Source organism: Anomalospiza imberbis, chromosome Z (genome assembly GCF_031753505.1).
Source record: "Anomalospiza imberbis isolate Cuckoo-Finch-1a 21T00152 chromosome Z, ASM3175350v1, whole genome shotgun sequence".
Taxonomy (NCBI): Eukaryota; Metazoa; Chordata; class Aves; order Passeriformes; family Viduidae; genus Anomalospiza; species Anomalospiza imberbis.
The window spans coordinates 9,981,717-10,225,329 of record NC_089721.1 but is presented as its reverse complement, the minus strand read 5'-3'; the positions used below and the strand labels follow the sequence as shown (position 1 = coordinate 10,225,329).

Sequence of the window (243,613 nt, the reverse complement as noted above, 5' to 3'; positions counted from 1 at the left end):
CACCGAGCCGGACCGCGCCTCGCCCTCCACTGAATGACCGCACTCCGGACAGGGACCCACGAACGCCCCTCCTGCTTTTGGGACTTCGGGGACGGTGTCTAACTTATTTTAAAGCGAACGTCACGGACGACGAAGGCCGGCTATCGGTGCAGGCGAAAGCAGCAGCCGCCGCTCCCCCGGAGGCAGAGGGATCCCGCCCGCAGGGGGCCCCCCTGTCTTGCGCCGGGCTCGAAAATCGCTTCCCCAGCAATCTGCCGCAGAAACAGACAGCAACCCATGGGGAACCCGGCTTTCCTTCTTCCCTTCTGTTTCTAAATAAATCAAGATAACTGCACATTTTGAAAACCAAGATTCTGAATATACCTAAGTAAAGCACTGTGAATCAACCATACGGGGGAGATTTATGAAGCATTTAACAAGTATATTATTTTTCCATTGATTTATCTCACTGAACTTCCTGCAAAGATATAGTTGTGTGTGCTATTTGTTATCAGCAGTCCTCTCATCACTTTGATTTGTATCTGCAGGGACCCTGTAAAAGTATCAGCCAGATGATGGCATGCGAGTGTTAAAGGGGAACAAGAGTAATTAGAAGTTTTATGCATCATTCATGTTGCTTGTAATGAGGGTGCAATTTACCAGAATTAGAAAGACAAGGCTCTGGGAAGGTTTAGTCTGCAGATTACTTGCTATAATAAATAGGATCTTCAGAACGCTGACCACATCAGGCCTCAAAAAATGGACCCCTGATATTTTTTCCTGTCATGCTTTAACCCCAGCTACCAGTCAAGCCCCTTGCAGCCACTCATTCACTCCCCCGCCAGCAGGTTTGGGCAGAGAATTGGAAGGTTAAAAGCTGGAAGACTCGAGGCTTGAGATTAAGACAGTTTAATAGGGAAAGCAGAAGCCACAAATGCAAGCAAAACAAAACAAGGAGTTAATTCATCACTTCTCCTGGGCAGGCAGGAGTTCAGCCATCTCCAGGAGAGCAGTGCCCATCACATCTAAACGTCACTTGGGAAGACAAATGTCATCATGGGAAACATGCCCCCTCCCTTTTCTTCCCTCCACTTTATACCCTGAAGGTGATGTCACACGGTCTGGAATATGCCTTTGGTCAGTTGGGGTCGCCTTTCCCAGCTGTCCCTCCTCCCACTGTCCCAAGCACCCCCAGCTTCCCTGCCAGCGTGGCAGTCTGAGAAGCAGAGAAGGCTTTGGCTGTGTGTAAGCTCTGCTCAGCAGTAACTAAAACATCTCTGTGTTACCATCACTGTGTTCAGCACAAAGCTAAAACATAGCTTCACACTAGCCACTTCAAGGAAAATTAACTTCACCCCAACCAAATCCAGCACATCTTCACAATTTTTCTACAAGATGGATTTTTCCCTAGGTTTTCATACCTCTTAATCACTGACTAGGGTTGCATCTGGGTGGCATTTTCAATACACAGCATTAATTTGCATCTCTCAGCCTGCTGAATGGCAGCAGTTTTCCAAATTCTTTCAACCAGAGGAAATAATCATTTCAGTGAAATTCAACGACCCCATTAGTCCCATCAGTGTTGCACAGTCGACTGTAAGACAGTACGTGCAGAAGAGAAAGCCACTGATCCCTTAAAACCATCAGAAGAAGCATCATATAAACAAGCAATGTGAAAATGCTGAGTTTCAGCCAGACCTGCAGAAGTTCTGTAAACAGTACAGAGGGTGAGGTGCCTCCCAGCCCACAGCAGCAATGACTGCCTTAGCACTAGAGTCAGGACTTACCCAAAACCAAGTTTAGTAAAACCTATGAAATCAGCAATTTTCCCTCTCCACTTACCCCTGCTACTATTAGCCCCCAAAGAAAAAACAATCTGTAATCAAGCCATGCAGAGTCTTGATAAATTATTAGAGAGGTTGATAATGCAGAAGTGGACATTTTCTAGATTGCATTCTAACCTGTTCTCATTGTATTGCTATCTTCACACCCAATTTTAAATATGTCACTGAAAAAATTGCAGCAAACATATCTTGCATAGAATAATTTTTTCTACCATTTCTTCTGTTTGGCACATCTTGCTGATATATTGCTGAGACTGAATGGTCATAATGATTCGGAAAGGGGAAGAGGAGGAAAATAATGTCCAACTTTATATTGCTTTTGCTGTTAGTCACCCAGAGAAAGCAATAGAGTGTGAAGTTAGGTACCTCCTGGAAACACTGGTAGTGGATTTTGAACTCAGGTCTGCAAGTGTGAAATGATTGTCCAAGGTTTTTGCTCATGTTTAGACCCCCAGAAAAAATTCCTTTTCAGTCTTGGGTTTTTCTTTTGTCATTCTTCATTTCACAGACATTTTAGAGGCAGGTAAGGGAACTTGCAACACCTAGATGAATAATAAAAGAAATATTTGCTGAATAATTTATTTAACACACTGCCAGAACACTGCCATAGCTGACAAAATATTTAAAAAAGCCATCAGCTACTTTCAAAATACTGCAAAATTCACTAGATAAATCACAAGGATTATTGTCCTGAAAGATACTGTTGTCTTCTTGCTCCCTATTCATTCCACCCATGCTACCAAAGCTGTGTTGCTAACATGTAACTTTCCAGAGCCTTCTTTTTATCCAAGTGTCAGTGTAATTTGGTATTACTTACTCCAAATTTCTGAAAACACCAATAAACTTGACAGGCAAAGGCTTCCATGATGCACTCTGGTGATAACAGTGAAAAAATGGCTGATTTGTGTATTTTGTTAATCTCAAACAAATCAGGCAGAGGCTTTTTTTGCATATATATAGTACTATGCTAAAATAATCCACAGGGCTGAGATTGCTAGTTTCCCGGCAGGCAGCATCAATCAGTACAGTAGAATTAAAAAGGCTTTCGCTTGTTCAGACCACCAACAGAAACTGCCCATTGGTTTCAACTATATTGTGTCAGTGTCCTGCAGGTGTTTCTCAAAGAGCATTGAAAATATGTTGTAGTTAAATATGCCAAATAAACATTTGCTAAAATGGTAATTTTCCTACAATTTACCCCAAAGAATTTCTGTAATTTTTCACTCCCTTTACAGACCTCATACACAAACAAAAGATTTATTATAATTACAACAGTGACTGAGCCAGCTGTATGTTCCTCTGAAATATTTTGGCAAGGGAGATGGTGTTCTGTTTTCAATATGAAAGGCATTTTTGTAGCTTAAAGCAGATTTTTAAAATATTGAATGTATCACTAAATACAGAAACATGGGACTATTTCTCAGGATATTTTTGCAGCAGTAAGAGATTTTAAATTTCTTTTTCGTATTTGACACACTGAAGCAAAAATTAGTAATAGTAAAGCTCTAGAACAGATTTTATTAAAAAGATTTACTAGTGTGTGTGGCTTAAATGGGCTTTACGCTATTTAAATGTTGCATTCTTGCAATAGAATTCTGTTTTATGAATAATTCTTTTTATGGCATCCTCTTTCAAACAAAATTCTGGAACAGGAGAAGGAAACTAGAAAATGAGAAAGAGACATTTCATGCTTATTTAGTTTTTCAGTTCTAATTTCTGGAAGCGATATGGTCTCCTCTTAGTTTTTTATGAGCTCAGGGCTGCAATCTCATTCTTCTGACCAAATTCAGACAGTAACAGTTCTGTTATTGTGTTTTCAGTTTCAGTTCTAGTTTCAATTGGATTTCAGTTTCAGTTCCAGTTTCAACTGGATTTTACAACTCTACATTCTCCATCCTGAGAGTGAACTTGGTGTGACTTGGTGTGTGTCCACCATGGGAAGATTTTGATAGTAATTCTTCTTTTAAAAGTGTAGTAGGAAATGGATACAGGCTTTCATTACCAAATCTCAGATAACACAATGATCATACCGCAATTCATGGACCACAGACATATCCTCCAGAAAGTACTATTTGGACACAGAAATAGGTTTTAATAAAAACAGAACAAAACAAAACCAAACCCTTAAAAATACCCCAAAACCAAACAAATAACCTCCCAAAAACTTTGATTATGTTCATCATCCTCTCATAATTTACTTTCTAGGCAGATTACTGAGAATATATTTTTTGTGTACTAACTTAAAAAGATAATTCAAAGTGACTTGTTGCTCCAGAAACATGCTTTTATTTGGTTAATATGGATAGTATGACAAATGAGCTTCTAAATTCATATGGTGCAAGTTTGAAATTATTTTGTGAATTAGCTCACTAGTCATAAAAAAACAATCCATGTTTGAAGACTGACTGGAAATCTGAGTGTGAGCATACAAAAATTTCATGTTAAAGAATCAATGACTACTTAGAGTTTGCTTGCTTCATTCTCTTACTTAAATCTGCCTGCAGACATACCAGAAGTGGAATATGACCAAATAATTTTTTTTTTTTTTTTTGCAAGAGCAACTAATGAAGTTCCAAAAATCTGTAAAGATTATAATGAAATGGAAGTTGAGAGACTCAACAGTGGCTCTGGCTCAATTACCAATAGTTAGCTGTTTCAAGAGGCTGCATCTCTAATGAGAAACAAGGAATAAGACTAAAGATTAAAAGAAAAAAGGTACTCACAAACTTCTTTATAAATCTGACAGAGAAATAATACATCAACAGTGGCAATTACCCAGCAAACTCCACAGGGCCCTTCGTATTCAGAGTCATTCTGTTCCAGTTCATCTCCCTGCCAATAGTCAGAGTATCACAGAATCACAGAATAGTCTAAGCCCACCACATCATGTGTGATCCATGCTCTTACCATTTCTAGTCCAAGCAAACTGTTAAGCTGCCTGGATAGTTAACAGTCAGGTCTGGACAGCGTTTCTCCTTGGATGTGACAGACAAGGATGTGTTATACTCCAGAGGTATCTCCTCTCCCTGTCGACTGCAGGAGCAGAGCAAGTGTGTATTATATAATTTTGTATCTTTAAATTTTGAGCAGAAGACTCTCATTCCTAGTAAAGTAAAATTTCCTTCCATGTCTGCCTTCACATGGACTTCATTTTGTAGCAAATCTTCTATGCCAGATCATATAATTTGTGTTTTAGTTCGTCACTGCTCAGAACCTCTGTTTTTCTGTCTCTCAGTAAACATTTCTACATACATATAAATTGCAACACATAAATTTCTTTTATGGCTATCCTAGAAGTCTAGTTAAATTTAAGAGTCCAGTATTGTTTCTGGTTTGTCAGTCCAGGATTGATTGTGTCTCTTTATTGTGATCTTTCAATAAATGTACAGGCTTTTCTGTGTGGAGCTGCACCTACTGAACTGCAATAACTTTGTTGCCATCAGAACACAGCTGATGTGGTGCTGTATTCTTTTTCTTTTTATAACTGACTTCGAGTTAGCAAAAACAACTCACTTTCTTTCAAAAAAAAACTCCAAAACCTCAGGTTATGCCTCTTTGGAACAGGAAACCACTGGGAAGACACAGTGCCATAAATTCTGTTAATTTAAAATGGCCTCAGAATGTACTCGTATCAGGAGAGTGCTTTCTACTTGTGCCATTGCTTCACATCTTGACTGTTTTTAGCTGGGATAGACATAGTTTTCTCCTTAGCAGCTGGTACAGTGCTGTGTTTTGGACACTGTGTCAGCTACAGCCACAGCATCCCTGAAGCAGAAACCCTACTGTCCCCCCAGGGTATTTTCTGACACCACACCCAATGAATAATTTTTTCTGTGTATGTGCATGCTGGCACAAAGCCTAGGGAGTTATAGATGTCTCAGACCAGATTCCCACAGCTCTCTTACTCCACTCTGGACGATTTTCAATCTACTAATTTTTGTCATATTAAAAAAAAATCGAATCAAAACAAAACTCATTCCCACAAACTCTCTTGAGTTCCTAAAGCTTTTAGTTCTCCATCACTTTCAGGGTTGGAGAGAATTACAGGCAACAGGAATTAAGTTTTCCTGCTGAGGAAGAAATCAAGATGGAATCCTGCAGGAAATACTAGTTACTGCCTATCAGATTCACCTACTAGGGAACACCTAGCTAAAGATGTGACTGAAAATGGAAGCAAACAGTTAAATATCTCTCACAGAAGGGCTATTTTTCTGATGGCCTTCAAGAAGTATGTTAAACCAGTACTTGGTAAACATATACCCATGCCTTGAACTATCATACCTTCTTTCCACTACTCCTAGCCTGTTCTCCTCATTTTACAGTATTTTTCCTTTTTATTTCATTTAGCGGAGATACTTCCTTATTTGCCAACTGAATTATTTTAAAATATTCATGTCAAATGGTGTGGCTTTTTCTATACACAAATTGTCAGGCATTTTTTTAATGTTAAATATTATATATATAATATCAATTTCAGGTCACACTTAGCTTTAAATTAATTTCAGGGAAGTACTGATAAACAGCTAAGCAGGCTGTAATATCCTGTCTCACAAAATAGCCTCATGCCTACTGTGTAGGATAAAAATCCTAATGGCAAGAACACCAGAAAACTTGTCACTGTAACAGATAATATTATTTGTGTGCAAAATATATGGACAGACATATTGAAATAAATACCTTGCAATTAACAAATCTTCTCTTGCCAAGTACTATTGGATATCAAATATTCAGTATTGGATATCAAATATTCCTCCTGCATGGTCTGTGTCCTTCCGCTATCTAGAAGAGAGCACATGATGATTCCTAAATCAATTATCACTCTTACAAATCTGTCCAGTTCCAGAGTTACCTTTCTGAGTCCTGGGGGAAGCCACATTTTTTGCTGATTTAGAAAACCTTGGAGCTTTAACTATTTTTTGCCTTTTTGTGCTCTGGAGTTCACAGTTCTTACAGCTAAGGCAGTTGAACTGTGGTAGCCATTCATCTTGAGAAAACTGAGCAGAGAAAGAAGCATATTTAAGCACAGATTGCTATGAAAATATACAAGAAGTCCATGGTAGAGTCAGCTTTAAGCAGGAGGCTATCAAAGCAGATGAGGAACCCAGCCCAGGTCTCAAGCATGGGACAGCACTGAAGTGTGCACCCACCTGCTGATCCTTGGCCCGGCAGTAACCACAGCAGATGCTAGATGAGGAGTCTTGGCAGAGAGCACATGGCATGCACTTTAAAATGTAGATTGAGGAACTTTCTCTTCATAAGGAGGACATTCAGAAGTAACCCCAATGTGCCAGCACACTGCTAAAACACAGAATGGTCTCGGCACCCTGAGGAGTCTTAACCTGCATCAGGGGACGCTTAGGCTGAACATTAGGAAGATTTTTTTTTTTTTCACAAGGAAGGATGATTAGACTTCGGCATGAACTGCCCAGGGAGGTGGAGAAGTCGGCATCCCTGGAGGTGTTTAAGAAAGCACTGGATGTGGCTCTTAGTACCATGGTCTAGTTGACATTTTGATATATTCAGACCACAGGCTGGACTCAATGATCGCAGAGGCCTTTTCCAACCTGACTGACTCTGTGGTTCTGTCAGACAGCCGGGAAAGTGGGCTCTGACTGCCGGGCCCTGAGAGGCCATGGGCTACGGGATGCTTCAGCGGGGGAAACCCCCGCATCCCCTTCCGCCGCATCAGAAAGTGGTGGAGGTCAAACTCCGGCGTGCCTCGAACACTTTCTCCCGCGGCTGGGGAACCTCTGCCAGGACATGTGCGGGGCTGCGAGGCGCCTTGCCCCGGCCCCTCGGCGGAGACCACCGGCGTGACCAAGGAGGGGATGCTGCCTTGTGCGGGCGGCCCTCCCCGAGGGCTGCCGGGGCGAACGCCCCACTTCGGCCTCGGTGGAGGGCGGAGAGGGGCGGCAGTCCCTGCTGGCGGCCTCGCCTCTCCTCCCTCCCCGCCGGCCCGGCCCGGTTCGTGCCGCCGCGTTAACCCCGGCGGCTCCGAGGCGGGGGCTCCCGGGAGCTGCTCCCTCCCCACAGCCCTCCTTCCTCCGCCGGCAGAAACCAGACACCGGGACGGCCCCGCGCAGCCCTTGTGCGGAGCGGCGCCTGTGTCCGGCGGCGCCGGGAGCGGCCCGGCCATGCCGCGGCCCCGCTAGGCGCCCCGCTCGCAGCTCCCCGCCCGCACCATGCCATGTGTCCCGCGGAGCCGGGCGGCACGCGTGCTCTCCCTCTGGCTCCTCGTCCTCCACGCCCAAGCGCCCTGCCCGGGCAGGGCCCCGCCGGCCGGCAGCTCCCCGTTCCCCGACGGCGGGCAAGGTCAGTGGCGGCGGGCGGGCGGGACGGGACGCGGCGAGGAGCGGGTGCCGCCGAGGCCGCGCTGCCAGCCGGGGCAGTGCGGCTCCGGGGCGCTGCTCGGGCGGGCGGGGCGGCCGGCCGGGCCGCGTCGGCCCCCGGAGCTGCCCGGACGCTGCCGGGACGCGCGGCTCCGCGCACAGCGCTCTGGCTGCGCCTTCCCGCGGCTCCTGCGCAGTCATCGAGTTGGGCTGCGTAGCGATGAAGGCTAAACCCTACCTGTTGCAGATCTTCCCCGTTTAGAGGCAGCTCTCTAAATGCCAGAATCGTTTTGTGCTGCTAAACCGAAGAAATTTACTGTCCTGATGGTTTATTTTTTTCTAAACAAGCGATCGCTTCTGTACCAAAGCAGCAGGCGCTGCAGAAGGATTGGTTTTATCAGGGTTCAACACCCGCTGTGAGTTTCTTACATTCAGTGAGGATGGTAAATTACAAGTTAGACTTCGTCCGCGGGAGAGGTTTCTTTGAGGCTGCCCTCACAGTTATTTTCTCATTCTTTTGGAGTGGGGAGTGCAACTCAAGAATTTTATTTTTTTATTTAAGTTTTTTCCTGCTTAAGAAAAATCGTGGCTCCCAAGGGAGAAAAATTATGAGTAGTTGGAAGACTCTGCCTGGTGGTAGAAGACCCAAAAATATATGAAGAAATTTTACTTCCTGATGCAGTCAACAGCTGTGGTGCTTTCAGGAGAGCTTGAACACAAAAGAGAAAATCTTCTGTACCTCTCAGAGAGTGTGGAAAGGAAAGGTGTTTAAATAAAGTGCCTGAAAAGTGTTTCAATAAGGTGCCTGAAAAGTGAATTTTCAAGTATCCTGAAGTTGGTTCCTGTTGGATTCACTGAAAGTGGATGCTAGCAATAATTACATCCCTGTGACTCTGCATGGGACAGAATAGGGATGGTTGTGTTAGCGTGTAGTGGCTGTTTAATTATTAGGCATGTGGAAATTAATGTAGAAGTAGTTTAACTTTCTAGGCATGGAAAACAGTCTTTTCCAAGAATTTGCGAATAGCATTGAGTAAAGGGGCAGCTAATTTTTTCTACAGGAAGGTTTCTTGCAGTGTGAAGTGTGAACTGAAATTTCTGTGTGGTAGAGCTGAAGTGTTCTGCTCTCTGTAGATCCATAAGTGTGGTAGGTGGGACAGCTGGGGATGCCCTTGCTGAGTCCTGAAGGCCTGCTCTCTGCCGTGGGGCTTTGGAGCTTGCTGTGTTTCCTAGGTATGATGCTTCCTCACAATATGAGCCACACTATTTCCTATCCCAGAGAATGATTTGAGAAGAAGCCAGAGGGTCTGAAGGGCACATGTACACAAACTACAAAGATGGAGATGAAACAATGGCAAATGATGATGTGTCACATTTTAAGGGAATTTTGTCAGGGAACATGTTATTTATTTAAAGTAAATTGTGGTTTTCCTGTCATGTGTGGTAGATCATGTATGTTTTTCTCTTCATCCTAATTTATTCACTTTGTGTACAGCCATTCTTAATAAGGCAGTTCTCTGCCATGTGTGGCAAATCTGAATCCACAGAGGAGCAGAACACACAGGAGTGGTTTTGAATATTATCAGATGTTCTCAATGATGAGGAATTACAAAGACCTGCAGGGAAGATTTCTCTGACAACTTAAACAATACTTGGGCTCCTCAAACGAATGTGAAGGGCCTGAACTTTGTCCTGTGTGCCCAGAGGGCCTGAGCAGACACTGTGATTGCAAAGTTGTGACTCAAATTTGTGCTGCTCGTTGCTGTGTTTCAAACTCGTTTGCAGCACCAATGCAAGCCAGCATGCCCAGGCTGGAAACTTGTGGTGTTTTAATAGGAATTCATGTTACTATATGAAATTAGAGGCATTTGGTGTTGAAGGATGCAGCCCTTAATTTTGAGCAGTCTGGGTTGCATGAATTTTGTGGTTTTTTGCCTAGAAGGGCAGAAAGGGATCACCAAAATTGTACCTCCTGTCTGTTTTACACTCTTCTCCAGGCAGAAACTATGCTACCTTAGGCTTAGTGTAGAGCTCAGTAAATTTTTCTCTTATAGTTAGGACTGCCTTTTACTCAACAGTCTAGGCAAAACTGTACTGATAGTGATTACTTGCAGAAATATCATTACCCTCATCCTGTTAGACTTTTGTGTTGTAATCTTATTCCCTCTGGTTTTCTGAAGGCTGTTTAATAATTCATTTCTGCAGTTGTATTACAGTACATTATTATTGCAGCATAATCCCCCTCTCCAGTGACTAAACAAGTATTTAATGTGTGGATGGAAGAAGTTCAGTTTCTCTGCTTTGATAATCCAATGCTTCCTCATTATTTCCCATCTTACTGATCCTGATGGCCTACTTTTCTTTAACCTCTATACACTAAGTGATGCTATAGTGACAAAGTAAAAAACTTCCTTGCATGGTTTTAGATCCAAAACCACAAGTCTTTGGTCTTGCATGGACTTCAGCAGTTAAACCACAACAAATTAGGTTCAAGACATCAGGCAGAGGCAAATTGCACAGTGACAGCAAATGAGTAAGTTTTCCTTCAGGGATTTGATTTGACTATTTAATGAGTTGTGCTGAAAACCATAGAAATAGGGGCCTGGTCTTCTAGCATTCTGTGTTAGTCTGACTTTGCTAGCCATGTGGAAATCCCATATCTGTGAAGTCCCATATCCCGGTATGGAATGTGGGGCTTCCCAGAAGTCTCACAGTTTAACATCTGCAGATAAGCTGTATGTTTGGATGTTTTTTATCTCTTCTACCTGCCCTTTTTGTTTTTTGTTTTTTTTTTCTGCTTCACTGTCAAGTGTGAGGAGGCTTGGTTTAGCTTCAACTGCTGAATTGTCAGGCATCCAGCACCTTTTGTGCTGTCCACAGGCTGTGCAAACTGCAGGCATGGAGATGTGCACTGGGTTTCCAGTGTCTCAGTCCCCTTATGTGGACAAGGGTAGATGTCTCTCAGAACCTGTGGTAGGCATTACTGTCCATGTTGTCAAGACCTGGGTCTGTGAAGGCCCAGAACCCCACTGCTGTGGCTTGTCCTGCCAAGGCTCCAAGTCACTGCAGGCTTGTGTACAAAGAAATCTGTTGTGTAAGAGAATAAGCTTACTTCTGAAGTAAAGGTGCTGCTGAAACTAGGCCAGAATTCTGATGTAGTTCTTTATGTGCTGGGAGACCGGGTGTTTTGTGTGTTTTGTTTTGCTTTCCTTTCAATTGGAAGTGTTTCAGTGCATGTGTCTCAGGGGTCCATGGCCTGAGGAAACTCAAGCAGTCACGTCTTAAACTGCAGCTAATGAGGACAGCTGAGATGTGCTCCTTCCAGAAGTGGATGAATCCAGACAGCTGCCTGCTTAGGCAGGATTTTCCCTCTGTGACTTTGAAGGTACAGGTGATAGAGGGAGAAGTGCTTCTAAAAGGATTGTCTAACTAGACCTAGCCTGGAAGCAGCTGGAAAAGGCTAATTGCTTTGTTAAGCAGCTTAGTTAATGAATGGGTTATAGTCACGTCATGTGCGAGTGGCTGGGACTTCGGGAATGAAGAGCAATTCTGGGCAAAGAGGAACTGGATTAATGCGTGTCATCATAACTTCTTTTTAATTAAATGTGTTCAGACTGTTATTTCTTGGGTAGAATTCAAGTATGCCAGCAGACCTGGCCCTTAGGGTATGAGTTCTTATGGATTGTGTCTTACATGGATTTTGTTATTTGCATGGGGCTTTTCTGTTTCACAGTAATTTAAAAAAATAAAATTGGGTACAGTTGGTGTTTCTTCTGTATCTTCTTGTATGCTTCCCCTGTTGTAGCAGGGTACAATAATGTCAATAATGCTCTTTTCCCCTCCTAGATTCTGACAAGTGATAAGATTTCCAATCTTACCCTGCTTGAAATGCCTTATATAACAGAGCATGATTACTTCATTCTCTTCAAACCCTTCTTTGAAATTCTGAAGCTGCAGCTGCAGCAGCTGCTAAAGCTGATGCTACTGAGATGCTGTTACTACAAATAATCAATTTGTGTTTTCTTCACATTTGTGTGTTTGCAAGGCTCTGTGTCCAATTTCAGGTGGTCAGCTTTTTGGATGTGTGAAGATGACACTCCTTGTTCAGAGTATCCTGTGCTGGAGACCTAGGTCATGGAGGGTTCCCAGCCCTTTTGGGGTTGGGAAACGTGGGTATGTGTGACAGTCACTCTTTTATATAATGGTGACACAATGTTAGAAAAGAAGAATGTTTAGCTTCTAAACTGAGTGTTACAATGGGAGAATGGAAAGCCCAAATGAGGAATGTATTCCATGGTAGTCTGTGCACTGCCTGTCATTAGGATGTTGTGGTGAATTGCTCTCACTTTTGATTTTTCCTTTAAGTTATGTGAGATCTGAACAGGCTAGCACTCACTCTAGTTTTGTTTCTTTTTTTTTCTCCCCTTTCTCTCAGAGCAATTTGTGAAGACAGTGCCAGAATACCATGTGGTTCATCCAGCAAGAGTAGATGCCAGTGGACATTTTCTTTCTTTTAATCTACACCATCACATTCCAAGTGTGAGGAAGAAGAGATACCTCAGAAAAAGTGAAAATGTGGTATACTACAAAATTAATCATGAGGAGAAAGATCTATTTTTTAACTTGACTGTCCATATGGGATTTCTTTCCCATAACTACGTAGTAGAAAGGAGACGTGGCAACCATACCAGAGCAAAGATTTCAACTCGCTCAGGAGTTCCTTGCCACTTCCTTGGCACAGCATGGCAGCCTGGCTCTGGCAGTGGGACAGCAGCGATCAGCACTTGCAGTGGCTTGGTAAGTGGTGTGATCATTGCTGGGGTTCTGGGCTATTTGTGGTGTCATTAGAGCTGAGCTGGTATGAATATGTCTGCTAAGAAACTGGATGAGCCAGTCTGATGCCTTACTAACTCAGAAAGAATGTTTAATCCTATGGATGTTTGGATTTTTTGAAGAATCAAAAAGTCAAAAGGTGATGCTGAGGCCCCATGGCATTTACTTTTAGCTAGATTTTTTTTTTTTGGTGATCTGGACTGAAGGTTTCTGTCAGTCCTACAGCTTGAAGCCATCCAACTATCGAGTCATTGTTTTGATTCCATTAGTAGTTGGATTGCCTTTCCAATGCATCTGATTATGAGCTTCTGTTCTGATTTCCTCTAAAAGGAATGTAGCTCAAGTACACTGAAACAGCTCTGTGAATCACACTCATGGATGGTGGATTGGGAAAATGCAATTGTTTCCCTGTGAACTGCACTGCAGCTTCAAATATAAATGATAGGTTAGATGGCAACCTTAGCCAGAGCTTTGAATTCAAGCTAGGCATCTGTCATGTCAAAGAGCACTTATAAGGCTGGAGCTTGAAGTCAAACATTTCTCAGCATCCTGTGGTTCACACTGAGACAAGGAGATGGAAACCTTTTATTTTCCACGCTTTTTGTTTTTTAATCACGGCCATAGCTTTGGTTTGTGCTAGCGCATGAGGCTGAGTATGCCTTTCTGGAGGGAAAGAAGGAACAAACTGCCTGAGTGGGAAGGGGACGTAGCGAGGTGTGTAAACTGGCACGTGTGATGTGTGAGAGGGAGAACCCAAAGGGTTTGTGGAGTGTGCAGGCAGAGGTGTTGATGAAAGGCGTGCAGCATGTATGTGCTCTCCTGCCTTGATTCCACATGCCTGGAGTGGTGAATGACAATGTTTGAGAGCCCCTGAGGCAGAAGATTGATGCCTTTTGGCCAACATGTCTCAAATCTGCCGGAGGCTGGGGACTGGTGCTTCATTTCTGAGCCTGAATACCAGGGTGAGTGAAGTGTAAAGTGTAACCTTTCCCTGCTAACATGTCAGTATCAAAGTGTGTTCCTTGCTGTTGAGCTGTGTGAAGCTTTCAGAAACTATGGAAATTCTTCTGGCGGTGTGTGAGAAACAACATGAAGACAGCACTGCTATATATGAAATAGGAAACTCCAGAGTTTTTGGAAGTGCCGATAACACATTTGGCATGTTTCCTGGAGAAACAAACCATTGCTTGAGGCCAGAAGTTTCAGTTCCACAGGTATGAAGATCAGGGATTTTATTTTCTAAGTTACATTTCCAGTGGGGACCAACTTATCAAAATTTCTCCGAAACATGTTTTAGTCATACAGGGTCAGTAAGTAAAAGGAGATATGATGATAAAAGTAGTTCCTTTGGTTGTTTTGTTTTTTGCTTTACCAGAATGTCATTGTTATTTTTCAGTAGGATGAAAGCTTGAAAATGAGGTGCTAGATCTTCATTATGTCTTTGGAAGTATTTAGTCTGCAACAAGAACTAAAAAGAAAAAAAAATGCAATTTGCATTTTAAATCCAGCTTGGTAATATCCTTTAAAATTATCCTTTCATTTGTGTTACAAACTTTTTGACTTTTATTTTCACTTGAAGGTTTTGAAAAAACGCTTGAATCAGAAAAATCACTGTTGAGGTTTTGTGTTCCCAACCTGCCCCAAAATGAAACTTTGAAAATATATAATCATAAATTAATTCAGGTTGAATAAATGAATTTTGCCTCTGGGTAAAAACAAGATGGTTTTGATGTTATGATTTTTGAAGTCCAGAAGTTGTTGCTCCGAAGAGGTTGCAGTAAGAGTTGGGTCTGTATCTTGATTCCCTGGGTGCCACAAGCTGGGGAATGGTGATTTAGCTTGCCTTTCCCCTGAAAGTTTTCCAAAAGATCTAATGTCATATGAAAATATCTATTGATTAATAATTTTGTCAGCTATGAGAAATGAAATCAGATTTTCATATTAAAAATGTAATATGTCTGAAACTTTTTGTTTGTTTGTTTTTTTTTTAGAGCTCCACATTTCTGAGCTCTAGTGTTGATTTATTTTCATCTTGGTGATCCTCAATTTTTTGCTCTTTGGCATCAGGTCTATTTCTGTTTTATTTTCTTTCTGGGTTGAGTTGTGGTTTTCTAATGAAAATATTTTTTTTCCATTTACTCTTGTGAAGGAGGGGAGGAGAATGAAGGAGAACTGAGAATGAGTAAACACCATGAAATTATAGAAACTTGCTTCAGATACTGAAGTAACATATGGCAAGAGGAGAAATGAATAGCTTGTTTGCTGTGGTAAATCTATGCTGATATGCTCAAGTCTCAGAACCCAAGAGCTGGTGAAAACCAGTGTCTTAACTTTTAAATAATGGGAGCAGGAATGTAGGGGTGCTCCTTCCCTGATGCTGTTTGGTCTTGACGCTTCAGGTTCATAATCAGATTAAAGCCTACTGTGCTTTTGTTGCTGAGGCATTTTTAATAAGCTTGGTGAAGCGCCAATTTACCATGGTAATGCATGACAGGAAACTCTGTGATCCCTAAACTTCAAATTTTTGGTTTTCTTAGTCATTGGAGCTGGTTAAAAAAATACATATACAACTGGAAAGTACTGATTTGATAAAATTAATATGTTTTATGGAATATCCTCTTGGTTGTCTTTTTTAGTGTTAAATGGTTGCATTATTATTTTGTAATTTTGCTCAAGTGAATTGCTTAAGAATATGTCCACCCCCATTTTACAGATGGTGGCCTGAATTGGAGCAAAATAAAATCCTAAAGATGCCTGTGGGAGGGGAATCCTAGTACTAGTCCTCTTTGTGGAATAACTTCTCATTTTGGGCCTGTTTGATTTGTATTTGACCACTTCTTAATTTCCAGGACAATAGTGGTGTATAAGAGCCAAAAAAAGATGTGTGCTGTAGGTTTGTGTTTGTCATAAAAATCACTCATAAAAATAGTGCAGTGAAAACAGAAAATCACCCTTTCATTTTCACTTTGAAGTGTATTCCTACTTCCCTTGGCATTACACAGACATTGCTGATTTATTTTTTATGTTCACAAAATGGCCTGCAAGGGAAATAACCGAATGATAGATGTGAGATATAAAAATGGGTGGCACAGTCATTGTGTGACATTGTTCTTTTTTTAAAAAAAGGTAACTGTGTCTCTGTTTTCAGAAGTATATATAGGAAAAAAAGATTCATGAAGGGATTTGATCAGATTTGGGCAAGGGGGTACAGAGGATAATTAGCAGAGATCTGGAGGAAATAAGATGTAATTTCCAAATAACTTTTTTTCTTACACCTTGTGAATTCTTAGTTTCCATTTCATGCTAAATAGATTATGACCTTCTTAGGAGGTTGAAGAACATGATGCTGTAATCTCTGTCTCTTCCTCTATGGGTCAGTTGCTTAGTAAAGTCTTTTGCACTTCTGAGCATTTTTGAATAATGCATGTGTTAACATGGGCAGAGTGGGACAGACCTTGCTGTTTATTTTGGGTCACACTTGGATGAGGGAGTCCTGGAGGGGAAGTCACTACTAGAACACATGAGACATCAAACTGGCACTTGGAAGGGGAGCAGACATGAAATCACTTAGATACAGGAAAATTTTCAAGATGAAGTAAAGGGAGAAATTTATTTGTTTTTATATCTTTGAGTGAAAATGATGTTTGGATTGGCTGTCTTGGCAGACTATTTAGGGCACTCTTCTAATAATGCTCTGAGTTTTCCCAGTGCCTTTCCACAGAAGGATACAATGAACTTTCCCAATACTAGTTTCTTAATTGTCAGTTGTGTGCCAGTCCTGAGAATCCCTTGTGTTGGAGCAGTGGTGTCAGCTTGTCCTCTCAGTCGGGCTGGGAGCGAGCAAAGCCCAGTGAAGTTGAATGAATACCTTAGGTTTATATGCACTGAGTCCTACAGAGCTGGGAAGTGAGTTTTCCTCTGATAGTCCATCCTCTTCATTAGGAACAAGGCCCTCTTTTATCCGTCAGTAACACAGACATTGTTTATAGTATTTTTAGATAACAGAGCATCATTAAGGCTTTGTTTTCTTGACACTTGTTTACAGAGCAGAGCTGTCAATCAAACAGCTGCTTCAGGGGATGCATTTATCTTCAAAGGCAATGCAAGCATTAGCATGGAAAAGGGATGAGAGTGGAAGCACATTAGTATAGAAATCTGTGCACGTGTATCTGGCAAGGTCCTGGCCATACAGGACCTGTGGGAAGATCCTGCTTTGCCTGTCTCCAGCTAGTCAGAGGGCTGCCTCTGTCCTGGTGGTCATTACTGTTTGTAAGAAGTGCTGGGTGCCTATGAAAAGATTTTTGGAAAGTTTCGCCCACCTCCATTCTTCCCTCTGTGCTGAGCCACAGTCGGGGCAGACCTTTGTGGACCTTTAGTTGGTGGCTGTATGACTGTTTGTGTAGCAGCTGGTAGGAGATGCTCCAAGTGGGACCTCTCTGGGTGCATCTTTGTCTGTCCTGACACCTGTGACAAGCTTCCACTGAAGTGGAATGGTGACTGAATTCTGCTTGAATGTAACCGTTCTGTATTGCAGGATATCACTGTTGTGTGAAGCTCAGAATGAGCTCATACGGTTTCACCTGTCTTCTCAGTGTAGCTTTTATCTTTTGCAGACTTGCATCAGTTTGGGAGAATTCAGCATGAACTCTGTTCTCCTGCTACATGCCCATAAGCTTTACTAGTTGGTGTGAGATGCTTTCTTTATGTTGACCCACATGTTGCTGTCTTATGATCTGTCCCAAGTTGAACAGTTCTGTGCAGGTATCATAACAGTATTTTATTGATAGTGGACTCTGTGACGGTGGTCTAATACTGCTGTTTACATTTTCCTCTCCTATAGACACAGAAAGCATCTTTCAATATACTGGACTTGATATTTTCCTTAGATGAGGTTTGAGAATAAAAGAATCTTTAAAACAGTTTTATAATATTTTTTCTAACATAATGTAAGAATAAAATGTCTTGCTAAGCTTATAATACATATTTTTATTTGTTTCTGTATCTCCCAGCATTTGAGCTAGTTTGATTACTGACCATTTGTTTGTTAATCTGTTGTTAAAGGTAGTTACCAGGGTTTAGCAAAGCTAAAATGCTACACAGTTCACTCCTATAGCCCAGAAAAATAGCCATGTCTTTTTATTCACTTGTAGTACACATGCAGCTAGTAGAATTGTTCCTCTTCCAATGGAAGTGTCTTTTGATAATTGAAAGTGGCAAAATGTGGCAGTGAGAAGACAGTTAAGGAAAGGGGGCATGTAACGTTTTCCTCACTTAAACTTCTGTCTGCCTGGCATTGGATTCAGTGCTGATCCCTGACCTGTGACTGGACACCCCCAGAACACATTTGGGCATGTGTGCTGTTTAGGTGTCTGTTTTAATTTTACGAGTTGAATTGGAATGTATTCCTGTAGTGCTTCGTGAGATACATGAATTCCATTCTGTGAACAAGGCTTCTGGGAGACAAAACCAGAAGTTCTTCAGGAGTCTCCTGCTCTTCTCTCATCTCTCCTTTCTTCCTCTAAGACAGTATCTTGCATCCTTCTTTGTCTTTTCCTTGAGGGATGGTACTGGGTGGGTCCTGCTTGTGTTTGGAAGTATGGCCATATCTGCCTCTCTGCCAGTTGTGTCTTCTTACTTAGGTGTCAGTGACATCTCCACTGCAGCCTCTTTTGGTTTGTCTGGCAAGGGATAATCTGGTGGAACCAAAATGTAGGAATATGGTGTTTGGAGAATGGGAAGAATGAAGTCAAGCTGCCAGCGTTTTCCTTGGGGATGAGAATTGCTCCATGGCTGGATACCATGGAGTTTCCATAGTGTGATGGTTGCAATTTGGCTTGTTCTGGCAATCCTAAAGAAGAAAGACCTGCCAGCTGACCTGGTTGTATAGCTGCTGTACATCTCTTCTCACATGCAGTAGTATGGAAAATACTGCAAGTAGAAAAATATACACTGAAAGTAAATGCAGTTTTTGCTGTGCATCTGTTCTTTGTTGTGCTTGGTTTGCCTTGTGTCTCCATTATAGTAATAAATGTCTGGGTATTCTCTTGACTTACTAGTGTTATGGTTGCTTTGCGTAGTTTTGTTTTTCTTTTTGAAGTTGATCCAATGTCAGGGTGTGTGGTGGTCTGTGGTGGTCTACCCCCATCTCCCAATAGATTCATCACTCAAACTTTCATTAGTATTTGCTGCAGTACTTTAACATCCATCCCTTTTCTTTGTCTTTGAGCTTCGACTATCCATCTGCCAGCTCCCTTCCCCCAGTCTTTTGTCTGCAAAAATACTCTAATTGACAGGTCAAACGAATCTCATCAGTGATCTCAATACATGAGAATCTGGCTGTGTCTGTGGCTCCTGCTTTTGGCCTTGTCACCTTTAACCAATATAAAGTTGTTAGACCAGAAGCTGGGTCTGACTGGAGCTTTTATAACATTGTGTTACATTTCAGTGGAGGAGTCATTGATGGGGTAGGTTAAAATAAGGATTGGTCTTTTTGATCTGTGATTTGGATGGAGTACTCAGAGTTAGAATGTTCCTTTAAGATAATTATTTTTTGAGAATATGAAAGGATGACTCTTATAAGGTAGTTTTTAGGAATCTTAATCTCTTGTTTAAATATTTATCTATATATTTGCTAATTATTTAGGAATAATGTTCATGTACAGAGCTGTCAATCATCTTTCCAGTTTCCATGAGTCTTTGTAATCAATGTACTATGTCATGATTTCATTACCTTGGTGTCTTAGTATAAAACATTTATGTTTACTGAGGGAAGCCTGTGAGATTCAGGTTCAGGATGCAGAAGTAAAAAATATGCATAACATCTATTTTGCTTTGATTCTTAATAATTTAAGGTTTGTAAAATGGTCTGTTCTCTATTTCTTTTAGTATCTTCTATTATCTTTGGTGTCAAAGCCATTAAATTCTTAAGAATTTTGCAGGTAAAGGTGGGAACTTCTGATCAGTGAAATAATGGATGTGCCAAGCCACTCAGCTTGGCCAGTGGTTCAGCACAGCTGTAAGTTGTTACTGAGTGAGGTGCAGTGCTACCCATGTCCCTGCTGATGGTGAGGAGTGCATGGAGAGTTCAGGAGAGATTGGAGGAAATTACTTTGACTGGGAAAATGGGGCACATGTGAGAAGCAAATCTGTGGGGGACCAAGGCTTTGATAGTTCTGCTGTTCATAGAACTTTTTTTTCTTTACTTTGTTTTCACGATGGCCTCTTCAGTTCTCTTTGTCTGTCAGAGAGGAGCAGCTGCAGTCTCTGCACAGTGTCAGCATCAGAACTTCGTTATATTTGCCCAAAAATCGGAGGTACACAGCCACGCAAATCTGTATTCATACACGTAGCTCTGTCACTGCAGAATGGCTCCACTGCAGCTAAAGCTCTTGGGTTCAGATCTATTTGGTGAGCTGAGAAAGCTTCTGTTCTGTTGTATGTATTCCTTGTTACCAACCTGTGGCCAAAAAACATTGAAATTATTGTGTTTTTTTTTTTTTTCTCAAGAATCTGATGCTTAACAATGGACTTACCCAACTCATTTGTTAATTGCAGCAGAATTTAAGTATTTAATGATTTAGTCTGAAATTTAAATAGAATTTAGGTATTTAGCAGAATTTAAGTTTTTAGTGATTTAGGGATATTTAGTTGCTTTATATACACACTGGCTCCAGGTGTGCTCTGGAGAAGGACAAGCATTAAAAATGAGTAAGTAGTCATGAAAACGCTTTTGGTCTTGGTTAAACAGTGACTGTATTTAAACTCATCCATGGTGTGTTCCAGTTCTCATGGCAAACAGTAGATCCCTAATAAACTGCATGTTGATGCATGGAAAGCCCAAGAATAGATCTAAATTAATTCTACTTAGAACTCACAGTAAAGGCTCATGCAGATGCAGCTTTGGGTCTCAAGATTCCTTTTTTCAAATTTCACTCCTCCCTCCCACCCAATTTTGAAATGTGTATATTTGAAACAAAGACAATTTTAAATGATCAGTCCAAACTTGAGTCTCTGCTAATTTTTATGCAGTGTTAATTCGGTCTGTTTCCTTATCTAGAACCGCCATTGACCAAATCTGGTCAAAACCATAAAAATGGAGACTGTGGGTAGGGTGAGTGTCTATTTTATCCAGCATCCTCTGTCCAGCAATGACTAAATAAATATGCGGATATGAGTAAGAACATGGCAGTTGGCCATCTTCCATTTGGTCATCCGTGCTTCTGTTTTCAAGTCTGATTAAATTTTTGCTGGAAAACCTATTGATGTATTAGTATTTCACACATTATCTGGGCACCCCTTTACTCAGTGTTAGAAATATGAATCATTACATCTGAATTATAACACTTAAAAATTATTTAGATGTATCTTCGTTTGTTTTTCACTGGCTTTTTCTATCAGTTTTATTTGATGCTTCTTGGAGTTGTTGTCATGGAGGACACAGTGAACAGTCAGATACTGAGCATAGTGTTTGAGATTATTTACTCAGTGACATAGCGTATTCCTAATTATTTTTTATATTTCTTGATAATTCCAGACGCTTGCCAGCTTTGTTGGACAGTTGTTAAGATTAGTTTATTATATAGTTCCAGTTTTTTTCCTCATGAAAACAGCAGCTCAAGTTCTTTCTGCACAGTAGCAGACAGATCAGAGTCCATATGCTGCTTTTCCCCCTTCGCTGTACCAATTTTCATTCATCTATTGACTGGATTTTTTTTTCTTTCTTGTCCAGCTGCTCACTCTCAAGAGTTTTCTGACATTCACTGGTTGTCCTTTGTCCTTACTTTAATAGCTTCTTAGAGTTTTCTAATATCCTGTATAACAGATTGTAAACTAATTTTTAATCCAGATGTTAAGACAGGGAAATCGGTTGAAGGTGAAGAGTCATAGCCAAGATGACTATTCATTATTAGTAAAAAAACCCACATAAGCCATTAAGTTGCTTTTCCAAATGAAGTAATATAAAATTGCTGAATTGCCAGCTGTGAGATCTAATCTGTTATTTCAGTTGACTGTGTAGAAGATTGGTAAATTTGTAGACAATGAGGAATCTTGAATGGCAGGGAAGTAAATGGGTAAAATGAGCAAGTGGTGGAGAAGAACTCCAGCAAAGTGATGAGAAAGTAGCCTTTAACTCAAGACATCCCAAAGTGGAAGGTTTCCAGAACATCTGGAGGTCAGTGAGTGTGTCCTTTTGTCTTTGCTGTTTTTGCAGCCTTTCCATAAAAATCTGCCTGTGTCTGCTGATGAAGCTACTGAGTTGGAAGGATCTTTATTTTAATCCAGTCTGGCCACTGCTGTGTTCTTATGGCACAGGGTTTACAGCAGGCATTCACCAACCTGGAGTGTTTTGCCATATCTGTATTTTAACATAGGTGCCTTCTCTTGAAAGTTGTGTGTGCAGTGGAAAGCAAGAATTGGTTGTTGTTGCTGCATTGAGGCATAAGAAATTCTTTTAAATACAGGTTCTTTCTGGCTTTATTTTCTATGTGGAGTCTGGATGTCCTTTGTTGGATCTTTGTGCTCAAGGAGCCTAAGTGGATATTAATGTTTATTAAACTGTTTTTGCCAGGTCTATAGACAACACCAAAGCATTTGATCTGCATTGCCTGCGTATTTTACAACAGCTGTTGTATTTTTCTGAGTAACTTATAATCAAAAGGAGAAACTGTATTTCTTATTACATCATGTCAGTTTAGAGTGGCTGAGTACTGCTGAGATTTTTTGATGTATCTTTATATAATGTTGTTAGATCACAGCTGGTGGCAGATGCTTGTCAAAAAACAACAGGTGTGTTATAATCCCTTTTTCATCAAAATGCAAAGCACAGGCTACTGCTGCTTCTTGGAAGCAGGACCCCAGTCCCAGCTGTCAGAAAAAAAAAGGATAAATTAGAAGAAGTACAGGTTTCTCCTTACACATATAACTACATGTTTCTTATTTTATTGCTAGCTGAGCTACAGAGACAGCATGCCACTTGTTTATCCAATTAAGTCCTCTCTTTCAAATCACGAAATGGATTTCACTTGGCTTTGGAAAAGAGATCAAAAGTCTGAGAGTAGTAATAGTTCAGGAGAGAAATGCCAAGGAATGTTATGAAGCTAAATGACCATTACTGCACCTGTGAAAGCAATCCAACTCTAAGGAGGTAATGAAACAGGAGAGTGTAAATTAGCTATGACTAACCACAAAGCCTCTGCCTGCAATAGCAATCACTGCCTTCCAGGAAATTGGTAGCTGTCTATTCAAATAATATAAAATTTAATAATAATATTTTAGTAAGATAAAATAGAGACAACATTAAATTCATTAAATGTCATGCCAGATCATCAGCTACAGTTATTTACCCAAGTCAGGTTTTAGGCTATTAAATTTATTTTGCACCAGTATTCTGAATTGCTTTAGAAAGGAGTATTATCTCCAGCCCAGTTGTGCTATCTTTTTGCCCATTTTCTCATAATTAGGACATGTCATCTTCTGGCAAGGCAGCAGAGCAGCTTTTGGCATAGTCTCTTCATGTTATGGCTGTGAATGTTGCTTTATATGGTACTATTTCTAGTTAAGTTGATTATCATAATACTTCTCAAGAAATGTGTTCTGTAAAGGACTGAATGACAATTAGATATTGTAAAATATAAACAAGCCAAGTTTGTTTATGTCAAGCTTCTTCATGGAGACTGGAGCTAGATGAACTGAGTTGCATTTTTTCATCCTTTACAAATGTTCTGTGTTTCCCCATTACTAAGAACTTCTATTCTTTGACCTATAAAGTCCTGTGTAACAATTGAATTGAAATCCATTATTTATCCATACAGTCCAGTGTGAAGACTTGAGATGCAGAACATAGAGATGAAGTGATGTACAAAGTCTGAAGTGGATAAATGGTGTGCAAATTAGAAACCCAAATGAGAAAAACACATTAGGCATAATAGCTGAGATTCTCACAGTGGATGGATTTCTGTGAAGTGTAGGAATTTGTGAATTGTCCATCTCCCACTGGCATTCTTAGCCCTCACACAGGCTATTTTTGTGTACAAGTCAGGAGATCAGAATTATCTAAATTAAAAATAAAACCAAAAATTCAAAGCAGAAAACCTCCACTAACCCACCCCACTTCCCCCAAACCCTTAAGCTTCAACCAGGTTTCTTAGGGCCTGTGTTTTAAATTTTTTAACCTGATTACAAGACAAGATCTCTTTCAGAGTTTAACCTGAACATGGCGGTAGATTGACCTGTTTATCTGTCTAGGATCTGCAGCAATGCCGCAGAGAATGGAGTAGTATTCTTCACTGTCATTTGTCATTCCACTGTAGAATTAAATCAGTCACTAATTTATACTTGCACGGTGCATCTACCATTGGTGAAGTGCCACCATTGCTATCTGGAGTCCTGTGAAGCATTTGGGAACTGCCCATCATCCTCCCTACCCACCTGGCTGCATTCCAGTAACTGGGCTAATGACATCTGGCAAGGTGAGTATGTGTTTATTTGTGTGCAGCATTTACTCTTGTGTATTTGGGATGTGTCAGGAGTGTCATAGCTCTGCATTTTGGAGCACTGTGTTGCTTGGGATGATACATCCCAGTAATTGTGGTATTACTGGGAGAAAAAACACTGTTCATGTGGTCCATGAAGTCTCTGTTCTGGGGCTGCTTTTATTAAAATTTTTCATTGATACTCATGGGACAAGAATCAGTAATGTGTGATGAACTTAGCTCAGGACGCAGATCTAGAAAGTATCATCAGTATGGAGAAGGACCAGGATATTGTATCGTTAAACCAGGAAATGGTGGACATGAAGTTGAAGTGGGGAAAATTCAAGTGTCATAGTGTGGAGTCTAGAGTCACAGACTTAGCAAATAAAAGACATTTCTACCTTAAAAGCTCATCTGTTAGAAGTGTGAGGCTAAGATTTGAATACATTTGCTTTATGCTTTGTGGACTTTTTGGGGGGCAATTTGTTAGTAGAAGGATGTTACCTTGGAGGAAAAAAAAATAAAAAGGAAAAAAGAGCATAAGATTTGAGCAGAGATTAGAAAAATATGGGAAAATGTGACTAAAGGTTCACTCAGGATACACCAGGCATTTCTTATCACTCCATTTGAAAAAGGGTAAGAATCTGTGGGAAGTACCACATCTTATTTTACTATTCCCTAGGTGTTTGCTTTCAGCAGTTTTGAGAAATAGGATAGGGGTAAGAGATGTTGGTCTGAGACCATCCTTTTCTTCTTATGTGAGATTTAGTTTTTGTAAGGTAGAACTGGCAACTGGATTTGTAGATTTAGGGTTTTCCTTTTTGTCTTGTTTCTAGCTGCCTAAGTTCTGTTTTGAGCACTGGGACCACAGTGATTTGTGAGGGTTCACAGTCTCTTCTTGAAACATGCAGTCTGATATCCTTGGGAAGACCTGGAAAACTAAGAAAACATAAATAAAGTTTTAAATTGTAGCATAAGAGATAAAGTAACAGTGGGAGATGATTTAGCCATACATGGCCCTACATGAAGGTAAGATTTCAGGAAGTCAAGACATCCCTTTTAAGCACTGCTCTGAAATCTGGTTGATAAACATCTTGTGTCCTTTCATGTGTGGTCTTTATTCACTTCAACCTTACCTTTCTTTTAAGGATACAAAGACTAAAATGAAGGTAATACTCCAAATGAAGATAATACTCTGATTACCCAAAGGTTTCTGAACCAAGTGAGATACCTAGTAGGAGCTAAATTAACACACTTGTGGGTAACACAGGAAGGCAGGGGAGACAAGAAGTAAAGGAGAGACAGAACTTTAAGACAAGGGAGAAAAAAAAAAGAAAATTAGTGTTGTTCATGCAGTTGATTGCAGGGTAAAGATCTTGGCAGCCATAAAGTTCTGTTGTCTGGGAACTGTTATGCATGGAAGCTGAGGCAGTATAGAGCGAGTACATCCAGAGGAGAGTGAGCATGGCAGTATTCCTGTAGGGCTTGCATCAATGGGTGTTTTACTGCAGTGTAACTCAGCTTTGCAGCCGGGGAATCTGGCACATGCTGTTTGTGGCAGAAAAAGTTGTTCTGTGCAAAAAGCACATTTACAACAGGTTTATTTCAGGGTGTCCCATCTGCCCCCCTGTCTGAAGTATTTCTGTTCTTTAGTATTAAGTGTTTCTCTACTGATCACCACAGGTATAAAGCAAGAGAAAATGAAGTGGAGCCTGAAAACAGGGTTTGCATGAGGACTGTACTGTTTACCCCATACAATAGCATTCTTTTATCCTCAGACTTTTGCCCAAACTCTTTCCTTTGGGGCAACCAGAGGAAGGGTTACTGGGTGATTTAACTCAGAAAAGCAGGGGAGTGCATCTTGGTACATTGATAGGAGAAATGTGTGGTGCCCACAACAGCAAGTGCTTTGGCATTTGATCCAGTGAAAGGAAGGAGACAAATATGAGGTGCAAGCAGGGCTTAGGATGTTTTTATAACATCTTTCTTTGTCCCATTCTGAGATCAACCTACAGATGCAAATACATTTCATACCTGTCCACTCTAAACAGTGAACCTTGGGGAGCAGTGATTGTATCATACCTTCTTGGTCAGTCTTCATTTAAGAAGAATCTGTTAGCAGACCAATAAGGATTGCTGCATCATTCAGGCAGGAAGCACTAAAGAACATGAGTCCATCATAATTGCATTTACCAATATGTAACAGGAAAAGAATATCTCTTAAATTTTTCCTTTTGCTTTGGTCCTACTGTGTTTGCTGTAGTATTTTGTATCCATTAGAGTATATGCTGTCGGAAGCAAGTTAACATTTCTCTCTTCACATAACCTTGACTTAAGACCCCTTTTGTCCCTTTGTGGCTGACACACTGATGCTGTGTTGCTTTGTGAGTGCAGCTTTTTAGTGTAATGGCAGCTTCCAGGTGTCACTTCTCACTCTGCCCTGTGTGGTGTGGGTCAGCCCTCTTCTTTCCTTGCTTTGGTTTTTGTTGCTCCCTCTGACCTCTGCTTGCAGTTGTGGCCACTACTTGCATGACCTCTCTAGTCCAAAAACAAGGATGGCATTGGATTTGGAGATAGTCTGGACACCCTTTCTGCCCTCCAGTGGCATCCTTTTATTCTCTTCAGCAAAGTGCTGTGGTGCTGTTGGGCAGTACCAGAAATATTTGGTTGCAGGAGAAGGCTGTTAGAGAGCAGAGGTCCCATACACTGAGGGAGTGTGGGCATGATGGGGTACAAGTTAGTCTAAATACAGCCTCTGACTCTTGAAATTAGATAAGCTCCAATTACTGCTTTCTGTCTTTTGTTGGTGTCTCCTGGGGTCGTATCCTTGCTTGTCAGCAGGAGTGTGGAAACCTGGGAGTGACTGGAGGTGCTGCCCAGAGTGCCCTGGAGCTCCCTAACTCTTTGTCTAAAAGGCTTAATAGTACTACAGTTTCTAAGACTATAATGTATCTTTTTGGTGTTGGTTTCATTAAAGATTCAAATTCATTGCTTTCTGTTGCTGAAGTAAGATAATGTATCTTACATTGGTTTGTTACATGATCGCAGAGCACTGGAGTTGCAGAGAGAGAAGCCTGGGCATTCTGTTCTTGTGTGCTGAATTCTGCAATGTAAGAGCCAGATTAACTCTTTAGAGAATTATTTTCTGTGCAGTTTGCCAGGGCTGGAAAGGCTTTTGGGGGGGTCATCTTTCACTTTAAGAAGTTAGTGAGCAAGTATGTGAGGCAGCAAACTATTTACTTTCTGGCCTGGTTTCTTCTATGCATAGACTTGCACTGGTTTTAGTCAGACAGCAGACATGGTGCTTACTCTGTAGTCTCTGTTTTTTTTTTTTTTAATCTCTGAAAGGCTAATTTGTGCTCCAGCAACTGTATTAAAAACAGAGAGTTTGATGTGGACTTGATGTGAACAACAAGAAATTCTAACTGTTTGACTCTGCATAGGTGCTGGATAACATCACAGAAAATACCCCCTAGTACTTCCAAATCTGTCTTGTATAGAGGCTGAGGCAGAGACCAGCTCTTTGTTTCACTCTAATGCTGAAGAATGAAATGTGCTGCCTGTCTTCTGCAGCAGTGTAAACTTAAAGGCTGACTTGTGACACAGTTCTGTGTTGTGTTATGTGTTACCAGAGCAAAGGTTACCCATAGGGGCATTTTTGTTCTGTGCGTACAGTTGGAAAAAAGAAAGTAGTTCCAGGTTATAAAATGTGTTTGTTTTTACTCATCAGTTGTGCCAGATTTTTAAAATCTGGGAAATGGGTAGAACTGCTCCCATTAGAAATGAGAAGAGGTGTGGGAACAGGAGGGCGATGGGAGGAGTGATAGTTAGAGCTGGGCAGCAGGGTGAATCGTTGTGGTGAGTGCCCACGAGGGACCCCTGGGTGCTGCTGGAGACCCTGTTGTGTTTTCTTGGCTGCCTCTGTGGGTAGTCTCTGACAGGTTCTTTCCATGAGCTGGCCAGCTGGCTTCTCTGCCCAGCCAGCTGAGTGGCTGCTTGCCCAACCCAGTTGTGAAACACAAATTAAAGGCAGTGTTTAAATGCAGAGGATTTGGTTTTGCACATGAATTTACTGTAAGAGGTCTAATAGTATAGCAGCAGTTTGGCATAGTATCTCATGGGGCTTTTGGAGTATGAGAAGAGCGGGGATTTTTGTTATAAGCAAAACATTTTTTGAGCCATAAAAAATGATAAGATGATTTGCAAAAGTCGGTCACAGCTAAGGGCCAAGTTCTACTCTTGTTGCATAGCCAAGAAAAGGGTAAACACCAGTGTGATGTTGAATATTTTTGTATGCTCTGAGATTTTTAGATCTTTGAGTATGTTGATGCAGATCTCCTTGCATATAATGAAGCAAGAATGTAGTGCTTTTAAATAATGTTGGCATTTTTGCAGGATTATTAAGCAACATGATGGTAATACAAAAGTGGGATCTGTAATCTGTTTTACTGAAGAGTATAATGTCAGCATCTTCAGCGCAGCTCAAGTTACTTGTGTAATTTTGTCAAGAGCTGTATGTAGAAGTACTTTTGCTATCTAGAAGGCTTTATTAAATATAGTTCAGTACCATTTGAAAATGGAGGTGTTGCTTAGTAGAAGATTTGAAGTGAACCACTTGTCTCTGTAACTACTAGTAGTAGAAGTAAGGGTACAGGAAAGTTTTTCAAATCTATGAGAGAAAAGCTGGAATCATGTCTGATAACCTTTGTAGGGAGCTAGAAGAGACTAGCATGAGAGGCAAAGGGTGGAAAGGAGCAGACAGTTTGGGAATAGCATCTTCATCTGTGGGCAGTTGTGAGGGGTGCAGGTTACCAGTGAAGGGGATGCCTGTGAGAGCTGGAAGTCTGCTTGCTGCAGTTCAGACTGTTTTGTATCACTCTGTCTCATGAGGTGTAAACAGCTGTGGAAATTAGGAGTCTGACATGAGAAGGCAAGACCAGCACAGTCCCAATTTCTGTACTTCTGTTATCGGAACAGCTTGCACACATCCACATTGGTTGGGGTTTTTTGTTTGTTTGTTTGTTTGTTTGTTTGTTTTGCTTGGGTGGTGGTTTTTTTGTTTGTTTTTCTGTTTGTTTTTTTTTTTTTTTTTTGCTTTATTTTGTTGTGGTTTTTCTGGTTTAGGTTTTTTTTTATTAATCTATTTTAATTTTAAAGTAGCAAACAATCTCATTGCATACAGAAAACTACAGCAGTCTGCAGATAATACTTATTGAAATAACAAGCCCATAAGAAAGAGAGGAGGCAATTGGGAAGAATCCCTTGGGAGTATAATCAAAGTTGATTTTCAAGCAGTTGTATATTTTTGTGTTGTTCCTGCTCACATGGTAATGCTTTCAAGTTCACTGGGAAAAATAGAAAGTTCATGTCCTTAGGGCAAGACGGACTTGAGCCTGGTTTAAAACTTATAGGGTAATTTTTGCTGCCACACATCCCTTCCTTCTCCTTTGTACTCTGTCCTAAAAACACCTTCCATGTGTCACTGTGGAAACACACATCAGAGAGTCATAATTGAAGGGCTGATAATGGGGACAGGTTTAGGTAGTTCAGATCATTGATTTTCAGGAGCTGTGTGTACCTTTCAAATAAAGTTTAGTGCTGCATTGGATTTGCTAAAATAGAAAGATTGGAGAGAAGCAAAGCAGTGGCAGTAACTGTGCCACAGAAAAAGTGTGTTTTTGGGAAAACATGAGTCTGCTCATGTGAACAAATCAACACTGACAGATGAAAGAATAACAGGGTGTCAATAAGTATATTTTGAGTAAATTAAGCTCTAACTATACAGGCAAGAAGACCATGGAGAAAAATACGAAATACAGTGTGGTAGGTAGATAGTAATGTGCAATTTTGAAGTGAATACCTCTTCTTGTAATTTGATGTGGCATCTCTGAAGAAAGAAAGCAATTCTAGTCTGGTACCTGCTTTCTAGCAAAGCTCTTCTGTGCTGGGAAAAGCCTGGATGTTGGTGAAAATAGAGTAAATGTGTTGCTTAGGCAAAGCAGAGGTGGCTTTGCCATCAGAAGAGATGTAAAGCAGCATTTGAAGCAGGAGGTGGTAGTGCAGGAGAGATTCCCAGATCTGTTGTGCATCTCCCAGGATTCTGTTAACCCTTTTGATTGCAGACGTACATTCAGGACAGTTTTCAGCTGTCCTAAGGTCAAACCAAGACTCTCAGAGTTTCTGCTTTGCAGACAAGAGCCTTGTTTCCAGAAGCACAATTCCTCTTTTGTGTGAATTTTTGTAGAAATTGGACTCTTTCCTGGAGTTCAGATTACAAATGGCAGTGGTGGTTGTGTGTCTTATCACCTGTTTTCCTGAGAAAGATGTACTCCTGCAGTGTTTGTACTGTCTGCAGATGGGACCAGAAACATTTTCATGTTGTCTTTCAGACCTTTGTACGAATGTTCAGTGCCAGAAGGGACAACATCGATAGCACCAGAGAGTTTTGGTGGAAATGTACCTGCTTGATAATGGCTCCTCATTTATAATTGTAACTTCAGCTCTCTCAGTTAACAGATTTTGAGTCAGAGGAATGAGGATAGCATTGACTTATTTTTTTTTTAAAAAAAACATTCTTCATAAAAATGTGCCAAGACAAAAGCCTTAGAAAACCTAAATGTGTCATAAACATATGTTTTCTGGTCAAACTTGCAATCTAATTAGGAAATGTGATTAGAAAATATAAAAAAATGTAATCTCATTAGATAGAATCTGTTGGCTTTGGCCATACTTCCTGCTGTTAATTCTTCACCAGTCTGGTTAATATCAGCTGTCCTTCCTTCTTTCCCTTCCTGCTCACCCTGAATCATGTCAAGCTGACATGAGTGTGATGTTCTGTGATGTGCTGTGTGCCTACAGTACATACTATACAAGCACTGACTCTCCTGAGTTCTTGGAAAAAATTCTCCTGTTCCAAAATTTGTTGAACAACACCTTAAGTTCCCAGGTGTTCTTGACCTTTTCCTTTACAGCTCTTGGAGTTATCAACTCCAAGTTGATAACCAGCAAAAGTTATCAACATTTGCTGGTCCTAGAAATGTAAAGATCTGGGGACCAAGCTTCGCTCTTTAACACTTTCTTTAGTTATTTACAAAGTAGGAATAGTGTGACTACACTGCAGGACTGTCTTCCCATCTACAAAACAATAACACTTGGGTTGACAATTCTGGTTTGTTTTTGTTTTCTTTTCTTGTGTGTCAACAGTTCAGTCATTTCAATTTAAAACCAGAGGTTGCATTTGTCATTTGTTATTCCCAACAGGTATTTTATATTTGTGTTTCACTACCTGTGTAATCAGTGTCTGACGAGTAGAAAGGGTGTAGACAAGGTAGATGCCTACAACAGTTGAGCTTTTTTAATTCTTCCTCTCTGCTGACTTAGACATCTGTTCATTTTGCCTGGGGACACTTCTGGGGAAATTTGTAAATACCGGTCCTTGTTTCTGGGCCAGGTAGCATGGCTTGTTCATGATGCCAGTGGATGTAGGTAGGTTCTGTTTATTAAGGTGAGATTGCAAGGACTGTGTCAGTTAGAATAACACAGCAGCATGTGGGCAGCTTTTCAGGCAGTTAATTAATTTTGTTTAAACTCAGTTTGGATTTGAAAAAAGCACTACTGGACAAATGTAGAACCATAGCTTAGATTTATCAGGTTTTGATTGCAATTTGATCAGCACTGAAAGAAACAGACTCTTTTTAAAATAGTGCTTTCACAAGTATAGATCAGAGCAAATTAATTTATTCAAATTGTGCCATCTGCATAAGTTAGATCCTTTAAGTACCTAACAAAAAAGCTGAAGAAATGAACACCTGCACGTCTGTCTCCCTGAAGGTTTTATTGCATCAATTTCTTCTTTTCAAAGATTTTTATTCTGTTGCTGTGTGACTGTATCATGTTTTAGGATGACTTTGTTTGTTTTTGGCTTTACATTTTTAGTTTCAAAAACCAGTGTGAGATAAAAATACAAAATAGATAAACCATAATAATACCAAACATTACCAAACATTTTGTTTTTCAGGAAAGGCAGAAACGTTCTAGTAAAGGCATTATGGCTTATGCATCAAATATTCCCCTGTTGATGATAGCTTATGTTCACTCTCTTGGGTCTTTTATAAGTCTTGCTTCATTGTGCAGGCTTGTAAATCTCAATTATACTAATGGGTGTCATGCTTTCACATTATAGGAAAGAAGTGCCAAATACAGCCCACAGTGGGATGCCCTCATCCAGCAACTAACTCTTACACTATGGAGCCTTTCTCTTAGCTATCAAAAACATTTAACACTGGGGAAAAGAGCATTTGTATTTGAGTCCAGGGACCATGATCCGGAAAGCTGTTTGCTGTTGTGTCTCTCAGGTTCTTGCGTGTTGAAACAAGAGGTAAAAGAGTTGTCATAGGAAAGGAAGTAAGTGGCATTTGCAGGGTTGATGGTCAGTTAATTATTGCTGAAAAATACATAGCAACTTGCTCTTGCTCTTTTTAGAGATGGTATTTGGTATGCTACCCTCATTTACTGAAATGTCTTGTAAAATAATTCTTTGCTGTGAATTAGAAGGCCAAACATTTGTGCTCCCCTGTTTCTGAGAAACCGGTTCTCAGAAGGGCATGAAACATAGGTTGACACCATGATATGGCATTTTAATGAGGCCTGATGTCCTGTCTCTATTTTGAAAGAAATTGAGTCACAGATGTTAACTGCGCTTTCCTGAGCAGGATGGGTAACTCTGATTGTTACTGTACTGCTGGTTTGGTTGCAGAATTTGAAAAAGGGGCTGAACAAAACCATGTACATTCAGAGAGATGTATGGACCAGTTTTAGGGGGTTTTGATCCTTTAAACCAGTGCTCTTAGAACAGGATTCTTAAGGGTTTATTTTAGACCCTTTAATGGGTTTATTTTAGATGCTTACCCAGAAGATGGTGAAGTGGGAGCATGTTTGCATGGGATGGGGGTCCAGTCTGCTAAGGGCCAGAGTCATCCTTATGAAGGCCTCTAAAAGTGTCCTTCAGCAGCTGAGCTCTGAAATAAGGTTATTGGTGCTTCACAGCTTTGAAAGGGCCTTTTCTAGCACAGGTCATGTTTATTTTTCATTAATAATTTCCATAGGTATTTCAGGCACATAAAATTATGTGGAGAGAATCTATGATGTTGTCTCTGACTTAAGCAGGGGTTAAGTCTGCACATTCAGAAAGGAATGGAGTTACTACAGCCAGGATTTTTGCATTGGCTAATCTGGTCTTACTCCAGGTTTATACCACACCTAGAGGCTCCTATAAATACTCTGAATCCTAAACCTTTGACTGATTTAAAGAGATATTTTGTCTAGTCAAGTCATATTTTGTCCATAATTTAACATTGTCTCTCAAAAAAAAAAAGGTGTATTTCTGCCTTTTTCTCTCTGTTTCCTTTTACTTTCTCCATTCCAGCCAAAACAAATTATCTTGACAAATATTTGACCTCACTGAGTATGCTTGAGACCATAGCAGAGCTGATGGGGTTTTTGACTCTGGGGTGCAGTAAACAGATAGATACTGGAGAGATTAATGTTCTGGCTCTTCACATTCTCTGGAAGTCTCTGCTGCAGGTGATGCAGTAGTTAGGATTTCTTAGAATTTAAAAACATGTGCAAGCAAGACAGTAGAATACTTAATATGGTGGAGTAATGATTTAATATTATAAACTTGTAACTCAGAGGGAGAACCATCTGGTCAAAAATATGTGCATTTTTCTCATTTCAAGTATAGCCCCGGGGTTGTTTTTTTCTCATTTTATTTCTTACAGCTTTTGATTTGGTTGAGAAACTAGTTAATGATGTGTGGCAATCAAAGTCATCAATAGCTAACAATGAAAATGAGAGTTAATTTTGGAATGCTCTTTTCTCTCACTCCCCTCTGTTATCAAGTAAAATGCTAAATGAGCCTATTACTCCTTATCTTAAGTTAAATTATTAGAAACAGACACTATGGTTTTTAATTTTTTTTTTTTGGGGGCGGGAATTGATCTTTCCATCAATGCCTCCTACAGGTGTTTAATATGTATGGTGTGGTGATATCCACAGATGCAAGAACAGAAGGATCACAAATAAATAGAAGGGTGATTTCCTGCTCTGTTTATAAATGCTTTTATATTTTAAAAACTGCTTTTATGGTATGATTTTTTAAAAATAGAGGGTGAACTATCTCTGAATATGTAGTAGAAAACACTGGGTTTCATAATTGAGGGCCAGTTGTTGCTCTTGATATAACAGATGTAAGTCTGCTGTGTTCAATAATTATTTCTTCTCCGGTAGCTGTAGAACAGACTCTGTAATGATATTCCAAGAGTGAAGAGCTGGACAGGGGTGAGAGGCAGTAGGGCTGTTCAGCTGCTGGACAAGAGGGCTTAGTGGCCTTCTGTGATGTGTGGGGTACTTGAAGGAGAGTATCACAGAGATTGTGTAGCAGCTCACCTCATCTGCACTTTGTAATGTGAATATCAAGGTGCATGAGCAAGGATTGGATGACCTCAGGTACCAGGAAGGCCCAGCTCCAGCAAACTCCACCTCCTGACAGCAGCCCAGACACAACTCTCTTGTCCTGGACAAGGTGAATTCAACACCAGCTGTTGTGTTTTACCCCATGGCTGCCTTGTGCTGTGCTGTAAATAAATACAGGCCTCGCTATGAGTCTTAAATGAGAGGCAGTTTATTTAAATCTAAAAATACATTAAATAGCCAGGTATCCAGGTTTATTCTCATCAACAGCTGCTAAGTTACCATCTGATGACACTGGTTGCTTGAATCCTGTCACTTAGCTGAACTTTAAAGATGATGTGGAAATTTAGTTCTGACTTAATAAACATTTCAGTTCAAAAACTTAATAAAGTCCAGAGTTTCTTCTCTGTGTTTTTGTCTGCTTTGCAGCTCTGTGGTGTGTGAAAGTAATAAATGAAATTGAAATAGCTTTTTCTGTGTGGCTCAGGGCTATAACACTTTTCAGACCTGGTGGTATATAGGAATGTCTTTGAGATAGTAACTCATCTTTTTAGAGGAAGTGGAAGGATATGGGTGACTGACGCAGATGGCCTTCCTTCGTATTATATTCAAAGAATCTCTTATTTATTATTTTTCTTGTGGTCAAATAAGAGGTAAAACTTAATCTAGAGGAATCCTAGTCTCCAAAGCATTTTTATGGACTCGTAGATGCTGGTTTGGGTTTTTTCCCCCTGGTCACATTCCCCTTATTGTATGTGCTGAACTTCAGAAAACTGGTGAAGACTCTTTAGCTTGCATGGAGAGGGTACGTATGAGAAGAGTGGATTTTCCAGCTGAAGCATGCTTGAAATTCATTACAGCCTTCTATTTTTCTTTTTTTTTTTTTTTTTTTTTAAAGCTTGTCAGATCTGAGTTTTCAATTATATTCTCCTTTCAGAGTTGCAGGAACACAGACTCTGCAACTCCCTGGAGTTGTCAGTGATTGCATTTCCCTTCCTTTGGTGTAGCAGCTCCAATCTCAGTCACTCCTCCTTTTTCCTGTGGAAGTAGTATCTGAAAAGTATGTGTGTTTGGTGGTACATGGTCACCCTGTGTTTGATACACTCTTATTCTGCATAATGAACTCGTGACAAGCAACTAATAAAGAATTTTGGACAGCAGTCACTTCTGTGCATTGATAGTGCCACATTAGTGTCAAAGGTAAGGAATTTTATTTCAAAGGTGTCTGTAATGCTCAGTGAAATGGATATTAGTAGTTTGGTAGGTTCAAGACATTTCCTACTTTTCAAAGTGGTGTTTGCTGGAAAACCTGTTGCATTCTGGCAAAAGTTACTACAATATATATATTTTCATTCAGCCCTTCTGAAGGGAAAACAGGGAGACCAGATAGAGGACGATAAGATCCTGAATCCTATTCAATTATTAAGGCAGCTATGTAAAATCCTGCCACAGTCCCACAAAAGGATTCAGGTTTTATGGATCTGTCTTACCCTGACAGCTCCCACACACCAACATCTCACCTGCAGCTTGGCTGCAGACATAGATCCTAGTGGAGCCAAGGCAGGGTTAATTGTAGTCGTGGCAATAGTTTTGGGTAATAACATTTATCTTCTGCCTTACAACCTATTTTGGAGAATATTGTGCTTGATAAGTAGGTGAGACACATTAAGGTTCTACTCAGAAGGTTTTCATTTTGCCTTGGCACATCCAGAAAATCCAGGACTTAGTTTAGCCTTGATCTCTGTTATCTGTAATTAAATGCTTAAATCTGGTGTATCTGCCTAAACAGGTAACTAAATTGATTCCATCTGAAGTATTCAAAGCCACTGAGCTGAGAGGACTTCGTTATATAGCTCTTCCCTGACATAGACCACATGGATCTTAATGTTTGCTTTTTTTTTCATTTGCTTTTCAAAGGAAGATCTCCAAGCTTTCAGAATGTAAACATCCCAGAGATAGAGAACTGAGCCTTCAGCTCCAGCTTTTATCTGAATGTCCAACATCAGCAGTTGTACAGATGTAATCAGATTCTCAGGGAAATGAGAATGTTTTTCTGGTTTTGACTGTAGGTTTCTTTAGACTGTGTGGTGCCCAACCCTTAAATATACAGTTTTTGGGGAACCAGAGCAGGGGAATGATCAAGAAAGTTTGCTCTTTCTTTTATCTGCATATACATAGCTCAGTTCCTGCTTTTTTTAGGGAAAGATACCCATTCTCTCTATGGAAATGAAGAGGGATGCATAGCCATTTAAAAAACCCTGACCCCTACAAGGCAAATCCAACCATAACCCACAATAAAAAAAAAATCCCTGACTGAAAGTAGCTTGTGCTGTGCATGCTGAGGAGAAGCAGTGTGAGACAGTGCAGTAATAAAACCAAAATGGATGATGTGCTTCATGTATTTTTTCTTAATGCTGTAACTACCCAGTGTTCTAGACCTGAGAAAGATTTGTGGTGTTCATAAATGGCAGAGATAGGTCAAAATGCCATTTGAAAACCTTACAATCCTATCTGGTGTGACTTTTACTGAAAATCTGTCCAGGCTGTCCAGGCTGTACTGGAGACCTAATGTCATTTAACTAATGTCATTTAATGCCATGCTGGTGAGTTTGGTATATATATATATATTTTTTTTTTTTTAATTTTTTTTTTTTTTACATATTTGCCTTTTCTGGTATAGACAATAGTGTTTTTGTGCTACCCAGTTTTGGGTCAGTGGATCAGTGGAGACTTTAATTTTAAGTCTTATTTTTCTATCACTTGATAAACATTGTTGGTGTTGTACACAGTGATTTATGTGTATTATTGAAAAAAACTTTTTTGTGTTTTTTTTCTCCTATCTGAAGCTTTTTAAGCAAACTAGCGTAGATATGAGCTTCATGTTTTGTTTAAATTTCAAACTTGTTATGTTTGAATTGTTAATTGTATTGTTAACCAAATCACATCTGAGTGCTACTTCTAAATAAACCCTAAAGTACAAGCATGGTAAGCAGATGGACTTGACTGTTTTCCTGAGTTCTTTTGTTAACTTGAGTAAATTCTCTTTTTACAGGAGCCAGTCATTATACTTTGGCTGTATTTTTTTAATTTGTAAGCATGCATTGTAATGTCATGAAAACTGGGTAGTCCCTGGTGTTCCTCTAGTATGCTGCCTACTTGAGCAGGAAAAATTAAATGGGAGAGTTGAAACTGAGATTATTTCCTAAATTGATAAATCCAACCTACTGCTTCAGGTTTAGCAATTTCAGAATTACTGTTTTCAAACTCATGCATGCAACATGCTGTGAAATTACTGACTGAAATGCTAGTGAAAATGTGTGTGGGGGAGTTTTTGTTTGTTTGTTTTTCTTTTTGGCTCAAAGTGATAATAATTGATTCATGTGGCCTACAGAGATAATACAATGTATCTACTTGAATTAAGGTATCAGACTCTTACCTTAAATTTCACCCATGTAAACATGTTTTGACCGTGTTTAACATTAGGAAACTAAATGTCCATATGCTGCTGATGCAGAAGGGAGACCAAGGGCACCTTAAGTACCTGGAGTCCCCCAGGTGCAGGAAATTGTTTGGTATGTCCAGGTGATTCTTGTAAGTTTGCTGTGTTGCAGAAAGTGGTGTTGGTTCCTTTCAGATATTCCAGTTTGATGTGAGGAAGATCCATCCTAATCCCAGAGAAGGGGGTGAGTTTCATCTCCACTGCTTCAGCTGGACATCTAAAGATAACGTTTACTGGCACAGATTGTATTCAAGTTTTTCAGTCTTTCTTCAGTGTTTTGTTATTTCTATGTAGATATTCAGGTTACAATCCCAAATATGTTGGCCATACAACAGGAGAGACCAAAGGTGTGTAATGTGTAATTTCCCTAGGAAATATGGGGTTTGTGTGGTAGCTGGTTGTAGTGATCTGTTGGATTGACTGTGCTACTTACTGAAACTTATCTTTTCCTTTCCTCTGTTTAAGATTGATAAGAAGTCTTCACTGATGCAGAATGTAACCATTTCTTCTTTGGAAGGACCATTAGTAATGTGTCTTATTTTTGGTGGCCTTTGCAACTTCATTGTTGCTGTAGGTACAAGGTAGCAGTTGTGTGCAGAACTGTATTCCTGCTGCTTCCACAGTATTTAAATGAGTGAACCAGATGTGTTTTATCCTTCTGAGCTTGTGTATTTCTTTGCCAAAGGCAAATTTTCATCAAAGGCAGTTTCTCTGGGATTTTTCCACAATCATGTGCAACTAAAAATTTGATTAGGCTGTTTCTGAAGGATATTACCACAAGTGTTTTTTCCAGTCTTTTAGCTGGAATGCGTTTCCATCTGACTCATCCCAAATGTCAGCAGCTAGAGAGAACTGATTTGAGTTTAGAACTGCATCTGAGGCCTGAAGATATTCATATATTCTCTTTTTGTTACTAAGGACACCTTATCCATCATTGCTGTCCTTCAAAAATCGTCTTTGGTAAGGTTGAGAAGTGCTGTCCTTCCCACAAGTGGTAAATTTTTACAGAAGTGTCCCTCACAGGCAGTTATTGGAGTTCCTGAGAGAGAAGTTTCCTGGGAGAAAGGTTTCTAGGACCAAGGTGTAGATGCTGTGTGTGGTTGTGTGGTACAGTGTGAGCACCGAAAAATTGTGCCCAAAGAAAAAATGTGGCATATGACCTGAGCAATACAAAAATGGGTGAATCTGTTTCTTTTTGATCAGCTTTCACTTGCTGGAAACTCTTGCTGGAATCCCCTGGTTCTGATTGTGTCAAAGTAAAGTGAGTTAAAGAAATGTAGGTCAATCAGGTGAGAAGAGCTGCTTCCATTTTCTTCTTTAGGATAAATTTTATTGAAAGCTGCTAAGTGCCCTAGAAAAACTGTACTCAGGTTCCAGGAATAGGATAATGATTGCATGCAAAATAAATTAAGAGAAAAACAGATCCAAAATGGCAACAAAAAAGGATTATTGTATCCAGAAGTTTGTTTGAGATGATGAATGCCTGGTTATATCTGAATGTTCATTCAAAGTAAAAAGCTCAGTCTCTAAGAAGCAGACTCAGCATCCTTCATCCTTTTGAGCTTTCAGAAATAAGATTTTGCTGATTTCATATGTTTGTGAGTAGCAGGTACTGGAAAGCCATGTGTATGGTCTTTTTTACAATCCTGTAATTCTATTACTGAGAATTAGAACAGTTATGTTAAAGCACTGTTCTTGGTGGGTTGTGTGGGCTTTGTTTTCTTTCTGGTTTTGGATCTTTTTTTTTTTAATAGTTGCCACTACATGCCATGTGGTAATTTCCATTCTGTTGTCACCCTTTATTATTGATGAGAGATGCTTTGTAGCAGTAAGCATAACGTACTTGTTAAATGCATCACTCCTTCAAAAGATGGCAATGTGTGGGAAGAATGCACAGCAAATTAAAAAAAAAAAAAAAAAAGGGGTTTTATTGAACAAATCCACCTTAACAGCTTTAAGGTTGAGAAATGCCTGCTGCGGTGTTTCTGTTACAAGTACTACTGAATCAAGGGTGCATGTGGTCTGAGATCTTTCAAACACTTGGTCATAAATGCTTTCTGTATTGATTTCTTCATAATGACACTCAGTTGTTGCTAATTCAGCAGTTTCTCATTGCTTACTCTGTTTTGTTTGATGAGAACATGTTTTTAGTTTTTTTTTTTCTTTTTTTTTGTGAACAGATTTAGGTAGTTCTTTTGAGTTTTTCTGTACTCATCAGCGTGACATACAAAAATCCATGAATTTTTCACAAAGCTAAATTGGCTAACGTGGTAGTACTATCCTGTTTTATATATACTAACTGAATACAGAGAGATGAAATTCAGATAGTTCACTGCTTTAAAGCATTTATTATAAATATCAGAGGGTTAATTTATTCTTTCTCTGACAACATAAAATCACAAGTTTTTGCATGTTCAGTTCCTGTCAGCTTCCATTGCAGTTTTGATATAAAAACAAACAGCCAAAAAATGGATATGTTATCAGGGCTTGCTTATGAAGTTTTATGTTAGTGATGTGCCCATGAATTGTATGTTGATGTTTAAAGAAATATTAGTTGCACAGGGCTTGAGAAACTGTTGATTGTTTTTGGAAAAAAAATTGAGTTACTGCAAAAAACAGAAGTGGAATTTGCCTCTGCTCTTTTCTGTTCATTTTATAACTTGGCTGATGAAGAGGATTTTATTCAGAAATAGCCTATAAGCACAGTGCAATGGTCCAAAATCTGAAACTCAATGCCATATTAGGTATAGCTGCAATAAGCTGCAACTTTGTTGGAATGATTACACATGGGGACTGGAATTTGGAACACGAACAGGGTTATTAGCACAAAAATGCCATTCTAGTGTTATTTCATGCTTAATTGTTTGGACAAACTACACTTCATATAATGGAGTTTCTAATACTCTCCTAGTATCTTTCATCACCAGCCTGTGAAGTTGTTGCACTGGTGAAGCAAAGCTGACATAATTTGGACTAAAAAATAATGCTGTTCTCAGCTGAAATTCATAATTTTGACTTATGGAATCAGTGGAATTAAGGAGAAGAATTTAAGAAGTACCCTGATAACTCTGTTGCATGCAACTGGCAGTGAAGACCTTGTCACTAAGCCTGTGTACATATTTTACCCTTATTGCTCTTTTAAAACCAGTTAGAATTCCTAAATAGCCAGGAAAGGTCCAATTTCTGAAAGATCCCAGAAATTCAAGGCAAACATGGGCTGTGTGGGACACTGCATTAATCCCAGTTTAGCTGCTGTTTGCTGACTTCCGTTTGCAATTACTAGAAGGCTGGTAGAGAGCCTTAGCAAGGAGTGAGGGAAGAGGGTTTGAAAGGGATAAATAAACATTAGGTTCTGTCTGGGAAAGGATTCTGCAGGACAATAAGAACCTGCAAGGAAGGCTTTGAGGAAATGGTGTTTAGCTCTGAAGTATTTTTGTAGCACTGCAGAAGCCAGTACATGAGAGAAGAATGATTTTTATCTGCCACACCACATAGTACATAACAGCTTTATTGGCATTATGCTTTTGAGGAAGAATGTGTTTGTGTTTTCTACTCACATGAAACTAAGGATTGCCTCCCTTTTTTAATGCAATTGTTCTGCACCCAGTGTACAAGAACTCTTTAAACCTTGCTCCAAGCACAGGCTACCTTTGCACTGGAAAGCACTGGCAGAGTTCTCTGTGACTGAACTCCCCTTCATCCATGCATGCTTTGAACAAGGTCAATTTTCATAAAGGTATCATATTCTTTTTGGTATCTGCGATAACACTATTGGAAAACAAAAGGAGACAAATCTCAGATTTCATGTTTCAGTCTTCCAGCAATCTCAGGCAAATGGAAGATTTGTACAGACTCTGGCTGTGCTTTCACAGTCTTGCACATCTCTTATGTTAAGAATCTAGCTTTAAGAAACTGAGTGGTCTGAAAGGATAGTGTTTCCTGACTTTATCTGCTTTATGGGCTCCTATACATTATGCTTTGAGAATTGACATAGTATGTAGCACTGTGTGCTCTAAACTGTATCAAGCGGGCACATATAATAACTTTACTAATTCATCTATATGAATTAGTAAAAATAATACAGATTAAATTACATTGTTTCAGGGTTAACATCTTTTAGTGTTTATGCAGTGTCATTTTTACAAACTGCTTTGTCATGTTTTTATTTCATTAATGCTACATTTCACTAATGAAAATGAGCACTGTGATTCAGCTGTATTGGAATGGGATGTAAGAGTTAAATGTCTTACAGGACTTCTTTGTGAGGTGTAGGAATAAACACAGTACAGGGAGGTAGTATTCTTTGAGTAGTGTTTTTCAGAGCAGCAAAAATTTACACAGAGACGTAAGATCCAAACAGAGGGTGACCTGTCTGATCCAGTATTTTATTCACTGGTATTGCCACTGTTACTTCAATATTATGAAATGGTCATCAAAAGGAAATAAATGAAAATAATAAATTCATAAAACCTACATTAAAAGCAGAAAATATCAGAAAGCTGTGTGGAAAAAAAATCCACAAAGACATTCAGTTACTTAAATTAATGAGAATATTTAGATATGTGTTTCTTGATTAAATACTTATATTTTGCTTCCAGTGCCTTATGGTTTTAAATGTTTCATTAGTTTGATGAATGAGGAGTTACTGCAAATTATTATAATTTAGAAATTAAACATATTCCAGAATCTCCTTCCATTCCTCATGTGATGATTAGGATATCTCTGAACAGTAGAGAATATTCTCAGTACTGCTTGTAGGGCTGCAGTTTTATGTGCACATGCCAAATTTTACTTAAGTTAAATGAAGACGTCGTGCCCCAGGTGTCTGAATTTCACACAGCAGTACAGACTTGGCAGCACTCGGGTTTTACAGCTGAGTAGAGGTGGTGTTCACCACTGCGGCAGAAAGAAGGCCGCAGTGGAACACAAATTACTGCAATGGTATCCCAGGTAAATGAGATGGATGGAGTATGACTCTGTCCCCTTCTCAACTTGTCCAGACCTACAGGATCAGTGAAGAAGACACTTGCAGGGCACTTCTTTGTGTGCAGTTTAACTCATCCCAAGACTGATGGTTCAGACCAGATGAACTTGCCTGTTCTTCAGTGATGGGGAAAGAGATTCTGAGGGCACAAGCTTAAGGGTGTATATTTATATCTGGTCTGATGAGTGCCATGTCTGGAGTTTGATATTGGCCTTGAAAAATACTATATTATGTGTGGGGATAAATGGCCCCAATCAGCCCAGTGCTAGGAGGGTAATTATTTTTTTGTGTGCTTCAACTTGCAGGAATAAATTTAACATCTGGGATTCATTTTTACCAGCTTTGCCAGAGACAAGACCCTGCAGGGACAGGAAGGGAATCCAAAGGGATAAAATTGACAATGAAAAGCCTCCGTAAAAGTAGTCAATTTGTGGCCTCTTTTCTAATGCAGGACATTGGTTTACATGATTAAAGTAATAGTTTCCTTGATAGTGGTTCTGTAATCATTTTGCACATAGCCACAAAATTGGTAGATGCTCCTTGGTTCTGCTATAGAGTATCTTCTGAGTTACTTAACTGCTGTTGAAGACTCTGCAGTCACCTTGCTGCGTAGTGTGGGCTGATGGTGGCATGCGTTCCTTTCCTTTCACAACCAGTAATCTCCCATTACACTTCTGACTTGTATCTCAGCTTGGGATCACTGACCCTCAGAGTGTAGTTGTGAGTCCATTCTCCAGAGTCCAGTTCCCACTGATGGGAATTTACTCAACAAAATTTACAGTGAACTCCCTCAATTTACTCTATAGCATAGCTTAGAAAAAAATCAGAGCATAAACAAGGCCACTCTTGCACAATAGCTACTTAAGTGTGTTTGGTCAGGATTTGAACTGGTGGCCAGCTGTAGCCAGGGATTATATTTCCTTTTCCTGCTGTAATGCTACGCATAGTGACTCCTCATGGTTTTTCTGAGCTTCTTTTTATTTCATGTCACTGCTGGAAGCTTGGCAATGTGGCTTAAGAGCAATTGATTTATTTTAACTCTGTCTGTTATTCATTATCGCATGTGTTGTATCAGAATGCAAGTCAGACTTGCATAAGTCAGAATAAAAAAATGCCACTCCCAGTATTGCATTCTGTGTGATGCAGATTAAAAGAAATTAGTGTGTTTACCTCAGACAGAGAGTAGGTGCTTCTGATCATGATGGTAACAAAGGTTTTGTCAGTAAAGAATAGAGATGGGCAGACATGACTAGTCCATGCTAGAGATCTTTAATTGAACTGCCCACAGGCAGTCATTGTCTGGGGAGGAAAGCTGTTTCTTTCTAGTTCAAGAAGAAAAAGGCAGTCCATTTCTTGAATCTTCATGACTTAGTACTCCCCATAGTTGCAAGCAACTGGGTTTTGGTGCATTGAACTACCAGGAAAGGTTTTAAAACTAGTTTTCCTCCTGGCTATTGACTGAATCCATTATTAAAAACAACAACAACAACAACAACAACAACAGCAACAAAAAAAAGAGAACTTTCTCTATCAAGTTAAATTCTGTCTGGAGTCATCACTGGGTCTTAGTCTATCTCTAAATCATGCTCTCAAACTTTGAGGACATTCCGCTTGTGAGGCTTAGTAGTTTCTGAAAAGATCAGAAAAAGACCTTCTTTCAAAAGACCTTCCTGACAAAACATTCTGCTGTCCTCCAGTGCCACACAATTACATGGACACCATGGGCTTGTCTGTTCACTGCAGGTTGCAATACCCTGGGTAAAAACTGGGTTTTTTTCTGGGAACTTGCAGCAGAAGTTCACATGAGCTCAAGAACTTTGTGTAGTAGCTCTTTCTGCTCCCCAGCCCTCTCTGTAGGCTTGACCATTCACATTCCTCCCAGTCTCTGAATTTTCAAAGATATTTTGGTGTCTCAGTGAGAAAAGGGCTGAGTTCTGCTAAGCCTGCTGTATCATTCAGCAACATTCAGTGTCAGAAGGAGCAAAGTAAGCGTGAATGAAGGAAGGATGGAAGACTTCAAGGTTATTTCTTGCATCAACATGACTTAAACATTGCCTTTTCAGAAAGTTAGGAAATTTCTGGCTTATCTCCAGCTTGACTGACCATTTACCACCCAACAGCAATACAGTCTGGAATCCCACATAGAGCACCAAGCTTAGAAGCATTTGAGAGATACACCAGAGATATAAGGATGCCCAGAATATCTGCTTGAGCAGAAAAACAGAGTCTCTGTCATGAAGTCTCTCCCACCAGAGTCCAGATCTCCATCACTGGACACTCGTCATGAGGTGACCTGCCTGAACAGTACCTTTAATCACCCTGATGCCTACAACTCTTCTTTGGTGAAGGCTTTCATAACATTTTCACATCAGGCTATGAGCCTTTAGAATCAGTCGTTGTCCTTCCAAAATATATTACTGAGGTTTAGCTCAGCAGGTGGTTTTAGGTAGTTGCAGGATGGCAGACTCAGAGAAGTAGAATTCTGCTACAGCAGTCTTCCAAGTGAGTTGAGCAGAAGCACAAACTTTGTTATTTGATTCCTTGATAGACCATGAAAACAAAACATGATGGCAATACCACTGACTTCTCCAACCTTTTAACTTGGTTAGTTGTGTCCAAATGGACAACTGAGACATCCAGTGCAGGTGAAAGGGCTGTCAGAAGGATAACTACACTATGAGGAGGCAGTCACAAGAGTACTCACCTGGACATGGAATGAAAATACTGTGTCATATTTTTCAACAGGATCTTTGAACATAATTAAGTTTTCTGTGTGCTCCTCCAAATATTGTAAAACGATGTTCTTCTTTGATGGTGAATTACAAAAAGTGCCATTTATTAAATGGATGTATTTTCGAAATCCCAGATGTTGGTAGAAGGATGCTGTGGTCTAAGTGGACAGGTCTGAACTTGGTTAGAAATCTATTAGAAATTAATCCAAAAGTACTTCTCATGTGTATTCCACTTGCAGATTATTTTTCTGTCAGCACTTTTCTATTAGAAATCAGTTCACGGACTTTCCTATTAGAAGTCCACTTGGAAGCCCTCTTGGAAGAGGGGACTGTGATGAAACCCTTATTCCTTCACTCCTTGCAGAGATGTCTTGTGTTAATTATCCAAGAAAAGAGTGTGTTTCATTTGCAGCATAGGGATTGTGAGGCATTTCTGGGAATATGATACTGTATTTGAAAAGTAGTAAATGTTGTGAAATAAGAATGAAAATATTTACCCCAGACTTTGTTACAGTTTGGGAAGAGATTAAGAGATTGGTGTTCTGGAGAGCCAGAAGTGGCCTGGATCACTGCATCTATGGAAGTACAGGCAGACAAAATTTAATACACAGACAATTGTCTCATTTATAGATGGGCTTTCTGATGTGCTTCTGATTCCTCTGTGTATGGTGTATCTGTATATGTTTAACAGATCCTGGACTTTGGCAAGCATTAAAAAAAAAAAAAAAAAAAAAAAAAAAAGGCTTAATTGGTGGCCAGTCTTAAAGCTCCATAGGACGCATGTTTTTATAATGAACTGTGCCTTGGCTACCACACAGAGAGTTTGCTGGGTTCCTCAAGAGGTAAAACGTTGCCCATAACATTTTGTAGCTTTGGCTGTAACATGGATTTTTTTGTTTCTGAGACTCACAGGGAGGTCTGTAAACCCGCATATGTGTCCCATTGTGGCAAATGAGTGTACATGGTATTGTTTATTGGATTGTTTTTCAAGCCATATCTCTGTAGGGAGCCCAAAAAATAAAATAAACCTTCCTCATGTACTCATTTTTACTGTTATTGTTACAAAGAGTAATAATTCACATGGCAGTAGTGCTGTGAATTATTATTAGTGCTGTGTGTCTGAGTCACAGGCCTTGTGGTAGGTTCGGCATAAATATCAGCAAAAACTGCTGTGAGACTGTGAGTGTAGAATAAAAGGCAGCAGGATGAGTGCAGACTGGAAAGGGATATTTTTCTTCGGAAGATGTTATGTTAGACATGTATTTTGCTGTTTTAACTTTTCCTCTCAGCAAAAGCAATGAAGTTTTCTGTTTGATTCTGAGAGTTTGTTGAGCCTTTCAGCAGAAACCCAGCTTGCAAATGCTGGTAATTCTGTGAGTGGCCCTAAAATGTGCAGATGGTATATGTCACCTAGGAAGCAGTGTTTGCTACAGGGTATTAGTGTCACTAATATTAGTGTTAGAATCCTTTGTTTGTTAGCTGTTATTCCTACAAACTTAATTTGTAGTTGTAATTTGGAGTAATGGTAATTTGGAGTTGTGGGTTTCACTCTGTTGTCCAAAAATCCATGTGGATTCCTTATGTGGGAAGAATCTGCATTAGTGGATCAGTAATACTGGCTGATACTCTCTGTGTCTGTCTCTTTTTCATGTACAGGCATACATGCAAACAGGAGTATGATATGTCTAAAAGATCTATGGCAGAGGAAAATAATTTCTCTACAATTTGAAAAGGGCTAGTATATATATGTATGTTTTCAACAAATGTTCCATCTGAAGGACTGCAGATTCAGTTCAACTGACTTATTTGTGTTTTTGCGTTACCAGTAGAACGAGACAAAGGTCAGGAGTTTTGTTGCACGTTGAGGATTGATTGTGCTAGGAGTTCTTTTCTCAGTTCTAGTGTAGCTGTAGTGCACAGTTTCTTAAATCTTCTGTAGTTGTAGGGATCCTACTGAGATGCCTGTTGTACTTCTAGTGTTTCATGTGTTCTTGATTTTAATCTGTGTGTGTGTGTAACTGTATCTTTTGCTTTTCTCTCATTTTCTTACTTTCTCTGCTACACACTGCTGTGGCTGAGAGCTGAGTGTGGTTTCAAATGAAGGAGCTAGAGGTGATCTTTCACTTCTGCAGCTGTGTTACAGTCTTCCTGAATTAGTAGGATTATTGTTTAAGGACATCAGCCAATCAAATCCCAGCAGCTTTCCTGGAGCCACAGAAGATAAAGGCTGAGACTTAAACTGTGGAAAAAAAACATGAGAAAAGACTGAAAACTAAGGAGACTGAGAATAAAAGCATCTTATCTTTATATATAATTTTTCTAATGCTTCTCAGTGGAAGATAATCTCAGACTGTGCTAAATTAATGGGATCACATCATGTGAGGAAGCCAAACATGGGGTTTTGGACAGTTTGGGCAGTAAATGCAAAGGGGAGTCTAGAGCCAAAGGAGGAGTCATCTGAGCAGTGTCTGGGTAGGCATAGCAGGAAAGTGGCTGTTGTCCTGTCAGCAGCACTGGGCATACCTGTTGAAACTGTGAAAAGATTCTTTTTTTCTTGATGTTTTGAAGAAAATTAGGCAGAGTCCAGAGAACTCTGGCCAACAACAACTGTTTTTGGCTGTGGAAGGACAAAAGAAAATGTATCCTGGTTTAGGATTAGGTCATGTAGCTTTTGGAAAACAGCCAGGAGCACTGGGGAAAGAAGCCTCCCAAAAGCAATTTTTAACTGCCAGTTGCACTACACCAGCCCTGTGATTGTGACTGCTCTGCAGAATCTATCTTGAAAGTCTTCTCATACCAAATTTGAGCTTGGGACCTGTAAGTGCTGCTCTGTTTTGAGTACTGAGCATAGAGTATGGTTAAGCATATTTTAAAGTGACAGTAGAAAGGATGGGAACAATGCATGTGTTTTCATCTGAGCCTACAGGGGATTATTCATTGCCTTTGGCATCCACATGTAGTTTGTTGTGTGATGTAGGCTATCAGGTCCATTCCTGCAAATAAATCAATGAGGCTGAGAGCCAGAGATTTATTTGTTTATTTTCTGGTTTTCATTGTCATAAAGGAGAAATAAAAAAGGCTGAGAAAGAGACACAGCAACTTGAGAAAATCTTGCCTGAATTGTTTTGGAGAAGAACACACACCCACACACACACCCACACGCACATACACACACCAAAAAAAAAAAAAAAAACAAAAAAAACAAAAAAAAAAAACCAACAAAACTTTCCCTTCCCTTGTGCAAAAACATTGTTTTTCAATTGATAGCCTTTCCATTACTGATGCTTCAGTGGAATTGTCAGGATCTGGCATCATCCTGTAGAAAAAACCTCTTTTGAGAATGTTTCTTTCTAAAGGTCACAGTCTCACATCTCAGTTGAAAAGATTTCTACAGTACAATTCTGGTATTTACCTGTGCAACTCCAGCCAATAGTGAGAGCAGAGTGAATTGCTTATTTTATTTCTTGTTTGTCCAAGTTCAAGTTTGAGAGAGGTAAATTGTGAAATATTGATGATTCAGTCCAGAATTCCTTCATAAATTAATTTGTAAACAGTTCTCTGGCTACACAAAAGCTTGTTAGAGGTTTATGTGTCAAATACACCTCTCTTTTAAAGAACTCTTAAGTCCATTGGAGTTCTGTCAGGACTGCATATGTACTAATATTTAGTATCTTCTATTTCTTCCCATTTTTATCAAGTTTTTGAATTTTTAGTATTCCTAGATTAGTAAGAGTCATGCTGAGTAGTAGCTGAAGATGCTTAGTGTATTTTGTATTTATGTAAACTTCTTTAGTAAAATATTTTATTGTGCAGAGCCATGAGCATGAGGAACATGTGTCATTTGCAGACAACATCTCTCTTATCTATATAAAAAGTATTTTCTTATTCTTTTGCATGTTTCCCTAAGTATCACCGTATCAGTGTCATGTAAAAAGTATTGAAACTTCTAAGGGAACAAACAGCTTAATTCTTAGAAAAGCTGAACATCTGTGCCATTTTTTTAAGTTTAAAGGGGTGTTCATGGTTTCTGAATTCCTTGGAGGTACATTATGAGGATTTCAAAACATGCCAGTTTTAGAGAGAAACCTTTAACACCCTGTGAGCAAATGAAGACAGTGGAACTTTAACAGAAATAAAATGAGTCCCTTTATTATTATAGCAAAATACTTTTTCTCACCTGCTTTCCAAAGAATGTTTTACTGCAATTTTTTCTCCAGATAAATAGCTCAATTCTTTTCTATTTTGACCTTTCTTTTTAGTGCTACAGCGTATTGCATTCAAACCTAAAAGGCTGACTGCTGCTTTTAAGACAAAATGAAATGCTTTTATTTCAAAAAGTGTTGTATTTCAAAACAGCGAAACTAATCTCTTTGCAGATAAAGAATGGTTTTGATGCAAAGTCTAATTCTTGTCAGTTTGAAATAAAACCAGTAATTTTTTCAACCGTCAAAACCTGGTTTTTTACAGAAATAGTTTACAAAGGAAAAACCTCACATATCCACACATAGCAAAATAGTGTGAAATGAAAATTTTAAATGAATAATTCTTAGACTGAAACCATATCCTTTGAACTTATGGGTGAGTTGTAGAACTAAGACATTTTCTTTTTGCAGGCAGACAAAAGTGTGTTTCCCAAGAATGGTTTCTACAATTGACACTTCTAAAAGAAGTGGTTGCTGCTTGCAGGAGGATCTAAGACCTATGGCACTGCAAGGTCAGCCCAAAATCCCAGCCTGCCCTGAAGTTAGTCTGAGACAAGAAGGATTAGTCTGACTTGAGAGAGGTGTGCACATGTTCTGCACTGACATCCCTGAGGGGTATCCGAGGCTGATGTTACAGCTTCAAGGAAATAGAAACCTGGAGCATGAAAGGTACAACAGGGACAAGCCCTTTGGACTGCAAAAAGAGTGAAGAAGCACTCAGCCAAGAAAGCCTTTTTTTCTATTGAAAAAGCTCCTGCAAAGACAGCATCTGAGCAGCAGATTGAGATTTCCTTCTTGGTGCAGGGTTTTAATTTTCCAGACCCTTGGCTTTGTTGAGGATGTGACTGACTTTCAGAAGGAAATTATGATCAATAGCAGATTCCTGGCAAGAGGAGTAAGAGAAGGCTGTAAAGTAGGAATATCTTCTTGACATACAGTCTGTTTCTGAGCTGCATGTGGTATTTTTCTATTCAAAAATGAGGGACTAATCTTCCCTATATAAATTTATCCAGGCATTTCTGGTACCTCTCTAAAACATTTCTGATTTCCAATTTTTTGTGGCATCTAGGAGGACTTGAGCAAAGCATTTGGCACTGCGCCACATGACATCCTTGTTTCTAAACTGTTTTTTTTTCTAAACTGGAGATATGTTTTTTCTAAACTGGGGATATGTTTGGCCCAGAACCCAGCTGTTTCCAGTGCTGAATCCAGAGCCCCATGGTGCAGTAGGGCAGGGAGGGGATTCTGCCCCTCTGCTCTGCTGAGATCCACCTGGAGCACTGCATCCAGCTCTGGGCTCCCAGCATAAGAGGGATGTGAACCTCCTGACTTAGGTGAAAAAGTGTTTCATTTCCTTTCAGCTTGTTTTGAAGCCCCCTACTTTTTTTGCTAGGGCAAAGAGATAGGAGCTCTCCAGACTCTGCCACTTGCTGCTTCCCCGTGTTGTCTGTTTTCCAGCCTTTTAGGTGCTTATTACACAAGGCCTTTCTCTGAAAAATGTTAAATTTGTTGATTTGCCACCAACTTCAGAAGCACTTTAAAGTATTCAGAAACCCTTGTCATTTCATTAGATCTCTTGCCCAACAGAAAAGTCCTGGAAATTACCAGAGTTTTTATGCTAGTCTTTGTCTAAGTTGTTTACTGAGTTACTGGTTTTGTATCAGATTTGATTTGGTTTTTATTGAGTATGTCCTGCCAAAGAGTATTTGTTTGTCTTGCAGGATTTTGCTTTTACTGCAGTGGTTTTTTTGCACAACTTGTATTTCACAGTATAGGTCATGTCTCTGCAGCTCTGAGAGAGGAGTTAATTTTCTGCCTGTAAGCTTTAGTAGCTGGAGTGCACAGGTAAATTTGATGGTATATCAGTATGCACTGTACCTCTCATATTAGTGGGAATGGATTTCAGTCAGAGTTCAGGCTTCAAGGCGGGATTTACATGACATTCAGAGCTAACTTAAATGCTTTGTGCTTTTAAACTGACCTGAATCCAGTGCTGAATCAGATCAGCCTTTGTTATGTATGAGAGGGAACTGGGATTCATAGTAGATTTGTAAAAGCATTCGTGGTGGTGTGCCAGATGCAGTCATGAAAGCACATCGTTCTCCCTTCTCAGGCTGACAGAAATAACCAGGAGATTCAAGTGATTGGCATGTGCTTTCCCTCAGGCCAGAAGGAGTTTAGCACATCTGTGGTGATTGCCAGTTACCATCATGCTGGTTCCCAGAGTGGCACGTGCTGAGCATGAGCTATGTATTGGAGACTGCACTTCATCCTGCAAGTCCTGGATCTCAGTTTGTATCTTGTTTTTATAGTTTCATTTAATTTCTTCTCCCCTCTCCTTCCACATCCCAGTTCCTACTTTCAGTCCTTTTCTAAACAGAGACTAGTTTGTGGTGCAGAGTAACCTTTTTGGTGTAATGTGTCACTCACTTACCACAGCTGCCCTCAGCTAGGACTGAATTTTCCTGTTTTCTAAGGTATTTGGTTTTGATAAGCTCCCTCCCCCTTCATTCCTCCCCAGGGACAGCACAACAAGCTGCAGCTTGAGCATGGCTCGCAGGCTGTCACAAGACTGTGCAGAGCAAATGGAGCAGCTGCTTGCACACACCACCCTGGATACAAGGGCAGTGTGTTTCAAGCTGCAGTTGTTGAGCAGAATCCATGACTCCTCATGGATTAATTAGAAGGTTCTTCCATGTCACTATGCTGCTTCTTTGGTACTGGGAAGTCACATTCTGGAAAGGCACTGGAAACATGGGTGGTAAGTAAAGAAGAGGCTGAGGGCATCTGTACAGGCTGCCTTTAAGGTCACCTTGAAATGACACTGATGTTAAGTGATGGAATGACCCTTCCATGGCATGGTGAAATTCATTCTTAAGTCCCGTCTGTGCTGTGAAGCTTCATGCGTTTGGAAAAAAGAGAGGCAGACTCCTCCTCTCGCAACACACCTATGGTGACAAATGCAGACCTAAAATATCCTCTCTGCTTCTGACACCACTTCTTGGTTTTGGGCTGAACAGAGTGAAGAGAGGAGAAGAGCATCAACAGATGGGTCATTCTAATGTTGCCTCACAAACTTCTTTTTCATCAAGCAAAATCATTTCTGTGGAGAGAAAGAAGTTTTGCTCTGACCTTCTTTTGCTCTGCTGTTGAGAGGAGTAAGGTTCCTGACAGACTTTCATCCACTGGAAAAAGGGATAATTGTGCTTTCTTCCAGCCATCTGCACATGTTGTGGCAGCTGTCATCATTTGTATCTCTGCTTTCTGGCTGTTGACTGGGGGTCCTGTAGGTCACAGTAATACAAACAATACTTGTCAATAGAAACAAAGCTACTTGTCATTTGATCAAATGCATTTGCATTTAGTTATTCTCTAATAAAGTTTGAACTCTGAAGTATTAACGTTGTCATGCTCACTGGCTTGAAATTAGTTTTAGAATATAAGTGAGCAGGAAGCCAAAACAACCATGATGCTTTCTGTCTCTGTGATTAGAGATCATGTCTGCTTTGTGAATCCTCTTACTTGACTTTTCATTCTTAATAAAAACTACTGTTTAGGCACGGAACCTTTTAACAGTCTGGTGTTAAATCTTTACTCTTCAGCATGAGATAGGCTTTGAATCATCAAACGTAGCCTGTTTTGCAAACTGTGAAAATGTACTGGCTTCCAAATCAGAGCTTCAAAACTTCTCATTCAGTGTCAGAGGGGATTTCAAATGCTGAGAAGTACAAACTATTTTTACATAGTTAATTTGCATTTTCATGAAAGGCAATTTTAATATTAACGAGATAAAAATCCCCAGTTAGTACCATGTAAGCCCCCTGGATGCAGTGCTTTCTGAACAAATTTGATTAGAAAAATTAGAGTGAGATATTTCAAAAGTATAAAGAAAACAGCTGTTGCTTTTTCTTAGTCTCACAAAATGTCTTTGGAGGAATTGGGCAAACTCTTTGTTTTTTCTGAGAACAGTAACACTTGCCTGAGTTGTTTTTTGATCCCAAATGAAGTAAAAAACTTGATAATATCACCCTCTTGGGACTAAAGTCGAAGTAAGCCTTTTGCTCTTGAAAAAGGAGTGGGGTTTTTATTACTTTTTTCTCCACTAGTTATCATTAAAGCTTCCAATATAAAAACAGGAGGAAGGGAAAGGGCAAAGCATAAATATGAGGAATAGTAAAAAACTCATAAAGGAGATGTTATTGTTCACCAAAGAGCATCCTTCAAGCTGGATAGCAAAGCTGATTGATTTTCAAATTTATATTTGGCTTGCTATTATATTTACCCTGAGATAGAGCTTGAAACCTTATTACTTTTTCATAGTCCTTGCTTGATGCAGTGCAAGTGTGTCCTAGCTGACTTTTGCAGGAGGAAACTCATCTGGGCATACTTAATTCTCAAGGTAACATCTTCAACTGATGTAATTTGCTGTGTGGCTCAGAGCACTGGCGAGGCACCATGCACCCAGGCTGTGCAGGTGGGGTGTCACCTCAGTGCCTTTGGACAGACCAGGCAGCCCAAAGAGCTGTGACCTTGTCTTCCTCAAAGACCCAGGGGAATCAGCAGCAACTGAGCAACAGGGAAATACTGACAGAAGGAGCCTCAGATCTTCAGAGTGCTCTGGACTTCAGGCAGTCCTTGGTGGTCTGTCTCAGCTGCAGTGTGAAAATCACACTGGTAAATAGAAGGAGGGTTGAAACTGTGATTGAGTTAATGAATCTTTAATAAAAAAAATTGTGCCATGCCATCTGCCTGCTGCATGGTCAGCGTGTGGCAAACACACCTTCTTTCAGCTTACTAGAACCATGCTGAGGGCTGTGTAAAATTTATTAAATACTATATTTGCTCTATTTCAAGACAATAAAAATGTCCAGTTGCTGGTACTTTAGTGGGCAAAAAAGTTTTACCCTGTTGGAATTTAATGGTGCAGCTGAGCTTTAAGTGCAGCAAAGAAGGACAGTTTTGGCTTGTGTGGATCCAATTGGACGTATTTCAAAAAGAATAAAGTGACAATGTGAAAATGAGGTGTACAACATGAAGTGACTGCTGCTGAGCACAGTTAGAGAGGTAGGGGCTTCATATTCTTCATGAACTGCTGGATTTCAAAACTGCAGAGATGCTACCTAATGAGGCTCAAAGAAACTTAATGGCCAGCAATTACCATCATTTGTGGATCTTCTGTAATGAGAAAATAAGATGGGATATTTCTACAGTGCAAATACAGCTGCAGCAACAGGGCAAGTAAATGTATGAATAAGATATCTGGACTGTTTATTCTTAAGGAAAATCACAAAATAGAAGACATAATAAATGTTTTTAGGATGAACAATAAAAATGGTAGTGGAGGATGCCATGACCTGAATGAAGCATGAACAAAGATGTCTTTTAAAATTACGGGCTCCAAGTTGTACATTTTCAAGTGAACATGCTGCAGTCTCTACAGAAGATTAATTTCACAGAGAATTTCCTTCAGTAGAAATGCATGTACCTAGGCTACTTCAGATTCTGTGTGAGATGCAAAGCTTAGAAGTGAGTTCAAGGTCCATAGAAGTGACACCTGATTCGGAATTATTTAATGAACTGTATCTGTGGCAAAGCAGAGGGGCAAATTAATGCATATTTTGGATTGTTTGCTTCTCTTACATGTTTTTATGAGCTGGGGAATTTTAATGCCTTAGCTTCTTAAGATTTATCCTGGATAACCTTCATCCAGAAAGAGTGAACAGAAAAAATGAAGTCAAATGTGGACACCATCAAACTCGTGCTATTACCCAGAGGATTGATTCTCTGCCAAGTCTCTCTGAGTGATTGTGTATCTTGAGTAGTTGTATGATAGCTGATAGACATGGCCCTAGAGACTTGACTTCTCTCCTTGCCTGAGGACATGCTCCCAGCCAGAAAGACCATCTCTCTGAAGTGTCCAGAACTGATGTCTGTCCCTTAGGAACCTGGGAACTGGAGCATGACAGGCAATCTTTTCCTGTCCAGATACCTTATTTTCTTCCACAGAAATCCATCTTGTGGTACATTTAACTATTTTTTCCCCCCTATCTTCTGTGTCTGAACTTTCTCACATAGTCCAGGGCATAACTCTACACTTCTGGCCAGTTTTCTGTCTGTTCCTAAAATATTATAGCAAGTGTGACTAAAGCATGTAAAATCTCATGGAAGGATAGTATTCTGTTCTTTTACTTATTTTGTCCTAAAAATAAGCTATTTTTTTTTCAGACCAAAGCTATATTAAACCACAAGGCAGTGTTTCAGTTCACTAAGTTGTGCTGAAAGCTTAGTTCTTTTCTGCAGAAGTGTGTAAGAGTGGATGGTGTTAATGAAAATCTTCCATCAAATTACTCAATACCTAAAATCCCCAACCTCTTTCTGTTCTGAGCAACATCATGGCAGATGTATTTTTTTTTCTAGCTCTATCTGAGGATGTAGTGAAAAATCTCCTCTGGATGCTAGGTTTTTCTTTTGGCTGAAATAGGAACAGATGAGACATTAAAAAAGAAAGATCCCTGGGGAAAAAAAACGGGACATATAGAAAGGAACTAAGTGATTAGCTAAAATAAATTTAGTGTGTGTAATATTAACAGATCATTTACTTCACCAGCTCAGTTTAGATTATTTGCAGCTGCAGTTCCCTGGTAATGCATGTTTCATATGCTACAATTTTTTCTTTAATTCTTGTATTCAAACCTAGTTTCTTTTACCAGGTATTGCAGTTATAATAAACACCTGGAGCAAAGTACCTAAAGGTATAACCCAAATCTTATCCTCTTGATCTTGCTGCTTCTAAAAGTCACTGTATTTTCAGATTCTGTCACTATCCTGTTGTCAAAAATATTGTATGAAATTTGTTGTCAGAAATATTGTTTGGTTTCAGGGAGTTACTCACTGTTCTCACTACAGATGTTACTTTTTTGGCATTATTGTCAACATAAAGTTATTGTGACTTTAGATTAAGATTGTTGTTTTTGCCCTCCCTTTTTCTCCTACCAAACACCCACTAATTCCAGGCCCTCCTGTCTGGGGTAGTATTGCAATTTCAAAACCATAGCCAAGGGTAAAACTGTTCTTTCCCTTCCTACAGGTTTCAGCTTCAGCTTCCCACGTGGAACTGATTGGAAAAAATATGTGCTTTCCACTGGAAAATGCAGATTCTACTGAAAATCAAAACAGTTGGTTGAAAACTTTTAAGTCAAAGATGTTCCAGGATCAGGAGTGTCCTTTTGGCAAGTGATGTGCAATGTAGGAAATGTGAAATGTTCAGGGAGCTGTTTGTGTCAAAATAATGAGGCACATGAATTAAAAATCCCATTAAGTGATGTAGCACCACTCCCAAATACAGTATGGTAAACATTTGCAGCCACAGCATGTCAGAATCTGAGGGCAAAGAGTGAGATTTGAAAGAGGGGAGAACAACAGTTTATAAAAAATACTGTGGAAGATTAGTAGATTTTCACCTGTAGGCTTTGAGGGAAACACATACCCCCCCAAACACACACACACATACACAGCCCACCCCTATTTTCTGACCATTTCTGTTGCTGTATTACATGGTGGCTTTTCATAAGGAAGTTCAAATGAGGAAAACTTCTCTGCAGTAATTTTTTTTTTCTGTGGTGATAACTAAACCCTTTCATTAATGTAAATATAAATGGCTTTTTTTCTGATGAGGCTTTCATAACTGCCCTCCTTTGTGTATTCTGAGGCTGTGTGAATGTGCTCAAAAGCAGGTGAAGCTCAGAAAAAGCTTATATTATATTTACATAGCTTGAAATCTGATGGACTTTAAATGAAAAAAATCTCGCTGTTATATTTGTGCGTCAGAAAAGAACAGCTATGAAGAGCAAAACTAAAGATGTATTTAATCAGAAAAGGGAATTTTGCCAGTCCTCTCAGTGCTTTGAAGTAAGTTTAATGTGAAGATTTGTCTTTTTTTTCTTTGGTCTCAGTGTCAGCATTTAACTTCTTGGTGGATACCTGTGTGGGGTGAAAGTGCAAATGCAGAGCAGGAGTTCAGTAAATGCTGGAAGTCTCTGGAAGCTTTTGGAATGCCCCTGTGTGCTGGAAATGGGCTTTTACAGTCACATGAATATAATGAAGTTTTGCCTTTTTCCCTGCCCAATACAGCTTGGATATACAGCTAAATTTTTACATGCAAGCATTGATTAGGGAGCTTAAGGTTACCACTGATAGGCTTACTTCACCTTTTATAGGATTGTCTGGCCATTCTTGTTGCAGATAGACCATGACACAATAATCTGACAACCATTGCCACTTGCTTTAAAAAATCAGGGTCTGCAATTGAAGATGGCTAGTTCTTCCTGTTCCCAACAGGCTTAAATCCCCATAAAATAATCTAATGATCCTGTCACAAATTACAAATATCCAGGAAAGATTGAACCCTGTGGAAGGAAAAGGAATGGGCAAGGATTTGTGAAGGTGTGTTGATTCCCTGAGCAGCATGAGGAAAGCCACATCACAGATTTCCTGGTCTGAGCACTGTAGATGCATTCTTGCTGCGTAGATTCACTCTTGTGTGAACATGGATAAAATGGCTGCTCCTTGTAGTGTGACTCTGGTAAAAGAAATATGAGCATTTTTAATATGTTGTTTAATAATCAGATGTCTCAATTTCTTTTTTCTTAAAAATGAAACAAAGCCCATACAGGCAGTAGCTGTAATCCCAGATGAACAAACACATGTGACTATGAGTCCTGAACCTTTGATGCTTTAGGGGTATAAAGACAGCTTTGAACCAACACCAACCTCCAGCTTTAAAACTTTGACTTCCATTGGAAGGAAAGAATATGCGATCTTCTGAACTGTTGGGTGAACTGTGAAATGACAGTCACAGTTATTTATTTGTACAGATTTGCTGTGGGATGTATTGGCCCTGTGGCAGTAAGTGTGGAGGCAGAAGGTTTCTCACTGAGCTGCCCCTTGTCTCCTTGTGTGTAGAGCCCATGGTTATTTTATAGTTTTATAAGAGAGCTTTTCTTCCATTCATATGATTTCTTTCATATTCTTAACCTCAGAGTGGCTTTCCCAACCATCCAGGGAAACTCTAAGGCTTTGGAATATTTAAAAAGATTTGAAAATTTGTCTGCTATTCTATGTTTGAATACAGCAGCTGCAGGAACAGACTGTTACTGTGTTTTTTCCCTTCTTCCAGAATAGACTAAGAGGGGTGCACTGACCACAGCAAGAAAGTGAAGAGGAAACACAACCATAAGACTGGAATACCCCAGCCTCCTGTCCCATCCCCAGTGTGGTCTGGGTTGTCAGTAGATCCTTTGCTTTTCGATTTAATACTTGTCCATATATCTTGACATGGAAGGACAGTACAGTGGTTTTGCAATGTTTGCAGTCCCTGCCGAAATGCTGAGACACAATGGACCGAGGCCATGCTTGTTGGAAGTGTGTCCTGGATCATGGCAGAGTGAGGTGTAAAAGGATCCTGTGCAGTCCAGATGGGTATCAAGGGCTCTGTAGCTTAGGCAAAGCAGGGAGGCTGATACAAAAGTTTCAGCATGTGAAATGTTGCAGCCTTTTTAGCTGAGCCACTGCATGTTCTTAATAGCTTGCTAATTCACAAAAAGCTTCTTATTGCTTCCATTGTAGCGTTGGCCTGGGGGCCAGTGAGGGTTTGTAGTGTGAGACACACTTGGACCACACAGTCCAACCCGCCTGATGGGTTGGGTAATTGATTTTGGGACTGCAGCTGGGAACAGAATTTTGATTTGCACTTATGAAACAGCTTCTATTCCAGTCTTGATCTCCGGGGGATGGGTGCAAAACACCAGAAGAACAAGATGTAGCTCTTCCTCGTGCATCATGTTTGTCAAATCAGCTTTTGACCTTTTGCTTGCTTTGTAAAAATATGAGAGTCTTTGACTCAGTTTCAGGTTATTAGGAAGGAGATATTTTTTTCTTTTTCCTGTGGACTGTAATGAGTGTGAGGTGTGAAACAGCCTAGATGCATGCAGCAGAATAAGTACTGAAAACCTGTTGTCTTCGTATTTCTACAGTGTAATGATTGGCTTGTGAGGAAAGCTCGGGGTTGGTGGTATGAAGAGTATATTTATTTTTGTCTTCTAGTACTGAACAGAAGAGATTAACTCTTTTTGCTTATTTTCAGACTGGATATTTCCATCTGCCCCATGGGGATTACTTCATTGAGCCCATTAAAAAGCATCCACAGAAGGAGGGAACACCGCATCCCCATATTATCTATGGTGCAAATAACCTTCAAAATGCTTTAAGAACAAGACGGGCCATCCCGATGGAAAAGGAACGAGCATGTGGACTGAATGGTACTAATTTTGCTGGATTTCAGCCTATTTGCTTTCTGTATCTTTTAAAGTAGCTTTTTCCCAGTGGTGTGTGCCTTTCCTTCTGCCAGACTTTTTAAAATTCTGTAAAAAATGATTATGCAAAATGAGAGCATCTCAATCAAAACACCACAGGAGCCACCCGTCTGTGTTCCTTTCTGAAAAGTTAAATCCTCCTTATGACTACTGGGATATGTTTTTCAAGTCATTGATCCTTTCTACCCCTCAATTTTTCTCCAACCAGAACTGTTCAGTGAGTTTGAAACATGAACTCTTGAGGAGTTCTGGAATAAAAAGATTTGCAGTCAGCATTATTTTTAATAAAGTATTCTCACTCCATACGAGTCCTGTCTTCAGCATAAAATAATTCCTGTCTAGTCCATGGTTTAAATTTAGGATTTCTAGATTTTCTGTGATTGCTAGCAGATTATTTAAAGAGTTTTATTTAGTTGTCCTGAAAATGAAGTACAGGGCATCAAGAGCAATATTTTTTAAGTAGAAGTAAAAATAGCTTGAATATTGGTGCAGTAATACTCAGGATCATGTCTTTTGTGAAAACAAACTAGTACACTATGCTGGAAGGGAAGAGTTTATCTAGAGGGTAGTTGGCATCTCATAATTAAAAAATTAATTCCTTTATTTAGTAAAATAATTTCCTTGATTTATTTCACACCAAGTATGTACAGATTTTGTGTTAGTTTTCTGAGGCCTTGAATCTGAGTCTGCACCAAACTTTAGAAAAGCATAGTATTGGTAGGGATGAATCAGTAATTACTTACACGACCTAAGGCCTGAGTTACGTACAGATAAAGCTGCAGAATTCACAGGAATGTGTTTCTGTCCTTCACAGGTCAGTGGTTTACGAGAAGTAGGTTCCTTTCCAGGAAGGGGAAGTGAAAGGAGGAATGTAGGAATTTTTAATCCCCAATCATGACTGCTGATGAAGTTTTACTGATGTGTAATATGGATTGGTAAATTAAAGAAGCAAAGAACAGCTTGACCCCCCACTATATTTCTGGTCATAGACCTGAATTGCACTTCTTGCTTGCTGGCCCAAGTTAGTGCAAAATGGTAACAGGGCAAAAACATGAGAAAGCTGATGGGAGAGCTACTCAATCTTCTGTGATACTGGGAAGGTAAAGGGGAAGCCATAGGAATTAATATGAATGCTGCTCCATTTTATTATTCATCAAGAGAAAATATTTATCTACTTAATAGAAAATAACCCTGGATTTGGAAAAAAACAGGAGTGTCTAAAGGTGATGTTTATATTGGTGTCAATTTCAGATAGTTCCTTGAATTTTCATTCCTTCTGATGGCTACTGGGCTAGACAAGAGACATTAGTTTAGATTTGCCTGTGAAGAATGAGGAAGTTGTTCTTGCCTACTGTGTTCCAGGTTTTTTTTATGGCTGAAATAACATATTGAAGAAATAACATCTGCATGCAGTAATTCTAAGTGTGGAGAGAAGATAGGAGATCCTCAGGAGCATGCTGTATGCTTGCTTTGTGGTCTGCTTATTTTCTTTCTACCTCTCCCTGTTTGCCTCTTCTCTCTTTCTTCAAAGTCATGCAGAATGAAACAGAAAAAGACTGGCTGTACCTGGGCACTGTAAAAATGAGCATAACTTCCCTGCATCTCTTAGATTAGCTAAGTCTGATCTTAATAGACTTGTCCATTTACACTCCCTGTCTGATGTTATTAATTTCAAAGTGACAGAATTAGTTCTGGTCTTAGTATGTTCATGATATTGCAGGCACACAAAGATAGTGCCTTATGAACTAACAAAGTAGTCAGCTGTAACTTATGTTTCTTTTTTAACAGTCAGCCTTTAGAGGTAATATCTGCTTTTGACCTAACCGTAATCGTGGCTGTCATAGAAGTTAAAGAATCAGTGTGAAGAAGTGTATGGCGGTAAAACCATTTCCTTCATTATATTTTTCCCTTTGTGTGACAGCATATAACAATCATAGAATCTTTAAAAGGTCTTAATATTTATGTTGTGTGTTATGTGTCCTGGGCTGCATCCAGAGCCCCGTGGGCAGCAGGGCGGGGCGGGGATTCTGCCCCTCTGCTCTGCTCTGCTGAGACCCACCTGGAGCACTGCATCCAGCCCTGGGCTCCCAGCCCGGGAGGGACAGGGACCTGCTGGAGTGAGCCCAGAGGAGAGACACCAAGATAGTCAGAGGACTGGAGCATTTTTCACCCTGGAGAAAAAAAAGGCTTTGGAGTGAACTAATCATGGCCTTCCAGTGTCAGAGGGGAGCCTGCAAGAAGGATGGAGAGAGAGTTTTTATGAGGGCTTGGAGTGATAGGAAAAGGGGAAATGGCTTTAAACTGAAAGAGAGTAGATTTAGGTAAGATATTAGCAAAGAATTCTTTATCTTGAGGATGATGAAGCTCTGGAGCAAGTTGTCTAGAGAAATTGTGAATGCCCCATCCCTGGAAGTGTTCAAGGCCAGGATGGATGAAGCTCTGAGCAATCTGGGCTAGTGGAAGGGTGTCCCTGCCCATGGCAGGGAGTTGAAATTAGATGATGTTTCAGGTCATCATCCAAACCAAGCCATTCTGTGTTTTGTTATCTCATTTCTGAGTAGCCAGCCTTTCAACAGGGATAGAAGAAAGAAAGAATTCAGTATCATCTTCTATTGATAGTGCACATTGTCAGAGCAGTTGCTCTTGTTAGACGTGAAATACAGAAGAAAAAGGGAAAGTGATACAATTCTTGCTTTCTGTATGTTTCTGTGCCAATTTCATTACTTAGGCTTTGGTGAATACCTTGTACATACATAAATTTTAAAAGTAGTAAGTTGACTCTGCCACCTTTTTAGGATTTCATGTACTTCATGCTTTTGAGGTTGATGCCAGAAATCTTGTACAACCATATGACATCACAGCTTAGAATAATGCCTTTTGGGATCACTTCAAGGCAAAGAATTTTCAATTTACAGTTCACAGTTAATTGTAAAAATGAATTATATTTTATAAGTTAAATTCCATTTTGTGTTTTCAACACTCAACCGCTGTTGAGTATTGTGTGTCTTACAGGAACTGGTGTTCAAATATTTTAACCTTGTGTGCATAGGTTCATCATGCAAAGTGTCTGCATTTGTTTATTTGAGCTCTGAGTTTGTTAGGCTTTTAAAAATTAAACTAAGATGCTTGTGCTATTTCTGTGACTTACACTTGGTGTGTGTTCAGGTTAAAGCGCAGCGGTGATTTTTGCTTGAAGAAGTTGAATCACCTTGATGCTTACGAGTCAGTGCACAGAGTTGAGTGGTGATAATAGAAATCTTTTAGTCAGAAATGAATCTGCCTGTAAGGCAAGGAATATAAAGACTAGTTGTACAGACAAAAACAAAGTAAAGGAATTACTACCGGGGGGAATGGGTAGAGGATGCTGATCTGTGCAGTCTTTTTCCAGGTTTGGGTTTTTTTAATGCAAGATCCATGTCTCTTGGAAGAAGCCTTGTGCAACAACAACTTTTACTGTGGCAACAACTGCATGAATATCCAGGGTCCAACCTGCTTGTTCCCTGTCTTGCCTATGTGCAATAATGCTTTAGAATCAGTGACTTTTCTGTAATCTTGCAATTATTACATTAATTACTTTATAATTGATACTATCTCTAACAGTTTCAGATACTTGGAGAAAAATCATCGCAGTAAATGACGTAAATTAAAACTTATCTTTGTGCTGCACACTTCCATTGCTGCTCAGGCAAATGCCAGCTGACTCAGTCATTAGCTGCATGTAAAACTGAGTTACTAATCTTGAAACTAGCATAACAATACTGGACTCTGCTAGCACCTGTCTCACTGTACCATTTGAAATATGTGTGAGAAGTGGCAGAAAAGATAAATGAAAAGTGTCCCTGTGCCTTATAAAAAACCTCTCTCATCCTTTGTGACCACAGTAGAGGAAACTGAGGATCTGGGAATTTGTTTTATTCTTCCAAATACATGATTTTAAAAACTTGACAGTGCTTTGAGATATAATGTAAGGGAAGGGAAATTGTCCTACCTTCTTACAAAAAAAGAAGTGATCTCCCATTTCTTCTACTTGTTTTCATGCAGCCTGTCACAAGGTGTTGTTTTGGTTTGTGAGATTTAAAATAAGAGAAATTTTGTGAAGTTTGTGAGTGAAAATGCTGTGCTGTAGAGACGCTCTTCCTAAGTGCTATGAGGAGGGGACTAGTTCAAACAGATGGACTTCTTTTTCATGGGCTGGAGAGAAGGACAGGTTGCTGTTGTTCAGAGGGTAAGGGCAGTTAAGTTTATTCAGACTGCAACCCAGTGATTGCTACAGAAGGCTGTGAGACATAACTAAGGTGTGAAAGGTTTAGGGTATTAAAATAGATCTCAGAGAATATTTAATTGGGACTTTAGGTGTACAAAAAATGGCTGTATATTTTACCCTCATTTTGGCATTGAAGTATTTGATAGATCTGAAGTTAGGATTAGTTTGGGTTTGACATGGGCCTCCAACTCCTTGTCTGCGGAGAAGTTACAAATCTTAAAACTGATTTTTTTGCATTTGGAGCAATTTTGCTCCAAAATTGTAACTGTAATGGGATAAAGCTGGAGTGGAAGAAAGAAGAGGCTGGCTGCTGTGTGAAAAGATGAGGAGGGAAGGAGGAGTTAAAGGAGCAGAGCAACATTGTCTGTGCAAAACTGTTTTTTAACAGTTTTGCCATCACCACTCAAAATTTTAAGTATTTTGAGTGATGATGGCATCATTAATTTAACAGAAATCTAGAAGGCCATTAAGCTGTTTCAGACAATTACTGCCTGTTCTACTTCCTTTGTCTGACTGCAGGACTTTATTTAATCATAGTCTTGCTTTTTGATGATTAACTTGATACTGTCAAAGGCTTCTCTTCAGTTTTTATGTTTGCAAAGTGTACAGGATGAACTAGTAATACTGGATTTTGACACTGAAATCTTTAATTTAATCACTTGAAAGAAGGAGGGGGGAAAAACCCAAGGGCAATATTTTATTCTTAAGTGATAACCTATCTTATTTTGTTTTAGAAGGACATTGTGGCCAATGTAAGCAGCTTTGCTTGAACTCCTGGTTGTAAGCTCAGAACTCCTGGTAGAGGCTCTGTAGCTTCTGCCACTTTTAAAGAAAGTTGCTGATATTTTCCCACTATTTGTTTCTCCTGTATTTAATCACATCAATTATAATTCAGCTTAATTAGCTTGGTTTCTCCAGGACACAGAGATGATTATTCATAGGATGATAAGTTGGCACATTGAAATTTTGTAAGTGAGGTTAATTCAGCCTCAGTTTAGGGAAGAGCACCTTTCACCCTGCATGGCTCTTCTTTCTACATCTGGCTCTTCTAAGCTGTTTATGAGGTGCTCATCATGAAAAAAAGCGCAAATAGGGACATTCAGTCAGAATGACCTCTATTTTAGAGAAGGAGCAACAAAGGAAACAGCTTGCAGAAGAACACACAGTATCTCTCATCTGTAAAACAGTTTGCACTGAACTGAAAAAAGTGAGTGCCTCCATGTGCAGATAGCAATATTTAGCATTTCACAGATGGGGAACCTGGGAAATAAAGACATAAGAATTGGTTTATCACAGCAGTCAATGTGACAATTGCTGCTACCTGGTATCAAAACACTTTCCCCCTCCCCAGACAACCTCATGGAATGAAATCAAAAGATGCTAACTTTCTTTTGGTTTTCAGGAATACATGGGAGGTTTTTTTAGTTGCTCTCAGTACAGGTGGAGGAAAAAGGAATAAAATAGTGTATTTTCTGCCATTCTTCCTCTCCAGTTAAATGAGTGAGGAGTCAAAGCTAGAGGTTTTACCCAAGTGGATCGAAGTTTGTGCTGAGCAAGGGCCTGAGATGGCTCAATGCTGGCAGAGTGCTGGCACCTCCTTTCCCAGTCCCTGATTGTTTTCTCATTTTTTTCTCTTTTCTGATGTACTCTTACTTTCAGTATTTCACTTGCTCCTATTAACTGAAGCAAAGTGAGTTCCCTAAGTGCTTTGTGTTATGCAGGAGGTGGGGAACAAAAATCTGGCAACACAGGATTGTTGTTATAAGGTCATAATTGTCACTTGTTGCCACCATATATGCTACCTCACTCAAAACTGAATAAATTTTAAAGTTCTGTGACAGGCCAATTTCCAAATAATATGAATCGAACCTATTAGGAGGGAGAAGTTTTTCTTCATTGTGATTCACCAGTCTTTCTGTTCAGTCACTTTGCCAATGGAAAGAAATAGCGTTTGCTACACCATCCTTGCGTACTGTATTTGGTTTCCTGTAGTTTTAAAAGTAGTCTGTGATCTCTTCCATGTCTTCATTGAAAGTTTGCCTAACTGGTTATCAGGTTGAGGAGTCTCAGTCTGCGTCCTGGCTAACTTAATTCAGCGTGTCTAACTGAGTACTGTCTTAGAGGAATATACTGTGCTCTTGCTCTGTACCTGTGGCTTTCCTTATCAGTCTGTGTGTGATGCTATTGCACTTCTTGAGTTTAGCAATTGATTTGGTAAACAGATGCCTTGGGAATATAAATGTTGAAATGCTGCAGTATTAATTTGGAGAGCAATAGTACACTTTAAAATTAAACTATTATGTAACACATCCATCCCTTTCTCTTTTATAGAGTAACAATAGGCTTGAATAATTGTAAACCACATTTTCAGAGGTGAAATAGAAAACTCAGAAAGCTAAGCTGCATTTGCTTAAAAGTTTCTGATGCAGGAGTTCGAAAATTTGGTTAGGATATTTGATCTGTTTACAGAGTAGTATTAGCAAAGATGTTCAGCCTTCAGTCTAGTTAGGGCCAGATTTCTCAGTCATTCTGAGCTCCCTGTGAACCTTCTAATAAGAAACTACAATTACCTTATTATTTCTGGGCAGATCACAGATTTCCAGTTCTTCTCAGAAGTGCTGGACTTGTTCTGTGGGGCTGATGAACTGATATGGGCTCAGTTCATAAAAATTGGTTTCTCTGGAGTTGCATTACCCTTGATGAGCCTCCTGTTGTAGATGACCTACTTTAAACAGGTGTCTGAGTTCAGTTTTTCTGCATGAAACACTATGTCCTTGCTGCTTGCCCACTCCTTGCTTGTGGCTGTGTTCTCTACTCTTTGTGTCCCTGAACTTGGATCCATTTTGTGTGTCTGGGGCAATACCTTTGGAGCAATTGTACTTCAAAGGCATTAATTATAGTCCTCTAAGCATAGGTTTTAGCTTTATGGTTAGTTGGGAATGAGAAGAACTGCATAACTTGGAAGGCTATTTTTTCTATCCACTACGACTTCAGTTAACTTGTAAGCTCCTTCCTTTTTAGGGATAAGTGGGGTCCCATTTGCATTTATCCCACACCACGCACAATTGCTTGGGCTGCACAGATATTCTGCACCCCTTTGCTATTTATGTACTGTTCTGAAATAAACTATGTAAATAACAGGCTGGAGTGATGCTGTTCACTGAAAGGTCGTATAGATTACACACATTTTTTTCTAAGAAATTGAATTATCCCAAAGAATCCATCTTTATGCAAAAAAAAAAAAAAAAAAAGAAAGATGGACAGAAGATTGCTGAGCTAAAAGTTATAAAAAATGTTTTCAGTTGCTGTCCTTAAATACTGCACTTGTTTGAAGATTTTGTGGAACTGTTTTCTTGCATGTCCAGGTTTGTCCATGAAAGACCATAGGATAAAATATTGATTTTTTTCCTCCTACAATCTCATTTAGACTTACCACTTTTCTTCTCTTGCAAATAGTCAACCTGAACTTACTTCAGCAAGCAGCATGTAATGTATCTTAGCTGAAAAAAAATCAGCTATTCCTGTGCTCTTTAAACAGCAATGATGAGGTCTTTGTACACATAAATGAGACTCCTACAGGAAGTAGAAAGTCTCTTCTAAACTGTTCTAATCAATGTCAAGAAACACTGTCCCAAAAATAACAGTTGTGTAAAATAAAAAGTCCAAAGCTTTTATGGCCTTTATTAATCTTTCTTATAAATAATGTCTTGGCCTAATATTTTGCTCTTCTGCAGAACAGCTTTTTGAGTTGAAGCTACAGAGAGAGATATTTTTATGTTTTAAATACTTTTTAAACACAGTTAAAACACAATGTCAGCCTATCTCCCATTCTGCTAAAGTTGAAATTAGCAGCAAGTTTCTTACCTGCCCAAACTTTAAATCAAGCTGAATCGAGATCCTTCCTCTCTGATCTGCACTGTTGTTGGTTGAGCCCTCAGCCTCTGTTCCCTTCAGCTCTGTGGAGGTTTTGGGTTTGAATCAAACTCTTCTTTCAAATACTGCAGTTTTAACAAGGGATCATTCCTGTCATTTTCTGTATGATTTGCCTGGCATTATTTTCCTGATTTTCTCCAGCTAGAAACACTCTCCATGGCGTTTTCTTTTCATCATCCCAGCTGCATTCATTGCCGATGGTGAGGTGCTTCTAGGTTACTCAGGTCTTCCTCAGAGCAAATGGAAGATGATGAGGGAGTTGAAATTTCATCTGTCAGGGAGGTCACGGAGAAGAAGGGCACTAAAAGAAGGGAGTTTCCTGCAAAGCCTGGACTTTTAACATTGACAGGCATATTGGGGAATTAATTACTAAACAACCTCTTCCTTAGGGTTGTAACTTGGTTTTGTTCATCATAATACATTTTTTGATATTTTTTTCTCCTTAAGCTATAATTAATCATACTGTTTTATGGTGAATGTGAATTGGATGCTTCTTTCAGGCAAACCTACATTTTCCCCTCCTTCTGGTCCAATGCATTTACATACCTTTATCTTTACATACCTTTATCACTCCTGTTCCTGGTGAGAATAGGAGTCAGGGAATTTTTGCAAATAAAAACTGAAATTGTCATTGCAAAAACAAAACAAAACAAAACAGAGTCTCAATCTGCTGGCAGGGCTTTGTTTAATTATCTTTCCACGGGAGTAAAAAATTCAAAATTCAAACCCAGATCTCAGCAAGTACTTTCAAACTCCTTGGCATTTAAGTGTGGGAGCTCCAATTGCTCCTGTCTGTGAAGGATTTTGGCATGGTTTTTTGTAGGTAGTGAACACAGGGAGTTCAGTTGATTAAAGCTGGTGTTACTGGTGAGCCTCCAGCCCATGCATGACAGAAATGCAAATAAATTAATGGGCGTATGACATCCAACAGGTTATAGTGCCTCTGACAATCAATGTCTAATAAGAAACTGGAATGAAAAGAAAAAAGTCACCCTAAAAACTTGGACTAAAACTGAAAACATCCGTGAGCCCTGCAGTGATATTCACAAAGAGTTGAGTGGAACACACCTCACCTGAAGCTGTGTTATCCCAGCAGGGTAGCTCGTGCAAGCTGGTGGCAGGAGTTACTAACCTCTCACCTCAGAGATGCTGTTGACTGTCTCCCCTGAGATGATGTGATTTATGCTGTTCCTCCCCTTGCTCCTTCTAGGATTTTACAGATGCCTCTGTCAGTTCTCCCCATCTGCAGGACTGAGTCTGTCCCTGCTCTGCTGCTTCAATGTCTGTTGTCTGTGCATTGTGTGCTTCTTCAGTGGCTCAGTCAGGCAAATGAAATCGTGTGTGCCAGCTTGGAACAGGAGAATCTCAACAGTCACCTCTCAAAATATCATGAAGCTGGAAAATGTTGTCATCGGGACTTGTTTTAAGGATAGAAAATGTTAACAGCAGTATAAGTGTGTATAAGATGTTCAAGATGTCAGTAGCATAATCCATTTTGGTGTCTGACCAACCCCTTCCCTTCTTCATGGGGGGAAGTTCTCATCTGCAAGAGCTGTGCTCTAAGTGCTGATGTTTGTGGCAGAGGCACAGCAGGGTTGGGGCTGAGCCTGAGCCTTTGAAGGCTGTATTGCTTAGTAACATCATCTGATATACAAGACATTTGGCCTCAGCCAGGGGCAAGGAGGCCCCTTAAAATGCAAGCATGTGCTTTTTTCTTGAAGCAAACTGGTATGATTGGTGTTTTAAATACAGTGGAAAAATGGAATGGAAAAAACAACAGCTGGTCCAGAGAAAGGCCAGATGAACTCTGTTGTGTAAGCCCAACGATAAGAAGGTTATAGCATAAGCTGTGTTAATGATATCATATAAAACCTTGAAAGAATAGCATTTTGCTTCAAGATCAATTCCAGACTGCCTTTCTCTTATTTTTCTTAGTAATCTAAACCAAAATCAAACTAATTAAAAGTCATTGTTTAACTACCACTTCAGAGACTATTCTGTTCATCTTTCTATAACTGTTTCTCTCTCACATCAGAGACATTAATTTAGTTGGGGCACTTTACACTTCTTGAACTGTGATTTGAACATTTAAAACTGAGATGTCAAGTTTTGGGAATTATGGGTGAACTATAGTAGCTATTGTTCATGAATAATGAACTTTGGTGCAGGAGATGTTTACTTGATGAGGTGCTTTCTTGAGAACGTGACCTCTGTGTCTGCAGCACACCTCAAGCATGAAGGTCTTCAGATAGGTGCAAGAGGATTGAGAGATGGAGAAAAACACAGAATGTCACTAAGTTGACACCTGTCAGTCAGTGCTATCCCCCTTCCCCATCTTCCTTTCAGATTTCATCTCATGTGATGGTGCCAAGAGGACTGAACAGCCCACAGTATTTTATGGAAATCTGTATTTAATTTGGTTATTTCTAAGAATGGCTGATGAGGCAAGGAATAGGATCCAGGCATTCTCTCCAGCCTTCACCCTTCTTTATATAAAATGGCTCCTGCTCTTCTTGATCTTCACAGTCCTTTCATTATGAAAATAAGTTGTGATAGCTTTGAGTGGTGTCTGGAAAAAGTGCTGTTTTCTTCATAATTTCAGAAAAAAACAAGGGGAAAAAGCAGTTGAAATTTAAGTCCTGTAAATGTAACATTACAAGTCAAACCTAAGGTTTTTTGCAGTCCATTAGAACAGCTAATTAGTTCTGTTATAAAATGAATGGTGTTACCTATTCATTTGCTCAGGTAGTTAGTTCAGGTAAATGATTTCTGAATATTACTATTAATTGGCATCTTTAGACTGATTTGTAATTTTTAAGGTTTTTACGTACTAAAACTCAGTGGTAGCAGGTGAAGTGGTTAGAGATGCTTCTCTTTTAAGCTTGGGTCTTGCTACAGAAATTGCTTTGGTCCTGCTCTATTTCTAAGATCCTGAGGTGAGAGCAGGACTGTGACAGTGACAGACTGGGTGGGGTGAAGCAGATGTCGCTGTCAGGTAAAATGTGTTTGCCAGACAGTGCTGGATTACCCTTCACAATGGAAGCACAGGTCTGCTTTATTTGCTCTCTAATCACACTATGTGGTCCAGTATGTGGTTTACATGCCTTCCTCAGCATGGAGGTGGCTGTTTCTTCTGGATCTGCAGAACTTTCTGAGCTTGCAGTTAGCTACCAGCTTGCTGCTTTGCACAAAGAAAACAGAGGGGAGAGCTGAGCATCCTGTGTGTAGAGAGGGTTGCAATGGGGGTGCAAAAGCTGCTGGGGGTGAAGGCTGCAGGAAGCACAGCTAAGATGCCTCTGGCAATATGGGAGTCTCAGAAAAGGCTGTTTTTCCTTGATTCTCACATGGATCTGGCACCATGACCTGAATTCTGTTGTATTTCAGCCTGTGTGCTGTGTCATGTCCAATGTGCTCCAATAGGTTCTTGTTTGTCCCCTATAAACTTAGCCTTAGTGAATTAATGAGCAGGTACAGTTTGTAGAAAGGGATCATTGGAGAAATCCTGAGAATGTCAATAACACATAAAATAGCTTATGTAAGTACCAAATCTCATCTTCACTTCACTAAAAGCCAAGGACACCTGTTTTTCCCATGAGTTTCAAAGCATTTGTAAAACACTGATTACTGTCTTGCTTTCAGGCTTTCAAAATCACTCTCAAGTCCTTTTAGTGCACATTACCTATTAACGATGAAAAAATATTTTTGAGAAAACAAATGTGAAAAGGAATGTGTTTATACCAATGAGCTAAATAAAATGTTGAAATGCAGCACTAAAATAAAATCTGGCAAATTTGTAAAGGGACCCTAATGAATCTCTGTTTGGCTACTTGGATGATTGAAATAGTTTTGTTTAAAAGTTATGGGGAGTACTGCAAATGCTTTATATTTGGTTTTAGAGTACATTTCTTCCATCTCCTTGTCCCTCTGTGTGTTTTGCTAACAAATTGTATGATATATTTTCTTTGACGTACCACAAGTGCATCTACAGCTGACGTAGAGAATACCTTCTGGTTAGTTCTGAAAAAAGCAGGGATCTGTCCTCCTACTTAATAGATTTAAATAAGATGTTGGAAAAATGGGGAAGTTTAATCTAGATTATTTTTTTAACATTCCCCTACCCTTTTGTGTTATAAGTCAGAATTTCAAGGCAGCCAACTCTATTTTAGGCAGCTAAATTTTAAACTATTGATTGTAAGCCAAGAAATTCTCATTGCCAGTGCTCAGTGAAATAACCACATGTATATTTTACTGGATGCTTTGTTAATTTATATAAGAAAATGCATTCTCATACATTTTTATTGAAATAATTAGGAACTGAGTTCAGATTATTTTTTAACCAGTCAAATCTGCAAGTACAAAGACAAACTTCTATTTGGAACCATTTTAAAGAAAAAAAAATTATCTGCTTCTTGCTTAGACTTGAAATGATATGTTTCTATCTAGGGCTTCATAACTACCATGTTACAACTGGAGAACTCTCTCAAATCCATGTGTTGTAATCTGAATTCTTGACTTATTTTCACATCTGGGGGAGTTACAGTAAGAAGACAGATAAATCTGTCTTCTTGAAATCTGCCCAATGTTTTTGTGGTGGCAGTTCCAAAAAATAAGGGGATAACAGTAGGGATAGTTTCAACTAGTCTCCCCAGTTCCTTTGCATGTGCATGTTCAGTAACCTCTGTGTTACCATCTAGAAAGAGATTGAAATATGTCACAGTCAAAGCAGTACTTTTTCAAGGCTGAACTAGAAACTTGTATTTCTTATAAATGTGAGTGTGTTTGAGTAACTGAATTATAAAGTACCCAGAAAATACTAATCCAGTGCCAGAATGTGTAGCAGAAACCTGACATTGTAAACATATAGAATAGCTGTAAAATCAGGCAGTTTATATGGTGAACATAAAGAGATAAGCTTTAATAACTTTGCCTGAGGAATTTTCTTTAAAATATGCCTGCGGTATTCTCTACAACATGTATTCTGTTTGACCATGTAACTTTTTATATGTAAGGTAAGTGCTGAGCTGGCATTTGTTCTCATTGTGAAACATTGGGGATACTCATGTTCACCACTATTCCCACACAATGAGATCATGTTTGTGCTAATCACTGAAATACTCCAGTGTTCTTTGGCATGGCTGCCAAGTAGCATACAGCACTCTTTGTGCGTACATTGAATTTTTTCAGACTTGCTCAGAGTGGCCGGATCCTGACTGCTGAGAGGAATGACTGGGCTGTGCCTCTGCCATGAACATTCACACTGTCACAGCAGGTCTGACAGGCACAGCTATCTGCTTGCTGGTTTTGACTCTTTGAGCTGTTTGGAGATTCCTGGGGGATGAGCTGAACAGCACTTTCCAAGCCCTTTGTGACCCAGAATGAGTCTGAACACAGTGGAGGCGTCAGGGCAGAGAGTGCTGACATCTGAAAGAGAGTTGGCCTGAAAATGATGTGAGGGGTTCAGATGCCTGGACTCCTGAGGGTCACAGCTGAGCTGGAACCTTGCTGAGTATTCAGTGAGAGGTGTTGTTTGGTGTTTTGGGAAAGCAAGAGGTGCAGTTAGGGAAGGAGATGCAGAAGAATGCTGTAAGATCAGGACAAGGAGCAGTTCAGTAGTGGGATGATGTGAAATAGCTTCAGTTCATCAGCTGTGCCTTTCACACATAGTTTCTAATCAAATTGCTAAGATTCAGCTTTTGTGAGGGTGAAGCTATGAGATGGAGCAGTCTCAGAGTGCAGGGAGGCTGCATCCTCTTCTGGGACCACTCAGCAGCCTGGGTAATCACAGGAGTGGCAGCATCTCCCAGCTGTGCTGTGCTGCCTGTGTATGTTTGCCTCTGACTTCCTTCCTAACTCTCCTGGAGAGGAGGCAGGAGCAGCTGGTCCCAGCTGGCTTTGTACTGATTATTTGCAAGCACAGAGAGATGCAAGTGGCTGATTCTGCTTTATTAACTTGAAGGGAAATGATGAGCCAGAGAGGAGTTCCTGTGGTGCACGGGTTGGGTCTTGGGGACCAAGAGGAGGCGCCTAAACCCACTGAAATTTAGTTTTCTGTGTGGGGAAGCATAAGCAAGCAAAACGGTGCTGGGCATATGTTAATATCTGATTTGTGAGAGATGCTTCTGTCTGAATGAAGGTGCAAACAAGACTATATGCTGAAGTTAACAATACGGATCTTGTTTAACAATGAATGTGAGGTAGAGAAATGGAAGTAGAAGGGGGAGGACGAAGGAGGGTGAGATCCTTCTGCTGTAAGATCAGGACAAGGAGCAGTTCAGTAGTTGGTCCTTCTTCACTTAGTGTCCTGGAGTACCACTTTAATACAGCCCAAATCCCAGGGAGCCACGGGATGGTCGCAGATGGTGTTCCCACAGCTTGGGGTGATATATGGATGAGCAGGTGCTTCCTTTTCCACCGTTTGCCACAGGAGGAATTTTTGTCCGGATGTGTTAACCAGGATGTGCTAACCAGATCCTGCCGCCAGGCCTGGAATAGTGCCTTCCTGTTGCAAATTCCTCCCTTCTGTGCTTAACTCAAGTTCTCACTGTGGTGATTTATCTCATGGCAAGTTCCACCTGTGGCCTTGACAGTGTTTGAAACAGGCACCTGTACTCCTTAAGCTCTTTAAACATACTGGTTTTGGCATGATGAGGATATTACAGGGAGCATTTTGCTAAGGGTGTCTTTGTGGAGGAAGACCTTTCTCAGTTGTTGCAAGGCTGAAAAAGCCAATACAGGCCCCTTGGGTGTATGGAGCAGCAGTCTGTCCTCACCAGGGAGGGGCAGTGACATACTGAGGACATACTGAGTACCCCTTTGCAGAGGGCTATTCTTTGATTCTGTGAGCTGAACAAGAAAGCAGCTGGGAGCAGAAGCCTCTTGTTTTTCTACATGGGGAAATGCAGGTGCTCCCCTTCTGTTTTGCAAGTTTATCCCTGGTAAAATCTCAGGAAACCCTGGCTGAGGACAGACCAATGTGGAAGAAAGCACATTACAGTCCAGAGGAGAGAATTATGCATTCACGCCTGCCTCCTTGCTACTCTTCAGCTTCTGGTTCTGTTGGGAACAGAACAAAATGGTTCTTCATATTAGGATTTGATAGGTATCAGTACTGTATGGACTTTGGTGTCTGATAAAAGTGGAGCTGCCACTTTCTGAAGTAAAAGAAAATGCATGAGTTTACTTAGAATCCATGAATCAAATGTGATTATTCTCAGTTACTCGTTCGTGAGGGGATGACTGCTGATATGTCTTGGGCTTAGATTCAGTTGGTCTTGTGAACTTCCCTGTGTGAGCATGAATACCGTAAGAGGCCCAAGTTGCTTTTGTGCAAGGGGAATGACTCTCCCCAGTCCCTGTGGCACAGCACCCAGCCTGCTGCTGCACTCACAAACTTATTAAAGCCAGTAGGTGGAGGCCCCTTTGAGCTGCCTCTAGTCCCTTTAGAGGCTGGTTGCAATCTTTACAGCTTGAAAACCACATTCTCTCTTGTCCGAGCCACTTGCAAAGAGCAAATCTTCCATGTAAAGCATTCACAGTGCTCAAATCCTTGGAATTACAATCTTTAGTAGTCCTTTCTTGTTCTTTGCTTCTTCCAGCATAATTGTTGGGGTTTTTTTTCTGGCACCTTTCTTTGCCTTGATGCTCTGTCCACCATTTCTATGGTCTTGCCAGCTCTTGGAGCTTGGCATTAGGGCAGCCTGCAATGAGTGCCTTTGTGAAAATCACTTAAGTGACTTTAAAGAACTAATGGGCACTCCAGAGACCTGTGCTGCCAATTTCTGAATCCTGCTGGTTCATAACTCTCTTCCTGTCCATGAAGCCCCTCAAAGGGTACATAAAACATGTACCCTTTGAACGTTTCAGCACTTTCTTTCACCACTGAGTTCCATAGTGCCAGCACAAACTTACATGCAGCATACAAGCTAAGGAAACAGAGTCACAGAATTGTTTAGGTTGGAAGAGAACTCTTAAGATCATTAAGTCCAACTGTTATCCCAACACTGCCAATTCCACCAGTAAACCATATCCCTAAGTGCCACATCTGCAGGTTTTTAAATACCTCTGGGAATTCTGACTCCACCACTGCCCTGGACATCTTCCAGTGCTTGGCATGCCTTTTGGAGAACTTGTCCCTAATACACAACTTGAACCTCTGCTGGCTCAACTTGAGGCCATTTCCTCTCATCCTGTCCCTCGTTACCTGGGAGAAGAGACCACCTCCCACCTGGCTCCACACTCCTGTCAGGGAGTTGTAAAGAGTGATGAGACTTCTGAGCCTTCTTTTCTCCAGGATAAACACCCTCAGTTCTCTCAGCTGCTTCTTATCAGATTTGTGCTCCAGACCTTTCCCCAGCCCCATTACCCTTCTCTGGACACTGTCCAGCAGGTCCACGCCTTTGTTGTAATGAATAAAACATTATAGCCTTTTACCCTTGTTCTTGGTCCTGACTGCAGCTGGTTGGTGGCCTCTGACTGCCAGCATGTAACCTAACCAGTTTGTGTTTTTTTCATTATTATATGAATTAAATTTATGGAACAAAAGTATGTAACAGAAATTCTTGGAGTCCGATTCAAGAGCTTCCAGATACTATTTGGAAAACCAAACTGAAAATCAGATCAACACTGACAATGCAGACAACTGCTTCAAGATGTCATTCTAAGGTTTTTTGCATAAATTTTGTGTGAATGAATTTTTAAGGAGACATAAAAAGAAAAAGATTATTAATAAAGCCCAAATGTTTTAATTCTCATTTTCATCATAATGGTACCCCAAAACTGCATTTCTCTATTATTTTTAGGTTAGCCGTTCTTAAGGTATTTGGTAAGAGACATTATTGCATACACATAATTAATTGGGAATTTGTAATCTGCAAATTTGTTTCACAGTGAGTGTATTCTGTTTTAGATTATACTTATTTTTCTTTAAATTTTAATAGAATTGTGCTGCAAGTTAAATTGTATTCAGATGCCATTTTACCAAGAGCTAGATTAATTCATAGAAATGTCACCTTATTCTTCTAATCCATTTCATTAGTGTTTTCACCAAAATAAGAGACACCAGACACTAAAGTTGCCAAATGAATGAACATGGAAAGTTCAAATTACATGGAGTAATGTACTCCTAGGAAAACATCTGTCATATCTATATTTTTTAATTGTCCCTTATTGTCTTGGGATTAATTCCTGGGAGAAAAAAATAAGAACATTCAGGCAGAAGGACAATTTTGCAGAATTGGTGGAAAACATTGGCAACTTCAGGCATATGTCTCCCATGACATTGTTTTCTGTGTACCTCCTGATGCCCAGCACATCTATCATTCCATCTTTACAGCCTGAATGGTAATGAGCAGCAGACAGTATCTGATTAAGTGCATCGGTCAAGACAGGTCCAATTTTAGTTTCATTCTGCTTCAGAGTGGTGTGACTTCACTGTTTGATATACCATGTTTTTGACAGCAGGAATATCAAAGTTAAACAAACCTTGCCGAGTTGTAAGCTTCTTTCTCTGTGCTTGTTTTTGCTGGGACTTGGGTGTTGTCAGCATGGGCTTGTACATGATTAAGTTGTTGTAATAGTTTCCTCTGTGAATGCTTCTTCACACTCAGAAAGCATTTGTGTGACTTAGCTTGGCCTGTTTTAGAAATGCTTATAAAAAGAGCTAATTTGGTTATCTGTTCAGTTTTAAATTCACACACTCGCTTCCTTTTTCACAGCAGTTTTCCCATTGCAGCATGCGAGTCCTTACTCTCACATTGTCATCATCTAGAATTAGTTTTGTCTGTTTATAAGCAGGCCCTCCGTGTAGAAAACTACCTTGTTTATTTCAGGAGGGGTACTTAGAACAGGGGAAGAGAATTGCTCACTGCATTTGATTTGTAAGCAATTAGTAAGTTCTCACAGCAGATCATGTATGAAAGCTGCTCACTTTCTTATGAGTGAGAGTATTGCTTGTACAGTGACTGTGTTTCATTCAACACAGTTTATTGACCTTTTGAAAAACTCACCCCTAAACTGTATAATTTGTTAATACTTAAACTAAAGGCATGTCTTAGAACAAAGTGAAGGATTTTGGAAGAGTCATAATGTAGCAAGTTATGAACAGTGTGGAATTTATTCATCTAGCATCATTCACACCTCCTGTCTGGGGTTGTAGAGTGTCAAAAATGACAGAGCTCTTGCGCAAAGAGAAGGGAGCTGGTAGTGGAAAGTGAAGACACAAATCAATGCTACTATATTTTGTGTGACATTCTTCACTTGTAGAGTTCTCCTCTGCAACTCAGTCATTCTCCTCCTCTGGGAACTTCCAGACATTTTCACCTTGCTTCTGCAAAGCCCTGTGTACCTCCAAAGGCGTTAAAGGCTGGCTATGTGTAGTTAGCACCTTGAGGTCTCTTTGTTTTCCACTGTATGCCACACTCTTCCTTGGGCAAAACCAGCCGGAAACAACAGCGCCTTTTTTGTGGAAATCTCAGATAATGTCTTTAAGTGAGGTGAGTCATGTTTACTCTTTTAGGGAGTTTGGAGTGGTGGAAGGAAAGCAGAAATTAACTGCTTAACAGTCAAGTTCATTTTGAATGGATGAGTTGTTCTAAATGAAGAAGAACATGAATGGGTTTTTTTTGAAGTGAGATCATTGATAGTTAAAGATTAGAAAACTTTTTCTTACAAAGGACTGACAAAGAATGTTGTCACCTCATGAAAAATTAAATTGATTTGTTAGAGGGTAGATTTTTTTTCATATACAGGAACCATACAGCTTTAAACTGTCCTGAAGAAGTTTGTGCAATACTGTTTTTTTCTTATATGGCTGAATCTTACAGATAACTTTAAATCTTTCCTAGTACCTGAAATTTCAGGGTCTTTTATGTTGCTGTTAATCAAGTAGGATTTGTAGGGTAGTTTCAAGGGACCTTTTTATTTTCACTAAAAACAATTTGGAATTTGATCTTAAAACCTAACCATTATGCTGAAGTTTATCAGCCATTTCTATCTAGAAGCTGATGAAATGTTGTCATCTACACCATTTCTTCTGATTATGCAGTCAAATGCCTGGGTATCACGTATCCGTGTTGGGACATGGTATGTTACTTGTTGGGCTGAATCAGTTTTTCTAATTAAAGCTTCACATCTGCAAAATTATCTCCCACAACAGCTAGAAACTTCTGACTATTGCTGCTTGAATTTCATGCAGTTTGTTACCTGAATCTCTTACCAACCTTGTTTTTGTTTAGTCTTCGATTGTCCTGGCTACACTCTCGGCACTACATTCCTTTCCTGTTCCCAAGGACTCCAGCACTATTTCTATCTGTGCTATACCTGTTCTTCAAAAATCCATAGAAACCCTCAGGGTAGGTGTACCCCCTTTCTCTCTTCTGTTTTCTTTTTTCTGTTTTCTTTCTCTCTCTTCTTTTTTCTTCTGTGGAATGAGCTGTGCTCAGCAGTTATGGTGGAAAAGAGGCTTTCCTCAGGCAGCACTGCTCCTAGTCTCAGGCAATTCCTCACTTCTTGGATAGTCCTGAACTGCTGGGCTCCCAGTCCAGACTTCCATGCCTGGACAACAGGGTGCCTGTGATTTCTCAGTAAATCTGAAATCACTTGTAACATTTTACTTATTGAAGGTAAAAGCAAGGTAAGGTTATTTAACTTCAGAGGTGGATGGTTAAAAGAGAGTCAAAATTCGGAGAGACATAAATGCAGAGGTAGAACTGTACTTTGTAGCTGCTTGTGTTTTAGTGTGGCTCCAAGAGGTTATCCCTTTCTGCTTTGTCTAACTAAAAAAGCTGCCAGGAGACTTCATGCAGTGGGGATCCATTCCTTAGATGTCACCTGTCCAGGTGACATATCCCACACAGGAGGTTGTTCATCACTGAGGAGAGTTCTTTCTGCAGAATCCTCTGGCTATCTGGCCTTCATTTTCACCTCTTCTCAGATTTTCATACAGTACAGAGCCTCGTGCTTAACCAGGAATCCAAACTTTTCCCTGAGGGTTGTTCACCACTGCCGTCTCTATGACTTTATACATTTTTACCTCCAGTGCTATCAGCTGCCCCGACAATTAGCATTACTTTTTGCTAGCTGTAAACAGAAAACCTGACAGCTGGCCTGAGCTTTTATTTGGCCATAAACAAAGCACTTAACCAGCATTCTGAATGGAGTTTTTTGTTCAGATAGCTGTGGGGAAGGTTTTTCTCAGCGCAAAACCCTTGAAAATGTAGATAATGAGAACTGTGCTTCATAGAAATAAGAATGCTGAAAACTGTGCAAATGTGCAAGGGAGGTTAATGAATACCAGCTCATAGATAGCCCCTCATTGAGGAGACGATTGCTGTGACTGAACAAAGATTGAGGGAGACAGCTGGAGTGGTGCTGCAGTGTGGGTTAGTGGGGTTAGGGTGCAGGTTATAGCAGTGATAGCTCATTGCTGTTGTGTACAGGACACTTGTGCACAGTGGCTCAGTTCTAAATGTGGCCAGTGTTATTTTGTTTATTAATGTGGCATATTTCAATTGCACACATTTTTAACATTATGTGTTATCAGGATCGAGGCATCTTTTCAGGCTTACGTCAGAGAACACATTTCTGAAAACGTGAATATATAAACCAAGATACTTACCATCTTTTACACCAAGAGATACACACATCCGGTGGTGCCGCATTTTGTTAGGTGCACAAGATGCTGTGATTATTCTGTCTGCGCTTGGGTCTAAAGGGCAAACAGCTCATTCATGACAAAGGTGCAGCTTGTGTGAAGGGACCCAGCTGCCAGATCATCTGTTCATCAAGGACAGAATGTCTGGGCAACTGCACCTCAACACTGGGAACTGCTGGACATGGAGGTAATGTTGGATGACTGTCCCCTGCCGCACAGTCATGGAGGTGATGCTGGAAAGGCTGTAAGCACTTGGAGCTGCCTTTCTGGCCTGTGGATGTGTCCCATCTGGAATTAAGACATCTTCTTTCATGAGTGAGATGATAAGGGACTACTGCAATACATGTAACAGAAACAAGTGCTCCTTATCCTTTGTAGGACTCAGGAAATCCCACCACTATGGAAGCATTTCTCAGGGTGGGGTGTTGGAAAAATGGCAGAAGTTGCTGTGAAACTGGCGTCTCATTTGTTTTTTGTTGCTATTTTTCCCTGGTAACATGGACAGCTGGCATTCAAAGCTAGAGTGAGTGGAGAGACATTAGCTCCACTGAATACAGTGCAAGGTTGCTAGCAGCCCTACAGAGCAGAGACTTCTTCCTGAAAAGCATTAGATGCACAGATCCCAAAACTATAGTGGAAGCAATAAGTGTGTCCTATCACCAGGAAGGATGGCAGCAGGCGAGGATCCCGTGGCCGCCCTGCTGGTATTTAGATGACACCTGCTGGTCAAGTGTCTCCACTTGTCAAGGATATTCTCCATTCACAGAACAAGCTATTCTTGGATGTGCCAAGAATGCATTGGACTTAATGTTCCATCCTGACAGGAAAATGAGCTGCCTGTGAGGAAAGCATATCCCTTATCTTAAACTATCAGCTGGTGTCATTGGAGGGGTTAGAGCCAATCCACAGGAGCGAAACTCCTTGAAAAGGGCACCCTCAATTCAATTTTTTTTTAGCTTGGTTCTGTCTCACAATGTTAATCCCTTGTGTTTGAGTGGAGTGACTTTTTGGTGCATGTTTAATCCATCTCAGGAAATTCAGAATTTAACTGGACAGCACCCTTAGCAGTCTGGTGTCACTTTGGAGTTGCCTCTGCAGTGGTCAGGTGGGTGGCAGCCAGAAGAGTCACTTCCAGCTAATATCATCCTGTAACTGTTACAGCCATACAGTTCAAGCTTGAAAATGTTTTCAAGACAGCACTGCTTTTTACTCTTCCAGATACCCACAGCTTTTTCAAACAGCAGCAGCATCGGAGGGAGAGATGGGAGCAAAATCACACAGCTGGCAGGAGGGTTTCTCGGCGCTCTGTCAGCAAGGAGCGATGGGTGGAGACGCTTGTGGTGGCAGACAGTAAAATGGTTGAATATCATGGAAGTGATCATGTGGAGTCATATATCCTCACTATAATGAATATGGTATGTACAATGTTTTGGTGTTTGTAGATAGGCGAATGAAGCAAATCTGAATTTGATTATGCTGCCGATCTTCTAACAGGTCTGCGGTGTTGCTCATGGAGAAAAATGTAGTATCATTAATATATATGAATTGAAACTCTGTATTTTTAAGTATTTTTTACCTTGTATTTTGTATAGGCACAATTTTTCTCTGGATTTATGTGAGATAAGTCTCATAGCTGTAAGTGCTAGCACTAGCTTTCTTTCCACTGAAATTCTCTGTCTCCCTTGGAACCTGTTGCTCAGTGGTGAATTCAGATCTTTTGCTATGGCAGAGAGAAATTCTACAGGTTTTAAGTATATAAATTCATTCACATATTTGTGGATGAGAAAGGCACACAGGAGCCTGCTGGAAATTGTAGTAGCTTTGCAAAATCTAAAATACCATTTTAGCTTTTTTTAACCAGCTTGTTACTGTTTTGGTCACAAATCCAAACAGCAATATATGACCTATTACGAAGCAAGTTAACTGTCCCAGTTGAAGCCAATACAACTGTTTTTCCAGATAAGTATCCTTCTTGGAGTACAGAGTTCACATTGGAATAAAGAAAAGTTGAACTTAAAATGCTTTCCTGTGTGGCAAGTTTCAAAATATAAGTTGTTCTTGGAAAAGCCATATCATCTGCCCATAGATATGCCTTCTGTTATTAATACCTGTTATCAATATTATGTGTATCATGGTAGATATTGAGCTTGAGAGTACATTGAGGATGTGTTCTGTCTGGTTATCATGGAAACGTGCAATATATGTGGAGGTAACCATAGTGTAATTCTAGCCATGGTGACTGATCTGTCCTGTGATTTTACACAGTATGTTCCTAGCTGTGTCCCAGCCAGTTCCCCAATTTGCTGCTGAGGCAATGAGCCTGAGTAAACAGGTACAAAGGTTGTTCGAGCACGTGAGGTTTTGTCCACACAGGGAAAAATGCTTGGAATAAAACCCAGTCATTATCAGATTCAGGAACAAACAAGACTCGATATTTTTTCTGCAGTCTGACCTTAGATATCAGGGTTATTTAAACTGTTTCAATTTTCACTAGGGTACCTTGAAAAAGATCCATACACAAATCAGACCTCTGTAAACACAATTTCTACTTCATTTTGGTATTTTCTCCTTTAGTGGTCTTCTCCATAAGAGTTTTGACCCAAAGGCAATCAATTTTGTTATTTCGTATTTCCTGTGATATATGGTATAGGTCACACATACAGATATTTATAGATAGGTTGTGATTATCCTCTGCTCTGACTCCTTTCCTCCTCTCTACTTCAACATTTTGATGATGTTTATAAAAATTGAGTCATATTTTTCCAGAGTTCAGTTCTTGTTCTTTTTTATGTGGAGCGTTTTTTGAATGGAGTTGTTATCTTTGCTTTCGCACTTATCATCCTCTACTGTACTCTGAAAACACAAGAGTAGCCATTATTCAGCTAATTTCTCTTTGCCTAATACTGACTGAATTTGCTTTTTTGTGACAAAATCCTGTTTGTTTAAAACAGGATGATTTGATATGCTGGTTTATTTGCATCCTGAGTGGACCTCTCCATCAGTGTTATATGACTGTAGATGTTGTGTTCCTTTCTGCTAGTATTTTTGATGAACTCAGAAATTTTTGAAAGGGCAATGGACATAATGTAATCTTATTTGGGCGTTTGCTCTTTAGCTTAGTAACTTTTGCCAAAGGCTTCATCATCATTCATTAGGCAGAGTTAGCCTTTGCAGTAGTTGTAGTATTTACTGGATTTCAGTAAATTTTCAGTGATTTGAGAATTTAAAAAGCAAAACTGTATGCTAGAAGTAAACACGTTTTCTCTCTGTAGTTGTGTTCTGCTATAGAGGAATCAGTTAATCTTGTATCTCCTGGCTCTGGCACAGGTCACAGGGTTGTTCCATGATCCAAGCATTGGCAATGCAATTCACATTGTGCTGGTCCGGCTCATCCTCTTTGAGGAGGTGGAGGTAAGGTTTTTATTTACCTCAAAATATCACTTTCAAAACTTCTGGGTTCAATGCATTAAGCTGTAATTATATTTGCTTAAAATAACGTTTTAAATTTACTCTGCTAACACCTACAACATGTCTGGTTTTAGGAGAATTGATGCCCTAGATAGCAAAGTCTTTTAGATGATGACTTCAGGTATTTCTGCATAAAATTGCATAAGAAACTGTAATTAAAACAGGCAGGTTAAGAATGGGGAAATGGAATCTCCCCAGTGGCAGAAGAACATGGGATGCCAAAGAAGACTAGATAAGAAACAGAAACTACACATCAACATTCAGGATTTAATTATTTAGCATTGCCTGAAATGTATTATGAAGTGTAGTGCTATGGTATTTGCAGATCTCTGAAGAGGCAAATTTCTTACTGTGCAGTTCAAACACATATTTTCCTTTTTAAATCTCTTTTGAAGCAAAGAAAAATTAGGACAAAGTAAATGTTAATTGCTGTAGCTAGCTGTCTATTGATAGTTTCCAGTGTCTCTGTCTCACAAATATGTTACTATGTGCTAAAATACATGCTGATTGTCATGATTCTGTGGTTATTTTTCAAATGCTGTGTACAATATAGCTAGCTCTAACCAGAGGTACACCTTAAAGGGGTTTTCTCAGTGGCTTAGAATTTATAACCACAAGCCAGATGGTCCCAGTGCTATTGAAGGCGGTAAACCAAACCTCTTGTCTGTCTTCAGAAATATTTATTGGGATAGAGTCTGTCCTTATAGCTGTCAGCATAAGTAGGACAAAAACTTGAGGTTGCACCTAAACAGGACAGTTATGACCTGAGATCCATGATGACCTCAAATTAACTGTATTTGCTAAACTTATGTGGCTGTTTGGATAAAAAAATGTGGATTCTTGTTCAATTGAGGAATGGCAGTGTTGAAAGTAACAGTGTTAAATACCTTTCAAAATTTGTTTTTAAGTTCCCCAGAAATTACTGTCTGGTAACAGTTAATCCCATACTTTGATGCTTGTTAAAAACAAAGCAAATTGAGGCAAGATAAAGTGAATGTCTCAGACAAGAAATTAGAGAATTCAATTTTGGATTAATTTATTTTCCATACTTTTTATTTAAGGTTTTCAGTAATTTGCATGTAAACTGTATAATAATAAGTTGAGGAAGAAATATTTATGTCTGCATTGTTTCTCTTTGGAATTGAAAAATATGGTGAAATATATACTCTGTTAAAAGCATAATTGTTATCTGAATATGACAGTGTTCGCATAACATTGAGTGACAAATTTGATCACAAAGTCCCACCATAAGTAATCTTTACCTTCTCTTCAGAGGAAAATTTGATTTCAAGAGAATATAAAGTGTTTGAAAGTTTCAGTTCAGTGTTGGATCTTATGAAGCTCATTTATCAAAATGTATGTAGAGTTGTGCATGCTGTAATTTTTTCTGTAGCTGCACCAATTACAGAAATGTCAGCATTTTAACTTAATGTTCAGTGTTAGATAAATAGGTGTCATTGCTCCTAACGGTGGCTCTAACTTCAGGCAAAAGCATAATCGATTACATTTAGATTACCCATCTTCACAGCTGACTTCAGTGAAGTGTTACTGCAATGCAGTGTGGTCTTTACAGTAATATATTCCTTCATTTCCCATTAGCAAGGCTTGAAGATAGTGCACCATGCTGATAAGACATTAGCCAGCTTCTGCAAGTGGCAGAAGAGTGTCAATCCCAAGAGTGATGTCAACCCCACACATCATGATGTGGCTGTCCTTCTTACCAGGTATGACAGCAGTGACTGACTGTTGTTCAGTTGCATTTCTTTGGTGATGATATTTCCTTTATAGGCTCATGCCATCACTTAGTTCATCCTGTACAGAGCTCAGAAACGTGGTCGAAATACTGATGACACTACATGTGCAGAGGGGTTAGAGATGCATCTTAGTCACAAAATAGAGATTTGTGGGTCCTGAGAGGTGACCAATTTCCACAGCTTGGGCCATTTTCCCCACTTGATCCTATCTCATTTTGTGCTCAGTGACTGCTCTATTCTTCTTTGAGACAATATACCAAAACAAGGTAGCGTGTAGATGAACAGCTCTTGAAGAAATGTGCAAGTGCAGCTCAGAAAGGAAGAGTATTGTGCAAACATGGTGCCATTCATTTTTTAAGCTTTAAAGCATATGATTTTTAAATAGCTTCATATTTCAGGAGACACAAAATATTAAAATATTTTTTAATGTCTGAGCAAGGGAGGAACAGAAAACTTGAAAGTGAGGCTGTCTGAGGTTATGCAGGGAGTTTATGTCATAGTATGGAATAGGACTTTTGCAGGTCTGTAAAAATTGATTCGGTCTGCACAGCAGTGGCAGAAACAACTGGGTCTATGCTCTGAAAAAACCAGCCCTCGGCTAAAGTCTGTCAGGCAAAAAAACCCAACCTAAAACACCCCTCAAGTGGCTGAGTAAAAAAGAATCACAGAATCGCTGGGTTGGAAAAGACCTCCAAGATCATCAAGAGCACCCTTTGACCTTCTCAACCTTTTCTCAGTCAAAAATCTTAAAATAAGAATGTGGGATAAAGTCTCACAATGATGCGAGATTTCACTGTCCAAATACAAAGCACCCAGACAGTTCACTTGAATGAAGCTGAGCTATTGGCAACTCTAGTAAAATGTGCTTTAAAATGCTGCCAGACGTGGTGGTTCTAAAACTTCGACTTATGGGAGTTGACAATAAGAGTATGTATCTAGGCACTACAGCCACATAAATACTGGCTACAAATTATAGCATTTTAATATAGTAGTAGAACAAGTGCATGTTGTTCCATACATGTTTGTAAAAGACTAACCACTGCAATTTACTTAAAATGCAAATTAGCGCATGATGAGATGGAAGCTTGCTACCCAGTGTCAGTGACATTCCACTGGAGTTGATTTTAAGCTCTTTAAATGGCACATCTCTTTTGTTATTCTAGAAAGGACATTTGTGCTGGCATGAACCGTCCCTGTGAAACCTTAGGCTTGTCTCACCTGTCAGGCATGTGTCAGCCTCACAGGAGCTGCAACATCAATGAGGACTCTGGCCTCCCCTTGGCTTTCACTATTGCTCATGAACTTGGACACAGGTACGGTTGACAGGGAAGGGGGAACCTGTCTGAGTTGAATTTGTTATTTGCATGCTAACACTCAAATTGTGAGACAGAAACAAAACAAAAAGTGGGTTAATGTCTCTATTATTAATATCAAAACTTATTTCAAAGCAAAAAAAAAAATCTTAAGCCTTTGACGTGTGTTTCACATATACAACTATTCAGTACATCAAAATGAAATAATTAAGCTACAAAGAAGCATCACTCAATTGTGCTAATTTTTCCAACATGTGCTAGATTTCTGTGCAATTACTTTGGATAATCTCCAAGTTGATCCAAAACATTTACAGAAAACAAACCTGTCTCATTAATGTCAAGGTGTTTCAGTAATGCAGATTAGCTAGAAAACATTTTTAACTCATCTAGTGAAACTCATACAGAAAAACATATATTAATCTTATAATATATATAATATTTATCCTTTTTTTTAGTGAAACAGCAAAGTCTTTTTCGGGCATTTCTTAGTAAGTGGTATTTTCTGTATAATAATGCTAAGTGGGTACACTTTGGCCCAAGATAAATAAAATTCCTGGATGTTTAGTTTTAGATTTTTTTTTTTTTTATGATTGGGTATTTTTATTTAAACTAAATTTCTCAGAATTTTAGATTTTTAGAGATGTTTTGGTTGGTTAGATGGTTTATTAACTCACTTGAAAAGAAAAATTGGTTTTTGAAACTGTTTTGACAAAGCTGTTTTGCTCAGGGCATAGCAATTATCTCATGGATACCCTGGTTTGACTTTAATGCCTGCACTTTTCAACTGGGCTGTGTTGCTTGGCTAAGTCACATGTTCATTGCTTTATCTACAGTCACATTAATTTCACTGTGCGCCCAGCCACCAATCAGGATGGAGTCTCTATTTCCCCATAGGATATAATGATGATGATGATGGTAATGACCCTGTCGACCATTAATTGGCCACTATTTATTCAACCTATCCATTGCCAGAAAGGAAATTGTATAAATAAGTAACGCTGAAATCACTGCAATTGTATCTGGGTGCTGTGGCTTTAAGTCACTCGGTCCCCATAGTCTGTTGCTGGCAGGGAGCTGTTTTCATTCACACTAATGATCTGAGGAGGCTTCTTCCCCGCAGACTGATCCATCAGTGACCTTCTTCTTGTCTAGCCTGGCTGGCTGGTGACTCTGTGTCCTGTAGAGGCTGTGGGGCTCAGTACTGCTGTGCTTGCCCTTGCAGGAGTGGTGCAGGGCCTTTCCTTAAGGACTGTCTCCATAAGGAATGTTGAATACTGTAGGGTTTGTTGTCACCCTGTGAACCTCAAGCCAGGCTAGTGTGCACTTGTTGAAAAGTTGAGGTATAGACAAGTTTGTAAGAACTGATGACCAAAAATAAGAAGACAGACATGCTCCCATACCTTATATGAATGCCAAAAGTCAGCTCTTCCCCACACTGTCTCTCTAGATGTTTGAAACCTTAGGATTCAACAGACCCTGTTTGTGGAAAAGAGCCTGTCAGAAAGAGGAAATCCTTGCATTTATGCTTCTGACTCATTACTGCAATGGGTTCTGACTGAAATTGGCTCTGCTTTTGGAACTTTTGAGTCATGATATGATAACATTTTTGAGAAACGTAATCTTAAGTATTTTGAACACACTTTATCTGATTCGTGACTGAATCATGACCTGAATAAAGCTCTCACTGCTCTCAGGACTTACACACCTCCAGATGTTAACAATGTAGGTGTCAACATCTTGATATATCAATATCTATGTATGTTAGTTTTTCAGATAATCCTCACTCTGAGGTGATGAAGAGGCATGTGTGTTTACTCAGTTGAATACCATCCAATCTTTAGTGTTTATGACTTCTGCAAGCTGTTGAATAAAAAAAAATTCTCAGCATGTCAGAGACGCTGGAGAGAACCTGCTGTGGAGATCTGTTTGCATAGATTGAGAAAATTAAATGGGATGAAGGAATAGAGGTTGGAGGAAAATTCACTGAACATTCAATAATTTTGTAAACAGTATCTCTGGTACAGACTATCAAAAGTTTTAAAAATGAAAAACGCAGTAGAGACATAATTATGAGAGAGTCTAAGGATGTAACAAAGACTCATCTTAGTTAAAGTGGTGCAAGTTAGGGTTCAAGAGTTAGGGAGCAATCTTAGCTCTAACAGTTGTAACCTAACTTTTAGGTTTAAACTTTGGTTTCTGCCCTATCTGTGCACTAGTGTTTGGACTCCCTTAAAAGTGTAGATATAGTCTGTGACAGTCTGTTCTTCATTTTGTGTAGGGCAATATTGTTGTGCATAACAGACATGTTTGAAAACCTGTGGGGGTGCAGATTTTTCATAGATTTTGGGTCGTATGTTGTGGTGTTATATTTTAGTTAAATGGTACGCTCTGTCTCACCCCTCTAAAATGTACAGTTTATTCCAAGCCTGTGATCCTCCCCTGCAGTATCCTGTGTCTGTAATCCCATTGGCCCAATCTGTTCCGCACCCACTTTGAATCTCCCTGTTCAGTGTGCCGGGGGGACGGTTCTCTCTCTCTCTTTGCCGGCTCTCCTGGCTGTGCTCCCTCAGCCCCTCTCTCCCCCTCCCCTTTCCCCCTCACTCCCCTTTCCCCTCTCCCTCAGAAACCATGCTGCCTCCCGGGGGTAGGACCCCCAATAACCCCTCATCTAATGAGCACCCTCAGAAGCCGTGTGGAGTCTCCTTGCCTGCCTGCTGCCACCAGCGGACTCACAGCCTTGGGGGACCCCCCTGGGGACACCCCCGGGGGGGTTCCACCCCCTGAAACACGCTGCTACAGTATGTTCTGTGTGTACATTTTCTTTTATCAAGCAGGTAACTACAGCTCTGCAGGGGAGGAAGCAATCTAAGTGTGTTTTTAAGCACAGAGTGGAACCTGTAGGAGGGTGTTGTGGTACAGCCAGTCTGCTGGAATTATTAGATGTTGTTTTTTATCTCCAGTTTTGGAATCCAGCACGATGGAAAGGAGAATGACTGTGAGCCTGCTGGAAAGCGCCCGTATATTATGTCCCGACAGCTGCAGTATGATCCTACTCCCCTCACCTGGTCACAGTGCAGCAAGGAGTACATCACACGGTTCCTAGAGTGAGTGGTCAGGCTGTAGCAGTTGCCTAAATTGAGCACAACTGTGCTGGAGTTCAAAGTACATCTTGTATTATTGCACTGATTATTACAGGGGCTTTTAGTGTGCTTGAGTTAATTTCCGTGGGGGTCATACCACTGTCCTGTTGCATACTTATTTGGGAAAAGCTCTGTCCAGTCTTGCAGTCTGGAAGTGAACTCAAGTCTTGTCATACTGGCTTGGGTTTGGTGCAATCTGCAGCTTTTTGCACTTACTAGGAAGAAAGAAGCCTTTCCATCAAGGGCCCTGAGAGAACTTCATAGACTCTGCCTTTGGCCACATTGCCATGTGTTTGGCTTCAGTGACTTGTTCAAATCTGTTCCATTCTTTTTAAGATCAGCAATGTGGTATAACTTTAACCAGTTACACCATACTGAGTATATGCAAACCATACTGAGCTCATGATAATATTTCCTCTTTGACAAGCTGTATTTTGCCATTTCAAAACCATCTCTTGCTAGACAGAGTATCCAGTATTTCAGCATAACTTGGCTGGAATCTGGAAGTATTATTTACATGGGCCATAATCAAAATTACCCCGAAGAAATAGATACTAAAAGTCTGTGTAGAAACACTAAAAAACTGTGGTGATATGGAGTCTTTTAATATGGAATTTTTGTCTTTCAGTCGTGGGTGGGGATTCTGTCTGGATGACATCCCCCAAAAAGAAGTTCTAAAGTCCCCAATCATTGCTCCTGGAGTGATTTATGATGTGCACCACCAATGCCAGCTTCAGTATGGTTCCAATGCTACATTCTGTGAAGATGTGGATGTAAGTGCTAAATGTTTTTCTTCATTCTCCTAGTAAGAATTCAAAATTCTTGATCAACGTGGAAGTGTATTCAGTGTACCTAATTTACAAATGCAGTGTGTTTAGAGTCTCATAAGCTAGATGTACAGTGCAGGCATTGCCTAACCCAATTCTGCATATTCTAGAAGTGAGTTTTTGTGCTGTTTGCCTTGTGGTTCACAAGATCTTTGCTGGGTCTCAACCGTATCCATGGTTAAGTGCCTGTCCTTCTGTAGTGGAGTCATTTTGGTTTTACACTTGTAATATTAATTCTTAGATAAATTGTTAATGCAACTTAAGTCAAGTTTTAAAATATTCTTCAACCTTGTGGCTTTCAATTGATCAAATCATTCTGGAAACAAATCTTCAGTTCGAGGAAGAGTTTTCTGAAGAAATTAGGGTTGTTTCTCTTCCCATACATCATGATTTTTCATACTCTTTATGATCTAACAAACAAAATAATATCTCAGTCCCTGTGGAAAATATTTATTTTGAAAAACCAATACTTTTGTGTGGAACATTAGATATTTATGCAGAAGTGTATAATTCATAGAGTACCCTGGGGTCTGGCTCACAACATAGCAGATCTGTATTGTGAAGAGATGCAAGGGAGCAGTGTAGTCACAGCAGCCATCACAAGATCTTGGAGACCTGCAGAGTGTTAGCTAAAGTACAGGGGTATGGTATTTTACTAGAAGAATGGTACCTAGAATGTTCAAAGGTCTTTGGGTCTTGGGTCTTCAAAAAGATAAGAGCAGCTGGTTGTAGTAATGTTGTTTATTGCATGAGTACATCAGTCTCGAAGGCAAGGAGTTCAGAGTATTGAAGTCCATGGTAAAAGCTTTCTGGCACAAAGTCTCAATGTTTTGAGCAAAAATAGCAGCAGCAGCAGCTCCCATACCTTTTTTCTTCTTCATCCTTCTTCTTTCTCACCCCAGCACAAGAGATTTTATTCATAAATCATCCAATCAGCTAAAAGCATGATTCTAAAACATCTTTCTTACACAAATCTGAGCTTAATTCTAATGTGCGAAAGTAGTGTCAGTTCTTACCCAAAATCTACGTACATAATTTTATCTATTTATGCAAAAGGTACTATCTGTTTTCTTACCCAAAATCGATGTATATAATTGTATTGATTTACGTGAGTAGTTCTATCTATTCTATCTAGAAACACAAGCAATGTTCTGCTATGTTTTTGTTATGTCTGGGGCTAATTTAAACTAGGCTTTAGGGCCTTTTACTAGTTAACACAGCCTCTTAAGGCACTTGAAATATATTTCTACTTACTTAAAACTAAAACTTACACTTCTGTTTCATGTCTGTGTGGCTTAATATATTTCAGCTTCTCTAGAGGTTCTAATTCAAACCCTGCATTTCTTTTTCTCTCTGAGGGACTCAGAGAGGCTTCTATTTCATGCACTCCAACACAGCATATTTATACCTTGAACAGCTCGGCAACAATGTTTCCAAGTGCTAGCCTAGCTAAGTGATCACTAATTTTCCTGTGTTTTGAGCAGCAATGTTCAGTAAATGCTGGAGACAGCACCCAGCCTGCTGGCCCTGTCAAACACATATGTGTTTTGGCTCTTGGGAGTGCTGGTATGAACACAGCCCTGGACTGGGCACTGTTCATGTTGACTGTTTATTCAGATAATTCAATTCACACAATTCAGATAATTGTGTGAATTTCCATCTACCCTTCTCTTACAGAAATTATTTCTGATTAATCTTTTCAACCATAATAGATAACATGATTACCAGTGTTGAACTACAGCTGCTGAATCTGAAGAAGGTAATGAAAGATTGCTTTCATTACCTGCTGTTACAGTTTCCTTAGTTACTGTAATTTGTCTATTGGTACAGATAGAAAATTAGGATGTAATTTTGCAGTATTGGCTCAGTCTGTCTCTCCTTGAATTTGAACCTAATAGGCCTTTACATTCACATCTCCTGTTTAACCAATTTTACAGTTAGACATATGTCAGAAAATTCATTGGTATCCTCTCGTTTTGCATTTTACTGAAAGGCCTGTATTTTGCTGCTAGTTGTACTGCAGGAGATGGAATTGGGAGCAGTAGAGTCAACCTGGAATGTTGAATCATCAGTCTTTTTGTCATTTTGTCTGAGAGGTCTGACTCTTTTTTTCCTTTCCTCTATTTACTTGGCCTTTCTCACTGACAAGCTGCTTTTGTTTTGTGCATTTTAATGCCTGAATTTGATGCACAGATCCTTTTTGAGAGAACAATCTGCATTTAGCTGAAGATGCCCTGGGATTCAGTGATTACACTTAGCAAAAACTAATATTTATAATTTAGATAGTGGTTTTCATGAAGCACTTAGGCAGTAAAGTGTCCTGTGAAGCATATAAATATTGTCCCTCGAATAAGTCAAAGAAAAGCAAAATATGTATTAGATGGAGGAATTTTTCAAGTCATAGCTAGACCCATAGCTTCCTATAGAACAGCCTGTAGGATATCAGAACGCTCATCTTACTGCCTTTTTCTCCAAAACTTCCATTGGCTTCTGTGAAACTGAGTTTTTTTGGATTCAGCTTTCTTCAAGGCACAGACCCTATTCTCATAGATTGAGTGGAAAGTGTTTATCATACTGCTGATGAAAAGAAAACCTACTTGCTTTGCAGTGAGTCCATAGCAGAGTCGTGAATTTCTGCATGTTACCTCCAAAGGCATGCAGTACATAGTGCATCCTCTCATATTGTTGTTTTTCATATTGTAGTCCATCTCCTCTGCTGTTGTTTCAGTATTCTGGGACATGGAGATAAATGTGGAAAAATCCTTGCAAAGCTAAAAAATTCCCTTTGTGAATTCTTGACTTTGAAATCTATGTGTGTACCTAATAATAAAAGTAACTGCCAATGAAAAGCTGTGTTCATTTTCTATGCCAGTTTCTCTGATGTTGTCTGAGGCATGGGGCAGGAGTACACTTTATACACTAAAACCACAAAATATATTCTGTATGTAAGAGTTAAAATAAAGGATTACTTTGATAGTGAGAGAAAATTCATCAGCCAGAACACTTAGGTAGCTCTGCCTTAAGAACCTGGTAATGACATCTTCACAAGGCCTTCATAAAGAATGCTACCCTTGAACTATAAACAGAGAACTGCAAAACAAAGTTTGTCTTTTGTACATTGCCCAAAAACAGTGAAACAAGATGCAGCAGCTCAAACATTGTATTTCAGCTGGAGGGCTGGAGTGCTTTGAGGTGTTCCATGCCATCAGCTTTTTTCTGGTACTCTTGTTGACAAACCAAAGTAAAAACACAATGGAGAAGGTAAATGAAAGAGAACTCTCTCAAAACTTGTGCCCAAGCTTAGCCATTTTAAACAGAAGCACATCAGAAATGGGCAGCCAAACTTTGCATATCCCACTTGGATGAGCTGCTAGCTTGTTGGGGCTGCATTTTTGGAAGTGTGCAGTCTATAAGTTAACTTCCAAATCTGGTATGTGTCTTGCTCTCAGAATCCCAGTAGGGGCTGTTAGTGGGATCCTTCTTATCAACTCTTTTCTCTGATGCTGCCAGCTCTGTTCGCTTTTCCAGAACTGGACTATAGCATCCAAACACCCTGAGTCAGGACCTAGGCTTTTGCTTCTGCTGTTCCCATTGACACCGTGCTCTGAGAGCCCTGCTTTCTCTCCTTTGGAAGTGGTGTTTCATGCAAAGCCCTGATCAGTCAGGAGTTCTAAGCATGCAAGGCACCTGTGTGCCAAACAAAGAAAAGCTGTTGTGCATGTGAACTGAAGAGGGAGAAATGACCCTCCAACTCTGTCCTCCCTTTCTAGAGAATAGTGCTGACTGAGTGAAGTGGGTTTGGTAAAAGGTAGCTGGAATGTTTCTTGCCCTTCTTTCTTTGTTGCCTCTCAGGAGTTTCTGTCTGTTCTGTGGAGTTGAGCCACTGCAACTGGAGCAGCATCTGGAATGTTGTGTTTTATTGGCAACCTACTGCATTAAACTGGCACCAGTTTCTGAGTTACTTAAAATGCAAACATTCACTAACCAGAGCCTTTACTCTTCCCAGTCCCCTGTGCTTTTTTCTCTGCCAACTAGCTGACTGCTTTTTTTTTTTCAGATCATTTCCTTGCCACCTGCCACGCTGATGTTTTAAGAAGCCTGATCACTCTTTCCTCACCTAGTTTGGGGACCTCCATTAATATTGTTGGAGACATGATATTGTTTGTATTTGCCTGCCTGGCTTCTGTAACCTTCTTTGATTTCACTGTATGTTTTCAGGCAGACAGCAATGCAGAATTGAAGATGGTATTGGTTAGTACTCTTGAAATGAAAATAATTCAATTTTCTGCTCACCTTACCTGCAAACAGCAGTGACCCAAGTTTGTTAAGCCTTTTTTTTTTTTTTCCAAATAGTCCCTTTTTGCACAGTAATCAAACCACAAGTATATAAATTTGGACCCTTGGTAGTTCCTATCTTGTGAAAAGCCCCGATCCCTCTGGAAATACAACCCTTACAAGGCTTTTTAAGTGGCTGTACAAAACTCTGGGAGGCTTTTGAAGATCTTGGCCATAGGAGTTCTGCCCTGCCTTAGACTGCTGCTGTTTTCTTCCTTTTTCAGAACCTTTGCCATACCCTCTGGTGCTCAGTGAAAGGCTCCTGCCGCTCCAAACTGGATGCTGCTGCGGACGGCACTCGGTGTGGAGAAAACAAGGTGAGCCTGCCTGCCAAAGCACAGAGAGGAGCCATGAGTAGCTCTGCCATTGTTGAGTGTGAAGGAGGGTCATCCTGTGACATCTCCATTTACATTTCCACTTAAGTGTTCAACCCTCATGAGCTGAAATAACAAATAATTCACAGAAACTCAAAAAATTCATAATTTCCCTGTGATAAAGATCTGAAGCTCTTTGTGCTTTCTCTTCTCTCCTCAGTGGTGCTTCTCTGGTGAGTGCATTACAGTGGGGAAGACTCCCGAAGCAATCCATGGCCAGTGGGGCATTTGGTCATCCTGGTCCCATTGCACAAGGACGTGTGGGGCAGGAGTTCAAAGCGCAGAGAGGCTGTGTGATAATCCAGAGTAAGCTGAGTGCACTGTCTTTACCTGCTTTTTGTTTAAGATTTTTGAGGTTCTTATGACAATGAAAACTCTTTTGTATGAGACTGTTATCAGCAGGTGCCACATCAACAAGTCACAGATACTGACACCTCTCTTCCTAGTTAGGCATACCTGTGTGAAATTCAGCTGGCTTATCTTTTACATTCATCTTGTTCTTTATTTCTTACCCTCCATGGAGCTTATTTCAATGCAAAATGAATTAAAAAATCATACTTAACATTTAGGCTTTGCAGAAATAGTGTAAATATTTTCTTTTATTAATACTGCAATGATAAATGTCCTCACACACCAGGTGAGAACAGTTTCTAGTAACCTGATCCTGAGGACTCATCTTTCATGTTTTCTTCTAGTCATCAGCCTTTTTTGAGCTTCAGACACATGAGTTGTCTGGTACAGACCATGAAAGGCAGAATTCCCCACTACATATCTGAGTTCACAAAGACTCTTCATCTCATTTTCACAAATCACTAACGGCAGGAATCATTTGTCTTTTCAGAGATAAGTGTTAAGTGCACCGCAAAGCATGGGATTTAAAGCAGTCCATTTGAAGGGTTAATTTATTTTGAGCTCAGCCAGGTATTGCCAAGCACTTTTTTAGGATACAGGAGTTATCTAGATTTCTGCACTTCATGCTGACACATTTGAGTACCCAAACATGTGATACGAACAGTATCTCTACCCTGTCTAGGATTCAGAGTCACCTTGTTGTGCTACTGGGGCCTGAAATACGTTGTTCGTTTAAAAGTATTTTTTACCCATGGTATCATGTCCCAGTCTCAATGTTCCTTTTCTAGACCCCAGTTTGGAGGAGACTACTGCACTGGAGAGAGGAAGCGCTATCGCATGTGTAACATCAGCCCCTGTCACAAAGACTTGCCCACCTTCCGTCAGATGCAGTGCAGTGAATTTGATACAGTTCCCTACCAGAACGAATTCTACCACTGGGTTCCCGTTTATAACACAGGTATGAAGCTACAATTATTTTTAATATCTTGTATAAAAAGTCAAAGTTATGCACCTATAAGAAACGTCTTTGAGGGTGAGAAGTCACTGAACTATATGTTTTCTAATGAATTAGAGAGAAAAATCTGGTGTGCTCTTGTATGCTGGTGTGCCTTTTGTGTGAACAAAAAGGCAGTGGTTCTTCTCTACACTTAAAAGTTTTTTCAGAGCTCTGGTGATAATGTTTGTGATTGTAACTAGTACAGTTCCTGTAGAGGTATTGCTCCAAGAAAAGCTGTTGGAAGTGACGTTTGTACTATTTGTTTAGAATAGATCTAAACCGTCTTTTCCAGTGTCAAACACAGAGCAAGAACTAGAGTAGTGTGGTGTAGAGCTGCATCTTTGGGCAGACATCACTGCACCCAGCAACCACAGCTCTTCCACTGCACAAATATGATTTTATTACTTCCAAACTCAGATCTGAATGGTAGGTGTACTTGACGTTACGGTGAAGAAGTAATATCTGAACTTCAGTGTCATGCTGCCCTGTATTGTAGAGGCAGGGTCAATGCCTCTACTTTATAACTTGCTTTGGAACAGTTAGTTATTAAATACAAGGGCAATCACTATTAGTATGCAGTTTGAGTCTTGGGTTATGCATAAATGTAAGGTGTCGATTATCCAGTAGAATCACAAAATTGTTAGGGTTTATAGGAATCTCTGGATTCCTTCCTGCAGTCCTTCAAGAACAGGCTGGAATCATCTTTGTGGCCTCTGCTGGACCCTCTCCAGTAGCTCCTTGCTTTTCTTGTACTGAGGAACCCAGAACTGCCAAACTCTTTCCGATGGACCCCAGGAGCCCATTGGCCCTTGTGGCTGCCAGGGAACACTGTCGGCTCATGGGCAACCTGTCACCCACCTAAACTCCCAGGTCCTTCTCAGCAGAGCTGCTCTCCAGCAGGTCAGACCCCAGTCTGTGCTTGGGGTTATTCCTCCCCAGCAGGACCGTACACTTTCCTTTTTTGAACCCCATTAAGTTTCTCCCTGGCCAACTCTCCCCCTTATCAAGGTCCCACTGAAGGCAGCCAAGTCTTCAGATGGATCAGCCAGTCCCCACAGTTCCATAGCAGCAGCAAACTTGGTAGCAGTGTGTTTTTTAATGAAAAAATAAGAGAAAGGCTAGGGAAGATCAGGATTAAACTTTCAGTTTCATTTGCAAGTAGTATTTTTCATCATGTTAATTGTTTTTTCAGTTATTGGCAGTTCAGAATTGCTTTCCTAAATTTCAGCTACCATTTCCATTTAATGTAACAAATACACCATTGACAATTAATCTAGAGCAGGCAGACTTCCATTAAAGTTTCTGATGAAAACAAATTTGGTTGATAGAGACTTTTTTTAAGAAATCCAGTAAAGCCATGACAAATGCTAACAGTCTAATGTTTAGGACCAAACCAAACCCAAAAACATTTTCTACAGTCGACTGTCATTGGAATTAAGATTCCAGACCTGTTACTCAGGGTGTGCTACTGCAGAGTACAGTGTTCATTCTGTTCGTGTCCTGTCTGTGACACTGCAACAGAACAGGTAGTTCTGCATGTGCATTTCTTACAGAAGGTCTGTTTTTAAAGGACATTGAGAACCATGAGTCAAATGCTTACTGCACACTGGAAGGCAGGGCTGTGCTCTGTCCATGCTGTACTTCAAATAGAACTGTTCAGAACTGTACAGACAAACCAGCTCTATGTAAAACGCTGTGCTACTGAGCCTGATATATTTCATCTGGAAAATAATTTGCAGAATCCTTCAGATATAAAGGAGGTGCTTTTTTCTGTGGCTTGAAAACTTCTTGACTGTTTTCACCCATTTTCTCAGCAGCCAGAATTTCAGCATAGATTTCCATGTCTTTCCTTGGAGGTGCTTAGTGTTTTCACATTCCACTGACAATATTTAAAGTGTTTTCTTGCTGCTAAACTCTTAAAGTAAAACAGGCTTCCTCAGATAGACAGGCTCTCCTGGTTACACTCAATTAAGCAGGGAGCTGCCTAAATCCTGTGCTGATTTTTCAGCTGACATCATCTGTAGCAGTGCGTTCCAGGGGGGTGACCCTCTGGTGGTGTCCCCGGGGGTCCCCCAAGGCTGTGAGTTGGCTGGTGGCAGCAGGCAGGCAAGGAGACTCCACACGGCTTCTGAGGGTGCTCATTAGATGAGGGTTTATTGGGGGTCCTAGCCCCAGGAGGCAGCATGGTTTCTGAGGGAGAGGGGAAAGGGGAGTGAGGGGGAAAGGGGAGGGGGGGAGAGAGGGGCTGAGAGAGCACAGCCAGGAGAGCCGGCAAAGAGAGAGAGAACCGTCCCCCCGGCACACTGAACAGGGAGATTCAAAGTGGGTGCAGAACAGATTGGGCCAATGGGATTACGGACACAGGATACTGCAGGGGAGGATCACAGGCTTGGAATAAATCATACATTTTCGAGGGGTGAGACAGGGCATATCATTTAACTAAAATATAACACCACAATCATTGTATGACTGAGGGTGAGTGGCTCTCATAGGCACACTTCTTCCAGTTTTGTCCAGCCAGCATTACCTGAAATACATCTGAGAGTTTTCCTTCCATCTCAGTTTCAAATATTCTTTCACCTTTTATCAGTGGCTAAAGATGTCCTGGGAATTATACCTGCAAATAAGGTCATGAAACAGTACTTTCTCTGAGAGACACAGCAGTTTGAGCCTTCCTTGCATGTGTGTGTCCAAACAAACCAAGACTTTAAACAAAAACAAACCAACCACCAACTTTTCCTTTTTAAACCCTCCACAAAAAATGAGCTGATGTTTCAGGTCTCTGGAGACTTACTCACAATATCCTCCATATATACACCAACCTTTGTCAGTTCCCTTACTTACACTCTTAACTTGTGCAGTCCAATTTCAAGGATTTTTCACAGCATGCTGTTACTATGTTGTTTTGCTGCCAAGAAGGCTTTGGCTTTTGTAGTGGATTAATCCTGCCTGGACACCAGGCGTCCACCAAAGCCACCTTGTTGCTCCCTTCTTCAGCTGGATAGGGAAGAGAGAATGTAACAAAAGGCTTGTGAGTCGAGATAAGGGCAGGGAGAAATCACTCGCTGATTACCATCGTGGGCAAGACAGACTGGACTTGGGGAGATGTGTTTGATTTATTAGAAACTAATTCACAGTAGAATAGTCATGGGAGACAGTATTCCTTGAACCTCTCCTACATAAGTCCTTCCCTGCAGTCCTTCCTGAACTGTTCCTGCATGGATCCTTTCCACAGGCTGCAGTCCTTCAGGAACAGGCTGTTCCAGCATGGATCCCTGGTGCATGGATCCTGCCAGGAGCCTGCTCCAGCACGGGCTTCCCATGGGGTCACAGCCTCCTTCAGGCACATCCACCTGCTCTGGTGTGGGCTCCTCCAGGGGCTGCAGGTGGATCTCTGCTCCCCCCTGAACCTCCAGGGGCTGCAGGTGGATCTCTGCTCCCCCCATAACCTCCAGGGGCTGCAGGTGGATCTCTGCTCCCCCCTGAACCTCCAGGGGCTGCAGGTGGATCTCTGCTCCCCCTGAACCTCCAGGGGCTGCAGGTGGATCTCTGCTCCCCCTGCACCTCCAGGGGCTGCAGGTGGATCTCTGCTCCCCCCTGAACCTCCAGGGGCTGCAGGTGGATCTCTGCTCCCCCTGCACCTCCAGGGGCTGCAGGGACACAGCTGCCTCACCATGGGCTGCACCTCAGGCTGCAGGGGAATCTCTGCTCTGGCACCTGGAGCACCTCCTGCCCCTCCTTCACTGACCCTGTGTCTGCAGAACTGTTCCTCTCACATGTTTGTATCCTCTCTACCAGCTGCAGTTGTGCAGATTTTTTCCACCTTCTCAAATACATAATCCCAGAGGTGCTGCCACTGTCACTGGTGGTTTGGTCTTTACTGGCAGCAGGTCCTTCTTGGATCTGTCTGATGTGGGCTCTGTCAGTCATGGGGGAAGCTTCTAGCAGCTTCTCACAGAGCTACTGTGACAGCTACAGCTGGTTTGAAGCTGCACAGATAAAATTGGCCACAACAGAAACTAATTTGGCTAGCTTAGTTCATTAAAGAGTAGAAGTAAACAAGTCCCTAGGTAAGACAGTGATAAGTTGGATTCTAACTCAAACAGGGGACCTCTGCCAGTCCCAGTCAGTCCTGAATGCTGGCATGTCTTTGGCCAGTGAGTTGGACAGTGTTGAAACCTTGACCAGTTGGTTGTTCAAGCAGGGGAATTTTGAACTCCCTATAAAAGGGGGCGTCCATCAATGAGCTTTGTGTGTTGCCGCATGACCTTCAGCGTGTGTTGCATCTGTGTTCAGTTGTGTGCCTGTCTCCAAAAATGTGACCAAATGTGGGGACCTCTGATGTGACACAACAGCTTCTGCTACCCCTGTAGATCCCTGCTTCCAAAACCTGGCCACGCAAACCCAGTACAGCTCTTATTTTAGTATCAGGCATTTTGTATCCTCTCATGCTGCACTTGGGATATAAAGGGAAAAGAAAATGTAATTAAACTTTCCCAAGCCCTGAGTGCACATACAGTTTTTATGTGGAAGTGTCTAGCTGAGGAAACAGACTCCTGAGCCAGACATTCTGCGACATTTTAGGCATTCTCTGTTCCTTCATCCCACTGGAAAAAAACAGTAGATTTTCTGGATGGTCACAATTCTCTCTCCTGGCTTTAATTTAATTTCATAGCTTGCATAAGGCAGTTATAGCAAATGTCACATACCTAATAAAGAGTCATTTATGTTGTATAAATTGTAACTTCACAAGATAACAAAGACATTTTTGAATAGCTTATGATTTAATAAAACAACCGGCTTTAACAAGCAGTCTCACAGAAAAGCAGTAAGTCACATCTTGCTGTTTCCTGTTGTTTGAGGTTTCAACTGAGAATTTTCTGGTTCAAATTACTTCATGCCTTTTGAGGAACTTGTATAGTCCTGTTACAGAATTTCTCTGGACCTCAGAAACCCATGTGCTCAAGCTGGAGCATCAGAGTACCCCTGGGAATCTTAAAATGATGGAAACCTCCAAGTTCAAGGGTAATAAACTATCCAGCAGCCTGAGCGGGATATTTTCTGAATTTTTCTCATGACCTAGGCCCCTGTTTTGACACTTTGGGCACACTTCAGTATGTATCCACTTCTCTTTCCATCAAATTGACCCCATGTTTATTTATTTCATACGATTTGACAAATTCCATTTATATGAGTCTGATAGCTTCTCAGGGCTTAACTTCCATCTATAAGTCCTACATTAAATCATATAATTACCTTTATTTTCTGTATCAGTGCCAGGATCATTTAGAGTACAGTCAGATAGGGGTTGTGTTAAAAATGTTTTAAATTTCATATTTCTTCCAGAATATTTCTGTGTATCAAATAAGATATGTTCTGATAAAGTCACAGGGGCAGAGCTAACAGGATGAAATGTTCCTGTTTCAAAATTAAACTTCGTTTTGGAGCTCCAGGCTTGGTTAAAGTAATAAGTAGCTTCATCTCAGATTTTTTCCCCATTTTGTCTGTTTGGTAATTGCCTTTTCTAATTTTCTTTGTTTGGGATTTCCTCACTCAATTCTGAGGTCTCACAGAGATGAGGGGTTGAAGAGAAAAGGCTCACCTCTTTTCTTCCTTGTGAAGTTGGGAAAGATACTGAAGCCTTATCTTCTTCTGACAGACACGTTAATCACATCCTTCTTAAGTCAGGTTAAGCTGGATCCCTCCTGCATGTGAACTCATGGGAATCAGCTGTAAGGTAAACAAATTTAAATTGGGAAGGAAATATGTTCCTTTCTACTTATCTTCTTGTTGTTCTGTTTACCCTTGGTGAATCTGAACTTTTAAATAATATACAGGAACTTTTTAATAATATACAGAGGGGAAAAATATCACATGCCCAAATTTCAGGACTTTTACTCAGCTTTGCTGATTTGCTTCTTCAGTTTCATTCTAATTACAGATAAGTCACTGGGCCCTTAAGGGAGCTCTGTGGCTTGGGACTCCATTACATCTTCTATATATTAGGGAATTGATCATATCTCTGGTCAAATAAGCGGCAGGTGTAAGATGTGGACACCATGTTAAAAAACAGGTTGTAATTTTTCTGGGCTGCTGAGTGTTGATGGCACTTCAGCTAAAATCTTATGTCCAGCTAGGAGCGAGGCACTGGCAGAGGGATGCAGCCAGACTGAAGAAGGTTGACAGGAGAGCAGCATGGAAGTCAGAAAGTCACTGAGAGGGAGTTTTTTACAAGGGTTAGTGGAGATAGGGCATAGGGAATGGCTTTAAACTGATAGAGGGCAGGTTTAGATTAGATACAAGGAAGAAAAATCTTTACAGTGAGGGTGGTGAGGCACTGGCACAGGTTGCCCAGAGAAGTGGTGGGTGCCCCATCCCTGGAAGTTTTCAAGACCAGGTTGGACAGGGCTTTGGGCACTGTGGTCTAATGGAAGATGTTACTGCCCGTGGCAGGGGGGTTGGATAATCCTTAAGATTTCTTCCAGTCCAAAACATTCTATGATTCTGTGATTTGAAGAACGCAGATTGAGCAAAGCAAGTTTTGCTCTAGAAAGGAAAACAAGGAGTGAGTTAAATGCCAGCTACTCAGTGGAGCAAATAAGGAGTGTTTAGCATGTGTATCCCTGAGCTGGTAGCGATACATGGTCATTACTGAGTGCTCCCAGATTGGATCTAGTATTTCATGCATATTCTGGGTTGCAGGAATTTATGTATATTGTGGCCTAAAAGTTATAAAGATGACAGCCTTTTTGTTAAAATCTCATCGTGATTTAATTGAATTTGCTGAAATAACTGAAACTGAACCAGCTGCTTTAATGAGCTCCTTCTGAACAACCCAAGTGCTCCTATTAATCTGAGTTTAATATTTTTAGATTTTTGGGTCTGAAATAAGAAAAAAGGCGGAACTCAATGCAAGCCTTCCACCATTTCAGGAAACATGTTTGTTTTCCTGGTGTGTGAATTTAGTATCTGTTCTGTGTTTGAAATATTAGGTATCTGTTCTGTGTAAATAATATTAAAATATTATTTCGGAGGTTGTTGGCTGATTCTGATGCAGTTTATTTACAGTCCTAGAAAAACAGAGCCAAGGTCCCTGAGCTCAACCATAATAAATAATAATGATAGGTAGATAAATAAATAATTTTAGATAGTGAATGCCAAATAGAGTGCTAGTATAATTTCCTCAGTGGTGGCCTAACCAGCAGAAGAAAAATGAAATAAATACAAGATAGAATTGAGTTTTGGGTGGAGAAATAAATACCCTATAATTTCCAGAGGGGCTTCATAAAGAACATATAGAAGGAAAAATGGTAAAAATGTGTGGGTTGGGTCTAATTTTAGATCAGTTAACACGATCAGGAAAAACAGGAAAACTTTCATATATAGAAAGCATTTGCAAGTATGAAAGTTTGAGTGGGTTTTTTTGTTTTACATTTTATTTTGACTTAGTAAGGGAGTTATTTTTCTTTAAAAACTGACTCCAAATTAGAGATTTACAGCATCATAGTTATGGCAGAAGTATGCCAGCACTGTCTGCTTCTTCTTATTCAGAGATTTCTGAAATGAAATAGCTTGTTTTGTCAACACACAGCTACGAGGAGGTACAGATATCAAACTTCTGTTCAACATATTTTATTAGAAACAATGCAAAAGCTGAAATGGCTTTCTGTAAAATCTGTCTATCTGAGCAGGTAACAGAGTACCTGGAATTGTATGATTCTCCTTGTCATAAATGTATTGTGCTTTGTATAGAAAAGTGCTACATTAAGAAAGTAGGCAAGGTGAAGCAAAATTTAGAGTACTAAAGTAATCACTTTAATCACACTGCCATAAAAAGAATTCTGCAGACAGAATTAAAATCACTTGTATCACTTACCAGGATAGCTCTTATCAAAGCAACTGGTGGGTGTTATGGCTGGCAGCTTTCAAAGAGGGCTGAGAGTTGGTGAGGATTACAAACTTCATGTTCTTGCCTGAAAAACTTTTTTATCTCCACCTCCACTGATATTCTTGAACACAATTCACATCAGCTGTAATTCCACCAGTTGTATAATCATGGTCAGTCCATGCATGTGCTCTGGGTCTCATCAGTGTTGCACTTTGTGAAGGTATTTTTGTTTGAGAAGCCAGAAGCTCACATTGGTGACAGACCTAAGATGTCATTTTAGCTCCACTGACAAGAGGTGGGGGGGAAAGCCTTCATTAAGGTTTTGAATTTCCTTTAGTGTTCTGTCTTTTTTTTTTTTTTAATTTGTTTTTGTTCCCAGTTCTGCAGTGTTTCTGTTTACACAAAAGAGATTCACAGTACCAAAGCCCAGGCTTTGCAGGATTCAGTTCTTAATCTGCAAGAACTTTGAGGGGGAGAGTTGCAGTCACCTCTGTGGTGTTGTGTGAATGCTGGTGCTGTACAAACCAGGGTAATAAGAGCAAATTTTCCTCCTTCAAAAGGATAAATCCTTTTGTTGGAAATTAATTAGTTTATTTGCATTAACAAAAGATTGTATTTCTCTCATTACCAAAAATTTCTTTAAACACAGTCCTTTCTTGGGCACAAACAAAGCCAGTAAAGGAGGAAAAGATAAAAATAAATTCATGAGCCAGGATGTGGAAGGCTTATAGTTAACCTGCATCCCTCTGAGACCAAGGAAGCAGCTTCTGTCAGGCACGGGATAAAACTCAGCATTAGCACCTCTGCAGCACAAAGGGAGATAGTTTTAAAATTATTAAATAATGGTGCCTTGAAGTCACTACTGGCTGGTGGGTTTAAGGCCCACTGCTTTTCTCAGCAAAGCATTTCAGGTTGCTGAGCATGAGCAAATTGCTTTAGTGCTGGGCAAGATTAGGGTCTTTGAATAGACCAAGACCTGAAGACAAGTCTTGTGTTGGTGTCCTTCATTAATATGATAGTGGATGATTTTTAATTCAGGCAGATAGTTCTGGTTCCACTGCAGAGTTTTCAGAGAGTGTTACAAAGGCAGGGATTATGTCAGTCCTTGCTTTGACCCTAATTTCTCCTCTAACTCATCTCCCATGCACACAATTTATTTATCAGACTTGTGTCTTTTGTCTCTCTGATGTCTCAGTTTCAAGATTTCCCATTCACAAAGGCCAGTGTCAGTGAGACAGGGAGGCTGGTGTTTGGCTCTTCTCACTCCATAGATGGAATAGATTAAGGCCCTGATCCATCACAGAAAATCTTGTTTCAGAGGCCACTTGTTGCTCTTGCTATAGCTTTTCTCTTCCCTATTGCTTCTGTGGGACATCTATCTGAAAATAGCCTGAGTCTGTCTGACTTGCAATATTATCCCTATTTCATAAGTTGTCAAGCAGAAAAAAAAAAAAAAAGTTTGAGATTATTTATTAAGTGCCAACAGGTAGATGAAAATGATAATGACACATCAGATCAGAAGCAGGCAGCTGGCTGCTTTCTGAGAGAGGCTGACAGCAGCGATGAAAAGTTTAAATTACCTCTGAAATTACTCAGTAACCATCTGATGGAAAACTTTCTTTCAGTGTCCTTGGTAATCCCACCCCTTCTCTAGTGACAGCTGGATTTGCTGGTTTCCCATCCATTTCTCTGTCACAGTGATGGCCTCGTTGCAGCCTCACTCAGCAGTGGCTGTTGATGTACAGGGAGCACGCAGGTGTGAGGGGACCAGCCTCCAGCTGCTTCCCACAAATCCATAAGTGCTATTTCTCAGGCCTGTGCCACCCTGGCTCTGCTCAACTCTTCTAATACTGCCAGTTCTGGCAAATGGCAGGGAAAGTGAGCAAATAGTTCAGCAAAGACCCTGTGCATTGCACTTCAGTGTCCTACTGGTGTGTTGTCTGAGTGAGCGTTCTTGTTTTCCTTTCAGCAAACCCCTGTGAGCTCCACTGCCGCCCAATAGATGGCCATTTTTCAGAGAAGATGCTTGATGCAGTCACTGATGGCACTCCTTGCTTTGAAGGAAGGCACAGCCGAGATATCTGTATTAATGGCATGTGTAAGGTATTGGGTATGTTTGCATGTTTCTTTCTCTACAATTTAATCTGGAAAAGTTATGGGAAAATGCTTAACCATGTTTTTGGTAGGATCAAGGCCAAGTACTGCATTTTATCACATTTTATAGCAAGTTTATAGCAAAAGATTTCCAAGTAGGCATAAGAGTAATTTCCACCCTTTTTAATGAGTCTTTTTGACTGACTGCGATTACTTTTGGTGCCTTTTAAATCCTCTGTTTTTTTTTCCCCACTATTTTTAAACATCAGTTCAAGAAAATCTGTTTCTGATTAGAAGTTTTCACAAAGTCTTGTAGCTTTAGGGTTGTAATTGGTGTCATCGCTGTCCATGGGGTTTTTTATGAAAATGTAATTTAACCATATATGTGTAGCTCTTCTGAGCTGTCTTTTAATAGGATCAGACTTTGCAGTTGAGAGCAATAAAAATTATTTTAGTTTACATCATTGAATTGAATAATGTTATACAATGAGATAATTGGCAGAGTATATGGCTCAATAATATTGTGCATTGAAGAATAAGTATAATGGTCTCTGCATATTTTATGTGCTGGTAGCAGATTTCCAGGATGATGTGTGTGTCTGTATGGCATTTGAAGGAGTGCTCTGTGAATTCTATAACCTCCCCAGTCTTAGCATTGCTTTTAGTCACTTCCATATAAATAAAATGAGTACTTTACTTGTAGAGGATGTATTTACATCTGTGGTTTATTTCTTCAAATTGAGGGTTTGTCCTGTACCTCCTTGAAGCCTAATAGCTTTTTTTGCCTTTAGCATCTTTGGAAATAAAAGCAGGACTTGGTGATTTGTGGAAACTAAATTAGCTTATCCAGTATGGGAGTTGTATGCCCCAAGCCACTTAATCGTATAAAAATGTAAGTGGAAAGGACTTCAAGAAGTTGTCTGTTTCATCACTTTAAAAATTATATTCCTTTTTTGTCGTTTTTCACATTCTTTTCTGAAATACTTCTAGTGATAGAAACTTCCCATTTTTAATACAGAGGGTGTTTGGTACACCCACTTTTTAAACTTCTTATTTTGTTAGAATGACGGTGCCTCAGAGACCAGTAATAAAAGATGTGTTTTAAACTTTCCTTGCAATATTTGCATTTATGAAAAGCAGTTACCAAGACCCTGCTCAAGTTCACAGTGAAGAGATCCTGCTTAACTTTGCTGAGAGCCAGGATGGGCCTTTGAACGGTTCAAGCCAGAATGAATCATATCTTCAGCATATTGAAACATATAGTAGATGTTGCATACCATAGCAGTGCTTTTGACCTTCACTTGGAAGAGACCGAACACCAAATTCAGAAAGGCTGTCCTTGTGAAACATTCATTTTCTGATTTCCAGCCCAGCTGGACTGGGATCACTATGATTAATTTTAGTTTCCATATGCTTTCTGTATTGAAAACTTGCCTGTGGCAGCTCAGATTTAGACCTGTTTTAGAGATAGCAAGACTCAGTGAATCCAAATTGGGAGATCAGAGGTGAAAGAGAAGCTAATCTAATTGTGGTTTGTGGAGCTCAGATACACTTCAACATTAACAGTTCTGTGGACCCAAAGCGTTTCTGAGAAATTCCCTCCAAGGTGCTGTCAGTGTTGTACATGGTGACTGCTGCTTCACATCTCCTGGCAAACAGATTAATTTGGAGTCAGGATCACAGAATGAACAATATAGCCATGCAAAGTGAGACCAAATGATGAATAGGTAACCCAAATAGCTCACAGTATTCAAAGATAGCATGCTTTCATCTGAAATAGGTACCCAGCACAACATCTGAGGAGAAGCTTTTTCATATATCTTCATCTAATCTACCAGTATTTGAGTCCAGCTAGCTAAACACAATAGATACATTACAGGTCCTGGAGAATAAATCTGGAAATGCTTTTAATATAATTAGTCTGGCACATCATTGTGGTCATTTGATTGCAACATGTTGCTAATGATATGGAAAAGACATTCACAAGTGTTAAAGTGCTGTTCTGGTTTTCAGAACTGTATCTCATAAGAGCACTTCACATTTGTCCTGAGTATGAAAATAACACTTCACTTTGGTCTGAAATTGAGAAAGAAATTAAATTAGTAAGATATTAGGTCTATTATCTAAATTGCTCACATGTGATTGGTGTGTAGTGTAGCTATTTTTTATCAAGTAAGTTCAGAGTTTTGCTACAGTAGCTATTTTTTATCAAATAAGTTAAGAGTTTTCCTACTGGGTATGTCAAAACAAGATAGATTGATCCAATAAAGAACTTCATCTTCTAAATTCATCTGATTTTAGTCTGATTTTGCATTTTGTCATGAATTTGTTCAGAGCAATCAGAGAAACTGGTCTTTCTTTGATGGCTAAATGTGGATTGAGATGCTTCATTTTAGCTACTGAGGTATACTGGATGCTTTCCAAGCTGGCCTGACAAAGCCACAATGTGCATCTTCAAGTGAGAAGTAGGTACAGACAGAGCACTGATTCACTTGGTCCTTTTAATTTATCCAGTATCTCCTAATTTTTTGGTAGTGCTGCCTGTGCATCAGTGCTGGAGGAAGGCTTACAGTGGTGTGTTGTTTGCATGGTATTCCTTTAGAACTTGTTAATTCAAAGACAAGCTAAAATTGTTAACTCATTTTAAGGCCTGGCCTGTAAAATAGCTGGGTCCTCTCTCAACACTGACCTTCCACGGAAGAATTCTGTCAGGAAATCTGACAAGATCTGTCAATAACTTAATCTCAAATCATCAAGCTATACTATGACTGTTGGAATCCTGGATGCTGAGAATTTTAAACTTTTTGTGCTGAAAGGCACAGAGTTGCAAGAAAGCACTGCATTTGACCTGAGGCTGTGGAGACGACTGCCAAAATTGATTAAATAGCACTGGGATTACAGGTGTGTAGTTGGTTAGAAGTGTGTAATATCACAGGGTGGAAAACTTAGAGTTTAGGTTTTTAGGATATAGTAATGGATATGGAGCAAGATGGAGGTTTTAGGGCAGAGGCAGGTTGTTCTTTTTCTTCCTTCTTCTTCCTTCATCTTCACGGGTTTGGGTCATATCTTGCAATTGGACAGAAAAGTCCGCATTGCAGGTCTTGAGGGATCAGTTACTGGGTTAAAAGGGAAAATAATTTAGGTGTCATTTCTTAATTGGGTAGTTTAGTTTTAGTTCAGCCTTTAAAGACCTTGAAACTGTACATCTGAGGCCATTTTTGTGTTGTTTTTCCCTGCATGCAAGAACTGCTGAAGGAGGGCTTTCCCTGTCAGGGGAGCCCCCAGAGAGAAGCCCAACGTGGGGCCAGCAAAGCCATGTATGACTAGTTTGTTTTTTTTTACTGTATGCCTTAGCTCTCATTTTTCAATTGTTGTTTTCCCCCTTTTATTTGGGAGATCTTTAAAGCACATAGCCTATATTCCTGTGCTTAAATTATACATCACAACTGCACTCTTAATTCTTACTAGGTGAGTCAGTTTTCCCCCAGTGTTAATGAATGAAGATACTGCCAACATAATATGGTTGTTTAGCACTGATAATGGGGATTTTTGATTAAGTACAAGCCATCACATCATCTAAAAGTGAAGGCTTACACGTTCTTTGCTCTGGAGTGCGCAGATGCTGAGGGTGGAGGATCTGGTATTTCTGATGTTTCTAGCAGGCATTCATCTCCCGCACAGAATTTTGATAGGCCTAAGTGACCTTCAGTGATGCAAATCTGTGGTAATTCACTGTTGTGATTGTGAGAGACTGACATTGTACTGGAGAATTGCACAGCTGTGTAGTAGGGAAGGAACCATTTTTTTCTCTTACTGAAAAGCAGATTACATAGCTTGGATTTTTGTTCAGTAACTTCACTGCTTTGCACTGTGGTTCAGCTTTCTCCTCCCACTGCTAGTCCAACAGGACATTTAATTCAGACCCATATAGACAAATTATAAGATAAATTATTGACATCAGGACACGTTTCTCTCCATTCAAGGCAATGTCAGGGCCAGCATGAAGTAAACATGATTTCTATATTTGAAGACTTAGTGGGGGAGACAAAAGGAGGGAAGACCTTAAAGTTCAGTATAGCATTCACATAATGGATATTCAAGCAGTATGTCCCTTCAAGACCATACCCTTCAGTGACAGCAAGGACTTTTTGTATCTGCACCCCACTGCCAGTCTGACACAAAAGCCTCTCCCTCTGGAAATGGAAAAAGGCCAATATCTCTGTCTGTTTTCCCTTTAGTCACTGAGCAGCAGGAAATAAATTGTTTATCCTTCCTGTAATTCAGCCGGGCAGTTCAGGTCAGTACATCTGCCTCTGCACTGTGTGCTGTGACCAGAAACAAAGCTGATCTCAGATACTTTAAAAAAGGCTCTTGGTGAGTGGGACAATGCCAAAGGGCTGCAGGGAAGCTAAGGTGTGTTGCCCATGCCCCGGCACACAGTGATTCCTGTAACACAGCATGGTTCACAGGCAAAGGGTGCACAAGTTAAAAATATCAGATCCTGATTGCTGCTAATATTCTTTCCTGCTTTATAACCTGCATTAGTCTCCAGAACCCCTTTAGCAACTGCTTGTCAGGAATTCATCATAGAGTTCAGGTCAAAATGGACCTTAAGTATCATCTAGTTCTGGACTGTAAGTGCACATTAATGGGTCATATTGACCTTCTGGAAAGTTTGAGGCATATTTAGAAAATGCAGCAAATGCATCCACAAGAATAAGAATAAAGAGGAAAGCAAGTAAAAAGAAGAATGGAGCATCTTGAAATTATTGTAATGGATGGCAAAAATAATGTGGTATTCACTGGAGTGATAAAGGAAAACATGGTCTGGAAATTGAAGTTCATGGAAATGTATCTGGAGTAAATTAATGCTGTTTATTCTGACACATGAAAATATTGCTTTGTGATGGTTTTTAATGGCTTTGTAAGATGAGGCCCTGCTGTTAGATGTGAAGGTCATGGCAACACCAGCAGCACCCCAGGGCTGGGGAATAAAGCAAAGGCTTTATTTACTGTAGCAGAGTAAATTGCACTGCCTCATTCTTGGGTATTCCAAAACCCAGGAATGTGTAGGAATGTTGCATGTATAGATGAGGCTCATATCTGATCAGATAGAAACTGTTTCATATATCAGAAGAACCCTGAAATACAAACTGCTGCTGCTACTGGAAGGGACAAAGGGATTCCCTTCACATCACAGTGATGCCATATTTTGATGCCATTGACCTGTCGCTAAAGGAAATGGTCAAGTGGGAAAGATCTGAGCTGATTGTGACAGAGCTGATGGAGTACAGCCCGTGCAGAAGCACTGATTTGCCAATCCCAAAGGCAGGGAAGTGATGATACTGTGTTGCTGCCATCTCAGTTAGAGCCAGGGCTGCAGCTGTTCTAATCAGAGCTAATTAGTTAAACCGTTGGGGGTTTTAACACCACACAGTACTTGGAAGGGAAATATGCTCAGTGATGTTCATTTCAAAGTATCTGATTGACAGTGTGAACTAGATAAATTAATTCTGTGTGCAGCCTCTCAAACAAGAATGCACAGTAAATAAAGAAGGACAGAAGCCTTTTCCAAAATATGAATATGATAATTTGGCAAAAAATGTACAATTTGAAGACAAGTAATTTTTAGAGAAGTTCAAAATATAAGCTCCCAGCAGTCATTAATCATATTTTCTAATAGCAAAGCAAAAAGCACAAGAGTTCCATCTTCAGACTTTACCCACCTTTCTGTTAAAGTATATATGTGCATAGTATAGAAAATAATCTTCAAATTCTATGATTCTACAGAGTGTCTTATTATTTCTCTGGTCTAATAATAGGCCAGATAACTATGACTTCACTGTTTGCAGGTGATTAACAGATGTACTAATAGTGCAGTAGATGTACTGTGGAATGCATCGCTTAGAAAACAGCAACGCTTTAGCCTCTCTAAGTTATTAGGAAGTGTTAAAGATAAACTGGTGAAGAGACAGATCTGAACTCCCAGAAAGATTAAGAAACATCCTGTTAGTGTAGCAGTGGCATCTGTGTATTCTGAATAGTCGATTAAATCCATCCCTGGTCAAATAGCTGCATACTTGGAGGCAGAAGGTTAGTCACCTTGCTGACATATTGTTATCTCTGTAACCTTCTGTACTGCTCATAAGTGTGGTCCTTGGTGCCAGGATCTGTCTATGTGCAAGACATTACAAAACCTTTCATTTTTTGAAAGTGGCCTTCACTGAAAGGAGGGAAAAGCTAAGGCTGCTGCAGAACCTTTTGACATGGCTGTGACTTTTCAGAGTTGGTGTGAAAGGTGCTGGATATGAATTGGTAGTAAGTGATGGATGCATCTTTTTTTTTAATCTTCTTTTAAGTGATGCAGTTTGGCACCATCTGTAGCTTGAGGTCTTTCCTTGCTTCTGTTTCTCACAGTTTCTCTAATTGTTCATTAAATCCTTGGCACGTAGACAAATGTTCACGTGTTTAAGCTGAAAATAGAAAAATACTAGAGAATACAGGAGCCTGTATACTTCAGTTAGTCTAATAGATGGATTTTCCTTTCAGAATCTTGCAGAAAAATACAGTAGCTGATGTACTGAAGGTAAAATAAAATCAACATCAAAAGAGGTTTATATATCAGATTTTCATACATCAAGAGGGTGTTAGACAGTTTGGCAGGTATAGCACCTGAAAGCTTATTTTGAGAAAAATCAGCGGAGAAAACCTGTCTTGGGGTGACTTTTTGATACTGTATACCCTATCTCAAACCAAGACAAAACCTTGACATACTACCAGACTTCGGGCTATTCATCTGTATCACAGGCCTCCAGGTATCTTAGATACTATTAGCAACCACTAAGTGTTGGACTTCATGCTGCGTTCTGCCATCTTGCTTGTGTTTGAATAGAGGCAGAAAAAAAATCCCAAAACCAAATGCAAATTCTGTTGAAATTTAAAGACATTAGAGCAGAGAATTTTTGGGTTGGGCATGGAAGGTTTTTCCTGACTCTGGATGAATACTTTTTCCCTGACTTTCTCCCTGTTGCAAGCATAAACTGGAAAATCAGTTTTTACTAGAACTTTAATGACTTGACCCACTGTATCTGGACCCACGCCCCTATGTTGGCAAGCTAGAGAGTCATTGATGCCTGCTGAAAAGTTTCTTCATGCCAGGGGGTTGACTGTAGTAGATGTTCTGTGCTGTGAGATGGCCACAAAAAGCTGGCAGGGCTTTCAGTTCTGTTACTGCATTGTATTCCCAGGAACCTGTGGATGGCTCTATGACATAAGAAAGCAGGCACAAATCCTAGATGTAGTGCCCAGTCCCAGATAATGAGGCCATTTGGGTGGCACATTTCTGTCTCAACTGACTGGTCACTACTGTATGTTTTGTGACATGGTGATGTTTATTGTTTGTTTGTTTTTCACCTTGGTGTAATACACTATACAGGATATAGACTACTCCCCTGCTCAGAAGTGCAGTGATAGATGAGCACTCAGTAATTCATTGTGGAGGCTGCATTTATTCTGATACTGTTTTTCCTTCTAGGCTGTTGGCTGTGATTATGAGATAAATTCCAATGCAACAGAAGACCAGTGTGGAGTTTGCCTGGGAGATGGCTCTGCTTGTCATACAGTGAAGATGATGTTTAATCAAAGTGAAGGATTTGGTAATATGGGTTCTTCCTTTAAATTCTTCCATTGGTGAAGTAATTTCTTTATGTAAAAATGATTAAAGTGCTTCTCATTGAAAACTGAGTGATCATCTGTGTGGGAAATTGTAAATGGGTGTTTCAGTGAATCATGCTTCTGCCAGAAAAAAAAGCATGTTCTGTGCGTAATCAGATCTGGTCATCATTTGATCTGCAATGCTGTGCTAATGGCCTGAGTTGGGAATTGGAGAATTCCAATGAATTGGGAAAGGAGAAACAAGTTCTTCAGTCCTTGTAGAGCTGTGCATTCAGCAAAGGTTTCATTAATTTGTTCATGTCTGTTTTGGGAGCATGTAGATTTAATTTTAAGGAAACAGGGAAGGATTAATAGCATCTGAGGGCTGCCAGTTCACAGGTGTGCAGAAGCACCCACAATAAGGTTGCTCCAGGATTTAATGAGCCCAGTGTGTAGACAGCTGACATTTTGACTGTTATTGAATCTTGGATCTCTAGATCGTTATCAAATGAGACCACATAACCAGGAACAATTACCTAAACACCATCCACAGAATTTTAAAACAAAAATTTATTATGTTGAGTGACAAGCTCAAAAGCTTGCTGCTGATTAGCTTTCCTTTCAAAATCAGATAATGTTTATTGGGAATCAGCAAGAGGCTCTGGGAAATCAGGAAGTAATTTAGCTGGTGGGGAGGGCCAGGGTAGAGACAGAAGGCAGAAGATGATACACTGAGCAAATTGTAACTTCCCTTACCAGACAGTTGCAATACATTTAAAATAAGGTTTATAAGCAGCAGCAGGTGATTCAGACAAAAATAACTATGCAAAAATCTTGAAAGCATATACAGGTTTTTTTATTGTAATAGGATACAAGTTGTCGTATAGTTTTTATGCTTTGTGTTTTGAACAAATGTTATTCTAATTAAATAGAAAAAAAACCCCAAAACACCAACCCAACCCTACTGTAAAAGGACACCAACATTGCAAAGCCAAGCTGCCAGGATATGGCATAATTAAGATTTTTCATGCTGTCCATTTGTCCTTGTTGTAAGTATGTCTTCTAATCAAGCCTTTAGTTACATAATCACTCACTGTGTTTGTAACATGTCTTCACTGAATGAATAGAACATTTGGGAGAATCATTAGACTTGGTTACTTACAGTTGACCTAGACCACTGATTTCCTGAATAATAGAAGTCATTCAGTGAGCTTTCAGATTTTCTTACTTCATTCACTTAGAAAAAACTGATTCACTTAGGAAAAAATGTTTGTATTTCCACAGTCAGTCAAGGAGATTTGCAAAAGGTAACATTCAAAAAATGCTACTTCTTAAACATCAATCACTGGAAATCCATATATATAATTATGTATCAATCTAATTAGGAAAGACCTGAAGTAGACAGATTCTGTTTTGTACCATAAGCAGCATAGGACATTTTAACCATTATTTATTACTCCACAAAAGAGCTGCAAAGAAAATCAGATGTTAAAGATTCTCGGGCACTTATTTACAGCAGCAGGTTGTTGTGCAGCACATAAATAGTTCTGGTAGGAGAAGAACATTGATACTGAAGATTGCTTAACATGCCCAGTGTGGTTTATCTCACTCATGTGAGATAAGTCAAAGGTGATAAGCTCATTTCACAAAAAAAGGTGAACAGGATGTGACTCTCAGAATTTAATTCATGACCTCAGAAAGGTGTGATGAGAACTGGGGAACTCATGTTCCAGTCTTGAAGTAAACCAGCACAAAAGGCAACTCACACTCCCAGTGCACCAGCTTGTAAGAATGTCATCTCTCCAATTTCTAGAGCTCAGCTAGGGTCAATAACAAGAAAGCTACCTGTGTTTGTGTTCAAGTATCTGTGTGAACTTCCTGTTTTTACAATTTAGTAGCAACAACAACAGCAGCTTCCTGTAAGGTGAGAAGCACAGAGTCATCGCATACTGCCTGTGATGTGAACAAAATTCTGTAATAGATGCTTTGGGTCATTCTTAACACACAGACCAAAAATCTCTAAACAGATAACTACCCATGAAGAGCCCTTGAACTATGTTATGAAGATCGGTAGTTTACAAAAGTGTGCCGAATTTATAGTAGTAATTTGAGGCATTTGAATTACATTATTTTGTTATTATTGTTGTAAGGCAGTTAAATGCCTTACAACAGAGAAGTTAAAAGCCTTAAGAGAAGGTACATGGAATTCTGTGCATACCTGTACCTTGGGTGCAGATGAAAATGTTCTTTGCGAATTGAAAAAAACCTTTCCCACAACAGGCTGTTAACTTGCAGGAATTCCCTGGCATTTCTCCAGATTACAGTATGCCAGAGCCCTCGGGCATGGTTATGGAAATGTTGATGCTCAAGTGTGGAGTCGATTTCCCCTGACACAGCTCTGAAAGTCATTCATCTCCTCATCCCTTCTAAATGCCACTGGCATTGACTAAACACTATTCCCCAACTGATACTAGAAACCTTGACTTAGAAAGTCACACTGTTAACAAACTGAAATACAAGCTTTGTGACAGCACATTTGTGTATTTTTTTCAAGCAAAGCTGGTGTTTTAATCATCTTACAAATAAGTACAATGCAGTGACATTTTTGTTGTTCACCTACATAAATTTTTCTTGTCTCTTAGGATATGTTGATATTGGGCTAATTCCAAAAGGTGCAAGAGGAATCAAAGTCATGGAAGTTACAGAATCAGGAAATTTCCTTGCTATGCGAAGCAAAGATCCAGAAAAATACTACCTGAATGGAGGCTTTATCATCCAGTGGAATGGTGAATACAAAGTGGCAGGCACAGTATTTCAGTATGACAGAACAGGGGATCTAGAAAATCTGACTGCTCCAGGACCCACCAATGAATCAATTTGGATTCAGGTAAACAAGAGATCAGGAGCAGAACCTGCTCACTTGCATGACAGCAGAATATGCTGGGGCCCTGGAAGTGGGGCTGGGAAAATATGTTGGTATATAAAGCTCTATTAATGTGCTGTCTTGAAAAAAAAAAACAAACAAACAAACAAACAAACAAAAACAACAAACAGTTGAGCTCTTTTGGAGAGAAATAAGTACTTTGCTCTTTAGGGTTGTTCATCCTGCCTAAGAACACAAGTCCTGTATTGCACATTTGTTAAATCCTGTGCTGCCACTAGGACAGGGATCCTGTTGCCTGTAGATGGTCAGTCCTTTGCCCAAACTTTCTTATCTCTTGTACCAAATTTGACCAACACATGGCTGTGATGTGAACCAGATCCAGATGAAAAAGAAGTTGTCACAAAAAGGGAGCGGATATGAGGCTGTGCACAGTGAGAGCTAGGGACGGCTGACAGCTTACACATAGCAAGAAAAGCATACAGCATTACACAGATGGGTTAATTGCTTATGGTCAATGAAACTCACCCATTTAACATTCACAGAGGCTGATTTCTTTCGTTTCTTTTACGTTACTTCATGGATTCTGACTTAAACATAACCAGCTTCTGTCAGTTCTGAAAAAATAATTTGGAAGTGGCCCATTGATCTTTGGAAGTATCTCTCATGGCTTGTTTGCATGTGTATCCACCATGCAATCAAAAGAATTGTATTAGGGGTTTGATGGGAGACAACTTTCACACTTTGAATGTCTGGTGAGAAGACAAAAGTAATGAGTGCTCAGACTTCACTTTTAGTACAACTGGGAAGAAGAGTAAAAGTTCATGGCTAAAATATTTTTCCCTTGATGATATTTACTTTCTGTCTCTCAGGTAAATTTCTTGAGTGCCCCTTCTCAGCTGGAATTTTTCTTCTTAATTCATAAACACTGAAAAATAATATTAAGGCACTGTCTGAATAGCATCTGTAATTTTCTGACTTAATGGTTGTTTTGTAACAGCTATTTCAGAAGATACTAAAATTATAATTAATAATGGGGATAGGCAATAGCTCTTAATCAACAGCATAGGGATGCTTTGGATGGTTCTTTTCTTTTAGTCAGTAGAATACCAATTATGGTGACCCATTTATTCCCACCTGTATTTGCAGAAATGCATGGTAAACAGCTGTGTCTTTGAAAAATTCATGTATGCCACTGTCAACAAAGAAGTGGAAATTTTGTAAGTCTGCTTCTCTGAACTGGTAGCAGACTTTATGGGCAGTTTTAATAATTATAGTTTCACACTTTGAAAGCTTTTGACTAGTAGATTATTAATTAAACAAATAATAAACCCACACTCTCCAGCTGCTTTTTCAAGAAACTAACCCTGGAATCGAGTACGAATACACTGTACGCAAAGAAGAAAGTAATGAGAATGAGATTGGAGACCCAGAGTATTTTTGGCAATATGGAGAGTGGACAGCCTGCAGTGTTACCTGTGGAAGAGGTAATTCCTCACTTCCTTTTTCTCTTACTGTTTGCCTTCATTACAGACGTAGACCTCAAAGAGGTAATGTTCTTTAATCTGCATTTGGTGGGAAATCAGATCACATGGTTACAAAAATAATGTGAGGAAACACTTGTTTACTTTAAGGGTGGCAGAGCCCTGGAACTGGCTGCCCAGAGAGGCTGTGGAGTCTCCTTCTCTGGAGACATTAAAACTCTGCCTGATTGTGATCCTGTGCAGTTTGCTTCAGGAGATCCTGCTTTAGCAGGAGGGTTGGGCTACATGATCTCCAGAGGTTCCTTCCAACCCCAGCCATTCTGTGATTCTGTGAATAATGTATTTTGACTTCTAAATAAGCATTTTTAAAATTACATGTAAGTCAAATAGGTTTCTAAAACACCTGCCCTGAAATTCTCAGCTTCTGCGAACCAAAATAAGAAGGTACAGTTTTCCTGCCCTCATAATTTTTTTGTTAATACTGTTCACCATAGCCCTTCTTGCCAGCAATACAAATTTATGACCTACTGTTTCCCTGTTAAGTCTTTTCTATATAGTAACTACAAAAAATGTTCTTCATTTCTGTTCTGCCTTTACGAGCAATAAGTCTTTTTTGTGCATTGCTCAGTAATTACTTAATTGCAATTAGTCTTGAGAACTTCCATGTGTTTGCCAGTTTGGCAATAGCTTGGGGTACCACAGCAGTTATACTGTAGTTCTGTGCAGCACATTAAACCAGACAAGCAGAATGATGACTCTGAAGTAGGATCTAACAGCAGGTGTAGAAGTTGGCTTCTGTTAACTCACACAAAATGCTAGCAGGAGAACTTCCTCTGAATTAGCTAACATCAATGAGATAAAGTTAGTATTTGTAGTAAACCAACAAAAGGATAAAGAGACCAAATCTTTACATTAGTAATTTTTTTAATCCATCTATTGTGGGAATAATTTTGAAAATGTGACGAAAGGGTTGTACGTGAAGGGAAGTCTGAACTTGGGGGAAAGGATTTGTAGCCTTCTGTCTGAATTAGCTCTTGATTTTCACAGGACAGTAAAAGAATTCTGGAGATACAACCATAAGCTTGTTCTTTGACCATTATGTACAGTGTGAATACTGTACAGAAGAGTAGAAGATCAATGTTATAACCAGACCAATAATATGAGAAAGACCTTTTCTAATGCTAGAGTATTGTTAATGGTTTTTGGTAATTACTGCTTTTTTAACTGCTTTGTGGATGAAAAGAAAAAGGACAAACAAATGTAACAAACCCACTTGTGATTCTAAAAGTAGTGATGATTGCAAGAATAACATTTTTAAATCTATTCTGCCAGAGCAGACTCTAAAATTATGCATTTTCAGTGGTTTAGACAAAAGTCATTTTATGACCTAATTTTATAAGATTAAAAAAAGAACTTTTAAAAGCCCAGTATAAAATATCCCGTCCCAAAACCATGCACATATTATTTAAAGATATTTATGTATATATAATCAACATATTATAGAGATGTGTGTTTATTCATATATATGTATACTTGATTAGATAGATGTTGTGGGTTTTTTTTGGAATTTTTTTTTGAGAAGAGTCTCTCAGCACAAAACTTTTTCTGATGGGGAGACACCCACCTTTTTCTTTAAATAGGTGCACAGAACAAGTGGTTTTGCTTGATTGTGTTCTGTAAGTTTTATTTCTGATACCTGCCTTATTCTGAGTCATGTTTCATATAAAAATTGTTGTGATAAGAAGGTGAGAGGAGGGGAATGTGTTAGTAGACTGTTTGTTAGGCTGTTTTGAGGTTCTTTTTACATTAGCTGCAGTTTTCCCAGAGCTGTTTCTCACTAGCTAAATTGTAGCCCTGTGTACTCTCTTCTGGCTAACAAACTGTGATGTGGCTTTGATTTCTGCCACATGGGATTACTTAGATGACTGTGGTATGTGAGGTTTCTTCAGTTTTTATTTACTAATTGACTTCCTCTCTTTGCTGCATTTTTACTCTTAGTAGATGTTTCTTGGGCTTACTGCCTTTGTATAAGTAGAAATCATGTGTTTCAGACAAGATTATGGACTTATTGGCATCAATTGGAAGGGAAACCAAGAGGTGCATCCCAGTTCATGAAGGGCACAGACACCTCACTAGATCTCTGCTTTCCTTCATGGACAGAAGAAAATAAATTAATAAACCTGTAGCTGTCTTTCCTCTGAGATACACATATTTAGTGTAGTAACTGGACAAGTCTAAAGAAGGATGTAGTTTGCTAATGTAATGATGCAGTCAGGGTATTTTCTCTCACTCACTGCTCATGAAAACAGAGGAATCCTGGCACAGAGCTCCAGTGCATCACTTGGAGTGGGGAAGTCTGATATGCCAATCTGCCTGCAGCTCTCTGCAGGTTCATGTTGTGTTTGGTTGTGCTCTGGGCCATTGGGATGTGGACCAGCATCACTGTTCATAGCACCACTAAGGCTGGAAACACCTGCAAGATCAGGGAGTCCCAAGCCTTGACCAAACATGACCTTGTCACTTAAACTGTGGCCCTAAGTTCCACATCCAGTTGTTTCTGGAACACTCCCGGGGATGGTGACTCCACCACTTCCGTGGGCACCCTGTTCCAATGCTTGACTACCCTTTCAGTGAAGAAATTCTCTCTAATGTCCAACTGACTTCCACAAAACTTCCTTCTGGCTGTGAATGATGCAATTGATTTTATGTGAATGTTCACTCTGCTTAGATTCAGAATATATTGCTGTTGGCAGTAACACACTTGTTGTACCAAATCACTGGCATTTTGAAGTGTTGTGAGAAGTTTATAAGATAAAAGTGCACTGAAGTAGACAAGATAATCATCTGCTGTGCTGCAGGACAAGTGTTATTAAAGATAAACCTACAGGGAGTTAAATAAAAAAAGCTGTATTTATTTAGCCTAACATTAGTCATAAATAGCATTTAAGGATTATTGCAATTACCATTTGGTAAACAATAAGCCTATATTTTTAGAATAAAAAGGAGGACCAAGAAAGATGAACTGCTGAACTAACTTTAACAGCCACAGCCAGTGGGAGAAGATGATCCTTACCTAGACTTCTGTTCTCTTGGCAAACCAGGACCTGTCCAAAAACACAACAATAAATCCAAGGGTACTTCTGCCTTTGGTGGCCAAAGAAATCAGGACAATACAAAGAAATGTTTTCTGGAGCCAAGAAAGAATATTTGTATTAGGGTATAAGAAATTGGGCTACAGCCAGGGCAATGGACTGATACAGGAAATCTTCATCAGTCCTTAGAGAAAAAAATATGATTTAGCCCTGTGGTGTAGCTCCTTATCTGTGGAAAATGTACCCAGAAGAAGTCCCAGTGATGAATAATGACTTTGTACAGTGAAGCTTTCTCTTCCCAGAATGAGCCTGGGGCAACTCTCTGGACATATTTCCCCCCACATTCTTGGCCTCAAGGTAGGACCATGCCATGCCCTGATGCATATCCTTCTCCATGCGGTGGAGAAATAGAAGATTCAAATGTTCTCATGGCTTCCTTAATTTCCTTCATGTGCTCCCACCTATTGTAGTGTCAAAGAAGGCTCTGGCTAGTCTTCTGTAACACTTCTGAATGGGAAAAAAATACTCTCTGAAAAATCAAGGTTTTCTGTGGCAAGTATACCTAATGCTGCATGCAGGGAAAAGGAGAACACGCTGCAATACTGATACTCATTTGCAATGTAGAAAATAGATAAGTAGTTACATTGCAATCCAGTTCATGGCAAACAAGCACCCAAGGGGGGATCATTTGTAGTAAAAGTCATAATCCTTTCTCTGTCCTCAGTGCAGGACAGGTTGAATCTCTTCCTGCTGTTTGCTTTATGGTGAAAGGAATTGCTTTGCAGTCAGAATGTGTGCATGCTGGTGTCCTGCAAACTGCTGCACCCTCTGGACAAGAGCTGTCACACCAGAGCCTGCTTTCAAGACAGCAGGTAGAGCCTGTAAGCTGTTTTACATGCAGATTAATTTAAATGTGTCACTGAGGTTCTTTTCTAGACCAACTACCTATTACTCCTTCTTTAAATAATCACGGAACAGGTTATATCGGAATTACAAGTATAAATACTTTCTCCTTGTCTAAAGGCTTTAGTCTTGTTTCTTAGAACCAGCTTTTAGTGGCATTAAATGTAACAAAAAGCACAGCTGAAACTAAGGGAGAATATTAGCCAATATCAGAAGTTTTTTTCTCCATAGATAGTGTCGGTAATTGACAGATTTTCAAAGCTCTGCAAAAGAACTTAACTCTAAGATTCTTTTTGGGGTTAACTGTTATGTGCCCTCTAAATCCTTCACAACTTTTATAAAGGCCGCTCTGCAAAATTATCTCCAAGTGTTCTTAAACTTTCAGTGTTGTTTTTAGAATACAAAGGTCACTCTGTTTCCATTCACTGTTGTGTGTCTGAGTTTTATAGCACTGAGAATGTAAAGACTAAAACTTGTATTCTGTGCATAACTTGTGCATGCACAGAATATAATTTGCTCATTCAAATACAAAGTGAACTCCTTGTGGACTACCTAAGTGCACAACTGAGATGATGATATGTTCAAATGAGCTCTGAAGTCAAATATGCATGTTTCTCATACACCTTTTATACACTTTCTTATGATCCTTCATTTCCGTTGTTTACAGCCCATACTGAGATCTCTGTGGCAAAAAGATTTTTAATCTCTCTTTCAAAAGCCTTTCGCACCCAGATGACTTTGAACTGGTACCTTTCTTTGCAAACCAAGTGAGAAATCAAGATATGTGTGCGTCAGCCTCATGTCTAAAGACTCCCGCATTAGGGATGAAATGTCACAGAGAAGCAGAAGGAATCTCTGAGCAGATTTAGTGAAATTAAGATTATTCTCTGATCTGATTATTATCTTCCTTAGTTTCTCCCATCTTTCCCAGAAATACTTGTAATGTTTTTTTCACAAAGCTGAGATAATACACATCAGGTGAACTAATCAGTATTGAGGTCAGAGAGAAGTAGAAGTGGTGAAGGGAGGAAAACACTACCTCTCAAAGCCCTTTGGGAAAAATGTTTAGGTTTCAAATTTTACTGAGGTTTTAGTATATTTAGAATTTTTAATCTGTGGCTTAAATAGGATATTATCTACTTAAGTTGTATAACTGTAAGTACTTGCTGGGTCAGGGTCAGTAGCGACTAGTTGTATTCTTCTGCAGTGTTTTCTAGTTCAACTTGCTCAAACTGATAAAACCATTTCATTATGTCATAGCATGTAAACCTACATCTATATGTGTGTGTTGCTATATGCATATAGGATTCCTTCCAACTTTGGAGCTGAACTGCCAGAGATTTTGAAACTACAGTGGGAGTTCACATAATGTTCATAAAGAAGTTGTTTATTAGAATGAACTGGTTCATTGATGTCAGCTGGTCATTTTATGAGAATGTACAACTTTGAAACAAAACTTTTGCAAAGGTTTATAGGGGCTTTTAAATGAATTGCAGCAGCTGAAATGACACTAAAAATTTATCAAAGCAAAAGATTTCTTGTTGCTTGTATTTGGAACAGCAACATGCCATGATTTTGAAAGTAACAGAAACATTTCCGCTTTGTTTACAGCTAGCAGAAAGGTTGCTGAATTTTCTAGTCACATTTATTCCAGTGCATAAAAGAGAGCCGTGCTCCCTGGGAGTTCTATGCTGAGACAAAACGCTTTCTCTTGTTTGAAGTCACCTATGAATAAGATGTCACCATGTCCAGGCTTACTGCAGTCTTGCAACTGCACCATGGACCCATGGACCCTTGAATGCCTCAGTACCTTAATCTTCCTTCAGAGGTGACACTAATCACTGTTCTAGAAGATCAGCCTTCACATCTGGCTGGAGCAGCTAGTCATCAAATCTTGTGCTGTAGTCAGTAATTGTTTTATATGTCTCAGTCATAAGTCTGAAAGTAATCAAAAAGTAAAAGCATTTCCTCACATACCTGATGTTCTCAGGTGGTAAAAAATAAGGGATGTAGGTTTCCATTGGTTTCTATGAAATGACCCAAATATGCATGCAAAACTCTGTTCTGTGCTCTTGAGTTGGTGCAGGATTAATGATTTGATTTGTTGATCTTACAGGGCTTTTCCATCCTTGACATTTTTATGATCCTATCAGTATATAGAGGAATATATTACTATTTCCCAATTATTTTCTATGGATTGCTGTTCTTATCTTCCACATAGTTTCCTACACTAGTTATTAGGAGGCCTGAGGAAAGGAAAAGCTTGTTTCCTAAACATACTGCTAAATAGCCTTATACTTATCCTTGCTGTCATGATAACAGTGCTGTTAGGCCCTGTGCATCCCAGGAGGAAGGTAAAAGATCTAGAGAGGCAGTGATCTACCAGTGTGTATTAATTGCTGTGAATGAATAGCGCAGTGAATGAGAGTTAATAAATAATTTTTCAGTCTTTTTAGTCCTTAAGATTTGTTTGGACTATTTTAATGCCTCTATATCAGTCTCATTGCATTCTTTCAAACTGTAATATTGCAGTGCTTTTGTTTACACTGGGTTGCAGCAAGAGATCTGCCTCAAATTATTGCAGAACTATGTGGGAAGCAGGCTCTTGAAAACTGGCTTTCTTTAAATTCACACTACGTTAATGTAGTATTTTGGTTCATGTTTCTTTCTGTTAAATGAGTGGGGTTTTGTATAAATGGAAATGTTAGGAAATAACCCAAATGGTTTGTGTGGGTTGTTTCTGTGTGTCTCTTCACCATTGTGCTTTGCCTGTTTTGCTGAATGTTGTGCATTAATTACATAGCAAATAGAAAACATTTTTCATCATCAATTTCAATCAAAATGTGTACCAAAACTTCTGAAAAGTTGAATTCACATTAAGAGTCATAAGATTATTCTGTGACTCTGGTTAGTGTTCTGCTTAAACCACCTTCCCAATGAACAAAGAAAAGGTCAGCAAAACCAGGCTTGCTGTGAATAGCCCGATTGCTGCTGTGTTTCCTCATCTGTGGGTATCTCAAGAACCTTTCATAGCCATTTAAACCTGCTTGAGGGCCTGCAGGAGCCCTTTCTGACGCTAACAAATACATTAAGGAAAGTGCTTTCTAATCTGTCACTTGAGCTCTGATCTGACCCAGAAGATCTCCGCTTAACCTTTTCGGCATGGCTGAAGGATGCGCGTACCTGGGGATCTCTGCAGTTCCTCCCCAGCCCGCGGGGATTACTGCTCCTCTCTTTGTGCGTGTGTCTCTCTGGCAGGGCTGCGGCGGCAGATCGCCCACTGCGTGCGGAGGGGGAGCGGAGCCGTCAAAAGCTCCTTCTGTGACCCAGCGACGCAGCCGAATGGGCGGCAGAAGAAGTGCCACGAGCAGGACTGCCCACCCAGGTAACGGGTTCTGGGGGGCTCCGGGGGTGGTAAATAGCATCCCTGCTTGAAGGAAGGTGTTCCTGATGCCAGGTTGGCATGGCATCCACAGCCTTCCATGGTCCCATGGTGAGGACTGTTGCACCTTGTAGAGCAAGATGCCAGGAACCCCATAATAAACAAATCAGAAGTGAGCCATCCTGAGAGGTTTCTAAATCAAGTTACTGAGCAGTTTGTGCTGGAAATGGCAGAGATTGTTCTCTCACGTGTGTAGATAGTGGTTTTGTTCCATTTGGGTATGGGTGTGCCTGAAGAACCACATAGGTTTTTACTTAAAAGCTGTATTCTTGCCTTGCCCAAGTGTGCTAAGAAGAATTACTGTGTGTTCCAAAAGCATCTAGCAGAGCCTTTAGATGTTTGTCAGTATTTATGTTCCTTCTTATTTATAACTTTGAGTGAAGTGCGGTTTTCTTAATTCTGTGATCACATGGGAATAATTCTTTCTTTTCTTATAACACTGTCTTAATTTATATTCATCACTGTTTTTTCTGTGCTACCATTTTTCTGTGCTACCATTCTCTGCTACCATTCTCTGCTACCGTTTTAGCATTTAGTAGGGTAAGGAAGACTAAACATTCCAGGTGCCTGCAGAACTGTGGGCTTATACAATAGGCACTGACTTGCTGAAAGAGATCAATATTGGTTTTTGTTTCATGCTTTAAGTACTTTGGTTTTGTTTTCTGTTGTCTTTGAAAGTTGTTTATTATGCTGTTCACAAAGGTACAGCAGTCTTTCAGAGTCAAATCGAAGCAATGAGTCCTTGGAGTTCATTGTGTTGCATTTACCAGCAGTGAATTTCGTGAAACTTTGATGTGAAAAGTGTGGTTGTTGGTTTTATTAGTTGTTTTCAAGTATCTTCATAACAGTGTATGATGCTTTGATGGGACTTTCATCTTTGTGCTTGCAGCATGGACTACCAGCATTTCATAATTCCTTGTAGGTTGCTAGGAAATCAACAGACAGTAGACCAAACTTTTTATTACTTGACTAGTTAAGAGCTGAGGCTGCCCGTACACACTGAGGTGTTTTTTCATGGCACACACAAATTATACTATCAAAACTATACTGTCAATTTAAAAAATCCTAATTAACTCAATTTATGGCATTTGTTCTAAGTGACAACATTATTCTGACCTGCTCTTAAAAGTGAGAGGGGGGAATTCATCCCTTATTGAGCAGATTGTTCAATGTCATACATAAACCAAACTCTTCTGCAGACCAGGCAGAAAAGATCTCGTCTGCTGACAGCCTGTGATGCTTCTTGAGCTCGTTCTGTGCTGCAGGGAAAATTACAAGTCATTCTTCTGAGGACAGCAAAATCACACCAAAATGCAGTGCAGGAAAACCATATGTATTTAATTGTAGAGTCATGTTGCATATTTATTTTTCTCTTAGGAACTGTAGGAACTTGACCAAGGCTCTGAGTTCCTGTTCTGGCTCTCAGCAGGGCCTACATGCCTAAGGAGGAATAAGTCAAACATAAATCAGATTTCTTTGTAATGCTCTTCCAGCTTCCAACTGGTTTTAATTCAATGCATTTCCAGATGTTTTTATGGCTTGTCTAATCAGTAACCTCCAATGAACTTCACTCATCCAGCCTCCTTCTGCAGCCTTGAAAAACTTCTATTACATACAACATCCTCTGCAAGAAGTACCACGGCTCTAGTGCCTGTGTGAAGCATCACCACATTTTAACTGTTTTAACCTGGCTCTTATTATCTTCTGTTGGTGGCCCTGAGTTCTTGTATCAGCAGAGATGGCAGCAAAGAACAAATTATTACTCCCTCTTCCCAAGCCCTTCCTCCTGTAAATCTGCTCTCTGCTCCAGGTTGTAGTCTCAGCATGGGGTTAGTTGGTGTTCACTTTTCCATAGCATATGGAACCTCTAATCCAGACAGAGGGTTACTAATCTTCCTTCGAAACCCAAGACAGTTTAGTGCAGTTTGTTGGTTCTAAAGGAAGTCTGAATGCTGGAGGCAGGTGTGACTGTCCCACGTGGCATTATGTGGGATAACTGAGAGTTCACATGGAGCTGCTGAGGACAAAGTGTTCCGTAGAGAGGTGGCTAAATTCTGTGCCAGAGGTGAGGACAGTGCTGTTAAACAAAACCCTGCAGGAGACCTTTCTTTAGTGCTGCAGCCACAGAACTGAAATAGTTGGATGACCTTGCACTTCTAAACAGGTGCTTTATAGTAAGTTCTATCCGAAGAATGATGGCTGTTCCCTGCTAAATCACACTGATGAAAAACATGCTACTAGACCACTAAATAAGAAATAGATAATTTATCAACAGAAGCTACAGACAAAGAATAAAGTGGTTGTGGCTTTCACAAAAAGATCTTACCTCATTAATCCATTTCAGGAAGTCAGTTGTATACTGTTTAAATTACAGACTTCTGAGAAGTCTAAGCCTTAACATTCTTGTTTGTCAGCTGATTTGCTCTTTGTATTTATTTTATGCTTATTATTACACTTATTATTATACTTTCTCCTAAAATAATTCAGAAGAAAATAAAAAAAATTAATTTCACAATACATGTATGCTGTGTTTTGATTCAGAACAAAATAAAAGTGACTGGACAGCTGAGAGTTAAAATTTCATGCAGTCACTCATATACTGCTTCAGTGATATAGCTTAGGTGCAGTGCATCGAGACTGTAGCACAAATGCTTGCTTTTTCCCACATCATGCTATGGAGTATGGTTTCCAGTTGAATGTTTCTTTGGTAGGCAAGTATTTAGTCCCATAGATGTTAATGTTAAAATCAATTTTAAAAAATCAATTTAACTACTTATAACATTGTGAATAAAGTTTTGCTTTCCCCTGTAAAGAAACTTGTCTGCAGCCTTTTTAACTTGACTACCCACTTGAACAGAGTAACCATAAATAGATTATTTTAAAAGTACTCGGAATCCGTTACTTTTTATCTGTTCTTATTGTGTTGTCCTGCTTCCAAACTGCTGACTACACTTCCAACAACATAATAAGAATAGGAAATCTGGTTTCTATTCCAGTGCACAGAGTGAGAATCCACACACCGTTGGTATTTGCTTGCCTGATGCTGGACAAACACATAATGAAAGCCAACAGTCTCTCTTTAGGTGTGACATGCCATGATGGGAAGGAGGGAACTTTCGGCCCCATGGCACCAAAATCCCATGCTATTGCTTTTTCAACAGGATTCACTCATCGTTCACCACACATCTTCTATATATAGATGAGGACTATGTCACAGGCTTTTGGGCTCTGCCTAATTTGTTACAAGCCTTAGAAACCCAGTTTGTGAGGAAAAGATAAGTCTCATTTAAGGCAGCTGAATGCCACCTGAAAGAATGAGATTTTCTTCCTATCTCTGTCCCAGGCTTGCAGAAGAGCTGAACACTCACACCTGCAGCTCAAAACTACCTGAAGTTATGTTTTCACTAGACAGGCTGCTCCCTGTTTTGACAGTCTGAGGAAAAACAGTGCTCATGCAAATTAATTACCTAACTTGTGCATTTTGCATATTTGTTTGTTTGTTTGCTACCACAATCTTTCCATGCCATGCCTGCCTGTGGAGATAAGACAGTCATTTCACTTTGCAGGGATCTGTTGATGCATTAATACTTAAGAACCACTCAGTTGCTGTAGCAGTAAATGCCAGAGGTAGAATCAGAAACCAGAGGTAGGGACAAATATTGGGTGCTGACTCCCATGAGGCTTTATTGTCCACGAGCTTGTCCCAGTCTCTCACCACAGTCTTTAGCTTGGCTGGGAGATCCAACATCTTGGTAATTTCCTCTCAGAAGTTGCATATTTAGAGCTTGGATTGCTGTGTTAATTCTGGATATGTGTTTGGCAGTCACATCCAGTTTTGGTTATGCCTCTGCACTGCAAGGAGACAGAAAAAGCTCCAAGATAAGCAGAGCTTGGCAAAGCAGTCACTCAGGTGCTGCTCTCTTCTCTGTGGTCCAGAGCTTGCTCTGGGGCATCCTGTGCCAGAACAGACAAATGGATGTTGGTTGTTTTGCTATCCTTGGTTTGCCTTTGTTCCCCTTGGGCTGAGATGCCACAGTTCAGGTCCTCAAGCAGAAACCATGAAGAGACAGGAGCACAGGTGATTCCATGTCAGGTTTCTGACTCTTGGATAATTAGGCGTATGCATGTACCCTAGGATGAAAATAGGAAAACACATCAAAAATTCCAGCTACTCTTAAGAGTAAACTTCCAGTTAGAGCAAGCTTTTTTGAAGTTACCTGCACTGAGTGAGGAAGAAGTCTACAGAAAAAATTACCTGGCTGACTGTAGTTTTATTTTGATCATGAAGATGGAATAGAATAAAATCTTAATTCTGGGATTTTCTAAGTGTGGAGCACCTGACTTTTTTGACTACTTCCACAACTTTTAAAAAGTTTATGGTGTGCCACAGTTAATCATACACCATTACTGCTGCTCAAGGTAGGTTCTGTGGTAAGCTCTGATAATTTATTGCTTGGAAATTGGTATTTCAACATACCAATTGTCAAACCCTCAGTCAGATCCATTTGAAAATGCTGAGGGGGAAGAGGTGTCAGTTTAGCATATCTGTGCCTCAAAATATGTAATTTGGTCCCATTAAAATTAATAGAGCAATTCACATATTCCATTTGTGCGGAAATGTCAGCAATTTAAAAGATTATAGAAGAGATAAAATTGTAAAGATGATGCAAGAGATGATAACAACCCTGAAATGGCTTGATTCAGGTGATGATAATTTTCTCTTTTTTTTTCTTTTTATTGCTGTGTTTGGCTGAGGTGTACTTAGTTTTTATTTACTTGTTAGAGTTCCTTTGTTGTTTGCAGACCTGGAAGAACAAGAAACAATCTGAAGGAAGGCAAGACAAGGAGAAAGATATTTTGGGTAGATATTTTCAGATGTTTTTTAATTTAATTTGGAAATACTCGTTTATTTGGAAAGATATTTTGGGGATATTTTTTAGTTTAATTAGGTCCAGAGACCTTATCACTGGGTTGTGGTGGCAGTGGACTGCATTCTGGAGCAAAGCAATCAGTGCCATGAAGGCCTTTGGGGTAACTTAAAAGGAAGTGCTGTATGTATAGATTACTAAACAGGAAGAAGATGGGTGTTAGGTACCACAGTGAGGACCAGATGACTGCACAAATAAGCTGTATTGTAACTTGATGGCTCTGAGTCTTGGTTGTTTGGGTTATTTTTTCTTTAATTATTAGGAGTAGATACCAGTGCCTTCCACATCAGTGGCAGCTCATTTGCAATGGAAGTAAAAATGAATTAAGGAACACGGAGACTACAGTAGGGAGGGGAGAGGGATTATCAGCAAAGACAAAGCATAAAAACTGTTATAAATCTGGATTCTGAACTTTGATGTATTTATCAGAATAGGATTGTTTTGTCTCTAAGTTCACGGACCTTAAAAGAAAAAAAAAACAAAACTAGAATACTGTTGGTTCTAAGTCAAAAGCATTTTTTTCCTACCTTTTTTTCTAGAAGGGTGTTTTTAAAATATATTCCTGCTTTGTTTTCACTATAAGGCTTTTTTGTGACCTCCTTAAAAACTCTGGAACAAGCAATATTGTTAAGCAGCTTTTGTAGTTTAGAGTTTAGAGCTGGGCCAGATATTTTATGCAGCAGCTTGAAGTTGTATTCTTGCTTAGGGCATGGTTAACTGAAGGAAAAAGGCTTTTCTTGGTTTGATGTTTTTTCCTTCTTTTTTTCAGCTATAAAGATAAATCTTCAGGTAAATGTCACAGTTGATGCCAATACTTCTCAAACTCTAGAAACCCAGAATTCTTTGCTCCCCTTTCTTATCACAGAGGGCAGATACGCAGGTGCACAAATTGCTCTGGGTCAGCATGGGATAAAGTAGTTGGGTGATGCTAAGGTGAACCAAATGTAAAGGGAACAGCTCTTGTAGGTAAGGTGTTTTGCACTAGAATATACTGTTGCAGAGGAAAGGGTTACCCTCAGTTTGGTGGAAAATTGCATACCACAGCATGGAAGACTGACTTCAGCCATGACAGAGACACATAGAGGGCTCGTTTCTGCTTCATGAAGGATTGAAGTACAGAAAAGTCCAGCCGAACGCAGGCCTGGACACCATGCCCAGAGGGACAGTACTGCAGGGCACTGATCCCACACAGCTTAGCTCTCACTAACCTGGTTTTGGGGCTGTGTGCCTCACTGCTTCCCCTAATGGGAAGAGGCCTTGTGGAGGGAGGTAACCCTTATGGAGAGCCAGTTTGAGTATTTGTGCAGTACTGGCTGCTTAGACATGGGTAAAGGGACCTTTTCCACCTCCGTCATTACAGACTCCCCAGTCTCATGACAATTCTCATTTGTTAACTCTTCTGTACTGAGGTAGCAATAAACAGATAAGCAATAGGATAGAGTAAATAGATTACTTGCTTAAGTAGATTTGCTAGCAGTTCCTCAGATTTGGATTTGAAAGACTACCTAGTCAGTAGATTTTTACACTTTATTGAAGCATAATGCTTATTGTCTACTTCTGTCTGGAAATCCTGCCTACTTCTGTCTTCTCTCTTTCACTGACTGGCTGGTACAAGAGCACAGGGTGTATGGAAGAGCTTGAGTGATTTGAACCTTATGTGAAGAGCATATATCTGAGCCCACATTTACTGGCTCTTTTTCTTGCAGTCTCTGACCTTTTCCTTGATGTGCTTGTGGTGGGTTGTTTTCTGATGTTTCCCACCCTGCTGGTTTTCAGGTGGTGGGCAGGGGAGTGGCAGAAATGTTCGACCACATGTGGCCCAACAGGCCAGAAGAAGAGAACTGTACTTTGCATCCAGACAGTGGGATCTGATGAGCAAGCTCTGGATGTCACAGAGTGCCAGCACCTGCTTAAACCAAAGACCCATCTGTCATGCAACAGAGATATCTTGTGCCCATCTGACTGGACAGTGAGCAACTGGACTGAGGTAAATTCATGTCAGCTGAAACACTGAACTTTGTCTCAAAATGATCTATTATAGTCAGCAGAGAGGACCAACAACCTGCTGTTTTGCCTTTTTAATTTTTTTCTAAAATACCTTTTTATAGTTTAGTGTGTTCACAGATCCTTTGTGCAGAAAGAAAAAAAAAAAAAAAAAAAAAGCAGCCCTGCTTCCCAAAGACTTAAGGAAGCATTGCATGTTAACTTGCTGAGCTTTTGGGACTGTAGAACGTAATGTGCTTACTGATAAAGAATCTGTGTGAGTGCAATGGCTGCTGTGGGCCAGACTAGGGGAATGACTACTGTCATCTCTGTAGGTCTACAGAGCGTTTTAAAATTCTTTACATTCATATCTCTTGCATCCAAGACTCTGCCTTTCTCCCATAGCTTTGGGAACAGAAGGGAATTGTTCAGATCTGCACCAAGAGAGGTTCAGGTTGGACATTGGGAAGCATTTCTCTTCTGGGAGGGTTGTCAAATACTGGAACAGGCTGCCTAGAGAGGTGTTCAATGTCACCAGTTTGTCAGTGTTTAAGAGAGCATTTGGACAGTGCCCTTAACAGCATGCTTTGACTTTTGGTCAGCCATGAAGTGCTTAGGCAGTTGGATTGTTGAGGGTCCCTTCTACCTGTAAATATTATCTTCCCTTCTTTTTCCTCAGTCTTTGTTTTTATTGGACTCACTGCTATGAGAACAGAGTCACATACTGTACTAAAAAATCTTGTGACTGTATTGGATTGGTTTATGCTGCTCACAAACCATCATCACAGAATGTTGATTGTTTTGTTAATTAAGTAACCCCCATGTTTTAAATACCTGTGAAAAAATAGATTGAACTTACATGACTAACAGTACAGTTATATAGGAATGGCAAGCTGCTTGTGCTCACATACTGTTGGATTATATTTACAATTTACTGACAAAAATGCATTTTTACACCTGAAGAAACTGGAGAGTGAGTGTAGGACAGGTATTTAGCCTGCAAAAATGACAGGAGCTGATGAATCTGTCTACTGTGAAGCTACACTGGTTGCTTTCCTGCTCCTATTACTTCAGAGCTGATGTTATTTTACAGCTATGAACAACAGAGTGCTCCAGCAACAAAAAGTCACTGGTGTTTCTACTGTCCCATGACCCAGACTAGCTCTAAAATGAGTTAAATGTGCCAGGAGCAATAATGTCCTGGCAAAATGAGAGTTTATCACTTCATGTTGAGCACTTGGTTAGGCTTTCTTGCTTCCTAGGAAGAATTCTACCAGTAGGTTTTTTTGTAGCATCTCCACTCCTACTCAACCAGTCATCCAGCCTTAGTATCTCCAACCAGAGAAGTGTGATTTTACAAGATCCTTAGCTGCGGGACAGCTGCTGAAGGCATGGCTGTACCTGTGGGCCTGAAGATGAAAAACATTACAGAAAAGCTGTGTCTCTTTAGCTGCCAGCACTCTTTATACACAGCAGTGCTCTCATTTAAATAGAAGCCAGGTTGGCTAGTTAGTTTTGGTAGTCTCTAATTGAGGACAGACATGCTAGTAGCTCTGGCAGCAGTTCATGGTTGTACTAAGACTGAATGAAAAATCCATTTCATAAAGTCAGCAAGGGTCTGTGAGCTGCGTGGATCACCACAGCAGGTTTGTGGCACTGTGAGCAGCACTGAGCCAGTCCGGGTGTGTGTTCAATTCCAGGTTTTTAGTCTGTTTTTTTTTATAAATCTGGTGGAAAATGTATTGGCTAAATGATTTTGTGAGTCGATGAAGAAGTCAAATTCTATCGTATTACTTTAATATTTTTTCTTTATCATGTAGTTTTTTCTCACTACTATTTCCCTGAGGTGACATTTACTGTCGAAAAACAGCAGAATGTCACTAGAATGAGAGGCTTGTTCTTCAGGAAAAGCTTTGTAATTGATTTTTTTGTCATGATGCTTCTTTATTATAAACAAATGCCATCCGATACTTCTGTGCAGGGGAGATACATTAATTCTGTTTCATTTGCAGTGCACAGTCACTTGTGGTGGTGGAATAAGGACTCGTAATGTCACTTGTGCCAAAAATAATGATGAGCCATGTGATAGTTCCAAGAGACCAAACTCTAAGGCCCTGTGTGGTCTTCAGCAATGCCCTTCTGCTGGAAGATTTCAGATTCCCCCACAGGCACCCAGAAGAGGCAAGATCATAATCAGAAAAACAGCTGCTGATCCTGAACGGAGTCTTCCTCACAGAATACCCAGACCAAACTCCAGGTTCCATACCACAACAAAAATACCCAAGCATGAAAGTGTAACTCCCTGTTTGCCTACATCCTCTGGTTTGGTCAATGTCTCAGGAAAAGAGGGAGCACCCAACAGGACATTACGAAGTAATTTTGCTGAATCAAGTGATGTTTACAATTACCCAATTGTTTCTACTGAAAATAGCTCATATCAAAACAGTACTTCACGGCCTTTTCATAACAGCTTAAGTACTGAAATTATAAGGCATGCTGAAAACACTTCTAAAAGTGAGCCAGTTTCTACTGCAGAGAGTGAGTTGCAAAGAAGTGAGGACACTCCTGTTTCCTCGTCTACCAGTAATCCAGAAATAACTTCTTCCAGCTATGATTACTTAACTGAGGAATCTGACAATACTGATGGGCCACTTGGAGCCAGCAAGAAAACAGGTGATCTCTTTTACAGCACCGAACTCAATTCTGAAATCAGGACCAGAAGCACAACCTTGGACACTGCCTCTCCTGTCACTCAGAATGAGAGTGTGACTTCTCAGACCTCACCAGCATCTCATCACCAAGACCTTTCTGTGCTCAATCCTGTAAGCAGAGCAGCACAAGGGCTGGCATTTCCAACAGCAGCAAACTATGTCAGTCTGCAAGTTGATGTGCCTGTCGTGGAAGTAACAACCCCACAAGCATTGGTTACAGAAATGCCTACAGAGCTTGGTCGTGCACCAAGAGACCAGGCTGACAGCAGAGAAGAAATAAAGCTACCTGACACCATAACCACTAGCACACAGTCCTCAGCTCCCAAGCATGCTCTGAACAACCAAAGTGCAGCATCTGAGGGTGTTTTAATGAATGTCACAGACAACAGCCACGTAATAACATCCAACAATTTGCCCAGTGATGCCTACTGGATAGTAGGCAAATGGAGTGAGGTAAGTTGTTTTTTGCTCGTAAGTGGAGAGTGTGAACAGCAGTCTGAAACACTGCGGAGGAAACGGAGTTTCTTAATTTGTCACAATTATCTGAAATCAGTATTGTACATACGAAAAACTTATCACAAAAACAAAAAGGTGGTAACTTGGGATACCAAAGATTGGATTGCTTACAGAGAATGAACATAGTCATCGTGGGGCCTGGCCATAATTTAGCAACTTTTATTTAATACCCTTCCCACTGTAAAGTTTTATTTTTCTGTAAACAGAGTTCCTTTTATGCTAATGGATTTTATATTCTTGAGCTCATGATACCTGAAGTGAGAGATGTTGAACTAATAATCTCATTTTTTGATGGCCTTTTTTCCAAGCTAAAGAGGGTCAGATCTGGAAACCTCCTAGTGCTGATCTGCCTCTGTGTCTCAGTACTGATGAAGAATGCTATCCAAGGTCTGTTTCTGTGTACCTGTTTGCTCTTGGGTCTGCTGGGGATGATTCACAATCATAGAAATGCAGAAATTCAGGCCCAAAAAGGACAGCATGAGATTACTAAGTGTATCTCATGTCAGTGGAGGCATATCTAGACCCCTGAGATCGTGTTGGGTGCAGACAGTGGGTAAGACCCCTGCTTTGTCCTCAGTGCATCAGCACTTGTTCAGGACATGTACTCCTGATGGCAATTTGAGCTTTCATCTTGTGCCTTCCTGTGGCCAGGTGAGAATGGCCTTAGCTTCCCATGTTCTGCTGGGACGGGTGAAGCATTCCCTCCTGCAGATATCCCTATAAGAGAAGATCAAGGGAATGGTTGTGGCCCCAAGCCCCCACAGCCTGAGCAAAGGCCTGTCAAGCAGAGATGCTACTGTCCTACTCATTCATTATGCACCTTGAAATATTTTCCTTCTACGTAGCAAAAATCTTCCATACTGAAAGTGAGGATACTCTTTTCTTATTTGTGGACTGTGGAGGAAAATTATCTTCTTAATAACTCTTTTGGGGTCTGACATCTAAATTCTTTTGAGATTTTCCTTGTGCTCTCTAAATATCTGGGGATTTTGTTTTTCTTGTCTGATCTTGCTTCAGTTTAATCACATATTTTTTATCAGTGATGTTCATTGTGGTCCCAGTGGACACATGGCATATAAAATCAACTCATTATTATAATTTTATGTATTACCCTCTTTGTGAACACAGAAATGAGATTTATCTTGTTTTGTAACCATCTTGCTTTGATAAATTCAATTTGTGGTCCATTGTAAATGCTGGATCCCTGTTACAGTATTTCTAGATCAGCAGAAGTTCTCTATTGCATTTGGTAGCTCTGTGTGTGTGTGAATATGTGTGTGTGTGTGTGTGTGTGTGTATGTGTGTGTGTATGCATAAAAAGTTTTCCCTAAATGTAGCATTTTGTATCCTTTTTTTAATTTCAGGCTACTGCTTTCTTACAGTTTTTAATGTGGTGAGGTGTCATTGAATTCAGATTTCAACCTTCCTGCCTACTCTCCGAGCTTTCCATCATCTTCAAATGCCTTAAATGCATGTTGTCTTTCCTCATTCAGTTAGTTAATGAAAACGCTGAAGAGAGCCTGGCTTTGGAGCCCTGTATCATGAACCATGTTTGAATTGTCTGTTCATTTTGACATTAAACAAGTGAGAACCACTTTATTACAGTTTTTCAGTTAGTTGGACACTAACCTGGTAATTATTTCACCTAAACTGTATTTATATTTGCTAAAAGAATGCTTTGCAGGATCATGTAAAAATGCATCACAGCAGCCAGCTCCTTATTTTCATTAAGCCATGTTTCCCTGTCAGAAAAGGTTATTAGACTCAATTGAATTATTTCTTCTAGATGGGTCCATGTGGGCTTTTCGATTGCATTATTATCTTCGTTAGTATTTGCCATCTTGGTCTTGATTGTTTAATAATTTGGTTTTTATCTTCTTGAGAAGTGTGCTTGGGTGAAGCATTCCATTAGACCACAGATAGGACTTTTTATTTTCCTAGTGATAAATTGGAAGATATTCTTATCTAATCCTCTGGGACTTTTCCAATCTATTATAAAAATTGATTTTCAACAGTTCAAAGATTATTAAATAAACACTTGAATGGATGTAGAGATAAGGTTAATACATTTGGTTTCACAGAACTGATGAAGTAAATTTGAAGATACTTAATGCACCTAACTTTGTTATTCTTTAATAATTTAGTAGTCTTTTGCTACTGTCATTCAAGCTGTTATTTCATGTTGAAATATATGTTATGGGAAGTGTGGCACATTGAACTTCATTTTTCAAATTTGAAGAACTGATGAAAAAGAGAATTTATGGAGTCTCCATCTTTGAAGGTATTCTGAAGCTGTCTGGACATGGTTCAGGGAAACTGCCTCTAGGTGGCCCTACTTGAGCAAAGGTCCTTTCCAATTTCAACCATTCCGTGGTTCTATTAATAAATTCAGCTATTCTCTTTTGCATTAAAGAAAAGTTACCTATTTCACATACACACCTTGAGTCTGACATTCACAGAACCTTTTCTTTTTGTTCATTACTTTTAATTAATTTTCAATCTATAGTTTTCTGACTTTTATTTTTGCTCTTTCTGTTTGCCCATCCTTAGTAAAACTTTGAATCTGTTTCTAGATGACATCTCTCCAAGGCATTGGTATTTCAAGACTAGTGCACCTACCCTGATGAGTATCTTGCTGTGCTCTTTCTCTTTTAGTAGCTGTCAATATTTTGACATTGCTTTGCTCTGTAGGAGATATCCATACTAGTAAATAAATAGTGCCAAGAGCAGTGATAGTCACTGAGGTGGAAAGGTGTGACATGTCCCATAAGAGGGCTGGCACTTGTCCGGTCAAGGGAGAGCACTAATTTGAGTAGGGCAAAACAGTGCCCATTTCCACCAGTGCTTGTCTGTAAATTTTATCTTTCCTACTACTTTCCTGGGCCATTCTGGGCTATCACTTTTCTTTCTAAGAGCTTTCTGGGTAGCAAAGATACTCCATTTACCATGAGATCATCTCATTCTAATATTGGTCATCTCATTCTTCTATTAGTCATGTAAAGTCACCTGCACTTTCTCCCTCTGTGACCAACATCTACTGTGCCAAAAGGAAATTTTGGTTCCCAAATGACAAAGGGAAAAGCAGTATGTCTTCAGAAACTTACTGAGCATCAAACGACAGTTAAGAAAGCAAAGGCTTTATTCTGAAACCATTTGAAGTATCATGCCTTTCTCTCTTGGCCCTGTGCCTGCACACAACAGGATTTGAAAGAATCTTGCTGTTTCACCTTCCCCAGACAGAAACATAAATCTTCCTCAGTGTGATCTGTCCAGCATCATCCATGGAGCCACCTTTGCTCTTCTCACGTGTGCTCAGAAAGGGGCTTCAGTCAGAGACTTAAGCATCCCTTTAGTGAAGTCTTGGTGTTGTCAGACTGGTGTGGCAAAGCTGAGGAAGGCATCAGGTCATCAGAAAGCAAGACAAGGGCAGTCTGTCCTCTCAGTCAGAAAAAATTGCCTTGGATAGGTGTGTCACTAGGCAAAACAGAGCAGTGGTATGCAGTTTCCTTTAATAGGACCTTTGTGGCCACTTGGACACACATCCTGGGAATCGCCATGAGATCAAACATCTCCAGTGTTGATTTTTTCCTGCCTTAGCTTCAGCTTAAGTTTCCTTATTTTTCCAAGGACACTTACTCAGCATTCCATATTTAACTTTCTGACTGCCACACAGGGAGTTCAAACCACACAATAGCATTTGCTCTCTTCATAATTTTGCTTGGATTAAGTCTAATCCAAGATGATTTATGCTGTTTCTCATGCCAGCTACAGGCTGCTTAGTGTGTGTTGAATTTGGCTCTACATGTGTAGCTCACTGACCCACCCTTTCTAAGGCAGAAAAAGGTAAATGAGTGTCTCCAACCACTTTTCAACCCCTCCTGCTTCAGAATACAATGACTGTGTTTGGGGTTTTTTGTGAGGAGTGTGCACTCTGGGGTTATGGATTGGAATAATCAATATTCTCTTTCCTCAGAAGAGACACAGAAATCCTCCCAGATGCTGAAAATGCTCAGCCACTTTCTGAATTAATGATTTAGAGAAACATTTTCCTGTACAGTTTTCTTAAGATCCTCACATATTTATTTAAGGTTTTCAGCATCACGCACTCAATTAGCTGACTCTTTCATCAGCAGTATTAGGGGAAGAGAGAGAACATGCTGAAGATTGTATGCAATTACATTTTACTTTGGATCCCCAAAGATAACAGAAGAAAATAGTGGAACAGCTGGCACAGATTTAGAATGTCTTGGTAAGCAGGAGTTTGCCAAAGAAGAGAAGTGCATAGTATAAATCAGGATTGGTATTTTCTTAAGAAACCAAAAAAAGCCCTCCTTCAGAATATTAAGTAAAAATAGAATGAATTTCAAATCTTCTTTCAGGTATCTCCCATGACATATGTCATCTAAAATGGCTCTAGATATTTATATTTAGGTTCCAGGATTGTTTCCAGAATGATGTACTAATGTTGAATTTGCCCCTGGGCTTTCCTCTTGCCCTTGTGCAGTGCTCTACAACCTGTGGAATGGGGGCTTTTTGGAGACATGTGGAGTGCAGCAGCAGGAACACATCTCACTGTCAGGACATGAAAAAGCCTGATCCTGCAAGGAGATGTTATCTCCGCCCATGTGCTAGCTGGAAAACAGGAAATTGGAGCAAGGTAACTTCATTCAGAGCTGTGTATGAACAGTAAGCTTGCAAATTTCAGTGGGTATGAAACTCTAAATATTTCATTTTTAAAACAATTATTTACTCAGTGAATGCATGCATGATTCCCAGTTGACCATTCAGCACTAATTTACTAATTTCCTGACCAAGTTATATCTGGAAACACATCTGCTGTGAATTTCGTTCTTCCTGTGGTGGGTTGTGCTCATTAACTCTTGCATCTAGAGCAAGCAGGACTCACTGCTCACGTTCTATGGAGCTGACAGGGCAACGCTGTACATAGTTGCTTGTGGCATCTTTTTAATCTCTGCCTCCAAAGACATATCCTAATTTTAAGGAGCAGTAGGAATTTGGGAAAGGGAGTGGTTATGTTCCTACTCACCCTTGTCACCATGTACTGTCTCTTGACATGGTTTATTCCCCATTCATGTAACCTCCAAGTCTGCTATGTGTAGGATTCTCTTTGGTCCTAGTTTCATACCCATAGCCTGCTCAAGGGACACAAGAGTGTCCAGGGGTGCTAGGTGGAGCCCAAAGAATTGTGATTGAGTCCCATTTTGATATTTTAAGCTGTGTGAAGAACACCTGGAAGGACTTAGGTGACTTCTTGAAGCTTATTACATTTTGCCTTCATGCAGTCTGAAAATTGAGTTTCAAAGCACAGGTTATTTTTTCAAGACTAAAAAGAGATAAACTGTAAAATTCTGTTTTAAATATTGTTGATTTAATAAGGAAAAAGATAGGTGTCTCAAAATTTTCCAATATAGATCATTTCTGTGGACAGTGTTGTTGCCATTGGGCTAGAGGGTAGATTGAGATTGATATAAATAAATATAAACTTATAGTTACAAAACCTGTGTTACTATTGAGCTCTTAGACATAAAATTGATTTGTACAGGAATTACATGCCTCTTTAGAAAGTTCAGGAAAGGTCAAGGCTTTACATAACTACATTTAAGCCTTCGAAATTAATTTTAAGAGATACATAGACATCCTGCCCTCCCAGCTGCAGTGGGCAATTTCACCTTCAATTTTTCTTCATAAATGTCATTGCTCTTGCAAGTAGTGAATGATGGTCATGTCACAAAAAATAGCTGGCAATCAAGTTTAATGATGAAATGTAACAGGAAGCAATTTTTTTTTAAATGTCAGACCAGTTATGAAACAAGTTTGAGGCAAGAGGCTTCTCCTATCAGATTTGTGTTACCCTTCATTTTTTCTATCAAGTGAACTATACAAACCTAGTTACAATTTCATATATTAAAAAAGGTTATATTTTACATGCTTTACAAGTGGCAGTTATTTTTGGTTACTAATTTCAAACATTCTGAAGACATGTTGTCACAACAAGATGTCTGGGTTCCCTGCTAGTGCAGTAGAGCTTTTTCTGTTTTCTACTCTGATTTAATTTTTCCCCTCCCCTAAAAGAAAGGTGCTTCAGACTAAATCTTAGAGACAGTGTTTAATGCCAGATATAATTTGCATATATCTTGAGACTGTTGTACTCAGTTTCTTAGGGAGTCACTTCTGTCCACTGTTTCTATCCAGAGAGACAGGAACCTGGCCTGTGGACAAGAGTAAGGATTTCCTTTCCATCCATTCTTCATCCCCTAGGGGAGGTATTACATTCAGATTCCTTGTTCAACTAAAGGATGCTTATTTATGCAAAGGAAAACAGCATCAATTGCTATTGCATCATAGTGGTAAAGGTGAAAGGTGATTTGAGAATCTTTCAGTGGTGCAGCTGGAATTGGCTTTTATTCTGCTTAAAGACAAAACGTACATTTTTCCTTATCCCTGGGGTAGCAAATTCAGTTCTTCCTTAAGAGCAGGAAAGGTCCTGAATTTTGGTGCCTGGAGACAGGGCCTGGTGATGCTGCATGAGGCTTGGAAGAAGCTCTGGCTAGAAAAAGGAGATTGGAAGGATTCACTTAGCTCCTCAGCAGAGCTCTAAGCTGGGCAATGATTTCACAGGCTGTGAGTGAGTCTCAGAGTGCCTCTCTCTTCCCTCACACCTTCTCAAACTGAGGCTGCTCTTGGGGTATGAACTCTCCTGGTGCCTTGGAGGTGCAAGGAAGATGAGGGTGGGACCGTTCCTCTCTCTGAAGCAACTAAGGAACTGACAATATCCCTGCATACAGAATCCATTTTCTGTATTTATTGCATTATGACTCTTTCACTATGACATTTTCGGAAATAGCTGGCAGGATTTCCCAAATAAATATATATCCATATTATTAATGGCCATAGCAGTGTAGTGGGTTAAGTACTTACATGGCATGTTCCAGGCTGCTGTGAGGAAAACCACAGTGTTTAAGCCTCACAACAGGTTGGTGTTACAGTAAACTGGAAATTCCTTCTGTTCAGGATGCTCAAAGCTCAGGCAGTCCTCCTGGTCTGTGACTGGGGAAGGTACAGCCCTTCAGTGGGGCTCATGGTGTGGAGATGTGCCCCTCTCTGTTTTGTGTACAGTGCTCTGTGAACTGCAGCGGAGGCTTCAAGACCCGAGATGTTCACTGCATTGATGTTGGGGAAAAGCGGCTGCTCAGGCCTTTCCACTGCCGGTTACTCGGCTATAAACCACAGCTCAACACCAGCTGTAACACAGAACCTTGCTTGCAATGGCATGTGGAGCCCTGGAGCGAGGTACTGTTCTTTAAAAGAAGTTTTGTCAGCAATTTCCTTTCAGGTAACAGCAGCTCTTGGATCCCGTGCTGTCAGGTAAAATTGTGCTCCAAGGAAGACACGCAGCTGGTGAGTTCTTGTGCATGACTACAGCAAAAACTATCACAGGTGTTCATAAGGCTTCACAGAATCATTCTTAGGATTGAGTGTGATTTACAGCTGGAGCTCTAAATTACCATGTCCTGAAAGGGAAAAGCAGATGGCCTGGAAGAAAATTTGTTGTAGCTATCCTTTGGGATCAGTAAATGTGGTTCATTTAGATTAATCCTTTTTGCTGCTGTTTTAATGTTGCCTTCTCATTATGGCAAATTTAGAACGTTCCTTTACACTTTTGGACTGAAATTTTATGGAGCAAAGGCTTAGACCAGACATAAGATAAATCTGACTTTTGGCTCCCTTTGTAATATAAACCTGTGCCAACAAACTCAGAGGCTGCCAGGCACTTATTTATGTCAGCTAAATCATGTGGCCTGATTATATTGTAGAATTTAACCCCACTGAAAGCAGTGCTGGAGAAAGTGTCATGATGTTTGCAGCCCTGTGGACCTAATGCTTTGGGATTTTAAGGGAGGTGATCACATTTTCTTTACAGGGCACTAAGAAATCACACCTGGAGGAGACCAGGGTGTGCTGTCAGAGCAGTCAGCGGGAGGAGGAAAAACAAAAATAATGGAATGATTGCATTCGTTTGCCACTTAAAATACTTTATAAAAACACTAGTCCAACCCTGGACACTGGATAGAAACAGATTGAAAAGGTTCATTTATCAGATGTCAGATATATTGTTCTGTCCATAGGGGTGCAATTCCTTATAGGAGAGTAACAATGCATTATTCAAAGTATATTTGGTACCTTATTTCATATCAGAGTATTAAATACTTCATGTATTTCAAGCAGACTCTACTACAGACTTAGTGAAAAAATAGTAACAAAATCAGTGAATAAGTAATTTTAGAATGTGGACAGAAGAATGTTTAAAAAATAACCTGGATCACTATCTTTTTATGACACTTCTACTGCCAAAGAGTTCAATTGCTGTATGGATTGAATTTTAATGTCCCCAACCACCTCGTAAAAATGAGATGCTGCATCATATGAACTTGTTGTGTCTTCAGTCAGTGTTACAGATTAATCTTGCTGATACATGACTTCTACTTTCTTGTTAGAGACACTACTGCTGTTGGTGATGTTGATGAGCAGTTCTCTGTTGCCTGTTCTGTGTAGCCATTTCTACTCTGCCCTTTAGTCCTTCTAGTAGTATGTGCCAGGAGCAGCTTTTCCCCTTGTAGCAGCTTCTTCTCAGTCTCCTTCCAAGCACATGGAATAAGTGTCTCAGTGCAGAGCTTTTCTTCATGTCTGGACTTATCTACAGGCTAGCCTGTACCTCTTTCTGAACCTATGGTCCTGTTATCTGTGGCCCCGCATTTCTGAATGAACATGTGCAGCCATCTTTGTGGTCTGTTTCTGGTTTCTCATCCTCTCCCACCTCTGTGTCTGCCACTGTCTTGCCAGTGTTCGAGGACGTGTGGTGGTGGCCAGCAGAGGCGGCACGTCTCCTGCCCACGGGAAGGGCACTGTGACTGGACCAAGAGACCTGATGCCACTGCATCCTGTAACAGGCAGCCTTGCACACAGTGGATTCACCAGGCCTGGAGCCCGGTAGGATTCAGTTTATTTTTGTTTCATTTTTTGTCATTTTTTGTCATGTTTCATTTTTTGTCATGTTTCATTTTTTGGCCGTATTTGGTTTCATTATCCACTTGTCTCTGAACTTCAGCCCCTGTGGCAAGTAAAGTTCCTTATGCAGAGCTGAAGCTGCAAAAGAACTTCTGAAAACGTTACTGAACATTTCATAGCCAGCCCGTGTCCGTTCCTTTAGGTGACATATATTGTAGCTTCTGTTTTCTGTTGCTGTATTAGATGTCATTGGAAGTCTGGGATCTTTTATCTTGTCTAAGAACAAAGGAGTTTTACCATTAACATTCTTACTCTGCACGTTTATATTTTCCAGTGTTTGAGGCTATTGGAGGGGATTGGGTGATCCTCAAAACAACTTCGGGGAATACTGTACTTGCCCACACAAAGAGAAATTCTGAATTTTGACCAGTAGCCTCCTACTTAGTACCTAGAAACCTTCTTGATAAATGTGAGGTGTATCTTTGGGGAACTTTCCAGTATCTGCTGTACATACTTATCGATTGCTATACATATTTATCTATAAAGAAACTAGTATATCTAATAAAGCTTTCCCTTCAGTTTCCTTAATAAACATTGCATACATTACAAGTATTCCTCACAGCATAATGGAATATTGAAGGAATGCTAAAAGCAGGAGCCACAAATCAGAAAACACTGGAGTCACATTTAACACAGAAAATTCAATGAGTTGGTTTTGATACAAAGCCATTAGATGGGACATGACTGTAAGGTAATGTAGAGTCAGTGTAACACTTAAATATGGAAGTGAAGCACATAAAATAAGTAACAGACTACCAAATGTTATAGCAACTATTTTACTTATTTTTTAATCCCATATTGATGTATTAATTAATAATTTTCCTCTATAAAAATATTATAAAAATCAATATAAAGTTGTTGCAAGAATACCTAAGATCTTTCAGTCTGCCTCATGCCAATACTATTGTGCTTCATGTACAGAGATACATATTAGAGAGGGGATAATTTGCAGAAAAATTACAGAGGTTCCACTCCTGTCTTCATCTCTTGTACTTTGTTAGCTGACATTCTCTAGCTTCTGAATTCTTTATCTCATTTATCTGATGGCACTATTTATCTGTAGAGAGAAAAAAATTAAAACTAATTCGGAATTCTCAGAGGCTCTGGGAGATCACAAGATTTAAGTACATGTACAGAATGGTACAAGAAGATATTTTAAAAGTGTTTTGGTTTTATGGCCTTCTGTGTGCAGCCAGAACAAGCAGCTGGCAGTTCTTTTGTGGTCCTAAAGAAAGGGTAACCACCTGTTTAAATCCAGGAAAGAAACAAAACCTTACTGGGCTTTTTTTTTTAGTCTTGATCATTTATAGGCCTAATATTGCAATTGATTTTTCTTGCTTTACTTAGATAGTCAGAAAACACAGGAAGCAAAAACTGTCCTAATTGGTATGAATTTGGTTTACGAGTCTCTTATATTGTAGGACTGGCATTGCAAATCATCCTTTTCCTCTGTAGAAAATAATAATTTTCCCCTGTTTACACATTCCAAGATGCTATTACCCTCTACCTTATCCTGCCAAATCTGGCCACAATGCACCATGGAGGTGACTGGATGGAGCATACAGTACACAGAGTACTGTAATGCCATTGCTTCTGGATCAGATGGCAGTTTTAGCTTCCTGTCACATCACAGCTCAAATATTGCCAAATTACAAAATTTCCATGTTAAAAAAACTTACATATGTTAAAATTACTCTTTCAGTGTGCTGTTTCTTGTGGAGGGGGCATTCAGCAAAGAACTGTGAAATGCATGAATACAGAAACCAATGAAACTGAAGATGACAGTATGTGTGTGGATAAAACCAAGCCCACAAAATATCAGAAATGCAATCTGCAAGAGTGCAGGAAAAATACAGGTAGAGTAATACACAGGCATGAAACAGGTTTCTCCATTTCTGCTGAGATTCTGCAAAAACTGGGATCTGACTCAGTCTATCAACTTCTTTTGAGTAGTGTGGGCTCAGTAATTACAGGTCACCCTGGCCTGCTACTGCTCAGGTCACCCTGGCCACACTGCTGTCTCTTCCAGCACTTCTGGCCTTGTATTGCCATGATGGGGAGTGCAGTCTCTGAGCATGCATCCCTATGACGACACAACTAAATTAGTAGGTCTGCTTGTGTTGGCCTGTTTTAGGTAACTCAGAGTGCAGTGAGGACTGTGGGAAAACACACAGTGAGTCCAAATAGATGCCATTTCTTAAGATAGATGCCTCTATGGAAGCTGTAAATTCTGGACTGGGAGTGCAAGCAAATTCTTACAGACAATGTAGAAAAATCAGTGTTCCACAGGGTGGGACCGTCCAAAATCAAGAGGTGAAGAGAAATGCTCTTGTGACTCAGGGTGTCCTGTACCTCTGTCCTTCAAAGGCCCAGGAGCCCAGCTGTGTACATGGTTAATAGCCAAAAAAAGAGGCATCAGGGGAAGGGGGAAGCTTACAGAAGGAATAACATCTTTATGAGCAGTCTGTGTACTGCTGTATCCAGGAGGTGCCCTTGGATAAGAACAGCAACATCTCACAGCCCTTCTATAAAAACTTTCATAAGCCTTTTGGAGGATGGTGCTAAGGGTCTAATTGGACAGTGAGACAATGATTTGAATCTGGAGGGCAGTTTAGATCTGACATGCTCTTGAGAGTGATGCATCACTCCTGCTGCAGTTCAAATAATTTTAGCGTGTGTTTTGCCCTGTGGTGGATTGGTCTGCTTATTTCATGACCCTCTCATGTTCAGAAAGACAAACTCAGATAAATACTGCCTGCACATATTAGTAATAGTTACTTCTGTGAATATAAGCTCAAGTGGCCCATGAAACATAGTAAATGCCCTACTAGGTAAGCACTAGTCCATGCAGCCCACCCTTATGGCTCCAACAATGGCATTAAAAAATGCTACTTAGCAGGAATGCAGGAGGTTGGTGCTTTCCTGAGATTAATTTCCGTGATAGTCCTCCAGCATTTCCAACTGACGTATATTAGGACTACTGAAAGTTCTCTATGTAGTGCCTTTTTATTTAAACTTTCATTAATATGTTGCAACTCTTTTTGATGCTGTGGTGCTGTCTGCTTCCACCCTCTCCTGTGGCAGCAAGTTCACAGAATCATGGAATTGTCAAGGCTGAAAGAGACCCTCAAGACTATCCAGTCCAACCATCCACCCAGCAGTGCCACTGTAACCCCTGAACCACTAAAACACATCACCCAGTGTCAGATCCAGATGCTTCTTGAACACCTCCAGGAATGGTGACTCCGCCACCTCCCTGAGCAGCCTGTTCAATGCCTGACCACCCTAACAGTGAAAAAATGTTTTCTAAAGCTAATCTGAACCTCCCCTGTCTCAGCTTGAGGCCATTTCCTCTTGTCCTCTCACTGTAGGTGTGTCAAGGTAGGCTGACCACCATCTCACTACAGCCTCCTTTCAGGTAACTGTACAAACCTGTAGTCCCCTGGATCATCATTCTGACCCTCCTGTAGGTGAGAATTACGTTTGCTAATTTCCAGACAGCTGGAACTTCTCCTTAGCCAGGACTGCTGGTAGGTGATTAAGAGTGGTTTCGCAAGTTCTCTCACCAGTTTCCTCGTTACTCTGGGTTGAGTCCCATCTGGGCCCATATACTTGTGAGTATCTTAATTGGCAAAACATGTCCCTAACCATCTCCTCCTGGATTATGGAAGCTTTGTTTTGCTTCTCATCCCTAACTTCCAGCTCTGGGGGCTGGATATCCTGAGGGCAGCCTTTCTGTCGCAGCCCGGTGTGAAAAAAACTGCATTCATCTGTTTTAAACTACCTTTATACAAGTTTTCATTTAATTTCCCCCATTGCAGTGTTGAGGGATTTTCTGGAGAACAGTCTTGGTAATATATCATCTTCCTTCTTTTGCACACCTTGTCTTCTTGCAGCTGAGGACCTCCAGTTTCTAATAATCTGGCTAAAATCTGGCCCACCTCAGTTCATTAGAGCTACCACAGACCTATCAGCGTGGTGGTACAGACAGCAGCAGTCAGTCCCTGCCATGTTCTGATGCTGCAGGAATTAAAACACAGCCAAGTTGAACATGCAGCTGCATGTGCACTGTCTGCACTCTCCTGCCTGCCCTGGCTGGCTGTGCAGCACCCTGCCAGCCCATGCTACTCATCTTAGGGGCAGTTACAAGAATGCAAAAGGACCAAATTCAAATCATTCTTGGCAGGCTTTCTCTGGCAGTCCAGAGAAAAGTCAGAGTGGAAAACATAGATCAGCTGTGTCTGCCACGAAAGTAAAGTCTCACTGAACAGTCATGAGTGCTGTGTTTTCCAGAACAGAAGGTCATGTGTTCACTAAAAGATCCTAGAATTTCAGTGCGAGGTCAAGCTGACCCATAATACAAGGGAAGAGAAAGCCACTGTAAATAAGACCCTTAACAGACATGACCATCTGGCATAAAGCAGGGAGTGTGTCAGCAAAATACAGCTAATTCTTGTCATCTTCTTCACTACAGGGCTGCCCTGCAGCAAAGACCAGCTGTCAGTTCACTTCTGCCAGAGGCTGAAAAGTATTGGCAAGTGCTTGCTGCCATCAATACAGACTCAGTGCTGCTTCACGTGTAGTCAGCCCCGAAGTCGGAACAAAGCAAGACATGGGGATCAGCGAGGCTTCAAACAACAAAATTACACTAAATCTAGAAGAAAACCACCTCAAAACTAAGAAAACAACAACCAAGCAGCTTGGCACTAGCTGTTTTTTTTTCTTGTTTCCTTGAATAGAGCTTCTGTTTACAGGTTTTACGTTCATTATTTTTTTCTGAACCATGCAGCATAAATGGAAATCTGTGATCAAAACTGGGAAAGCACATCACCTAGGGTTATCAGTCATAATTTACTGCTTCCGTTTTTTCTCTGTAATAGTCCAAAATTTATAACATAATTTTCAATGTGCCAGCAGCTAGTACTACTTAGGCATGCATAGACACTAGAAACAGGCTTGCAAGAATTTTCTGATTTTTTGTAATGACTGTTTAACTTGTTCTTCCATCTCTTTTCCAAAACCCACTTGAAACACCAGCACTGCTTACTCAAGAGTGCTTAGTGAAGGTGGCCCTTGGGGCAATAGACACATACCTGTGCCATGGGCCAGTTCTCTTTATGCTCTCTTGCCTTTCTTTTTTAGGAATCGAGGTGAAGTGGCAGTGATCCTAAATTCATTGTTCACTTAATAAACTTAAAAGCAGAATTTTGTAATATCTGCTTACTATAGGCAGGATGAATTGAAACATTGTTTTTTTTCAGGAGAAAAATCTTTGCTTAGTACTTGACTGAATCTCTAAAGGATACCTCAGCCATAACCTGTTCTTGACAATTTTCTTCTGCTACAAATGTCTTGCTGTAACCTGAAAAGCCCATAAAATGTGGGATATTAAGTTCCCAAATATGTTTTAAGCAGCATTCCTTGGTACCTCAAAAGCCAAGACGTTTACATCTACCACCTTAATAGTCATAGAATCATTTAGGTTGGAAAAGACTTAATATCAACAATTCCAACCTCACCCAGCGGTGCTAAGTCCATCACTAAACCACATCCCTAAGTGCCTTACCTCTTATCTATGTGTATTTTTTTACACATTTAAGGGAGAAACCAACAAAATCTTTCAGACAGGTTTATACATTCCATCTGATAGAACAGATGAACAATTTCAGTATAAAGAAAAATTTGGTTTTGCAGATCTTTTGCTAGACAGGCAGTAACATTCTTATGTGTCATCTGTAGTTCCTCTCCATTTAAAATTAACTATCCAAGGCCATTTGAAATTAGATAAGGCAACCAGCTCAAGACTATGGCCAGTCTCTATAGCTGCAGGTATTCAGACACAAATGATACATGTCAGCAGGACATAAAAAGCTGTCAGGAAACTGATGCAGCATAAAGGTTGTACCAGCTTGTTCTGCAGCAAAAATTTAACCTCAGAATTTACCCTTTGGAAAAGGTGGTGTTCTCTCTCTCTTGACTTCTTTCTTCCACCAGTTTTATGTTAGTGGTCAGCTACACTTAGTTCCAGAGTGTTACAGCTACTGAACAGAGGAACCAGGAACCTTCACTGTAGTGGTTTCCACTCTTTACAGCACAAAGAGTAAAGGAGCCACATACTGAGAAAGCAAAAGACTAAATCTAAGCTAATGTAGGTAAGGACAATTGGAAGTTGAGTCTTTTGCATTTGAAAATTGAAATCTTACTGTTCTTTGACAAATGAAAAAGAAAGGAAGGAGCAATGAGCTGGCCCAACAAAACAGTTTTGCTAATTACATGTTAACCTGTGTGATGGAATTCAACTTTACAGACTTAAACATTACCTGCAGCTTCAAATGTGGCATGCAGGCATTTTAGCTGGAAATTACCCATACTATATTTTTAAATCAATTTTACACCTCAGCATAAAGGCCAGCTAGCATCTGGAAACTCTGTAGTTCACACAGATGTTCAGTGGTAGAGCTATTGTGTCATCCAGTATCTCCCAGTAGAGCATAAACGTACATTCACAGGAGCACCCTACCACCTCACTCACAGCAGATATCTCCTACAGGGTAAATCCATAATCATTGTGGAACTGAGGGCTCCTGGGACAGGAATCTGAGGCCCAGAGTAGTATCTGCATACCTCTGGCTTCAGGCATGAGAACACCACTAGTCAAATAGAATTCCTGTTTTGCTAGTGAAGAAAATGCCAAAACAAGCTTCAGGGAACCAAGACCTTTTGAACAAAGTTGTGCATTTTGAAACGAGCTGGACAAGAGCAGACATTTAGATTCCTTTGGAATTCTATAGGATTTGGACACCTTGGTTCTTCTGGCTTTTTTGAATATCTCAGATTTGCATCCTACTTACCTTACAATTTCAGATTGTAGTACAGGGAAATGCACATTTTATGCAGAATACAGTGAGACACATGGTCATGAATTTAAGTGTCGCCGTGGTTACAGATGTATGACTAGCAGTAGCTTTTTTTCTAGACAGACCTTTATGAAAGTTAATTAGATGTATTGCTGCCTGGCTATAATGTATTAACCTAATGATGGCCACGAGTCAAATTGTCATTTTTCAAAGGTTTGTGTCCTTTGGCTAAGGACTTAACTTCTTCACTTGAAGTCTCTGGGAGTACAAAATATGCAGCATGGATAGGTTAGATTTATAAACCTCTGTGATGGCAATACAACCCCAGTTTTAGGTGCTGACAAAACAAAATCCACTGTTAAAAGTGTGGTGCTAGGTTAACAGATATGGGGATGACTTGCAATGGTGCATGTGTGTACATGCACACACTCTTACAATAATATATGTCTGTGGTGTTGCTGGCCAATGCCAGACATGGTGCTTTTTAAGTTTCACAGTTTGCTTCTCTCCTTTTTGGGACACTTTGAGCAATAGAGTTCTGGGCAATTCTTACTCCTCTGGACACAGAAGTATTGAATCATGTGCGGGAGCAGAGGTGTCGTGCCTGATTAAGGAAGGATTTGGGCAAGGCTTGGGCTCAAGCTGTGTGGCGTAGAGCAGTTCCTTGACAGCCAAACAACCTGGAGTGGTGGGCAGTGCAGGTGCTCCTCACATTCCCAGAAGCATTCTATAGGATTTGGACAGGACAAAGTTCCTGGTCAGAGTACTCTGTGCTAGAGGTACCTGCATAACATTTTATCCACAGAGGTCAGCAGAAGGAGGCCACCAGGTGTTTGGGCTAATGAGAAAGGAGCTGACTGAGTGGATGTGGTGCAGGTTGGAGGAAAATGCCTGCAGGAGTTGTCCTTTCCAGTGCTCCTTAGGGTTAGTATGGAGTTAAACCATTTCTGCCTTCATTGTTTTCTTCAGGGAGCTGTTATTTCATTTGAAATTAATAAAAAGTGAATAAATGATATTATACATATTAGACAGAGTAATCGTTCTACCCAGGGAAACGTAGTCATTACTGTTTCTCAGCTTAAAACTTTAGGGAAAATACTGTGACAACAGGAACCATTTTAACAGAGCAGTGCCACTGTTGTTATGACACAACTGTTCTTAAGTAAAGGTGGATTTATGATCTGAACCCAGATGGTCATTAGTCTCAAAACTGAATTGAATACTAAGTGCAGAAGTGTATTATCATTATATTATCATATTAGCCCAAGACACATCAGCTTCAACAGATTGCTCAGGAAAAAATATATATTTGTCACATTCACAGCTTGTTCTAACATTTCAAGGTTTAAAAAGCAAACTATGATAACATATTTGTTTCAAGCTTCAATAAATGGCATTGCATATGTTTGATGTCTCTGGTATTTCGTGTTTCCAGTGCAAGAAGATTCATACAATGGAATTTCCAGGAAAAAACAAAAGCTTTAAAAATGTATTTTATATGCCAGGAGTCCCAATCACTGACTTGTTTTGGTGCTTGATACTCCACCATAAAAAAGATTATTAAAATGGGTGAGGGAAAAAAAGTAGAAGAATAAGGCATGGTGCTAAGTAAAAATACACACTAAAAGGATTCATTACTTCCTATGAAACAGAGGAAATCTTAACACTTCTTAAGCAGATATAACTTAATTTGTTGGCAGCAAAGTGAGAGTGTCTGTCATGTCTATTGAAGAGATGTATATAATATTTCCATGCCCCTTGCCCCACACCCTGAATCTTCTGGTGCTTATGCCCAGAAACTTGATCAGACCAGCCCTGATCCTTAACATGCTGACAAGGAGCACTGTTAGGCTCGGGCAGAGAGCACCATCAGTTCTCACTCTGTCCCCAAACTCCACCCCTGCATCCGTGCATGGGCTCAGCCTCACAACACCCACTGGAAGTCACAGGAAGTTGCTCCTTACTTCAGAAAGTCCAGCCCACAGGGGCAGCACCCTCACAGGTGCTCTGAGGGAGAGGGTTGAACTGATCTGAGGAGTGAGTGGAAGCTCCCTCTGCTTTGCCAAGTGCAGTACACAATCCTGGATGACCCAGTGCTCAGCACAGCCTGACCAGCAGATCCTGTGGTTGCTGCCCTGCCTGGCACAGCTTGCAGCACCCCCTTGGCTTGGCCAAGCAGCACTGTTACAAATGGGTGTGGGGATTTAGTTAAGTCCTTGCCTTTTGTCCAGGCCTCTGGCAGCAGGCAGTAACTTTATTGAGATGGCCAGCACCCCAAAAGCCACTCTCATTTGCGAGTTCTTTAACAATGGCTCATTCGGTCTATTATAGAAAGGATTCTTTATTTAATAGACATAAAGCTAACAGACATAAGACTTAAACCAAACTAATACTACACAGGAATAAGGACAAAAGCTACTACTAGTAGGTAAATACAGCGTGAGGTTAAGGTATCTTTAATTAATGTTACAGCTAGTGAAGAAATAATATAACTTAGGATTCAATGTATCTTACCATCCCATTGCTGGTGGAGCACACATCAAGGTCCTTTCTCTCAATCCCTAGGAAAATAACCTAGGGAAGTGTCCAGACTCCAGGGAGAGGTCTCCTACACTTTGAGGGTGTGTGTGTGTAGAAGGTTTCTGCCTCTGGGCACACAACTTGTGTGTCTTTCATAGTTAGTCAAACAGGGTCTCTTAGTCAAGAATATTTCTTTTATCTCTTCCCACATCAGCTCTCAAGACTAAAATGTTCATTCTTAGCTGAGGCCTGAGCCCTTTTGGTGCCAGATGCCCCCTTGCTGAGCCTTTCAGGCCTGGTTATCTATTTATGCACCAAAACTCTCTGTGGTAAAGGTGGTAATGGGGCATGGGGTGTAGACATCCTGCCACAAGCACCCACCAAAGAAACTGCCAGCATCAGCTCAAAATTAACATGGTGACAGGATAAGGTAAGAGAAGGGGATATCAGGTGGGGAGTTCCAGACAGAGGTACATGATGCAGCAGAACTGATAGTTTAATTTTATGGATATAGAAATACAATACATTACAGGCTTAGGAGGGAGAAAGTTCAGCCCTGCTGAATGTCCTGTTGTTGTATTCAGAGGATATTCAATTCCTATCCTTGTATTCATGTATTCTCATGTTCCCTGGAGAGCAGGAGTTGGTGGCAGACACCTCTGTCTTCCTTGAATTGGCTGATCTGACTGTGTTTCAGAATGGTGATTAATAAGAAACATGGTTTATTGCTGCTGCCCAGCACTGCAGCCTCCCTAGCTCTTATTCCATCAGTAGAATATGGGGAGCTCACATGAGGATACTGCTTATTTCTGTCACTGATTGATCACAACCTCCTCTTTTCTCGTAGTGAACAAATGCAAATACTTCCAGCACACTCACAGGAACAAAACCAAGGACTACAAGTTTTTCCTACAGATGCAGTGATTATAGCAGTAAGACCCAGGGAATGAGAAATACCCACAGGACCCTCAGAGTGGCCCACAATAGTCTGTAAGCTCTGTCAGGGTCTTCAAAGGAGTCTCTGGAAACCAAGGAGCTGCTAAATAACCTGGGCATCACTCAATGCCAACTTGGTATCACAAACTAATAAAAAAGGAAATACCAAGATTTTTGAAGGCTTATCCTAATTCACAGTTACCATTATGAGTCAAGTTATCATTTGCTAAATCAAAGTTAAAGATTAGGGACAGAGGAAAATATTTTCCTGGTGAAATTTGATATTTTCAAAGGCAGTCTTTTGCTAGATCTCTGGAGTTACCTCTATCTCTGTCATGTTAAAAGCAGGTGAGATGGTCTGGATTCAGTGATTCAGTGGCTTCAACTGGGACCTGAGACATCAGAGAATGAATTGTAGAATCACAGGATGGTTTGGGTGGGAAGAAACCTTAAAGATGATCTAGTTTCAACACCTGCTATGGCCAGGGACACCTTCCACTAGACCAGGTTGCTCAAAGTCCCATGCAGCCTGGCCTTGAGCACTTCCAGGGATGGGGCACCCACAGCTTCTCTGGGCAACCTCTGCCAGGGCCTCACCACCCTCACAGGGAAGCATTTCTTCCTAATATCTAATCTCAATTTACCTCTTATCAGATTGAGGCCATTCCCCCTTGTCGTGTCACTAGATGCTTTTACAATCTCTCTCCATTGTTCTTGTTGGCTCCCTTCGGGTACTGGAGGGCCACAATTAGGTCACCCCAAATCCTTTTCCAGCCTGAACAATCCCAGCTTTCTCAACCTTTCCTCACAGCAGAGGTGCTCCATCCCTCTGATCATCTTGGTGGCCTCCTCTGGGCTCACTCCAGCAGGTTCCTGTCCCTCCCGGGCTGGGAGCCGAGGGCTGGATGCAGTGCTCCAGGTGGGTCTCAGCAGAGCAGAGCAGAGGGGCAGAATCCCCTCCCTGCCCTGCTGCCCACGGGGCTCTGGATGCAGCCAGGACACGTTTGGCTCTCTGGGCTGTGAGTGCCATGGCCGGGCCATGTGCAGCCTCTCACCCACCACTCTGGGCAGGGCACTGCAGTTTACCCTGGTGCTGGTGGTAAGGAAAGCTCTCATTTGCAACACTGGCATACTTGAGTGATGGCAAATGTGGCATTAATGGGAACTTGCCATAAGGAAAACTCCAGGGTGAGGGAAGCTGATCAATGAACTATCAGAGAGGAAATATTTTATTACAAGCTCATCAGGGCTCACTGTGAACAGAAGTGCAGTGAACCTTCAAGCTCCCCACATGCTTATTTACACAGATGGCAGTCATGGAGATACTGTATTTCCTGTTTATTCTCCTATATCTGTTATCTGTTTCATACAATAGCTGAACTAAAGAAGCTTGACATTTAATTACAGCTGTGTTCACTTGGAAGTATATTTCCTTGTTGCTTGGCTCTGGAAGTAAAAATATTGTCAGGTTATAACAAATGGGAGTATGAATCAGACTCATAACAAACAGTGCTGGCTGATAAAATTACTGTCCTGTACTGCAATGCCTATCTGAAAGCTAATGAATGGTGGTCTTCTGCAAGTTCTTTTCTGTGTTTACTCTGTTGCTAGTCCCAGCCTTCATGGTAGTCATTACAAGTCACTGGAGTGCCACACGCAGTGGAAGACAAATGAGATTTTTTTTCCCCTAGCAGCTGTGGATGTAGAAGTGACTGATTTCACCCTCCTGCCCATTTGATGAGATGTTGAGTCCATCTAGTCTCAGCTTCACAGCCCTGTAAAGTTGAAGTTTTCCTTTACATCTAAACTGAGGGGAGGCCACGAGCACCCACAGGCTCTAGCATGAGGCAGGAGTTTGCTTTCAGCAGATGTCCCTCTTGTCAGCAAGTGTTCCCTGTGTGTCACCTGGAAGCTGACAGCTCCCTGTTGCTCCTGGGTCACTTCATTTCTGTTCATGCCTCTCTTCCAAGTTTGTGTTTAGGCAAGGAGGCAGAGGGGATGTTGGCAGCTGCCAGATCCTGCTGTAGTTAATGGGAGCAAGAATGTGTCGTGGTAATTATTGTTGTTACATGATCAGCAAACTTCAGATTTTGGCTGAAGCTTCCTGCTGGCACCCTCTGCCCTCCAAAAGGGTGGTCTGACTGACCAGGGTACCCCTGTTTACGTGAGGACCCTGCTGGGAGCAGGCAGCGCTGGCTTCTGCGAGGGTGCTGGGGCTTTGGATCTGCTGCTCCTCTGCCTTTCCAACACCCACTCGGATTCAGCATCAGTCCGCCTGACCTGCCATCACCCTCCAAATGGGAAATGTGTGTTTCATGCCTTGTTGGTCTCATGGTATCCCAAAGAGTAGCGAGATGGGGAACACAAAAACATTCTCTGCCAAGCTCAACAAATCATTTGAGCAACCCATCAGGGTTCACTGATTGCTGTTGTAACAATGATGGGAGGAGGTAAAAAACTAATATATTGGAAACGTTGTTCAGGGAGCTGTTACTCTGGTGCTGTGATTTACATGGCCATGACCTCTATTGGGTCTGAAACTGCAGCAGAAAGGTAACCAAAACTGGAGCTGAAATTTTTCATCCAATACAGTCCCCCTTACCCTTGGTAAAGAATGTGTCTGTGTAAATGGGAAGTAGCAGTGGGAACAAACTAAGCTAGAAAGTTTAGTTTCTGAAAAGCATTGTAGTGTTTGAAACCTTTTTGCATTAATTCAGGTTTTGTGAGCAATCATGAATAATGTCAAAATTGACAGTTCCAGTATTTCTGAAATTAAATATTCCTTTTGAGAGGTGTTGGTCAGTGCTCTTCACAGGACAGAAACTCTTGGGTAGTTTGTCTATCAGCTGGCACATCCTTGGAGTTCACATTGGGATGAGTGAGTGCCTTTATTGCAGTTTTGTGCAGGATGCTGCAGGGGACCCTCTCCTGTCTTTCCTCTTGACAGAGTTTTCCAGCATATAGTGACAATTATGACAGCACAAACAGCATAATGTCTTGACCACAGATGATCTGTTTGGGATTTTTGTTTAAATATATAATCAATCCACTGAGGAAGAAAGTGTTAGCCAGAAAAGCTATTTATTTTCTGGTGGTCAGATATGTTATGCTGGTTTCATACAGGAAGTCTGCTGAGCTCAGAGCTGAAAGCTGTTGGTTTCCCTGGATGTATTTTAGTGGCCAACAGCAGTGAGAAGCTGGTGCTGAATTGGCTTCACAGTTACCAAGAGTCCCCAGACAGATTTAAAGTCTCTGACTGACGCCCACTGTTTGTGCACGCACACATGGGGCTCGTAGGTGGTTGAGCCTGAAGACCTTTCATAGCGAAAGCAATAAAATAAACCCCTGAAGGAAGAACACTGTGTGTCCTCTGTAACAGCTTGTGACACCTGTCCCTCTCGAATGAGAGCTGCCTGCTGAGATGAAGATATGCAGGATATGGCGTGCCAAACCCACTGTAAATTAGAGCTACAAGGGCAACAGGTTTCTTTCTTCTCTTTCATTATCTTTATTTATTCAGAGAATGACTGTAAATATTTAGCCCTAGATTAGTGAACTAAGGTTGCTGGTAAGAGGACTGTTGTGTCCTTAGCAGTACTTGTTCTCATCAAAGGAAAACTATGTTCTTAGTTTGAACTATGTAGAGGTTGTGTCCTGGGGAAAGCAGCACATTTTGCATGCTCATGAGCTGGGCTGTTCAGATGACATGTTTCATTTAGGGAGTGAGATGGATTTGACAATTGGTCTGTTAGATGGATATGAAAGTGGTTGGATAGTAACGTCCAGAGGGTAGAGGTCAACACCTTTCAGCCCCAAAGGACGTCAGTGACAAGTGGGACACCCAGAGGTCCTTACTGGGACCAGTGTTATAACTTTATTAATGACATAGACAAAAGGATCGAGTACCCCCTCACCAAGTTTGCAGGTGACACCAAGCTGAGGTGGTTTGACACACCTGAAGGATGGGATGCCATCCAGAGAGACCCAGACAAGCTCAAGGAGTGGCCCATAGGAACATCATGTGGTTTAACAAGGCCAAGTGCTGGTGCTGCAACTGGGCATGACCAGACCCAGAGCAGCCCTGCCCAGAAGGGCTTGGGGGTGCTGTGGGTGAGAGGCTGCACATGGCCCGGCCATGGCACTCACAGCCCAGAGAGCCAAACGTGTCCTGGCTGCATCCAGAGCCCCGTGGGCAGCAGGGCAGGGAGGGGATTCTGCCCCTCTGCTCTTCTCTGCTCTGCTGAGACCCACCTGGAGCACTGCATCCAGCCCTGGGCTCCCAGCATGGGAGGGACAGGGACCTGCTGGAGCCAGCACAGAGGAGGCCATCAGGATGATCAGAGGGCTGGAGAACCTGTCAAAGCCAGATTGGATGGGACTCTGAGTAACCTGGTCTAGTGGAAGGTGTCCCTGCCCATGGCAGGGGGTTGAAACAAGATGTTTAACTTTCTTCCAACCCAAACAATTCTGTGACTGACTCTGTCCATTCCATGACTGATTTTTCAACCTTTCTGCTTTTTGCTCGCTGCCATTTTTGTACCTTCTTCTTCCAAATTTCTTTCTTTTCAGGCTAGGAATCGGTGCAGCTTCCATTAGAAATCTATCTCACAGAGAGGTGCCTGCAAACTTCCATCAAGTCACCTCTCTCTTCTGTTAAATGAGATAAATACACTGAGTTTCTTTAGGCTTATTCCATGCACTTCAATTTTTCTGCTCTCGTTGAATGCTTAAAAATGTAATTTCAAAGTGCAGATGCACAAACTTGCAAATCTGAATTTGTGACTGCACACAACATTGGTATTCTGTTACTTTTTCAGCCTCAAATTTTAGTTATTACACCTTTTCCATTACATTATAAACACAAAGTCAGATGGTAGTTTGTGATTACTATGGTGCTATTTTGCAGTGTCACGAACTTCAGCATACAGCCCCCCTCATATATGACCTCTCATCTTTGCTTTTCCTTTTCCTTTCTTTATGAAAGCAGATTTTTAAATTCCACTGACTTTAGCAAGTGACCCAGTTCAACCTATCTAACCAATCTTCCTCATTTGCTGTCTTGCCAATTTTTGTCTCATCTGAAAATATTCTCTGCATTGATTTTCTGTTTTCTTCCAGATCACCAGTAAAGATATTTAATAGCAGAAATATCTTTCTACAGGAGTAAAAGGTTTTGGTTGACATTTCCCCTTTATTTTTGTGATGAATTCTGAATGTGATTGTGTTTGACATAGTAGTAGTTTTTGCAATCAAAATATCTCACGGGACAAATTAAAATTTTTCACAGATGTCTTTTGCCTTATCTAACCCAGCTTGGTTGCTGGAGGAAAGCTGTATGAGGACTGTGGTTGTACTAGGTTGGAGAATCAAGCTAGCATAAGCCACAACCCTAGCCTTTGTCTTACTGAAATTTCAGCCTCAAGGCACACTCAAAACATGCTCAACAACAGCTTTGAAATGTCTTTGATGTCAGAATTCTGTTAGCATAACCACTGAGACATCTTTGGGTCAGATGGATGGTTGCCATCTTAAATATCCAAAATGGGAAGGAAATAAGATAAAAGATTCCTGGAGATCTATTGCAGGACATGCTTCTCTGTTGCCTTTTGACACCTCTAACCATGTGTTTGAAATCACAGGAATTTTGAAAACTTAAGCAGCTGCTGCTCCATTCAGCTACAAAGTGGATCAGAACAGCAAGACTCCTGGAATTTGCTACAGTAAAGTATCTGGCTTCTCTTCACAGTAATGGCTGATATGCTGACTGTAAAGCTTCAGCCTATAAATGTTTTAGGACATCCCCTAAGCTGTCTGACAGGAACTTGCAGATCCAGTGTTTACAGCTGGATGAGGCCTGGCTATGAAAAAAGGGGCTCATGATGTGATGAATCCTGGATTTGATGGTCTTCCTGAACCAATACTTCAGTGTGCCTGAAGATTTGATCAGCAGAGAAAGCTGCAATAGAAGATGAGGTGCTCTAGGCTCATGTTGGAAAAGACGCATCCCAACCCCACCGTGCTACCTTGGTGCAAATATTAACCCAGAGCCTCCCTGATCTTCCCCAGTGACCATTAGTTGGCCATGGCTCCTACAGAGTAAAACCAAATTGAGGAAGGAAGGGAAACTGGCAAGGGAGCTGGCTGTCCTTACCACTGCAGTAATTGAGCAAATAATGCCAAATACCTGTGTAGCTGAAGCCAGGAACAGAGCTGCTTTTGATCTAGGGACACTATTCTAGCTCAGAAACAGCTTAGAAGGGGAAGTATTTTGTTTTATTTGCATCTAGTTTAGTGCAAATTGAAAGCAACTTGGGGTTCTGGAAAATAGTGAGAGGTTCCAGGTGACACAGTTCTTGTTATGAATCCAGGTGCTCTTTGGATCTGCTTGCTTGTGTTGTGCTAAGTGGTGATCCCTCCAGGTGGATCCCAAAAGCCCAGCCATAGGTTTATGGTCAGGCAAAATATCCATGGAAAGCTCCCAGGTGGTGGTTGTCACTGGTGACTGATAAAATGAAGTCAAAACATGCACAGTTTTTGTAAGAGAAGGAATTTCATTGTCTTGGTGAAGGACTTGCCACTTTCTCTTTGTGCCACCACTGTATGAGCTTGTGAGTAAGGAATAATTTGCCTCTGAATTGACTACTTTGAGAACACTTATCTTTGATGATCTGGGCTCTGAGCCATTTTATGACTAAAAATGCCTCTTTCTATACAAAATAATATATTATTTCAAATGTCAATGGTGCCTAGCTTGTAAAATAACAGCTGAACTCAGAATGTCCAGGAAGTTCAAAACTAGCTCCTGAACGGAGCTTTTTAACAAGTAAAAAGATACTTCACTAAAGATATTTTGTTCAACTATGAGAAGATCAGAATTCATTTTAAATACATGTGTATTATAGAATGAGTGACTTATTGGATTAAAACAATAGTATCATAGCTATCATTTTCCTTTCACAGAAAATTGTGGCAAACTTGTTGTTCTTACTGAAATATTGATAAGCAATTAAAACCTTGACCTGTGTCTATTTGTTTGACCCTGTGTGCAGCCCTAGCAACTACTGAGAAATAACACTTAACATGTTTCTGAAATTATGGTGTTAACTCCAATTTCCTGGCTAATTTCCTTTCTGTGCCTCCATTTCCCTGCCATAAATACTGGAGGGGTACTGCGTGGTAACTGATGGGCTGTGCTATCATTCACTATTCCTCTTTGCTGTTGAATAGCTTCTGTATTCTATGTGTTACATGGCACTGGATGTTATCTATTAACACATGCAATTCAAACCATGATTCATATGAAATTGCTATCTGTGACATCTGAAGACAGTCCTAAAATGATGGGCTGAACATGATTTCTACCTCAAGTACTAAGTCATGCTCCTTTGAAGTACAAGCTGAATAAAACTGCAGTTCATAAGATTTTCAGCAGCAAGGTGCTTGCCCTTTCCCCATTTTTTAAATGAGAAATGAACTTAAAATTGCTTTACAACATTTTTTTCTTGAAATTCCATCTGTGTTCACACAAAAAAACAGCTTTGCAAAGCTTTGGATAATTTTGAATGAAGTTTCAGGTATTGAGCTAAATATACCTTGGATGAAATTTGCATGACTGTAAGTTCCCAAGTTGAAAACTTCTGATAACAGTGCACAGGTTTTTTGTGAACAAGTGTCTGCATAGCCTTTCCAGTCTCCAGCTCAGCTCCTCTAGCCACCTGCTGCTGATTCTATTTCCATCATATCTGAAACAGCATGTGTGATTTCTTCCTCATAGACTTCCCTTCATCATCTTTGTGACCCTTGATGGTCCTCTCTTCACTACGTCTGTGTTATTTCTGCTGGGGAGCCCACCGTGTTGTGCAGCATCCCAGATGTGTCTCATCAGGCTGAGCAGAGGGGAAGGAGCTCCTCCCCTGACCTGCTGACAGTGTCCCAGTGGAGCCCAGGATGCTGCTGGGCTGGGCTGTGCTGCACAGGCCCTTTGCTGGCTCATGTCCCCAGCTCCTTCTCTGCTTTCCAGTCAACTGGACTCCAGCCCATGCTGTACAGGCAGTGCAGGAATTTGCATTTCCCTTTGCCCAGCTGGCTGGGGTTCCTGTCAGCCGATTTCTCGAGCCCACTGAGGACCCTTTGAAGAGTGGTACAAACCCCTGGTGTCGAGCTACTCCTCACAGTGTGAACGTGCTGTCCCATCATGTGCATCTCTGATAGGACGCTGAACAGAACTGTCCCCAGTATTAACCTCAGGGCACATCACCAGCCACTGCCCTTTGCCCTTTTAGCCCTTTTTGTTCAGACACCTCTCATACCCACTTACCTCATCCATGCTTCATCAATTTGTCAATAGTGCTACAGAAGACAGTAGCAAAAGCCCTGCTAGAGCTGAGACAGGCAGCAGGTAGGTATTCAGGTGGGTGAATTCAAAACATTGATTTGTTTGACTGATGGTAGCTCCTCAGACAGCCTAGTATAGTTAAAGATGCATTCACAAAAATCTCTTTGCTGACAGCCCCCACAGCTGCAACTCAAAACAAAAAGGTTGTCAAAAGCAAGAATGGACTAGGAATATACCCAGCAAGTTCAGCCCTTTTCAGAGTGTGAAACAAATAATGTCATGTCATAATTCAGTCTTCAGTCTCCTCATTCTGCATTTACTGATAATGTCATGTCATAATTCAGTTCTCAGTCTCCTCATTCTGCATTTACTGAAGCGTAACTGAGAACCAAATGTTTTTTGCAACTGGGATGGAGAAAAGAAAACCAGCCTGTCTTGCACTGAGGCATGTCTGAAGATGAAAACTATTGGGCTGCTCTTCTTTAATGAGATTAATTTTTATTAAATTCCTGTGTGTTGCTATTACACCCTATAATCCTTGCTGAGGGTGGTGATGCTGCCCTCCCTGCTCAGCACCTCCCCTCCACTAGCTCTTCCCCTTCTCTTGAGAAGCAATGCTTCTTGTCAAGTATAAATGCTTCTTTTTATAGTGCTGCAGAACTTGAACAACAATAAGGAGCTGGGGAGAGAAAAATATCTCCACCGTGAAGACTGAAAACCATTTGAAGGAGGAAGGGAAAAAGTAAATTGCTATTTTTTTTTCCTTTTCAAGAGGATTATATGGATCTTTCTGCACACTCCAGAGCTGTGTAGAAACATCTTCATTTCTCACCTGACTTCTGAAGGAAAGGAAAGGAAAGGAAAGGAAAGAAAAGAAAAGAAAAGAAAAGAAAAGAAAAGAAAAGAAAAGAAAAGAAAAGAAAAGAAAAGAAAAGAAAAGAAAAGAAAAGAAAAGAAAAGAAAAGAAAAGAAAAGAAAAGAAAAGAAAAAGTGATGCTGCATCCAAAGCACCATGCACAGCAGGTTGAGTAAATTTGGAATGGAAAAGAAAAGGCTCTGGGGTGACCCAGTTATGTCATTACAGTAGTTAATCTACAAGATCAGTGGAGAGAGACTTTTACAAGAGTCTGGAGAAACAGGACAAAGAAGAATGGCTTCAAATTGATAGAAGGTAGATTTAGATTAGATATTAGGAAAAAAATCTTTACTAGGAGGGTGGTAAGGCACTGGAACCAGTTGCTCAGAGAAACTGTGGATTTCCCAACCCTAGAGATGTTCAATGCCAGGTTGGATGTTGCTCTGAGCAACCTAGTATGGTGAAAAGTGACCTTGCAAGGTGATCTATAAAGTCCCAGCCCAAGCCATTCTATAATTCTATGATAAGTTACTGGGGAAGGGATTGAGCCCTTGTGAATGCCTCAGACAGATCTTCCAACCGACAAAATTGGTGCCTAAACAGTGCAGGAGGTTATGTACAGTAATAACACCAAAAAGGCTGCAAACCCTCAGCACACATTCATTCCCCTCTAGAATTGTGCTTGGTCATGAAGTGTGATGAAAACTGCCTGCTTGGTGGGTGTGCCAGGGCTGAAGGCCCTGCTGATGAACAGTAGGGCAAAAATAATCAGTGAGTTAGAATTTCTTTTTTCCAGCCTTTATTTTCCATTAGTTTCTGAAGATAGCTGTCTCCTGAAGAACTGGACACCTTCCATTGATCTAAACATTTTAAGGGCACTTTTGGTATTTTGAGCACTGAATCAGTAATGAGCCTGACATGCCATAAATGAGGGTAGACCAAAGAAGAACAGATTGATTGACTGATTTTTTTTCTTCTGCAACTTTTGAAGCAGCACCCCTCTGGGCTCCCAGGGCTTCTCTCTACAAATGGTGGGCAACTGTTGGGCCAAACCAGCACTTGAAGTACGGGGGAAAATAAGTGTCAAAGAGATGAGGTGCTAGTGGTGCCATTGAAAAGAGAGAGTCACTGTCTCAAGACACAAATAAAACTATGCAGTGACTTGGAGAAGGGCTGTTCATGACTGCAATTTAAACAGCAGAGAAGCTCATCCTTTGTAAAATGAAAAAGAAGTTTTGACCATGCCTCTGTTCTCTTTCTGTGGCTGATAGTGGGATCCACTTGCCACTCTGATGTGAGAAACTGGGTCAAGGCATACTGGCAGCTGGTGAGTGTGTGTGGTGCAAGAAACTACAAACCCAGTGTGCTGTGGCTGTTTGCAGTGCTGCAGACAGACTCTGCATCTCTGCTTACACACACAGGCATGGTTGCTCGTTCTAACAAAAAGCATCTCATAAAAAATGCTGCTTAGCTTAGCAGAGCAGACAGAGGAGGCAGTGCAGTGTGGTGAGCAGAGCTCTGTTTGTCAAGTCTGAAGGTCCAGTTCTTCCAGGGCTGGGCAGGGTGACACTGATTAAGTCAGTGCAGTGCTGTGCACTCCTGGTGCCCCCACATGATTAGATCACCATCACTTCAGAGCAGAGCCTGCTTCTGTACAGCTTTGAACAATGAGGTTTTGATCTTGTTGGGGTTCCTTGGCACCACATTAATACTATTTTATTAAATGTATTATAAGATTTACTGCCACATCAGCAGGACAGTTCTTAAGAAAGCTGACCCTGTGATGAAGGGACAGAGCTGAGGATGGGAAATTGAAACTTTAACCTGATTTTCTGTTATAATTTTGAGTTGGACATTTATTCCTTCAGCTGGCATAAACCCCTGGCTCGCACAGGTCAACTGCCAGTGAATGAAGATTTTCAGAAATTCTCTTCAGATTGCTCTGGTACTATTGTGATGTATTTTGTCTCTGTGATAGAGATAATTGAATTAAGTTCATATTATCATGTTCAAAAGGTGTCTCCATAACAAAGGGAATATAAATGACAGTCCATAACCAAATGGTCTTGTCACAAGGGCTTGAAGCTAAGAATGAACTGGCTGTCCAGCTGTGTTGGGGAAGAAGAAGGAGCTGCAGACAGGCCCCATCTGGCAGCTTGTGACCCATGAGAGCAAAGGTGTCACTGCCCCTGCAGTTTCGGGTTGACACATGCAGCTCAGCTTTGTACTGTCACTTCCTCTGTTATCTACAATGGCATCTGTGCTAGGAGAGCAGGGAAAGCAAACACCCACCACCCTGAGAGCCCTGGCACAGGTGTCTGTGCTTTCCTAGCAGTCCCCAGTATAGCAAGCCCATAAACACTAGTCTGAACAAGCAAGATGGATTAACTGTGGGTGTGCGGTAACCTGAGTGAGTTACCTCTCTGTGGGTTACCTCTCTGTGGGTATTAACTGTGGGTGCCTGTTGGCTGAGGCTCTGGTCCATTACTCTAAAGTATATGGAGGCCAGCATATTCTTCAGCACAGAGGGAAGGGGAAAGAGAGTTTTGGCCTTGGAGATACAATTCCTGACATATCCTTTTTAGTAGTAGAGATGATGGTGTTGTGGAGGAGGTTCTCCATTAGCCAAGGTCTCAGGGTAAAAGCTGAAAAGGAAAATTCATTTTCAGAAGTTGCTCACTTGGCTCTGAGCTGGGGTATTGGAAGAGGCTTCCTGGGTCATCCTCACTTGCACCTTGTTTGTTTCATGTATAATTCCTGCAGCAGTTTGAAAAAGCCCATTTGTGAAAGGGAAAGTGAAGAGGAAAGCCATGCAAAGAGATAGCTTCTGAGAGCTTGGCTTTGCCTCTGCCTGGAGTCCTGCCTTGTGCTGGCTGCAAAGTGGTACAGAAATGTGAACAGGCAGGTAACAACTCTGCTTCTCCATTCCAGGTCTGAGTTTAAAAGCACTGTCTTGTTTGCTGCACTCAGCTGTCTCCTCCTGTTCTTGTCCTTCTTTCACACAATTCCTGCATCCCTTTCCTTCTCTCACTTCAGTTAAAGCCCAATTGCCTCCTGTTTGCTGTTCAAGAAAGCTGAAAATGTGCTTCGTTGCTGTTTCCCAGTAGCGGTAGTGCTTTATCCTTGTTATAGCAAAGCTGGACAAGAATGCTGTTAGTGTTTTGACCTCCAGCAAAACACTGACAGCTTCTTCACTTACTGTAATGAGACATGCTGAAAATGAAATATGAAATACATACTGATACCTCTCTCCATTCAAAGTTTTATGGGTAGCACTGTTTCTTAGCAAAACAATAATTGCTTTTCTTCAATGACCAGAAAGCAAAATAGCATTATTTGGTGTATCTTAATTCATGCACAGACTGATGTCACAAATTGGAGCTGCTGCTTTCTTCCCTTCAATTGGAAACACTGATAATCAGAGTGACAGCTTGCTGTATAGTCCCCCTGCATTATCTCCCATGCATAAAGATGATTGAAATTATTTTATCAGTGATTTATGATACTGGTTCTGATGAGTTTGTTAATTACAGGATAACAGATTATCCTGTAAACAGAGCACTGCTTTGCAAAGCATGTTGTTGGGAACAAAAAGCCATACACCAAAGTATTGCACTCTGCTTTGTCAGATCTGCATGGAGCAAGCATCTTGAAAATACAGGAGTTAGCTGCTGAGAGTTCAAGATTCATTAAAACAGAAACAAAAAATATCTAGCTTTATATGCTGGTGGTGAGAAGAAAGCACCTCCTTCCTAAAAAAGTATAAATGTGCTTGAAATCCCCAATAAGAGTCCCAGATCTGTCCCAGGCCTGTTTTAGGGCACAGGCCCTGTTCTGTTTTCTTACTATCTTCACTTTTCTTGTGTCTTTTTCTATATAGGAGATACCCTAAACTCTCAATATGCTCTTCTTTGGATGTTGAGGATTTGGGTTTGAACCCCTTCAGGCAGAGGAAGGAGCTGAATGAAGGAATGGCACATCTGGGATAGGGACTCAGTGTGTGACAAGTTTCAAGATGAGTAAGACAGTACCCCTACAATTTAGGTACTTCACGGCCAGGCTGCAGCTGGTTGCAGAATTCCCACCTGTAAATCCAGGATGATACAAGTTAATGTATCTTATGAGGAAACGGAGATTTGTTGTTTGATGGATGTTTCTAGTCAGAGCTTGAAAGTCTTGTTCTGTGGGAAAAGTCTGACACTTAAAACAACAAAAACTAACTTGTCATTGGAACATAAAGCCTGAACATTCTGAAATAATTCTTATTTCCACCCTGTGAACAATCTCAGAAAAATCTCTTGCAGGAAAAGATACAAATAGCTCGGCCTGCTGATGCTGAGGAGTTAGTCAGAAAGGAGTAACTTGATAAAGTGGATGTACAATCAGTTCAGGGATAATCTGTTTGAAGATATAAAATGGTTTAAAAATCCTAAATAAATAAATATTTCTCCTAAATAAACTCTGTATTTGATCTCTTTGTGCTGTTAGTATGATCTGAAGGTGTTTAGACTCCACCTGATCCCTCTTCTGACACCACCTGTCCTCATGTGAGGAGCAGAACTCAGAATACTTACGTGTGATCTCATTTCCCATAGCTAAATGGAGTGTTTATGAAGAAATGTTATTGTATGATTATTATATCTCAGTTGGTAATGGCTTATTGGAAAGGTATGCTTAGCAATTCAACCCATTTTGACATTTCAGTGAGTGCACCAACAAAAGGTGTCTTTCCAAAAAAATCATATTCATTCAAAGCTGTTCCAGTGTGCAGACTGACATCCTTGCAGATACTCAGGGACAGAGATTTCACATCCTTATGTGCCTGTATCCCAGTAAAGGAAAAACACAGAAATTTTCCTTTTATTGCCAATGTGCTTTAGACAGGTTACAGTCTGTCCCTGAAGCATGCAATTGGAAAATCACACATCAAACATGATTAGATAGTCATTCTGCATCTAAGTTCCTGCAGAGTATTAAGTTAACCTGTGCTGATGTGGCCATACACACTCAGTGTACAAGGGTAAGTTCTGAGTGCTTAAAAAATGAAGAGTCATGCTTCAGAAATGCAATAAAATCAATCAAAGTCTGGTTTAAAAGCCTGCTTCTTCTTGTGATGGATAGCAAAAGGTGTTCTAAGTGTCAGCCCCAAACTGGCCTGCAGTGAACATACTCTCTTCTAATCTAGTGAGATAAACCTTTCACAGAGTGGGATGTTCTGACTCCAAGTAGCTTAATTGTACTTTGCATCTGCATGTCAACAGGGAGAGCACGACATGTCTTTGTTCCATACTTTCTTGTCTCATCTCTGCCTCTTTCCAATTTCTCCTTGTCTCTGTGGGGATCTCAAAGAGGCAATTCTAAAGGCTCTGGGGAAAACAAGGCTGTCTTATGACACATCTCTGTCATGATTAACTGGCATATAGATAGATAGACAGACAGATAGATAGATAGTTTTATTGGTTTTTGTTTGTTTCTGCTTTGGGGTTTTTTTTGGGCTTTGTGCAACTCAGAGCATTTTTTTTTTTGTTTGCAGAAAAGCTTTATGATCCAGTTTGAAGGCTGTAGTTTTCGAGGTATACAGATACCTGATGTATTGAAACTAAACATGTAGCCCAGATGATTTACCCTCAATATCTAAGAACACTACAAAATGTCCCTGGCTGCCCCAGTTTATCTGAGCACATGTTCTTGTAGTGATTTATCAGAAGCTGTTAATGCATGTCTTGCTCCAGAGGCTACATGAAAAAAAAATTAAAGAAAAAACTTTTGGTGGAAGTCCAAAAGTGTCTCATACGAGCATGCTCAATCACAATGGCTCACAAGGCATCAGCCACATCCAGACAACTTTGAAAGAATATTCCTGTCCAAGGCAGATGGAAAACACTAGTGTGTAGAAAGGCTGAATGATATTTTAAATTCTCTTTAAGCACCAATCACTAAATTCTGTCTTTTTTAAAAATAAGTGTAGCCTTTAGCAATTCTTAATTTCATCACATCACTTCATCATTGTCAGATTTGAGGGCCAGTTGCTTAGATTTTTTCCAGAGATGACTGTGCAGAAATGATGGAGAAGGCAATAATGAAATTACACAGGACAAGAGCTGAAGGCCTCAAATGAGTTTTCAAAGACCACTTAATCTTGGTCTAGTTTTACAAGGGAAAAGTCAGACTTAGTGAAACAATTCCCTTTTATCAAGGAGCGTGTATGGACTGGGTTTGGATGCAGTGGAAAAAATGTAGTCAGGCAAAACTGAGTAAAGGTATCTACAGCAACTAACAGTTTATCTCACAGCTGGGATCTCCCCAAAGGTGATGTTGCACTGCTTCTAGAGGAATTGACACATGACTGAATCTAAATACTGCAACTGCATCAGACTGACCCAGTGGTGCAATGGAGTAAGTATTATCATCCCAAGATATGACAGAGAGTACCTTAGGGGAATTACCCTTCATAGCAGCAGCATCCAGGGAAATGGAGCATCCTGCTCCAGAGGAAACTTTTTCAGGGAAGTTTGCAGTACTGAGGAACTACACAGAACACTGAATCCTGGCACAGTGATTCCTGACAGATACAGAAATTACTGCCGTACATTATTTGTATATAGTTGGATGATCTATCAATACGGTATCTTCCTTCCCTGTTATTCCATGTGCCTTCTCACATTTTGCATTTCAGCAAAGCTTTTGATACTGTCTCCCACAGGATCTGTCTGCACAAAATGTCCAGCCCACAGCTGGATAAACACATCCTGTGATGTGTGAGCAGCTGGCTCATGGGTGGGGCACAAAGAGTTACAGTGACTGGGGTAACATCAGGCTGGTGACTTGTCACTAGTGGGGTTCCACAGGGCTCCATCCTTGGCCCTGTGTTTTTCAACATCTTCACAAACTTGGATGCAGGACTGGAACGGATGCCAAGCTATCATAGCAGGGCGTTCCTGTGGCGGTAATAATTAGCATTGACTCCATGATTCCAGAAGGCTGATGAATTGCTTTATTATACTATACTATACTATACTACACTACACTATACTACACTATTAAGAAAAACCCATCGCCCTTGCTGACAGTTTCATGCAGCTTTTACCAGATTGGCCAACTGAATCCAAGCACCATCACCATTGACCAATTAAGAAATCACCTTTTGGTAAACAAATCTCCATAACACTTTCCACATGGGCACAACAGGTGCAGCAAGTGAAGATAAGAACTGTTTCTAATTCTTTTCTCTGATCTTCTCACAGCCTTCCCCAGGACAATGCCTGGGAAAGTTGGTTGTGCCTGCTGCTCTCTGCAGCCACACTAAGCAAGTTCACAGATGATACAGAACTGGGAGGAGCTGTTGACTCCCTTGAGGCCAGGGAGGCCCTGGACAAATGAGAGGACTGGGCAATCACCAGCTGCATGAAGATCAATAAGGGGAAGTGCTGGACCCTGCAGCTGGGCCAGGACAACTCTGGATGAAAATACAGGCTGGGGAAGGAGATGCTGGGAAAGCAGTGCCATGGAAAGGGCCCTGGGTCCCCTGGTCAATGGCGAGTTGAACACGAGTCAGCAGTGCCCTGGCAGCCAGGAGGGCCAACCCTGTCCTGGGGGCATCAGGGACAGCATCAACAGCTGGGCAAGGGAGGGGACTGTCCTGCTCTGCTCTGCACTGGGGTGACCTCACCTCGAGTGCTGGGGCCAATTTTGGGTGTCACAGTGTAAGAAAGACATGAAACTATTAGAGAGTGTCCAAAGGAGAGCAACAAGGATGGTGAAGGCTCTGAATAAAAAGCCACACAAGGAGCGGTCAAGGTCACTTGTTTGTTCAGCTTGGACAAGAGGAGACTGAGGGGAGACCTCACTGCAGTTACAATTCCCTCATGAGGGAGAGGGGCAGGCACTGGCCTCTGCTCTGTGATGACAGTGACAGGATCCAAGGGAATAGCCTGAAGTTGTGTCAGGGGAGGTTTAGGCCAGGTATTAGGAAAAGGGTCTTCATCCAAATGGTGGCTGGGCACTGCAACAGGCTCCCCAGAGAAGTGGTCACAGCAGCAAGCCTGACAGAGGTCAAGAAGCATTTGGCAATGCTCTCAGGTGTGCTTTTAGGGAATGGTCCTGTGCAGGGCCAGGAGTTGGGATTTCTTGGATTTTTGTGGGTCACTTTCAACTCAGCATATTCAGTGATTCTGTGAAACTAAATTTGCTGTGAAGCCAAGTTGGAGACGTACCTTACCAAATACTCCACAGGAAATGCCCATGAAAACATTCTTAGGGATATACAGAGTGAAAAGCAAACTGCAAACTACTTGAATTTCTCTTACCTAATGCTAGTAAACAGAGCAGGCTCTGCCAAACTGGAAAGATGGGTTTCAGCCTTCTCCATCCCCAAAATGAATTATGTAAGCACTTCTTTCCTGTTTGACAAGTGGTCCCACTGTCAACCTACAACAGCCAAGCCGCATCATCCTGCCTTAGGAGACATACACTACTTTGCTGGGAGCTTACGCTACAAAGGATGGTAAGAGTGACCAAAGCCACTGTTCAGAGCAATTCTGGTTGAACCAAGGGAGAGAATGTGCTGTTTGTGCCAGGCCAGTGCTATAGATGAAGTACTGCACTTCACTTGTAACCAAGAAATAGCAATAATGTTTATCAATGTAAAACCATGATTTAATGAAGTTTGATCATAAATGCAACAGTGTTTTAACGAGATTCAGTGTCAAGGTACACTTGATTTTCACTGCACAGAGAATAGGATCAGGCAAAATTGTTGTAGGGAGACCCTACAGCCATTGAGTCATGAGGTTCAGGGAGGAGTCCCAGGCATTCAACATTCCTTTCTGAGGGGAGTCTAGGTGCAGTTGGATTCAGGCTTAGTCCCAGACTCAGTCAACAGCTTCTGTCTGAAGGATTACATGTGCACAATCCATCTTTTTTACCACATAGCCAATATTTCAAAGTTTAGCATGCTGTTAATCACTTGCTGAGAATCAGTTGTGGCAAGGATTCTCCCAGCCTCAAGGATTAACCTTGAGCAGAGTCCTTACTCAAGGCAACATGCTGGCACGCAGCCCACTGCTATAAAGGAGAGCCCATCAGGCCCTCGGCTCTCAACTATTTATGGAATAAGACAATTGATTCACAGTAATATTTGTACACCAGATGTATCTTGGGTTGGCACATGCTCAACTAGCCCTCAGCTGCTGAGGAAGATTTATGGCCCTTAACTCCTGTGGTGCTGTTGGTAAGCCAGCCGCAGCCATCAGGAGCACTGCTGAAGTCTGCTGCTCCAGCAGGGAAAGGGCTGGGGGAGCACAGCCTCAGAGCCAGCTTTATGTCTGTGCACATCCACAGTGTGAACTGCACTGACCTGATCTGGAGGCAGACACCTCAGTCCTGTCACCACCCTGCAGGGGCTCTGTGCTGTGCTGAGCCGTACCTTGGCCAGTGTTTCTAGAAATGTAGGCACACAGTACATATCCATTGTTCTACTGGTATTTAAGAACATAATCTCAGCAAACGAGGTTGCTGTAGAGGGACAGCCTCTCCAAAACTGGCACCAGCTGTGCCATAAAAAGCTCCTTTACAGTACCAGCTTCTCATTACACGACCTGGTCAGTTTCTGGGCAGTTTAATGCTGGTGTGTCCAGGGATCCCCACAAAAGGAAAGGAGAGCTCTCTGCAAATCAACAAATATATCAATGGAAAGGCAATAGGAAGCACAATTTTTAAAGAGAAAGGGCTCCATTACCCTGGGCCACTGGTATCTACACTGAGTTTGCTTCACCAGTTGATGAAGTCTTGCTGCCCCAGGGGTAGCTGACATCTGCTTTCACCGCAGTGACTGCATGGGCAACAGTCACTTCTCAGCAAAGAAGAGCAGGTGCTAAATACAGAAAATAACAACCCTCACAGAAGTAACTCTGAAAGCAGCAAGACAGGGAAAAATCAATTTCCCCCTCTTCCCCCTACAGCAGTTAGATGGAACCTTTAATCTCCATGAATGAAAGCAGGATGAAATAGATTTTGTGGAAAATTGCTGGGGTTAGAGTCTGCTGAGTCTGAATTCACTAAGGGTTCAAATGCTGATTAGATGTGACCATCACCCCTGAGTGAAATAGGTGAGAAAAGGCAGGATGAAATGCTTCTGCCCAGACAATGATGGAAATGGCAAGACATGGAGGCTTTCAAAAGGTGAGCGAGCTCAAACCTGTCCTCAGACTTGTCTGATCTTAGCTTAGGCTGTATCAATAGCTTTTTTTTTCTTTTTAAATGAACTGTTATCAACCACCTTTTGAAACTCTTCTAGTTAAGATTAATGAAATAAAAAAGATGCAAAAAAACCTCACACTAAGATTTTATTTTTTGTTAGTGACAGACATTTGCCTCTTTTTAGCCAGATGGAGAGAAAAACCCCAACCAAACCCAGAATCAATAGATGAGAGTCCTCAGCAGTAAGATAGGAAGGGCTGCTAATTAAGTGATACCTTGGACTAGAGGGCTGGGAAGAAAGCCTGGCTGGGACTGTACCTATTAAAGTGAAAAGTAGCATTTGTCTTAAAGAAATAATCACTACCTTAGAACATTCTTGTTTCTGTGTGACAGATGCCCTTACTGTAATGACAGTTCAGAGACATGAACAGAAACACCCTTTGCTCCTAATACTACTGGTTTCCTCAGTAAACTTTGGCCCTACTTTGCCCTGCTTTTTCCAGACAGCATTATCCCCTTTCTACAGCTCTGAGGACCTTACCTGCAGAGCCAGCACATTTCAGAGACTGCCTTTGGAAAGGGGCACAGTAGGCTTTGGTTAGCAGCTCTATGTTCTGTGGCACAGGGCCCCACTGTGGAGTCAGGAATGCCTCCCTTTGGGAGCTGAGACACTGCCAGAGGTAACAGCCACTGTGGAAGCAGGAGGCCTCTGTTCAGATCCCCGTTTGTGTGACTGAGAGTTCTGGAGAGAAACTGACAGCTGGTAAGAGGCCATGAGACAGGATGGCAAGGTATCACATTCTTTACTCATGGAGACACTCCAGAAGCTGCTGCAGCAGCACATGGTTAGTATGTGGGTTCTTAAGCCTGAGGTCTATTGTTAAACTGGCATGAAAAATATGTTATCAAAATGTATGTTATTCTTAATAGGGCAGGTAGAATGCCAGAGATACCCCTGATTAACGTTTCAATCTTCCCTTGCAGTCATAGAAAGTAATTTCATCTTGCTTCATATGTCACTGGTTAAAAGCCACGAAAATTTACTTCAACGTTTTTTGAAAAACCTGATTTTTTTATATAAAAAGAGGCATTTTTGACTAAAGAAAGATCCCCGTAAAAATGAGCAAGACAACCAAATGTGAAATATACTTCAAATCTGGCTCAGAACAAAAACTCTGGTTAACTAATTAGGAAAACTACAAATACTTTATATGCCAGGTAGAGCAGGTGTTGTTAAAATTCTTCTTCAGCTTGTCTGGAACGAGAGCATTTCAGCTGCAGCAGCCTCTCCACAGTGTCTGCAATGGTTCTTTCCCCATGGACCTTGTTGTCTCGGGTGCGGATGTTCACTGTTCCACTTGCCTTCTCCTTTTCACCAACAACTAGAAAGAACCAAGAGGCAAAGGAATCAACTGCTTCTTCACAATTCTGTCAGAGGGTAGAGTTTCTCTGTCAAAGGCTCCTTCTAATCTTAATGGATCCCAGATGGTTTTAAGGCCAGTGTTAGATCCCCAATTCACATAACAGGACTAACATGCTGCTTCAAATCATGTATTCAGGATGAGCTTCTCATTTTTCCTGCATCACTCTCTCTGAAAGAGGCTCCTCTTATGCATGCATGCCTAGTTCAAAAGCATACCACAGCTGTATGCAATGGAAACATACTTCTTTTGCTGAAGTAGAAGCACGAGCATACATTATTGGAAGGATGGAAAATCACTTAAAATCTGACTGATAAAGGACAAGAGACTTCATATATCTATCTCCACACTGCTGACCAGAAGACAGCAAAAAGTATCAATAATGCCTTGGGTAACAGTGATCTCCCTTCAGGGACAGCTATCCAATCCAGGAATGCCTATGATGTCAGCAGGAGAGGTTCTCTGCAGGGGAAACTCTCAAGAACAAATTGACCTAAAACACTGATTACAACACCCTGCCTTGCTCACAGAATGATCAAATCCTGTAACAAAAGGTTCAGCCAGTACAAGATAACTAATACATTACCCAAAATGAAGTTATACTGTGCAAGCTGAGCGTTTCTGATCTTCTTGTTCAGTGTGCACCCAGGATCCACATCAACATCTGCCATAAATCCAGCATCATGAAAGTGCTGCCTAACCTAAAGAAAAAATATCAGAACTGTCACTACTGGATATTCATGACCATGAACTATTCATGACTTGTAGATTTAAACCATTTCAGATTATCTGAACCCTAAAACAAAGGCACTGTCATGGGCGAAGGCTTCAGAGATGAGCCCAGTTCAAGAAATTAAAATACACCAGCTATCATGCAACTATATACACAATAAATAAGTAAGCAGTGATGTGAACCTCTAATGTTTGGGCTGAGTAGTGATTTGAGTTTGATATTATAAAAGGCAACAGGATAATAGAGCTTACTGATTAGAAGAGATTTTTTTTTTTATTTTGCAAACTACTTTATTTACATAAAATGTGATTAAAAGTACTACAGGCAAAGGTGTGCTGGATGCTAAATACACAAAGACTCATTTTCATCTTTCTTACTGCTCTGCAAGAGGCACATGGCCATAGGGGACTAGAACCTGAAGGGTAAGACAGATTTGAGCAAGAGAAAAACGAAGTTTTCCAAAAATAAAAGTCTCACAAAGATCAACATTTGTTATTCATATATCCAAAATCTAACTCATGTTATCTTTAAGAGATCTACAACTTCAGCAGCTAATTGTCACTGTGATATACAAAATGACTCAATGTAATATCCAAAGACTTGGAATATGTCTCTGAAATAAATACTATTAATCATTAATAACTAAGTATTTCAGATCAATACGATATACTGAAATCAAAGCCCTGAAACCATATACATCACCTTTTGAGCATACTCATCACATGCTGGTCCCACTGGTACCACCATTACTTGCTGTGGGGACAGCCAGAGTGGCCTTCAATAAACAAACAAAACAAATTTATATAGCTTTCATTGTTTTTTTTCAGTACATAAAAATACTATTTACAGAGAGGAATAAAATCTACACAAGAGACTCTTAAAGCCAGCTGCACAGATTGGGTTCAGAGGTGATGAGAGCCCTATATTCATTACAATTATTTCCCCAAAAGAACCGAGTGTCTAAAAGGATTGCAGCGTGGGCACGAGCACTTGCTGACTGGAAGACTGCTGTTGTGTTTTATGGCATATAACAAAGCCTGACTGATTGAGCTCATTACTAACTAAGCAAAGGAAAGCCTTTACTTTTGAGTCTTGTCATTATCAGAGGGGTCACTCCTACTGGGTATTAAAACAGGTAAAGCAGATCACCTACATTATTCCTGCTGCAAAAGCAGCTGGAATGCAAATGCTGTGGGCAGACTAGCTCTACACTGAACCTGCATTGTCAGTATCATGTAAGAATCTACCATATCTTGGATAATCTCATGTCTAAGGAAGGTGGTTCAGAAGAAATTGCCCTGTGGTATTCCTAGGCATGTTGCCCTAGCAAGCAAGTGGAACAAACAGACCCTCTTGACTCTCCAATACGTGGGGCTAATTTCTCTCCTACATGAAGAGTTTGCTTGAACTAGAGTAGTAATTTTTCAATGTTACCATTTGCCTCCATAGTTCTCAGTTAGAATGGCAATCATTCTCTCCACGGATCCCAAGATAGCCCGGTGAATGATAACTGGTCTTGTCTTGTCATTGCCATCATGACTGAAAAGAAATGCTTTTGGTAAGGTTTTTTTCCTTGATGCAACCTTATGTCTGTAATTGTCACTAAAGTTAGACTACACAGAAACTAAAACCACCTGCCCTTGTGCTTACCTGACAAAGGTGAGGTTAAATCTGACTGGCAACTGGAAGTCAAGCTGAATTGTAGCACATTGGTGGTAGCGGCCAATGGCATCCTTAATCTGAATGTCGATCTGAAAAACAAAAAAAAATAAACTTTTACAGTTAAGAGACAAGCATTCCCCTCTGAAAGCAAATCCACTGTTTTGAGATGGAAAATTTCACTCAATGCAGAGAAATTCTATGCAGTTTTAAACAGCATAGTTTTACTTCAGCCTTCACCAGGCTTTAAGTGATTTGCAGGTTCTGATGCAAAAAATGTTAGAGCTAAAACAGGGCGAGTAACTAGAGAGATAATATATCAGGTGGAAACTATATTTAATGTCTCAGACAGTTTGTAAGTTTCAGTCTGGTACTTTCATGGGCCTTTTCACTGAGTGAGCACAGCAGAACATAAATGCAGAACTGAACATGTCTCCCCACAAATGAGCTTTCTTCAGCCTCTAAGTGGCAAATTTGCACTTCTTTATAATACAGTACTTGAAGACTTTGTAGCTTGTGTTACAAATTCAGGGCATGAAAAAGGGACAGGAATCTGTTAAATAGTCCACTTACTAGCAGGAGGTCCTATCAATCAGTAATACTTGTTCTGACCTGCAAGTCAAGCCTGTTCTTGTTCTTTCTTTTGTATCTAACACTTAAATTCTGAGTACACTTATGATACAACTTAGACAGAGAAGACTTACAGAAAAGAGTAGACTTATAGTGTCCTGACCTAATTTATTTATTACATTGCTCACTTACTCATCATTTTACTAGAATATATCAGGCTATATATTAAGGCAATATGCCTTATTTTGATTTGTGTAATAAACAAACACATCAGTACTTTAACAACTCAAGATCTAAATGTCTTTCAATTTTGCCTCTAGAATTCAGTTTATCAGAATTCAGCTAGTCACCAAAGAGCTTCTAATCAAAATAAATGATTTACAATCTAATTTAATTTCAAATCCAGACTGTACAAAGAGCATGTTAACAAAGGTTCCTGTATATTTGTCTTCCTTCAAATACAGATATTACTGAATATGAGCTGCTATAACACATTTTACTCAAAAAAAAAAGACATGAACCAAAACTGATTCAACTGGCATACAAATACAGAAATCAGAACCAGCTTACTAGATGAGAACACAAATATAAATGTAGTGTAGGCATATTAGGGAAAGATTTAAAAGCCATTTCATAATACTCTGTGTCCTTATGTGCAAGGATAATAATGAAGTTTCTAAAAAGCCCTATTTAATCTGTCTAAACTGAGGAGACTGTTCTTAAGAAACCAAACAAATTCACATGATCAATGTGTGGGGATTTTTAAACTAACAAAACCCACCAGTAATTCAGTGCAACTTCAAAACTGTGCAGTTAAAGGAAAAAAAAATTAACCAGTAAGTTTACTTTTGATTTTCTTCTGACTTAGGATTCACTTACTGCTGAAAGGATTACTTCCAATGAAGAAGTTGCTCTGCTAAAACAGATCATACAGCGCCACCTTGTGTTTGTGTCACCCACCAGTCAGCTGTTTAAGCAGCAGACAGTTTATTCACGTTAAATTAATTGAGTGTTAAAGCAGTTTAAACTAGGCAAAAACCAGGATCACAGACGACTATTTCTCTCTCAAGTACGTTAGAGTTTATGCATCTGGAAAAACAGCGAATTTCTGTCAGACAGCATCTTAAAATGGGATAACATAAAAAAACACTCCCTTCTTCCTCATCCCAGCCTTTTGCCTTACCCAAACAGAATTAAAAACCAAATCCAGTTAGGGGTTAGCAACACACTAACCTTAGGTCCATAGAAAGCTCCATCACCAGGGTTTAACTCCCATTTCTCACCAAAGGCATTGAGGCTGTTTTCAAGTTGCTGGAGATAAAGCACACACACTCAGTGTTTCTTTACACATCACAATTTCAGGTCAGCCTGCTCCTACAAATAGGTGACCCTACCAAATTCTCACTATTTCTCAGTAACTGCTGAAACACATTTATTTTCTGATAAAGGGAAGTTTTGGAAAAGCACCAGCTAAAAAAAAAAAAGTTAATTTTGTCTGAATTTAAACACACAAAATTAATGCAGTCATTTTGGAAGAGGCCAAACAAGCATTAGCTAAGCTGTAAGAACTTTTTATACTAAATTCAAAGTTTGTAGTTAATGTTGAGATGAAATCTGCCTGCTACACCAAATGTCTATTCCTGCCATATCTTCTCCCCAGTACTGCACCTACAGTAGCCAACCCCATCGCTTTCAGTCTCACTTTTGGGAGATGGCTTTATGTCTCATTACAGGGGCTGCCAGAACTGATTCTCTTCCTCCTTTTTAATTCCCAAAAAAGACAAAGAGATGCTTCCATTCATTTGATGCTTGCAAGGAGATTGCCTCTCTACTGAGAGCAAACAGCAGGCAGACTGAACTGAAGGCAGTTATTGAAGTTACATTGCTCATGCCCAGCCCAGCTTCACTGTACCTTCCAGAAGGCAGTAAGCTCTTACAGACGATGCAGCTTTACATTACAGAAAAGAATAAGACTACTGTTTACCTTTTCAGCTTGATTCCACACTTCAATATCTCCCAGGTACTTTTCAGGACGCGTGGAGAGATTCAGTTTAAATGAAAATCCAAAGACATCATACACGGTACGCAAGAACTCCAGACAGCTCTTTATCTCCTCTTCAATCTTGGTGATAATAGAAAACATGTCTCAAATACGGAAATTTCAGTTTACCTGATTTTATTACCCAGTTTCATTTAGCAGCAGCTCCCACCTGCTCCATAGTACAGAAGATGTGAGCATCGTCCTGCTGGAACCGGCGTACTCGGGTGAGTCCTGTGAGAGCTCCCGACAGCTCATTGCGATGCAGGACACCAAAATCTGCCAACCGCAGCGGCAGCTCACGCCATGACCTCGGGCGATGGTCAAACATAAGGCTGAAGAAAAAGTTTATTACTTGAAGCTCATTCAGAACCAAAATTCTGCAAAGAACAGTCAGGGAGAAGCAGCTAGTGATGAAGCACATGCCCATAAGGCCATTGGTGTAATGTGGATACAGCTAAGAGTCTTATCTAGATTTGTCAGGGAAACAATCTCCTTCAACAGCTGGTAGGCCTTCCCCTCTTCAAAGAAAGGAGATAAAACAGCTCCTAAAACTGAGCATTAAAAACTGAATGCCTGAACTGCCACAAAACTGACAATCCCCCGGTAATGATGGGGCTACTCTAATAATGGTAAAATGACATGACATTTCTCAGTGTCTCAAGTGAAGAGAGCATGTACACAGCAAGACATATAATTACATCATTCCTGACAGAATGAATAACTAGAGGTAGCCATCTTTATAATTACACAGGCAAAGGAAGGAGACTGGGCTTTGTTTGGGTTTTTTTTTCAATCAGCACAATCTCTGGTAAACTGATTTTGCTATGTACTTACCAGTGTCCTGGACAGTTCATAGGCTTCAGAGCAAAGATTTCTTTCTCCACTTCAAAGGAAAACATATTGTCACTGTAATGCTGCCAGTGCCCTGAAGTCATCCACAGTTTGCTGTTGAAAACATTTGGAGTGACAACCTCCTGGAATCCACGTTTTCGATACTCACTCTAGAACGGGCACAGTATATAACATAAGTAATAAAGAAAATAAAGAAAATACAGGCTTCAATCTGCAGCCAAAAAATATAAAAGTGATGCCATATGAAAATCCTGTGACTTAGGAAGGGAAGGGAGGAAGGAAGAAAAAACTTCAAGCTGGACATGCCAGGATGCATCCCTTACACCACACTTGCCCTAAACAAATTCTCTAGTAGAAAGTAAGCAAGAAGAACACGTTTCCTCCCTGCAAGCAATGCAGCAGTCTCTAATTACTCAATAACCCTTGATATATTACACTGCAGCCCAAATATACAGGAATAACACAAACTTGTAACAAATCTTACAGCAGGAAGATCAGCATTCTTTTGCTACATATATTTTCAAAACAAATAGGTCTACAATACCAAATTAAGTATGTTTATTAAAACAAATCAATATGCATCAATGGAACAGCAGTTATGTGAGCTTAGCTCTAGTATTAGATGTCGAAGAATTCCTATGACAAAGCACCTTTATCACAGCTTTAACTGCAGGTATAAAGTACTCATAAAACATAACTTCACAGAGATTGTGACAAGACCAATTCAAAGAAACAAGGTTACTTTAGTCCCATGGCTTACACAACTAAAAGATAACTTGAAATGAAGGGCTATTAATACTGTTAAACATAGCATGCTGTTATGTATTTTTTTGAAATCATGCAATTTCTCCTACAAGATTTCCAAAAGATATTACTTACCCGTATAAATTCAATTAATGTGTTATAAATGTAAGCTCCTTTTGGCAAGAAAAAACAGCTACCAGGGCTGAGCTCATGGAAGAAAAACAGTTCTTGGTCCTGCAGGAAAATAATACTTTAAGAACTTAGTATTTGCACCCTACCTTTTCCACTTAACATTAACAAATGAATTGCTACTGACTGGTCATCACTAACAAGTATTTCAAGAAGAAAAACATGGGAAAAAATATCCAATGCACTAGATGCATTTTCACTAGTATTTTTATGTCTGTCAGCAGTTACAGGGGAAGGAATTTTTTCAGTTTCCTGTTTCACTCATTACTGATGTGCCAAAAACTTTACACTTAACTCCCAACTGTGCCCTCACAGTTCTCTCTGCACATTTACTTGTCAATGTTTAGTTCTGCTTCTGCAGCTCTCTAATTATCTGCACATAAACTGAATGTGTGAACTATAGCTGGTTAATGCTCTTACAAACTGTGCACACACCTGAGGTCTGCATATGGGGAATTCTTCAGAATTTTGTCATAATGTACTAGCAGCAGACATTTCAACCCTGTTCAGAACTATCAGTTAACTGACAGGGGTTTCCATATGAAAAAAAAAAAACCCAAACCACGGCTGTATACTGCAGATTCTGAAATCATGCAGAAGGAAAGAAGTGCATGAACAGGCAGCAGCAAACTGTGCAGGAATGAGCATTGGCTGTGGACTGGAGCATTCAGGGGTTGCAGACTGAAGTCTTTATATTCTGTTCTGATCAATGTGTGCAATAAGGATGTCATTGTGTTGAAAGCATAAAAAAGTTATTTATTTTAGAACTTTGATGCTCCTGAGAAAAGCAGTCGACTTCACAACCCAACTGAAAATAAAATTGTGTCACACCTTGGTTATGGCAGCAAGTATAGGCTATCTTCAAGATCCTTTCAACTAAGGGCTTATATCCACACAGTGCTTTTGGAATACATTACTAGAAAAGCTGTCTCACCCGCCCAATTTTTCTGTGATCTCTGCTTTTAGCCTCCTCCTGGAATTTCTCCCACTCCTTCAGCATTTTTGTATCTGGAAATGAAATTCCATAGATCCTCTGGAGGGATTCCATATCAGCCTTGCCTTCCCAATAGGTGGAAGAATTCTGAATGCAAAAAGAAATGAAACACTGACAAAATGGAGAAGCCTCCACATTTTACTACTACTGCCTGCTATGAAAAGGCATACAATTATTAACAAATCATTATTGTGAAACAACTAAGTCATAAGGAGATTTTTAATGTGAAATTCAGAGCACTGATCGGAAAAATCCTTAAAGGTAAATACAGTAAATAAAAATGGTTTCAGGCTCTTGTCTTTTTTAAAAGCCTATTTGCTTTGCAGCTATCCTATTCTAACTGTTTATTCACTAACGGCTATAATCATCAGCTAAGCAAAAAACTATAAATTCTAATTGACATATTTCAGCCAAATCCTAAACCAAACTCAACACTCCTGTGCTGGAAGTGTCAGGTCCTGGACATGTCGTTGGGCTTCACACCATGTGAATATCATTCTAGCACACAACCCTTTCAACAATCTGCAACACTAAGTTTTTGGCCAGATTACTCATTTCACAGTACATTCCTGGCTAAGTCTAGAGGCAGCAACACATCTGAAGTGATGCAGTGAAAACATCTGTCTAAGGCAGTTCCAGCACTTACCTTATGAATTTTTATGGTCTTTATCTTGCCAGTATGTCTGACATGAGGCCCTCTGCATAAATCTATCAGGGGACCACACCTAAGAAAAAGAAAGCATTTATTTAGTATATTTAATCCTAGAACCATAAATCCAATAATATTATGATCCATGCATAATTACCTGTATACTGTAGTAGTTGGGGTCTTGACCTTCTCATTCAGGATGCGACACTTGAATTTATTATACTGAGAAGAAAAGCAGCACACATACTAATTAATTCCTTGTTAAAAAAAGATAAGTGGCCAACAGTTTAAATTATTTGCAAACCTGAAGCTATGCTGCATCAGAACAGGCCTGTAAAAGAGATAGACAGGACAGACAGTAGTGGAGCAAGGTGCCCAGAAAACAGGCTGTGCAATCTCTGTCCTTGGAGGTTTTGAAGGCCCAACTGGACATGTCCAGGAAACCTGACCTCAGTGTCCCCATGTCTGACCCCATGTCCTGTGCAAGAGACTGGACACCAACATGAATGATGCTATAATTCTCCTGATGTCCTAACAGTGAAAACTCATTAATGTCTATTTGCAGCTAGAGAGAAAGGGTCAGGTTTTAGTGTTGCTGGCACTCTTTTAGAAATCCTTATTCTAAAAAAATGTTTTATGAAATTTTCTGAATGCAGCAGCAACATATGTAGTCACATTATCACCACAGACAAGATAACACAACATAACTGCATACATAATATGTTGTAAATTTACATTTCTGGGAAGTAAATAAAGAATGTGGCTTCACAGGACTTAGTTAGATCACCCCAGGGAAGAATGAGAATTTTCAGAGTTTCAGAAAATCAGAATGCCTATTTCCAAGAACCTAAAAATTACTTCCTTTTTCTTCTCTCTTTTTTTTTAATTAAGTATCACAAATGAGTGATATCACCTTTCTTCTACCACATAACACATACCCTGAAGTCACAAATACTTGCACGAAGCTAGAAACAACCTTCTATAAGAGCCCACCTTAAACATTTCAAGCAGTGTTTCCTTCTTAACTTCCAGTCTTTCAAAGGCTTGTTTTTCCTTCATTATCTTTTTGCATAATGTTTCCAAAGCAGAGAAGTCATTACTTGATACACCCCTAAAATAAACACACACAGAGAAGTGAGTAATTTTTGCTTTCATATGCAATTTGTGATCCTGGTGCAATGCACCAACCTGTGATTGGACATCCTGCAAAAAACCAAAGCCATCTGCAGCAGTACACATGACTTTGTTCTAGGAACAAGCACACAGCAAAAATTTTGCTTCGTGACCGCCACCCACTCCCAGCTCCTAAATAAAGAAAAACACAAAACCTACCCTTCCTCAAGAAACATGTCATAATAAAATCCATTTTCTATTGGCGGGCCATAGCACAAACAGCCACCATAGATTCGTTCCATAGCTTCACCCATTATGTGAGCACTTGAGTGCCAGTAGACCTAACAGAAGCAAAAAAAGAAGGGATCAGTATGAATACACACGATGCATTTCCAATTGTTTCATTTAAAACCTTTTCTGAAATGCCTGCTTTCAAGGATACTTGAGGCACATCCCACATCAGAGCAGAGTGCAGAACAGAAGTGACCTGCCCAGCAGAACTCACATCCTCAGCATAAATGTTTCCAAAAAGCAGCATTTCTACCAGAAAACTGTGGAAATGGAAAAAACTTACATTCTAGTAGCAAACAATTCTTACTTTCAACTGTTGCTGACATGATTTACTCTCAAGAAGTCAAGATACAAATTCAGAAACCTTTTTTTCTATGAACTTTAATCAATTAGATCTGCATAATGATCAAAAGATGTGCTTTTAACATAAGTCTGTGGTTCTAATCCAGCAATCTTATGCATGAGAAATCCTGCACCCTCCAACTTGTAGAATACCTGAGGTATTTACAGAACCAAATCTTTTAAGAGTCACTCTGCCTTGGTTAGCACAAATTGAAATCATAAATTGGGAGCTGTCATTTAGCCAATATGAAACCCCTGGGTTTGAATGTAAGACTTCTGTGATGAGTTTGACTGACAGTTTCTTGTAGCAACTGATTTTTTTTCTAAAGAACCTAATCCCAAATTTACTGGCTGGGCACATTTATCTGATTGAGTAGCCAAAATAAAAAAGTAGATACTTTTGCAAACACAAAGAAAAAGAGCAGTCTACTCAATACTTTTATGATTCTACATAGAAAATATTTTTGTACTCAGTTTTGTTCCCAAAATCAGTGCTGAAGACGTCAGTTAAAAATACCTACTTTACATTAACTTGAAGGCTGAAAATACAAATTTTTAACAAGAACTACAGCAACTGCAATCAGACTTGGCTACAAGTACACAGCAGAATGTGGATTATCTGTAGTACCACAACTCTTCCAGTAAGGAGCTGTGAGGAAATGCAGAAGTACCTAAACCACAAACCTGTTTCCTTCATCTTCTGAACACAGTAAATATTTAAATAACTTCAAGAGGCTGAGTCAAATGTAAACTTGAAACAAAAAATGTTTTGGCAAAAGACACTCACTGCTTGAGCCTCTTCATCTTCGAACTTCAGCAGCTCCAAGGAACAATCCTCCTCCAAAGGACGGTCTAGATCCCAAACCACCTTGTTCACTTTGGCAACAACCGTGTTGTCAGCTAATCCCTGACTACGGAACAAACACAGAAGTACAATTATAAGTACTTGTATTTTGAAATCAGCAAGCAGAAGTTCCCCAGATTTGCCCTCCAGTTTGAATGAGACTTTAGAGTGCTCAGAGTGGATATAATAAATTCTAAATAAATGACCAGTTTAGCCAGTCCTGAACATTCATGAAAAATCCTACTTATATTTTAGGGATATGGGAAGAAAACTGTGCTATATATTTAATTGTCACACATATGTGACTTAGAGGCAGCACCTCCAAGTACAAACCTAACTTCCCAATCCTATTGCAATATAAGAGAGAGCCACTCTCTTAAAAGCTATCAAATACCATTTTTGACATAGTTGCTTTACTGTTTATACCCACTAGGCAAAATACTCTTTTCATGATCCCAAATCACAGAAGAAAAGGAGGTTCCGATGACATGGCACCTTATTATGGACAGAAAAAAAAAAAAAAAAAAAAAAAGGCATTTCACCCTTAGGAATCCTTAGGAATCACCCAATCTTTGTAATGCTAACTGTCAGGGTGTTCACTGTGTATGATTCAAAAATATCTCCCATGCAAATTAAAGGAAGAATACTCATATTGTTAAACTTCTCTGTAATCAATTAAAACATCATCCAGCAGTCATCTTCCTCAGGTCAATACAAATTGGTTTGCAGTGCTAACATTCCATCTGGTAATTTATTAGCAAATCTATTCTCAATGCAACAGCAGTACTTGGATGGAAAAATATGCTATTAGAATGTTTTATTCTTATTTAATGTTAGAAACTATATAAGGCAAAAGAAAACTGCACTCCAAAACTAAAACCCTGCTGGTTACCTTCAGTTCATTGCATCTGAGATGCTTTGAGAAGACTTGAGATAAATAACAAAGAAACTATACATTACCCAACCCCTTAAACTCAACTGTCTCAAAATGATTGTAAAGCATCACAGAACAGAAACATACCTAATTCCACATGCAATTTGATAAGGAGTAGTCTTCCAAGATTCGGCATCAACCTGCTTGCCGTCAGGTAATGTAACTTTAATGGGTTTACTGTCATTTGCAGCTCTTTCTGCAAGGAGTACATCGTGTTCAGCCTTTAGTTTATTGTACATCTCCAAGCGCTCATTGATAAATGCAGGCCAGGGATTTAGCTGTATATAATAAAGACAAAGGAAAACGATTAATCTGATTATTAATCTGACAGCACGTCATATCAAGAATGCCAACACAACAGATATACTTTTCATAAGAAACTATGTGATGATATCTGTGTGCTATATGCAACAAATAATCACCATTATTTCAGGTTATACAGTATTAATTATGTCATAATACCATACAGCTTCAGCTTAATGAAATTTGTACCACCGTACACCTGTTCAATAAACCACACGTTACCAAACAACTACACTGTCTAATAAACTACACACGGACAAAAATCAACTAGAAAAAACTGTGTCAGTTCAACGTAAAACAAGACTTTTCTTATTAGGTCAAAAAGCTGAGGGAACACTCTGGTCTGAGCCACCCAGACAGGAACTGACTCCAGTTTAAACACGTGTAATGACGTCAGGACTATCCGCCCGGGCACAGCCATCCACTTGGCTCAGGACCGCTGCTGACTAGCAGCTGGCCCTCCGTGGACTCAGAGGGATCTGTGCTTACCCACCGCGAAGACGAAAAAGACGAGAGCACCTTAAGAAGGCTTTCTTCACCTTGGCGATATGCAGCCTGCTTTCCGCTGCAGAGAGGCACAGGGAAAAGCATAACCTAACCCAGCTATGGGACTCTGAGCTGTTCTCCTATTACACCAACGCAATTTAATGTAGGAAACCAGCAATGGTACAACAACGCATACTGTCGGAGGCGTAACTGTAGCGCCTGATAAAATACTTGAGAAGGACAAACTGTAGCAATAGCAGCAGCGCACAGGGCAGCAACGAGGACTCCGCATCCTCCCACCCCCGCGGCCCAAGGGGCTGCTCACCTCCGACCGCCCTCCATCGCCAGCCCCTTCCTTCATCTTCTTCTTCCCGCAGTCAGCTTTCTTTTCCCCAGCGTCCACCTGCGGAGGGCGAGCACCCTTTAGTCACGCCGCGGCAGTCCCTCACACCTAAGGCGCTTTAACTCCCCCCTGGCCCACACACCGCGGAGAAGACCCGACCTCCTCGTCCCCCCCAGCTCCCTACTCCTTTTCCTTGGGGCACACCCCACCGTCCCCAGGAGCTGGGGAAGTGCTGGGGAAGTGGCCCAGCTCCCCTCGCCGGCCCCCTGGCGCCTGCCCGCGCTGCCCAGCCGCGGCGCGGAGCCCACCTGGCTGTCAGCGCCCGCCATGGCCGCGGAGCCGCCCGGGAAGGGGCGGGCGCGGCCCGACGCAGGCGCCGCTCGGCCCGCGGCTGATGCAACCGGGGGCGGCCGCGCCGGCCTGACCCCAGCCGAAGCGGGGCGGTGGAGCCCAGCGGGGCGGTGGGGCTGTCCGGGGCCGCCCTGCGGTGGTGCGAGCGAAGGCGGCCCGTCTCGGGGTGCGGCGGCTGGATGTGGCCCATGCTCTGTCCGCGCCCGTGAGGGCGGCGAGCGCACAACCGCGCTCTGCTCGCTGTCGCGGGAAGAATCACAGAATCAATTCAGTTGGAAAAGATCCCCGAGATCAGCGAGTCAGACCTGTGACCGAACGCCGCGTTGTCAGATTTCATTAAACCATGGCGCTAAGTGCCGTGTCCAGTCTTTGCTTGAACACCTCTAGGGACCAGGGACGGTGACTCCACCACCCCGCTGGGCAGCCTGTTCCAGTGTCGAATCACCCTTTCTGTGGAGAAATTCCTCCTAATGTCCAGCCTAAACCTCCCATGACGCAGCTGGAGACGGCCCTCTTCTGACAGTTGTTGCCTGGGTCAAGAGGTGGATTTCCACCTGGCAACACCCTCCAGTCAGGAAGTTGTAGGGAGCGATAAGGACCCCCCGAGCCTCCTTTTCTCTAAACACCCCCAGCTCCCTCAGCTGCTCCTCATCACACTTGTGCTCCAGACCCTTCCCGAGCCCCGTTGCCCTTCTCTGGTCTCACTCCAGAACCCAGGGATACCCGGCTACCATTCCCCCGACACCGATGTTCAATCAAGGATGGATCAGTGATTGGGAGTACTCTTTGTGAAAGAGAGTAAAATAAAATAAAAATTGGGTTGACCACTGTCTGATTTCCCAGGGGAGGAGAAAAAAAAATGATGTAGAAAAGATTCTGAGGTGGTTGTGTCAGACCTGAACTGCAGGAGCACCTGCAGCTGTCCCAAGGGAAGCCTCAGCTCAGTGGCTCGGAAGGTACAGATGCCTCTAAGGAAAATATGCGATACTCAGGCGTGGCTTTTGCTCTGCAATCACCTTTCTCCTCTCTCCTGCTGTTCTCAGCTAATAATAATAATAATAATAATAATAATATTTTCATTTAGGAAGGTTACTATCTTGCAGCACAGTCTCATGGTGGCTCTGGACTCCCAGAGTGGCCAGTCTGAAGGTAACCTTAGGCATACTACCAGTGAACTCATTCGGTTTAAACAAGATGTTCATTACCAGATTTCATGTTTCCAGGAAATCCTGGCATAACATCCTTACTTAGAAGAGAGTAAATCACGGGTCAGGTCTTGCCATGGACGTCTGCTGCCTGCAGGGGACCCAACACCCCTTCTGCCTCCTGGAATAGCTGCCTTCTCTTCATCTGCAGCAGTGATTGGGGAGTTTAGAGTGTCTAAAATGTGCCCAGATGGATATCGGGGCACTTCATCCTCCATGGACTTAAGTGTTGTGAGCCAAAATGTCAGGAAAAAAGAAAGGATGTTTTATATAGCTTTCAAATATGTGGTTATGTAGTGGTGAAGGATGGTTGAGAGAACGTCACTGGGCTATTTATCCACAAATGTAGGAGACATTTAAAATAATATTAAAAAATAATGCAAATAAAATAATGCAAATATTTTAATCTATTTGTTAAAATATGAAAACGGGAAGGTGTAGTAAATAAGAACTTAAAGAAAGAATCAGGCCTAGATCTGGATAGTTAATTTGTTGTCTGAAAGTAAAGTATGAACAGCATAAATATTGGCAAAAGCATTTATTAAACAGACAAATTTAATAATATATGCACGATCTTTTGTAGAAATACAATGTTGAGTAATGCAAAGGGCATTTGTTTTATAATACTAATCTTTATATTTGCATATCTCCTAAAATCTTTTTCGGGTGGAAAAATTACAAGTGCCTAAGAGACAGAACATTGCAAAACTTATAGCTAAATTATGTTATGCTAAAATGGATCAAAAACGTATAATACTGACGGTGTTCAAGAGAAAAAGCTATTCAAAAGCAATTGGGAAACTGTAGAACTGTCTCTTGTGCCAGAAGATGGCAGCAGAGAAACACGCTGATCTGCTGAGACACAAATTCCACTCGCCTCTTGGCTTTAGGAAGTAGGTTTTATGGCAAAAAGCACAAAACTAAATGAACGTTTCACTGAGTTCGCTTTTAAGCAGTGTAATTAATAATATGTGGATAAATTCAGCCATGCTCTAATAGTGTAAATTGATTTCAATGTGCTTTAATGATTATCAGCCATGAATAGATGTTTCTGGTTCATGAGAAGTTTGTTGGGAAAAATGTGGCAAGAAATTTCTAGTGGAATTGCAGGGTTACTTGGCTTATATTTAATTTAGGAAAACTAAAAATCACAATGAAGTCAAAGTGCAAATAAAAATTTAGAGCAATGAATGTAACACATTTACACCATTTACTTGCACCAGCTGCTCGAGGGAAGCTATCTGACTTGTAATACAGCACTAGGCTTTCTGTAAAATGTCTGTGTTTGTTTATATTTGTCTACATTAAATCAACTCTATTCACTCTAGTGTTTGCTAATTTCACAAACTGTGAATTAATTTGAAAATAAAATTGTATGAATGCCACCCATTTATGTTGAGGGTTCAAAAGATATTATTGAATTCCAGGTCCAGTGGATTTCCATAAGCCCACTTCAAGCAAAGAGTTATTATCTCAAAATTAAGAAAACATACAAACGTGAGAATCTCATGTTTAAGAACTGAAATATTTTTGTGCCGTTTTCTCTTGTATTAATTTCCCCTGGGCTAATGCAGCTAAGGAGTAAACTTTTTAGAAGTCTAGTATAACAGTCTTAGAAATGTATGTTTAGAAATTGAAAAATGTGTGAAGGTGAATAAAAAAAAATTTGATATTAAATCTAAATATTTTGAAAATAACTGAAGCCCTGATTAAAACTGGAACATGCGAAGAAAGTGAAATCCAAGCCTTGACTTTTGATATTACTTCAGTTTCTGGTGACTTATTATTAAAATACTTATCTTTTTAGGAGGTCAAGGAAAATAACTGGTATTTCACACACAAAAAAAAAGAGACAATTTTGGTTTGGTACTATATCCATGATGGCTTTGAGTACAGCCGCTATCGTTTGTAGTCTGGTAGTCTTCATGCACCTAAAGTTTTGCCCAAATACTGGGCTTGTTTCTGCTTTTTCCAGGAGAGATACACGCTCATGCATGCTAGGGAGAAAATCCTCACAAACAGCAGAAATCCCAGACCTTTTGCAAACTGAAAACACACGTCACAGAGACAGCCTCATCCCACCTCTGTCCCCCAGGATGCAGGTCCTCTCCACTTTCCCCTCTTCCCCACTTCATACCTGCAGCAGTGCAGATAATACTTTCAAATTACTCAGGGACAATTTGTTCTCTATGGCCAGGCAGGTTTTTTGAGTAAAGAACAATAAGGGTGTATTTGGTAAAATGTAGAAGACAACCAGTTTCATTGTTCATAGTTACTGGTGCTGAGATCAGAGGTTACACATTCTAGATGAAACTTCAAACCAGGGTTCACTCCATGACATCAGATGAGCATCAGACTTCTACTAGGAATCCTTGAGCCTTATAAAGGAGGGAGATGCTGGGTGATTTTCCCCTCCCTCCCTCCCTCCCTCCCTCCCTCCTTGGCTTTTTCTCCCTTCAATAAAACAAGATTTGGCTTTCTGCTTCTTCATAACAAACATACCAATTATAACTCATGTCTCATTTCCCCTGCATCTCAATTTTACCCCTAGTTCACTTGGTTAAATGTTTTAGCATTTAGCATGTATAGCTGAGCCAGCAATATTTTGTCTCAAGTCTTAAAAAGTAGTAGGTGTGCATGCATCTAAACAAACTCAGCTCTTTCCTGAGTTCTTTTTGTAGATTTCATACATGCAATTTGTTAATCCATTATTAAGTGATGTATCTAGGGTTAAGATACTTTTCCAAACTCCTACCTTTAGGATGAACTGCCCCTGCTTCACAGTATAATAGCAGATTCTTCCTATTCAATGATTCTATTTTCCAGTAGGATTTCTACTTAAAACTCTTGTTGTTTTTCATTTATAGCTTTTATTTTGGATACTGGTCTCAGAAAAAGATGTGCTGTCTGCAGATGTGACTCCCACTCTGGTCTCCACTTTGTCTTATGATTTGGCTGTGAGATGTGGATCCCAAGCTCCTTCTTTCCATTTCCTGTTTGTAGGTTATCAAACAGTGAGGCACCAGTCATTTTACAAGGAAACTAAAATGCTAGCTATTTTGTGTAGTGAGGAGGAGGGATGATAAACTTTGAAAAAATTAAAATCCCATGTCCTTGACTGTCCTTAAATACCATGTTAAAAATCACATTCTTATATATTTTTTGCCAAACTTCTGGATCTTGGATGCATCCTTGGTTTTTGTAACTAAATTAAAACTAGCTTTTACTTTAACTGAGCATCAACAAGTTATTGTGCTACATAAAACTTCTTTTGTTGTATATGTAATTTTCCAGAATACAAACTACTTTATTATTAACCTTTTGCTCTTACCCCCTGATTTATTATATAATATATAATACATAATATTATATATAATATATAACATAATATATATTCTATATTCTATATTCTATATTCTATATATTATTCATTTTAGTGTGCATTTCAGAATTCAAAGTCTGAGAATGTGGGGTTTGACATATATGTTTGTAATAATGGAATTCTCTTTTTTTCTTCTAGATATCACTGATAATTTTTCCCTCAGAATAACATTTTCTTTTTCTGTAATGGCAGATCATGGATATATTTATGTAATACCTATACAATTAGAAGATAAATTTTATAATTTCTAATATTTAAGAAATAATTAGCCTAAAAAAACCCCAAACTAAACCAACCAACCAAAAACGCCAAAAAACCCCTTTCTGATACTCTTACCAGAAAATGCACTGATTTTCACATTACTGAGATCGAAGTGTTCCTCCATCTTCTTTGTGGGTGAATCCTCCACAGCATGGCATGACATGAGACATGGAAGAATTTTCTACATAATGCCATTAGAAGCAGGAAATGCTTTATCCAGTAATTTCCTGGGTACAGTCCATAACCTTTGAATTTCCAGACTCAATTTCTTATTCCAGGCAATATCTGTCATAATCCATAGCACTGGAAATTATCTCCAGATACCAAGATGAAAAATACTTGCATTATCTTCTCCTAATGCTCCATCTGACAATTTTGGGAGGAAATTGCAGACAACACAGGGAAGTCAGATATTGCATTCTAGGATTTTTTTTCTCTTTGACTGTATTTTTCATTGCAATAATGACCTAATTTTACACATTTCCAGTGAAACTTAATTTATTTGAAAAGTCTGTTCTTGGTTTCTCTTTTTAGCCATGACTCAAATGTTCTGGTAATGTTCTCATTAACATCCCTTTTTAGTGATGTTTCGTGGACACAATCCAGTAATATTGCTTCAAATAAAAGAACACATGAAAGCTGATGAAAAGAGGTACATCATAAATGTGAATTTTGTCAGACCTCTTGTCTGACAAAGAAAAAGCTTTTTCTTTGTGTCCTTTTCACTTGGAAGTATTTGGAACATTACTAAAAATAATACTAAACTGGAAAATTATTTCAAAGTTTTATAACTACAGGGATAGAGGACCAAAGGGACTCCATTCTTAGGTGCTGGTCAGAGGAAAAAATATTCCAAGGGGACATACAAAGTTTAAATTATTCACAATTCACCTAGAAGAATGGGATTGGATGTCCTGGCAATAGCATGGAACAGAAAAACCAACTCATCACTGTCTTTGAAACTTCTGCTCCGTATGGAAGGACCACAACATATCTATTCAGTATTTTCTTTCCTAAGCAAACTTAATATTTTAATCTGTCTCAGGAAACATGCTTCCAGATGGTTCTTCCCTTCTCAACTCTCCAATCTGTGATTTTCTCAAAACAATGGCGCTTAAGCACATTTTCCTGTAGAGCAGAGAGGACTATTGCTCAGACCTGACATAGAGCACTTCATTTGATATGACAGCACAGTATTGCTCACTTGCCTTCAGCTGGTGGCTTTTTAGGAAGAGCAGCTCCATTCCATACTGTGTCTTGTTTTTCTGTACATTTACCTGAACACAAAAGCACTCGGTAGTAGCATATTGTTCCTTTAATTTCAAACTACCTCTTCAGTTCATTTGCCATAGGTTTTTAACAAGTACTCTTTCCTCCCTCATTAACAGCTAATGACTTTTTGGTCAAGAACCAAACACAGGGCAAAATCAGGGTAGAATCAGCTTGAAATATCCTTCTAGCTTAACACAGTTTCATTTAATCATGGAAGTAGTCAGTAATTAATGCAGCCTATATTAATTCAGAGCTTTTTGTTTTAATCAATTCAACTAGCACTTCTCATTGCTCTCATGTCTCCCTGATGTGTCTCCATTGGTTTGGCATGATTCTGGCTCCATCTTCTTGTGATTCTCCCTCACAAGGAAAGCACTGCATCATTCATTGTACACAGCCCATGCTGTGTACAATAAAGCTTTCCTTTCACAAACATCATGGGTTCAATCACTCCTTTAAACGGTTAATATTGACACCAAGGGTTAACCACAAGAGAAAGAAATATAGTAAAATATACATATTTTCTACATTTTTTGTGTATTTTATCATCTGTATCACCTGAGCCTAATATGCCATCTCAGCTGCCTTGAGATAAGAAATTTGTTATTGCAGCTCACCTGGAGCTGTTTTCTCCACCAGAGATTATCACCCCCTCCAGCCTCTTGGCATTTCTTCATGTGGATCCACTCCTTAGGCCGGTTTTAGTGACCTAGTTTAGCAGAAACACGTTTTACACTTAAATCAGGCTGACAGAATGAGAGTAAATAGCAATTACACATGCACTTGTCCTGACATATCTGGAAGGGCAGTAAAGTCTGGTAGCCAAAACCAGCTAGAAAGCCCCATTTGTCACATCAGCTATTGCCAGAATGGGCATGACCTTAAGTTTTTTTTTTTTGCCTTTTTTTTTTTTACTCATGGCAGTCCTATTGATTTTGGCAGTTGTACACAATAACCCAATAGTCCTGCTTCTGCTACAAATTACTTTGAGGTCTTGCACTTCTCTGTCCTATGTTGGACCAGCTCCCAGCTGCCTTTGAGAAAATTAAATTGGCCAAACACGTGCCTAAAAAGATCTGTCTGGTGTTAAAAGAAGAACAGTATAACAAGGTTGAAGACAAAAAGTATTAAACCTCAATATTTTCTGTCCTTTTTAAATGTGAAAACTGTTGGGGAAATATAACAGGAAAAAGGAAGTGAAGAATTGCTTACTTCTTCAGAAAGATGTTTAATTCCTGCTAACATTTCCACCACTGCATGTGTTTGCTCTTGCATGTGTTTGCTCTTGCATGTGTTTTGCTTTGGCAGCAAAAGACATAAGGAAATATTTTTTTTTTTTTACAAAGACAAGGAATGTTTATGTCCTTTTGACCTTAGTCTACAAGTGTACATACAGGAGAATGAGTTAAATATTTTCAAGGAGGTTTTTTGTCCCTGTGTGTGTGATAAAAGCATTTATGCTGTCAGAAAGAGCAAAATATAAAACCAATGGAAACAACAAGCAGGCTCTTAAGAAATACATGACAAACTGCATATAAAGAATATATCACTTTCCAGAGGTTTCTGTTATCAGTGTGCAAATAGAAGCCACACTTCCAAAAGGCCTTTCTCTCTCTGCATAGAGCATGAGGACACCTCCATTTCCTCCTGCTCTGCTTCTGGCAGAAGTATGCACTGCTGAGTTCCTGCCTTTTAGCAGGAGCTAGAACTTGGAAAGCACTTTTCGCTTTATTTTTTGAGCCCTTATCCATCTTGGTATAATTAAATTATATAACCTGATGTGTGAAATGGCCAGTTTGCCGTTAATTGTAAGGTCTCCTTTTTTTATTTGCTTTGTTGTATCTCTTTATTGACTGTTGGCATCCCACTCTGCTCTGTACTTTGACTTCCTCCATCAACTCATCTGTTCCTGGAGCTTTTGTCCTCACTCAGTAATCTCATTTTTTCCCATTCCTGTGATGTGATGACATATGACAACTGTGTATTGCACCAAGTCCATACATTATTTTTTTTAACCACATTAGTGCTTTAATAAACTGGAAATTACAGAACTCATTAAGCACAAGTTTATTTAATATAATTTATTTTTATTTAATTAAATATTTAAAATATTTTTGTATCAGCTCAGTGGAATAAGATCTGCTAATAGTATTAAAACGTTTTTTTTTTTCCATGCATTCCCTGTAATTTAATCATTAACTAACATACAAGACAAAAGACATACAGAGACCTCAGTACTAATTTCCACTAAGGAGTTCTGTCTCATCTCTGGCATCTTGCTGCTGTTGTTTCAGATCTCTTGCTCTGCTGTGCCAACACAACCACAAACCATATCAATGAGCTGATTTAGTTAGAAAAATAATCCACATTTTGCCTCAGAATACTTCTAAAGATCAGTCAGTTCCTGGGATGATATTACTGTGTAAACTGACATATCCGGCAGAGCTGAATATCCAGACAAAGCATAGATGTATGGTTTCTTTATGCTGTGAGACTTCTGTCCCTCTTTTATGGGAATACATGTGAAAGTAGGAATAGTTGGAATAGTTCCTGTCTTGAGATTACACATAACAGCAATGCAGCTCCTTGGTTGTCCATGGTCTGGGATGTCTGATCCCAATTCTCTTTTTGAGGGACACTCTGATAGTACTCCTAACTAATTTTTTACAAGCAATATGGGTACATATTGTAGGGTTACTAGATCTCAAGCAGAAAATATCTTTGCTCTCCAAAACCTTTAAAATCCTCTGGACAGAAATGCCATTATATTGGTAAGGTACAGCTGGTGTTTGTATTTCACCACTCATTCTTTATGTCAAACTATAATACAACTGTTTGACAGAGGCAGATGCACATGAAGAACAAGGTGGCCACCACCCTGTGCACTCCAGTGACCGACCAGTGCTGACCCAAGACATGGAAATGAAAACAAAAGTGAAAATAACAGGAACAACTTGGATCCAAACCAATTTAGTTTAGTTAGACCCTCCTAATTTAGTTTAGTTAGCAAAAAAAGTCTGTTCTATACCCAAACATTATTATACCCAGATATTGTTTCTAAATACAGAAATTGGTTGCCTAAACAAAGTGAATATTTTCTAACATAGTCCCGTCAGAAGAGGAAAGTGAGTTTAGCAGAGACTCAGTATGACTCAAGGTAATGTATAAGGTTACACTGTTAAAAAGAATGCAATAGTTGCATTTTTAATATTTCTATCCTTACTACAAGTACTTGCAAAATAGGTAGTGTAGGTATACTTTTTAAAGCTGAAAATAATTGCAAAAACATCTTTCTTAAAAATAAAAGTTATCTGGAAGGTTGTGATGTCAACTTCTCACCATTATGTTCTTTCACATGCTTCAGTGCAAACATGAGTGTTCTGTAAAACATTAATGCAACTAGTCTTTGCTGTGTATAAAGCTGCATTTTTCCCATGTTGCATGTTGTCTGGAGTGGCAGGCTGAAGAAAAGAAGTATTGTTTCTCCTTAAACATTCATGACAAGAAGTTTAACCTTTATTATTTATGGAACAGAAAAGAGTGGGGGCCGGTCTTTTTCATCCTAGCATCTAATTCATAAAATGAAAATGACATCTACCTGCCTGCCTTTACTTTCTGTTGTGAAGTGGAAGCTGTTGAGATAGCAACAGTGGCAAAGTATTATTACTATGCATGTGTGCATATATGTATCTGTATGTATATACATCTATGTTTTGTGCACACTTTTGTAACCTTGCAGTTCTTGTATCTCCACAGAAGCTGGTGTCACTTACAAGGAAAAAAAAATCACATTTCCATCTGTTTTTTTAGCAACAGATTGGCTCATCTTGGGTTTTCATGCTGCGGTGTTTTCACCTCAAAACCATGTTGATTTTTTACATAACAGAAGTCACAGTACACAAAAAGAGACACAAGATACATCATGATACATTTAGAAATCCTTTAGATGCCTTCTAAAAGAGTACAGATTCCTTACAATAAGAAGATAATTCAAGATTTCTTGAAAAACAGAGAAAGAATTTGCAAGTCTGAGTGGCAGGATATATTTGCAGTACAGGCGTTTCATCTTTTCAGCCTGTAGGTGGGACTGTGTTTTCAGCGAACCCATCTGTGAAAAGAATTCTGAATTGGCATCAGGCAGCTCGGGCTGCTGCTAATGCTAGCTGGAGCGAGTCAAGTGATTCTTGACTTGTATTTGAGTTATTTCTGGGGAGAAAATAGCCTGTGTCCGAAATTACTTTAGTCCTTAATGGGCTATTCTGAAATCTCTGTTCTCACTGCAGTCTGTGGGCATTCTGCCTGCTACAAATCTGCAACTGCAGATTTGTTCCTATTAAAAAGCATTTATGTAGCTGAAAAAAATAATGTCTGTGGAGAAATGTTGAATTGATAATAATGGAAAATACTGTAAGTGAACTGATAATGGTGTAGTAAGTGACATTTTGAATTGGGATTAACAAGTAAATTCTCATACATAACTTCTTGGCTCAGAAAAATAAGTCTGTCACAGGCTGGGATTCTTCTTTACAAAAACACTTAGGGCAAAGGGGAACAGAAATGATTATAGCACTCTAGGCCCACAAAGGCACTGACTCCCATAACACTGAATGCAGTTACTCAGGTGAGTAAGAACCACATATTGTGGGCCAAATGTTTTTATGAAAACACTGTAATTGGACTCTGACACTACTACTGTTACACAGTACTGGCTAGATGCCTTTTCTTTCCTGTTTTGCCTCATGCTGGCCCTGCTTCTCCCACTCTTATTCATTCCCAGCAGTACTTTACCTCACAAGGAGCAGCCCATGTAAAGGGGCAGCAGCCCTGTGATTTATGGGGTTACTATCTCTTCTGTTGTGTTTATACAGCTTACACTGAAGTAAGACAGCTAGGAGAGTATGGAGCTCACATGTAAAATGAAAAAGATATTCTGCTGGGGGAAGAAGGAAATCAAGAGAGATCCAACCAGATTTTGGTGCTGTAAACACATCTGTTGGGTCACCATAAAGCAATGAATACAAAGGTCAGCATTTCAAAATGTGTCTTAAGAAAATGTTTTTGCAAGCTTTGTGGTAAAGATGGCTGGCGTGTTGTATATTGTAACATTCTGCTTAATCTCCTCTATGTTATACGGAGTCATTTACAACAAAAAATGCCTGACATAACTTACAGCACAGGAACACACAAAACCAGCTTCACCAGGGTGGATGTTTATGTAATCTTCAAGAACACTCTGAAGTTTGATTCAGTAATCAAATAAAACTATGAGAGGCACATTTCTCAGAGACACTACCCATTTTTGAATTTCTGAGCTTCTTTATTTTACTGAGCCTTGTTAGATAAATGTTGATGATTATTTCTGTACATCGTGTTATCTGCTGTTTTCATTCCACTTCTCAGTTGTAATTCCACAAGCACTTTGAGCTTTCTTTTTTTTTTTTTAATTGAGGTATCTTAAAGGTGAGCAGATGGTCAGCACAGGAGTGCAGGTTTCCCATTCACAGCCTGCACAGCGAAGGCAGCAACAAAAGTTAAGTTTACACATACTGCCCTGACAACGACCTCTGTGCTGAACTAAACAAACCCCTTCTGTAAAGCCAGGAGCAGTTCTCTCCCCTTTCAAACACAAACCTGGCACTCTCTAGCAACCATAAAACATCAAACCGTGCAGCCCTGCTCTGGCTTTCAGAATGCGTGCTGCTGCAGGGCACACAAAGCTCCACAGAGCGCCATCCTTCAGGATGTTGCAGTCAAAAAGCATCAGGTGTTCCAAAGCCTCTTTCACAAAACATCTTGCACATTTCACATCACTTTATTCCAGAAAAGGCTAACAAAATCTGAAGCATAGCAGTTTTAGACCAGTGAGTAGAACTGAACAGGGCTGCTCTTAGGTCTAGGCAGTGTTGTCCCAGTAATTCCAAAAGTTCTTTTTTTCCCAGTAAAATAATCTCAGACCTCTCCTTCACTGTGGTTAACCTCTGTTGCTTGGGGCATGAAACTGCTTCTCTCAACGCAGTAGGAAATGACAAAGTCCGGCATGCAGGCCTTCTTGGCACGGGGGGCTCAGAAAGATTCCAAAGGGACACAGGTAGGGGCCACAGATCCACTGTCAGCTTCCCCGCAGGCTTATGCTGTGCATGGGCACCTTACCGGGTGAGGAGATGGGAGCAGGGCAGCCCTGCTTGAACCCTGCCGCAGCGCCCGTCAGGCTGCCGCCTGCATCCCCTGGTGCTGATGCTGCAAGCCCTCCTGCCCGAAATCCCACAGCCTTGCCGAGCGCCGAATCCCTGAGCCCTCGGGGTGCCTCAAAAGCCTTCCTTATGCAGTAAAGGACAGCTTAAGCAGGCTGGAACAACCCCCAAAAAGTATTTAAGAAAAAAATGGAAGTGCAATGGGATCCTTTACTCCCCGGGCCCGATTGCGGGGACTAGCTTGGCAAGGGAGGGCAGCAGCCGAGCAGGAAGGCAGGCAAAACGCACACATCAATGTTCGATGTATACGATAAGGACACCCCCCGCGCGCCCGCGGAGGTGTGCGGGGCGGGGGGGCCGCAGGGAGGGGGCGGGCGGGAGGGAGCGCCCGGGCCGGCTCCTCCCTGCGCACAAACCCGGCCGCGCCGCGCCGGGCGTGCGGAGACGCCGCCGCCGCTCCCGCGCTACTTAAGCGGGGAGGGCGCAGCCCGGCAGCCCCGCAGGGGGATCCGGCGTGGGGGGGGGGAGAAGTGATCACAGTAGTAGTCGTCCATCTATCTATAAGAGAACGAGAAAAGCAGAGCCGAGATGCTCCGTCCGTGACCCGCCAGCGGGGTGGGGAGGGGCAGGTTGTGAATCCGCCAAACACCTGAGAAATAAAGCACGACCGAACAATTTCGAGGCGGGCGGGGAAGGGGGGGGCGAAAAGTTTGCCGGAGCTCGGGCGTCTCCGGGGGGGCGGGCGCGATGCCGCCCTGGCTGCTCGGCAGCCTCTGCTGCGTGCTGGCGGCGCGGGCGGCGCTGGGCGAGGAGGAGGAGGAGAAGCTGATCCGGGTGCTGGTGCTGCTGCCGCAGGACGACGCCTACCTCTTCTCGCTGGGGCGGGTGCGGCCGGCCATCGAGTACGCGGTGCGGAGCCTGCGGGAGAGCGGCGCGGGTCTGCCGCCCGGCTACGCCTTCCAGCTCACCTACGAGGACTCGGCGTGCGGCAACCGCGCCCTGTTCAGCCTGGTGGACATGGTGGCCCTGCAGCGCCGCCGCCCCGACCTGCTGCTGGGGCCGGTGTGCGAGTACGCGGCGGCGCCGGTGGCGCGGCTGGCCGCGCACTGGAACGTGCCGATGCTGTCGGCGGGCGCGCTGGCCGCCGGCTTCGGCGCCAAGGGCGGCGAGTACTCGCACCTCACCCGCGTCGCGCCCGCGTACGCCAAGATGGGAGAGATGCTGCTGGCCCTTTTCCGCCACCACCAGTGGAACCGGGCCACGCTGCTTTACAGCGACAGCAACCCCGAGCGCAGCTGCTACTTCGCCATGGAGGGCGTCCATGTGGTCTTCCAGGAGGAGGCTTTCCACATGGCCGTGCACAGCTTCGACGAGAACAGCCGGCACCTCGACATCGACGATGTCGTCCGCGCCCTCCAGACGGGAGAGAGGGGTGAGTGGCGGCGGAGTGCCGGGCAGGGCTCCTCCGTGGCCTTCGGTGGCGGCTGGGGCGGTGGGAATCCCGCGGAGGGAAGGACCTGCGGGAGGGGAAGAGTCACAGCTCGTCCCCGCCCGTGGGGAAACCCACTGTGGTGCTGCGACGGCAGCCTCGGGCCAGGCATACTCCTACGGATGGGAACGGCATCCCGGGGTGAAAGCTCTGCCCACAGAGTTGGAGTTTTGCCTCCCGACGGCGTAGAGATCGGTTTGCCCTCGGGGACCACCTTAGGAGGGCTTTGTGGCATGGTAAGAAATCAGCTTTCTGCTAGCGGTCTGGTTTACCCAAAATTATCCACGTCTGCAGGGCAGCAAATCTGTTGCTTACTCTCTGAGATTTTTGCAGTGACACTGTGTAAGTTTAGGGACTAAACAACGATGTTTTCCTCTCGCCCCACTGTGCCTTGCAGCAAGAGATCTTTTCATGACATCTGCCATTGGGAACCCCGTCGAGTACCTCATAAATAGCAGATGCATTTAGGGGAAATGGCAATTTCAGGGGATGTGTGCATGTGAAACACCTGAGTGCATGCCATGATATTGTCACCAACAGATAGCAAGACACCGTGGAGATAAATGGCCTGTAAAACATCTGGGACAGTCATGTTTGGGCTGGATGAACTGACTTTGCATCATGGAGCAGCAAAGCAAAGTGCTTTGGAAGGTGCAGTTTTGTAGTTAGATTGCTTTAAAGTGAGATCTAGCAATGCGTGGCTATATGAGCTTATCAGAAACACTTTTTCTGTTAGAGGGTTTTGCATGACTTACTGGGAAAGCCACAGGCTTCCCCAGTAAGTCATGCAAAAAGAAAATAGGTAATCCAGAAGTGAACTGGAGGGTGAAGTTAAAGTCCTTAGGTATTTTCCAAGAAAGCCATGGATGTACAAAGCCCTTTGTACAATTCTTATATATCTTGTTGTAGAGTGTTAAAATAGCATCAGAACTGGACAGATAAAGATCATGCTGTGTGTGGCATGGTATTATGGTGCTGTAGGCTGTGGATGGAGCAGCTTTGTGCTGCTGATGTTATGTTGCTGTGAAATCATTAACATGCTGGACTGTGTGAGATAACTGAGGTCTGACAGCATAGGGCTTTTAATTCCCTATTCACTGAGGCAGGTGCTTTAAATAGAGCTTTCCTTTTAAGTATCATTTGGGGAAATATAATGAATGGAGAGAAATAAATGTGTCAGTGCTGGAGGAAACCACAGTGTGGGGAAAGATGCTTGTCAAATGTGTGTGTGTGTGTGTGTGTGGCTTTCCTGATTCTGGGAGCATTGCAGCATGCTTACAGCAGGAAAAGACAAGTGTTCAGCCAACCCCATTCTTCACACCATGCTGACAGTCAGGGAAGGGAGCTTGCTTTCAGCCTGGTCTGAAATGCTTTGCTGAGCTGCGACATTTGGTCTTTCACAATTCTTACAGCTTGCAAATGACTGAACAGAAGCAGCCCTCTTCTTTCTCCCCACTGTACCCTGTGGGGTCCCTCCTTCCATCTCACCTCTTTATTTGTTCTCTGACTCCTGCCACTCAGGAGTGGGGCCCTCCAGCTTCCACTTGTGCCTTTCCGACCTTAAAGACTGACTGCAGGACTCACCTGGCAGATTCCTTTGGCCCTGCTGCTCATGGCATGTTTCAGGTTACCACAATATTTTAAGAGTTCTACACCATATGGAGGGTGCACCAGATGAGGTCTGAAGATCAGTAAAAGTCTTTATTTGTTCTGGGGACTCACTGGAGATCCCCCCAGCAGGACAGCAGGACTTGTGGGCAGCAGCACACTGTCCAGAGCACTTTCTAGAAGTATTTTTGCTTGGTTGGTTTCCAGTTTTTAATGACTCCTGTGTCACACCTGCTGTGACGTTGTCCTTGGCTCTAAATCCTCAACTTCTCTAGCTTTCAAAGACTGCTGCTGTTTGGTTTCCACCTGACTGGTTAGCCTTCACTGAGCTCCCTGACTGGGAGTGGACTTCTGAGCAGATACAGGATTCTTGCTTGAAACTCTCCCAGAGCAGGGACAGAAACTGCCCTGCTAGCTGTCCTGTGAGTAGCAGGACAGAGGCTGGCCCCAGGGGTTAGGTTGCTGCTGGCTGGGGGTTTGCACTGACCTCTCAGATGCCTGGGAGGAAGAGGCACACTCAGCCATTCACCCCTGTGCACCAGGGGCTGCATGTTCAGTCCCTGGAGCCATGTGAAATGACTGAAGTCTTGGAGCCACAAAAAATAATGATGAAAATATGATAATTAAAGTACTTGTCTACAATTAGTTTGATTAGTAGTTCAGGCTTCCTTACAGGCTCAGGTAAGCCTGCTGCAGAGTTCATGTTGAAGGCTCATGTTTACTGTAAGGTTCACAAATGCAGGCCTGTGCTTAATGTATAAGCACATAGTCCAAGGGATGTGTGTAGCAAAGGGAACGCTTATTCCTTTAAACTGGAATTAAACTCTAAAGTATTTTCTGGATGAGTCAATAATCCTACTCAATAAATTCAGCATATTAGTATTAGAATTACTGTGGTCTGTGTGTATTATGGTAGAAGGAGAACATTTTGTATGGGTTTGCACATACACATTTGTACGTACACAATGGTAAGGTACAGATGCACATTAAATACATAATTTACATTTTTGGAAGATTGTGAGAAACATATCCATAGCTTATTTGCTTCAGAATCTTGAAATATGTAATCTTTGCTTTCCTGCTGGGGTAGAAACCCCTTCCAAACAGTTAATATTACTTCCCTTACATTCCTTTAGAGGCTTACAAAATATGATTTAATGTATGTTAAAGTAGTTCCCCACACACTCTCTTTCTTTTATTCCTTTTGCTCAATGTCTTTTATTAGTATTGTGGGAATCCCTTTGATTCCATCTACAGATTAGAGTTTTATGATAGAAGTGAATTACAAAGGCAGAGTCAAGGAAGAATTGGGAGGGCAGCAAGGAAACATTTCAAAAGGAAATCTCTCACCTATACTGAAATTAAGAACAGTGAGACAAATTCATTCCTGATGTGCATCTGGAAAATATTTGGTCCAAATTTTATTGTAAGAAATTCTTTTTTTTGTTCGTTTTCCTTCATGCTAATATACTTCACAATGGTCATGAAATATGTCTTGCTCTGTTGCACTGGAAATTATTATATTACTCTGCCATAATCAGTAGGACAGAGTTATGCATGGTATAATTCTCCTTAAGCATGGGGTTGTACTGAATATGACTCACCCCAGCGGCACATCTGGAGGTTTATGCCTGTGATGGCATCCAACCAGAAAGGCGATGGGAGAAGATTCATTGTGTGCGAAAAGAATTGGCCTGTTTGGCGTTTTCATGTCTTATAATAGAAAACACTTCCACCCAGAAGAGCCAAATGTGGTTTTGATTCATTTTTATTGTTGGGTTGAAAATATTTGCGTACATTATTGTAGCTTTTGAGTCCTGCCATGCGTGAAGGCGTTCTTGGAAATGGGCGTGCAGTTGGTTTTGAATCACCATTCTGACAGGATCTCTTATGCATCTGCTGTAGGATACAGTCCTGAAGCACACGCTGATAAAATACTTTGCTCCTCCCTCTGATACCAGGATCTTCATACCTGTAGCCTTGAAAACCAGTGTAAAAGCTTATAGTGTAACTTGTAATGTGTGGGAGTTTTCTCTGCGTTGTTGAAGACCTCACATGTTGGGATTCTCCTTTCCTTTTGCAGAAGGAAGGAATAGCAAGGGCAGTAGTCTGCCTGCCCATCAGCTCTTAGAAGAGACCTAGCAACCACAGTCATCACAGTGGGGGCCATGGTGCCCACACAGGGCACACCTGTAGGTCTCATCGTAGCAGCAGAGCCTCTGCTTAGCTATTGGCCCATGATGAATGGGGCTCTGTGGTGTTTGTACCCACCTTTAATCTTCATGCTTATGAAATGGTCCTTGGTTTTCCCATTTATTAACATTAGGCATCACATCACAGGTTGTTGCCTAGGCTTATTGCATGGTCTCTGGAGAAGAAGTAATGTTCTGGAAAGATTCATACCACTGTCCCTGCTGCATAAGTGCTACTCTCCCGTAAGTGCAGAGAGGCAGCAAAATCTAGGACAGGCACCTAAATACTAGGTAGCTGAGGTGTAAGCAAGTACAGTCTACATCAAACTGTTTAATAGAATGGAAATTGAAATGGTAAGGTCATGGTATCACCATCTTTGTCTTATGTGTGCTTAGAAATAACAACAGAAGCTTGTGATTGTGGTCTAGTCTACAAATACATGTAGCTAAAGAAAATTGGAGCCAGAATTTGACATTCTGCAGGGGTAAAAACCAGATTACACAGAGGCTCTATTTAATTATCTTCAGAGGAGACAAGGAAAGAGGAAGCCTTTCTGTGTTCACTACCTGTCTTCTCAGCTCTTTGGGAAATCAGCTTTGTTTGCAATCTGTGTTTTCATACTTGTTGCAAAACTGTGAGGACAGCTGGGGTCACTGGCTCAGGCAGTATTCTTGCTTCACAGCCTTATTCTCTGAAGTTCTTGAGCTATCTTCTTATCTATATTTCTCATTTTCTTCCAGTTGTAATCATGTGTGCCAGCGGTGACACTATCAGGAACATCATGTTGGCTGCTCATCGGCAAGGAATGACCAACGGGGACTATGCTTTCTTCAATATTGAACTCTTCAACAGCTCATCATATGGTAATGTTTTTCTTGCCCAAGTGTGTTGCAAAGTCTTTCGTAAGCTTGGTAGTATTTTTAGATTTGTTAGCCTCAAAACACACAGCACTGAGTCCCAGGAAACACCACTGTCTCTCCCTGTTGTTGCAGTTATCTTCCACTTGGGCTATAGTGTTGCAGGAAATAAAACAGACCTTGGGGCTATAGTTGCTACTGGGTGGGTAACAAGATGCCAAATATGCTACAGTGGTTACTTTTTGGGGAAGTAGCACCAGACAGAGACATAGATTATTGTACCCCATTCTGCAGTGTGTGTGCTCAGGTATAGGTGATTTGCTCCATCCCCAGCCTTGTGACTGCCAGCTCTCAGGGTGGGGGCATTCCTGACAGCCTGGTGACCTGTGGGCTAAGCAGATGGCTGGAAGGGGTAATTAACAACCATTGTTGGCAGCTGCAAGGTTTGGTTCTCCAGAAATCACCTCTGTGCTGGGACATCTACACATCTAATTTATTTATCTTTTGATCACAGACTCTGTCTGCAAAAATATTCAGCCATGCTATGTTAAAGGGAAAGCACTAGATGGGACATAGGCAGTCCAAATTTTCTAGAGCAGAATGAATAAAAGTGGCTGTTTACACCTATAAGTAAAATGAGTAATTTTTGTCAAAGCATAACTTCAAAATGTAAATGTAATGTATTTTCTTTTTGAAATATAGCTAATATACCTGTATGCCAAAATGTAATTGTAACTGCATGTTACATCAGTGCATGGCAGGGACTATACCTGTTGTCAGCTGGTGCAGCTGCCTCACCTAAATTCAAAGTAATATTGGAGGTATGTGTTTGCTGAGATCATATATCAGATGGCTGAAGCCAGGGCAGGTTTTGTTGAATTACAACGTGGCTCTTAAAAGGAGCAGATTCTTTTGCAGATGTAGAGAAAATAATTTCCTCAGTTCAGACTGCTTTAACTAATCCACTACAATATCAAATTCATTTCAAGTTTAAAACCAAGTAGAAGTTGAGAAAAAAGGCAAAGTGTGGGGGTTTACTTTCTTAAAGCTGCAAAGGCTGACCAACAGAAACAACTGAATTTTAAAAAGGTTAATTTCTTAAAAATTAATGTGTTAACTGGAAGTACTTTTGCATAAGCTTTCTATTACTCATCTACTACCGCTGAAATTATTTCACAGTAAATGGTACTGTGTGTCACACTGTATAATGAAGGTATGTAACTGTATAAATTCAAATATCTAGATATGTACAGAAGTACAGATATCATATACTACATATATCAAGCTTAGCTAAAGAATGCCAAATTTTGCCAGGTAAGAAGGAAATCACTCAAATATCTAAAACATGAAGTTGTAGATCAAGATCAAAGCCAATGTGGGAGCCTCATTACCACCCTCCTTTGCGTCACAGGTAGTCCAGTCTTCTTGCAGCTTTTCTGAGGGATTAATGAAAAATGTCTGGCTTCTGATGCAGTGTAGTTAGAATGTGGCATTTCCTGACATTTGTTTTAAACCAATTTTTCTGCTTGTGGATGTGTTTCCCATGTAGTGTGAAATGACTGTGCATCAGAAATTGACTTTTGTGCAGATGATCATTGCATGTGAAAAGCAAACAAAAATGTAGAGAAATTCCCCCAAAAATCCTTGTTCCCAGTGCCTGCAGATACTAAGTTTTGTACTTCATAAAACCTGAGAGTGGGTGTGGTTGGGTAATTGGCACTGTCTTTGTGTTCAGATGACACTATTGCAGTTTGTTGTTGCCCTCTGTTCTGAATATTTCTAATTTTTCAGCAGACCAGACTTATTAAATGCCACGACTGCAATAATTGCACACAAGTATTGTAACAAGATGACCTCCCACAAAATAATCCATGAAGGAATTTAAATATGTAAATTATCCTAGGAACGCTGTTATGCAAGTCAACCTTCCCCAGTCCCAGTGTTGGGATTTAAAGAAGAAATGTGTATGGTGTCCAGGACAGAAAGTTACTACTAGCACTAACATATTTTTTAAATGCTTTTTTAATGTCTATAATCTCATGCTTTTTAGCTATTTCCATTTGCAAATGCAAAGCTATAGCAAAGCCCTCCATGCTGTAGTCTCTGCTGTACTCCTTGAATCCAGCTCCTCCAAAATGCAGGTGCCCAGCTGGAGCAGAAGCTGTTCAGCTTTAAAGTTTCTGCAAGGCTTCTACTCTCTTTTGGGAAAGGTAGCAAGATGTGCTTGCTTACAGCTGCCAGATGTGCATTTCCTTCTTTTTGAAAGCAACAAAGAGGTCAGGTGCAGGCACTGCAGGAAAGAATGGCCAAACCAGACAGTGGGATGTTAGTTGCTATCTAGTGTCTCCATTGGGTGTGATGAATAGGGTTCTGTGTAAGTGATTTTGACCTTGTATTGGGAAATAAATCCCTCAACCAAGGCACATATATCTAGAGCTCCTTCCTAAAAAAAAAAAAAAAAAAAATCACTTTTAAAAAATAGCAAAGTTCCTGCTGTGTGGGAAGATTATAGTCCTAGGTGGTCTGGGCTGTGGTAAGTAAAGCTGTCCTAGGGTGGACAAGAGATGTGGGAAAGGTGCTCCTGTGTCTCTTGCCTTTTGTGGGGACTGACAGGAGCTGCCCTGGACCCAAAAACTGCAGGAGAAAGGGGCTTATCTCCCAGAGTGCAGGACCTTTACTCCTTCCCTTGTGCTCTCTGAGGAAGCAGAGCAAATCTAGCCAGTTAAGTCCCAGCAGCAGTGCTGGAAGGACAAAAAAGCAAGCTATGTTTACCTGCTTCAGGTCCAAGAATTTGTTCTTGCAGCTGGGGAGCACTGTGCAGGGAAAAAAAGCTCCATGGATTTTTTTACCTGTACTTCATCTCCCTTAACATCTCTGCAACTTGCTTCTCTTTGTCCAATGACATTGTGGTCCTCAACCCAAGCAAAATAACCACATCCTCTCTGATTTCAGGTTCCTGTGTGCCTCCAGGTCACCTTGGGAATTTAGCATTAGTTTTGTCTTGGCTCATTTAACCATAATGGGGTTTGTTGTCATTCAAAAAATAAAGTCTGTCTAGCTTTTAATTACTTGTAAACATTTAATGGCTCACTGCTTAGGGCTACCACTGTTCTCTCTAGCCTTTTTTAGTTATCATTTACATCAGATAGCACAAAACCTGCTCCAGAACAACATGAACCTTTCCACTGACCTCTTGAAGCTTTGGATCAGGATCTCAGGGCCTGCTAAGGCCAGGGTATGTTTGTAAGAAGGACTTCTTTCCTAATAAACAACCAATCAGCTATCCTGCTTTTTTAAAATGTGGTTTCTTTACTGGTGGTCTGAGTTAAATTGTTCCCTTGCTGTGACACAAAACACATGTAAGTACAGCGTAGGCGCAGGATTCCATTTTATTTTTATGTATTCCTTTCCCATTAAAAGCAGGGCTGGTCTGGCAGCTATGGCACACATGGTTTTTCCTTGACCACACTGGGAAAGCTGCACCATCTGCCTCCCATTCAGGGTGATATTCATGCTTTTGACTTTACTGGTGCCTTTCTACTGGTGCCTTTCTTACTGTCTAAGAGGAGTGACGTGTAACAAAAACTTTGCAGATGAATCCTCCCTCACTTCTAACTTAAATATCTCTGCATCTGAGATCTGGCAGAGGTGTTTGGCTCCAAGGTGCCATCTCACACTTAGGATTTATTCCACCCTTTTAAAATAAGCAAACACAGTGTGGAAGTAAAGTTGTCCTTTGGTTTGCGCATTTACTTCTTAGTTATTCCTTGCTGCCTTGAAGAAGGCCATCTCTCCATTGAACAGAAAAGGGGACTTCTGGGTGGAAAAAGGAATCCCATAATGATACCTAGTTTGGAAATATGCTTGTTTCCCTCTTTAGGAAATGGCTCTTGGAGAAGAGGAGACAAACATGACCTTGAAGCCAAGAAAGCATACTCATACCTCCAAACTGTCACTCTGCTGAGGACTGTGAAGCCTGAGTTTGAGAAGTTTTCCCTGGAGGTGAAAAGTTCTGTTCAGAAGCAAGGTCTTCATGAAGATGACTATGTAAGTACTTGATGGCAGCCTTCAGATCATAGCATCTTCAAAAGCATGCTCCTAATTAAAGCTGAAGTGGCAGTGAGACCTTATCAGGACATAATCACCTGGGCTCAGTTGCAAAAGTATGCTGCTGCACATATAATTTTTTTTTTCTTTTTTTTGTCGATAGTGCAAATTACAAGGATAGGTTTGGTGCACTATATCTGTGCACCAGCATCCATGACCAGTTCTCCTGTGCTCATCTCCTAGTTCATCATCAGAAGGGTTGGGCAAAGGCAGTTGTCTCTCAGTGTACCAGTGATAAGTCTTCTGAACAGGCAAAGAAGTACAATCTTATTTTTTGTTTTCTCCCAATAATTAAATGTTTCTTTTAGAATCCAGTCTCAGAAAGTTATGCTATCTGTATTGCATACAATGAAGTAATTCCTGATGTGAGTGACAATAGTGGTATTATTTCTCAAAAAAGAATATTTAAGTAGTTGCTGTTTTTATTTTGAACTGTCAGGAATAATAGTCCTTGCAAGTTTCTTTAAGCCTTGGGGAATGCCATTGTCTTCCAGAAGTGGACATGGAAAACTATGCCTTTTTTAACCCCTCAAAATGTAGGAGGAAAAAATGCCTTTGAAAATTGCTTTTGAGCTAGTGCTGAGCTATTTCTAAGCTAGGTCATTAGACATTTTCATATAAAAGTCATCTGTGGAAGCAAAAATATATAGCACATACCTGCAGGGATTTCTGCATGCTGATACAAATACTTCCCAGACAGCCCTCTGGTGCAGTGTCAGCTTTCCAAATATAAAGAAAAGAGGCTTGAAGAAAGTTTGGTCAGTCCTCAGCTGCAGGAATTGAGAGTCCGAAACTCAAGAAAGCACCCCAAACCCTCCATTTTCCAGCTTTTATTTAGGCTTCCATCTTATCCCTTTGCTTTAAGCATTGTCTCCATCTTTAGTTCATCAGCTTGTGCTTGAATGTAATGTTAAAGAATGAATAACCTTTCCTGGCAGTTTATTGTGTAACTTTGGCTACCTTTAGAAAAATCTGTGCTTCTTAGAACTCGAATGTATATAATTTAAATATTTTACCTAAAGTGTTACATTTGAATCACAGCAGTGGTTTATATTATTCCTGTGATACTTACAAAATCTAGCCTTAGCCTTTTTTTGGCATGTTTTGTCTTGGGTTAGTGGAGAAACCCCACCTCACAGTTTCAAGATGCTGCTCTCTGAAGAATCTGCTAAATGAGTTCTGAAGAAGGCCATGGGACTTTAATTTGTGCTGGTGCTCCCTCCTTTTCTCTCCATGTGTCCTTTTGCAGATTTCACTTAGCAAGCTATGTCCTTTGAAAACCTGCTATGTGCCTTTGGTTGTGGTTGGTGAGAAATGTGATTTTAAATACTTAAGATCCACTCATCTGCAGTATTGTGGCTTTTTTTTAGTCTGGGCAATGTGACATCTCCCCAGATAAGAAAAGCTGAGAGCTCAGGCTCCTGTCTGTGGGCAGTTTGGAGACAAGCAAGAGGATACATTTCTCTTCTTTAGGGTGGGGACCCACTGCAAACCCTGGGCAGTGCTGACTGGGGCTGCGTAGCCCTGTTCTTGTCAACCAGAATTGGATCTAGGGGAGAGCAAATTCCCCTGTGCCAGCATGGGGGAGATTTTGCAGGCTAATATGTTTGCTGGTGAATCTCCCTCACAGCTGCACACCCACTGCCAGAAGTCCTCTGTTGTCATTCCTCACCGCATGGCTGCTGTATGTGCTGTCGGTGCTCCTGGCTGTCCTGGACCAGCAACGGGGGCTGGCTCCCTACCATCTCATCCTTGACCTTCTTCTGCCTGCTTCTGAGGGCTGCCTCTCCCTGTGTCCCATTTCTACCTGTGATCCGAGGTCCTTCGCCTTGTTCCAAGCATTCCTTCACACAAAACCTTGAGCCTTTGCTAGGGCTAGTTGCATAGGCCTCCTTCTGCTGCTGCTTCTCCTACTCCTCTTCCTGTTCTTCCTTTCCTACCTGGCTTTCTTCTTGCTTTACAATCTTTCTTGCTGGGACACAGAGAACATCTTGTGATCTGTGTACATCTACCACAGATTCCTGCCATCTGAAACATCAGCCCTGAGCTCACAGGCAGCCTCCAATGGTGTAAACCATCAGGATCTGGAGAAGAGATACAGGTCATGGCTATGGAGGAAGGAGGTTTGGTTTCAAATGCAGAGTATCCTGGTATTAGATGAATGCTTAATTAAAATAGACCTCAGCAGAGCCTCCCCTACCTGCTTTTTCACAGCCTTCTAACAATGGTAAAATAAAATGTCTCTAAGAGAGTGAGTTTCTGGTTGAGCATAGCAAAAAAAAAAAAAAAAAAAAAAAAAAAAAAAAACAAACCATAGCTGTGTTCCTTCATTAACAGTGTGTGAACTTTAACTTTCTGGTTTGCTTTGCATCGTTTATGATGACTTAAATATTTCCCCACTTTGGACAGTGGAAAAGAGATGCATCATATTCCCTTAACTGATTGTCCTGCTCCCCTGTTCAGAGGAGAAACATTTTGGGGCAGCCTTCAGGATTAAGAAAAAAAAAAAAAAACATTCTGAAAACTAATGGGGAAAAAATAAAAAGCCAGACTGAAGGGCCAATTCCTTCCCCTCTGAAAAAATTCTGGGTAGTGGGCACAAATTAAGTGTGCTTTCTTTTGCAACATGGGAAAAAAGTGTCCTGGGTACATATTAGGCAAAGCTGTGTCCTCCAAGGGAAGATGGGGAAGGAAAAGTCCTTGATCTGAGTGGGTGGGAAGCGACAGAGATGGATTTTGCTCTGCTGGATTCTGCTCCTGAAAATAAAAACTATGTAGAAAGATAATCAATAGTACAGCCCATCTCAAGTCATATCCAGGAGTGTTGAAATATAGTCCTCATTCTTTTCTGCAAGCTGTGTCCCTAGAGGAGACACTTAGGGAGGTTTGGATTTGAAGCATTCAGTGTGTCTGCTTTTCTGTGTGGATTTTTCCAATGTCATGGGAAAATGGGGCCCCAGGCCCATGGTCTAAATTATCTCACAGTGATCCTAACTCAAACAAAAGTCATTAGTGCTGCCATTTTGTCCTGGCTTCTTGCCAGCACTAATCCTAAAGGCATTATTATCTACCAAAAAAGAATATAATAAAAATGGAAAATAAGCAGATGACAGAAGGAAAGATAAGAGAGACAGAAAGGGCAAAGTCCTGAAGCAGCAGCTGTCCCACTGCCAGATGCAGAACACATACGGCCCTTGGAGGAGTAAGGTCAAAGAGTGTTGGCTGTCTTCATCTCCAGCTGTGAGATCACACAGAAAAGAGAAAAACGTGTTTTGGGTACGTCTTTCCCCGCTCAGAAGTTTCTGTTGTTTCTGCATGGGTGTTGTGCTTTGGAAATGGGGAAGGTGGAAGAACCTTCCTCCCTAGGAGGGAGCAGGAAAGTGTGGAAAAGTCAATTTCTTCAGGACTCTCTCTTGTGAAGTAAGAAGTTTCCTTAAGCACTTTTTAATTAGACAGCATTGAAAATAAGAGGGGCAGAGAGGTTCTGAGAAAGCATCTTAGAAATATTTGGGTTGCACAGCATGGGGCAATGGTGATGTTCCCTGTCTGCAATGTCAAAATGTTAGTTTGTTTGTTCACCAGTCTGAGTGTGAAAGCACTTATTGTCATGTTAATGTAACCCAAAGAACTGTGGGCTGAAGCAATAAATCTGCTCAGCCATCATTTCAGCACTCAAGTGTCTCATGTTTTTCAAGAAACATCCTGTAGTTTTGTAGAAAGTCTGACCATTTTATTCTGTGCCTACCTGAAGATCAGCTTCGCTGATAAAATAAGAAAAAGAGGAGGAATGTTTTCAAAAATCTAATCAAATTTGGGGTTTAGGCATGCAGTAGAATTGCTTTAATGCTTTTATACAAACGGTGGCAGTTTTCTTACTTTTGTAATGTTAATGCATTAGCAAGATATTAACAGCAGGGAATCCTGTTCTCTATAAACCAACTAACAACCTCGGTTTAATTGCAAAATACAGGGCAAGCTCTGCTTGTAGACCTATAGCCTAGTTGAGGCAGACAGCAGTGGGAATTGCATGCAATTACTTGAAGGAAGAATTTAAAACTGTCTCTAAAGGGGTGTGTGAATAATTCCCAGCACATACTGTAGTTAAAAATGTTTATGAATAAACAGTGTTTCAATTGAAGTATATGCATAAGCCATTTTTATTAAATAATGCTGAACACTTAATGAATTGGTGGTAGGGTGAAGTTTGGAAGTTCTTAATGCACCTTCTGTTCCTGACTCAGGCCTAGGATTCAATAAATGCTTTTTTTATGTCCAACCCAGTATTCTGAGCTCAGATGATTTTACAGCCAGGAATATTTGCTCTTCTGAGGTTACAGACCACCCATGGCTTGTTTTTTCTTCTCATTTAAAAGCTGAAAAGGTAACTAATTAAACAAATATTTCTGCTGTGTTAACTACATGACAGCATTGTTCACAAGGTGGATGCATGGGTTTTTTTCCTACCCACAGCCTTTTTCACCCTGATAATGAGCATCGGGAGAAGGGAACTGGAGCCTGATTTGCCAGTAAAGTTGTCTCAGTAAAAGAATGAGCTGTGTAGATTAATTAGATCAGCAAGATGCTACTCCCTATTAGAAAGGGGAACTGTGTTTTATTTAACATTTTCAGCTCTCTGAAAGAAGAAGCAGTGCACTAAAGAGCAACCTTTTTAGCTCCAACAGTTAACTACAAAAGCTTCATGGGAGGTAGCTGTGCTCGTAAACTTTATCATCTCATCCCTAACATCCGTGCCAGACTCTTCCCTGTGTGTATTCCTTACGTCAGCCTTTTAATTAGGATTGCACACCAGCTAAGATAAGGCTGGGAGAAGTGAGCAATTCAGTCTTGTAGCTATGATGCTGAAAATGTAACTTATTCAGCAATGTCCTTCTCACGTGTCTTTTTTCAGGCACAGGCAGGCATGATTAATGTCAGACAGTCTTTTGTGTTGTCTGACTGCCTAAGGATGGGAGAGAGTTTCAAGGAGATTTAAGGGGAAAAAAAAAAAAAAGAACCCCCAAGCCCTGCCAGGGAATAATTTGTTCAAATGAATGGTTCTATTCATCTGCTGGAGTGCTTTGCTAATTGTGTTTGAAAGAATAAAAGCAAACCACAAGCTGCTTTCAGCAGCCGGAAAAAACGGTTTCACATGCCAGCTTATTAACAAGATGAATTCTATTAGTAAAACATATTTAGGATTTTCACGACCAACCCTTCACCCCTTGGAATTAATGAGAGTGTCTTTATTTTCTCTAAGAGGAGTATTGACCTGTGGACTGCTAGATTTGGTGAATACAGCAGACACTTTTTTTTCCCCCTGAAGTTAATGCTTTCTCAGTGTATGAAAGACTGGTGTCATCCATGGCAGGGTCTTAGGCAAAACTACAGTGTAATAGAAAGTTATTTGCCAGTAACAGATGTCATAAAAGAAAGAAATTATTCTTCTCTCTTCCAGTGGATTTGTTTAGTTTTTCTAGCCTATCTAAGCATATTTTTGAAGCTGTCTTAAACCATGGAGGAGATAGTCTAAAACTGTGTGTATATCTGGAAATAGTAACATCTGAACTTTTTGGGAATGTAAAAGTTTGGAGTTGATCTTCATGGTTATGTTGTATATTTTCCATAGTCCCATGTTTTTAACTTGGATTTCACAGATATTCACATTCCACTTTACTAAACAGGCATTCAGAAATTTATGGGTAAGGCACTTTTTGAAGTACTTGCTAGAAATATACCTTATTTTCCACTAAAAATGTCCTCCTGCGAAATTCATAGCCTTTTTCTGGTTTTAGTGCTGCTTGCTGTTTGCATTGCAAGTAAACCAAAAGCTAATTTGTCCCACTGAGGTATTGTTTCAATATACATTCATAGGATTTTTTACATTGGTATAGAATGGTCTTCAGGCTGGGCTCTGAGATGTTTGAATGAAGGAAAAGGTAGACTATCTCATTTTGTATAAAATGTCACTTGAAAAATGAAATACCTTTGTTTAACAGACTTTTTAGCAGTCATTTCCTTTTCCTGTGAGTCTTATTCTCTGGGTATCTCATGAAAATATCACTGAATTGGAAGTTTCCTTATTTACTGAAAGAATATTCAGCTCAATAAGGTCTGAAGAGGAGATTTGGGTGAGTCTGTTCTATGTCAGGATGGTGTTGCAGCCAGCAGCAGGGTCCTGAGCAGGCAGTTGGAAACTGTTTTGTATTTGCTAGATGGCTGATGTGATGCTCCAGCCTCAGCACTTTGGGTGCTGTGGAGGGTTCACCTTATCTGTGCTGGTACCTTCACACTGTGGTCACACAGACTGGGTTAAGAGTCCAGTGTTTGAATTCTGTCGAGCCAAGCAGTTTAATCAGAGGGGTTTGATTATGAGGGTGGCAGGAGGTGTGGAGAAGCAGCCATGCTTTGTTTACTGTAGGGTTGTAAAGGAAGAACATTTTTTCAAGGCAAAGAAATGTGAATTCCTTATTTGAGAGCACCAGGGCAGAAGAGTTGTTGTCTCCACACTGAGGTGGTCCAGGAAATCTTTCTTGCACTCATTTGGGGTATTGGTATGATGTAGGTGATTCTGAACAACAGCAGGGCTCGGTCTAACTTTGTGGTATTCACAAGTGACAAGTCTTCTGAAAAAGCAGTGTAAGTGGCAATCATTAACACCTCAAGTCTGAGATCTCCTGTTGTGTCAGCACATTCATTTCTTATGGCTGAGTGCTCGGGGCTAAGATGAACCTAACTCTGGGAAAGGCTCATTCTCCAGAGGGAAAAAAAATCTTTTAACAGAAGGGCAGGCCACTCCCGTGGATGAGTCTGGTCACCCTGGTGTATGAATGTTGGCAGAGCCAAGACAGGCAGGAGGGCTTGGGTGTGCTGCATTCCGTTGGGCTGTAAGAAAAGGTCAGTGTACAATGTGCCAGCTCTGATTTTTTTATTCTTCTTTCAGTGGGTATTTAGCAATTTTGCTAATTCAGAGGGGGTAATGTAGTCATGCTGTGAGAATTGGCTGTGTGAATAGAGGCAGTGGTGTTCTTGTGCATGCAAGGCGGCACAGGTACCTGCAGGAGGATACTCAAAACTTTCCTTCCCTCTTTAGCAGATACTTTCTTCATTAGGAAGAGTAGTCTGGGACAAAAAGGAGACGGTCTAGCCCACTCTAAAAAGAACGAATATATCAAAGCGTATTGAAAAGACAAGGAGTGCCGCTGTCCCAGAGCAAATGAATAAGAGGGACATGAGAAAGGGGCATGGGACAATGGGAGGAGGGTAGGTGAGGATGCCCTTTGCTCCGTGGCTGGGAACAAGGTGACATTCACTGAGCAGAACATTTACATTTGATGGGAAATGCATGCGTACAATGCATTCAGTTGGCCTGTCAGCCCGCAAAATACCCATCAGATTACAAAATACCTTATGGCATAAAACCAAGGAGGATCTCAGATGCAAGGAGCTACAAGAGTGAGGCTTTAGTTTCTTGGAGTGGCTGCAAATCCTCAGATTTAGAGGTATTAACTACCCTGCTGCTGCTGAAGAGTGGGAGGATGTGTTTCAGGTGTGCAGCTGGAACCTTGCTGCCTGCTGACAGGCAGGCACAAATATCTGCTGAGATAGCTGCTGTGTCTCTTCTGTGCTAATGGGATCCTCACAGGGATGCCAGCAAAGGAGTGGTTAATCAGCCAGCTGAACACCTTTCATTAGATAGCCACTATCTGAAAGAAAATAACAAAACAAAACCAAATAGTTAAATTTGAAATTATTTGGAATGGAAGCATGACTAATAGCAGCCTGAGGGTTTGCATTAGTTCCATGTCATTAAAGTTTACAAGTTCATATGCCCATTTACCCTGGTATTTAATAAAAGGATCGTTTGTCATGGCAACTACAGCCTTAGGTGGGCTCTCTTAGCAAATTATTTACTTCCAGCCCAAAGGTCCCCCAGGTCTTGGCAGGTCATACCTTTCCCCTAGCACCTGGATTTCAGTTCCAGGAGTGCCTCCACCACAGATGCCCTGCAGACAGGACAGGGGGAAGGTGGAATTCAGATTCTCTGAAAGCAGATTGGACCCTGAAGTTCTCTCATGCTAAGGCAGTAATAGGAGGCCTAGGGCTTTTAGATGAAATGGGGAGGGAATTTAAAAGAACTGATGCCCTGTGGGGTTTTGTAAGGGCTTTACTGCAAGTTCATGCAGTGGGGAGTTGTTACCTGCCAGTGTGGGAATAAGAGGGTCACATCATCCTTCATTCTCTACTTCCTCTGCTGACAAGGGTGAGGTGCTGTTCTTATGAATCCTGGTTTTGTGTGCCTAATTTTTGCCTGGTACTGAATAAAGATCTTAGATTACTAATCCCAGCTCCAAGCTACGCACAAGCTCCCAGCTTTTGAGCTACACACCACTGCTGGCTGTGTCTAAATCATTTGTGTTTATCCAGCCCTTAAGACTGTAAAGCAAGTGCTCTGCTGGGTAATCTTTGCTAATCTGCTGCAAAGCAGAAATCAAATGGTCCTTTTCATCAGATGGGTTTCTTACCCCATCTAAGATTTTACCAGCCCACTAGCTAGTGTAGCATGGGTAAATTCAGTTTGAACACGAGTTGTTTCCAAAGTGATACAGTGATATTTCTGAGTTTTGCATGAGAACTGATGTGACCTTGAAAGTTTTTAATACAAAAAAGAAAATATGTCTGTGATTTCTGTGGTTTGGTGATAATGTTAGTAATCCAGAACCCAAAACAATTGCACATTGTACAAGGATAAACATTTAACAAAAAATGTCCTTCCTGTTTGTCCTATCTCAGCATTAATTTAAACCAATTTAACTTATTTTAGCAAGTGCAACTGATTTTTTCAGATGAGCAACTGTCATCCTTAAAACTGAGATGTTCCTGCTTGTAAAACATTCTTGCCTGCTGACATCAAAAACTTAATATCTAATGAAAGGATAGGGGTGGTGTTTTTTTTTGCTGCTAAGTGTTTATCTGCAATTAAAATGTTCCAATTTAAATGCCAGGGTAAAATGTTAGCATTCATTACAACTGTGTAACAGATTCTCAGACTACCAATGGGAATTCTTAGCAAAATCTATTTAAAACAAGCATATTTTAGTTTCTGTATGTCTGTTTTCAGCTGAAAAGAATAATTTCTTTAGTATCTCTTGTGTTTCACCACTATGACGAGATGTATAATTTCTGGACATAGTTTTGAAACTCATCATGTGAATAGCCACATAGTTTGTTAGAAGTCAGGAAATCCTAAAAAAAGTAGGAAGGTTAATTTTATAAATGACAGCTGTACCTTCTATGGTTAAGATCAGTTCAGTATTCAGGCAGTCACAGTACAGTGCTGTGTGCCGGAGATCCTTTGCAATAGCTGTTTATCTGATGTTAGAGATGTAATATAAACATGGGATATTTCACCTTAACTGCAGGAGCACAATACTGCATTCTCTGATTCTATCCTTTACCTTTATAGGTCACCTGGAGCCCTTTAGAGCTAAATTATTAAGGTGAATAGTATATGTGTAAATCATATATAAAGGAGAAATTTCTCCAAAATTATTGTTCTGTAGGTAGTTGAGTTCTGGTACAAAACAGTTCTGCTCTTTAGATACATCAGCTGCACCCCTTTAAGGGCAACATTAAAAGGTAATGCAGGAACCAAAACAACAGAGGGGTAAAGTGGCTAGTAGCAGTTTGCAAAAGAAATCAGGGAGCACAATGGAGAGAGCCAGAAATAAATCCCACACAGGTTTTCAGGGTGAAAATCTGGTCTAGAAGAGCATCCTTTTCCTGGAGCAGAGCTGTTCTCAGCTCAGCCTGCCCCTGCTTTGGCCATCCCAGTGGAAGTCTGGGGAGAGTCTGAGAGCCCAGTGATGTAAGGCTGTGGGTTGAATGCAGCAGTTAGAGCCCCTTAATACGGACTGTGGTAAGGTTCTAACTCTGCTGAGGTGACAGTTCCTCTTTTTATGTTTAATGGAAGGAGCTCATTTTGGCTATAGCTGGAAATTTCTGCCCAGCCTGTTAGCAGCAGGCACTGTGGGTTTACAGCCATTTTTTTAGATAACCAAGGAGAGTGTTGCAAGCAATAAAGAATGGGCAGCTTTTGCAGGCAGTGGGTTGAAAGGTTTTCTCCACACCTTTGTATCTCAGTTGCCACTGTAGCCTGACATGTTTTAGCTGATATTTCACAGTGCAGCTGCCCTGTAGTCTGGGACTGAATAGATTTTTGCTTCAGTTCACCATTGAGACAATGGAGCAACTTGTGGCTGCCCAGCCAGATGATTGTGGGTAAATCTGCTAGTTGTTCAAGAATGGGATATTAAGAAAAACAAGGAAGAAGGCTTGAAGAATGAGATGAGTTACAATAGCAAAGAAGTTTTCTTTCCATAGCAAGGAAATAACTGACAAATACCCTTAACTCCCTGAATTTGGCTGCCTTTTTAAGTAAATCACAGGTACTGCTGCAATTGGTTAATTTACTTTTGTTTTCTTCTTGTTAATTTATTTTATTACAGCAAACCTTTTCTAGGAACAAAGGGCTGGCTTCTGGTCCACAATTGGCTTTAAAATGGATTGGAGTTTGTCGCTAGTGGAACTTCAGTCCTGTTGGAATAAGCATCCTCTTGTCTGAGTGGAACAAAGGCAGCAGTAGTTTGGCATGCCTGGAGTGCACATCAGCTCGTGTACCAGCTGAACAGTGCAGGCAGGCAGAGGCATGGTCTCACCCTCAAGTAAATGAGTTTAATTGTAGCACAGCATTTTTGTGTCCAAATCAAACAGGAAGTGCAGAAAAAAAGCAAGGGTCTCACTATACATCTTATCTCTCAAATGGTGCATGCAACCTCTTTCATGCTGGAAGTGGGTGGCTGCTGAGCTGCAAGTGCTTGTGCGCAGAATTCTCTAAATGTGGGCTTCAATTGCAAATTTCTCATGCCAGGGACACATTGCTTGGTGTGCAGAGTGCTTGGGTGGAGCACACACCTCATCTCCTCTGCTCTCACCATCACTGCTGCTCCAGTGAATGCTGGCAAGGAGTTGAACACAAGCAGGCAGCCTTGTTGGAAGGAGCCTCCTTAAAGGAAAGTGAGATCTTGTTCGAATGTGGTGCTGAATTTATAAGCTATAAATTGTAGAGTGAAGTATAAGCCTCAGTCTGCAGAATTCCACTAATAAAGTCACATGCTCCCCTATAAGAGAAATGTCTTATGGATTTCCACATAAACACTGTCTCCCTGTGAAATATGAATTTGATGCAACAGTACTTTAATAAATCTCTCTTAAATATGCAAAAGGTTTTACTGTTATACTTTTCATCTTTTCCTAGGAAGAGATGTGACTTCAAGCCTCAGTTGATAAAGTGAGTTTGGATGTATCTTTAGAAAACCAAGTCCTGAGCCCTGACCTCGTGTTCTTGAGCAGGTGCCCATTTATATATTTATACAGACTGGATATCAGTGAATAGAGTGTGAGGCTCTCCTTGGCTATGGCTCTGTTACCCAGAATTTGGTGTAATGCCATATATTCTTTTTTAGTTTTTAATTAAATGTTGTGGAAATTGCCTTCTCAGAAGAAAGCATGTGTTTCTATTATTTTTTCCTTTTTCTTACGGTTTGTTTGAAGCACTATGGTCCAGTAGGGGAGCAGTAGGGTTGCCCAAGCAAACAGTCTGTATTTTTAGTCTTAGGCATCTGAACATCCAGATTTGATTAACTGTCTTTTAGCTTTACTCTCCTTTCCAGTTCCTGCTTTGTTTCCACAGTAATGCATCCCTGTCTATAGGCACCCCAAGACATGCTGTTTATGACAGCTGGCTATGGGTGTATCCCATGGCTTTGCATTTGGTGTGGTTGGGAGTCCTTGAAATCCCAGTCCCAGTGCATACTAGCATTACCCAGCTATTATCCATAGATGATATTCAGGAGCTCCATGAGTTTCTGTTGCATAATCAAATGAAGAAATCCTGTGAGGATCTGAAGAGATGGATGGTGGGTTAGTGAAAACTTTGGTAATCCTGTTAGGGTGGTAGCATGCAGAATGATATGTGGTAGTGTTGTGGCAGTAGGACTAATACATTACTGCAAAGCTGCAGCTATACATGAGCTGGAATGCATTTACATGCATATACATGGTTTGAAATGCATTTCACCTTTTCTCAGGTGATGATCAGGTGTAACAATATTCTTCCCACAGCTTCATGTTCACAATCTACGTGTCAGTTCCACCGAATTTCTCACTGGGATTACATAAATTAGAGGTTTAACACAAAATCAATTAGTCATAATGATATTTTATCTTTGAAAAAATTAAACATGAATAATTTCTGGTTTTTGATCATCTATTGTATGGGAATCATGAGCACCTTGTTCTAGATTTGTGCTGCTCAGAGCGAGGTCGTAGCAACTCATCAAAGAACTGCTGAAGGCCCCTGACCATCTCAGGACCATAAATAAGGATTTAAAACAGCATGGGCTGTGGCAGTGTCCTGAATGGGAATATGCAGCATCAACAAATGGTATTAAAGAAAGAAATCCCTGCTGCAGAGTTAAGTGAATAGTGCTGGATAGTGAGTCAGTAGAAGAGCAGAAGACAACAAAGATATGTGTCAAGAATGCATGTGAGAGAAGTTAGTTATGTCAGGCCTTCTTAGAAAAGCTCGTAAAGAAGGGACCATAATTATAATTGGCTTGGTGAAGGGGGATTAAAAGGGGAGAACTAACAGTTAAATTGCCACTGCTTAGAAAAATACTTTTATTGAGATATGTTGTAACAGTGTGAGAAGTAGGAGCATTACATCAGATACATAAATTGTTAGGATTTTTGCAAAATGTCTGGGTGCAGCCCTCTGCAGTTCCCTAGGGTCCTCACTGTTTGGGGCTGAAACTGTAGTTTGACAACTTGAATATCACTATGGATGTCATGGAAAGTAGATGCAGAGACAAAGCGTGGGAGATGTTTGCCTTTTCAGTAGAAAAAAGTGATGATGATGATGCTCCCCACTAAGCATGGAAGTGGTACGAATTGCTGTAATTGCGGTGATTCAGAGCAGGGCAGTTCCAGATGGAGGAGAATAATCTTATTTTACACTCAGTAGGCAGGATATGGAAAATTATGGGCCCTGCGTAGCTGTATCTTGGCTGTCTTCCACATTGGTAGTATTTTGCGTTGCTGTGTATGCTGTTAACACCTTGGTATATATGAACAGTGTGGTCACAATATAGCTGCTTGGGGAACTATAACTTCAAACTGGGCAAAATTTATGCATGTGATTTCCACTGAGAGGGGTTGCTGGGTTTTGGTTGTTTTCTTTTTTCTGATAGGAGATGATTAATTAGAGTAGAAAGGCAGGAAGATAAAAAGGGTGTATGTCTTATTCACCTATGCATTTGGCATACTTGCTTTTTAGGTGCATGGTATTAGAATAGGATGTGACAGTAATACAGAAGATAGCTGAGAAAGAGGTTTCCACATATTTGTACAGCCTCCAAAGATGGTCAGCAAACCTGGCAGCTTCTCTGCTGCCAGTGGCATTGCTGCCACGTTGAGGGGGTGGCCCTGGACAGCAACATTTCAGTAGCTCTGACATGCAAAGTGTGATTACAGCATTTGGAGCTCTGCTCACACCTGTAATTAAAAGGCAGCTTAAATGAAAATGGAAAACACTACATTAAAAGGCACTGCTTAGTATTAGAACTCAACTAAAATAACTTTTAATTACCTGTAAGATTAGTGGGCCTTTAATAGATTTTTTACTCTGTTCAGTTTTTATCCTGCGGGTGTCTACGGTTGAATAACACATTATTAAATACCATAGACACCTTCAAGCAGCCTGTGAAGACATCTTCACAGTTACTCTAATTCCTATTTGAAGCATCCCTGGAATATAAACTTTATAGTCTAGCCCTTTTTAATGCTTTTCCTGCAGCAAAGAGCAAACCCTTCAACAGTTTTTGCAGCCGTTACTTCACATTCTAATATTCCTCTGTCCTATGCATCATGCAACCTGTGGTCTGTGTGGAATTGTGGCAACTTACAAATGATTGAACAAGACGATATGCAGGAAAACTTTATTTCCTTCATGGGATCCTGTATCACCTTTCAAGAACTTCTGCTAAGTGCAATCCCATCTGCAAACAGTAGTTACAACTCTTTCAGAAGATTTTAAATGGCATAAATTATCCATAGTTTCAGCTTCCTTGACAACATGAGATGAAATGCTGGGGTTTGTGTGTGAGCAGCTGAGCAGTGGCATAAATGACTTTCTGATGATCTTTAATGTGATTTTTTCACACGTAATGTAAGGGGTTTTGGCCAAGTGGAGCCTTGGCAAGATGCTCTGGCTGCAACCTCCCAGGCTGCCAAGTGAGTTTTGACTTATCTGGCAAATCTTCAGTGTCTACAGAAGGGTTTTCAGGCTGGTGGCATGAGTAGATTTCAGGTTGAGCAAATTAGCTGACAAAATGGATTTTGAAGGTTGCTGTGTTACACTGAGAGGTCTCTGCCATGGACAAAAGAAGTGACAAATAGCTTTCCTTGAAACAAATGCCATCCACAAACTGTAAATCAGCCAGCAGGGAGGTATAGCTACTGGAGAGTCTAATTTCTCTCCTGAGAGAAAGAATGTCACGTTAAGAAAGCTGAAGTTTGATCTTCCACAGGCCACTTGGACTCTATCGTTGGCACACAAAGCAGTTGTCGAGCTTTGTGGTTTCTTGGTTTGGTTGTTTTTTTTTTTTTCAATTCTGAAAAGTTAAAGCCCCTGCTGGCAAAGCCTGTCCTAGTATGCACTCTGTCCATTAGCTCTTTTATTCTGCCAAAAGCCTGACTTTCACCTCTTCTTTCAGGCTTTCTCTTTAGTTCAGAGTAACTGCAGCTGCCCTTTAGTCAGTGACTGTCAGAGTGAGCTGAGGTGTTCTGCCCCTCCTGTAGCACCATGGGCTCTTCCTTGTGATGAATGTGATGCATTCAACTGCAGCATAGGCTGAAGTTACTGAAAGTCCACTTTTGAATGTCAGAGCAATGTAAACTTTTATATTATCAGTAAATAATTCTGAAATTCTACTTACTGTTGGCAGCTGCTTTAGGAGTGAAGGAATGTCTTGGATGTAATTACATTATCAGGCTTTGATTAGTTCAGCTAAGCCAATCAACTATGTAATACTTCTTATCTGTGGAACAGTTATTTAGTTAACTGGCCACATGTTTTGTCTTGTAACTTTTTTAATGTCCAGCTAAACCTGTGAGAGTTAGAGTAGCACTTCATTTACTGGCATTTTAAATTGTTTAGATAAACTGAGGTGGAAGATAAGCTAAATGTTACTTCTGTCCAGGAGACTATTTTTAGAGGTGAGTTGTTCCCTGGAAGTGGCAGTAAGAGACCCCATAATGTGGTTACACTTTTGCTAGGATGTCAGGAGTTTTTTTTATTGTAGTGTTACTCTGAGTGCTTGGGAACATCTTTCTTGCAGCTGAAAAGATAATTCATTCTGAATTACTGTGCATTGATTGAGTACATTACACTGCTGAAGTGTGAGTTGCTGCCTACAGAAGAGGAATACCTGTGCTGCTCTGCATCAGCTTCTGCTGGTGGGTCTCCTTCTGAACTCCACTCCTGAAATAATTATTGTTTCACCACTGAAGCAGGCCAGGTGCTTGAGAGCAAACTTGTAGTGTTTCTGCAGCAGTCAGGTGTTAACTGTTTGTGTAACTCACAGACCAAAAACTGTGGGTTGCCTACAAAGGTTCATTGGCAGCAATCTTCTTTTGTGTTAGGGTTATAAAGCAGGGTTAGGGTTATAAGGGTTATTTCATTTGTTGCATGTAACTTACTGAGGAAACTATAAAGGACAGTAAAAGGTTCTCCTGGCAATTCCAGAGAACACATTACTGGAGATGGTAAGTAGTTTTCTCCATTGCTCATTTGCTAGTGCAGAGATGCTTGGCTGAACAAGGGCCAGAGGTGGAAGTGATAATCATTAAACAAGCAAATCCACCAGTTTTGCTCTCCAAAAAAAATCATGAGAGAACATACTTCCCAGTCCTGAGCGGTGCTAAGTCCCCTGTGCAGAGGGCGGGGGTTGTACTCACTGCTGTGGGATGAGGGTGCTCAGCACCTAACAGGATCTCACATGGTCAAGTGCAGAATTTGTGCTTCAAGGCATGGGAACTGGGATCTGCAGATTTCGCCCCTATCTGCAGAGCTGTTCAAACACAACATTATGAATGTCCAGAATAGCAGATAGTGGTTAACTGTTTTTAAAAATGGGTCAGAAGTTCCCATTGTTCCCCTGAGTTTGTTTTTTTTTTTTTTTTTTTTTGAGATATATTCCTTTCTATTCCAGCAGCTGAGAAAGTAACTCTCCAAATTAGTCACTTTGGTTCTTTGGTTAATTTGTAGATTCTTTATAGTCAATCAATTACCTAGGAAAGAAAAATTTTGTTATGTGTCAATTCCCATTGGTTTTTTCTTCTTTCTTTTAGGTGAACATGTTTGTGGAAGGATTCCATGATGCCATTCTTCTTTATGCTCTAGCTTTACAGGAAGTCCTGAAGATCGGTTTAAGTAAGAAAGATGGGGAAAAAATTGTTCAACAAACACGGAACAGAACATACGAAGGTAAGAGTTAATATGGAATTCCAGCTTTCAGAGTCAAAAAACTTCAGGCCTTTGCTCTGTGCAAAGTAAGGACCCATGCCTATTCCACTCCTGAGAGAGGAAAGCAAACATATGAAACCATGTACATCTTTAAGGCTGGCTCACATAATCTCAGCAGACTTTCTTTTTTTTTTTTTTTGCATCAACTGTCAAGATCTTGACTCAGTTCAAAAAACTCTTAACAATTTAGTGACCCTCACTGATGTTGTAAAGAAATACCAATAATTTTCTCAGGCTCCTTTTTTTGTTTTTGAAAAGATTACAGCTGCTCGCTTTGCTCATGTTCATCTATTAGTTCTCAGATTGCCTCATTTTTTCCATTTCACTTTTTTATCTTGAAAGCCTGGGAATCGATAGAAGCAAGCAGGTGCCAGGGTTGGGATTATTTTGTGTTTCTCAATGGGATTCCTTTGGGCCCTAGAAAGATTTCCCCCAGCCTCCTTTCAGGAGCTGTGTGTGTTGTCTCAGAGGCAGCAGCTGAACAGCACTGTGCCTTTCTGTGCCTAATCCTCAAGGCTGCAATTCTGCAGTGCAACTGGCACTTGTGTGTCACCTTGCTGATGCAAAGCAATGCAGACGCTTTTTTCAGGTAGGAGTTTTAATAAAGAAACTGAAGATTATTGGTTTCATCTCTTAAAATATTTCCATCCATCTCTTTAAAATATTTCCATCCATCTCGTACGATAGTCCAGTCATTTGATGTAGGACTGGCAAGATTTCCTGTGGAAATGCCTCAGAGAAGGAAACATTTCCCTTGGATAAAAAGTGAATGATTCATCTGAATGTTTAAGAAAAACCCCAGTGGCCAGGTTCTCAACTCTAAGAATGCATTGGACATAGTGTAGGAAGGCAAGAAGGGCAGCAGCAGCAAACCATTCTTCTCTTCTCAAATTGTGGTGTGCACACAAGGCAAAAGAGCAGCTTAAGGGAGCACTTAAGCACTTTAAAGCAAGGGATTGCTTTAAATTATCCTGGTTGCAGTCATCCCATAAGCAGCCCTGTACTATCTGTAGGTTGTGCTTGGCATCCCACTATATCTCTTCATATCTGTGGCTCCCCAAAACACTCTGTTTTAAAAGGGAGGGAATCTGGTGTCTAAGGATTTGCTTCTCTGTTTGTGCTGTGCATGAGCAGGTGCCCCAGCACAGCCTGTGTTTGCTCCTGTTCCTGTGCTCCAGGAAGCCACCAACTGGTGTGCCCATGCATTCTTTATAGTACCATGTGCTCCATGTGGACTACATGGTTGATTCTCACACCTTGCTTGTAAAACCCGGCAGGAGGAAATAATGTTCTCTTTCACGATTTGTGAAAACCAGATTGTTGCTGGTGGCTGACCTGTTCCACCTATTCTGAAAATGTAGCTGAGTTGGGCTGTGAGAGTGCAGTTGATCAAAATTCTTGTAAGTCATATACCTTTTCCTCTGCATGGCAGAACTTTGCTGGACATAAAATTGATGTTGAAAGAGGCCTTTAATTCAATGTTTTGCAGTCCCTTAAGGAAGATCATGCCAGTTTATTCTGCCTGTGTGCCCCTCTTTGCAGTGGATGCAGCATCATAGAGTATGGTTCATGCACACCCATCAGGTTCTGCTGCTGGACTGAAGCTTTGTCATTCCCTTTGACTTTTGCAGGCCTTGATAATGAGAACTCCAGTTTCACTGATGACATTCATTTAACTTCTGACATGTAGATATCTGATTGTCTTGGCACCTCATTTAGCAGCCTGCTCTGACTTATCATGTCTCCCAACAGAATGTAGATGCTGCTTCCTGCAGAATTCCATCTGCCTGCCACAGCTGTACAGACATTATGGGCTTAGGAAAGGATAAGGCTGAGGTGATAAAAGGATTTCTTAGTGATTGGGTTGTTAACAAGGTATAACTTCAGGGCACATCTGCTGGAGAATATTTGCCACTCATTGGCATTTCCTTTGAAAAAGTAGCAAAATTTTTTGTATCTAGGTATCTCACATAAAAAAACAGAAAGAAAGTTGAGATAAAATCATTCCACCTTCATGCAAATGCAATTCTTCATTAAGGTTATTTCAAAATTTCATACCTCTGTTTTTAAGGAAATAGCAACTTTTAAAATTTGTATTTCTGATTCAGATGAAAAATTGAAAAATTAATCTTTTTCGACTGAAAAAAAATTCCATAGAAACTCCAAGTTTCAATTTTAGAACCTCTTCTCAAAAACAGAGTTATGGTTTTCTTAGGTCACAAAAGTATCTCTTCCAGTTAGTACCTCCTGTCAGATCCAGAATCCAAATTGATGTGTAAACAGGGACATGACAGTTCTTCAAAGTGACCTCTTCTTTCAGTGTCTTACAGCCAAGTGCTTGTTATACCCATTCGATTTCCCTGCAGTAATTGAATTGACAACGGCTTGGTTACAGTTTTGTTATAATGAAATAGGTGCTTGATTACCACTACATATTTTGAAAACTACAGCAAGGTGAAATATTCCTGACATCACTAAATCTGAACAGATACAGGATAAATGGAGGTGTGTTAAGTCTGTTGCACACTCACTATCACCAGGCATGTTGGGGGAAATTTATACTCTGGATATCTGACCTCTCTTTTCTGATTGACTGTCACTGAGAGCCTGAATCTCCATGGCTTTATGCCCGGTCTAGGCATGTAGTTGGTGTAACATGGATGTATAGTGACGCCTGTTCGCCTTGCATGGGTGCAAATGGCTGTGCTTGGTGTCAGGCAGTGGAGGATCACATTTGAGAATATCTGAGATGAAAAAGTGTATCAGCAATTTTAAGATGTCTTCACCATAGTTAGTTGGTATTATTTGATGGATTTTAAGAATGTGTTTGACTTAAACATTGAGAATTTGAAGCCAAGCTTTTAGTACACAAGGACATACGTTTAAAAAGAGGTTCTGATTGAATACAAGGATGTGCTCATTTCCCAAGACACATAAACAAGTTGCCCCAGTGAGGCTGTGCGATTTCCATCCTTGGAGATTTTGGAGAGCAGATAAAACATTGAGCATTCTCCTGGGTGACTGCTCTGAACTGGAGGTTTGGCTCAAGATCTCCAAAGCTTCTTCAAACTTGACATATCCTGTGAATCAATGAGTCCTAGTTTCCCCAAAGTCTTCTAGAAATTGTAAAACAGGGAAGTGGAATGAGGCTCTAAGAATATAAACCAAACTGAACGCATTATGTAGTTAAGTAGATGAATGCAGGGCTTAATGCATATGTAGCGCACATGGTACCCCTTATCCATGCCATCTCCAGTATCCCATTAGGTGGACCCACCATTGGACTGGTTATATGGGTGCAGAAGCCCCTTCAGCCTTTGGGATCTATGTCTTTGCCTCTGTGTCCTCTGCAGCATATGAGCTGGACTCTCTTTATTGAGGCATCATCAGATATTTCAGGATTAGGCTCTCTATAAATAATTCACATTAAGTATATTTTTGTTTTAGTCTTACATGCTCATTTTTGGATTAGACTTTTCTCACGTATTCTCCAGTCTCACACGTTTAATATTTAAAAAGGAGAAATGTTAAGAATTCAGGAATGCAGACACCAAGATGAAATTACAATTTCTTCTGGAATGCCAACAAAAATGCAGGGAGACTGATGAGATTTCCTGTCATATCGGTCTGTAAAAACCTGTCCACTGTTTTCATGTTTTGCTTGGAAAGGCTCAGTATTTTAACTAATTAATCTTCTGATTCCTCACATGCCATTCTTTAGGCATTGCAGGGCAGGTGTCCATTGATGCCAATGGAGACAGATATGGGGATTTCTCTGTGATTGGAATGACAGACCCGGAGGCAGGCACACAGGAGGTAAGGAAACAAACATGATTGCGATTGGCCACTGATGAATTAGTAATTCAGTGTAAAGTAACATGATATCATCTCTTTACTTGGTGGCTTAATCTTAGCAATTTAAAGACCAATCCTTTCTGTAAAATACCTATCTTGAAGTAGTTATTTTAAGTTTTTTACACTTCCTTCTTTTCTTTAATAATACAACTTCGCATGATGCTAGCCTTTAACTTAAGAGTGAATTCTCACGAGCTGGCTAAGCACCACTCATTTTGAATATGATAAATTATTATTTAAAAATGAGTAAGACTTTTTTTTTATTGTTGGGAAGAAAGATTAATCTTACAGCAACAGTGATGCACAAGTTGTCCTGATGTATTAACACAACAAGTGCAGGTATTTCAATCTTATGCTGTGCTCAGCCACAAGCAGGAGTGCAGACCTTGCCTGGCTTTGTTTGTCAGGCAGACATTCCTGAGTGCCTTCTCTTCAGCGTTTAAGGAACATTTTTATCAGATGGCTCCATATGTACCAGATAAGTTACTCCACTGGATGCAGAAGGATTGGAAGAAATGGACTGTGAAAAGATCTGTGAGAAGCAGTACCAACTGCACACAGAGAATAGCATGTCTGGGCTGAGTTTATTAATACATGCAGTGCCCTAAGTCCAGCTGCAGTGGATGCTTTTGTTGCAAAATCAGCATCAGCCTCAGCTTTGCTGTTCTCCCCGTTTTCAACAAGCTCAAACAAAAAGTAGCAGTATCTGAGCTGGTCATTTCAATGTGTGGTTTTGAGTCCAGTGAAGTTACATTGTTGTTGGTACTGCAGCAGAGAAAAATTCAAGGAGCCCTTTTAAAAGTGTGAGGATGTCTTGTGTGTTGTAATGTGTAAAAGTGATAGAAAAACTACACCAGTAAACTGAAGACACTCCCAGGGCAGTAGGAGTACAAAATGATTGGGATAACTTTGGTGTGAACAATCTGTGCTTCTTCTGTTTGTTCAGCCCAGTAGCTTTTTATCCCATTTATCAATTTAATTTCCCTCTCTTATCATTCCTTTAATTTCACTTACAATTTAAACTACCTTTTTTTTAAAATATTACATTTATTCTTTTAACTAATTGTGGAATTTCCCTCTGCTTTATTAGGTACATAAATATACATGCAATTAACATTTTACACATGGCTACTTACTACTTTTGTCTGCTACATAATTTCTACCTTCATTTTCACTCTAAAAACATTGTTTCCTTGATAACTTGTTCTATTCATCAGGATGATGTTTTTCTGTGTTTGAGAATGTTTCTCAGCTGAACTGTGCCAGATGGATGGGAGTTTGGGAAGAGCTGTTTTCCCAAGTCTATTCACAGAGTTTAAAGCTAGAAGAAAACCTGGATTTCCTAGTTTGACCTCTGCTATATTAGACAAAGTCAGATTTCTTAACCTTTATGGAGCCCTGTGGTTTACATGTGACTAAAGCTCATACTGTAACAGGCATTTATTTTTGGTTTGGAGACACTGAAAGGACAGGGACTGCCTTGCTGGTGCCCTCAATGTTTGTTCCACAGATGAACCACTTCTGCTCTTCAAAAATCTATATCCTACTTATGATCTGAATCCATGCGGCTCCTGCTTATAGTTTTTTGTTCTGAAACCATTCTGCATATTTTCTTAAGTTGTGCTAGTAGAGGACTCACCCACTCCTGCTTGATAAATTGATCAGTCTCTTAATAAATAATCTGATGCCTGTGAATGGTCTTTATTTTTTCCCGTTTACTGGATTTGCCTTAATTTTTTGACAAATGTTGAACACATTCATTCTTCAAAGGATTTATATCCCAGTTTCAACTGCGAGAGAAATTAGCGTCTTTATTTAGTGTAAAATATACCTTTGTGTATTTAACCAGAGCAAACATTTTTTAAAGTCATTAGCTTCAAAATGAAATTCAGGAAAGATTTGAAGAGGCTGTCCATGAATTCTAAATCCAGTGTATTAATATCTGGGTTTTATCTGTGGGAGGACAAATAGATCCATTGTTGTGTTTCTGCTATTGCTTCTGACCACTTCAGTGTCACAGATATGGTCCTGCTGCTGTATGTAGATGTTTTTAGACATATTGCTGCAGTAGATACAATGTAGGTTATCTTGAATAAAGCCTGAAACTGCTGAAGACAGGACTGAAATCCTGAAGTGCCTTTATGAATTGGTATGAAAAAATCCAGCCTCTCACCTGCCAGCACCCCCAAGTCTTTCTGGGCAGAGCAGCTCTGGGTCTGTCCATGCCCAGTCTGGAATCTTGTCTAGCTTAAGCTGGGTGACAATCCTGAGCACTCAACTCACTATGGAGCAAATGAATAAAAGCCCAGGGAGAGTAGGAGAAATATTCAGAAGGTTAAAAAGCTTGTGTAAACTGGATTTATATAGAAGAGAAGCCTGAGGGCAGAATCAGATAAGAGCCTGTGAAAATGTAAAGCAGTGTTTCAGAAAGGAAGGGTTTCTATGACCACTGACAATTTGGTAACAAGTGATGGATAATTACAAAAAAATAATTTTATGTTACATGCTAGGGAAAACAACTGACAGTAAGGCTAGCTAAATTCCAGAATAATTGGTGCAGAAATTGTCAAGTCTCCATCTTTGAAGGCTTTCGTGAACAGATTAGATAAACATCTGTCAGGAATGCTTTTGTTCAGCTGACTCTGCCCTAGGGCAGGGCATGCACTGCGTAACCTCCCACAGACCCCTTCAGCCCTCTTCTCTGACATTCAACATCATGCTACAGCAGTTGAATGAGTGATGCTTCTTTCTTGTTTGCTTCACTTCTCTAAGTTGATAGGAAAATCTTTTCATCCCTTTCTTGTTTTGCATAGGTGATCGGGGACTACTATGGAAAGCAGGGGCGGTTTGAAATTCGATCGAATGTGAAATACCCGTGGAACCACGGCAGGCTGCGCCTAGATGAAAGCCGTGTTTCAGAGCACACGAACAATACACCGTGTAAATCATGTAAGTTTAGTGACTTAATGCTTCTACGCCAGCTCCAAAGGGGAGAATCCACGAGTTTCTGCAACATTATGGGCCATATTAAATTGTTCAGCACAGCTGTCCAACTGAGACATGGCAACTGGCTCTTTCTCTCCTGACTGCTTGGGAGTTTAAGGTCTGACAGCTGTGGGTAGTACACGGTCTGAATCACTTCCTTGAATTTAAACTTAACAATAATCATGCACAGGACAGAGCCCTGGAGGCTTTAGGTCTTTGCAGGAGCCTTTCAGCCAGAAAGAGGCATGTAACTGAAACCCCAGCAGAGAATAATCACACTGATAATTAGCAGCTGTGCCGGTGGGAGCAGTGTTCTCCCAGTGCAGAATCATTTTCAGTGTTATGAGAAGGCACTGTGAGGAGCTCAGTAGGCTGAGGAGGAGTGAAGACAGTTGAATGGGATGACATCTGTGAACTCAGAAGGCTGGGACTACCCTCCACAGGGCAAGTGTCTATTCTTTCCAGCACACTTGATGTCACAGACCATGTTGTAGTTAGTAGGACGTTGCAGGGAGATTGGGGTAGGAGGATGCTGATGCCTCAGTGACATAAGATGGCCTTAACTTTTCACAGGAGACAAATTGCTAGTCTGCAGTGAAAAGGTAACTCCAGCCTGATAATTCTTGAACCCTTGAAAAACTGGTGTGAACACAGACCATCTGCTTCAGTGTGGTGTAGCTATGCACCTACTTCCTTTTGTACAGACAGAATCCCCTCGAAGGGTCAAGGATGAAGGAAAAGGAGGGAACAGTTTGATTTCCTTCTCTGTTCCTTTCCATAAACCCAGGTGGGAGTGGAAGTGGGAGTAGACTACATGCACATAAAATGCCATTGTTCTTCAGGAGCTCTGCACTTCCCAGAGACAGTCCCTGTTTGGCCTCCCCTTCAGCCACTGTATCCCTGTTCTGCCTCTGTTGAGATTTGAAGCAAGTTGAAAGTCATATGGCTTTAACTTGGAACAACATATCTTAGGAAATTAGAAATAAATGAGGAACTATTGGATAATCATAGTCATTTTAATAAACCTAGGTGATAGAGGGTTATGATTCTAATCCAGGTAAGATGAGTTTCTTTCTGTTACAGTGACTCAAGGCATATTCAGTGCTGATTTCTATTATGTGCATCACTGTAACCATAGTCAGTGTTATGATTCAGACCAAGCTGTCCAGGCCAGTTACCTAATAATATTCCCTTGTATCACATCTCCAGAATTGTGCCTTCATCTGACACTGATTTGGGGGCTTTTTCAGCCCCAAGTAAAGCAAGGGCAAAAAGTAAACATGCAGACACTGGAACAGGTTCTCATAGAGTCCCAAGCTCTGAAAGGCTGCAGTTATGATCTAATGTTGGTCATTAATTTCCTAATTGTGTGTATTTTCCAATACATGAATGCAGATAGTTCTTAATATAAACCCTGATTGTTTATTTTCCCCCTTTTCAAGCAGGTGGTCTAGGAGAATCAGCAGTTACAGGAATAGTTGTGGGCGCCTTGCTTGGAGCAGGATTGCTAATGGCTTTTTACTTCTTCAGGTTAGTCCAATTCATTGGAAGTTCTGTAAACTTTTTATTTGTCATCCAAACTTCTCAGCTTCTGGCAGAACGTCCTTAATGGGAGACAGAGAGGCACCATAATAGTGTGTGGTAACATTTTCACCAGAGACAGTGAACACAATTTGATTATCCTTTTGTGTTTATCCAAGTAATTTTATTGACTTGGGTCTTCATCCTGTAACTACTTATATCCCTAAGTAAAGCTACTCATGGAAGTAATTCCAGTGAGTTCCAGACATTCACAGTTGCTTTAGTAAAGTGCCCTGGCCTTGAAAGCTGCCTTTGTTTGCTGCTCCTTGCCAGCACAGTTGCGCAGGCTGTGATTTGCAAGAGATTTATATCATTTTTCTGGTATTGAATAGAATTGTACTGCAGAACAGAAAGAGATTTCTGTTTTGGTGTAAGAGAGCATTTGGATTCCAAAGCTGTGCATTTAACTTAATAAGCTGAGGTCAGTGCAGTGCAGGGTGATCAGTGTTTTATTCATGTTTAAGTTAAATAATTCTTACACTGCTAGTCAGCAAATGTAAAGTCTTGATAATTGATCCTGTACTGATGGAATAAAATAGTTATACATATTCAGCCCCTTATGTATACAGTAATTTATTCTCCTGCTATGGAAAAGTTAGATAGGAGAGTAGAATTAACCTCTGCATACAAGAATCAAATAATTCAATCAATTAAAAAAACCCAACTGTTTATAAACAATGTTAACAAAATAAAACAAGCAAAGCCTGCTTCAATTCACCAGGACACTTTCAGGGTTTCAAAGAACCAAGCTTATTCATCAGGTACTTACAACTGACATGCAGTTCATGTCATCTTCATGTAAAAGCTAAACCAGGTCTCTTAGAAGTGCCTGTTTCTCTGGTTACTGAAGAAAGCTGTGGGTGCTGTCAGATGGATCTATATGCTGGAGATGTCTAAAGACCTGTGGGTGAATTTCACTCTGGAGATCTGATTGCAATTGCTCAAAGCAGGAGCACAGACAACCTCCTTATTCCACCATTAGAATAAATATTTGAAATCTAACAGATCAGGATGTGTGGGCCAGATTTTCAGAAAATGTAGGTTTAGCATTTGTGTGCCTGAAGTAATTTGTACTTGCAGTTTCTGTAGCTTTTAAACTGTAATTATAGCCTTCTGATTACCTTTCATTTAGATATGTAATTGTCACAGATGAGTATACAAATACAGTTTTGAGTGTGCATGCAAACAGGTAAAAGGGGAGTAGTTCTGACATGTAACTTTGACCAGATTTTAACTTAAACACCTGTATATCTAAAATCTGGACCTGTCCTTGTGCAAGAGCTACTACTGTGCGTGCTCTGACCCATTTAAAGATCTGACTGAAAATATATAAAGAAATTAAACAACACAGGTTTTTCAAGTTATTTTCAAGTATTGAGGGAATATTTTCGGAACATTTAGGTTGCCACTTTCTATTCAGCCATATTGCCTGAATCAAAACCTTGGTGCTGTGGAAATCTTTCTTCCATTGCTGCATACCTAGCTGTGACTTCTGCTACCTGTGCTGGTGGAACAGGGCTTTCCTTGGCATACAAGGTTTTTGCCATGCATCTCCTCCAGCAATACAAGCACATGGGGCTGGACTAATGCCCTTCTGGAAAATTTGTCCTGAAACTGAGTAGAAGCCTAAACGTATAAAATGTAAATGTGAATCAGCTGATGATTTTTGAGGGGAAATTTGGGTACTAAAGGGGAAGCTAAATGGCAGTCAGAGGGTTTGTTTGATGTACAAAGCATAGCAGAATTCTTCAAAAGGGCCAAGAGGAAGACACACAGGAAGAGCTGTGTCTGATACATGAGCATTTGTGTTTATTTCTTGTCTTCTACATCCCTCTTCTTAATTCATCATGTTACCTCTTCTGACATTACAAACATCATAGCTTTCTCAGAGGGAAATGGGAAGATTAGTTAGTTAATACTGCATTTCAGTGAGAAATGCAGCTGAATAGTCAGATCTGTTGTTTGAACTCTGCAGAAGGTTTCCCCCCACCCAGCATACTGAAAAGAAAATTGGCTTTGATCAATATAAAGCAGTGAAGTAACACAGTTCACATGACATTTCACAAAAACTCCTAATCACTTAGATCAGAACTTTTCAAAGAAGCAAATGTCCGTGTCTTAGTGCTTTGAGACTGCCATGTAGAAATTAACAGGCATTCTTGAGCCTGGGTAAAATGTTCTGAGGCAAACTACTTTAATCTTTGACCAGGGTTTCACATTCTGCCACGTTTCATTTTTCAAATGGCACCCAGCTGTCCCCTACAGGCATTCTTCATAAGGGAAGTCTGTTAGCCCATAGCTGGAGAAGGATTTCTCATTCTGTTCCTCTCCTTTCATGCAGAAAGAAATACAGAATAACTATTGAGAGACGAACTCAACAGGAGGACTGTAACATGGGGAAACATCGGCAGTTACGTGAAGACTCCATTAGATCTCATTTTTCTACTGCATAAAGAAGAAGATGAAAAAGAATCCCATTCTTCCTAGGGAAAAGAAAGAATTAGAGAAAAGGACACAACCAAAGACATCAGTGTAAAAAGAAGAGGCTCTTGAAGAACTCACTCTTTAAGCAGTAATTTTGTCTTAATTTCTTTCAGAAGCTCAGGAATGATTTACTAATCACATTATGCCGCATGGCCTTTCATCTCACAAGAAAGAAAATTATGCAGTTTGATGTTATAGGATGTACTTAATATGTAAAGACAGTATTTCCTAAGGCATATATTAAGGCTAGCAGACCTTGGTTTAGTTGATGGGGAATGCCTCATTTTGCTCCTTTTTTTTTTTTTTTTTTTTTTTTTTAGCTTCTACCACCTCCTTCCATATTTGCATCTCACCCATGGGTATCAAATATGGTTTCAGAGGCACAGGTGCTGGTTGCTGTCAAAAGGAAGAAAGGGATTTGTTTGGGGTGTGATCCTGCATCACTGAATCACTGACATTGATAACAGGGGATATGAAAGTTGGTGTACGGGCCTTAGTTCTGGGAGAGAACTGGCACTTGGTTCTAATTAATTCCTCTGAGAAAGTCAGGCAGGTGGAAGCACATGAACCTTTCTTTCCTTGTTTGTGTGGCATCACAGTCAAAAGCACTGTTTCTCCCTCTTAGCTGGTGGGACTTAGGAAAAACTCCAGTGAAGGATGAGGAGTTTCACACATGTGAAATAGTGACAGAGAAGACAATCAGGTCTCTGGAGAAGACTGACTAATTCCTCAGTCTTATATGTGCTTTGCCACACTCTTTTCTGTCCACTGCCATGACTTTTCAGAGGGGCAGATGTAGTCCATGTCAAGCCTGCTCCTGTTTCCAGTGAAGTCAATGGTGAAATCCCATTAACTTCAGTGAGCACTTGGACTGCATCCATAACTGTAAATATGAAAGTGTTTGTATAGCTGATGCAATTCAAAAGGGGATTTTTTTGTGTGTATAAAAATGACATTCCATGCTACCATTTTATTTTTTAGAATATTTTTAATCTTGTATTTTTCTATTAAAGTATCTATTTTTGCTTTGGTAGGATTAAAAATTAAGGAAGAGGACGTTTTGAAGACATATTTTGTATGATAGGAGTAATATGCAGGGAAAGTCAACAGCTGTAAATACGTCTTAGAACCAGTATTTAGGGGAGGAGAAATGACTTTGTGATGGTAATAGATTTTTTTGCCCAACTTTTTTCTCCAGGCATGTGCAACATTCAAATAGTCACTTAAACAACACAAATACAGTTATTGAATTTTCACATGTTAAAGAGTCCTATAGAAGTCAGTGGGATTTAACTATCCATGTGTGTACAACTAAACACCCAAGGAACTACCTTCAGGAATCATGGGTTAAAACACTATTTGAGGCTGACTTTAATCCTGTTGCCATCAGTACCCTTGGAAATTTTGCCATTTATTTTACCAGAAGCAAAAATGAATCTGTGTTGAATTAGATACTGACAGGTTATTTTATATTAGACAAAGGAGAGCTTTGCACTTTCTAGTCAACAAATGGAAATGAACCATATTTACTGCAAATGTGGTGAAGAAGATCCATGAAAGTATTGTCAGTGGGGAAACATAGCTATGAATATGATTCTGAGAGTCCATTAAATATTTTGGTTTATTTTATTCTGATTCCATAAGCAGAGCTTTCTGGTCTCAGCAGTTCCAGTCAGACTTGAAAGTTAATCTCAAAACTGGCTCTGAAGCCTGATTTCTGCAAAACTTCTAGGCCCTGAAAGTCAGTTGGCCAGACTACCAGCTATGAGAAAACACTTTGGGATACCCGGGAGTGAAGAGCAAAAACTCGCTGTGTCTGCTTTCTGACACCTTTTATTTGTTGTTGGACATAGTTCTTTTCCTTACATTTCAATTTATTCTTGGCTTATGGAAGGTTCATCAGCTGCCCTTGTGATATATTGTCCTATGTCCCAGGCAGCCAGAGGGCAATGCTTCCTGACTGTCAGGGCAGCTCCAGTACAGGAAATTGATTTCCAGCATCCCATTTCCCAGTCTGGGCCTGTGTGACCTCTAGAAAGGTGCTTTAGCCAAAGCAGTATGGATCAGTGGACAGTTTTCTGAGTATTCTCCTTATTTCATGGGCACCAGAGAAGAATGGTATTCTCTTTATATCATGGGCACCAGAAGTAGGCTAGAGCAG

The 243,613-nt window shown here is 40.6% G+C and overlaps 3 protein-coding genes across 5 annotated transcripts; 2 read left to right on the top strand and 1 right to left on the bottom strand.

Annotated features, from left to right (window-relative positions):
- Window positions 1-7,691: 7,691 nt before the first annotated feature.
- ADAMTS12 (ADAM metallopeptidase with thrombospondin type 1 motif 12) lies at window positions 7,692-152,291 on the top strand. 2 transcript variants are annotated; one of them, XM_068176960.1, is made up of 24 exons: window positions 7,692-8,135; window positions 12,588-12,949; window positions 60,485-60,659; window positions 82,778-82,974; window positions 84,887-84,970; window positions 86,627-86,751; window positions 87,945-88,094; window positions 91,055-91,198; window positions 91,863-92,007; window positions 96,621-96,713; window positions 96,931-97,076; window positions 97,910-98,079; window positions 107,976-108,109; window positions 115,635-115,755; window positions 118,396-118,640; window positions 119,980-120,121; window positions 127,372-127,498; window positions 134,260-134,470; window positions 136,479-137,630; window positions 142,198-142,350; window positions 144,831-145,004; window positions 146,556-146,702; window positions 148,483-148,636; window positions 151,255-152,291. In XM_068176960.1, the coding sequence occupies exons 1-24, from the start codon at window positions 8,006-8,008 to the stop codon at window positions 151,458-151,460; spliced, it is 4,887 nt and encodes a 1,628-aa protein (XP_068033061.1). In that variant the 5' UTR covers window positions 7,692-8,005; the 3' UTR covers window positions 151,461-152,291. The 2 variants fall into 2 exon arrangements, with proteins under 2 accessions (XP_068033061.1, XP_068033062.1); XM_068176961.1 differs by lacking the exons at window positions 7,692-8,135; window positions 12,588-12,949 and adding an exon at window positions 52,894-53,104.
- Window positions 152,292-177,672: 25,381 nt separating this feature from the next.
- TARS1 (threonyl-tRNA synthetase 1) lies at window positions 177,673-191,440 on the bottom strand. The gene is made up of 19 exons (XM_068177151.1): window positions 191,298-191,440; window positions 190,972-191,049; window positions 189,945-190,135; window positions 188,867-188,990; window positions 187,666-187,787; window positions 187,327-187,444; window positions 186,491-186,555; window positions 186,331-186,409; window positions 185,625-185,771; window positions 184,637-184,735; window positions 183,740-183,906; window positions 183,075-183,237; window positions 182,849-182,986; window positions 182,098-182,175; window positions 180,286-180,386; window positions 180,070-180,174; window positions 179,338-179,410; window positions 178,489-178,603; window positions 177,673-177,863 (listed from the first exon to the last, which is right to left on the bottom strand). Exons 1-19 carry the CDS (start codon window positions 191,316-191,318, stop codon window positions 177,715-177,717), a joined length of 2,133 nt encoding a protein of 710 aa, XP_068033252.1. The 5' UTR covers window positions 191,319-191,440; the 3' UTR covers window positions 177,673-177,714.
- Window positions 191,441-204,081: 12,641 nt separating this feature from the next.
- On the top strand, window positions 204,082-242,505 carry NPR3 (natriuretic peptide receptor 3). 2 transcript variants are annotated; one of them, XM_068177603.1, is made up of 8 exons: window positions 204,082-205,083; window positions 209,682-209,804; window positions 213,679-213,845; window positions 230,373-230,508; window positions 234,269-234,363; window positions 237,216-237,351; window positions 238,833-238,917; window positions 241,310-242,505. In XM_068177603.1, exons 1-8 carry the CDS (start codon window positions 204,399-204,401, stop codon window positions 241,419-241,421), a joined length of 1,539 nt encoding a protein of 512 aa, XP_068033704.1. In that variant the 5' UTR covers window positions 204,082-204,398; the 3' UTR covers window positions 241,422-242,505. The 2 variants fall into 2 exon arrangements, with proteins under 2 accessions (XP_068033704.1, XP_068033703.1); XM_068177602.1 differs by having other exon boundaries at window positions 204,083-205,083; window positions 238,830-238,917.
- The last annotated feature ends 1,108 nt before the right edge of the window (window positions 242,506-243,613 follow it).

What these genes read in the sequence shown, in the direction of transcription:
- TARS1 (XM_068177151.1), bottom strand. Translation starts at nt 191,318, where the DNA reads ATGGCGGGCGCTGACAGCCAG. An exon ending in CAAATTGCATGTGGAATTAG is followed by an intron (nt 188,991 to 189,944) that starts GTATGTTTCTGT and finishes TTTGTTCCGTAG; the next exon opens with TCAGGGATTAGCTGACAACA. An exon ending in AAGATGAAGAGGCTCAAGCA is followed by an intron (nt 187,788 to 188,866) that starts GTGAGTGTCTTT and finishes TGCTTCTGTTAG; the next exon opens with GTCTACTGGCACTCAAGTGC.
- NPR3 (XM_068177602.1), top strand. Translation starts at nt 204,399, where the DNA reads ATGCCGCCCTGGCTGCTCGGCAGCCTCTGCTGCGTGCTGGCGGCGCGG. An exon ending in CTTCAACAGCTCATCATATG is followed by an intron (nt 209,805 to 213,678) that starts GTAATGTTTTTC and finishes TTCCCTCTTTAG; the next exon opens with GAAATGGCTCTTGGAGAAGA. An exon ending in ATGGCTTTTTACTTCTTCAG is followed by an intron (nt 238,918 to 241,309) that starts GTTAGTCCAATT and finishes CCTTTCATGCAG; the next exon opens with AAAGAAATACAGAATAACTA.
- ADAMTS12 (XM_068176960.1), top strand. Translation starts at nt 8,006, where the DNA reads ATGCCATGTGTCCCGCGGAGCCGGGCGGCACGCGTGCTCTCCCTCTGG. An exon ending in GCTCATGAACTTGGACACAG is followed by an intron (nt 88,095 to 91,054) that starts GTACGGTTGACA and finishes TTTTATCTCCAG; the next exon opens with TTTTGGAATCCAGCACGATG. An exon ending in AAACAGGAAATTGGAGCAAG is followed by an intron (nt 142,351 to 144,830) that starts GTAACTTCATTC and finishes TTTTGTGTACAG; the next exon opens with TGCTCTGTGAACTGCAGCGG.